Genomic DNA, 255,074 nt, shown 5'->3' on the forward strand with positions numbered 1-255,074 from the left:
GTCCAACCTCACTCTGCTCACTGCACAACAAGCCAATGAATGGAGAAAGGAGGTGTTGAGGCTAGGAAGAGACTTTAATTGGGGAGCTGGCAGACTGAGAAGGTTGCAGGCTAGTGCCTCAAAATAACCATCTTCTTGGGGTCTGGATGCCAGGTTCTTTTATAGATCAGAGAGAAAGAAGCAATGAGGAACTAAAGTCAAAAGGCAGAATAAAGAGGGAGATGCAGTGGGGAAGTAAAGCAAAAGGGTCTTGAGTCTTGCAAAACATCTCCAAGGGAAAGGAACGCCTTCAGAAGCGGTGTGCAATCTCTTTAATCTTCTATTCACAGGTGGCAGGGACAAATGATATCTCCATGAGCTGAACAAAGGCACTTTAGTTTACAGGTAAGCAGAGGGGCAGGGTCCTCCTGGCAAGCCACTAAGTATGATTATAATAATAAAAGCAAGTCAAACAATTTCCCACTTGAAATCAAAATTGGCTTCCTCCCTGCAACAGTGTGACATGATCACCGGTCTACTGCAAACAGGATTTGAAAGTCTAAAAACCTTAAGCTGCTGCTGTGCTGGGCAAAGCTCTGTCTAACCCTCCACCTCACTTTGGGCTCCAGCCTCCCCATCAAGTTCCTCAGTGGGACCTTCCCTTATGCCTCAGGACCTTTGCACATGGTGAATGCTCTAAAAGGCTGTAAGTTCCCTGGAGAAGCAGTTGTGCTTCCAGGTCTGTCTCTGTGTGTGTGTGTGTGTGTGTGTGTGTGTGTGTGTGTTTGAGGACAGCAGAGGGTGGGGGACTGGCATGGCACTTAAGGAAAAGGAGATCCAACTGATTTCTCAGAGAAGCAGAGGAAGAATTGGAAGGAGAAAGTGTCTTTGGGGACCTGCTTCTGCCAATTGCTGAACTGTGTGACCTCAGGTCAAATTTCCTGCTCTGTAATATGGAAGATCGGATGTCCTTCAAGACCTGCCCCTGCTCTGGCATTTGGTGACTCTAATATCAAGCGAAGAATGACCAAGATATTCCTCTCCTAAGTCTGCACAGCCTACAGACAGACAGACAGACAGACATATGTTTACCAAGAGGCACATACAAATGCAGCACTGTTTATTGTGGCCCCAAATCAGGAACTGCCCGCCTCTCCATAGACAGTAAAGTGGATAAATTGTGGTGTATCCATACAATCGATAGAATAAAGCCATGAGAAAGAGCAAACTACTGCTCATGCACAACATGGATGATCCTCACAAACAGGACCCAAACATCTAAAAGGTATTGTAAGAATCTGCCTTTATAAAGTTCAATGACAGGAAAAACTTATTTGTAACATTAGAAGTCAGGTTAGTAGTTACCCTAGCAAGAAAGCAATGGGGGTGAAATGTGGCTTCCAGGGAATGGATGATGTTATTTCTTGATCTAGATTTTTGTTCATGGGTATGTTGACTTTGTGGAAATTTACAGAGATGCACTATTACAACTCACACAATTGCCTATAAGCAAATTAGTGAAAATTTTACTTAAAGCCACTTTCAGAATAAAATCCAAAAGAATCTCTTTAAGATCTTAGGGTAAGGACAGTTTCTAAAGGACAAATCTTTAAGGAAAAATGATTAATCAATTACACAAAAATTATCTAAAGAGGGAAACAGAAACAACAGCAATGAACATGCAAGCAGCTTCAGTCTAAGGAATAACATCACGAATGGGGAGCATTTATTTTGTCATAAACTATGCCACACCTTTTGCAAACATTATCCTTTGAATATCCATTATACATATAATTACCCTATGAGGTCACTGCTATTATCACTCCTAGTTTGCAGATGTTTAAACTGAGGCTTGGGGCTTCCCTGATAGCTGGTAAAGAATCTGCCTGCAATGCAGGAGACTTGGGTTTCATTCCTGAGTCGGGAAGATCTCCTGGAGAAGGGATAGGCTACCCACTCCAGTATTCTTGGGCTTCCTTGGTGGCTCAGCTGGTAAAGAATCCGCCTGCAATGCTGGAAACCTGGGTTCAATTCCTGGGTTGGGAAGATGCCCTGGAGATGAGAACGGCTACTCACTCCAGTATTCTGGCCTGGAGAATTCCATAGTCCATGGACTCGCAAAGAGTTGGACACGACTGAGCGGCTTTCACTTTCACTTCAAACTGAGGCTTGGAACTAAATTATGTGGCTACTGAGCCAGTACTTGAACTCAGGTGGGCCAGCCTTCTAGGCTTACCCCACTCCCTACTCTGCCAATGAGGTTTAGAGGTCAGCTCATCAGACATCCAGGTTGTAGAGAGAGGGAGGTCACAGGTCCAGATTCCCATCCTAGTCCTTTCTCAGCGGTCTTTTTGAAAAGGGCAGATGATTAGAGTTATGATGCCAAGATGCCCCTCCCCTGAGATCAGGAGCTAGGGTCCAGTCAGAACTCTCTCCCCATGAGGGGGTAGAGTGAGTGTGAAGGATGGCATCTGGGGCTGAGAACTGAGAGGAGGCGGATGGCCTTGTCCCTTTCATTCTCAGTGAGAATCAGTGCTGATGGCTTCTGCAGTTCCTCAAGAAGAATTCTGTGTTCCAGCTCATTTTCTCCCCCCAGGTGTCGCCCCAAACTCTCAAGTTCACTCCAACCTCTGAGCACAGTCTCACAGTTTCTCCCACTTGGAAGACCCTTCCCCTTCTCTTCTACTTAATTCGGCTATCTGTCCCAGCCCAGCCCAGCCCAACCCATACCTCTTGAGTGAAGTTGGTCTCTATTACTAGAGGCCAGCCTTACCAAATAGAACTTTCTGGAGAGGAAAAATATTCATTTTGCTCGGTCCAATATGATGGTCACTAGCCACATGTGGTTACGGAGTACCTAATCTGGCTCTTACAGAGTAGTACTTACCGAGTATCTACTCATTTAATAAGTAATAACTCCAGAGAAACAACTTGTATATATTCCTAATACTTTGCTCACTTGCATTTGAGTTTAGAACAAGCCCCAAGTAAAACAGTGGACCAGACGGATGGGTCATAGTGGAGGGTTCTGACAAAACATGATCCACTGGAGAAGGGAATGGCAAACCTCTTCAGTATTTTTGCCTTGAGAACACTGTGACTAGTACTCTAGCTGGTATGACTTAAAAACTGAGCTAATTTTATTTAGTTTTACTTTACATGTAAATAGCCACATGTGACTAGTGGCTGCCTTGACTTAGGGTTTCCCATATAGCTCAGCAGGTAAAGAATCGGCCTGCAGTACAGGAGACCCCAGTTCGATTCCTGAGTTGGGAAGATCCCCTGGAGAAGGGAACAGCTACCCACTCCAATATTCTGGCTTGGAGAATTCCATGGACTATACAGAAGTCAGACATAAATGAACGACTTTCACTTTCACTTCTTTATTCCTCAAAGAACAGAATACAAAGTTGGTTGGTTCTCTGAAGATTTTATTTGCCTAAGTCTTGCCTTTGAACAATTAGCATAAAAAGGGAATTAAAAGTAGAAAAAAATCTACTTTAATGGCCCTACTATGCCATGGGGTTGCAAGGAGTCGGACACAACAGAGTGACTAACACTTCCATTTTCATGCTCAAGATAAGCAAGATCAGATTGGTTTCTTGCTAAAATAAGTTGTTGTCAGAACAGGCCGAGGTAGAATGCAAGGCTGGAGCACTTGGAACCCAGAGTAGCTGATGCTCCACTACAGGGGGAGGTGCAGGGTGGGGGCCATTCCAGGGAAGAAGCTAATAGCTCCCCAGACACACAAGCAGCGCCCAGTGTCCAGATGAGGGCAGCTTTGGTGCCTGCCAAGGACTTCAACTCCTCTGAGGCCTCCTGCGTTTCCTGGAATCCTCTTCTTGCACCTCAGAAGTGGCTCGCGCTTCCAGGAACTGCCCAGGTCTGGGGCCAAGTGCAGAGATGATTGCAATGCAATGGGACAGCAGGCCCTTCGAAGAGCCTGGTAGTGGATTGTGTGCAGGAGCCCCCCTGGTTGCTAATTAAAGGCGTCAAGCATAGCATTCCGTGAACTCCCCTTCCCTTCTCCAAGTCTCAGAAACACCCTGGGGAAATTTTCTCTCTGACTCTCTGAAGTGCTGACTGACAAGCATGTCCCAGTCCCCATAGCTTGAACTTAGGCTCTGCCCACCTGCCTAGAGTGTCTTCTTGGGGACAAGCAGGAAGGAAGGGGGTCACAGGGGCATCAATAGCAAGAGCTAGAAAGGAGAAAGGCCTGTGAGTCCCATGCGACTGGAGGATGGAAGACACACAGGGGCTAACGTCTGTTAAAGAGTGTTTGTCAGGTGCTGTGTTCCAAGGCCCAGGTGCTCCCATAGCTCAAACAGGAATTTTGAAACAGATGTAGGTTGAGTAGCAGGATGGAGCTAGAAATGAAAGGGAGAGGATTGGGGAAGCTTGGATATCCTGGCAAGTAGTCTCCACATCAATCTGAGAGGTCTTTGTATGGAGTTGGAGGAGCCTCAGGACTTCCTTTGGTGGCTTCCCTGGTGGCTCAGATGGTAAAGAATCCACCTGTAATGCAGAAGATGTGGGTTCGATCCCTGGGTCGGGAAGGTTCCCTGGGAAAGAAGTGGCAACCCACTCCAGTATTCTTGCCTGGAGAATCCCATGAACAGAGGAGTCTGGTGGGCTGCAGTCCACAGGGTTGCAAAGAGTCAGACAAGACTGAGCAAGGAACACTTTCACTTTTACTTCAGTACTTCCTTTAAGCAGAGGTGGAGAGGAGTACAGGTACCTTCTACCACCTAGGATGCCCAAGCTACCACTCGAAGATGCCCTTGGGCTGTTCCAGGTGGAGAGGAAGAGCAGGAAGTTACCTGGGTTCCTGGACGCATTAGAGATCACCCTGGGGCACCACCAGCCCTTACCTAGTCTAGGAGAAGGAAGGATTTGGGATCTGCCATCTGTAGAAGACCCCAGCCCCACCTCCTATGCCCACAACATGCCCTCCTGTCCAGAGAGAGGAACATCAAAAGGTTAAATGGCCTGAGACAAAAAGCACTAACCTGTTTAAGACCCTGTCAGAAAAAAGGTAGTCTTCTCTGAGTTTTGCCCTCACTCCCTTTGACCTTCTGAGACAGGTTCACAGGGTGAGGAGCCCTGTCACTGCCTTCGTCCCCTCACTTGCCCCTCTCCCCTCGCTGACTCTCTTCCACCCTCTGCAGACCTCCCAGATGCCAACCTGAACAGACACTGCGGAGGCCTCATCTAACTCGGCCTCTGAGATGACCCCTCCCTCCTTCATGCACTGCTCTCCTCCAGCCCTTCTTGAAACAGTGGTCTCCTCACTTTCTCCAGCCCCTTGGGTCCCCTTTCCTTTTCCCACTGCTATAGGTATCAGGGTTCCTTCTCACTCACCCTGTACCGCCCTAGATGCTGGTCCTGAACCCACTTACCTCCACTCTCATGCCCTTAACCACCTTATCTAAATCTCTAGCCCAGACCTGATTTTCCAGTTTTGTTATTATTTGGTTGCTAAGTTATATCTGACTCTTTTGCGATCCCATGTACTGTAGCCTGCCAAGCTCCTCTGTCCATGGGATTTCCCAGGCAGGTATACTGGAGGGGATTGCCATTTCCTCCTCCAGAGGATCTTCCCAACCCAGAGATCGATCCTGCATCTCCTGCATTGGCAGACTAATTCTTTACCACCGAGCAACCAGGGAAGCTCTGATTTTCTAGGTACTGGATCTTATTAACTCTCTACTCGACAATATTGCCCAAATATTCTGCAGGCACTTAGAACTCATATGCTCAAGATTAAAATTATTCTCTCCTCTCTCCTTGAAAATTGATTCTCCTGTTGTATTTACAAATATTCAATACTTTTCTATTCATTAACAAAAAGCCAGCCCGTAACGAGATGCATTTTATTCCCCTTACTTCTATTGACAGTTCATGGAGTTCCATTCAGGCAAGAACCCTGCCCACCCTCACCTCCAACCCACCCCATGTTATCTTTCCCAGTGTCTGGGGAAGAGCGTGTCAGGCATGGACCTTGCTTACCAGCATATCCCATCCTCCTGGTCACAGAGTTTGGTTCAGGAATAGGCAGTACATGTCCCAATTTGAAATAGTGAAATGCAAGGAGGTTCTCTGGGGGGAAAAATTGCCTCACCCTTATAAATTCCTTGGACAACTGGTTTTCTTCTGATGGAAGTAAATAAGGAAGCATGTAGCTCTCAGCATTCTGGCAGCTATCCTTAGGGTGAAGCAGACAGCCTGGAAGTCTGAGAAGAAACTGGGTCTTTAGTGAAGTTCTGAAGGCCACCTTAGCACTGAGCTTAACAATAATCTTTTTAAGACTGTTGGAGCTGGATTTTCTTTTCCTTGCAACCAAAAGCACCCTAAGCAATACAGCTAGTAATAAGTCCTCAATAATGATGTGTTGAATTGAACTGACCCTTTACAGCTATTAATTATGCATTGGCCTCCGGGCAGTATAATGACTTGATGCTGTTAAACTACACACATCTCCTTAAGAGAGCACTTCAATGACACCAAGTGCTTGTTTAGAGATTTCCAGAAATAGGAGGCCTTGAGAAGTACCTCAATCATAACTCCGGGAGTAGCTAGTCATGTTGCCTACACATAAATATGGTTTTCTCTCTGTGTTTCAATTTCCTGGCCTCTAAATTCAGATGATAAAACTTGCACTTACTTCTATGGCTCCTGGCTATGAAATAGTTGGGAAATCAGAGGTATTAAATTTTGTGAGATCTTCTTCCCACAGAAGTACAGGTGCTATCTATATACAGGAGACCTTAGCCATCTTCTCACCTTTGGAGGGACAATTTCTTTCTCGGAAATGTGAGAAGAGCCTTTAGGTTGGCTCCTTGTGTTGAGAAAAACTTTAATGAGGTGTCAAAATCACATGTAAAACTTCAACTCTTTATGCTTGAACCAAACTTGTTAAAATACATGAAAATCTGGAAAATGAGAGGGTTGAACTAGATCAGAGGTTTTCAATCACACTATTCTAACACACTGGTAAATTGCAAACAATTCATATTGTGTGTTGTAATTTCTTACCACATGATATCATGTTACCATAGTGAACCTCTATTGGTTTTGCCCACCCAGTTCTGTTCTCCTCATTTCTAACAACAGCCCCTCAATTTTCCTTTAGGAAATACCATACATCCACTCTTAGTCTACATGGTTCAGCAAGACTGACCCCACCTCCATCCCCCATCCTGCCACAGTAGGGAGAGAGGGAGGCAATATAGTCCCAGCCAATCAGCACATCCCACTGGCCAGAACCCAGTGGGTGATTCAGGGGCAGTGGAAAGTGCTTCCAAGTCAACCCAGAGTCTTAATCCTAGGATTTGTGATAGGACTACAGTACTGAGAAAATAAAGCTCTCTTTTCACAGAGGGTGCTAAGCTTTGAGAATACAAACCTAAGGCTGCCAGCAGCCATTTATCACTCATGAAGAGATTCTGTCTGAAAATGTCCATACAAACTAAAGTAGAACCTAGAGATGGATGAATAGTCTAAGCCCTGACTAAACCGCTATGTGTCTGAATGCAGCCATGACCAAAGCCTCTGCGCCTGCATATGCTTTTTCTTTTTTTTAATATCTATTTATTTATTTGGCTGCTCTCGGTCTTAGTTGCAACATGCAGACTGTTGCCGTACGTGGAATCTAGTTCCCTGACCAGGGATGGAACCCAGATCCTCTGCACTTGGGAACAGGGAGTCTTAGCCACTGGAACACCAGGGAAGTTCCCTTGCATATTCTTATATGATACAAGTCAGTGCATTTTATCTTTTGCTTAAGTCAGCTTGGGTTAGGGTTCTTTTACTTATAAGAATCACGAGTTTGCATCTATAGAAAATAAATGGAAAAAAAATAAATTGAGTGAAATCAAGGTCACTCTCATAACAACATCTCTTGCTTACATTCTGATATGCTTTCCTGAGTGAGAGAGAATGAGGTGGAGAAAGAGCCAACACAGACAAAGGCATTTGACCTATGGTTTAGGTATCACTTGAAGTGAGAGAGCAAAAATCTGAACCTACAAAAGAAATGTGTCCTGTTCATGACCACCATTCATCTGTGGGTCTTCACAAGAGAAAGGTTGAAAATCCTTCATTGTTTTATTTCCAAAGTTCTTTCGAGTGTGTAAATGACTTTCATCATGACAGCATATTTCTGTCTGTAAGAGATATTTCGGATTTGGTTCTAGACCATGGTAATAAAGTGACTATCACAATAAACAGAGTCACAGATTTTTTGGTTTCCTGCATAGAAATATTATAGTTGTAGTATATTATAGTCTATTGAGTGTGCAATACCGTTATGTCTAAAAAATGCACACACCTTAATTTAAAACTATCCTACTGCTAAAAAAAAAATGCTAACCATCATCTGACAACACAGGGGTTGCCACAAATCTTCAGCTTGTAAAAAAATGCAGCATCTGTGAAGCATAATAAAGTGAAGCACAAGAAAACGAGATAAACCTGCAGAGCTTTTTGGATTTTTCCAAAGCACTTCCCCATTCAGATGATGGGCACGTTTGCACTTATCCAACTGCAAGAACCCAATAGCAATTATGGTACCACTTTACAGATGGGAAAACTGAACCTGAGAGAGGGAAAGTGACTTGCCTAGACTCAGAGCAGGAGAAACTCAGGTTTGCTAGTCCCAACCAACTCCTTACCCTCCTCCTGTGGGGGCAAAATGAGGTCATAAATAGGAAAGCACTTGGAAAGAAGGAAACTCTATCGATGCCAGATGTATTATTATAAAGCCAAACCTAAGTACAGAATGACCTTGTAATCACCCCTACAGTGGGGATGCTTACAGATCAGGCCTGCTTAATCTCCTGGTACCCTGGGGAGAGCATCTGGGGCTTTCTCCAACAGGGTTAAGTCTTGCATGTTTCTGACATTATTTTCTGCAGTGGGAACCCATCAGGAAGAAAAGAATGACATCCCCTTTGTTCCTTAAAAACGTTGCCTCCAACTTATGCCCAAGTCAGGCCAATCCAAACGTCAGGGGGTTATAACATCAAGATTCAAAATTTATAGACACCGTGGACATGCGTGATGGTTTGTTTGGGGAAATGGATTCTTCATGTGCAAGATATATGGCACCAGATAAAACATCCTGACAAGATTACACACTTGGGGGAAGTGGAGGGTGCATGAGCATATGATTTTGCAAGTACACTGTTATGACATTTTAAAAATTCCAGAGTGAAGGCTGAGCAGATCCAGAGGTTAATGCAATGCGGGAACATGCAGCTGTGCGGGACCATGAAGAATCTTTCATTCTGAATCACAATGTGCATTTTTCATTTTCTTCTCTCTCAGATCATGGAGTTCGGTATATTTTAAGCAAATTTTATTGGAGTACATTTAAAAGTGAATAATGTGAAAGTAACAATAAAGACTCATTTTTTGAAAATACCCTAAAATTTAAAATCTGTTCAAAATTGCAAAATTTTTAACTCAAGAGCCCAGTGAATTGGAAATTCTGCCTATTCTCTTGCCAGCTGGCCATCATGATGGCTACCATCCTCTGCCGGGAAGAGTCTTGCATCATGAGACTTGTTTGTTTTTCACTTACATGAGGTCTTAAAAGTACAACCCTCATATAAAATGCAACTTCCTTATACTCAGATGCACTAAATGTTTTTAGAGGGCTTATTAAGTACAGGCATTTAACGCATCTGTTATTTTAAACTTTACAACAGCCTAAGAAGTAAATAATATCGTCCTCACTTTACAGAGAAGAAAATGGGGGCTTAGAGGATTCCAGTAACTTGCCTAAGTTTACACCAACAGGAAGAGGCAAAGCCAGAACTCACAGGCAGGGCATCTAACTCCTCCAACCACAGTCGCCTCAACCCAGAAGGGATAGAGAACATTCATGTGTGCGACCACTGAACTCTAGGCTTGTACCAGGCACTGGGCTAGGCGTTAGGTCAATGGATGCAGGATGATGCCAGGACCAAGATTCCAGAGGGGCAGGCAGGCGCGCAAGATGTGGGGTGTCAGGTTCCAGGCTGGTTCCAGCAGGTTTCAGGATCTGGAGAGTCACGTGGCAGTAAGACCTGAGGGGTGGTGGTGGGAGGCTGTTCCTCCTACCAACTGACTCAACCTTCTCTTTTTGAGTTCAAGAAGGTTTAGTCATGAGGTCGTGTCTGACTCTTGTGACCCCATGGACTGTAACCCACCAGCCTCCTCTGTCCATGGGATTTCCCAGGCAAGAATACTGAAGTGGGTTGCCATTTCCTTCTCCAGGGGATTTTCCTGACTCAGGTATTAAACTTGTATCTCCTGCATTGCAGGCAGATTCTTTACTAACTGAGCCACGAGGGAAGCCCTGAGAACTCAATAAGAGAGACCATCTGATTTGTTTACTTAATCACTGTCAATCCTCCTGTGCAAAACTTTTGTACTAGGCTGCCTTATAGACTGTGGGCTGGGAACCCTTCATTGACAAACATAAGTTGGTGCCGATACACCAGAGTAGGAGGAAAACCACACTGCTTGGGGCAAAGGGAAAGATTTCTTGGTTTTTCTCCTAGAATGGAGGCAGTTGAGCAATGATGTCTTAGGAGGAAGCTGGTAGGTCCCTGCCTGGAATGCCAACCTAAAAACATCAGTGAAACTTCATTATAAAATCGACCCTGGAAATATGAAGAGAAAGGGAAATCTGAGATTACCAAAACTTCTCTAAGATTTGGAAAGGTACAAGTTTATAACAGATACTCTGATAAGCCATGTGGGTTGGGAAGAGCCACCAGGAACATGATTGTATAAAAACAGATAACTGGTTTTAAAACAACTTTTTAGGAGGATGGGTCAAGTTACACACAATATGTTTATTTTACTCAGTGAGCTGTGCGTCTTTGGGACCAGAGTGGAATTGATCAGGACGATGAAGCAGAGGCTGAGTGTGCAACTCCTCCTTTGCTCTCCTCTCTTGCACCTAGGCAAGTCATTGCCTCCCCCACATATCCATTTGAAAAGGCATCCAATTCTTTTTATTTTATTATTGGAGTATAATTGCTTTACAATGTTGTGTTAGTTTCTGCTGTACAATGAAGTGAATCAGCTATATGTATATATATATTCCTTCCCTCTAAAACCTGCCTCTAACCCTCCCATTCCAACTTTCTAGGTCATCACAGAGCATCAAGTTAAGTTCCCTGTGCTACACAGCAGCTTCTTACTAGCTATCTGTTTTATACATGGTAGTGTATACATTGGAGAAGGCAATGGCACCCCACTCCAGTACTCTTGCCTGGAAAATCCCATGGGTGGAGGAGCCTGGTAGGCTGCAGTCCATGGGGTAGCGAAGAGTCGGACACGACTGAGTGACTTCACCTTCGCTTTTCACTTTCATGCATTGGAGAGGGAAATGGCAAGCCACTCCAGTGTTCTTGCCTGGAGAATCCCAGGGACAGGGGAGCCTGGTGGGCTGCCGTCTGTGGGGTCACACAGAGTCGGACACGACTGAAGCGACTTAGCAGCAGCAGCAGCAGCAGCAGCAGTGTATACATGTCAATACTGCTCTCCCAATTTTTCTCACCCTCCTCCTCCCACTCTGTGTCCATATGTCCATTTTGTACTTCTGTGTCTCTATTCCTGCCCTGCAAATAAGTTAATCTATATCATTTTTCTAGATTCCACATATATGTGTTAATATACCAGGAGAAATTTCAATAACCTCAGCTATGCAGATGATACCACCCTTATGGCAGAAAGTGAAGAGGAACTAAAAAGCCCCTTGATGAAAGTGAAAGAGGAGAGTGAAAAAGTTAGCTTAAAGCTCAACATTCAGAAAATGAAGATTATGGCATCCGGTCCCATCACTTCATGGGAAATAGATGGGGAAACAGTGGAAACAGTGTCAGATTTTATTTTGGGGGCTCCAAAATCACTGCAGATGGTGATTGCAGCCATGAAATTCAAAGACGCTTACTCCTTGGAAGAAAAGTTATGACCAACCTAGATAGCATATTCAAAAGCAGAGACATTACTTTGCCAACAAAAGTCCGTCTAGTCAAGGCTATGGTTTTTCCAGTGGTCATGTATGGATGTGAGAATTGGACTGTGAAGAAGGCTGAGCGCCGAAGAATTGATGCTTTTGAACTGTGTTGTTGGAGAAGACTCTTGAGAGTCCTTTGGACTGCAAGGAGATCCAACCAATCCATTCTAAAGGAGATCAGCTGTGGGATTTCTTTGGAAGGAATGATGCTAAAGCTGAAACTCCAGTACTTTGGCCACCTCATGCGAAGAGTTGACTACTGGAAAAGACTTTGATGCTGGGAGGGATTGGGGGCAGGAGGAGAAGGGGATGACAGAGGATGAGATAGCTGGATGGCATCACTGACTTGATGGACGTGAGTTGAGTGAACTCCAGGAGTTGATGATGGACAGGGAGGCCTGGCATGCTGTGATTCATGGGGTCGCAAAGAGTCGGACATGACTGAGTGACTGAACTGAACTGATACAACATTTGTTTTTCTCTTTCTGACTTACTTCACTTTGTATGACAGACCTTAGGTCAATCCACACTACTACAAATAATCCCATTTTTTCCTTTTTCATGGCTGAGTAATATTCCACTGTGTGTGTGTGTGTGTGTGTGTGTGTGTGTGTGTGTGTGTATACATCTTCATTATTCATTCATCTGTCTATGGATATTTAGGTTGCTCCATGTCCTGACTATTGATAATAGTGCTACAATGAACATTGGGGTGCATATGGAAAAGACATCTAATTATCAGTCTTCCCAGGGTGCCAAATTGTTAATCTGCCCATTGCATCCAAGAGCTTTTGTCTTGTTCTTGGTATAAAAAAGGGGAAAGAGAAAGAGGGAGGGAGAAGAGTGAAAACTAAAGAGGAAAGTTCAGGCTAGGTGAACTGAAGGGCTAGTGAGGCTCACCAGGGGTGGGTGGTTTAAGAATGGTGACACCTACTGTTTCATTTAAGGTTTACATTTTGTGGTTGTAAGCTCTTCCTCCATTCTTCCTCACCAATTTCTCTGTAAAGTTTCTCATGCTCATAAAGAATTTGTGTGAATGAGAGGTGTGTGTGATGTATATGTGTGTATGTAAGTCAGAAAAGGGTTGAGTTTCACGTCTGGTCACTATGGAACAGAACAAAGACCATTTGAGCTGTGGAGCTTCACAGGGAAAGGAATCCATAAGAACAGCAGTTTCACTGGGAATTTAGAGCTATCTTGGGAAAGTCTTTGGATACTGATAGAACAAGAAACTGAGGGTCCATTCCAGTTTCACCTAGAACTCAAGGAGAAGAGAAGCTTCAGCTAATATCTGAGTTACACACAGAAGTGCAACGAAAGCCAGTCTTCAGAGAGAAAAAGGGTTAAGCAGACACAGAGACCATTTTGCTTCTTGTATTAATTAAGTAAGCTAAGCTGGAGTGACAAATACACAGAATTTTATGAGTATTCAAAAACAATAGGAATTTTTTTTTTTTTTTTTGCTTACTCAACAGTCTGAAGACAGCTCGTTTCCATGTGATGATTAAGAAACCCAGGCTCTTTCTAGCTTGTGGCTTCACTATTCTCCGGGGTCTAGGAGCTCATCATTATCTATATCCAGGCAACAGAAAAGGAATGAAGCAAGGATGGGACATATGACCTTCTTGGCCTTAAAATGGCTTACATCACTTTCACTCACTTTCTTTTGGCTGAACTCACTCATGTAACTGTTCTACCACATATGTAGCCCAGGAAGTATGGTCAAGCTGTGCATTCAAGCAGAAGTGGATTTTTAGTAGATAGCTTGCATCTATCATGGTCCACCCTTTCAGACACTATCTATCCACTTGCACCCTTCTTTCCACATAAACAGCCTACACTTGTGCCCTCCTCAAGAAAGACAACCAAAGCTCCATGTAGTCACTACATTCACCTCAAAGTATGGGATTCCTGAGGAGGCAATGTTTTCTCGATCATATCTGTGGGTGGCTCCTCATATGCCCACGATATATTAACTATCAATAACAGACAAGTTATCTGGCCTGTAACACACATCCACTATAACATGACAGAATAGGACTTGATAACCTCGGCAAGACCCCAGTTCAGAAAAAGGAACAATAGGAAAAACAGAGTCCTTGGTTAACAGCATGATGGAACCCTGCTAGGTGGATGGTATGGAGACCCTTTGTCTGGTAAGAAGGAATAAATTTCCTGCTCAGTCCTTTAATTTGCTCTTTGGGATGAATTCACTCTCTATTTTCCTCTAGGGCCCCTTTCTCCATCCTCTCAATATCCTTCCTTGCTCACTATTCTTTTGGGCCACTTCTGAAGAGCCCTCTTTGAAGACTCTGCAGCGTTCATAGTCCACTTTCTACTCATGCAAATTCAGGACAAAAGGGTGAGATTTGACCAATCAAAGATTATTTCATCCACATTTGTGATTCTTTTAGTAATACAATCCCCTCAAAAATTTTAGTCAGTTTGTCATTTGTTTGCTTCTAGTAAACTCCCAAGGCCAATAATCACACCCCAAATTCTTTCCTGAATGTAGTTCTGAGTCTCTGTAGATTTCTCCCAACTTAGGGACAGATACAGAAAGGCCATCTGAAAACCTGACTCAAGTGGAAAGGCTTGAGTAGAAACCCTTAATCTAATCTTAACTGCAGAGACTGAACTGCTATATTTAACTGAGAATTCTTAATGGGCTTCTGTCCTTTTTCCAAGTCTGGGGTTTTAATTTTTCCTTCTAATCTTATTTCTTATTGTTTGAGATCCAGAATCAAGAGGCTTTTCAGACTTGGAGGCCTTCTTTGGTCCTTTCTATTTCTGCTTATAAACTAGTCAAGTATTGCCAGGGCTCATATTTTTCTAGTAGTAACTTGTTTTAAGTAGCGAGGAACTCAACTCTAACATACACTAACATTCTGTATCTTTCTAATGGCTTCCCCTAGAGATACAGGTTCGTATTGATCTGTATTCCAAATGACGGCTGGCAACAGGTGAATAAATATTCTGCCAGTGCATTACATGGGTCATCATTTTTGCAGCTCACTCTATCCTTGTATCTCACTGCACAACTGCTAAATGAGTGCACATAATGTGTTTCTTACTTAGCAGTCCTTTTCGAACACCAGTTTCTGCATTACCTAAGGTAGGTAAGCTCTGTCTGCTAAGGTGCTTCAGTCATGGCTGACTCTTTGCAACCCCATGGACTGTAGCCTGCCAGGTTTCTCTGTCTATGGGATTCTCCAGGCAAGAATATTTGAGTGGTTGCCATTTTCTTCTCTAGGGGTTCTTCCCAAACCCATGTCTCTTACATCTCCTGCATTGACAGGCAGGTTCTTTACCACTAGCGCCACCTGGGAAGCTCAAAGATAAAATGATTTGAGCAAAATAGAAATTGATTTCCCACTCGCCTAATAGTCTAAGGCAGGTGATCGTGGCCATTGAATGTCTCCCCTCCGCACAGTGATTCAAGAATCAGACTCCTTTATGTTATGGTTCTGCCGCTTCTGGAACTTTCTCATTGTCTGTGTCCAGTCCCAGAGTGAGACAGGCTGGCACTCCAGTATCCTCTACCAGCGTGCTCTGCACCTGGACAAACGTTTCCTTGAGCAATAAGACATAAATAAACTTTAAGAGACTAAAAATAACTGCATGCATGTGCAGCTGGGGAAATCATGAGCAATAAAATATAAAAAGACCACCGCAGGCAAACTTCCATTTTTGAGATGCTGGGAGCAAAAGCAGGGTGCTGTCCATGATTGCTACACACAGAACCACCAAGAGGTAGACAGACCACCTAAGTCACAACTCCTGCCCTGTGTATCCCACAGATACACCCTGTTACCCCATTTAAGGACCCAAGTGTCTCCTCTTACGAAGCGGGCAAGGGGACCTGTTTCTTTCTTTCGCTCCCTTGAGCTGCAGCATGAACCCCAACAAAGCCTTGCCTGATCTCTATGAAAACATATACATTGCTTAGTCACTCAGTCGCTCAGTCATGTCAGACCCCATGGACTGTAGCCCACCAGGATCCTCTGTCTATGGGATTCTCTAGGCAAGAATAGTGGAGTGAGTTGCCATCTCCTTCTCCAGGGGATCTTCCCATCCCAGGAGTTGAACCTACATCTCTTGTGTCTCCTGCATTGTCAAGCGAATTCTTTTACCACTACGCCACCTGGGGAGCCCATGAAGGGGTATGCTGCTGCTGCTAAGTTGCTTCAGTCGTGACTCTGTGCGACCCCATAGACGACAGCCCACCAGGCTCCCCCGTCCCTGGGATTCTCCAGGCAAGAACACTGGAGTGGGTTGCCATTTTCTTCTCCAATGCATGAAAATGAAAAGTGAAAGTGAAGTCGCTCAGTCATGTCTGACTCTTCGCGACCCCATGGACTGCAGCCTACCAGGCTCCTCTGCCCATGGGATTTTCCAGGCAAGGGTACTGGAGTGGGTTGCCATTGCCTTCTCTGATGAAGGGTATACTTGCTTTTAAAAGCTTTGACCCAGAAGTGGTCCACATAGCTTCCACTTGTGTTGCATTGGCTAGAATTCAGTCATGTGGCCACACCCAATTATAAGGGAGGCTAGGAGATTAGCCCCTGGCTGGGCAGCTATTTTTCCAGTAGCAACTCTAGCTCCAGGGATCTGCAAACTATAGACCACAGACCAAATCCAGTTCACTGCATGTTTTTCAATAAAGTTTTATTGGAACACAGTTATACTCATTCATTTACATATTATCTATTGCTGCTTTTACACTTTAAAAGAAGAATTGAATAGCTGCAACAAAAGCTGTGTGGTCCACAACGCCTAAAATATTTTCCATCTGTCACCTTTAAAGAAACGTCTTGCTGACCCCTGACTTAACACTAAAGAGGCTAGAGCTATTGCAGCCACCTTGCTACCACAAGGGGGAGTCTGGAACTGCTGGGGCCTACCTCCTGACCCCTGAAAATGAAGCCAATTAAACAGAAGGCAGAGCCTAGAGATGGAGATAAACCAAGTCTTGCTGACCTCATTCAAGCCATGAAGCCAGCCACCCCAGAAGCCAAAGTAGCCTCGGGCTTTTTAGTTACTTGATCCAATTCATGTCCTGCTTCATTTACACCAATTTGAACTGTTTCTATCTCAACAGAAAGGGCCCTATCTCATAAACTTTTCCACCCCAGAGTGGCAGACCATGGGGAAGAGAGTGATCCTTTCCTTACAACTAAGAACAGTGATGAAACTTCAGTCTGACTTAGCACACCGATGGATCAGACTTGAACTGTGGGCAACAATTACATGTTGTAACCAACAAGTGACACATCCCCAATTTAAACCCTGAAAGCTGTTGAGACGCTGGTTGCTGGAGCTTCCTTTGAATATTTCATGTCTCTGTCTGAGTTGATCAAATTTCTCAGAACAGGTGAAGTGAAAGTCAAGGGTTCAGTGAGGCAGTTGCTTAGTGATACCTCAGCCCTAGGAGACCTTGGATAAAACCTGGCCAAGAAACAAAGCAGAGATTTTTCTTAGTCCAGCCTGTCTTGTAAAGGCCCTGTGTCATCTACACAATGAAACATAATAAGCAGCCTCTCTTCCAGGCCGAGCCCTCAGAGCTCTCTGCAGGTGTACTGGCAGAGCATGGAGGGGTTGGCAAAGGGCAGGTGGCTTTGATCCCCCTGCTGCCTCCTCCTCAGAAATTGCTCATTACAGAGTGAGATGGGGGTATTATATAACACTAACTTGGCGTAATTCCACCAGCGTCCAAAGGAATGCAAAATATATAATGTCTAAAGGACACAGCATACTGAGAGACCATATAGAGGGCCCTTCAGACTCCAACAGACAGGCAATGCATTGAAGTCAGAATCTGCCCTAGACTTCCTGCGAGGTGCCGCTTAGGAAGGCAAACACTTGTTGTATGATAAGAGTCTTCTAGAGCAGAGTCAACAACAGCAAAGCCTGTGTTTCTAGTAATTCTTGGCTTTGACCAAGCAATCTCCCTTCATGGATCTCTAAGAGCTTTGCAAACATTTACTGTCAAATAACTTTACACACTTGCATGCAACTATGCTTACTTTTTAAAATCTCTCTTGTGAGTAAACAAAAACTAATTGTACACACTCCCTTTTAATTAACAAATATGTCCTTCTAGAACCACATATTTCCTATGACATGAATAAGAAATACAACCCCCAGGAGATGGAAATGAGTTGGGCTGCATTTTAACCCTTTGTTAAAGTATGGGGGCATTGTGGAAAGAACGTGGCTTCTGAGCTTCTGTATGTAGGTCAAGAACGCCATAAGCCACTGAAGCACAAAAAGGTAGAAGCCCTGGAGACTGTGAGCCTGGGCACAATGGTGCATGTACTGAGCTAATTTCAGTCATACCTGTTCCGGTCTCTCAGGGTCAATCTCTAAGGTCTCAGAGTTGGAGGCAGATCGGAAGACGTTTTATTGAAGGAAATAAACAGTAACTGTGCCAAAAAGAAAGTTAAAATCTTGGTCATCTAGGAGAAAAACACAAGGATGGAACTAGAAATGTAGAGGTGAGAGGTGAAGCAAGTCCATGTGTAGAAAAACAAGCCCAACACTGAGACAGTCACATGGGGAGGTCAGGTGCAAGGTGAGTCAGCGCAAATGGTCCAGTAGGAAATAATTCATATCAAGAGAAAGAGGAGATAGAGAGGTTTGTTTTCAGAAATTGATTCATGCATTTGTAGGATCTGGCAACTCCAAAATCTATAGAGAGAGCCAGCAGGCTGGAAATTCAAGTAAGAGCCAGTGTTGCAGGCTTGAGTACTAAATATGTGCGGCTGGTCAATAAAATTTTAATTCAGGCAAAATTTCTCTATCATGGTCTTGAGACAGAATTCCTTCTTATCCAAGAAACCTGAGTTTTTGCTCTTAAAATCTTCAACTGATTAGATGAGGCCCACCCATGTTATAAAGGGTAATCCCTTATTTCCCATGCCTTCCTCCAGGGAATCTTCCCAACCCAGGGATTGAATCCATGTCTCTTACATCTCTTACACTGGCAAGTGGGTTCTTTACCACTAGTGCCACCTGGGAAGCCTTACTTAAAGTGAACTGATTGTAAATGTTAAACACATCTATCTTAACAGCAGTATCTAGACTAGTGTTTGACCAAACAACTGGACACCATAGCCTAGTCAGTTGATACTTGAAATTAACTGCCATGTGTTGTTTAAAGGTACCCAGCAGAAGGACTTCCCTGGTGGCCCAGTGGCTAAGACTCCTCGCTCCTATGCAGGGGGCCCAGGTTCAATCCTTGGTCAGGGAGCTAGATCCCACATGCTGCAACTAAGAGATTGCATGCCACAACTAAAAAGAGCCTGTGTGCCACAACTAAGACCCCACATAGCCAAATAAACAAATAAAAATACTTCTAAAACTAATAATTAAAAAATAAAGGCTTCCTGCAGAACCAAGTTCCTTACATCAAAAAGATTCAGGGGTAGGAGAGACACTGTAGGTGAGAAATTTAACAGCCAGAGAATGGTGAAGAGTGACCTTGGGCCCAAAATAGAGGCTTGGATTGACGTCTCTTAAAGCCCAGTCATTGCTTCTTCTCAAACTCTGGAGTGAAGCATCCTAAGTGAGCCCCGGTGCCAACTCCCACGCAGTTTCTTTTTTTTGATCAAACTCGGTTGGGTGTAAAAACAGACATGTGCCTTTAAATGAATGCCAGCTAGATCACATTCTAATCATCCAAGTATCTATTTCTTCAATAATTTCAGGAGGAAGTTAGGGATTGCAGAAGGCTAAGGACAACAACAAAATGCAAGAGTTTCCAAGAGTCTGGAAAACATATGTGGACTTGGAGTCTTGCCCTTACGGGTTTTAATTTTGAGTCAACTACATCTAAGCAGTATTTACTTTGGGAATTCTCATTTGCACTCATGTTCATCTATTTGCAAAAATGAGTTTCTTCAACACGGGCCTGGCTTATCAAGATAGAGTTGTTCACTTTTCCATTTGTTAGGGCTAAAAGGGAAAAGTCAGCTTATTTCTGACTTTTGTGAATGAAATAACAGCGCTTGCTGTGTAGAGCCATCTGGCCCAGGCAGAGCATGGATTGTTTGCATCAAATCCTGCCTGGCAACCCTCAGAGGTCAGAACCCTCCTGTGACTGGGGTGCCTCCAGGAAGCGCTTAGAGCAACACAAATTTGGCAAAAAATAATCCACAAGAGCATCATGAATACAAAAACTCTCCCCACAACAGAACAGTTACCAGACAAGCCAAGTACTTGTCTGTGGGAGCCAGGATGTACTTGAAGAAACAAAGGCCAAGGCAGAAAGAAGTGATCTGTTACCATTCTCCTAATTTGGCCCGCTTCTATTTCTCTGAAATCACAGTTTGCAGTGTGCGGTTGTTACCATGCTGTTTTTCACCCTAGCAGAAATGACAACCATGAAAAACTCTCTACCCTGTGTTTGAGAAAGTATCTATCAATTAGAGTGGTGTATATTGTGTGTGTGTGTGTGTGTGTGTGTGCGCGCGCGTGCACCCAGTCGCTCAGCTGTATCTGACTCCTGGTGACCCCATGGACTGCAGGCCAACAGGCTCCTCTGTCCATGGAATTTTCCAGGCAAGAATACTGGAGTGGGTTGCCATTTCATACTCCAGGGGATCGTCCCGACCCAGGGATCGAACCCGCAACTCTTTCGTCTGCTACATTGGCAGGTGGATTCTTTACCACCTGGGAAGCCTGTATATTGAATATAATAATAGCTAATTCAGTGCTTCTTATGTGTCAAGGAATGGTCTAAGCATTTTAAGTGAACCAGAATTTTAAGTGATTCAGTATTATCCTCACAACAATCCCAGGAAGTAGGTACCATTATTATTTTTATCTTTTAAGTGGGAAGATGAAACAGAGAAAGGTTAAATGAGAAAGATTAAATTTCCTAAACAAGTGCCATAGTTCATCAATTCAAAGACAATTTTTTGTCATATTTTAACATCATTGAAATTAATGTATGCCCTACAATTGATGGCATATTAGCATTGTGTCATATAATTTAGTTGGCAGCTCTTTTTCTTAGTGATGCTTAAAATAATGGTGTGCCCCCTGGAGAAGGGAAAAACTACCCACTCCAATATTCTGGCCTGGAGAATTCCGTGGACTGTATAGTCCATGGGGTTGCAAAAAGTCAGACATGACTGAGTGACTTTCACTTTCACTTTTACAGTCAATGGCATCTTAAATGTAATAAGATGTGGAAGGTGAGAGAGCCAGCATATAGTCCAAGCAGTTTGGTTCTGGCATCTGTGTTGTCAAGCCATACAGTAAGAGATTCCTACTGCCCCAGGGAGGGGGAGAGGGGAAGTACGCTTTGATTTCAACTGGGAGTTCTGAAAGTGCTCTGAGAAGGATTTCTAAGAAGATCACACCATTTCCCTAGTTATTCAATGGGTCATTAAAAAGCTAAACTTTACTTAAATGGTTTTAAAATGGGGGGGAAAAAAGCCAAAGTAGTCTAAGCCAATTTCTCAGTCTTTTTATTTCGTTTAATCCTCAGCACTTTTTGATAAACACAAACCTCATATCGGGTCCCTCCCTCTGACACCCCCCAGGAATTCTGATATGCTGACCCTGCCGTCACCCCACTCAGAGTAAGAGTCTGTGACCTGAAGATTACCTCAAAATGTTCTTGCTCTGTGTACAATTATGCATGGGATTTGACCCACCTTTCTACTTCCCTGTCTTTTTGAGCAGAGTAATATTCACACAGCACTAAACTTAAATTTTTAAAGAGTGAGGCTGAGTCAAGGGTGTGAGGGAAAGTTAAGTTTACATGAGTTTGTGTGTGGGTTGTTTAAATTTTTTGTTTTGTTTTATGTTTTGGTTGTTGGGGAGGAAGTCCCTATTTTAAACAAAAGAAGAAAATCTGCAACGTAAACCAATTTATTGTTCCCAGTTTTTCTATCAACAACACATTGATTTTGTTGCCCCGGAAACTAGAGGGAGTTTCTGGAGAATTAATTACCTCATTCCAAACCAAGGGCTCACTAAACACGCTCTTTTCAGCTCTGTTTTTGTAGGAAACAAAGCCCATTCCTTGTAGCTCACCTGAGTCTCTCTTGAGTCTGAAACCTGAGCCTCTAACTCATTCCTGAGATTTTGCACTTCCTGCTGCAAACCATATGTTAGGTTATGACAGGAAAACCCTATAGTTACAGTTTAGGGCCAGGCGGGTGGAGGGGGAGGGGAAGAGAAAGGATGAGGTCACAAATCCCTGTAGGGAGGCAAACACAGCTCTAACCCAAAGCTCCTAGAAAGACACGTTCCAATAAATTAGATATATTGTTTTCATAGCCCTTCAACTTCAATGTTCAGCTCTTTGTGGTTGGAAGTGTCTTTCCCTCTGCTCCTCATCACAAGTGGGATCTTTCTAGACATTTGTAAAGCCTAGTGGTTAAAACCCACCCTGGCCTGTAATCAGCCTGGATTTTGGTCCTGCACCTAGAAAGTTATTTTAATGAGATGCAGTTTTATTCCTCACCTTCCTTTGGTGGTGGCACCATATACTGAGGATCTGAGGAGGTGGGGTCTCTGGAGTCACTAAGCCAGATGGAGGCGTTTTAGGGGGCTTCCATGGTGCCAAGAACCCCCTTCGGATTCTAGAAAAAGATACCTGAGGGATCTGGATCAAAGCGCCGTGGAAGAATTTGCCCTCCCAAGCACACAAGGATGGGGGTGAAGACATACACACATGCTGCATCGCCAAAAGGAAGACTTGAATATCTGCGAGTAATCTAGTTACCAATCTGAGCCAAAGACATCATTCACCGCGAGTGAGAACATAGTCGTTGTCCTGGAAGTGAGTGACGAGAGTTGGCAGGTTTGTTTCCTTTAAAATGACTGGCAGAGAACTGACTCATATCCAGGTGGTAGAGGAGAGAGGGAACAGGATTGGAAATCTGGCAGACGTAAATCTGCAACCTGGCTCTGCCACTTGCTAGCTGGGTGACCTGCAGTGAGATATCTGAGCTCTCTGAACCTCTGTTTCTTCTTCCATAAAGTGAGGATTACAATAGAAAATAGCATTCTTATGAGAATTAAACTATGCCTCGTATTCCACAGGCATGCCTGCTCAGTTGTGTCTGACTCTTTGTAACCCCATGGACTGTAGCCTGCCAGGCTCCTCTGTCCTTGGGATTTCCCAGTAAGAATCTGGAGTGGGTTGCCACTTTCCTCCCTCAGTGGATCATACCAACTCAGGGATCGAACCTGCATCTCCTGTATTGCAAGTAGGTTCTTTACCCCTGAGCCAGTGGGTCGTATTCCACAGGCACTAACTAAGTGCTCTGCCCTACTCAATGCATCATGGGATCTATATGCAGAAGGTCCTCACTCTCTGCAGGAGGGAATTAAGCCACCACCTTTGCTTGTGAGGGAGCATCTTCCCGAGATAGCGGTTATCCTCTCCCCACCCCCAGCAAAAGTTGGATCGCTCCTGCTCTTCAGCACATCTCAGCTCCTTTTCTCTGGGGCCTAGTGGGGCTCCAAGGTCAGACCTGGGCTCATTCCACTTCTTCTACTAACAAACGACCAGGAAGGTGGATACCTCTGGCCTCAAAGAAACTCTTCTTTTTGAACCAATCTGGATCAATGTCATGGACAGCTTCCCAAAACAGCTAAAAGGGCCACTCCCTTTCTTTCAATTCTATTCTGTGAATTTATTTCCAGAGGATGAGATGGTTGGATGGCATCACTGACTCAGTGGACATGAGTTTGAGCAAGCTCTGGGAGATGGTGAAGGCAGAGAAGCCTGGTGTGCTGCAGTTCATGGGGTCACAAAGAGTCGGACATGACTTGGCAACTGAACAACAAGAGAAGCACATTCTAGAAGCCACTTGGTCTATTGCTGCTTCCATTAATCCTTTCTTTGGCCTATACGTCTTTTTAAATGCCCATCCTGCCTTATTTGGGAGCCCCACCTCTTCTGTGAAGCCCTCTCTGGTTGCCCAATACCACATCTGCCCTCCTTTCTCAGGACTCCCGCAGCACTACTAATCAGCACCGTATGTCTGGGCAGGGAGCACACCTCCTCCTCTGTAGTGCCGTGCTCATCTCTCTTGATTACTGTTCAGTCCCTCAACAAAGGCTGCCAGATAAAATACAGGATGCCCAGTTAAATTTGAATTTCAGAGAAGCAACAAATAGCTTCCCAGTATACGTGAGCTCCATGTATTGCATCTCATATTTTTATTTGCTCCATCTGGCAACAATAAGGTCAGTCTCTTATGCTTCCGCATCTACCACTGCACCCAGCATTATACTAAGACTGTTCTGGACTAGACAATACATAATTGCTGGTAACAAAAACAACAATCATAATATCCAACACTTATTGAGTATCCAGCAGCTGTATTTGCCAGATACTGCACTAATTAATTTTACGTTGCCTATGTTAAGGAGAGGGCACATGTACATAAATGTCTTTAAGGCAAAACAGCTTAAAGATTGAGGGGAGGTCCTCTGAGCCCTGTAACCCGGCTCTGTACTTACTGTCCCTGTACCCTTGGCTGTTTACTCACTCTCTCATTATTCCCCTCATCTCTAAAGTGACGGGCTTTTTTTTTTCTTCCTTTCTGGAGTTGTCTAGTTGAGATAATGCACTAAAAGTAAGTGCTATACACTAAGGATGAAGCACAATGCCCAGCACATAGTAAGTTCTCAGAAACAGTCAAAGACACCCTGGGGCAGGGGGGCAGATGGTGTCACTCTTGTCGGAATTTAGAGAGGGAAGCTCTTTGGCTTGAGTGATCAATAGAACCCTCAAGGATAGGTAAATCTGACAAAACCCTGCGGTTCTCAGGACAGCGGGAAAATGGGAGGCAATTTTAAGAAATGTCGAATAGACATGCTTCAGTTTGCATGGGATAGATTAAAATTTTTCTTTACCATTCAAAGTGCTCTGTTAAACCTGAAGTCCTTATAACTAAAAATTCTACTATCCTTGACTAGAGCAATTTACAGGTCTAAGGATGCAAGTTGAATATTCAGTTATATGAAGGATTTTTTTTTAATTAAAAAAAACTAGATACAGTTCTGCACTTGATTTCTAAGCTTATCACAATGTGATAATATTCATCAAGGCACTGAGATATTTGTTAACTATAAATCTGTCAACTGGCAATAGAGTTGTAGTCTTTGGTAACGACGCTTAAGAACACTCTCCAAAATGTCCTTTTGGCCCCCTGTTTTCTACAGGGAAACTAGGGTACCAAAACACAGGCCCAGCACTTGGGACCTTTGCAAGATCTAGACTTCCGCTAAGGTTTCTACTCAGGACTGGGGCTGTGGGAATGAAACCAGAGAGGGTGCCAGATGGCAGAGTGTGGGAAGTCTCAGGCTGGAAAGGGATGGCCAAGATAAACAAGCGACTGGAGGTCTGAAAAATGAACGGATAAACATCCAGACCAAAGTCAACAGTGCTGGGGAATCCAACCCGGTCTCCGCAGCCCACAAGGTTTGGACACATGAATTCAGCCTCAAGTCCTTGAAAGAACTTTTGTGCATCTGATTCTTAAGCATCCTTGCCTTGGGGTGTTGGGGGTGAGGGACAATTGCACAGTTCCTGTAGCAGTGCGGGAATTGTTAGATTTTCATCAGCATGACTTTCTGTGATATTTCTGCTTAAAAATCAATAGATGACTGGATACTGGTTGATATTAAAGAGAGAATGTTAATTTGGATAGTATAATAATGGCATTGTGTTCATGTTTTTAGAGGAAACTTCATCTTTTAGGGCTACATACTGAACATTTACAGATGAATGATATGATGTGAATATGCTTCAAAATAATCTGGGAGTGGAGGCTGGGGACTGGTCATAAACTTAGAGATCATTAGTCTCTCTACTGTTGTATATGATCCTCAAAATTTTCCGTAATACAAAGGTTTAAATCAAAGTCATCACAGATACACTTATTTCATATTGCAAAAAAAAAATACAAACTAGGATCTAATAGAATATATGTTTGGTTGTTTTTTTTTTTTAATCATAAAGGACGTTGATCTCAGGTATACACAGAACAAAATGAAATGGCACACTGGCAAAATTAAGCCATTTAGAGCTACAGATTAAGCATCTTATATCTCAGAATATTTCATGGCAGAATGCCTACGTTTTCCTGTATATTCACAGATAAGTGTTTATATTACTGTTGGTGTTCTCACTTTCTGGGATAATTGGATGCTGTAGACCTAATTTGAGGGAACAAAAAATTCAAGGAGTAGGATTTACGGTGCAGAAATAAGAGATGCTTCAAACCAGCAGTTATTCCTTGGTCAACTGGTTGTCCTGCTTGCCATTCAGCGGGGTCTTGACACAGACTAGGACAAAAAGAGGAAAGAACCGCATGAAAGTAAGAAGTTTAACACACCGACCAAAAAGTCCCTGCTGGAATTCTTCTCTGACTCAACTCATTTCCTCCCAGCCTTCTGGTACGATGGGTTATTTTCTTGTGTGTTGTTTATTTGGTTTGTCTTTTCAATCTCTGATAAATTAGAATTATAGTCAGTCTATGATGTGCGTTATGGAAAAAAACAAAAAGGCAAACTGTTTAGAATCCTTGTTTAAACTGGAATAGCAGATTCAACTTTGGAAAGTAATACACGATCATTTCCTGACCAGCAAAAGACCCCAAATCCTATGTGACCAGAGTCAGTATTGATGCAACTGCAGCGTGTTTAGTTTGTTTGCTGTCGTTGGGGGCTGGGTAGAAATGCCCTGCTGCTCCTCTAAAGTATAATTGGCACAGTCATTGACTGTATAATCTTACTTAGTTTGTGAATGTTGTTAGGAAACCAGCACACGTCATATCGCATTGTTTTTAATGCAGTGAAGAGTCAGGTGATCCTGCACAGCTTGCACTGCGCGGGAAGGCCATGTGCAGGCCTGCCTGCTCTGCTCACCGAGTCCAAATCAATTATGCTCTAATCAGGACTGTTTCCGGAACTGGTCGGATGGAGGTTCAGAATGAAAAGGAAAAATTGCTATTTCTCTCCAGATCCTGTTTGCATCAATGGACTCCATCTGAGACACATCCTGTTTGACCTCCGGTATAGCAGGGGAGGGCAATTGTTCTGTTTGACTTTTGACTGTCACAGATCACAGGGCCTCCACTTTTTTTGGCTTTTTTCTTTTTTCTAGGAAAAGTTTGAATTGTTCTAAAACTCAGTCATCATCCTGAGTTCAGTGCGGATACGTAGTCTGAACTATTCATGCTCCTCCAATAGCAATCCATCACAATCCCCAGGATGCTTGTTTAAACTTCAGATGTCTAGACCTACCTTGAGACACAGTCTCTAAGAAGATGCTAGTCTAACAAACTACCCAGTTGATTCTGAAGTGCAGTCAAGTTCAAGAATTTGCAACAGGATGAGAACTGATCAAATCCAGCTTCCTCATCTCAGACCATTGACTCCAGCAAGGCTCAATTTCCCTATTTTTGCTCTAATGTGGGGAAAATTGTTTTGAATTTGGGGTACCCAGAAGGGACCACCAAAAGAGATGTCTTCACTTGTGGGTCAGTTCAGTTCAGTCCAGTCACTCAGTTGTGTCCGACTCTTTGCGACCCAATGGACTGCAGCACACCAGGCTTCCCTGTCCATCATCAACTCCCTGAGCCTACTCAAACTGATGTCCATCCCGTTGGTGATGCCATCCAATCATCTCATCCTCTGGCATTCCCCTTCTCCTTCTCCTTGCCTTCAATCTTTCCCAGCATCAGGGTCTTTTCTAGTGAGTCAGATCTTTATACAAGGTGGCCAAAGTATTGCAGCTTCAGCTTCAACATCAGTCCTTCCAGTGAATATTCAGGGCTGATTTCCTTTAGGAGGAACTGGTTGGATCTCCTTGCAGACCAAGGGACTCTCAAGAGTCATCCCCAACACCACAATTAAAAAGCATCAATTCTTTGGTGCTCAGCTTTCTTCATAATCCAACTCTCACATCCATACATGACCACTGGAAAAACCATAGCCTTGACTAGATGGATCTTTGTTGGCAAAGTAATGTCTCTGCTTTTAAATATGCTATCTAGGTTTTTCATAGCTTTTCTTCCAAGGAGCAAGCTTCTTTTAATTTCATGGCTGTACTCATCATCTGCAGTGATTTTGGAGCCCCAAAAAATAAAGTCTGACACTCTTTCCACTGTTTCCCCATCTATTTCCCATAAAGTGATGGGACCAGATGCCATGATCTTCTTTTTCTGAATGTTGAGCTTTAAGCCAACTTTTTCACTCTCCTCTTTCACTTTCATCAAGAGGCTTTTGAGTTCCTCTTCACTTTCTGCCATAAGGATGGTGTCATCTGCATATCTGAGGTTATTGATATTTCTCCCGGCAATCTTGATTCCAGCTTGTGCTTCATCCAGCCTGGCATTTCTCATGATGTACTCTGTATATAAGTTAAATAAGCTGGGTGACAATATACAGCCCTGACGTACTCCTTTCCCGATTTGGAACCAGTCTCTTGTTCCTTTCCAGTTCTAACTGTTGCTTCTAACTGTTGATTTCTCAAGAGGCAGGTCAGGTGGTCTGGTATTCCCATCTCTTTCAGAATTTTCCACAGTTTGTTGTGGTCCACATAGGCAAAAGGATTTGGCATAGTCAATAAAGCAGAAGTAGATATTTTTCAGGAAGACTTACAGACAACAACTCCATACATGATGTGTACAGAGTGATCAGTGAGAAACAGAGGGACAGTTAGAAGGCTACTGTCAGACCCCAACCAAGTTTTCCCCAAGGCATATCAAAAAGAGAAAAATAGGGCTTCCCTGGTGTCTCAGTGGTAAAGAATCAGCCTGCCAATGCAGGAGGCACAGGTTCAGTCCCTCATCCAAGAAATCCCACATGCCAAGGAGCAACAAAGCTGGTGTTTTTCTTTTGTTGCAAAGCAACAAAGCCATAACTATTGAGCCAGTGCTTCAGAGCCCAAGAGTTGCAACTACTGAGCCTGTATGCTACATCTACTGAAGCTCAAGTGCTCTAGAGCCCATGTTCCGCAAAAAGAGAAGCCACCCACCACAGTGAGAAGCCTGGACACCACAACTAGAGAAAAGTCTGCACAGCAGCAAAGACCCAGCACAGCCAAAAATAAATAAACAAAATCATTTCTTAAAAAAGAGAAAAATAAGGATAAAGTTAAATTTATTCAAATTAGTCTGTGATTGTGTTAGCCACATCTTTCTGAAGATGTTAAAATACCTGTCTTAGTCTATTTTGGGCTACTATAACAAAACACTACAGACTGGGTAGCTTATAAACAACAGAAATGTATTGTTCACAGTTCTGGAGGCTGGCAAGTGTAAAATCAAGGTAGCAACATGGTTGGTTTCTGCTGAGAGCTCCCTTCCTAATTCATAGCCTGCACCTTCCTGCTAAATCCTTACATGGTGAAAGGAGCTAGGGAACCTCTTTTATAAAGCCCTGGTCTGGGGACTCCTTTGGTGATCCAGTGGCTAAGACTCCATGCTCCCAGTGCAGGGGCCCTGGGTTCAACCCGAGGTTGGGGAACTAGATCCTCCATGCTTCATGACGCAACTAGAAGATTCCAACTGTCACAACTAAAACCTAGTGCAGCCAAATAAACAAATATATAATTTTTTAAATAAAAAGCCTTAGTGCTATTCATGAGGGTTCTACTCTCAGGACCTAGTTCAGTTCAGTTCAGTTTAGTCACACAGTCGTGTCCGACTCATGACCTAAGCCCCTCCCAACGTCCTACTTCCTAATACCATCACCTTTAAGGGTTAAGATCTCAAAATACAAATTTTGGAGGGACACAAACATTCAGACCATTGAAATATATTTTCTTTTAGGGATTTATTTTGCGTTTATTTACTTATTTTTGGAATAGTTAATGCGTGATAGTTAATTGCACAAAATTCAAAATGTTCAAAAACCTCTAATATTGATTATGTAGGCCATTTCCCTCCTACCCCAAAGTTCAAGTACCCAAACCCAGAAGCAGCCACCATTATTGATTTCTTATTCTTCAAGAAATGCTGTATGCATACACTAGCAGATAGATTTATAGAAACTCACTTTTAATTAGCAGGTGGCATACTGCATCTCACTTTTTTTCCACTTAATAACATTGTAGAGATATATCCATATCAGTATAGTTGAGAAGATGTTTTAAAATTAAATGACAGTGATGATATATTGTGATTATTTCGTAAATGTCCTAAAGAGTACACACACATATACACACATGGCAGACCCAAACAAGCTGAAAATTTTTTTCCAGGCCACAAAATCTGAAAGCTGAAACCATTGGCATGATAATAATAAATATGTAATGTATAGCACTCATATAATAATTATGGTATTATAATGCTTTATAATAATATTTTATAGTGATTGTTTATCAAATTATTTACTAAATAATAATAATAAACATTTCAGAATCAAACATTTCTAGGCATAAGTCTTACTTCTGTCATTTTCTAGTTCTAAGAACTTAAATTACTAATGTCTCTGAGCCAGTTTCCTTATTTTAGCAAAACTGAGGGTGAGGTGGGAAATAAAACCTCCTTCCTGAATTAATTGTGAGGATTAAACAAATAATAAATAGAAACTGCCTGGAACCTTTAACTGAGGATTCTTGATGTGTGGGACACAGCTATCAAGAATCAGCAACAGACAAATATTGCAGAGGTTATGTGAGTAAAAGCTGAAAGTGTGGATTGACTTTGGCAGTTATTAATATACGATCAATGAAGATTCAGGCAGGGCTCAGCGGAGTGTTGAGGACCAAAAAATAGAGCTGACAAGAGGGGAGTGGCAGCTGGTGGTGAGAGCAAGAGGTTGATGGTGAGTAAATGCATTGTTGCTGAAGCTGGATGCTGTGTGGTCCAGGAGCAGGCAGGGTCCTGGTCAAAGAAATACTGTCTGATAAATAAAATGAAAATGCAACTCTCTTGGTCCTTTATCTGCATTTTATGAACACTTAGAAAGGAAAAATAGTATAGAGGGGTAGTTCTTTCCTTTTTCTCCCCCACCCAAATCATATTTGTAAATGGGAAGAAATGGAAAGTGGGTCTCTTCTGCAACTTCCCTGGAAAGAGAAAAAACTGGATAGGTGCTATTGAAATAAGTTTCAAGGAGTGACTTATATCATCTTGAAAAATGAGACTTGTAAGCTTTTTTTTCAAACAGTGATGACAGGAGTGATACATCACGTTCTTCTGGGTTTTGTTGTTGTTTCGTTTTTTTTGTTTAGTTGGATTTTTTTTTTAAGGAGAATTTCCAACGTATGTTCACGTAGAAAGGCAACATAATGAACCCTGTGATGATCTTCAACAATTGTCAACTCTTGGAATTTCCTAACATATTCCTCTCACTCCTGCCCAGGAGTTTTATATTTTCTAAAAACTGAAAATTACCTCTGAAGCCTTGATGAGATTCAGGTTTGATTTTTTTTTAAGGTGATTTCATAGTGTTTGTTTTAATCAGAAGGGACTTAAAGTGTAGGTTTTTTTTCTTTTTTCTGCTGTTAGCAGCCATTGCTGTTCAATGTCAAGTCTCTTAATGTTTTTGGTTTTTCCATCTATTTTGCTTACTGTCCATTTGGAAAGCTGTTTCTTCTGGACAAGGCTGAGTCACAAGTTGAGGTCTCCCAGCTTTGGACCGCTAACGATTTTCAGAGATCCATTACCTCAAAGTTACCTTTCCAGAATGATTTTTTTCTGGTTTTATTGAGATATAACTGACATACAGCACCGTGCTCATTTAAGATACAACTCAATTATTTGGTATATGTATATATTATGAGGGCTTCCCTCATAGCTCAGTCGGTAAAGAATCTGCCTGCAATATAGGAGACCCCAGGTTGATTCCTGGGTTGGAAAGATCCTCTAGAGAAGGGAAAGGCTACCCACTCCAGTATTCTGGCCTGGAGAATTTCATGGACTGTATAGTCCATGGGGTCGCAAAGAGTCAGACACGACTGAGCAACTTTCACTTTCACATATTATGAAATGATCACCACAATAAACGTAGTTAACATCCATCACCTAGCATAGTTAAAGTTCTTTTTCTTGTGATGAGAATTTTGACAATCTACTCTCTTAGCAATTTGCAAGTATCTAATACAATATTGTTAGCTACAATCACCACACTGTACATTACATTCCCAGAGCTTGTTTATCTTGTAATTGGAGATTTGTACTTTTGACCACATTCATTCATTTCCCCCACCACCCCTGCCTGCCTCTGGTAACCTCCAATCTGTTCTATTTTTTTCTGAGTTTAGTTTTCTTTAGATTCTACCTGTAAGTGGAATTATAGTATTTTGTCTTTCTTTCTTTGATTTATCTCACTGAGAATAATGCCCTAAGTGTCCATCCATGTTGTTCATGGATGACAAAATTTCCTTCTTTTTTATGGCCAAATAATGTGTATATAGTAACATTATATATTTTTTATATATTACATAAATATGTAAATTTATATGTGTGTGATACATATATTACGTGTTTATATATCTCACATTTTCTTATTCGTTCATCAGTTGATGAACACAGATTGTTTCTCTGTCTTGGCTACTGTAAATAATTCTGCAATGAACATGGGGGTGCAGATGTCTTTTCTAGATAGTGATTTCTTTCATCAGATATATACCCAGAAGTAGAATTGCTGGGTCAAATGATAGTTGTTTCTAATTTTTTGAGGAACTTCCGTACTGTTTTCACAGTGGCTGCACCCATTTACATTCAAGCAACAGTGCACAAGGGTTCCCTTATCTCCACATTCTCACCAAACCTTGTTATCCCTTCCCTTTTGAGGACAGCCATTCTGACAGATGTGAAGTGATATCTCCTTGTGGTTTTGATTTGCATTTCCCTGATAATTTGTGAGATTGAGCAAATTTTCGTGTACTTGTTAGACATTTGTGCATCTTCTTCAGAAAAATATCTAGTTCCTCAGCCCATTTTTAAATTAGGCTTTTTTTTTTTTTTTTTGCTAGTGAGGTATATAAGTACTTTATATATTCTGTATACTAACCCCTTATCAGATATATGATTTGCAAATGTTTTTCTTCCATTTTATAAGTTGTTTTCTCATTTTCTTGATGGTTTCCTTTATTGTGCAGAGCTTTTTAAATTTAAAGTAGCTCCACTTGTTTATTTTTGCTTTTTCTTTTGGTGTCAAATAAAAAAAAAAAAGTTGCCAAAATCAATGTCAAGTAGCTTACCACCTATGTTTTCTTCTAAGAGTTTTATGGTTTCAACGTATATCCAAGACTTTCATCCATTTAAGACCGGTCCTTAATTTGTATTTTTCTGAACACCAAGAGTGGAAAAATAGTGTAGATGGCATTTCTTTAAGCCCCAATTCTTTCTTAAGGGGCTTAAAGACTGTTACTCTGTTTCGTTCACTAAACCTGCCCCACTCTGCAGTCTTCTTCAAAAACCTTGCTTGCTGGTTAATATGCCTCTTCCTACTCTTCCCCTTTCTTTCCAATTCTGTATCTAGAAAGACCAAAGAACCATTCATCTGGCAATGACAGCCTCCTTCTCAAAGGGCAGAACGATTCACAATTACACAATCCTTTGTGGCTGTCAAGATAGGGGAAAGGGTGGAAACTCTGCTGTGTAATAACTTTCATTTCTTCACAAATGAATGAGTGATGGATGAAATTGGGCCAAACTCCAGCAGGATGCACAGATCCATGAAACGTGTCAAGGGATGTACCTGAGCTAAATAGTGAGATGCTGTGAGAAGAATGTGTGCCGTGACAGCGTGCTGCATTTAACATGAATTAATTGATCACAGGCATCTTGCTGGAGCAGTGGGAGTGATACTTGGGGATAAAGACAATTCTATGGCTTCTCCAATAGCTGTGTTAAGCAAGCCAGTTCTTCTCTCTCTGCATACAGAGCTGGCATTCTTGACCCAGGACCATGTGTCATACTGTAACAGGCTAACTTTTTCCATTTCTGAGTGAACCATCCATGGCCAAAGCCTGACTAAAAAGTGTGAGAAGAACCCTGGGCATCCGGCCCAGCATCTCAAGGTGAGCACATGATGGGCAAAAGAAGATAGGAACCAAGGAGAAAGGGCCTATTGCTTAGATCTGTGAGCATCCCAAGCTCCTTGAGATAGATGCCTCACTCAGCCTCTTCTCCCAGTCCCTCCTCTGGGAAAATCAGAGCCCAATTTAACAAAGCAGAAAGGTGGACAACTTTATTGTGTGTTAAATTTGGTTACATTCAAAATGATATTCTGGTTTTCTTTAAAGTGCAGTGCAAATAATTGGGTTCATGTTTCACCAACTCAAATGAAAGACAAGTGTCCGTGTGAATAAGTGATAGCTTTCCTTTACACAGAGAAATTCAAACTAAGACAGGCAAAATGGTGGAGTAGTGGAGCTGCTGAGAGCTCAGGCTTTAGGATTAGACAGAACTTGTTACATGCCGACTCCACCCATTTTTGACACACACACTTTGTGTGTCTTCAGGCAAGTTTCTAGAAAATTAAGATAACCGACCATACCTACTTCATAACATTTTGTAAAACATGGGAGGGGCGCTTTGCAATATGCCAACTGTTACATGAGTTCAATAAACAGTTTCTGTTGTTGCTACTAGGAATTCTTGGGGAATCAGACTTCATGAATGTACAATATTTTTTTAAATGAACTTTAAAATCCTGTAATAATTTTATATTTATAGAAAAGTTACAAAGATAGCCTAGAGAATTCCAAAGCACACTTCACCCAGATTTTTCTGTGTTAACATTTTAATGTGGTATGTTTGCCAATACTAAGAAGTCAACATTGGCACATTACTATTTACTATTACTATTAGCATATTGGGTGTGAGAGTTGGACTATAAAGAAAGCTGAGTGCAGAAGAATTGATGCGTTTGAACTGTGGCATTGGAGAAGACTCTTGAGAGTCCCTTGGACTGCAAGGAGATCCAACCAGTCCCTTCTAAAAGAGATCAGTCCTGAGTGTTCATTGGAAGGACTGATGCTGAAGCTGAAACTCCAGTACTTTGGCCACCTCATGTGAAGAGCTGACTCATTGGAAAAGACCCTGATGCTGGGACAGATTGAAGGTAGGAGGAGAAGGGTTCGACAGAGGATGAGATGGCTGGATGGCATCACTGACTCAATGGACATGGATTTGGGTGGACTCTGGGAGTTGGTGATGGACAGGGAGGCCTGGCGTGCTGCGGTTCATGGGGTCACAAAGAGTCAGACATGACTGTGTGACTGAACTGAACTGATCTATTACTATTAAACTAGACACTTCATTCAGATTTCATAGTTTTTCTATCCCGAGATGTAATCTAGAATATCAGGTAGCATTTATAAGAATGTTTTTAACTGGCACAACAATCAATATAATTAATCAGCTAGCGACTCCATGGTCAATACCTAAATGTGCTTTTCTAAAACACTTGAGAAGTTCAATAAGTGGTGCTGGGAAAACTGGATAGCTATTTGTAAAAGAATAAAGTGAGAACAATTTCTCACACTGTACCCAAAAATAAACTCATAGTGGACTAAAGACCTAAATGGAAGTCCGAAAACCATGAAGCTCCTAGAAGAAAACATAGGCTGAATGTTCTTTGACACAAATCGTAGCAATACATTTTTGGATTTGTCTCCTAAAGCAAAGGAAATAAAAGTTAAAATAAACATATGTGGCCTAATCAGACTTAAAAGCTTTTGCACAGCAAAGGAAATCATTGACAAAACAATAAGACAACCTACTGAATGAGAGAAAATATTTGCTAGTGATATGGTAGATGAGAGGTTAAAATCCCCAAAAACATAAACAGTTCAACATCAAAAAAGCAAACAACTTGATTAAAAAGTCTTGGAAATCATTTATTCTCTTCAGTAGCATTTTTGCAAACTTATTGACCTATTATTGACAAAGTAAATCCTTTCACATAGTTAGTAAAATAAGCAAATGCAGGTTAGCATCTGCCCAAATTATTACAGTATCCAATTTATTCAAATTTAAAGTTAGTAAGATTTTACTGTGTACATAATCATGGCCAGCAAAGTGTCTGGCACTTAGTAGGTGCTCAAAAAGTGTCTGTTGTTAAGCTACATATAAAAAGGACCTCAGATCTCCTGACAGCTTGATTTGTTTATGGACGCAGTTAGGTGTATTTTGCCTCGAGCTGTGCCTTGTTTTAAATAATCTCTTAGAGCATGATCTTACCTTTGTGCATAAAACCTGTTTGTACAAGACTGTACATGATCTGAGCAAACAAGAATTACTATTCGGCAAACCATTAACTTCTTTAGCATTTCTCACTCAGCAAGGATTGTCCCTTGAGAGGATCAGTGCTGATGTAGAAAGTATGTGTTTTACTTTTATCTGTGAAGAAAAAAGTATTCATGTGTGTGAAGTCAATTTCTTGGAGGTTGGTTGTGGCAGTTGCTATTTTTTATGAAGAGTATTAACCAGAGATGATGAGAATCAACAGGATAGCTCTGGCAATGAGGACAAAGATAGGGATGTCCAGCCAGCTGTGAGCTTCCAGATGTGACCAGATGGGTCTGCTGTAACCACACAGGGACCTCAGGGGTAAGTGATTAGAAGATAGGTGTGACGAGGGCATGGCTTCCTCCACCAGTGTCAACAGCTGCAGCATTGCATCCAAGTTGTTCATCTAATCATTCTTTTATTCAACTTAAAGTACTTATAGAATGACAGCAATAACCAATTACTAGATTTCTGCTACTGAAAGTGTGGCCTCTGGAGGATGCATTTACTCAAGGACTTGTTAGAGATGCAGAATTTCAAGGTCCACCCCAGTTCTCTGAATAAGAATCTGCCTTTTAACAAGATCTGTGAGTGATTCTCATGTGAGAAGCACTGGACCAAATGACAGAATGAAGAGCCAGAATCCTGTCAAGAGACAAATGATGTATTTATTGGAAAGTCTATTAATAAAATCTCAGTCGGAAGACTTCAATAGATATTTCTCCAAAGAAGACATACAGATGGCCAGCAGACACAAGAAAAGATGCTCAATATTGCTAATTATTAGAGAGAAATGCAAATCCAAACTGCAATGAGTTATCACCTCACACAAGTCAGTATGGCGATCATGAAAAAGTCTACAAATAAATGCTGGAGAGGGTGTGGAGAAAAAGGAACTCTCCTGCACTCTTGGTGGGAATATAAATTGGTGCTGCCACTATGCAGAACCATATGGAGGGTCCTTAAAGAAATTAAAATATAGTTATCATCTGATCCTGCAATCCCACTCCTGGGCGTACATCTGGAGAAAACTGTAGTTTGAAAAGACTCACACACCCAGATGTTCACTGAAACACTATTTACAATACCCAAGACATGGAAGCAACCTAAGTGTTCACTGACAGATGAATGGCTAAAGATGTGGTATATTTATACATGGAATATTCAGTTCAGTTCAGTCACTCAGACGTGTCCAACTCTTTGCGACCCCATGAATTGCAGCACGCCAGGCCTCCCTGTCCATCACCAACTCCCGGAGTTCACTCAGACTCACGTCCATCGAGTCAGTGATGCCATCCAGCTATCTCATCCTCAGTCGTCCCCTTCTCCTCCTGCCCCCAATCCCTCTCAGCATCAGAGTCTTTTCCAATGAGTCAACTCTTCACATGAGGTGGCCAAAGTACTGGAGTTTCAGCTTTAGCATCATTCCTTCCAAAGAAATCCCAGGGCTGATCTCCTTCAGAATGGACTGGTTGGATCTCCTTGCAGTCCAAGGGACTCTCAAGAGTCTTCTCCAACACCACAGTTCAAAAGCATCAATTCTTCTGCGCTCAGCTTTCTTTATAGTCCAACTCTCACATCCATACATGACTACTGGAAAAACCATAGCCTTGTCTAGACAGACTTTTGTTGGCAAAGTAATGTCTCTGCTTTTTGATATGCTATCTAGGTTGGTCATAACTTTCCTTCCAAGGAGTAAGCGTCTTTGAATTTCATGGCTGCAATCACCATCTGCAATGATTTTGGAGCCCCCCAAAATAAAGCCTGACACTCTTTCCACTGTTTCCCCATCTATTTCCCATGAAGTGATGGGACCGGATGCCATGATCTTCGTTTCCTGAATGTTGAGCTTTAAGCCAGCTTTTTCACTCTCCTCTTTCACTTTCATCAAGAGGCTTTTTAGCTCCTCTTCACTTTCTGCCATAAGGGTGGTATCATCTGCATATCTGAGGTTATTGATATTTCTCCTGGCAATCTTGATTCCAGCTTGTGCTTCTTCCAGTCCAGCGTTTCTCACGATGTACTCTGCATATAAGTTAAATAGGCAGGGTGACAATATACAGCCTTGACGTATTCCTTTTCCTATTTGGAACCAGTCTGTTGTTCCATGTCCAGTTCTAACTGTTGCTTCCTGACCTGCTCAGCCATAAAAAGAATGAAATAATGCCATTTGCAGCAACAAGGATAAACCTAGAGATTATCATGTTAAGTGAAGTAAATCAAACAGAGAAAGGCAGATATCATGTATCATTTATACATGGAATCTAAAAAGAATGATACAAATGAACTTCTTTACAAGATGAACTCAGACTCACAGACTTAGAAAACAAACTTATTGTTACCAGCAGGGAAGGGTGGAGGGAAGGGATAGTTATGGAGTTTGGGACTGACATGTACACACTGCTATATATAAGATAAGTAAACAACAAGGACCTACCGTATAGCACAAGGAACTATACTCAATATCTTTTAATGACCTATAATGGAAAAGAATCTGAAAAGAATATATATACATATGTGTATATATATGTGTACATATAACTGAATTACTTTGCTGTATATTTGAAACTAACACATCATTGTAAATGAACTATACCTCAATTTTAAAAACATTTTTTTTAAAAAGTCACATGTTCTGGGCAGAGAACACAGGAGGAAAAGGAAGAAAGTGTCTGGTGGGGCCAAGAAACACACCATGTTTAATGTTAAACAAACCATATTTTTCCAGCGGTTATGTATGGATGTGAGAGCTGGACTATAAAGAAAGCTGAGCGCAGAATTGATGCTTTTGAACTGTGGTGTTGGAGAAGACTCTTGAGAGTCTCTTGGATTGCAAGGAGATCCAACCAGTCCATCCTAAAGGAGTTCAGTCCTGAGTGTTCATTGGAAGGACTGATGTTGAAGCTGGAACTCCAATACTTTGGCCACCTGATGCGAAGAGCTGACTCATTTGAAAAGACTCTGATGCTGGGAAAGATTGGGGGCAGGAGGAGAAGGGGACGACAGAGGATGAGATGGCTGGATAGCATCACTGACTCAATGGACATGGGTTTGGGTGGACTCTGGGAGTTGGTGATGGACAGGCAGGCCTGGCGTGCTGCAGTCCATGGGATCGCAAAGAGTCAGATATGACTGAGCGACTGAACTGAACTGAACATCATGTTTAAACACACCAACACGCCATGAAACACAACTTCTGTTCTCAGTGAGTTTGGTCTGTGGAATGTCTGTGGGTTGGGGGTGATGATAGTCCCTATTGTTACAACTCAAAATTATTTTCAAAGTGACCTTGAATTTTATATTCTATTATAGGATTCTCCTATTAATAGATCAATCTTTACCAAGCTTATTTCTGAGTAACTATTATGTACTGTGCTGTGCTTAGTCACTCAGTCATGTCTGACTCTTTGTGACCGCATGGATTATAGCCCACCAGGCTCCCCTGTCCATGGGGATTTTCCAGGCAAGAATACTGGAGAGAGTTGCCATGCCCCCCTCCAAGGGATCTTCCCAACCCAGGGATCAAACCCAGGTCTCCCGCATTGCAAGCAGATTCTTTACCATCTGAGCCACCAGGAAAGCCCAAAGGCATCCAGGTAAAAACTAAGAAAGACATAGAAGTGTTAGATTTGTTCTCCCTTCAAGGAGTTTGTGAGTTTAGATAATCAATGCTTCTTACATAAGATCTTGCAAAGGGGTCAATCAGCCAGAATCTGATGAAGCAGTACACAAAGTTGAGACTCGAACCACACTGCCAGTTTTGAGCCTCAGTCCTGACACTTACAAGCCAGGGGGCTGTGGACACACTGCTTAAATTCTGTGTTTCCGTTCCTTACTCTGTGAGGTTGGGATGATAAAAATAGTTGTCTGCCTAAAGAGACTTTCTAAGGGGACAGCTTCCTACAAAGCTTTCTGGCTTAGAGGAAAATAAAATGTAAGTATGAAAATATGAGTACTTTTAAGAAACTGAAATTGTTTCATACTCAAAACTTATCAAAAGAGTTCTGAACACATATAGGGGTGCAGCTACTCTGGCTATTGAATGTGCTGTGCAGATGGAGTCCCTTACATACTAAGGGCAGAAGTTAGCTCTTGAGATTTTGTTTAGCTACCTCTTTGTCAAAATTTCCAAAACTGTAGTCTCCTTATGTTAGAGCCAGCACTGGTTTTCCTTTGCTTTTTGATGAACTTTTGACCTAAATTGCTTTTCCAATCTCCAGTAATTTAGTGGAAGACCATTAGTGACTGGTTAAATACACAGGTAACCCCCAGGGCGCGCGCGCGCGCACACACACACACACACACACACACACTCATATATTACATTTCAGGCCAAATTGAATTACAGAAGGAACCAATTTGAAAAGTTATTGAATTAAAACCCTACAAGAGAGAGATGGATTTTATGTTAGTGGTTGGCATGACAACTTAATATGCTGGAGAGTAATATGTGCTGAGTTCACATGGTTGGAGACTCTGACAAGTTCAAGGCCAGGATTGTGCCTCTAAATCTTGTTGCCACGGTAATACAGCATACGGCCAGAGTCCACTGAAATGAATACCTTTGACAGCTCATGCCAGCAAGAGCTATCTGATTAAAGGGGATCTTTTCATTAAAAAGAAAGAAAGAAAGAAAGAAACAGTATTTTAACAAGATCAACAGCAAAATGCAAAGGCAGAATATTGAAATTTGGGCAACAGAAAATCTAAAAGGAAACCAGCCAGTGGATGCCAAGAAGTAACTAATAAAGATCTGTTTTATTTACAAGGGGTTGGTGATGTGTGAAGGTCTGCACGCAGGGAGTCCAGCCTGCAGGGCCATTTTGTAAGTGAAATGATACTGCCCCAGTTTGATTCCCTGGCTCAAGCTCAGCAGAATGATTTCATTTGACTGGTGGCCACCCCTTTCCTGTGGCAGATTTTAATTTGACAGATTTTCTTTTTTGATAATACATGGAAGAAAATGGTTTCTGAGCGACTTTATAGGTCACATATATGTCCCGAGTTAAAAAGCCAGCCCATAAAAACCTCATCCCAGAGTTGAGGTCACCAAAATGCCACTGCCTTTAGCTACTAGAATCACCTTTCAGATATTCTCCTGATTCTCGTCCCAGGGACTTGTTAAGGGGATAACAGTCTTAGGATCATGATCTTAGAGGCTCCTCATTTCCTCATTTTACATGCCATTTATCTTGGATTAGTCTATGACGAAGCTGTGGCTCTTGGAGTTTCTTAAGCTCTTAGAGTGGAGAAGAAGAAAGAATCCTCAATTTCATGATCATATTTCCCATAGGGGTTTGACCCAGTCTCCGTGGGAGCCAGCTCTCTTCTACATGTCCAGGGATGTAATGGGGGTAATCAGTTAATGGGGACACACAGGTAAGAAGGTAAAAGGTGCAATCTAATAGGAATTCAGAATCCTAGATCATCAGTTTTAATTTAAAGATCAGGGTCTTCCCTGGTGGTCCAGGGGTTAACACTTCGCCTTGCAATGCAAAGAATAGGAGTTTAATCCCTGGTCAGAGAGCTAAGAACCCACATGCCTTATGGCCAAAAAACCAGAAGAGAAAACTGAAGCAATATTGTAACAAATTCAATAAAGACTTTAAAAAATGGTCCACATCAAAACAGTAATAATGTCCAGACCAGAGAGTATCATTTCATAAGCAAATGAAAATTTACTATGTTTATTCCTTCCTGCACAAATGGCCCCTGCAGTATGAACTGCAGTGGAGAGAATATTGACCTTAAAATTACTGACCAAAATCCAACTCCTACCTCTGCAAATAATTTGCTGAGTAACCTTGGCAAAGTATTTAACTTTGGTCTGTTTCTTCAGATGTAAAACAAGGTAGATTATCCTAGCCATCACCTGCAACAGTAATTTGGAATGTATAGCCAAACTACAGAGAGAAGCTTTTAGAAATTCAGATTCCCTAGCCCCTCCCCTCAATCTCTACTGAGTCAAAATTTGTCATTTTCAAGAGCTCCACACATGATTCTGATTTGCATCTATGTTTAAGAATCATCAAAGGGGGCTTCCCTGGTGGTTCAGTGGTAGAGAATCTGTTTACCAGTGCAGGAGGCATGGGTTCGATCCTTGGTCTAGGAAGATCCCACATGCCACAGAGCAACTAAGTCCCTGCACCACACGACTGAGCCGGTGCTCTAGACTCTAGAGCTGCAACTAGTGAGCCCACACTCTAGAGTCTGTGTCCACAAGAAGAGAAGCCACTGTAATGAGAAGCTTGTGTGCCATAACTAGACAGTAGCTAGCCCTCACTCACCACAAGTAGGGAAAAGCTTGTGCAGTAATGAAGACCCAGCACAGCCATAAATAAATACATGAATAAAATTATTTTTTTTAATGAATCACCAAAATTATGTACAACTTGTAAATATGAACAAGCTAATATATGAGCTGTCTTAAGCTTCTTAATCGGTCAAAGAAAGGTACTGCTAATATTAGCTTTTTCTTTTTCCAGCTTACATGTTTAAATATTGAAAACAGGGTAAAGAAATCAGGAATGCTGGAAAGTTGGCAAGCATAAGGTGGTTATAGTTTCCCTACCATTTGAAATATTTGGAGATGTCCAAGCTTGAAATGAAAAGCTCTTTGAAGTAACTCTCTTTGTTCACAGTTTGCAATATTCCTCTCAGTCTTTATTGATCTGGACAGAATGATACTTGATGTTTATCTAATGCTTACTGGCACTGTTCTGAGTGCCTTCTAAGTGTCAGCTTATTTGATCTCACCCCCTCTTACACACATGATGTGGAGAGATTAAGTAAGTTGTCTGAGACCTCATGGATAAAAATAGGTAGAGGTGGGCTTTGAACTCAGGAACCCTGCTCCAGAGCCTCATTCTTAATCACAGTGCTATTCAACCACTTTGTAGATGAAATATTTTCAAAGTAAAATGTTAAACTTTCTTAAGTAAAAGCAAAAGCCTAAAAATAAACGTTTTCTAGGCTTTAGATCATCATTTTTTAATGTATGGTTCTTAGACTTCTTACATTTGAATCATCCGAGGTACTTTTTTAAAATGCAGTTTTTGAGCATGTGGAGTAAAGGGAACCCTAGTATGCTGTTGGTGGGAATGTAAATCAGGGCAGTCACTATGGAAAACAATAAGGAGGTTCTTCAAAAAACTAAAAATGGAATACCATATGATCCATCAATTCTGCTCCTGGGTATATCTCTGAAGAAAACAAAACCCCTAATTTGAAAAGATGCATACACCTCAGTGTTCATCTAACATACGAGAGCAACCCAAGTGTCCATAGACAGATGAATAAATGAAGAAAATGTGAGACACACACAAACACACACACACTGGAATATTACTGAGCCATAAAAAGAATGAAATTCTACCATTTGCAACAACATGGGTGGACCTAGAGGGTATTGTGCTTAGTGGAATAAATTAAACAGAAAAAGACAAACACTCTGTGCTATCACTTATATGAGGAATCTAAAAAAATAAAACAAATGAATGGATATAACAAAACAGAAACAGACTCACAGATATGGAGAACAAACTAGTTTTTACCAGTGGGAAGAGGACCAGGGTAGGGGGTTGCTGCTGCTGCTGCTGCTGCTGCTGCTAAGCCGCGTCAGTCATGTCCGACTCTGTGCGACCCCATAGACAACAGCCCACCAGGCCCCCCTCTCCCTGGGATTCTCCAGGCAAGAACACTGGAGTGGGTTGCCATTTCCTTCTCCAATGCATGAAAGTGAAAAGTGAAAGTGAAGTCACTCACTCATGTCTGATTCTTCGCGACCCCATGGACTGTAGCCCACCAGGCTCCTCCACCTACGGGATTCTCCAAGCAAGAGTACTGGAGTGGGTTGCCATTGCCTTCTCCAGGTAGGGGGTTAAGAGATAAAAACTACTTTGTACAAAATAAATAAGCAGCAAGGATATATTGTACAGTACAGGGAAATATAGCCATTATTTCATAATAACTTTAAATGGAGTATAAGCTATAAAGCTATTGAATCACTGTGTTGCACACCTGAAACTTATATTCAATTTTTAAAATGCATTTTCCAGGGACTACTCTGAGACCTACTGCACTGGAACCTCAGGTATGGGTGGGTGCTGGGAACTGTTATTTTTTTTTTTTTCACTCAATCGTGTCCACCTCTTTGCGACCCCATAGACTGTATAGTTCATGGAATTCTCCAGGCCAGAATACTGGAGTGGGTAGCCTTTCCCTTCTCCAGGGGATCTTCCCAACCCAGGGATCGAACCCAGGTCTCCCTCATTGCAGATGGATTCTTTACCAGCTGAGCCACAAGGGAAGCCCGGGAACTGTTATTTAGAAAATATCCTTAGTCGATTATTACCTCTTTTTTTTTTTTTGAGCTTCATTGAAGTGTAATTGACAAGTAAAAAACTGGATATATTTAGGTTGTACAAGGTAATTTTTAAAAAGTGTACATCGTGATGATTTAATGTAAATGTATACACTGTGAAATGATTACTATAATTGAACTAATTAACACATCCATCACCTCACATAGTTACTTTTATGTGTGGGTGTGATAAGAACATATAAGAATTAGGTCTTAGCAAGGTAGGGGATAACTGAGCCTAGAAAAGTTTAAGAACACTGGCCTGGATTAACATTTGTGGATCACCATTGTTGGGGAAAAGGGTGGGTAGAACATTTGGGAGTCACTGAATCAAAGCTGTTTGCTTTAGAATCAGATGTTGGGCGCTGCCTGGGGTGGAACATTCAGTCTTGTGACTAATGGATGGTCTGCACAAGGCACGGCCTCTGGCTGTTATCTGCCAAGGAGGGAAGCCAGCAAACTGACAGTTCGAATTTGCCTTCAGGGCCCAGATCTCCTTTCCCCTCAATGGGTTCCCCCTTGTTGGTAACAGAGTTAGCACCGGCCTGGAACTTTGAGGTTTTCCTTTTCAATATCGAAATGCCAGGGAGGCTCCATGCCACTGCACACTCGTTCTAAGGCACAATGGCAGAGTCAGGGAGTGGACTGCTTGGAATGCAGCCTGGCCCCACTGGGGCTTTGAAATGGATTGGAACTAGCAGACTCATAAGAGTTCATCCTGGTGTCTTTTACAGATGGGCAAAGAGAAGGAAGCCAAGAGTTTGTTAACCCAGAAGGGTTAGCGATTTGTAGATTGGAAGAAGTCCGTGGTGATTCTTTTAGGAATTGAAAAATTTTTTATGTGAGGCTTATTGAGGTATAGTTTATATTATACTGAGGTATAATTTAATTTATGCAGTAAATTTCCCCTTTTCTGAGTGTATGTTTGATGAGTTCTGGAAGCTAAGCTCAGTGTCATACCACCAATGCCAGTTCTTCATACCACCAGACTAACACAGTCAGGTGCCTGCTAAATTGCTTCAGTTGTGTCTGACTCTTTGTGACCCTATGGACTATAGCCCACCAGGCTCCTCTGTCCATAAGATTTCCCAGGCAAGAATACTGGAGTGGGTTGCCAGGCCCTCTAGGGGATCCTCCCAACCCAGGGATTGAACCCGAGTCTCATTATGTCTCTTGCATTGCATGTGGGCTCTTTACCACTAGCGCCACCTGGGAAGCCGGGAGTAGGTACTTACTGAACATGCTATATGCATGTGAGACTCTGAAAAATGAGGTAGATTATGCTTACAGCCTCTGATAAAAAATAATCATCACACTGGAAGTTCTAACAATACCTAAACAAGAAGGAGCTTCCTGTGTGGCCCTGGAAACAAATGGGAAGGAACAGAACGTCATTCAACAGTGTTGGAGTGACTCAGAAGAGCATTTTTTTTTTGCACCTTGAAAGTCCCAAAATGATATTACCACACTGAGACACATGAGGGCGCTCTAACAAGCCAGCATTACAAACACTTTTTTTTTTTTCCATTCTAACAAAGGTTGTTTGTTTTTTAATTTATTGGAATGCTTTGTTGAAAAACCCTGGTGAATTCCCACTCCCACCCTTGGTCTCGTTGGCCACTCTTGGATGAGAGAAAAGAATTTGGCATCAAGTGAATCTGTCTTTGACTAAGTCCTCCGCGGTTTCTCGTACCCAACCACAGTTTTATGGTGAGGCTCCAGTCAGCTTCCCTATTTAAATTCACGTGGAGAGGCTTCCAAACAAACCTGAGATTAAAATACCTTGTAAATCACAAAGAGACCTGAGATTAGCCCTAAAATTCTTTTTTAAATTGTTGTTTTCAGGCCTTCCTGGAACAGAGCACACAAGTGTTAAATAATAATTGCTGGGCCACATTTTACAAAGACTTGTGAGGCGTTTCTTTCACCTAGTCAACAATTTGGCTGGTTCCTTGTCAGCAGAACCATGGTGATCCATTTAGAGGAAAGCTCTCTTTACAGCAAAGCAGCAGGGAGACAGGACAGGGTTACTGGTTTTGGCGTCTAAGTGGCTGTTCAAAACAAAAACCAAAAAAAAAAAAAGGTTCTGGATACATTTAAAATTTTTTGAAAATCAATGACTCATTTGTTACAGAAGAACCAAGTACAAAATAAAAGACACTTCATAAAAATTGCATTAGAATGCTCTGATGGGACTCTAATGAATTTAATGCTAGGGGTGCACTATTTCCTTGTAAGGTCTGGGAATTCTTAGGGATCACTCTCTTAGGGGAAGTGTTAGATTCCATTATTTGCAAAAATGTCTCTGCAAAGACTTTCTACAATTAACAGAATAAAATGCTCACTTGAAGAAAGAAGTCTTTTACTTAGTCAAACCTATCCAATAAAAAATACAATTGTTTCAAGCAGAAAGTTATCTCTGGCTGTTGTGTCCAAATTATGTAATAGCATGGCCTTAAAACTAGGAAAAAGATAGAAAAGAGACGACTCTAAAGACAGGGTGTGGCCCTGGCCTGGATTCGTGGATGCTTGGCACCAGTCAGGAGGACCACCCCAGGGTACTCTGTCTCCACACAGAAGTAAAATCCTGAACCACTCAGCCAGACGGAGACACCTTCACATAGTCCCACTGTAGATGTTCTCAATCACCTCCTTCAAAAGCCATTCTCTCATTCTATCTTCACCTTAAACCTCGGACCCAAAGTTCATCATCATCATCACCATCATCAATATTTGTAGTTTCTCCCCTCTCAGTTATGATCTGAACCCTCCAACCTGCCAATCCATCCTCAGACAAATGTGGAAAGAATCTTCTTAATCAACCAAGCCCTTAACCTCTTCCTCCCCTGCAACTCTTCCAGGAATGTCCTTCCCTCTCACCAGGGCTCACAAACAGAATACAGCCAATGCCAATAATCTCTCTGGGCCCATCACCTATCAGAGTTGTGTTAAGAACGCCAGGAATGTCAAGTGGCCATCACACTATCTAACCATCAATTTGGGATGGATTTACCTTCAAGGTGACGTACACTCCATTTTATTATAAATCCCTACACTGTTCATTCTGGAGAAGGCAATGGCACCCCATTCCAGTACTCTTGCCTGGAAAATCCCATGGACGGAGGAGCCTGGTGGGCTGCAGTCCATGGGGTTGCTAAGAGTCAGACATGACTGAGCGACTTCACTTTCACTTTTCACTTTTATGCATTGGAGAAGGAAATGGCAACCCACTCCAGTGTTCTTGCCTGGAGAATCCCAGGGAGGGGGCGCCTGGTGGGCTGCCGTCTATGGGGTCGCACAGAGTCGGACACGACTGAGGCGACTTAGCAGCAGCAGCAGCAGCAGCACACTGTTCATTCAGGGTAGAAATATGACTTCAAGAGCTATTCTGTACGTCAACAATCATCTTCTTACAAGTGAGATTCATGGAGAATACAATGTGAGAGGAAAGGTGTTTTGTTTATGGAGAGGAAATGCTATCATGTAGCATTTCAGTTATGTCCCCAGCAAGCAATAGAGTTAAGGGCCAAGCTGACAATTATAACCCCAAGTTTCTCAAGAAATGGAATGGAGGAAAAGGAAATCCAAAGAGACAGTGACCTGAGCTGGTGACCAAGTTCTGCAAAAGATGAATGAAGACAAGCAAAGTGCCTCAAAACAGATCTGTTAACATTTTCTTTGAAGGATGGAAGGGGGAGTTTCCCACATGCAGTTCAAAATAACTTAGAGACAAATTGTATTTTAAACAAGTTTTCTTGATTAAATGATGTAGTGTTTAGGGGTGTAGATTCTGGATCTATCTAGCTGGGCTGAAATTCTTCCCTGCCCCTTAAACCCCAGAATCCTTGGTGTCCTCACATGTAAGATGGGGATAACACCATTGTCCATCCCAATAACATTGCCATTAGAATTACATATTAATACAGTAGTCTATCTATACCACCAAACCCAGTGCTAGGAATGAGAAATGGGATATGAGATGAAGGAGAAGAAAATAGAGTGAGATTAAACAGAGAAGGGCCTTGTCCAGACTAACAACTGAAACACTAACAATGTCCAGCTACTGCTGCTGCTGCTGCTAAGTCACTTCAGTCGTGTCCGACTCTGTGCGACCGCATAGATGGCAGCCCACCAGGCTCCCCCATCCCTGGGATTCTCCAGGCAAGAACACTGAAGTGGGTTGCCATTTCCCTCTCTAATGCATCAAAGTGAAAAGTGAAAGTGAAGTCGCTCAGTCGTGTCCGACTCCTAGCAACCCCATGGACTGCAGCCCACCAGGCTCCTCCGTCCATGGGATTTTCCAGGCAAGAGTACTGGAATGGGGTGCCATTGCCTTCTCCAACAATGTCCAGACTAACCATCAACGACGAGTTGACCTTTGAGTATGGTCAGATCAACTCTGTGCACCTGAGGTCCCAGGAAAGCAATAAGGAGCTTTAGCTTTGATGTCGTGCTCGTCCATTCAGCACCTTTTGGCTTATTTCTTCATTTACCACTGTATCTGAGTGAGTGAATTTGCTTAATAGCCAAGTTCCAGAGAAAGTAAGTGGCAAACAAAAAGAAGCTGAAGCAATTATAAATATGCATAGAAGTAAACCCACAAACTAAAGGGATTTTAGAGGCTCTTTAGGTCAACCCTCAAAGGCTTGAGAGGTTAAGTGGTCTGCTCAACTCACAGGGCTGTCAAAGTATCACCAAGCCAGTACTAGACGCTGAAGGCATCTCCGTAGCACATAAGACTGCAAGAGAGATGGAGATAATAATAATAATGTTACCTTATTTCACATCGTCTGTCCAACAAAAAATGAAAGAGGTACTTTTATACAGGCATCTTTTGAAGTTCAACCCACAATAGGCCTTACACTCTAAATGGGTCACTCCCCATCACCATGGTGATTCTTCCAAGTTTTCCTGGAATCATCAGCTATTTTCTAATGAGAGCACTCCCCAGAACTTGCAGCTCTACCAAACGAATAAATATTTCCCAGCAGAAAATACTTAGATCCTTAAGCAACTTAGTCAGCAATTGCTTTCCCTTCTCTTCTCAAGGAAACAGTCTGGAGCATACTCTTATATTTGCTGTAGGATCAGAGATCTTTTAGAAAATCTTCTCGATTTTACTGATGGCAAGGCTACTTCCCTGGATGTTGTGTGGCTTATATGTTGAAAAATAGCCACCTTCTTGCCTTCTATATTTTGAGCCAAGCAGTAAGTACAGAACAATTTAAAAGCCTTGTATCAGTGTGGCTGCTCCTCAGAAAAGAATTACATGTGATTCAGCAATTTCTTTTCTGGGTACATCTCCAAAAGAGTTGAAAACAGAGTCTTGAAGAGATATTTGTAAACTCATATTTGTTCGTAGTAGCATTTTTCACAATAGTCAAAAGCTGGAAGTAACCTAAATGTCTACCAATGGATGAATGGATAAATAAAATGTGATTTACATATATATGTATACACAAACACAAACACACACAATGGAATATTAGTCAGCCTTAAAAAGGAAGGAAATTCTGACACAGATTACAACATGGGTAACTTTTAAAGATGCTATACTAAGTAAAATAAGCCAGACACAAAAATGACAAATATTGTATGAGTTCACTTATATGAGTATCTAGAGGAGTCAGATTCATAAAGACAAAAAGTAGAACGGTGGTTGCCAGGGCCTTGGGGAGCTGGAAACTGGGGAGCTGTTGTTTAATGGATAGTACAGTTTCAGTTTTGTAAGGTAAAAATGTTCTGCAGGCTGGTTGCAAACAGTGAGGGCACTGAACAGTACTGAGCTGTACACTTTAAAATGACTAGGATGGTTATTGTCATGTGCATTTTTTAATTTGGTTATTGTTATGTGTAACTTTTTAATTTGGTTCTTGTTATGTATAATTTTTAATTTTAATGTGTATATTTTGTGTAATTTTTTAATTTGAAAAATTAAGAAAGAAGAGAGGAGAGTGAGAGAGAAAGAAATGGTAAGTGTCTAAGTCCTTGACAAACTGTACACAGTTTGTTACAAGCAGACATACAGTTATTATAGTCTCATTATCTGTCAGTTCAGTTGTTCAGTCATGTCTGACTCTTTGCAACCCCATGGACTACAGTATGCCAGGCTTCCCTGTCCATCACCAACTCCTGGAGGTTGCTCAAACTCATGTCCATAGAGTCAGTGATGCCATCTAACCATCTCATCATCTGTTGGCCCCTTCTCCTCCCGCCTTCAGTCTTCCCCAACATCAGGGTCTTTTCCAGGTGGCCAAAGGATTAGAGTTTCAACTTTAGCATCAGTCCTTCCAATGAATATTCAGGACTGATTTCCTTTAGGATTGACTGGTTTGATCTCCTTGCAGTCCAAGGGACTCTCAAAAGTCTTCTCTAACACCACAGTTCAAAATGTGAACACAGTTGAAAATGTGACCATAGTCTCATTATACTGCAGTGTGATTGTGAGATTCACTGGTGAAATCTGAGAGCACTGAGGCAGGAAAAAGCATCCGCTTTAAAACAGGGTTAGTCAACAACAAATGAAAGAAATCCAAGACCCAGTATTTACATATTGTTCCTCTGAATTTCTCAGGCTTCCACTCAGCTCATAGTGATCTTCAATCAGCTAGAGATACGTGTTTTTCCAGTTTTGTCAATATTCCCAGAGTTCCCTTGCATAAAATATGATTTTGACCAAAACGTGAAAACTAGTATGTTGATTATTTCATAGGAAAAATTTGGTTTATCTCTAAAATGGAGAAATCCAAAATCTTAAAGTTCAAATCTTTGCACATGATACAGATTATAAACATGTTTATATCTGTGTGTGTCAACTACAAACTGGCACTTACCAAGAGCATTGCCCATGACTGAACATCTGCCATCGGCCTCTGTGGAGACTGAACCCCATGCTGCTGTAGCTGTTGACCTTCAACAACCCCTGAGGGAGCTCAGGATAGAGTGAGGTACTCTGTGCTCCAGGGAATCTGGTGGGACAGGTCTTTAGATAGTTGGATGTTCCTAGGAACAGATTTTATGATTTCAATCCTTGCATCTCCTCATATCTAGAGAAGCTCTAAATCCCTTTATGGTGACATCAGATCCTCCTAACAAAAATCTTCTGTCAAATGAGTGCTTCATGGCATTGAACTCCCCCTTCACCAAAACCTTATATATTGGCCTTCCCCCACTGCCGCTTTAGAGCAGTCTCTCAGAGCTATCTGAGATGCTCCCCACCGGGCTGTAGTCCTCATTTTGCTCCAAATAAAACTTAACTCACAACTCTCAAGTTGTGTCTGTTTTGAGTCGACCTCTGCTTTCATGGGTTAAATTGCGTTTCCTCCCTCCTGGATGAAACATGTATCTGTTGAAGCCCTAACTAACTCCCAGGACCTCAGACCTATTTAGGAATAGGGCCCTTTCAGACGCAATTAGTTAAGGTAAGGTCACACTGGAGTGAGACGGGTCCCCAATTCAATAAAAAGAGGAAATTTGGACACAGGCACACACTCGAGGAGAATACCATGTGAACTTGAATGTAGAGATCTACCAGCCAAAGAATACCAAAGATTGCCAGAAGCTAGGGAAGAAGCATAGAATAGCTTCTTCCTCCAAGCCCGAAGAAGGAACTAACTCTGCTGGCACCTTGATCTTGGACTAGTAGTTCCCAGAACCATGACACACTAGATTTCTATTGATTGAGCCAATAAAAAGTAAAAAAAAAACAAAAGCCTTGGCATGAGCTTCCTTAATGCTACCATTTTCCCTTTCCTTGATTCTTTTCTTTTTTTTTTCCTTGATTCTTTTGCCCCTTAGCTCCTTCTGCTTATTTTCAACTCTCTTCCCAACAGCTTCGCTGTCCCTGGAACTTTTACTTATCCATGAATCATGATATATTAAAAGGCTTTATTTTTATTTAATTTACTAACTTGTTTTCATTATGAAAGTAATATACAGTCATGTTTTAAAATTTACTTTCACATAGTTTGTAAAGAAAATAAAGTGGGAAAAAAAAAAAAAGAGAGAGAGACCTCTGTCTTCATTCCCACCTGAGCAGAATATCACATAACCTCCTCAGAGGTAATCTCAGTTGGTGATTCTCTCCAGAATTTTTGGTGCCTATATACGCAAGCATATGTGATTTGTGCATTGGTTTTTTTTAGAAAGGTAAAATGTAATCAAATAATATATGCTGTTCTATACTTGCTTTTCTTTAACTACTGATATATCCTGAAAAGTTTTCCATATCAGTATATACAGTTATGCTTCTTATGGTCCTTAAGTGAGTCAACCAAATGGCCAATAAAGGATTGTTGGCTCACGGGTTAAACGGTTTGCCTGCAATGAGGGAGACCTGGGTTTGATCGCTGGGTCGGGAAGATCCCCTGGAGGAGGAAATGGTAACCCACTCCAGTATTCTTGCCTGGAAAATCCCATGGACAGAGGAGCCTGGTGGGCTACAGTCCACGGGGTGACAAAGAGTCGGACACAACTGAGCGACTCCACTTTCACTTTCACTTAGATAATTTTCAGTATAGTGTTATTGTAATCAGCATTGAAATAAACATTCTTGTATTTATATATTTAACCACTTATTTCAGAATATCTACAGGATTAACAGTTCTAAACCCAATTTACAATGTGGAGGAGGGTAGGTATTCACCATACCACCAAGCAGTTCTTTGACACTAATCAAGTTCCCTACAATTTGACTCAATTCTGACACCTTCTGCCTAGAAGTGAAGTGAAGTGAAGTCGCTCAGTCGTGTCCGACTCTTTGCGACCCCATAGACTGCAGCCTGCCAGGCTCCTCTGTCCGTGGGATTTTCCAGGCAATAGTACTGGAGTGAATTGCCATTTTCTTCTCCAGGGGATCTTCCCAACCCAGTGCTCGAACCCGGATCTCCCACATTGTAAACAGCGTCTGAGCCACCAGGGAGGTCCCTTCTGCCTAGGGACAGCATCAAATTCTACAGGTTAAAGGGCTCAGTGCTCCACTTCAGACACCAATCCCAATTCCAAATGCTTCTGACCTATGCTTCTGACTGACCACTGTAGATTCAAAGTTACAACGACTCCCTCCTTGGGTTCAATGTATTTACTAGAGCACCTCACAGAACTTAGAGAAACATTTTACTTACTAGAATGTAAAGTGAAAGTCACTCAGTCGTGTCTGACTCTTTGCAACCCCACGGACTATAGGCCAGGATACTGCAGTGTGCAGCCTTTTCCTTCTCCAGGGGATCTTCCCAACCCAGGAATCAAACCGGGGTCTCCTGCATTGCAGGTGGATTCTTTACCAACTGAGCCATCAAGGAAGCCCACTTACTAGAATACTGGTTTATTATAAAAGGATACAGATCACTAATAGCCAGACCGAAGAGGTGCATAGGGCAAGGTATGGGGAAAGAGTGCAAAGTTTCTATGTGCTCTGAAATCTCCAAATATCTACATGTTCACCAGGCAGGAAGCCCTCTGAACCCCATCCTTCTTGAGTTTTTAGGGAGGCTTCTTTACAGAGGCATGAAGGTCACTGTCTGCTAGTGATTAAGGTCAAGGCAGGGAAAGGAAAGGGGCTGTGACTCACAGGCCTCTGATCACATGGTCTGCTTCACTGGCATCCAGACTGCATTCCTAGGTGTGGTACAGGAGTCACCTCATTAACATAACAAGAGACATCTTTATTTCTCCCATCGCTCAGATAATTCCAAGAGCTCCAGGAGCTATGTGCCAGAAATGGGATGCAGACCAAATATATGTTTCTTATTATACATCACAGTATCAGGAGGATAAATGCCTCTAGAAGTAGAATTACTGGGTCAAAGGATATATGCGTTTTATACTTCCATAAATGTTCTCCCTAGACTTTAGCATCAGACAAAGCTGGGATTGAATCTGAGCTCTGTCACTAGCTGTATTACTTCAAACAAGTTACACTATTCATTCTCAACCTCAATTTCCTTGGCTATAAAGTGGATATAATGTATAGTCTATCTCAGAGTAGTTCATAGGTGAAACAATATGTGTAATTCATAATAGTTAGCAGTTAGTTCACACATGCTTATCCCATTTTCTCTCTTTTATTGTCTCTCTCCTAATTCCTCCTCAGATTTTTGCAAAGATCCCATTTCATTTAATGTCCACAAACAGAACATCTGATATATGCAAGACTTGACAAATGCTAAGGGAACTCTAAGTTTGTTTGTTTGTTTTAAGGCACAGTCCTTTTTGGAGCTTACGATAGTATATAGGAGAAAAACATCTCTCAGCTCCTGGTGTGTGGTAAGCTCTTACTTAATATTGTTGGAATGAATGAGTAAAAGAAGGAATGTTGTTGAATGAGCAGCAACACCCAATCTGGAAAAGAGCTCAGTGGAGGTCCTAGCGTCGTAGAGTACAGCATGGAGCTGGGAGTGAAGGAGATGAGGGTGTGGTTTTTTTTTTTTCGCTGCTGAGATGAAGCTTCTTAAAACTTCTCTAAATTTCATGTACTGAATGGAAAGGGGAACATTGGGGCTGAATGTGAAAGCATTTTGGCTAAAAAATTATTTAAAGTCTGGTGTTTTATTTTGATACTTCACATAAAATTTATATTCTACTCCATAATATGTTGTTCACTTTTATATACGTGGCATCCTTCTCCTCAACCCTGGGAACACTCCAGCAAGATGTGCCATATTTATCAGGTGACTCAAGTTCCTCCTGACAAGTTGTCAGGGTTATGCATTTCTGAGTTTGAGAAGCATGACCAGTAAGACAGAGGCTCTCACTGCATGCTTTGCCAACTCTCTCTCCATCTCTTCATCCTACACACCCATCTCATACCCTCAGCCATTTCTCCCAACATTCTGCTGAAATTCTCCCCTATTCCTATTATCTCTCCAATCTTGATTTTATTTTTCTAACTAATCTATATTTTAGATTGAAGCTCCATGGCTCAACAGAAATTTAAGAAAAAATAGCTCAACTGCAGAACTCCTCCAATAATATCATTTGAGATCACTAACATCTCAAGGGACAGTCTTCATTTATCCACATTGTTTTGGCTTTGGGTCTGTCTCATTCCTGTCATCTATGACAATAGAGTCTTAGAGGGATATAGCTTGTTTCATTTAAGTCTTAACAAGCACACAAACTAATGTCATGGCCAATTAATGTTGATCTGATTCTGAGCACTCTCCTCTGGGTTTGAAGGACACTGTATGGAACGTATGTTTTGAATTGCTTCTCCGGAGCTCAGGGTGACTATGATCTGCCCGCCGCTTGTCCTTTCCCACTGCCTGAGCTCTGGGTCAAGCCCTCATCGTCTCTCACTTAGATTATTGCTCTAGATTGCTGTGTGGGACTTCTCTCTTATCTTACCACCCCACTCTCCTCCAAGTTCCTAAAGTGATTTTTCTAAAATAGAAGTCAGGTCAAGCCATTCCCCTGCTTAAACTTAGGTGGCAATGATCCATGACTACATACCATGATGTTATATTTCACTTACGAACATGAGTAAAAGAGCCAGACACAAAATAGTACCTATGTTAAATAAAGCACGAAACCCAGGGAAACCAATCTATGGTGTTAGAAGTCACACTGATGGCCAACAGGTATGTGAAAAGGTGTTCAACATCACTAATCTTGAGAGAATGCAAATCAAAAGCACGAGATGTCACGTCACACCTGTTAGGATGGCTATTACTAAAAAAAACAAAACCCCTAAGATAACAAGTGTTAGTGAGAATGTGGAGATAAGGGAACCTTATTACACTGTCAGTGGGAATGTAAATTGGTGCAGCCACTATGGGAAACAGTATGGCAATTCCTCAAAAAGTTAAAAATAGAACTATTGTATGGTACTGCAATCTCACTTTGGGTATTTATCTCCCCCCCCCCAAAAATTGAAATCAGGATTTCAAAGAGTTCTTGAGCTTCCATGTTCATTGTAGTATTATTCTCAATAACCAAGATAAGGAAATAACCTGTTCACCTGTCAACAGATGAATGATAAAGAAACTGTGATATATACATATAAACAAATATTATCCAGGCTTAAAAAAAAGTAAATGTTGCCTTTTGTGACAACATGAACAGACCTGGAGAACATTAGTTAAACAAAACAGGCCAGACACAGAAAGACAAATACTAAACAACTTCACTTATATGTGGAAGCTAAAATAGTGAAGCTCATAGAAGCATAGAGTAGAATGGTGGTTGCCAAGGAAGGGTGAAATGAGGATATGATAATCAAAGGGTACAAAGTTTCAGTTCTGCAAAGTTAAATAAGTTCTAGAGATCCACTATTGGGCTTCCCAGGTGGCTCAGTGGTAAAGAATCTGCCTGCCAAGGAGACACAAGAGATGCAGGTTTGATCCCTGGGTCAGGAATATCCCCTGTAGAAGGAAATGGCAACCCACTTCAGTATTCTTGCTAGGAAAATCCCGTGGACAGAGGAACTTGGTGGGCTATAGTCTATGGAGTTGCAAAGAGTTGGACACAACTGAGCAACTAAACCACCACCAGAAATCTACTATATAATGTAGTTCCTAGAGCTAACAACACTGTTTTGTACACTTAAAATTTGCTAAGGGAGTGTGCCATGTTAAATTTTCTCACAACACACACACACAAAGATAATTATAAAAAAGGAAGTGGGAGGAAACTTTGGGAGGCAATGGATATGTTTATGGCTTTGATAGTGGTGTATACTTATATCTCCAAACTCATCAAGTCACATTCATTAAATATTAGCTTTTTACATGTCAATCATGTCTCAGTAAAGTTGGGAATCATTGTTGGGACTAGTAGGGATCACAAAGAGGCTTTTGGGATGTTGTTAATGTCCTGTCTCATGATCTGGGTGCTAGTAAAACAGATGTGATCAGTTTGAGATATATCAAGCTGCACACTTAAATTTTAAGCACCTTTCTTTATGTCTTTTCTGTCAATACAAAGCAGAAAGAAATAGCCAGCATAGGTTGCTTCCCCTTAGCATGACGCACAGTCTGTCATGGATCTCCCACTTTCCCCTCCCCCCACCATCCCCAATTATCTTCCCAGGATCCAGCCACACCAGATGACTCAATGTTCTCCAAACAGCATGCTTCCTATTTTTTTTTCCTGATGCTGCTCTCTTTGACAGGAAGTTCTTTAGTTGAAAGTCAACTTATCCTTTGAGGCTCCACTAAAATATCACCCGCTCCATGAGACTCTTTCCTGAGCACTCTTGGCAAAATTAATAGTTCCCTTCTCTGTGCTTTCGCAGTACTTTGTGGTTCCTTTCCTGCAGTTGCAGTAACCATTCTTTCCATATAAAAATATTGGATTCTTGGTCCAAAAAGTATGAATTATAGATCCATAGAATACCGGGATCAGGAAAGATCTGGAATATCCAAGGTGTATATGAAATTTCATATTACAGTAATTTCTCTGGATTTGTGTCTCCACCTAGACCAGAGATTCTTAATTTTTTTCTGTGTTGTGAATTCCTTTGGTAGCCTGGTGAAGTGTATGGTAGCCTGGTGAAGTCTATGGACCCCTCCTTTTATCTTTAATTTTGGACCATTTTTAAAGTGCTTATTAAATTTGCTACAATATTACTTCTGTTTTAAGTTTTGGTGTTTTGGACCCAAGGCATGTGGGATCTTACCTCCCCACAAGGGATTGAACCCAAACCTCCTGCATTGGAAGGCAAAGTCTTAACCACTGGACCACCAGGGAAATCCCTGGATGTCTCTTTTTCAAGCAAATGTTTATCAAAGTACATGGGATTCTCCAGGCAAGAATACGGGAGTGAGTTGCCATTTCCTTCTCCAGGGGATCTTCCTGACCCAGGGATCGAACCCAGGTCTCCCGCATTGCAGGCAGACACTTTAACCTCTGAGCCACCAGGGAAGCCCCTTATCAAAGTACAACAACTATAAATAAGTGTATGATGTGAACACACTGACATTGCTAACATCTGGACCAATAAATAATCCCAAAGCCCCACATACCATCCCAATCATCACCCCACAAAAGGATAAACACTATCTTTGATGTCTAACTCCAGATATTAGTTAGCCTGTTTTTCAGCTTCATATAAATTGAGTTATATAATATGTTCCATTTTATGTCAGGTTTCTTTTTCTGAAATCATGTTTATGAAATTCACCCATGTTGCTGAATGTAGCGATTGTGTATTCAGTTTTACTGCTGGGTGGTATCTCATTGTGTGAATATACTGCCACTGGTTTATTCATTCTTCTATTGATGAAGACGTAGTTTGTTCTCAGTTTTCTGAGTAGTGCTTTTATGGACATCCTCATGTATTTACCATATACTCATATATGGTAGATGTATGTTATATACGCATTTCAAAACAATGTTTTAAAATGCATAAGATAAAATACATAGGACCACAAAATAAAGAAACTAATATATAGCTGTCAAGTTATAAAATTTGAGATATAGTTATGTATATGCTTCTTTATTAACACAATTCCCAGAGCCAGCAGTGAGTCTAATAACTATTATAATTTTGAAGCAATGATGTGTGTATATAAAATTCTAAAATCTCTGCAAAATTACAATGTGTTATGAAAATGTCCATGATTTCTGTGGACGACAAGGTCACATACATTGTGAATACCTCTGTAATTTGTTGTATAAATTTACTGTTGTTGTTTAGTGACTAAGTCGTGTTCTACTCTTTTGCGACCTCATGAACTATAAAGCCTGCTAGGCTCCTCTATTAAAGAAAGCTGAGCACCAAAGAATTGATGTTTTTGAGCTGGGTGTTGGAGAAGACTCTTGAGAGTCCCTTGGACTGCAAGGAGATCAAACCAGTCAATCCTAAAGGAAATCAGTCCTGAATACTCTCTGGAAGGACTGATGCTGGAAGCTGAAACTCCAATCTTTTGGCCACCTGATGCAAAGAACTGACTCATTAGAAAAGACCTTGATGCTGGAAAAGATTGAAGGCAAGAGGAGAAGGGATGAGGAGAAGACAGAGGATGAGATGGTTGGATGGCCTCACAGACTTGACGGACGTGAGTTTGAGCAAGCTCTGGGAGTTGGTGTTGGACAGGGAAGCCTGGTGTGTTGCAGTCCATGGGGTCGCAAAGAGCCGGACACGACTGAGAGACTGAACTGAATTGAGGCTCCTCTGTCCATGGGATTTCTTAGGCAAGAATACTGAAGTAGATTGCCATTTCCTTCTCCAGGGGATTTTCCTGACCTAGGGATGCAACCTGCACTTCCTGCAGGCAGGAAGATTCTTTATCACTGAGCTACCACAGACGCCCAAATTCATAATTAAAAGGATGTTAAAATTTGGTTGGAAGTTAGTGAAAAATAAATATGGGTTGTGGTTTTTTTTTTCCTATTCAAGTTCATGAAACCCCTGGATTCACCTCTGATCTAAATTTAACCCTCTTATTTTTTTAAAATATAAATTTATTTATTTTAATTGGAGGTTAATTACTTTACAATATTGTATTGGTTCTGCCACACATCAACATGAATCTGCCACGGGTATACACGTGTTCCCCATCCTGAACCCCCCACCCTCCTCCCTCCGCATACCATCCCTCTGGGTCGGCCCAGTGCACCAGCCCCAAGAATCCAGTATCATGCATCGAACCTGGACTGGCGATTCGTTTCTTATATGATATTATACATGTTTCAATGCCATTCTCCCAAATCATCCCACCCTCACCCTCTCCCACAGAGTCCAAAAGACTGTTCTATACATCTGTGTCTCTTTTGCTGTCTTGCATACAGGGTTATCATTACCATCTTTCTAAATTCCATACATATGCATTAGTATACTGTATTGGTGGTTTTCTTTCTGGCTTATTTCACTCTGTATAATCGGCTCCAGTTTCATCCACTTCATTAGAACTGATTCAAATGTATTCTTTTTAATGGCTGAGTAATACTCCATTGTGTATATGTACCACAGCTTTCTTATCCATTCATCTGCTGATGGACATCTAGGTTGCTTCCATGTCCTGGCTATTATAAACAGTGCTGTGATGAACATTAGGGTACATGTGTCTCTTTCAATTCTGGTTTCCTCAGTGTGTATGCCCAGCAGTGGGATTGCTGGGTCATAACGCAGTTCCAGTTTTTTAAGGAATCTCCACACTGTTCTCCATAATGGCTGTACTAGTTTGCTAAATTTAACCCTCTTAAAAGCAAGGATCAAATCCTAACCATATTAAAAATTCAAATTCTGACACCAAATTTGGCATACCATATGTACTATATACATGTATATATGTTTTAATGACAGACTCATGAATGACAGTTGTAAACTTTGGCTATGCATATGATATATACCAGGTACTGTGTGTGAGTACTCAGTTGCTTTGGTCTCTTCCTATGGACTGCAGCCTGCCAGACACCTCTGTCCATGAGATTTTCCAGGCAAGAATACTACAGTGGGTTGCCAGGATACCAGGGATCTTCCTGACCCAGGCATCTAACCCGAATCTCCTGCATTACAGGAAGATTCCTTATCCACTGGGCCACCTGGGAAGCCCCACCAGGTACCATGCTAGGCTGTTTAAATGTTCTTCTAAAAATCCTCACAGCAACTTTTTGATAACTGCCCCTATTTTATAGATCAGGAATGGAGGCTTAGATAGTTATGTCATTTGCCAAGATTCTACAACCAGTGTCAGGCCAGGAATTCAAACCCAAGAATTTATGACTCCAAAGCTGCCAGCTGACTGCTAACTACTATGTTTTACTGCTGACAATGAAGAAATATATGAATAAGTGAATAAACAAACTGATAAACGTAACAAATCACACCCTCTGTTCCCTAACTCTTACAACTAGTGGAGTAATTTCAAGATGCAACCAACTGGAATTAGTGATGCAGTCTGGTTGTTGAAGAATATTTTTGTGTGGAAGGCAATTTGGTCCGTTGGAAAAAAAAATCAACCCAAGTGCTCATTAACATTGTTCTTTAATCAACTGAACTGTCATCTGGAAAATGGTAGATGTTTCCAATGCTGACCTTTAGAAAGCAAGTTTCTGGGCCGCAGAGCTTTATTCATAGTGACCAGCACTTAACTCCAAGTACACACATCAGGTTGTGGAAAGCTATCTGATAACCAAATCTCACTTCCTTTCAAGGAAAGCACTTGCACTTCAGTTAAATTTTTTGCCTTATCTGAGATCCAAAAGAAGCAGTGGAGAGGTGTGAAGAAACCCATGTCAGGGGTTCCAGACTCCTCCTTTGTCTCCTGGGCTTGGGAGAGTGTATTTCAAGAGAAATAAACAAGATAGGTTTTCAATTCTGAGACTTTTTTCATCTTTCATCGAAGGGAAACAGATTAACTTTATCAATTTCCCTTGAAAACATGTTCTCTGAGTGAGGAATCCTAAAACTTAGGAAAAGGTAACTAAAAGCTTAAATACATGTTTCTGAATTTAGCTATTCTGACATCATCGTTTGTTTTTTTTTCCAAAATGATGTGAATAGTATGTACACATGTAAAAGCACTGAATATATAAACATTTATAATCAAAAGTTAAAGTCTCTCATCCTCCTAGTCCCATCCCTCAAAAGTAACTACAAATGCTAATATTAACAGTTTCGTGTATATATTCCAAACTTTTTTCTAGAACATATAACCTATGGGGTTTTCTTGATGGGTCAGCTGGTAAAGAATCTGCCTGCAGTGTGGGAGACCTGGGTTCAACCCCCGGGTTGGGAAGATCCCCTGGAGAAGGGAACGGCTACCCAGTATTTTGGCCTGGAGAATTCCCTGCATTGTACAGTCCATGGGGTTGCAAAGAGTCAGACATGACTGAGCGACTTTCATTTACCCTTCCCTGGTAGCTCAGCTGGTATAGAATCCATCTTAAAAGCAGGAGACCCCAGTTCAATTCCTGGGTCAGCAAAATCCCCTGGAGAAGGAATAGACTACCCACTCCAGTATTCTTGGTCTTCCCTGGTGGCTCAGACAATAAAAAATCTGCCTGCAATGCTGGAGACCTAGTTTTGATCCCTGGGTTGGACAGATCCTCTAGAGGAGGGCCTGGCAACCCACTCCAATATTCTTGCCTGGAGGATCCCCATGGACAGATGAGCCTAGTGGGCTACAGTCTATGAGGTAACGAAGAGTCGGACACAACTGAGCCGCCAAGCAGCCATAACTATTTACACATGCAAATATGAATTCATTCACTTACATATGTATGTATATATACAAATATGACATTACTCTCAGTCCATTATTCTACAGCCTACTTTTTCCCTCAACAATATATCATGGGCATCATGCCAGATTAGTATATCAAGGTCAACATCATGCTTCTTCAATGCTATTGAAGTATTGTTTTATGGATCCATTATAACAGGTTTTACTGTTCTCCTGTTTAAAGATTCAGATTGTTGTTTCTTCTGTTTGCTATTGGAAACCACGTGGCAGTGGACATCCTTGTAACTATCTCATTAAAATGCTCATACAGGATTTCTGTAGGGTAGTGTCTTTTAGGGCTTCCCAGCTGGTGCTAGGGGTAAAGAACCCCCCTGACAATGCAGAAGATGTAAGAAATGTGGGTTCAGTCCCTGGGAGGGGAAGATCCCCTGGAGGAGGGCATGGCAACCCACTCCAGTATTCTTGCCTGGAGAATCCCATGGACATAGGGGCCTGGCATGTTACAATTCATAGGGTCTCAAAGAGTCGGACACAACTGAAGCAACTTAACACAACACACATAGTATATTTTAAGTGGATTTACTTGGTCAAAGAGTCAAATGTTTTAATTTTTGACAGTTAAATGGCCAAATTCAAGAGGAGACACTTTGAAGCGTCTGTTCCGAAGGAAACTGTCTAGAAGTTTTGACTGACTGTGGGATCCACAACTCTGGGTAATTCACTCCTAAATTCACAGATGTCCTCAGGAAAGTGACCATGTTCTCTGTTTTGCCACAATCTCTCCTTCTGGTGCACATTTTAGCAACTATGTTTTATTTCAGAAGCAAATGATTCCTTTACAGCTCAAAACTCAAAAGCTTGTTATGTTTCAAAGTAAAGACTAAACGCTACCTCTATTGTGGATTTTTTTTTTCCTATTTGGTCAGCATACATGCGCATACAATTTCAATTTCATTAAGGCCACATTCAAGCTCCTTCCTCCTTTTCTAATTGTACATGGAAGAGAAGATTTATTGGGAAGGGAAATGCATTGAAACATATAGGAAGTGGTTGCTTTTTTATGACTGGAACAAGGGGGAAAGCTAAGAAAACTTCAGAACAAACCATTGTAACAAGGACATGAAATCATGCCACAGACTCTTCAGGCTTCAATGAATATTGATTTTATTATATTCTAAGAAAATAATCCTTTTAACAGCCTTTTTATAAAGCACTCTCAATATGAAGGCATTTTACATAAATTATTTCCAACTCCCCCAACAAACTTGTAGCATAGGTTGCAATTTCTCCATTAGACTGGAGTTCCTCATAAAATAAGAAAACTTTGGTCAAGATTTCACAGCTAGGTAAGTGCTCAAGATGGGGTCCAGGCTCAGGCTCACCTGATTCTCTTTCCACAGCACTGTATTATCTCTGTAGCCATCAAACTTGCCAATTCAGAACTTCATAGAAAAGAACCATCACCAGGAAATGGAGGTTCTGATGTACCTCCTGAGGTACACAGAACTTAGCTCAGTATAAGGAGAATAAAGAGGTTAAAAGTGCCCTTTCATGGGAAGTTGGTTGGTTGGTTTTCTGTCAAAAATACTGTAGAAAAAATTCTTATAGTGGATCAGAGCCCAGATCAAATGACCTCTGAGTCCCTTTCGAAGTCTGCGAATGTATAATTTAATTCCCACACCCATCTTAAGAGAAGGAAACAGAAGCTGAGACTCCTTAAACTAGCATAGAACCCAAGCAGCATGCTGATCCTTCTACTGAGCTTTCCATTGCACACAGCTACTTCCATGATTGTAGCCTTTTGAGCACTTTTTCTACATAATTTTGAACCCCTTTGCAGATATACTTTGCTTTATTGCACTTTCCTGATAGTTCTTTTTTATCCCCACAAATTGAAGTTTTGGCAATCCTGCATCAAGCATGCCTATTGGTGCCATTTTTCCAACAGCATTTGTTCACTTCATGTCTCAGTGACACATTTCGGTAAGTCTTCCAATATTTCAAGCTTTCTCAGTATTATTATATTAGCTACAGTGATCTGTGGTCAGTGACCTTTGATGTTACTTTTGCAAAAAGATTACTATTGAGGCTCAGATGATGGTTGGCATTTTCTTAGCAATATAGTAATTTTAAATTAAGGTATGTACTCTTTTTTTGTAAGACGTAATGCTATTGCATACGTAATAGATGGAGGTATAAGGTAAATACACTTTTATAGGTATTGGGAAACCAAAAAATTCGTGCGACTTGCCTTATTGCGGCATTCGCTTTATCTTGGTGGTCTGGAACAGAATCCGCAATATCTCTGAGGTATGTCTGCACTCCTTTATTTGTGCCTTTGGTATTCCACAACAAATACAAGATTAGAGGCAAGGAGTCATGCCTTTGTTTTCTGCTCCCATCACTTCCTTTTTTTCCCCTCCTATCTCTTCAAAGAGCAGAGACACAAAGGGCGGGACCATTTGTGGTCACCCTACATTCTCCCTCTATTTCAATGCCTTGGATTGCTAATCCAGTAATAAAAGTACTAATGTTGTATGTAAAGAAAGTAAAAACATGAGAGGAGAGGGGCTGGCATACTCCCAGAAAAAAACAAAAGCCACGCCCAGTTAGAGATACATCCTGCTAAAATTCTGGTGCTCTTTTAAAAAACTGAATCAATTTTTTAATTGATCCAAGATTGGATCAATTCATTTCAAGGAAAAGAAAAAAAAACTAAGAACCTGAGAGAAACTACACACCTTCTGGGCTTAAGCATGCTGTGTCATGGTCAGACTGCAGGGAGACGGGCTCAGGAAATTACGCTGCATCTGCAGAGTCTCTGAATGTCTGAGAATAAGCTGTTTAGTGTTCTTCACTCTGTACCCAGGATGCCTGGAAATTCATGCCCCAGTCTGGTCTCTCAATTATCTCTCTGGTAAAGAGGTAAAACTCACACATCAGAGAAAGGACCCCTTTCTGTGAGAGCTCACCACCCATTCCCCCATCCCAAATCAGCTCTAACAACTTAGAAACCGAGGGAATTTAAAATCTGAAGACCTTGCTCATGCATTGGAGACTTGACTTGGTTTAGAGCTTTAAATTTATACTATTTTACTTAATGTAAAATCTGAGTTAATTTTTGTCCAGGCCGCTGGAAAGGCTTCAGTTCAGTTCAGTCACTCAGTGATGTCTGACTTTGCGACCCCATAGACTGCAACACGCCAGGCTTCCCTGTCCATCAGCAACTCCCAGGGATTACTCAAACTCATGACCATTGAGTCGGTGATGCCATCCAACCATCTCATCCTCTGTTGTCGCCTTCTCCTCCTGTCTTCAATCTTTCCCAACATCAGAGTTTTTTCCAGGGAGTCAGATCTTCACATCAGATGGCCAAAGGATTGCAGTTTCAGCTTCAGCATCAGTCCTTCCAATGAATATTCAGGACTGATTTCCTTTAGGAGTGACTGGTTGAATCTCCTTGCGGTTCAAGAGACTATCAAGAGTCTTCTCCAACATCACAGTTCAAAACCATCAATTTTTCGACTCTCAGCTTTCTTTATAGTCCAACTCTCACATCCATACATGACCACTGGAAAAACTATAGCCTTGACTAGACGGACATTTTTGGCAAAGTAATGTCTCTGCTTTTTAAGAAGCTGTCTAGGTTGGTCATAACTTTTGTTCCAAAGAGCAAGCGTCTTTTAATTTCATGGCTGCAGTCACGACCTACAGTGAATTTGGAGCCCCCCAAAATAAAATCTGTCACTGTTTCCATTGTTTCCCCATCTATTTGTCATGAAGTGATGGGACCAGATGCCATGATCTTAGTTTTTTGAATGTTAAGTTATAAGTCAACTTTTTCATTTTCCTCTTTCACTTGGAAAGGCTCACCATTCAGTTAATTAACATCCAACCAAATTGGCATCTGGAAAGTCTATTTTGGTTACCTGGTTCAGGTAGTTCTCAAAATGTAGTTTCAAACATTCAAAATGAGGGCTAGAAGGGCCTCAAGTACAGGAAGAAGGAGAGACTAGGTACTGTTTCACTAATTTGCCAAGTAGTGTTGGAAGGTGGTGAGAGATGGGATTGAGAAAGCAGATTTTGGGGTCATTGTATTGTCTGGATTTCAAACCCAACCTCTTCCATTTACCAGTTCTTTGATCATAGGCAAATTACTTAATGTTTCAGCTCCCTTGTTTCTTAACAGGAAAATAATAGAATAACATCTCGTGGGATTGTTGTAAAGATTAAATGAGATATCTATATTATAAAGTACTTTGAATCGTACCTGGACTATAATAAGTGTTCAGCAATTAAAAAATTCAAAGTTCAGCAATTCAAAAATTACAAGCAAAAATGCTTGTAATACTGTTTTATGTTTTAATAATGAACATGGTAATCCACCTCCTCCCATTTGAGAGGAAAATGATTGGCCATGCAGACTGTACAGATTTATAGCCATCTATTGTCATGGCTGCTTTTCACAAACAGCTACCAGTATTAAAATTAAAAATGCTTAGATTAACAATACTCTTCTTTACAGCTGAGCTCCACTTATACTGCATATGGTCTTCCTTGGTGGCTCAAACAGCAAAGAATCTGTCTGCAAAGCTGGAGACCCAGGTATGATCCCTGGGTCAGGAAGATCCCTTGGAGAAGGGAATGGCAACCTACTTCAGTATTCCTGCCTGGGCAATACTATGGATAAAGGAGCCTGGCAGGCTACACAGTTCCTGGTGTCTCAAAGAGTCAGACACTACACATGACCGAGCAACACTCTAGACTGCATATAGTCTGCACGTGACTCGATTTCATTTGTAGTAGTCCTGTTCAACTATAATGTGCTTTTAAAAAACTTTTTAAACTTTTTATTTTATATTGGAGTGTAACCAGTTAACAATGTTGTGATATTTTCAGGTCCACAGCAGAAGAACTCAGCCATATATATACATGTATCCATTTTCCCACAACCCCCTCCCATCCAGGCTGCCCCATAACATTTAGCAGAGATTCCCTCTGCTATACAGCATGTCCTTGTTGGTTACCCATTTTATCTTATCCTTCATGGGTGTGGTTCACACACAGCATGTGCTTGGCTTTGTTCAGCATCCTATCTGTTGTGACTTAATCCCGATCATCACTAAAAATGAGATTGTGAGAAACTTTGTTAAAAAAAAATTGCTTACAATACAAAAGTTATTCATTTTTTCAAAGTCTTAAAGAGTTATAGGTCTTTTTTTAAATGTGGGGAGAGGAAAGGTCAACAAATGACTAGGATTTAACCCAAATGATTAAAAGGACAGGATGTTCTTTTTTCCCCCTAGAGGGCCACAGAAGGAAATGAGAACTAAATTTAATATCATGAGTTCTCATGTTCATAAATTGATGTCTTAGGTTTATGTGTCCCAGTAATTGTGCCCTGCTTTGGAAAGAATTACTCTGAAAGTTTAGTTTAAAGACAGAAATTCAGGAGCTGGTAGAGCTGAGTAGAAACCATGAAATAAAAATGTTGAGAGTTTCCAGCAAGGTATTTATCTCATGTGTAAATTCAGGGAAAATTTGTAAAGTGGAGTTAATGAGTCATGTCCCTGCCATCCTTTTCTTTCTTACCTCAGTGGTAGAAGTGATGTCAAGCCACAGAGCGCTTTCACTCTCATCTGCTTGTTCAGACTCTGCTATCAGACATTTAGATTTTGGTGAAAACTTGGGTCAATGTGTTACTGTTTTCAGGAAGGATTTGGTTTGAAGGCTTTACCTCGAATTACAGATCTCAAAGTTTTTAATTGCCATGTCATGAGTTATCTTGCAAGCAACTGAGACCAGTCTAATTAACTTAGGCAAAAGGAATTTATTGGAAGAATAAGCTCACGGCTCATAAAACTGAAGGAAAGCTGAAGAATCAGGTCTTGGGAAGGACAGGAGCCAAGTCAAGCAAGATCTTTGCAGCAGTATCTAATCACACTCTCCTCAGGGACCTCCTTCAAGATGAACTCTGATCTCCTTAAGTTTTTGTGTCATTCTACTCAATATTTAAATGCGAGGGAAAGAACATCTGGTTGGTCCAGCTTGAGGCCAATTCCTTGCTCAGGGAAAGGAAAGGGTGCCAAGACTGCAGCAATGGGGTGAAACAAGATTCCACAGAGGACTGAGACATTCTTGGAAAAGGGAACAGATGCTGTGCAGACAAAAACACACATTTACTATAATCACCAAGTAAAGGCATTTCACAAGCCCATAAATGGACGTGGGACATGCCCTTTGGAGATGCGGTAGAAAAGGATTGTCCGCACATTCAGGTCACCATCTTTGTTCACATGAAGGACCCTCCAGTGATACCATTTCCTGGTCTCCAGTGAGAGCATATAAGCCAAGTGAGATAAGAGCGACTCCATGATTCTTTCAATGGTTTTGTCTCAAAAACCTTTAAATTTTACCTGCACTTGAGAAAACTATTGAATTCTTAAAGATATACTTTTCAATCTTTTGCAATGGTGCTGAAATGTGGTTTTTAAGGTAAATTGTTGAATGAATGCTAATATATCTCAACCACTGGTTTAGACTGTAGATCACTGCCCATCTATGCTGCTGCTAAGTTGCTGCAGTCGTGTCCAACTCTGTATGACCCCATAGACGGCAGCCCACCAGGTTCCTCTATCCCTGGGATTCTCCAGGCAAGAACACTGGAGTGGGTTGCCATTTCCTTCTCCAATACATGAAAATGAAAAGTGAAAGTGAGGTCGCTCAGTCGTGTCCGACCCTTCACAACCCCATGGACTGTAGCCTACCAGGCTTTTCCGTCCATGGGATTTTCCAGGCAAGAGTACTGGAGTGGGATGCCTTCGCCTTCTCCGGCCCATCTATAGTCCCGACTAAATATGCAGTTTCCTGAGTGCAATCCCAGAGTTCTGGTGGGGGGAGGTTCAGGTGGGGACTAATACTAAACTTTTTCTAAGCTTCCCAGGTAGTTTTAATGTTTGTTTGAGAACCACTGACAACGTCAACAAATTCCAATAGCTGTTGAGCATCTACTCTTCATCAGTCAGTGTTCTGGACTCTAGAGATCCAATAATGAACAAGATAAAGTTCTTGCTCTTTGGAAGATTCTTATGAAGGAGGAGAAGAGAGCATCAGAGGATGAGATGGCTGGACGGCATCACCGATGCAATGGACATGAACTTGGGCAAACTCCAGTAGATGGTGAGGGACAGAGAGGCCTGGCATGCTGCAGTCCATGGGGTCTCAGAGGGTCAGACACAACTGGGCGACCAAACAACAACAATGGAGAGGAAATTAATGATGAACAAACAGAAAAAAATAAATGAACAGGAAAATTTTAGATCTCAAGCTTAACATGACCAAACAGAAGTGTTCACTTTTCGCCTGTCATTTTCTTTCTTCTCATGTCTCCTCTGTCTTGGACTATGTATGGTGCCCTTCTCCACCCAGATTCTCAGGTCAAAGGTTTGGAGATTACTCTTGGTTGATTTGTCTCTTTTCCTCCCTTCCCTTACCCGCCACATGCACTCTGGCCTCAATTCATGTCAAGTAGTAGTAGTAGTGTTAGTCACTCAGTCGTGTCTGCCTCTTAGTGACCCTATGGACTGTAGCACACCAGGCTTCTCTGTCCAAGGGATTCTCCAGGCAAGAGTACTGGAGTGGGCACCCATTCCTTGCTCCAGGTGATCTTCCCGACACAGAGATCAAACCCAGATCTCCTTCAGTGCTGGCGGATTCTTTACCATCTAAGCCACCAGGGAAAGCCCCTCCTTAGCTTGAAACCTCCTAAAATTCAAACTCACCCTGATCTACCAGAACTACAAGATTCAGCCGCCCTCCCCACCCAAGCACTCCTGCCACCTATGGGGTGCCTTGTCCTTTGTTCTCAATCTCCTAGCCATACCAAGATTGTCTGGCTTCATAACCTTTGAACTGGTTTTCTCCCCGGCTGGGAGCTTCAGGTCATTTGGGTCTCCGCTCAAATGTTACCTCCTCAAAGAGGCTTTCTTCATCCTTCCAAACATGTCACTGTCAACGGTCTGTTTTATTTCCTTTCTCGTCTTTTAACATCTGAAATAACCTGACTTGTCAACTTGTTTACATGTTAACATCTGTGTTTTCTCAGTACAATGAAAGCTTCCTGAGCGCAAAGATATTTGTCTGCTTTATTCATTGCTCTAACCCTAGCACCGGGTGTCCGGCACATAATAGGAGTTCAATAAATGCTATTGCCTCAATGAATGAAAATAAATGAGTGTACTAACAGAAAGTAACTGGTGGTGTGTACATGAGTGCTAAGTTACTTCGGTTGTGTCCAACTCTATGTGACCTTATGGACCATAGCCCACCAGGACCCTCTGTCCGTGGGATTCTCCAGGCAAGAATACTGGAGTGGGTTGCTGTCCCCTCTTACAGCGGATCTTCCAGATCTCAGCTGGAGGTGGGGCTATTTAAACCGGTCATCTGTAAATAAAGGCTGAGTGTTCAGGGTCACGTTTGGAGACTACATGAATTCTAACTTTGCCCCATACAAACTTTTCATTCCAGGCTGACAGGTTTACTTGCTGTTTGGCCAACATTCCTCATACTCTCCTGTCTGCTCAGTGAAGAGACCCCCATGAGCATGGCCTGAGCAAAGTGCTGGGTGACCTGTGTCAGGAAACACGTACACACCTGTGCTCCTTCCACCTCCACCACCAAAGGCCCTTCTGCTCCATCCTTCCCCCATCACAATTCTGGCTCTTCATACTCCCTGTTTCCTCCAGCAGAAATTGATCTCTCTCGCCCCTGACTCTTTGTGGGTTCTCTGAGTACACTATTTACTTTGACTCTGGAGGTGGTGCTAGTGGTGAAGAACCCACCCGCCAATGCAGGAGGCATGAGACATGGGTTTGATCCCTGAGTCTGGAAGATCTGCTGGAGGAGGGCATGACAACCTATTCCAGTATTCTTGTCTGTAGAATCCCATGAACAGAGGAGCCTGGTGGGCTACAGTCCATGGAGTTAAAAAGAGACACACGTGATTGAAGCGACTTAGAATGTTCGCACACACTGGAATACGTATCAAACGTGTGCCTTGGGCAAGTTATTTAACCTTTCTCAGTCTCCTCATTTAAAAATACAATTCATGGTACTGATTTAGCAGGATTGATAAGATACTTATATATATATATATATATATATATATATATATGACACCAAGCACAATCCTTGGCACATAATCACTCACTTAATGGTAGCTGTAACAATTATTGGGCATCCCTGGTGGCTCAGAGAGTAAAGAAACTGCCTGCTTAGCAGAAGGCCCAGATTCAATCCCTGGGTCGGAAAGATTTCCTGGAGAAGAGAATGGCTACCCACTCCAGTATTCTTGACTGGAGAATTCCATGGATAAAGGAGCCTGCTGGGCTACAGTCCACAGGATCTCAAAGAGTCGGACACGACTGAGCAACTTATACTACTACTACTATAACAATTACTATTTCTTCTTATCGTTAATAAATAATAGCAATTAGACCAATAATTATTGAAATAGAAAATAATATGGATAATAATTGATAATATATTATTGGTGATAATATTTGTTGATTGTTTACTATTTTCTAGTAACTTCACATTTATTATCTCATATGTGGTGATTTTACAATCTGGTTGCTTCATGCATTTGTGTTTTATTTCCCAGCTAGAAGTTTAGGGCATAGGCTAGCTATGTCTCAAGGTTGGTTTTGGCTAGCTATGTCTCAAGGTTTTTTTTTTTTTTTTTAATAATCCTCTAAGTGCCAAATTGGTGCATAGTTCATCACAAGTGCATTTGTTTGTTGCAAATGGTAAGATTATCTGTAGCTCTGAAATTTAGTGACTTGCGTTATGTCAGAATATAAGCTGATCTGGAAATTCTGGAAAATTTAAAACTTGGGCTTAGATATATGAGCTTCTAAAATAGTGTGCTGATGAAAGGTCTGTGTGTATGTGTTAAGTAGCTTCAGTCGTGTCCAACTTTTTATGACACTGTGGGCTGTAGCTTCCAAGCTCCTCTGTCCATGAATTTCTCCAGGCAAGAATACTGGAGTGGGCTGCCATGCCCTCCTCCAGGGGATTTTCCCAACCCAGGGATTGAGCCTTCATCTCTTATGTCTTCTGCATTGGCAGGTGGGTTCTTTACCACTAGCACCACCTGGGAAGTGCAATGAAAGGTCTGCCTTACATCTATTTAACACTTCTGAACACCTACTAGGTGCCATGCTCTGTTATAGGCAACTGGCAAAGGCTTCTAAGATAGGCAAAGAATGACATTCATTTGTTTGTATTTCTGGGAGGTTTATAAACTCCATTTTTGCAGTTGCTTATTCCTTCGAAGAGACTGGCTCCTATTTTGGAATCTAAGCCACTTAGAGAATATACAAAACATACAGCATAATGAACAGTTAGGCTCTAGAGTCAGAATGCCTGGGTTTGAATCCTAGCTCTGCTAATTCATTGCTCTGAGATTCTGGGCATGTTACTTATCCTCTATCAGCCTCTGTTGCTTTAACTGAAAATAGTCCTTATCTTTAAGGATTATTGTGGATACGAAATGAAGTAATGCATATAAAGTATTTAGCACTGGCACACTATCAGTGCTGGAAGTAATACTTCCAGCTCTCGTTAAACTACTAGTTCATATTACCCTACCAAGCATACTAAAACGCTGGACAAGAAGAACCACCTGGAAACTCATTTTTGAACAAAGAGAGAAGGAATGAACATATATATAAGTTCCATTACGGGTCAGGCTCTAGGATAGAAAGTCTGCCTGTGTTATGTCAATCCTCACAACAACATGGTCAAATAGGAATAATTTTACAGATGAGGACTAGGATCTAGAGAGATTAAAAGTTTTGCCCAAGTTTACAGTGTAGAAAGAGTGGAGCCAGGGTTAGTCCTTCTCTGAATTCTTCCCACATAATAAAAAAGGAGCCACCTGTGTTTCACTCATCCTGTCTCAGAGATTCTACATTGTCTTGTTTCTGTAGGGTAGCAGTACTCAAATTTGGTGTACACGGGAATCACCTGGGATGCTTATAAAATCCCTCAATCCAGGGCCACAGCCTAAAAGATTCTCATTCAAGAATAGAGTCCAAGAACCAGCATTTTAGGATACACTCTAAGTCATTCTGTTACACATAGTTTCTGATCACATTCTAGAAATAGTGCCGTAAGGATTAAAACACCCAGTTTTGTTTTTAATTAATTAATTTATTTTAATTGGAGGCTAATTACTTTACAACATTGTAGTGGTTTTTGCCATACATTGACATGAATCAGCCATGGGTGTACATGTGTCCCCCATCCTTAACCCCCCATCCACCTCCCTCTCCATCCCCTCCCTCAGGGTTGTCCCAGAGCACTGGCTTTGAGTGCCCCATTTTATGGATCGAACTTGGACTGATTATCTGTTTCACATATGGTAATATACATGTTTCAATGCTATTCTCTCAAATCATCCCACCCTCGCCTTCTCCCACAGAGTCCAAAAGTCTGTTCTTTATATCTGTCTCTTTTGCTGTCTCACATATAGCGTCATTGTCACCATCTTTCTAAATTCCATATATATGCCTTACTATACTGTATTGGTGTTTTTCTTTCTGACTTACTTCACTCTATATAATAAGGCTCCTGTTTCATCTATCTCATTAGAACGGATTCAAATGTGTTATTTTTAATAGCTGAGTAATATTCCATTGTGTATATGTACCACAGCTTTCTTATCCATTCGTCTGCTGATGGACATCTAGGTTGCTTCCACATCCTGGCTATTATAAACAGTGCTGCGATGAACACTGGGGTACACGTGTCTCTTTCAATTCTGGTTTCCTCGGTAAAACACCCAGTTTTAAGATCATGTAATTCAGATATATACATTAAAGACTGGTCCCGAAATCTTAAGGCATGTGATGATAATAAACAATGTATTTTAGGTTTAACATATCAATTGCATATTTTGCGCTAATTTAAAAAAACTATTTTTGGCTGTGCTGGGTCTTTGTTGCTGCACGGGCAGTGGCTACTCTTGGTTGTAGTACCTGGGCTTCTCGTTGCAGTGGCTTCTCTTGTTGCTGAGCACCGGCTCTAGGATGCATGGACTTCAGTAGTTGCAGTTCCCAGGCTTGAGCACAAGTTCAACAGTTGTGGCACAAGGGCTTCGTTGCTCTGAGACACGTGTGATCTTCCCAGACCAGGGATGGAACCCATGTCTCCTTCGTTGGAAGGCAGATTTTTTACCACTGAACCACCAAGGAAGCCCATATTTTGTATCCATTTTGTGTTCTCTACACAGAAACTGGTAAGTTGACTTTTTGTGTAGAATGATTTTTTTTAACCTAACTATGTGTGAGGCTCTTATTGGACTATCTTATTTACAGTAGCTGTTTATTAGTTTTTTTGTGTATTAGCAGTTATTTGTTTAGCCATTGTGTGTTAGCAGTTATTTGTTTAGCCATGATGACTCCCTGGTAGCTCAGTTGGTAAAGAATCTGCCTGCAATGCAGGAGACCAGGGTTCAATCCTTGGGTCGGGAAGATCCCCTGGAGAAGGAAATGGCAACCCACTCCAGTATTCTTGCCTGGAAAATCTCATGGACAGAGGAGCCTGGCAGGCTACAGTCCATGAGGTCTCTAGGGTCAGACACAACTTAGCAACTAGCCGCATGATAATCTTAAAAGACTCATCAAGTGGAGAATGAATAAATGACAATAAATACCTTTTGGGGAAAAAGAGAAGACTCTGAGGGTGATATTTTATAAACGTTACTGAGATGTATCAGGCCTGGTTACTTAAATAGTTGTATAAGAAACTGTCAGGCATTTAACTGAGGCAATTCCTTTAAAATAAACCATATGGTCACATAGTACTATTAAAATATGTTGATACATCCTTGAGTATCACTCTGATTATGTCTCCTTGGGGAGTGGGGAACTCATTAGCATGAGTTCCATGTCAGTCCTTCCCCCTCTGTTCCCCAAATACTTTCCACACTCACTTGGCACAAAGGGGTGATCAAAACGTATGTAGCATGGCCAAGTTTCCAAATGAATGGTTCATCTAACCCCACTGAGAGAATATATGACATTAAGAAGTATGAAAAGACTGTTGTGCTTCTCTCAGTTTACTTTTCTGTCTGAGAGCTTCAAAATGTAAATTTGGGGGGAAATGATGGTGGAGGGCTCTCTATACAAATTCTTAGCTCTTCGTTTTACAGATGCTATTTCCCAGCCCAAGGGAAAAGCATCAAAGCTGAGAAGTTGTTAAACTGGGAGCAGCAGGGTGCATATGTGTATGTGTGTGTGTGTGCATGAGGGGAGAGATAAACCTGTTTGCTTTCTGAACTAGTAAAGTAGTAAAACAGGTTGTTTAGGGTAAAGTCCCTTGAACTAGATAATTGATTTTAAATACATCTGCCTATAATAACACCTTTTCTTTACAAAGTGCTTTGAAAAGTTCAAAGCATTTTTTCTTTTATTATCATTTGAACTCTATAACCACCCTATGAAGTAGGGACTGCAGGTCTTATCATCCGCCACCACCATTTAAAAGATGGCTCAACTTGACATCGGCACAAGCATGTCCAGAAACTTGTTTGAGGTCACATAACCAGTTGGTTTCACAACTAGAACTAGAGCACTGGAATTCTGAAACTTAATCCTCTGTTCTCTTGGCAGAGAGTGTCTTGGCTACTGCTTGATCTACCCAGAGTTCATGCGGTGATTTGTGGCTACAATTTAATTGGAAAATACAAATCAGGCATGCCTAAAAAGCTCTACAGAAAGGAGATTGTTTCTCTTAGATCATGACTGTGTTAGAGAAAAAGGAAGTAGAGAATGGAGTCAGTTGTTTTAGACAATGCAAATTACAAACATACAAAAACACTTTGTAATCAGTTTCTGGATATTTTGGGGGGGCTATTCATTTCATTAATTTGTGTATTCCTTTTTTAAAGTATCTATTAAGTGCCTTTATATAAGAGACTATGCTCAGTACTTTGGGGAAGATACAAAGAAATGCATTTAATTTTGAGGGGTTGCTTTGAATTATACAAATAACAGCCATTTTATTCATTGTCCATTAGCACCTGATAGACGAACTGCCTTCCTTGCAGAAGAGCAAGATAAAAAGAGATGAAGAAACTGGGCAATATTTGTGTTAATATTTACACACATTACGAGCACTTGTTTGATATGTCTTTAGTTTATACTACATGAACACAAAATGAGTGAAAGACTTTTTTGTTGTTGTGACAGGTCTTGCTCAGGCCCCAGCGTGGGTCTGTGAAACAGTGTGTATGTTGATACATGTTGTTTATTTGCTGTGTGTGAAGGTGCTTCCCTGGTGGTTCAGATGGTAAAGAATCTGCCTGTAGTGTAAGAGACCCAGGTTTGATCCCTGGGTCAGGAAGATTCCCTGGAGAATTCTTGACTGGAGAATTCCATGGACAGAGGATCCTCATGGGATACAGTCCATGGGGTAGTGTATGTGAAGAGTAGAGACTGAGTTAACTTCCCTGAGCCCCCATTTTGCTTCTCTGGGTTTCCATTTTTTCCACTTGTGAAATTACAGGGTTGGAGTCGATGAGCTCTAAACTCTGTTCCAACTCTACCATCTGATGATGTACCAGTTCTTTTTAATGATGTTCCAACTGCTATTAAACATATATTTTGTATTCCAGTCAGTCAGTATTTTTAGCAATATTGTAGGATTCTGCTGCAGGAAAATTGGTCATAATTGGGTACACAATCATAAGTCAGATAAAATTAAGTTTTTTCCCTTTACAAAAACAACATGTGATTTGCAAAATAGTTTTGGAATAGTTGTAAATAATAAGCTCTGCTTACACATTTAAAATAAAGACATTTTTAATCCAAGTTTTCAGGAGAAGCAGAGTGTAGAGTGAAATACACATGCATCAAATAACAAAAATATAAATGTCATAAAAATCATAGCATTTTGGAATACTAAAGAAAAATTCAATGCAACATCCTTATTTTAAAAAATAGGGGACGATTGAACAAAAAAGTTTACTTACCTGCTCAAGATCACTGGTAGTTAACAAACGTTAACAAAAGCTGTGTAAAAACATCAATCGCAGAATATTTTCCATATTTTTCTCTATTCATATTGTGGGACCACACCTCCTTATTTACCACTGAAGAAAAAAAATCTCAGATGTTCAGTGCTTAAACTGAGGAATATTATTTGAGATAAAAATTAAAGTTATAAAGCAGACTCATTTTCCTCCTTTGTGGACACACCACATTCTAATAGTGTAAATAGTAAATTTGGATGCATTTGAAGTAATCTACCTATGAGTTCCTTAATTTTGCTGAACTTTGAATTGCCACTGAAATAGCATAATAGCAAGCTATTATTTTCTTAGTTTAGATTTTTATTGTTTTTTCTATAAATAATACTATAATTTTTACAAGTACAGATTGATCTGGCAATAGTATATTTTCTTTTTTTTTTAATTGAAGTACAGTTGATTTACAATATTTTCTAATACTGATATTCACTGAAATAGCAGATATGCTTTTATTAGTAAGACTTAACTCTTGTTCCCAATTGTGTGTTTTATTATTCTTTTCGTGTTCTTGTATTAAATATGAAATAACCTCCCTTTTTAGAGTTATCAGTTTAAAGCGATGATTCGAAATTAATTATTAACACAAAGTACTAGTCAGTTTCAAGGCACATCACTTTATTTCTGCCATGGACCCCAGAGCTTGAAGTTAGCAGGGCTCTTTAAAACCAATGCTTCTAGCATTTCATTGACTCACACTAAATCGGTCCCTCGATCACCCAGTTAATTTTAACCTTGACCTCCCACAGCTGTACGGCCATACTCAGTCCAAAAAAACTCCCTGCTTCCACCCTTTCAGCCTCTCATGAAGAAATAGTGGAGAGGAAAAACACTACCCATTCCTTTAAGAAAGATTCCGCCTCCTCTCTCATAAGCAAGCGCCTAATGGTAACTGTGGAGTCTCTACCAGAGTCACACACTTTACTACTCGGCGTTGGGAGAAGCTGCCGCTGCCGCCGGTCTGAGGCTGCAGTGGGTTTCTGTGCAGCACTGCAGAATCCACACCTAGAAGACACGCACGTCTACTGCCCTGGACACAAGAAAGCCTTGCATCCTAAGCGGGTAAGCAAGTCTTTTATCCATTTTGTCCAGAAACTGTGGGAAATGGAGTGATCACGGGAAGGATTGCTCATCAGACATGCTTAAAATGGATTATGTTAATTTGTCTTCCTTTGGGGCTGGGGGGGGGGTGCTCTAGATCTCTGACAGGCAAACGTCCTGTGCAGTGGAGACTATTGTCTGATATGTACCCCTAATACACTTTTGGGGGGCTATTCATAAACCGGCTAACCTTGATGCGTGCCAAGCTTTTTTTTCATTTTTCTAAATGCAAGAAAACATCTAGCCACTCCCAATATCTCTCTCAAATACTGCAGATATTTTAAAATGCCAAATAAAATGACACGCTAAGCATTTTCTAAATATTTTCTCCCCAAAGCCAGGAAACCTTCCCCACCATCCTTTAGGGGTATTTAAAAACCATGAGGCATGGTTAGATTTTGAGCATATGGGAGATGGTGGTAGACTAAAATTTCTATAGCTTTGGTCCAGTGGAGAGAGAAAGCGAGGATAAATGAATCAGTTTGTGCCAAGACAAGATTCATTTTCCACACTTCATATGTGGGAAGAGGAAACTACATTTTAATTAGCACATTTTTAGGGAAGAAGGAGGGGATGAAGATGAGGGGGATGGCACGAACTATTTGAGGGGGAAGAGAAGAGTCTGCAGAGGAGGAAGGAAATGAAGTGGACTGTCGCCAATGCCTTGGAAACGAAGGGAGATAAGGGTGGGGAATGAAGTTTGCTGTTGTGTGTTAGGGTGGGGTTGACCCAAGAGACCGTGAATAACCAGAATGTCGCTCAGAGGGTGGGCTTGGGAGTGGATTTGTGCCCGCGCAGGACACGTATGCGGGAGGGGTGTGCAAGTCGTGGGTGGGAGAGAAAGGTGTGCGTTGCTGGGAGGTCCATTTCTAGGGTAGGTCTTGTCTGGGCAGCGGGGGGTGGGTGGCCCAGTGTCACCTGTGGATAGATCCACATCCCTGCAAAGTTTACCGGGCCCCGAGTTCATTTTCAAGGCTGGCAGTGCCTTGACTTTTCACCTCCAAGAGATGAGCTCTCATAAGGTCTCAAGGCCAGGGGCCAAATTCGGGGTGAAGACCCTTGAGGCGTACAAGTGGCGCTGATAAGAGAGCCCCTGCCCCTCTGAGGAGATGAGTAGCGGGAAAGAGGCGCCCCCATAGGCAACTATGCTGAGAACACCCAGGCCCCTCCAGTGAGGGGTGTGTGGAGGTTGAACCTTAGCAGTGGCCTCCTGCTGAAGACCCAACAGCCAGTGTAGGCGGCCGAGGTTGACTCTGAAAGCTGTGGCTCAACCTCAGGAGTGTGGCCGGTGGTGGGGGGAGGGGGGCGCCTTGCTCAGGTTTGGGCGGGCGGCATTTCCAAGGCGCCCTTCCTATCCCTCGTAGTCGAGCTTCCGTCGGGGTCTTTTACTCCTCCGACCCTCCCGCAAGGCACGCAACGGATCGAAGCTGTAGAGCTGGAGGAGGACGCTAAAGAGATGCCAGACAGCTGCCCCGCACCAGGCCATCCCAGAGGCCAGGCCTGTAGGGCCCCGCGGCCGCGGCTTTAGGGACTTGGTGCGGGCGGGAGACGAGGGGGCCGTAGGGGGCGGTACCAAGGCTCTGGAGGGGCCCGAGGGGCCGCGTTGGGGGCGGGGCCTTGAGGAGGCGGGGTCAGGAACATCCTGTGATTCCAAGGGGCGGAGCCAGGACGCTCGGGGACCCGAGGGGTGGGACCAGGGGCGTTCGGGGGCCGCGAGGGGCGGGCTTGTGGGGGTGGAGCCAGAGGAGCCTGGGGGCCTAAGGGCGGAGCCTTAGGGGCGGGGCCAGGGGACGCTCGAGGGGCTCTCTGCCAGTCCCGCCGGAGCGTGAGCCGTCGGCCGGTAACGGTCGCGGGGGCGCGGGGCGGGAGGGGAAAGAGAGGGGTTTAAATTGTATTTTTAAAAACGGAGAGCGAGAGCTAGAAGCATCGCGACCCAGGTGTCGCCGCTTCCTGCCTCTCAGGGCTCGGCGCCCAGGTCCCTCCCTCCTCACGCCCCCTCCCCTTCTGCCCTCCCCTCTGGAGCCGTGCGGCGCTTAAGAGGCGGCGGTGGAGGATCGCGCGGCCGCTGCAGTCCCGGCGGCCGCGGAGAAGGAGGGAGGGAAGCACAAAGCCGGCTGCGCGCTACGAGGTAATCCTGAGGGGAGAGAAGGCGCGGCCTTTCCGCCGCTTCTCGCGGCGGGGACGGCAGGCGCCCGCGCGGGCTGGGCTGCGGGGACCCTTCCAAGGGGGTCGCGCGGGGATGGGATTGCGGCGACTTGCAGGGCCGAGGGGACTTTCCTATTGGCTGCCCCTGCGGCCTCAGGTGAACCCTTCTCCCTCCGGGGCTGGAACGGGAGCCTTGGGCGAGGAAGGTGGACCTGTAGGGGAGGATCTCCGGGCGCCGCGGGGGTGGGCCCGAGTCTTTCGGGCGTCCTCTGATTTCTCTCAGAGGACGGGGAGTTCTAAAAACCAAGAACTGGCCGAAGCTTCGGGATCTGAGGGACCTTAAGCTCTGAAGGTGCGCTCCAGGAGGGTTGGGAGGTTCCCGCGCTTGGAAAAAGGTGGAGGTAAGGGAGGAAGTGTTGGTTTGTTTTCCTCCTTAAAAAAAAAAAACAAACTTCTGTTACCAAGTTGAGAGTCTTCAACCAAACCTTTCTCCTGTAATCTGTGTCCCCATCCCCCCGACACACACCCCACCCACCCCACCCCTGCAAATGTATACATGTTAGGTTGTGCTTCCTGCTCGGGGTGACAGGCAAGAGTTGGCTGCAGGTCCGGTTAGTTGGTGTTTGGGGGCGTCCAGGCTGTTCGGAAGTATGCCATTATAGCTGAGGCAAGACCACAGAGACAGGTAGAATAAGCTAGGCCTCTAGTAAAATGGCAAGAATGGCCTCAGGTAAACTTTTTGTTGGAGAGAGTTAATTGCAAGTAGGTGCCCGTTTAAAATGGGAGCGTGAGTAAAACCACTAATTTCTTTGGCACTTGTGCTGTTGTAATTGACCTGCTGGAGTGGTGTGGAGAGAAATGGAATTTAAATCAACCAAGAGGCTTTGAGTGGGGATTTATATGCAAGTTTGGTGAGGGAGTTGATAAGATTTGGGGGGTAGAAATCAGCTCCATTTGAAAGGTGCGTGAACTTTTTATGTTGGACACTTTAGATGTAGGAGTATGAAATGGTTGCTTTTCTTGGAATGGAGTGCATCAGCACCATGCTGGGTACATCCTACTTTGGGCTTTGGAGGACTTCTAATTAGATTGTTAAAGGGAGTAAAATAAGAATACCTCACAATTTGTCGTTTTTAAATAAGATGCTTGAGTATTTTGTAAAAAAAAAAAAGTAAGAGATAGGACCCATTCATTTATAGGGTTGTTACTTTTGGAGCGTATGTATAAAGTTTGTATATCTAAAAGTCTCCATTGCATTGTAACTGCACTGTAACTCATTTTCCTCTGGTTAAATTAAGCAGATTACCTTTGCAGAGGGAAGACCAGGGGGAAAAAAAGGCCATTTTTGCTATATGTAAGTGTTCCTTTTTCCAAAGAGTTCAGTCTCTGCTTTTAAAACTCTAAGTAACTGAAAAATGTTGGCAACAGTTGCTTTTAAAGAAAAAAATTGGTATGTCTACTTTGAATGTTAAACATAATTTGAGCTCTTGAGATAGTTGGTTATGAGGCATTCAATAAGTTGCAGCTTTTTTACATATATGTTATAAGCAAATGTTTGTTGGTAGACATATGACACAGGTAATCATAAGACATCTAGGAACTATTTTGCATGATAGAAAGGTTGTATATTCACAATGTTTTACATTCTGAGAATGAATGAGAAAATGATATTGCACACTTTGCTATTTCTAACCCCCTTTTCAATAATGTTACACCGGTATGAATGCAGGTTCTGCTCAGTGATGTTTAAAGTGTGGATGTGGTCTTTGTAAAACCAGAATGTCTTTTGAGATTAAGAGTACATAGCATCAGCCCACCTCCTACACACAATCCTGAAACCTAAATGCAGGGTAGGGCCCAACCTCTGAGGTTGTGAGCCCTCCTGAAGTAGGTCTCTTGTGCCTGAGTGTTTTTGTTAGGCTTAAGCCTATGCAGGTTGTTAGCTATTTAATCTCTGCCATCTCAAAGTAGTTGGTTAGCAGTACTGGGCAGCACTTATGTATGTCATCAGAGTACAAGAAATTTTACTTCTATTCGAGAAAGAAATTATATAAAATTATAAAAACCAACTCTGAACAAATTGGGTTTGTAAAATGTTGGGAATGATACTATCAGAACCATATGAGTTCTTATGTGTAAAGTGCTTAGACTATAGACCTCAGTGTTTTATGTGTTTATCAGCACCACTATAAAGTTACTTTTTTTGAAGGTGGTTATATCATGCGACCCAGCAAGTGAAGACTCAGCAAATACTTGTAACAGCCAATATTATTTGCTCTACCTCTGTGCCAGGCATAGACTTTTATATGATTAATCCTCATAACAACCCAATGCCTAAACAGACATAAAGGTTTAAGTATTTTGTATAACTCCTAGGCACAGACTGGCTGGTTCTGAACCCAGAGCCTGATTTGAAAGTGAGTCCACATAGCCAGTAACCCCTGCTGCTATGAAACTTGGGTAATACCTGCAAATGAATGAAGTGTCTTCACAGGGTCTCCAAGACTGCAACTGTGCGTATGCCTTGTTTAGCAACACCCTCCTGTATTATTACCAAGATGTGTTTAAATCTAAAGGGCGGTAACCAATCTGTATTATGTAGAATCACCTTTTGACGTTGGAAGAGGATTCTCTTTTCACATGATGTATGTAGCTCGAATGCTAGAATGTGGGCTGTACTATGTTATCTTTTTAATTACTGAAGATTCAAGTCTTTTTTTGTTGTTCTTGCCAGATGTGTAGGGCCCCAGCTGGTCCAACAGGCTCTTTGTTGATTCTAGTTCTGCACTAAGTCAGTAAGTAGGCTTGATCTTCTGATTATCAACACTGCATCAACCTGAGGTGAATATTAACTTCAGTTTGTTCAAAATTCCACCTGAGTTACCTTTTACAATTAGCTATAAGTGGCTTTTACTTGGTCACTCCCATTCCTCAAGGACCTCTGTGTTGCTGCTTCACCAGTGTCGTTGATAGGTCAAGCTAGTTAATTATAACCTAAATTAGTAGCTGTTTGAAGTAATGTTTAGGATTACTATTGTAGAGATCAAATATGTCCTTTGTTGGCAATTTAGTGAAAGATAATATTAGGGAGCAGTGTTTAAAAATAGCATCCGTTGAATTAAGAAAGCTCAAACTGTATTGAAAACACAGGTTACTAATATGTTTCTCACACTAAATAAACACTCATTTTTCTGATATTAAAGTTCAGTGCTGTTTCAGATTCCTTTGGAAATATTAAACATGTAGAATTTGAATAGAAAACATTTAAAATATTTAATCAAGAGTACTTTCTTTTAAACATAAACACCCTATTTGAAATTGAGCAGTGGCTAGTCATTGAGATTCAAAATGGGTGCCCTAGTACTTTATTTCATGTCTTCTTTATCATTTGATCTTGGGGTATGTGCCCCAGTATTTCTAGATGAGATTGTTATGAGGTATTTCAGGTCTTGCTAGTGACTAAATTCTTTTGGCCAAAAGCCAAGACAGTCTCAAATTTTTACTGCAGTGGGCTGTGTATATTAAGAATCCTCTCTAAATCATACAGGTTACCAGTGGTTCATTGACTATGGCTTGAAAGAAAAAGTTTGATATCCCTTGTATATCCCTTATTTCTAATAAGTTAGATGAATTTGATTAGTTTTTTTTTTCTGTCAGTAGCTAGTTAAGGACACACATGTGTAACCATACTACTTAGAGGATGCTCTTCCTTTCAGGTTAATTACAAAATGATTCACCTGGCATTCATGTAGTGATTATTTGAATATCAACTGCATGCATAGAGCAGTTTTAACTGAAATTAACTGAAACTTTAAAGTGTTAGAGAAAAAGATGTGTGTGGGTATTTTGTTTCATGTGTATTTTAACGTTGATCTCTTATTATGTGGACTAATCACAAATCAAGCTCAAAAGTAAGTTAATTACACAATTGAAAACATACTTGAACATTAAAGTACCATTTAACTTACTGTCAAGTCTTAGACGATAGCATAGATAATAAGAATCAGAGTCTTCTGTTTTCTTTAAATTATTTTCTTGTTGTGTATCTTTGAAAAGCTGCATTAATAGTAGCTTTCAGGTTTCTAGGACATGACTTACTACACTGAGGGAGCAATTTAAAAGTGTATCCTAGAAACCTTAAAGAATAAATGTGGCTTTCATAATTGTCTAGCATAACTTAAAAAGTAGTTGCATGATCACCAAAAAGTATAAAAATGGATGAAACTCATCCTTGATGTTTAAAGTCTTTCTGTTTTTGTAAATTTCCCTCTTAGGAAGATTGTATAGACTGGTTTTTAACTATGCCAGAGCTGACTTATTATTATAAAATATGTTTGCTAAGTCACGTCAGTCGTGTCCAACTCTGTGTGACCCTATGAACTGCAGCCCGCCAGGCTCCTTTGTCCATGGGATTCTCCAGGCAAGAAGACTGGAGTGGGTTGCCATTTCCTTCTCCAATAAAATGTGTTTAGTCTTTGACATATAGTTATATCTTTATAATGAGGTGAGATCTGAGTTGATTTTACCTAATGTCAGGTTGATCTGTCTCACCACCGTATATACTTTACAATTACTTGTTTTAAAAGTTGGTTTTAGTTAAAGCTTAATTGGAAATGGTAAGACTCCCTGATATAAAATGAACTTTGAAACCTCTTGTTTTAAATTGCCTGAAACTGGACCTGAGGATATTGGTATATAGCAGTACATTAACTAGCATTTAAGACTGCTACTGACTCAAACAAGACTAGAGTTTGAAGACTGGGTTATGAAGCTCACTTTTTCTGCCATAGACATACTGACCTCCATAAGATTAAAAACTTCCCACAACCAGCTGGCCAAGGGGTGAGACACTTTTTAGAAACATAAGGGCAGTAATAATAACTTACATTCTTAAAACCAGTGTTTCAAGAAGCACACTGTATATATTAATAAAACAATTTTCAAAATTTAATGCTCACAACGTTTATTAAGGGAAGTAATATGAAAACTTAACTCTAAGTAACATACATGGAATTCTTCCTTTATTCTTTTTGCTAATTCTTATACCTCTTTGAATTTGTTCTTGTAATTTTTCACTCCCCCATCCCCCACCAAAGAAGGGCTTAGGATGGATGAGGAAGGGACGGTGCAGGTGTGAGTTCAAGAGCCTGTTTAATTCAGCTCCCAGGGCTATTGTTGGTTGCTTGCTAGGGGAGCTGGAATTTCAGCAATGTAGAAAGCAGTCAGGTTGGAGCAGTGCTGAGTTTTATCAGTATCTTGGGGACTTAGTTGTGCCTTTAATTCGTCACCGTCAGCAATGTTTCTGTGAAGTTCTTCCACAATGGCTCAGCTCATCCTGTGTGAGAACAGCATTTCCTTTCTCTTTTCCATACAGTATTCTTGTCCTGTCATCTTTTGATCTGCTGGAATGACTCCATGCCGTAGCAAAGAGATAGGTTTCCTCAGTATCCTCGTGGAGAAGGTAATTAGGCTTATTTGGTACATCTACAGAAGTATATTTTGGGATCAAGGCCTCCCCGGGGATCCCTTTTTTAATCCTTCAGAAATTAAAGCCAGCAACTGTTAGCTGCATTGTTACCTCTAATCTCATTTGTCTTATTAGTACACAAGGAAAAGATTCTGTAAGGTCAGCCTTTTATTATCTGAGGAAGTGTTTGGGAAGGGTGATGATGGTCAGAGCTCAAGTGGAGTTCTGAATGGGCTTAGGTGCATAGGGTGAAAGTGGACAGGGGAAAGAGATGGTTACTGAAATTGCTATGTTTTTGCCATTTCTTATCCCCACTCTCAGTGCTTTTGTTTTTTCCTTTTTAAAATCTGAAAACCGTGTTCCTTTTACCGTGCCTTTCTCCTTTGACTTTTTTGCCAGGACTGAGTTTTAGCTCAACTAGAAAAGGTGGAATTTTTAAGGTGATTGCTGAAAAGTTTGGCTTTCACCTGGAGGTTGCACTAAAAAGAATTTCCTGCTATTTCTGTCCATAACTGTATGCTTTTTAATTAAAAAAGTCTCTGAAACAGAAGTGTGGGAAACCTTACTTATCATTAATAACTGAGAACTATTATGTATTAAAGTAAAAGATTAATGAATCAGAAATATGTATTTGTTTTTTGGAAAACTAGACGTACAGCAATTTTGTATTAGGATGTTTGATTCTTTTTAAGTGGGTATCAAAAATTATATGAATTTTTTCAACCAAAAATGTTGAAAGTAATAGGAAAGTAATACATCTTTCATTAGTCTTAGTGAATGTTGATAATGACAAAATCAGTTTTCCAAACACTGTGCTATCTTGAATACCTTAGTGAGATTTGATAGACAAGATTTGATCAGTAGCCACTGAAAGGCTGCTACCTTTCAGTGGAAGGAACATTTTATACCTGTATTAGGGAAGGAACATTTTATACCTGAATAAAAAAGTATAGAAAAGGCTCTGAGAAGCCGATTACTTGGTAATCACTTGTTAGGTGATTTTATTAATATTGTGTTTGATGTTTTATAATCTGAATTTCCCTGGGCTCTTTAAAAGTGTCTGGTTGGACCATCAACTTTTGATGAATGAGTTTCTGGAGCGATTGTGACGGCCAGTTAGGAGCTTTGAAGAGAGAACCTCTGCTTTGTATCACACCTGAATGTCACAGAACATGCTTCTTGGCGCTTGTGTAGTTTGGGCTCAAAGGGAAGAGTGCCATCTACTGAAGAAATGGCCAGCATCAAGTTGAGCAACCCCAAGTTTTTGTTGCAGAACTTTTAACTGGCTCCTCGAGAAACCAGACTCAGCTTCATCAAAGAATTTGACAGGATTTTAACACCAAGTGGAATTGTTGCTTGCTTAATTTTAATTATGCTTGCCAGCAGGAGGCCTGAACACATGATGAACTAATTCACTGCCTGTTGAAATGCATGGGGAAAGAAGAAACTTGAAAAAGTTGCTGAGATGTCATCTTAAAAAATAGTCTAGCAACAGTTAAATCATTGTTAAATTAAAAATGGTAAAGAATTGTTTTAGTGAGGCATGTTTCATTTGTGGCACTGGTTATTGATGGCTCCTGCAGACAATAATGCTGTTGTTTAAAATTTGGGCTTCAGATCTTCAGTCATTTGTTTAACTGAAGGTAAGGGTTTTAGAAGTATTTGAATAATTTGGTTAGTTTTTCTCTCTTGCCTTTCTCTTTGTCTCTGGTTCTAAGGCAGAGTCCTGCTTGAGTGAACTCAGTGTTTCAAAGTGGATTTTGTTGCTGTTTTAGCTTACTCAAGTGGCCTCCTGTTTTGTTTTTTGTCATGTGTTCCCTCGCTTCCAGAAACTGCTTGTGTTCATAGCCAAGGGTAGAACTTGAGGTGGTAGAACCAGGTATAGGTCAGGGGTGGAGGTTTATGATACCTGGGACAGACCTGTCAGAGCCAGACAAGAGGGAATTGGAAGGAAGCTTTGAAATTGTTATGATAAGAAGGATATCTTTGTTATGTATCTATTATATATAATTACTTAATCAGTAACCACTTTTCTCAGCCCTTAAAACCTGCCAAGGATCCTGTTAAGCACTTTACATAAATTATCTGAAGTTGAGTTAAGTAACTTGCCCAAGATCATACAGTTAATAAATGACAGAGCCAAGACTTGAGCCCAGGGCTAATTCCTTTAAATGCTCTGCTCACCTGCTATTTATTTAAGCTCATTCTTATTGGTAACTGCACAAAAGACTAGAACTGAGATTACAATGATATTTCTACCTTTGCTGCAAAATATTGGTGGTTTTTGCTTGTTTGTTTGAAGAAGGTGGTAAAATGGGTAAATAGGATTGAGATTTCAGTAGAATCAGGAAATACATGAGAGATGGACTTTCAGATATTTGGCTTGTCTATAATGTTCATTTTTTTGTTCCTTTTGCTATAATATTAAAACCACAAGAAGTTCATTATTGAAGCATTGAAGTGAATTGTTTCACGTTGCTAAAAATCTGCTGCTTCTTGGAAAGAAAGATTGAGTTAATGAAGGATTTTATGTTCGATTTGGGAGAGGGAGTGGGATGGGGATAGGTAGGGATTTGTTAGTCTTTCTGTATTTTCAGTTCAGTCACTCAGTTGTGTCCAGCTCTTTACGACCCCTTGGACTGCAGCATGCCAGGCTTCCCTGTCCGTCACCAACTCCTGGAGCTTGCTCAAACTCATGTCCATTGAGTCAGTGATGCCATCCAACCATCTCATCCTCTGTCGTCCCCTTCTCCTGCCTTCAGTCTTTCCCAGCATCAGAGTCTTTTTCAAATGAGTCAGTTCTTTGCATCACGTGGCCAAAGTATTGGAGTTTCAGCTTCAGCATCAGTCCTTCTGTGTTTTGCTCGCTCCTAAATAGTTTTAGATTGTAGTACTTTTTGATATGGCAATAGTATTGCATGTCCACAGCACAATGAAGTTCAACCATGTGCAGTCTGAGGTCCTGGGGTAACCTCAACTTCTTGTGCACATCAGGTAAGCTCTGTAGACCAGCTAAGTACCATCTTACATACCATTGTGTAGTTAGACTTGAATGCATGTATTCTCTGTTAAAAGATATTTAACACCTGACTAATATTGAGTATGTTTTTGGTATACAAAATATATTTTAACTTTAAAATATGTTTTGACCTTAAAAGGCATCCTTATTACTTTAAAAGCATGGGAATCATTATTTTGGTATAATACAAAGCTTCTAAAATTACAGTTCAGTGATGGTTGTGCTGTGTATTCTAAAACCCAATTGCCCTTTTAGAATTTCTGACTCTTTCCCTTCATATGTAGAAAGATTACGCTTTATTGTCTGGAAAATCCCCTTAGGAATATCAATTATGTAACTCTTTGAGATTCTGACTCTTTATCCAGTCAAGCATAAAAAAAAAGCCAGCAACAACTAAGATGACTGTACAAAAGATGTTACTTGCCAGTGTGTGATGAATGCTACAAGTACAGATCACAAATGCTATAGGTCATCTGATCAAGAAAAGAGCACCAATGGATAGAACAGTCAGAGAAAGGTCCTCAGGAAAGAAGAATAAGGGTGGTCCTTAGTTTCACTCGATGCAGACCATGGAAAGGGTTTTGGTAAGAAATTTTTGACCATGAGAAGAGTAATCCTTTGGGACTTCCCTGGTGGCCCAATGGCTAAGACTCCATGCTCCTAAAGCAGGGAGCCTAGGTTTGATCCCTGGTCAGGGAACTGGATCCCACATGCCATAACTAAGATCCTGCGTGTGGCAGCTAAGACCCGGTGCAGCCAAATAAATAAATATTTTAAAAAATAGTAATCCTTTTTCCTGTAGCATGCTAGAGATAGTTTATAATCATGGTTCACAGTCTCATCTCACTGTAAGGCACTTGAAGGCTATCACATACTCTATCAGAAACAGTGCCAAGGACACACTGCCGAGGAAGTGTGTTACAATATTGCAGGGCAAGGAGGAGAGGGTGGCAGGCGTGGTGAAAATCAGGTGCCTTTTAAAAATTGTTCCCTCTGGACCTCATGTGAAAAATGAAAATGATTGATTCATAGAAACATCTTTATACTGCTGTTTGAAGCCAGTAATGCTTAGGAAAGTTGGTACTTGCAAAAAGACTTTAGAAGTCTTCATCATTCCCAACACTGGACAATGAAAGCCTCCTTTGGGGAGAAGGTGTATATTTTTCTTAAATCTAAATTCATCCATCATTTAGTTTGTTTGCTGAATACTGGAGTATAGTTTGCTGATGGCTCTGTTGTAACTTTTGAATCTAACATGTGGATAGATGGAGTTGTTGATATTATGAGATATAATAATTTTGACTTAATTTTTGACTATCTTGTTTTGGATACTAGAGAATTTGTTCCAATTGTCTGAATTCTCTTAGATTTGGTAACGTTTATCACTTACTATTTGAAAAATATTTAGTATAATTAACTATTCAAGTTATTTTGGGCAAGTCACTGTTCCTTTTTCACTGTAGTTTTTAAAATAAAATATGTGAGGGGTTGAGATCATTTTAAGATCCATTTTGGTTTGAAGAAGCTGTGATTGTAGTTCTTAGAAAGGTGAGTTTACCAATTAGTGGTTTTAGTTGAAAGGTGGCTAAGAAACATGATTGTACTGGGTGAAGATCCTGGGACGAGGTCTGATAGAAGGCTAAGACAACCCCTTGTCTCTTTGTGTATGTGGTAGCTGAGAAAAGGACATCATCATTTATCCATTCTCAGAATTTCTTTCAGTTCTTCAGAAGCTAAGGGCCCTTATCAATGGACAGTGGATAGATCCTCTTTGAAAACAATGAAATAGGCAAGGATAGTAACTTTTCCTAAAGCCAACTAGGCTTTAGGAAACACTAAACTTTTGTTTTAACTAGAAACATTGCCCCCCCCCCTTTTTTTTTTAAGAAATGTACTTTCCTTTCCCATCACAACTTTATTATGTTTTGGTATATTAGTTCCTCATAAATATTTCTCTGACCTCTCTTTAGCTTTTCTGAGCACCTTTATGCTTCCTTTTGCTTGTTCATTTATGCATTCAACAAATAGTTATTGAGTACTTACTATGTGCTAGACCCTCTTCTAAGTGCTGGGAATACAGCAGTGAGCAAAACAGATAAACTCTCTTGTCCGAAAGGAGTTTATATTCTTGGGGGTAAAGAAAAATAAATAAGTAAAATATATATTGTGTTGATATAAATATTTTGGAGAAATATAGAAGGGAGAAGGGAGATAAAGGAAGTGTTTGGGGGCAATGGCAAATTGAAGTGACCAGGTGAAGTCCTTACTAAGAAGCTGACATGTATACAAAGACCTAAAGAAGGTAAGGGAGTGGATACAATCAGTACTCTGTCTGTGGGTTCTGCAACTGCAGATTAAATCAACCACGGACCAAAAATATTTGGGAAAAACAATTCCAGAAAGTTCCAAAAAACAAAACTTGAATTTGCTGTTTGTCAGGGCTTCCCTCCCTGGTGGCACAGATGGTAAAGAATCTCAGATGGCAATGCAGGAGACCTGGGTTCAATCCCTGCGTTGGGAAAATCCCCTGGAGAAGGAAATGGCAACCCATTCCAGTCTTATTGCCTGGAGAATCCCATGGACAGAGGAGCCTTGTTCAGGGGGTTGCAAAGAGTCAGACAGGACTGAGTGAGTAACAACTTTCACTTTCAGAGCCTATTTACATAGAATTTACTTAGTATTTATAACTATTTACATAGCATTTACATTTAATTAGGTATTATAAGTAATCTAGAGATGATTTAAAGTGTATAGGAGGATGTGCTGGGCTATATGCAAATATTAGGCCATTTTATTTAAAGGACTTGAGCATCCACAGATTTTGGTATCACCAGGATCCTGGAACAAATCCCCCTTGAGTACCAAGAGGACTGTGGATGATACCAAGGGGAAGGTAATGGCAGGCAGAGGGAATGCCAGGCAAATGCCTTGAGGCCCAAGGGTGTCTGGTATGGCTGAGACAAAATGGGGGATGGATGTTGGGAAGCCACTGATAACTGTTAGAAGTGGGACATAATCTGACATATATTTTACAAGGATTATTTTGGTTGTGTTTTGACACTCGATCATAGTGGTACAATAATGTTGGTGAGAAATTGCTCTGGTAGAGGTGGTGAGATTTGAGTGGATTCTGAATATAGTATTTAGACAATAGAACCAATAGGGTTTACTGACTGGGATGTGAAGTATACGTGAGAGAGAGAAGTCAAACTCGGCACCAAGGTTTGGGATGTAGGCAGAAGTTTGCAAGAGGAATAATTTTGGCCAGGAGGAATAATTTGAGGGAGTAGAAAAGAGTAGAAATTTAGTTAGAGGCATAGGAAGTTTGAAATGTCTGTGAGAGATGTTGGAGTAGAAGAGTCTGTGAATGGAGATCAATGCATAGTTATTGACTGACCGTATAAAATTAGGAGTTATTTTCCTCTTTTATTTAAAATATTTGGATATTTAATCCCTTTGATGACTAGACTTTTCTGTAGTAAGGGTTTGATGTGTTGTTATACATCTTTATTCTTTGAAGGGGTTTAATCTGTTGAGCTATTTCAAATCCTGAAAGATGATGCTGGGAAAGTGCTGCACTCAATATGCCAGCAAATTTGGAAAACTCAGCAGTGGCCACAGGACTGGAAAAAGTCAGTTTTCATTCCAATCCCAAAGAAAGCCAATGCCAAAGAATTCTCAAACTACCACATAAATTGCACTCATCTCACACGCTAGTAAAGTAATGCTCAAAATTCTCCAAGCCAGGCTTCAGCAGTATGTGAACCATGAACTTCCTGATGTTCAAGCTGGTTTTAGAAAAGGCAGAGGAACCAGAGATCAAATTGCCAACATCTGATGGATCATGGAAAAAGCAAGAGAGTTCCAGAAAAACCTCTATTTCTGCTTTATTGACTATGCCAAAGCCTTTGACTGTGTGGATCACAATAAACTGTGGAAAATTCTGGAAGAGATAGGAATACCAGACCACCTGACCTGCCTCTTGAGAAATCTTTATGCAGGTCAGGAAGCTACAGTTAGAACTGGACATGGAAAAACAGACTGGTTCCAAATCGGGAAAAGAATATGTCAAGGCTGCATATTGTCACCCTGCTTATTTAACTTATATGCAGAGTACATCATGAGACACGCTGGGCTGGAAGAAGCACAAGCTGGGATCAAGATTGCCGGGAGGAATATCAGTAACCTCAGATATGCAGATGACACCACCCTTATGGCAGAAAGTGAAGAGGAGCTAAAAAGCCTCTTGATGAAAGTGAAAGAGGGGAGTGAAAAAGTTGGCTTAAAGCTCAACATTCAGAAAAAGAAGATCATGGCATCTGGTCTCATCACTTCATAGGAAATAGATGGAGAAGCAGTGGAAAGAGTGTCAGACTTTATTTTTGGGGGCTCCAAAATCACTGCAGATGGTGATTGCAGCCATAAAATTAAAAGACGCTTACTCCTTGGAAGGAAAGTTGTGACCAACCTAGGTAGCATATTGAAAAGCAGAGACATTACTTTGCCAACGAAGGTCCGTCTGGTCAAGGCTATGGTTTTTCCTGTGGTCATGTATGGATGTGAGAGTTGGACTGTGAAGAAAGCTGAGCACCGAAGAATTGATGCTTTTGAACTGTGGTGTTGGAGAAGATTCTTGAGAGTCCCTTGGACTGCAAGGAGATCCAACCAGTCCATTCTAAAGGAGATCAGTCCTGGGTGTTCATTGGAAGGACTGATGTAAAGCTGAAACTCCAGTACTTTGGCCACCTCATGCAAAGAGTTGGCTCATTGGAAATGACCCTGATGCTGGGAGGGATTGGGGGCAGGAGGAAAAGGGGACGACAGAGGATAAGATGGCTGGATGGCATCACCCACTCGATGGACATGAGTTTGAATAAACTCCTGGAGTTGGTGATGAACAGGGAAGCCTGGCGTGCTGTGATTCCTGGGGTCACAAAGAGTCAGACACAACTGAGCAACTGAACTGAATCTGTCTTGTAAAACCTTGGCTTTGCTCTAAGGACCCTGAATCCCAAAGGAAATCTTTTCCTCCAGGGTAGAACAATTTACTTATAAACAAAATGAGAAAATAAAAACTGTTGTTACCGCCCTTAAAAACTTGTATGTGAATGTAAAATGAACAGTTTGTTCCTCCAAAAGTTAATATGGTTTAATGGTTAAAAATAGTAACATATAGATTCCATTATATCCCAGCGGTTCTGTTCCTACATTATATACTTAATTGAAAACACATGTTCTCACAAAAACTTGTACACTGATGTTCATGGCAGCATTAACTCATAATAGGCAAGAAGTGGAAACAGCCTAAATGTCTGTCAGCTGAATGGCTAAATAAACATGGTACATCCACACAAAGGAATATTATTTGGTCATAAAAGGGAATGAAATCTGTCTACTACATCGGTGAACCTTGAAAACATTATGCTAAGTGAAAGAATCCAGACACAAAGATGCCACATATTGTATGGTTCCATTTGGTGTGAAATGCGCAAAATAGGCATATCCATGGTGACTGAAAGCTAATTGATTAGTGGTTGCCAGGAGATGAGGATAAGGGAAATAGCGAGTATTTGCTTAATGGGTACTGGGTTTCCCTTTGGGGTGATGAAAAAGTTCTAGATCAGAGTGTTGATGATTGCACAACATTGTGAATATGCTAAAAACCACTGAATCGTGCAGTTTGAAAAATAGTGAATTTTATGGTATGTGAGGGGCTTCCTAGGTGGCTCAGTAGTGAAGAATTCCCTGGCTAATGCAGGAGACTCCAGAGACCCAGGTTCGATCCCTGGGTCGGGAAGATCCCCTGGAGGAGAAAATGGCAACCTACTCCCATATTTTTGCCTGGAGAATTCCATGGGCAGAGGAGCCTGGCAGGCTACAGTCCATGAGATTGCAAAGAGTTGGACACGACTTACAGACTGCACAACGACAACAGCAGATTGTCCCTTTTGCAGTAATAATTTATATTATGGTGTGTGAAATATATCTCTATTTTTGAAGAAAGATACTAGGAAACAAGTGTGCATTCATATGTACACAAGAATAACTGAAAAAAACTTACATAGATCTTAACTTCCAGAATCAAACTAGTTTCCCCAGTTGATGAATCAGGAATTATCATGCTAAACTTGGTTTAGTTTGGTTTGCTTAAAGAGGCAGAGTGAAAATACTTAGATCATTGAGGTGGAAATCAGGAAGCAGTTTGTGATCCTGTCTTTGGCAAGTCATGGATGAATCTAAATGTTTTTAAATGCCCAGTTTCATGGAGATGACCTAGATAAGCAAATGAAGGCTCTGTAATAATCAGTTTTGTGAGCTTCAGAAAGCAGGAACTCGTTTATAAATAACTTTATTAGGTCTTAAGTCAGTAAGATGGCTCATTTTTTTCTCCATACCTATAATTGAAAACTATGGCAAACTCAATTCCCAGTAATTTTTTTAGCCAACCCAAGATATTTACCTTCTTAAAAATATTATTGCCATCAAAGAGTTGCCTGTTGAGGAAGTACATGAAAGGATTGTCTTCTTTAACTTTCATGTACCACACACCCTAATTTTTTTTTAATTAAGATATAATTCACATACCATAAAATTCACCCCCTAATTTATTAGCAACATACATATACACATATATATTTTTATGACCTTTCCTGGTGGCTCAGCGGTAAAGAATCTGCCTGCCAATGCAGAAGACTCAGGTTCGATTCCTGGGTTGGGATCTCCCTGGAGCAGGAAATGGCAACTCATTCCAGTGTTCTTGCCCGGGAAATCCCATGGACAGAGGAGCCTGGCAGACTACAACCATGTCTCAAGAGTCACACATGAATGACTTAGTTCTAAACAAAAGCAACAATATATGTGTTCATATATTCCTCTATTAGAATAATATTTTCGGTGGCTTACGTTTTCAGCATCTTAAGGAAAGCATATGTGAACCAGACAAGAGCTATAGTGGGGAAAATAGATTCTTATGTAACTGACTCCAACACCAGCCTGAGAGCAGTACTATCGCAACATTTATTGGAAGTGCAGATGGGCACAGAAAAGGGAAATGTTTATCCCAATGGAGAGCAATAATTCACAGAGGAGATGACATTTGAGTTGAGCTTTAGAAGATCTCTTAAATGTTGAAGACGAGAGTAAATTACTGACTGAAATAATAGTCTATGCCATGGGCATGTGGGTCTGTGGATGGATGTGGTGGAAGAGAAAATAGGAAAGATAAGGTGGAGAGCACTAGGTCATGAAGGCCTTGGGTGCTATTTTAAGAAATTAAGGTTTTATTCTGTGGCACTTATTTTAGCTAATGAGAGGCATAATCAGATGTGTCTGAGATTTGGTGTTGTGAAGAATGGGGTGATAAAGAGTGTTGGCAGAGAGACAAGTTAGAAGGCATTTAGAGACAAGCAAATGAACCTTTCATTTGCTTTGAAATAGAAAGGGAGGAATGGGACATTTTGGACACAGAAATCCATACAACTTGCTGAACTATGAGGATGTGGAGGGAACATTTGATCACCAGGTGTAGAAATTTAAATGTATTTTACTCCGTTTCTGATACTCTGATTTATGACAGAGGGAAAATACACTTGTTAAGCTGGAATTTAGGTAGATTCAGCAAGGCTTGAATGTATCTTGTCCTTACTATACATAAAAGACTTTGGAAATGTGACTGTTTCATAATCTTTAATTTTTAGTGCATGTCAGTGATCAGTCAATTTCCCAGTCTTTGGCGATGTTTTCATTTGTGCATTTGGAAATGGTTGAATAATCATCATTTTGGCAAAAGAATAGTATTTTTGTTTCCAAATGAAACTGCCTTCCTATGCTGTGCTTTTGTGTTTGATTTTATACTTCTGTGTAGTGGAATAATAAAAAAGAACTGAAAGTGGTATTGGGCATTGCAATATCAAGTACTGTATGCTGTCATTACAGGAAGTAATTGTGCCATCTTGAATTTCCCCCTTATTTCATTTAGTGGTTTATCTTGTAACTTATAAAATAACACATGGTAAACACCTGTAAGAAACAATTAGAAATGTCAAAAGCAGCTTGCAAAATCATTTTTTTCCTGTGTAAATGTAGTGGCAAATCCAACCCAGGAAGACTTTTTTTGCATTTTTGCTTAGTGAAACGATTAAGATTTGGCTCCTCTGATGTTTTTCATCGCTTATTTACAGGCACAACTGACCATTCTTGTTTGTAGCTCCCTTTAATAAAAGATGTGCAAAGAGCGTGTTATATTAGGACACAGTGATTTTATAAATGGGTAGAAGAAAATACCAAATTTGACAGAACTGACTACTGAATTAGTGTAGTGTATAACTTGCTTTCGTGCTTAAAAATTCTAAGTGTTAAATGTTTAAAATAACATATTCAAAAGCAACTCAATAAAATTAAAAATACTTTATGGACATACAATACAATAAAAGATTAAAAATCAGAAATATAAAGGCACTTGCACTGATTTTTCTTTTTTTAAAGCAAGAAAGATTTTGTTAACTTGATTTCTAAGGTAAACTTACTGTTTGAGTCACATTTTTATAAAATCAACTTCATTTTAAAATATTTGAAATTAACTTTTGAGTATGAAATATGAGATCATGAAGCAAGATCCAAAAGGCACAAAAGAGTATACAGTGAAAAGTAAGTTGTCACCCCATCCCTGAACTACTCTACTCTCTCTCTTCCTTGTATATTATTCTAGAGATATTTTTCACTGTTTATTTTAAAATTCCTGAATCAAGACTTTGCCTACCTACACCTGGTAGATAAATTGCTGTATAATATTGCTGCATAAAATACAATTTTAGGCTCAAAACAATCTGAGGAAATAGCCAGCCCTATTCTTTTCCTTGGTGTGTTTTCTAGATTCATTGTCTCTTAATTAAAGAGTGTGCTTTCCTAGCTTCCCCTCCCCTTCAGACAAAGCTATGGAAAGTGGAAGGTGGTCATTGTAATCATCTTTCACTCATATTTTACCCTAGGCAATGACAGGTAACTTTTATGAAATGATACATGCAAGCAAAGCAAATTCCAGCTGAGAAGTGCTCCCATGGAAAACATCCTCAAGTAGGGAGGGGAAAAAATGGTCAGCCTTTCCCATGTATGCATCTGCCCTGTTAGGCCAGCTGGACTGGACCGCTTCTAAAACTTGACTTTTAATTTTTTAGTACTTGGCAGTATTTTGTTGATTCTGCCTTTGGCTACCCACCAAGTCATAAGATTTTCCTCCCAAGCCTTGGGATTACCTGACTCAAAACTTTTCGATACTAGACTTGGTTTCTTTTATTCTTTGGATAGTATTTAATAGAACATCATTCCTATGCAGATACTGTAAGTAATAGTCTCATATTTGTGTATATATGGAGGGGTCCTTTAAGAAAGTTTTCCAGTGTATTTTTTCATTTTTGTACTGGTTATCTCTTATTGGTCATTGTTGCAAATTAGGATATTCAGCAGTGATCACGTTCCTCAGGGAGGAGTGTTGGGCAAAGGTCATGGTCAGGGAAGCAGAGTGTGTCCCCTGCACTGGGCCCTCTCCAGTGGTACTTGCTTAGCTGCTCATGTTTGAGTTCCTTCTAAGAAAGGCCATAGTTGAAAAGTCTGTAAGCTGCCAGCACAGTAGAAACCCCAGCAGTGCTTCCTTTCTTCACGTAGACATACTTGTCATACCACTAGTAACCTCTTTGAAACACTCCAGCAGTGCCTTTAGGGGCAAAATCCTATCTCATATCCAGATTGGCAGCTCCCCTGTTGTAACATTCATGAGTTTCTTCACTGATGCAAGTGATGCCATCTTGGGAGTCCTGGGTATCTGCTGTCTTCCAGTACTTTTTATTGTGGTAAAGTACACAGTATAAAATTCACCATTTTTAAGTGTACAGTTCAGTGGTATTAAATACATTCATAATGTTGGGTAACCATCACCAACATCCATTTCCAGAACTCTTTTCATCATGTAACTCTGAAATCTGATACCCATTCAACAATAACTTCCCATTCCCCTCCTATCTTCCTGGATCAAAAAAATTAAGATCAAAATTTTGGGTGATACAAAGATCTATTATTCCTATTCCTAATCAAGACTGTAATTTGAAATGCCTATACAGGTCTGTATTATGCAGCAAAGATTATGATTGACATTCAGGACCCTGAAAAATTGAGACAAGGGTCACAGAACCTGTGGCCTTTGATACATATTTCAAAGTGAAGAATTATATAGCCTCATTATAATTAAAAGAGACCTTACCCCTCAGCTGTGCAAATTATGTTAGTGGATGGAAGAGGGAGGTTGTTAATTATGGGAGAGGCAGAGATCAGCAAACTGGTGCTAGCCAACCTCTGCCCCCATGACCTAATAAAAAGGAAGTTTCCCAGTAATAGATACAGAGACTCTACAGGTTTGCACATTGCACTGGATGCTAAAACTCTGGCTTTGTTGAATCATTCAGACCTTCTATTATGAGTCAAAGTGTGAATTCTCTGTTCGCTTTAACATTTGGAGGAGCAGAGCTAGGTAGACTGAGGAGGAGGATGAAATCTAGACCCGCAGAATTTTGGAAACCTTTGCTTCATTTTTATGGATCAATGACCTTGTTTGATTAAGTGAAGTGACATCTTCAAAATGGCTGATCTAGACTCAAAACTGTTACCTCTGACTCTCAGGCCAGAGCTTTTTCTACTTTATTACATTCTCAGCCATCTTAACCCATTCATGCAATTCTGGGGTGAGGGAATTCACCAGAATTCCACTTAGCCTTAGGATGGGAGACCTTTGTCTCTTAGGGATTTGAAGCTGCTTTTCAAGAAAGAGTTGGTACCTGTCTTTGTTTTAATCTCTTAATGAATTGGGGAGTATTTTGTAAAGCTTTTTTCTAAAAATCTGGACTTTGTCATGAACTTTCTTGTTATCTTAACAAAAAGCTTTGCTGACCTTCTGTATATTGTTCCTGTTTAAGCATGCTCCCCACTGAAACAAGTCATGTACATGGTAAATGTTTCTGACATGTTTAGGAACATTATATTGAAAATTCAAACTGGATGTATTTGGCTGCCTTGACTTTTTTTTTTCTTTTGGAAAAGAACATATTTAAATGAGAAACAGTTCCATCCTCCAATGAAGAGGTATAGATTATAGAACTTCTGGCCTCAATTTTCTATTATTTTCAACTAAGTGGCACATAAGGCATAGTGCCTTACGTAATGCACAGTGAAGGAAGAAGTTGGACATATTAGAAATGTTGATGTTATAGTATAATTTTGTGATTAAACTCTTTATCAAATAAGGTCTTTAGTCACCATTTGTTGCATCATACAAGGACTTTGAATGGATTCTGTCAGATTTTTTTTTCCAGTGTTTTGCTGCAACATTTGATTTCATGACAACAGTTTTAGTAGGCATTAAGATAACCAAGTCTATGTGTGAAAATAGCTAGTGGGAAGCTGCTGTATAACACCAGGGCGCCCAGCCTGGCACCTAGATGGGTTGGGAGGGATGGGATATATATACACATACACACACACACAAACACACACACTTATGGCTGATTTGTGTTGTTTTATGGCTGAAACCAACACAACATTGTAAAGCAGTTATCCTCCAATTAAAATTTTAAAAAGATAACTGGCTTTTTTTTTTTTTTCCAAAATACTTCGTATGGTCTTCTATAATACATCCTTCTGAGCAACTGAAAAAATTCATTCTTATGGTGGGGGGAATAAATAAAATAGAATTGCTTTTGATTTTACTGTGAGTGTAAAAGATGTATTTTGATCTATTTTTAAATCAGTTTTAAGAAATAGATACAAAGTCAAAGTACTTGGACATGAATCTGAGCAAACTCTGGGAGACAGTGAAGGCCAGGGGAGCCTGCAGTTCTCAGGGTCTCAAAGAGTCCGACACAACTTAGCAACTAAACAACAGCAACAAAATACTTACTGGAGAACTTTGAGTTCAGTGTTTTATTAAGTTGATTTAAACCACTTGGGTGCTAGCAGTGTTTCATGGTAACTATAGGCCTAGGAATTGCAGGTACAGGTTCCATCCCTGGTCAGGGGACTAGTATCCTACATGCCACACAGCCAAAATACCCCAGAAACTTTATAGATCAATTATTATGAAAACCATGTCATATCTCTTTTAATTATGATTTTTTTAAAAAAGCTTCTATTGGTGCTTTCCCCTGAGATTTTGATCTGTAGAAGATAAAATGCCTTTTAAATAGAAACTTCAATTACCTGAAATTCCTTGGATCCTTTAATGGGAAATAACCAAATGATTAAGCATACAAAAGGGTGTCAGGGATGTATTGGAAGCAGTGACTTGTAGGTGGGTGTATTTTGACTCCTGTTATCTTGTGTGATCTACTGCACTTAGAATGGTCATTCAGAGGGAAGACCCTAATATTTGTACAAGTCTTAAGCAATAAAGACAAATGTGTTCACAGATGTATATGAAACCAGAAGTTGGAATGATGGCTTTTTAGATTTTGGAGGAGCGTGGATGAGAAGGCTACATGTTTGGCTTCTTACTATAAGAATTGACAATTATTTACCATTTATGATCAGAATAATTAATTATATAGGTTTCCCCAAAGTGTTTTGATAGCCTACTACTTTTTCTTTTAAGAGTTTAATATAAGAGTTTGGGCCTTCTGTTCAAGAATGGCTTTTGTACAAAGTTTGATTTAAAGCCTCATATGGAGGCCCTAGGCTGATGCTGTTTCCTTCCTCAAAATACAAGTGTAGTTTAAAATTTTCTGCCATCCATATTGAAAAAACTACAAAGAAACGTGAATTGTATTGAACACAGTTTAAAAATACCTTTCAACAGGTAATCAGTATTAGTGAATTGTTGATTCATTGAAGTATTGATTCAGTGAAAAAATAATGAAATATTTTGCTCTTTTTTTGTATACTAAGTCTTTGAAATCCTGTGTATATTTCACACTGTAGTGCCTCTCAGTTCACAGTAGCCACATTTCAGGTACTCGCGGTCACACGTGGCTGTTGGCTACCAAACTGGACAGCATAGCTCTAGAGCATCTTTCTCTTCTGTCCCGTGTCAGTGTCGCAGATTCTTCCACTAGGAATTCATTCCAGGGGGGCTGAAATTTTGCCGTCTATCTGTGTGTATGATCTTCTGTAACAAAAAGTTCTCAATCATATTTGTTTTGATCATTTTTTGCCTTTATAATGTGATAACCAAAAACTAGTATTGCTAAAGAACGGTCAGTATAACTGAATGAGAACTTTAGAGGGCGAGTTCAGTTGGTTGTGGGCAAGTGAAGAGAGCTGGGATCCAAAAGGAAGGGTCAGCACTGGGTAGCACAAATTGAACAGAATCCTGCTGTCCTTGAGCAAGTTGCTTCACTTCTCTGAGCCTTTTTACTTTATTCATGTGTGAAATCAGGATAAAAATACCCATCTCTTGAGTTGCAATGAAGATTAAACAAGGTAACACATGTGAAGTGTGTACCTATGAGTTGCTCAGTAAATTTGTGTTAAGTGATTGTTGCTTACGTCGCCCACTCCTAAATCCTTGCTTGTGAGAGGAATAAGAAAGAGGAGATATACTTAAAATAAATGTTGTAATATAGTCAAGAAACTTATCCATTTACTAAACTGACTAGGATTCAGTGTTTGTTCAGAACAAACTAGTCCCTAAGCATTGTGATTGAGATTTTAATTTAGGACCATTATCCAGAAGGTTCACAAAGTAATAATGTGAAATAGTTCATCCTCCACATTGTTGAAATAGAAATGAATAGTATCAATTTTATTTCTGTAATCAGTAAAAATAGCACCTGCAGATGTTTCTAATTATTTAAGAGAAAAACATCAATTATTAAAATACCTCTTTTTATCTTTTTCTAGATATGGTAGAAATGCATCATTATCCGTTTCTTTAAAAGTTTTATCACAAGGGTTATTGCAGCTTGGAATTTAAATACGTTTTGCATCTACAGAAGGCTAGTCTTCAGAGTAATAGTATACTGATGATTTAAACTTGTGTAGTAGCTGGAACTAAGGAAATCTCTTCTAAATTAAAGGAAAGCTGTCACTTGGTGACTAAGCTTTACGTTACAATGCAAGTGACCTATTGTTCTTTCTCAGACATTACCATCAATTTGTATTTTTAGATAGAAAGGGGACTTTCAGTGTCATTAGCCGGGTAGCATGTTCTGAATCTATTTGGAAGAAGGGAGGTTTCAATTATATGTGTATTTCTGGTTTTCTACGCATTTTGAGAAATTTATTTATAAATTTGAAACACCACTGAAATGTGGGAAAGCGTGGAGTGTTTTGAATAGATGATTATATTAGATATGAACTTTTCAAAGCTTTGTATGCACCCAATGTGTAGGCCACATTGCTGGTAATGTTCTTGGAAATTGGTCACATCTAAAGAGTCGGTTCTTTGCCAATAGCATCTGGTTGCATTTTACATACTTTGAAAGTACTTTTTGAATTGTAAAAGAGCAAACCATGTGACATATTTTCTTACCTGATTGAAAGTTGTTTACAGTTATAGATGAACTTTAACAAAGGCATAATTGTCCAAATGCATGGATTCCTAACACTGATATCTGAGATTCTTATAGTTACCAGCTTTTCAAATTGTCCAGACTTTTTACATTATTCTAGTGACCCTGTACAGAGGTCGTCTTATTGAAAGTTCTTTCAAGTTTATGGAATTTTGAAGGTACTGACCTGATTGAAATACACTGTGCTAATTGGCGTTAATTGATGTGATTGGCATTCCTCTACCCATTGCTTACAGCTCCCTACAGGTGTTACTTGTTACAGATATAGATCTTGGTCATACCTGATTGTGTGAGCTTTTGGTGTAATAAGAGTAATCTAGGGCTCGGCCACTTAGAAAAGATTTGTGAGATGTATTAAGTGGCCTAAATCTAGGCTGACCTGTGAACTGGGCAAAATATGTCCTTGGTTTCCTTAAGATTCTTCTCAGCGCCTCTTTTTTGCTTTCTTACTCTTGACTTTCCAGGTGCTAACTTGTCTCAGATAATCTCTGTTGAAATGTTAGTTGATTAGTTTACTGATTTTCCAGAGATGTTTACATTTTAAAAGTGAGGTTTTTAATAACAAGGCTTTCAAGGTCCCTAGTGGGATAGTGGGGCTTCCCAGGTGGTGCTAATGGTAAAGAACCTGCCTGCCAGTAAAGGAGACATAAGAGGTGGGGGTTCAGTCCCTGGGTCAGGAAGGTTCCCTGGGTCAGGAAGGTTCCCTGGGTCAGGAAGGTTCCCTGGGTCAGGAAGGTTCCCTGGGTCAGGAAGGTTCCCTGGGTCAGGAAGGTTCCCTGGGTCAGGAAGGTCCCCTGGAGGAGGGCATGGCAACCCACTCCAGTATTCTTGCCTGAAGAATCCCATGGACAGAGGAGCCTGGAAGTTAGAGTTCATGGGATCGCAAAGAGTTGGTCACGACTAAAGTGACTTAGCATGCATGCACACAGTGGGGTGGTGAATAATGAGTTTTAAAAGGGTAGAGTCTATGGACTGGGCCCAGCCTTGGGGTCAGGATTATAGAGCCCCACTGCCCAGTAACTCAGGCACTAGCTGTGTATACTGACTGCTTGAAATGTAACTAAGACTTAATTGAAATGTAGTGTTAAGTGGAAAATACATGCTAGATTTTGCACAAGAAAAAGACTGTAAAGGAACTCAATTTTTAATATTTATTACATGTTGAAATGATATTTTGATATATTGAATTAAATAAAATAGATCATTAAAATTAATTTCACCTGTTTCTTTTTACATGTTTAATATGACTGCTGGAAAATATAAAAGCAGTTGTGGCTCACATTTTATTTCTATTGGACAATGCTGTTGTAAGAGTTTACATTGTGTTCTTACTGTTCTCTCTTACTGAGATGTTCAGGGAAATGCCCCCTCAGGCCACCTCAGCAACAGGTCTTTCGGCTGAGTTGGCTGGGCCGCTTCCTATTACGTGCTGTTCTAAGAGCCATTGTCCACAAGCAGCCACTCTCTCCCCACTTCTTTAACTCTCCCAGTGAGAGAGTTACTCTGCCCACGACTCCAAATGATTGCTAGTTCCTGACCAGCTTCTTGAAGCTCAGTTCAGTTCAGTTGTTCAGTCGTGTCCGACTCTTTGTGACCCCATGGACTGCCAAGCCTTCCTGCCCATCACCAACTCCCAGAGTTTACTCAAATTCATGTCCATTGAGTCAGTGATGCCATCCAACCATCTCATCCTCTGTCATCCCCTTCTCCTGCCTTCAATCTTTCCCAGCATCAGGGTCTTTTCCAGTGAGTCAGTTCTTCACACCAGGTGGCCAAAGGATTGGAGCTTCAGCTTCAGTCCTTCCAATGAATATTCAGGACTGATTTCCTTTAGGAAATTTCTTGAAGCTAAGTGATTAAAAAGATAGATTTATAAGTACCATATATTGGGTACCTGCCGTGTATCAGATAGTGTGCTAGATACTTTATATAAAATCTTGAATCCTCCCGTCAGTTCTTCAAGATCGATATTACAAATGCCAAAAGAGATCCACGTACGTTGTTCTTTGCCCTGGGTTAGCTGCTGCTGCTAAGTCACTTCAGTCGTGTCTGACTCTGTGTGACCCCATAGACGGCAGCCCACCAGGCTCCCTCGTCCCTGGGATTCTCCAGGCAAGAACACTGGAGTGGATTGCCATTTCCTTCTCCAATGCATGAAAGTGAAAAAGTGAAGTCGCTTAGTCATGTCCAACCCTCAGCGACCCCATGGACTGCAGCCTTCCAGGCTCTTCCATCCTTGGGATTTTCCAGGCAGGAGTACTGGAGTGGGGAGCCATTGCCTTCTCCGCTAGTGGCAGCTATGTGGCAAAATCAAAATTCCGTCCCAAATCTCTCTAATCCCAGAGCCAATGTTCTTTGTCCTTTATTACGCTCTACTCATGTTTTCCATTAACTGTGTGTGTGTACTTTAGTCTGAAAAAGAATGTTCAATATAAAGGGGTCTCTGGCCGAACAGTGTTGACTGATCTTTGGTTTCCTTTGTCTTGGTGAATGACCTCAGTGCTCCTCACTCCAGGTTGCCTTCCTTCCCTGTCTAGTACCTGGCAGTAGCCCAGACTTTAATGGAGAGGCTTAAGTTTATTGACAGCCTGTGGAGCAGGATAGATAATCTTGAGGCCTCCTGGGAAAGCATCGCTTCCACCTTGAAAATCAATCAACAAAGAATGTTTCAGATGCCTTCAGGAAGAGACACAAGAGGAGGATTTCTCTGAATTCCAGGGCTATCAAATCTTAGATTTCAGAGACTGGTCCTATAAGGAAGGGTTTTTGTTTTTGCTTTTAATAAAGGTTTTTTGTTTTTTTCTTTTAATAAAGGGGGTTGAAAGGAAATAATGGGATAGAATAAGCGTATTGAGCTGGCTGTGTCCTTGACATTATTGCATGAAGAATGAGAACAAGAGAGAAATAGTCCATGTGTTGGCCTGTTTGTCTATAAGTTGGAGTAGATGTAGTCATAATCCATGAATGCTCTGGAAGGCTGGATGTGGCATTTACTCTGCTGCCTTCACTTGGCTCAAGCAAGTGGTAGTGACTTTGAAAAAAATAAGGGGAGAAAAGGAAGAAGAGAGAGGTTCAAGGAGTGAAACTAGACTGGAGGTGGGCCACAGGGAGGTTTGGGCAAGTTCAAAATGCAAAGCCCTTTTATTCATGTATACACATTATATATATAATACTAGAAGCCATGTAAATATAAGATACTGTTATTTCAGGGAAGAAACTGTGATATACTAGAAAGAAAACGAAATTTCTAACTAGATGATGTAGATTCAGTTCTCCCAGCTCTACCATCCCTAACCGTGTAACCCTAGGAAACTACAGAATCTGAGATAATCATTGTGTTTCTCCCTCTCTGACTTTACCTTCATGTTTTAATAAGATCATGATGAGTTTGAAAACACTTTAGATAGGCTCATGTGCTGTATTCACGTTATTAGTGTTTTTATACTGTTGTTTACTCTGCATCTGAAGTGTTGTTTACCTGAAACACCATTGATAGGAAAAAATGTGTACCCAAGAACACTCACATGATTAAGGGAAGTTAGAGTTAAATGGCCAGCAAGTCAGACTAATTTGGCTGTCATCCCTAGGCTTTATAAAAAGGACAGTGGCAGCCTTGTGGGTGAAGGGAATGTAGACCTAATTGCTTATTTAATTCAATCTTTCATCCTTTTAACCCCTTTAAAAACTTGACTTTTGTAGGTCGATTATATAATGCATGAGTGTGCAACCGCACACAATGTTCTCTTTAAGTGAAAAGCCCGATTCAATGACTTAAAAAAGAAAAAGATTTTGATATAGTAATAAACCTGGTTTGCATTTCTTTGAGGCTCATGGTCTTCAACTTCCGATCACGTTAGTAAAGGGTTGCTGTAACTACCAGATGGCAGTCTTTCTTAATCCAGTGTTAGACACCAACAGACTTACACAGAATGAATGTAAGCAGAATTCAAGCACAGAATTTAAAGTATTATTTAAACTGCTCATCTTGCAAATTTAGCATAAAGAGGATAATATATTAGCATAAAGAGGATATCTATTGAATATATTCATGTTGCCATGCAGTTTTTTGGTTCTCAGGGCAATCCCGGAATGCATCTTTAATTTGTATTCCATGTAAAATGCTGGGTACAGGGATATTTTGCCAAATGCCAGTTTTGAACTTTACTTGAGATCCATCCAGCTGGCAGGTCATTTGTGCTAATCAGATGAGCCCATTTCTGGGGAATGGAATTTCATAGCGGAAGCAGTGTTCTTGAAGTATAGTTACTTTAAAAATAAGTAAATTTTTAATTTTAAAAGTCTCATGTGCTCTATTGAATGTATATAGTATAAACATTGTAATATATGTAGTGCAAATACTTCATGCATTTTTGTGAATAATAGCAGGAACAATAAGTTCATTGTATTGCACTCATTTATTTTTCATTTCTATTTTGAGTTCTTAGGATCATATCTTGTTTCCTCCTTAATCTCTATGAACAGGAAAGATCCTGAAGTGCAGATGGGTTAACCCTAGAAACTGTAGGCAGCTAACTTTCTGCCTAGTGCAGAATAAGCTCTACACTAATACTCTGCTTAAAAGGTGAACTGGTAGAGAGGCTTAGTCAAAGATCACTTGCTGTAAATGAAAAGGAATTCAAACACTGTAGATGGGGATTAGACCTGAAGAACTAATATGGATCCTTTTAAACTCCAAAGTTACCCTGCCCATAAGTGTTAATATACACTTTCATGATCATGTTAGAAATCACATGCCACAGAGTAGCATTTCTCACAGCATGTTCTGTAGATCATTAGTTCTAAAAGATTTCCCAGGAAAAATAGTTCCAAATATGTTTGGGAAACTGTTTTCTGCAGTCTCTCTTAAAGGCTCATAATGCATATTAGCATAAGCCAAGACTGAGAAGCATTGCTAAGTACTGGGATTACCTTTTTTAAAAAAGTCTATATTGCAAATTGAATATGTCACATAGACCAGGGAAAGCAGTCTCTGTAGTAACATGTATTAATATCCCAGGGAACTCTTGTTTTATAGACTATACTGGGGGGAAATAATGCCTTAAATTATATATTAGCAGATCTCAGAGCTTGTTTTTGTGATTATTCCCCTTTTTAAAAATTATGTTTGACAGTTACTGATATCTTAGCCTAGGGGAGACATGGTTGTGCTTAAAACTTTTGTTTTAAAATGATCTTATAAGACAACTTTATGTAGAAACTTTGTAATTTTACATATGTGGTATGTCTTTACATTGATGTTGACATTATCTTTTGGGGGCATTTGGATGTTTTTTATAAATATAATTTTTCTTATACTTTAAAATTTACATATACTTTTGGTAGGCCAGATAATTTAACATGCTATTTTCTAATTATATATTTTTTCAAGGATAAAATAAAATATAATTGTCTTAAATTCAACTATTAGGTAAAGAGATGTTTCAGTAGCAATTAAAGTAGTCTCTGGGCGTTACTGGTGACTCAGTGGTAAAGAATCCACCTGCAGTGCAGGAGATGTGGGTTCGATCCCTGGGTCAGAAAGATCCCTTGGAAAAGGAAATGGCAACCCACTCGAGTATTCTTGCCTGGGAAGTCCCATGGACAGAGAAGCCTGGCGGGCTACAGTCCATGGGGCTGCAAAGAGTCGGACACAACTTAGCGATTAAACAACAGACCAGTCTGTAATTGTTTTTATTTGAACTGGGAGGAGAACCAAAGATTTCAGTAACCCAAGATACTGCCATGTAATTAGTTCTATGAAATGAAGTTTTGAGACTGTCAATCTAGACAATGACACTCTAAGAATAAACAAATTAGCCACTGTTTCAAAGCCTACTATTTATATTCTCTAACCAGAATATACATCAGGGATTTTAAGCATTTTTTGCTTTTCATGAATTTCTTAAATGACATCTGAGAATTTTTAAAAATGTTACAGCTAAATGTGGATCTTGAATCATCCCCAGGTTGGAAAACTGGAAATTTGTGTCATATTGTGAGTAATAGAAAATACTAAATATATTCAGGCTTCCCAGTGTGAGCTAGTGCATACATTAAATTAAACTCAAAAAGCTTAGGCAGCCATGTTTCAGGTTTTGGAATATGTAATGTATAAATATAACCTCCTACAAGAAAAGAAATAGCTCTTACCATTAACCACCAAACCAAACCATGAGGCAGTATTTTATTTTCAGTTGTATTTGGAAGACCATGTGTCTGTTAGCTTTGGCTTGCCATTTGCTGAATAACTAAAAATGGCATTTATGACTAGACCATCAAACCCCAAATGGAATTGAGGGAGAGATTCTTTTACTGAAATATAAAAACGGTTCCCTTTAGTATTATGTTAGTACAAGATCTTTAAACTAGCTCTCTTGTGGAAATAAGGTAATTAGTTGTCTTATCCACAGTTTCCTTTCATCCATAAGATACTGCTTGGTGAGAAAGCCAAAAGATTAGAGTGATAACTAACTCCACCAGAAAGGAACTGCTCAGCAACAGAAATGGTATCGAAAAACTTCAAGCCAAACTAGACAACCTGACTAAAAGAGAGACTCACTTGTGGAGTTAACCATCCTAGCTACCTGGAGAGGGACTTACTCTCTTGCCACCAGTGATACTGTAAAGCCTTTTTGACTAGTGGTTCTCAGATGTTAGCCTGCATTGGGAGCAGCTGGTGGGCTTGTTAAACCACAGCTTGCTGGGCCACACCCCCACACTTTCTGATTCAGCAGTTTGGAGTAACGCCCAATAATTTGCATTTCTAACACATTTTCAGGTGATGCTGTTCTGAGGCCAGATTTGAGAACCACTGTTATTTTTTTCTAGACTAGGGAATCTTTTTGAATCTTTCTTTTCCTTTCATCCCTTTTCCTCCCTCAGGCCACCCACTGTCCCCATCAAAAGCCAGCCATCTTCTGTTATGGAACTATTCCAGAAGCCTTCTTTTCTTATTAGCTTTTACGACGTTGGTTTCCTTCATTTTTTAAAACAATCTACAGTGAGACAGTTTTATACAATGGAGTCAGTTTATAATTGTACAGTATTTTTACCAGTCTTGGAATTCTTTATGCCTTCTCCAAGCTTTGATATTTCTCACGTAAACATCATCTTTCATAATTTAGAAAATACATCTTTTAAAGTGGTCTTGTTTAGGGTTTTTTTGTTTTTTGGGTGTTTTTTTAGGTATTGGATGTGTTTATTACGTGGATTGTGGTGCTGGTAAAATGAGTATATGCATACATCCAAACTCACCTAATTCATTCATTATGTGCAGTTTTTAAATAACAATTATACCTCAATAAAACTGGGAGAAAAATAAGTCAGATATCAAAAATGGAGTCAGACCCTTTATTTCAGGGGAAGGTTAAAACTCCTGTGTCCTTTCTTAACTCGAAGGCTCTGGCTGCTCCTCAGTGTAGACTCTACCAGAAAGTCTTTAGGCAGAAGTCATGTAAGTAGCCTTCCTGAGTCATGTATATGCAGCATCAACAGAGTTCTTTGTGGCTTAAGATGCTTTACCCCCACTTGAGAAAAAGCGAAAAAGTTAGTTGTTGAGAGGTAAGTCGAAGCTTCTAGGTCTGTGAGGTGGTTGACACAGAAGTGGATGCTGCTCAGCCTCCAGGGTTGGGCCATGCTTGGAAGCATGACTGTGTGTGCAACAAAAAGGTAATTCCATCGAGCTGTGGTAATGACTTGTTAGGGAGTTGCCACTGAGTGTGTCCAAGGAGATTGATGTTTCCTCCATTGCTAGGGAAGGACTCTGTGTATCACCCACACTGGGGCCTTAGCTTCCACTGCCATGCCCAGGCATTAAGCTTCAGGGACAGTCTCGTCATTCTTACCTTCTACCATGGACTTCACGAGATTCACGAGCAGCTTCAGATCACCTGTGTGGCTTCAGCTCATTACTCCTTGTCCTTTCCAGAGAAACCTATATTTCTTTTTTTGTTATATATTTAGGGTGTATGACATAATTTGACATCTGTATATACTACGAATTGATCACCGCCACAAGTCTAGTTACCGTTTATTTCAAACAGATGATTCCCACTCTCTGGGAGACTGTCATATATGTGATCTTCTCATTTCATGCTGGCATTTTAGGGCAGGAGGATACTGTGCATAGCAGGGTGTGCAGATTACTGCCTAGCAGTCAAAAGTAGTGTCATGACTAGCCTGCTGGAGTTAGAAGTTAGGCGAAGAGAATCAGAGTATCCCTCTTCAAGGAACTGTTCTTTTGTTATCTCAGTCCCTTCCTGGCCTGTGGTTAATCAGACTAGTGCTTTCTTCCTTTCCAGAAATAGCCAGGTACTGAGTTCTGAGAATGAGCAGGTGGGTTTCTGGAGGATGGACAGTTATAGGAGCACTGGGTACATCATAATAAAAAAGTGAGAAAATGCTACTTGTAACGAGCTGTTCATAAACGTTAGAGGTCATCCAGTCCACCTTTCTCATTTGACATGGTAAAAAGGGAACTTTTCCCAGACTTGCCCAAGGTCACAGCACCAGCCATTTACAGGTCACTTGACCACTGGTTCCGTCTTGCCTCAGGGCTCTTGCTATTCTTTGACACTGGCACGAAGGGAAATTTTGTGGCACATTGGGGTAGTAACTAGCCACATAGTTCAACTTCTTAAAAATTAATGGCACACAATATTTATTTTTGAGATTGTAATGTTTTTGGTGACTTAAAAATCTATGTAAATCCAAATAAATTACTGCCATTTCGTGGCCTATAATGTGTGCATGTGTGTGTTTCATTTTTTAAAAATGTTTGTTTCTGACTGTAAGAATAATATAAGCCCATTATAAAATGTTTAGGAAATACAGATACACATTAGTAAATAAAAACCAAGAATCAGTCATCCCCCAGAGAGCGCCTAATACATTACAGTCACTTTGGTACTTTGTTGTTGTTCAGTCGCTCAGTCATGTCTGACTCTGTGACCCCATGGACTGCAGCACGCCAGGCTTCCCTGTCCTTAACTATCTCCCAGAGCTTGCTTAAACTCATGTCCATTGAGTCAGGGATGCCATCCAACCATCTCGTCCTCTGTCACCCCCTTCTCCTCCTGCCTCAGTCTTTCCCAGCATCAGGGGTTTTTCTAATGAGTTGGCTCTTCGCATTAGGTGGCCGAAGTATTGGAGCTTCAGAATTCAGTGACTTAATATAGCAGTTTACTTTTCACTATGTGACCTTCAGTGTAAATGGGAGAGGGGTGGATTTGAGATCCAGGCCCATCCAAATAATGGCTCCTTCCTCCAGGTCTTCAGATCCTGCCCTAGATCTTGAATCTTTTGCAACTGGCAGTCATAATACAGTGTGGGAGTGGACTTCACAAGAATGTGAATACCAGGAGGTTGAACTCACAGGGGGCCATCTTAGAGGCTGCTCACAACAAATACCAGTGGTGTTTTAGGTAAATCATTAGGGACGTTAATGTTTCCACAGATTTCCAATCTTTATCTTATAAGGAGATGTTAGACATTGCCAGCAATGCTTGTTTAAGTGAGGTTTGGATGAGAATACACTCAGTGAAAGAAAAGTGATGTAGCTTTTTTTCTCTACCTGGTGAAGATAGATCATGTAAAACATTTGCCAAGATTGACAGGTGATTAATGGGCCAGGTTACCTGAAACATAATTAAACAAATTCACACTGGCAGAATTGTATAGCACACATCCAAAACCAATTAATACATGTACTAATTGATACATATGTACTTTACAGTAAAACAAATAACCCCACTCAAGAAAATGGGCAGAAGACTTAAATAGACATTTCTCCAAGGAAGGCATACAGATGGCCAACAGGCACATGAAAAGATGCTCCACATTGCTAATTATTAGAAAAATGCAAATCAGAACTACAACGAGGTATCACCTCACATCAGCCAGAATTGCCATCATCAACAGGTCTTCAAATAATAACTGCTGGAGAGACTGTGGAGAAAAAGAAACCCTTCTGCACCATTGGTGGGAATGTAAATTGGTGTAGCCACTAAGAAGAGTGTGGAGGTTCCTTGAAAAAACTGAAAATAGTTAACCATATAATCCAACAATCCTACTCTTGGATGTATACCCACACGAAACTGTAATTCCAAAAGGTACATGGACCCCTTTGTTCACAGCAGCACTATTTACAATAGCCAAGACATGGAAACAACCTAAATGTCCATCAACAGATGAATGGACACAGAAGATGTGAGGTAGATAGATAGATAGATGTATATATATGTATATCTGGTTGTAAAGATGGCGCAACGGTAAAGAATCTGCCTACCAGTGCAGGAGACTCAGGTTCGATTTCTGGGTTAGGAAGAGCCCCTAGAGTACGAAATGGTAACCCACTCCAGTATTCCTTCCTAGAAAATTCCATGGACAGAGAAGCCTGGTGGGCTACAGTCCATGGGGTCTCAAAGTCAGACATAACTGAGCATGCACACATACTTTATAGTAATATTTTTAATGGTTACCCATTGTTAGTAGTTATTGCAGATTTAAGTACTCTTTATTTCATTGCAGCAGTAATTTATAGTAAAGATTTTATCGTGGTAAAATTTCCATGTGAGGGAATTTAGACTTCATTCTTTGGGTAATGGGGGAGCCATTGAAGAATTTATGGGAAAAGGAGTGATGGGGTCAGATTGGTTTTAAAAAATCTCATTTTGGCAACAATATTAAAAGTAGATTGAAGGATGAAAGATTGAAGGCAGAGAGATTGTTGTAGTATTCCAGGAGAGAGAGAATAAGCGTCTGAAATGAATTAGTAGTCTCAGGGATAAAGAGGAAGAGAGAGGAAGAGTCCTGAGAGGAAAAATGGTAAAATCAGAAGGAGTTGGTTATTAACCCTGATGTAGGAGGTAAAGGTCCAGTTCAAGAAACTCCTGGGTTTCTGGCATAGAGAAAGAAAGCTGTGACAAAGATCTCATCTATTTCTATAGAAGGATGTGTGGGAAATATGAGTTTGATTTTTCAGCATGTGAAAGTTGAGAGACTTGGACAGCAGTAGGAGATATCAAGTGGGCAACTGAACATTTTGTATAAAGCACAAGGAGTTTGACAGGACTGGAAATACAGATTTGTGAATGGGAGAGGAGGATGATAGTTGAGGTTATGGGAGGCAGATGAGGTTGTCCAAGGTGAATGTGCACAGTGAAAGAAGTATGCCAAAGGTGAAACTTTGTCAGATACCAAAGTATAAAACAATTCTTTTTATAGTTGCAATCCAGACCAAAAAAATAGGGATCCATTCTAATCCCAGCCCTGCTTGAGATTACATAGATAGAAGTACTAGAACTTCTCTGTGACTTTGAAGAAATCACTTCAAATCTCTGAGGCTGTTTCTTCATCATTAAAATAAGGAGGTTGTTTCAGATCCGCGGTTCTCAAGGTTTTTTTTTCTGCAGGGTTATGTGTAATGTTCACATGCATAGCACATTTCCACTTGTGTGCTCAGAATTATGGGCAAATTCATTGCTCTGATTCTGTCATACAAGAAATGGCAAGTAAATGAGTTATGTTAATATAAAGATGTTTTAGGTCTGTTCCATTATATATCTCAAGAAGCAAATATTTTGCAAACGTGAGAATTTAAATCAGCAAGAAGCTACATATAATAGATAACCTCACAATGATAGGCATGTGCCAAAGAAACCATACTTACAACTCGCAATCTAGTTAGGTCACTTCCTAAACTCTTTAGGGGTCACAGGCCATTTTGAGAATCTGATGAAAGCTATGGACTCTCCCCAGAAGAGAATACATATAATTTTTGTATTTGATTTGAGGAAATCCAAATTAATTTTTCTGAAGTTATTCATTCCAAGCTCTTGGAATCCATGAGTCCTGCATTAAATTCCTTATCTTAGAAAAATCTTCTGGAAGATTTTATGACTTTATATGTTGTAAAAGGAGTCCTCATTCTTTGAAAATATACTTTGTGATTAGATAATTATAGGTAAGGAATTCTGTAGTTGTTCTCAAATAATGTTGTGTCTTAAAGGCATTATTATTGCTTATATCAGAGCTTGTCATAATTAGAAAACAGTTACTTCTCTGGGGGAAAACTAGAAACCATATTAAGAAGAATAAGGTGATTTAAAACACAACTATATTGAAATGTGCTGTGTGCTTAGTTGCTCAGTCGTGTCCGACTCTGTGACCCCACGGACTGTATATAGCCCACCAGGCTTCTCTGTCCATGGGAATTCTCCAGGCAAGAATACTGGAGTGGGTTGCAATGCCCTCCTCCAGCGGATCCTCCCAACCCAGAGATCGAACGCAGGTCTCCCGCATTGCAGGCGAATTCTTCACTGTCTCAGCCACCAAGGAAGCCTGTTTATACTAATATTCTATATTGTCTTCTCAGGAGGAGGGCAGTGAGGCCATTGGTGGGGAAGACAGCCAGGAGGTTACAGAGAGCCCAGGCCTTCAGGAGGTTTGACAAGTAGACAAGTGTTTTGCTAATTTATGAGAACATGTTTGTCAAGTTCAGTCTTGCCCAAGTGATTTGGAAATGTTTAGGAGTATATGATAGGTGAACTAGAAAAAATTTCTTTAAATAAAATAATCCTATAAGAACAATCCTATGTGAGAAATAAGCCTACAGATATTTTTACCAAAAAGCCTCATACTTTTAAAAGAGAAAAAATAATTTATTTCAATTAATGCTATTTTAAATCAGGGAATATTCTGGAATTACATATAATATGGATTTTAGTTTAGCTTTAGCTTTATTATATGATACTAATAATCTTACTCATAGCTGATTGTGTCTGGTACTTTTTTCCATCAAGTTTTTCACATCTTAAACTCAGGAACCAAATCTAATTATCCTGGTAATTACAAATAAGTACTTCTTCAACGGTTTCCATCATCTAGTTATTTCATAAGAAGGTTTCCACTAATGATGAAACAATTTGATTTTGTTCTTTGTCTAAAAATAAATACCTACCAAAGAAAATTTAGATTAATTTTGATCTAAATTAATATTTAAAACTTTGAGAAAAAGTAGAATGCATGTTTTTTCACTTCAGAATTTTAATGGGTTACCTTTTATTTTGTTTTTCATGAATCATTATGTATTTCAGCTTTTTGGCAAATTGCATGCACTGGGCCAGTAATGATTAATTCTGGTTCAGTGGTCTAGAATGTTGATTTAAAAAATTTATTTCCAGGCTGTGGAACAGCCTAGGGAGGACACAGTGGTTTTGTTTGCATTTCAATTGTGCTGGAGACCTTGGTCTGTATGGTTGTTAGGCCAGTCCAGTTTTTAGTCAATCTGCTTGCTCTTTACAGGTAAACATCTCTTTCTGCTCTGGTAGTAACTGTAACTTTACTTGAGGTTGTCTTAGTCCTTAAAGCCAGGTGAATTTTTTTCCTGAAATGAACTTTAAGCACTAATAAAATAAGATTAATATATTCATCAAGTTTTTTGGTATTTTAAAATTATATAATAGAAACTTTTCAAATCCAGGCATGTATATTTTTGAAAGAAGTAGAATTTATTCTCAGGTGTATCTGAATAATGTTTTCAGAGAAAGCTCTTAACATTATCATGTAAAGAAATTGATTCCCACCTTAGTATTTGCTAACAATTCTATTTTTAAAGTATAGCTAGTCTTTCCTTGGTGCTTCCCTAATAGCTCAGTTGGTAAAGAATCTGCCTGCAATGCAGGAGACCCCGGTTCGATTCCTGGGTCAGGAAGATCCCCTGGAGAAGGGATAGGCTACCTACTCCAGTATTCTTGGGCTTCCCTTATGGCTCAGCTGGTAAAGAATCCGCCTGCAATGTGAGAGACCCCGGTTCTATCCCTGAGTTGGGAAGATCCCCTGGAGAAGGGAAAGGCTACCCACTCCAGTATTTTGGCCTGGAGAATTCCATGGGTGGTTCTTATGACTTTCTACCTTTACTATATAAGTTCTCTTTGGATATTTCTAGATATTTTACTTACCGATTTGCTGTTACTATTTTTATGGTTGAATTACTCAGTCCAATTTTTAATTCTTATGTTTCAACAAAGGATGAATAGCTTGGGAAGAATAACATGGTGAGAAGAACCCGTCTTTCTTTGAGGAGAAAAAAAATCACCATTGGAAGCCACATTTTTCCACTGAATAAGTTCTCTCAAGACAGACTGGGAATTTTTAAAAGCTACATTAATCCCTTGAAACTAAGATGTTATTTTCAAATTACTTCATGGGGTTCTAAATTCTTCATTCGATAAATATTTTAATCCTTGCTGTTATTAAACAAGATAAAGGATGCAAAGATAAACCAGAAATAGATCCTTTCCTTAAGGAGTATCAAATTGCTTCAAGAGAACATGCTGTATACATGTATGTATAAAGTGGTGAAGAGGTACACATCAATGACTGTGGTAGTTCAAAGGAAGGATTGATTTTTTTGTATTTGGAAAGAGAATCAGGGATGGTATTCTTTTGAATCTTTTATAAGAAAATTCGCTAAGTACTTAGCAGAAAAAGAAAACTTATGGTTGCATTAATTAGACTTCATAGGTGTAAGTATATACTATGTGAGACATTATGAGAGAATTTAATCACTGTATTATTGTGTCTTCCGGCCTATTAGGTCATTGGCTCCTTGACAGTAAGAATTGTATATTTTTATGTTTTTGTTTCTGGAACTTCATATATATAGTGCTTGATGAAGCATTATAAAGTACTAGTTTGAAAATATTGGCTTAAAATTGGAAAAGAGAAAACTGAAATGCTGTCCTAATGCAGGACAGTTCGTTCCTTTTGTTTGTTTGTTGTATGTGCTGAGACCCAGTATGATTCCAATATTTACAGTGTACCTTAAGGTTTATCCATGTGTGACAAACTCTACTAAGATGAAGTATTTGTCTTCTTAAAGACAGTGGAATTTTGGGTGTTTACCCAAAGACAAAACACTAATTCAAAATACATATACAGCCCTATATTCATTGAAGCATCGTTTACAGTAGCCAGTATAGATGCAGCCTAAGTACCCATCAATAGATGAGTAGATAGAGAAGATGTGATTGATAAATTGATATGTATATCCTTATATATAACATGACTAAATTATTATATAAAATTATATATGTTTATATATCTTATACATTTTTTGTTCAGTTGCTCAGTCCTGCCTGACTCTTTGCGACCCCATGAACTATAGCACTCCAGGCTTTCCTGTCCTTCACTATCTCCCAGAGTTTGCTCAAACTCAGGTCCATTGAGTCGATGATTCCATCCAACCATCTCATCCTCTGTCACCCCCTTCTCCTCCTGCCCTCAGTCTTTCCTAGCATCAAGGTCTTTTTCAGTGAGTTCACATCACATATAATATTCATGCATTATATATGTAATATATAATGTTTATATAATGGAGTATTACTCAGCCATATAAAAGGATGAACTCTTACCTTTGTAAGAATATGAATGGACCTAGAAGATACTATCCTAAGTGAAAGAAGTTAGATAGAGAAAGACAAATGCTAATGATCTCACTTATATTTGGAATCTAAAAAAACAAATGAGCGAAACAGAAGCAGTCCTAGATACAGGAATAGAGTCTTATAGCAGGAGCAGTGTTCTTTAAGTATAGTTATTTTAAAAATAAGTTAGTTTTTACTTTTAACACATTATTGACCGGGGGATTTTTGTAGAAACTAACACCAGTAGCATTAATACATCTCCAGTCAATAATGTGTTTAAATGCTCAGGGAAGCTCATGGTGTAAATCTCAGTCTGAGAGCAGGAGATGAGATGTCCCAGCTCAAACAGTAAGGCAGAATGGCTTAAAAGCGAGTTCCTTCTTCCTCCACCTTTTGTTCTGTTCAGGCCAAAGAATTGATGCTTTTGAACTGACGTGTTAGAGAAGACTCTTGAGAGTCCTTTAGACTGCAAGGAGATCCAAGAAGTCAATCCTGAAGGAAATCAGTCCTGAATATTCACTGGAAGGACTGATGCTGAAGCTGAAACTCCAGTACTTTGGCCACCTGATGTGAAGAACTGATTCATTGGAAAAGACCCTGATGCTGGGAAAGAGTGAAGGCAGGAGAAGGGGGCGACAGAGGATGAAATGGTTGGATGGCATCACTGATTCGATGGACATGAGTTTGAGCAGGCTATGGGAGTTGGTGATGGACAGGGAAGCCTGGCATGCCGCAGTCCATGGGGGTCACAAAGAGTTGGACACAACTGAGCAACTGAACTGAACTGAGGCCTTCAAAGGATTAGATGATGCCCATCCACATAGACATCCCTTGGGGAGGGCAGTCTATAAACCCACTGATTGAAATACTATCTTATACAGAAACACCCTCACAGACAAACCCAGAAATGACGTTTAATCTGGACATCTGTGGCCAGTCAAGCTGACACATGAAATTAACTATATCACAGGCACTAAGACCCTTTCAGCAACAGGGTTGCTAGAGAAGTTGAAGAGAGGAATTTCCTTACAGCTTAAAGAAACTGATGTTCAACTGTCGTGCAGAAACAACCATACTATAAGGAGGATAGTATATTCTGTTAATAAATAGTAATGAGACCTTCAAGAATCTATTCTGAGGTGGTCAAAATACTTGGTCTAGCACATGGGAATAACTGCAAACACAATAGGAAAGATAGAAATTTTACTTTTGTTAGTGAGCAAATACAATTTCCCAGTAGTACAGTAAATACAATCCAGATGGCTGAGAGCATAAGATCACAGCAGAAGGGGGGAAGTACTCTCAACAATTTACCATTAGTCATCTTTCTACATTTTCACGTTTTATTCAATAGTAATAAAAAGGATGCTATTAGATTCACTTTAAAGTAGGTGAATGTAAATAATGCCAGTTTCTGTTTGGACTTAATGTGAAAATTTCTTTTTTGTGGCAGATGATAATGGAGTATGAAAGCTTTTCACTTTTCAGCGAGCATTCCTCAATATATTATCTTTTGGGTTATTGTTGTTAGAAGCTGTCTAACTGGATTCTATGAGGTCACTGTTGGGTGTTTAGATATATCTTAAGTCAGCATTTCTAGTAATACTCATGCTGAATAATAGAATAGCATATGTACAGTAGAATCAAGTGCATATGCTCTGATACCCAATACTATTCTTCTGTGAACTTAAAGTGGCAAGGTTTATTTCACAGAATGTACTTGAGTTATTGCTTTTTTTAGCTTGATTTTTTTTTTAACTTAAAACCAGTAAATGGAACCTTCACTGATAATTAGTAGTCTAATCTTGCAGGGAAGTTAATAGAACCGCTGATTCCTTTTCCTTGATCATTAATATTTTCACTGAGTAAAGAAATGAGTAAGCGTCTCCTGGAACAGAAATCGTAAATGAAAATTTAATTCTAGTGTATATACTGATTGACATGATGTCAAGCTGGAAAAAATACCTGAAAGAAACAGGAGAAAGCTGTAGTGATAACACATTCAGACAGATGTATTCACAATATTTGATAGAACTGTTGACCTAAGTGTTCTGAATTATTTTGGTGATGTGTGGATATAGAAAGTGAAGTCACTCAGTCGTGTCGACTCTTTGCGACCCTGTGGACTGTAGTCTACCAGGCTCCTCTGTCCATGGGATTTTCCAGGCAACAGTACTGGAGTGGATTGCCATTAATATAGTGGTAAGTCAGCATCTTTACATAGACTACTCAGCTCATTATCACTCTCACCCTTAATTTCAGAAATACTACATGTGGTACTTCCTGAACATTAGTTTGCTTTAAAATATTCATATTTTGGGCTAAGTGCTGAGTAGAGTGCTCCATATTTGGCAGAGTTAATAAAAAATCTGGTTTGCTCCTAAGTGAAAGAAGTGGGCTTCCCTGGTGGCTCAGCTGGTAAAGAATCTGCCTGCAGTGTGGGAGACCTAGGTTCGATCCCTGGGTTGGGAAGATCTCCTGAAGAAGGGAGCGGCTACCCACTCCAGTATTCTGGCCTAGAGAATTTCATGGGTTACAGTCCATGGGGTTGCAAAATCAGACAGGACTGAGCGACTTTCACTTTCATGCTTTCAAATGTGCATCTGTGGATGAATGGATAAACTTGCTGTGACATATAAATACAATGGAATAGTATTCAGCCTTTTAAAGGAAGAAAATTCTGACATATGCTACAACATGGATGAATCTTAGGGACATTATACTAAGTGAAATAAGTCAGTTAAAAAAGGCAAATACTTGATGACTCCACTTATGTGAGAATCTAAGATTTTGACTACTTGAAGTGACAGAAAATACAATGGTGGTTCACCAGGGGATGGGGAGGGGAAATAAGTTATTTCTTAATACGGTCAGTCCTGGATGTTCATTGGAAGGACTGATGTTAAAGCTGAAACTCAAGTATTTTGGCCACCTCATGAGAAGAGTTGACTCATTGGAAAAGACTCTGATGCTGGGAGGGATTGGGGGCAGGAGGAGAAGGGGACAACAGAGGATGAGATGGCAGGATGGCATCACGGACTCAATGGACGTGAGTCTGAGTGAACTCCGGGAGGTGATGATGGACAGGGAGGCCTGGCGTGCTGTGGTTCATGGGGTCTCAAAGAGTTGGACACGACTGAGCGACTGAGCTGAATAAGGTTGGAGTTTTGGTTTTATAAGACAGAAGAGCTATGGGGGTGGATGATGGCGATGGTTGTGCGGTGTTATGAATATATTGAATACCAGTAAACTCTACACTTCAACATGGTTAGGATGTTGAATTCTATGTTGTGTGTACTTTATCGCAATAGAGTTGATAATTTTCACATATTAATTATTGAGGTGATGGAATTACCTAAAGTTCAAGTCTTTATAAATGCTTACAATGTTAATAACTTACTATTTTTACTTGATTTTTCATAAGTCTAAGAAAACCCTAAAGAAAAAAACTGATATGCTGAAAGTTTGTTTCTAAAGTGTACCTAAGAATAAAAACACAGGTGTCAGAAGACTTGGATTCCAGTCCTAATCCTGCCATTATTAACTCTGTGTCCTTGATAGGTTTTTGTCTATTTAATGGAAGTATAATTTTTCAGAGTTGTTTTAAGCATAAAAGGAAACAATAGTTATGAAAGTGTATTGTAAACTAGAAGGCACTATGCGCATAGAAGGGACTACGTAATCTTTTTGCAATCTGGACTTCCTTTGCACAGTATGTTTTATTAGATGACATAAAAGCCCATCATGCCAGTTTTCTTGATGGAATTAGACAGTAACAGTAAAATGGAACACTTATGGTAAATTCAGGCTAACCACTATGAAATCTTTTGGCCCAGCTAAACATGCAGACTATTATAGTGCCTGTGGTAGCATATGAGCTTATGACCTGAAGGCTGTTTGAATTACAAACAGATTTTTATAAATCAGCAAAGACATTAATCCAAAATCACATCACAATCCCAAGTGTTCCTGATGAAATAACTAGCTGCATAACTGTTACCCTCCTTCATCTCCGAAGCTTAGACTTGAAGGGAAAACCTTAATCCCTGAGCTGTCATAATTCAGAAGGGTTCTGATGAGCCTCAAATATATAATTAGTTTCATGAATAAATTGCATACCAGAGTAACTTCCATTTTTGCATTTGCAAAATGTCCCTGGATTGAGTTGTATGTCTTCTAGTCAGCTGGTTCCTTTAATGATCAATTTCAGGAACAAACTTATATATACTTGTGTGTGTGTGTGTGCGCGTGTATATTTCTGGGCTTCCCTAGTGGCTTAGGTGGTAAAGAATATGCCTGCAGTTTGGGAGACTGGGTTCAATCCCTGGGTTGGGAAGACCCCTAGAGAAGAGAATGGCTACCCACTTCAGTATTCTTGCCTGGAGAATTCCATGGACAGAGGAGCCTGGTGGGCTACAGTCCACCAGGTTGCAGAGTCGGACACAACTGAGCAACTAACACTTTTATATGTGCTTATATATTCTTATACTTTATAAAAAGCAGGAGAGTGCAAGTAAGAACTACTAAGGATTTAAAAAGTTAGTCTTGACCTCTTTTTATATTGAGAATTAAAATTAATTTGAAGATTACAGCTCAGCTGAAGTTGAGGGTTTCCCCCTTCACAAACAGTAGTACATATAATTTTTAGAAATAGGGGAATACCTTTCCTTATGCTTTGGGAAGAAATGGAATTTTTTGTTAATAACTCCAGATTTGGGATAGAAAGTGAAAAATGAACTTCATGGTTTAGGGTGTTAATTTGTTCTGACCAAGAGTTAACAGAGGCAGTGGGAAATGGACAAATCAGATTTTTCATCTAGTCAACACTGAATAGATTCACAGAAGTATTGAACTTAAAACCACTGGCATAGATTTAAGATACAAGATCCGTATCTCCAGTCCCTCCCAAGTGCACTTGAGGAAGTTACTTTATAGCCCATCTTCCTCAGAGGTACCCTCATCATATATCTAGAACAAATGGAGAACTCGTGATGGGTTTTCTTCAGCTTCCAAAGGGACTGTTTGGACAGTGGCTATATAGTGGGACGGAGAAGGCAATGGCCCCCCACTCCAGTACTCTCGCCTGGAAAATCCCATGAATGGAGGAGCCTGGTAGGCTGCTGTCTGTGGGGTCGCTAAGAGTCAGACATGACTGAGCGACTTCACTTTAACTTTTCACTTTCATGCATTGGAGAAGGAAATGGCAACCCACTCCAGTGTTCTTGCCTGGAGAATCTCAGGAATGAGGAGCTTGGTGGGCTGCTGTCTATGGGGTTGCGCAGAGTCGGACACAACTGAAGCAACTTAGCAGTAGCATACTAGTGGGAAGATGGAATTATAATTAGATTACTTTGGTTCTTTCCAGAGCCATGCCTTTATTAGAAAGTTGTTTGGATTCCTGTGGTCAGTGTTATAAGGAAACACTAGGTTATTAACAGTTTCCAATGGTTTCCTCAAGAGTTCCTTTGGTTGCAAAATCTTTTGATGCCTTTGTTGATAAGAGGTGGGGTGAGGGTAGTTACTCAGTGACACAGATTCTTAAGAAATCTGTGATACTTGCATGTTCTTTTCTCATAGCCCCAGTTTCCCCTTCACTACCCCATCCTACTCCTTTTCTAACTGCTTATTATGTGACAACTAACTTTACTCTATATTGAATATTTTACATGTGTCCAAAAACAATTGCCAGTAATTTTTCCTAATAGTTTGCTCTGGAAACTTTTTCCTTTGAAAAGATGTGGGACTTAACCAAGAGTGGCTTTGCTTTTAGCCACAAGATCTCTTTATCTCTCTAATCATAGATGAGAGAAAGATGTTTTCAACTTGGAATACATCTTTGTAATATGGGGTGAACTTTGTACATAAACATGTCAAAAGATATTAAATGGATCGTTTGACTTCCCTGGTGGCTCAGATGGTAAAGCGTCTGCCTACAATGTGGGAGACCTGGGTTCAATCCCTGGGTCGGGAAGATCTCCTGGAGAAGGAAATGGCAACCCACTCCAGTATTCTTGCCTGGAAAATTCCATGGACAGAGAAGCCTGGTAGTCTACAGTCCATGGGGTCGCAAAGAGTCGGACACGACTGAGCAACTTCACTTTCACTTTTGGTATCTTAGAAATGGTGATTTTGTGGTGTCTGTGAATGATGTTATTTTTCTAATATGTTACTTTAAAATCATGGACTGTTACCAAGTGCATTCTTGGGACATACTAATGGGACATGCTTAAAGCATTTAGAATATTTACTTCAAAGAGAAAAAATATATACTAAAAACTGATTATAGTGGATATTACCACACATGGTATAAATGCTGAGAAATGTTTGTGACTCACATGTGAGATGAAAATAATCAGGAAGGGATCAGTGACTTGCCTGAAGGATTTGGCTGTAAAATCTAATGGGAAGGCGGTTTTTGGATACAGTGAACTAGAAAAGCACAAAGATTTATAAAATAGGTAATGACTTTCAATTAAAAGATGTAACTTTTGTGATATCATGAAGCATATTCTCTAAAAAGTTCTGTGCAGGTCTAGAATTCAAATGCTATGGAATTTTATAAATCAGTTCTTAGTTTTTTTTAAATCAGCTTTTGATTTTTAATGAAATAGTTAAGTACAAGGAATGACCTTTGATGGGGAAAAACTTAATTCAATTTTGCTTTTACTAGTTAAGTTGCTTTTTAAATAAATGTATAAAAATATGAAAGTTAAAGGGACTATATTTTGCTTTATAAAGGACTTTAATTTTTGTCTGTCTTTTCTTCCCTTTAATTTCGTAACATTGTTAATAATACCTACTTTCGGATTTGGGCAGTTCCTAATGATCTTGCATGTATTTTTCTCACTGAGAACCAAAACATCTTGATTTGGGGTTATTTTAATTTTCCCCTGAACATGTATTTGCATTAATGGTGCATAACCCCTTCTTGCTAATTTGAACCCCGATGTGCCCTTTTGATCCTAAGATTTCAAAAAACAGTCCAGGAACTTCCCTGGTGGGCCAGTGGCTAGGACCCCACACTCCCAGTGCAGGGGGACGGGCAGGTTCATTCCCAGGTCAGGGAACTAGATAATACCACTTGCCACAACTAAAGATCCTGTGTGTCACAGCTAAGATCGACACAGCCAAATAAATAAAAGGAAATAATAAAAAAAAAATTAAGGAAAATTAAAAATTCTAATTGGATTATTTTTTAACAATTACATTTTATACTATGATTATTGCATTATAGAAGCACCCCTATATGCTTCCTGTGTGTCAGCATATCCAGGATGACTGTTCTGTCCCCAGTCATCCCAGGTGTCCTAGCAGTAGGCAGAAATAGCAAATTCGATAGCCGCCCCCTGCAGGGTTATATCTTGACTAGGGTGAGACTGATGTAGATAGAAAGTAGATTTCACCTTCTCACTAAGAAAATTGTCTTGTACTCTAAATAAACTTCCTTAACTTTGGGTTGGTAGGATTGGGGGAAGAACATGGAAGAATCTATTTCTAGGCATCCTTTATTTTTATCTTCATTTCTTCAGAGACTCAAAGTTGAGAACTAATGCAGTAGTTCACTAGTACTCAAATATGACTGTTCTTTGTAGTTATTTAAGAAGCTTAAAAAAATACTGATGGTCAGGTCTCATCCCCAGATTCTGATTTAAATGGTATGGGATGCAGCCTGGATATTGGGATTTTTTAAAACTCATGTAATTCTGTTTTGCGGTTAAGTTTTAAAATCACGGCTGCGATTGAGTACAACAAAGCTAGACAAAGCAATTTTTAAAATGTGTCCTTTACAGTTGTGAGTAGTATAATTTCATGGAAGGCAGGAAGCTTGTGCTCCACTGTGTATCAAATAGATAAACAGGTATTTGGTGCACAGTAGGCCCTCAGAGAATATTTTTTTGTTGAATGAAAGAATATGCTTCCTAAGATTAGTATGATTTATTTAAAGAATAAACCAAACACCAATTCTTTGAAATAATCTGAACTGTAAGAACTACTGATAAGTTAGTGATGAAACATGGATCCTTTGTGTGCGTGTGTGTAGAAAAAGACAAAGTTAATTTTTTAAAAAATATATAAAAATTCCTGCATGAATATAAAGTGCAAATATGTTCTTATTCCACTTAAGTGTATTTGCATTTGAGATAAACCCACTGGGGCAAAATGATTATTCCACTAAGGCTAACTCCTATCATGGGAAATAGTTCCTTGATTTAGTTGTTTTCTCCTTTATCTCTTAAAAAATATTTTTTTCTGCTTACTGTTTTCATGTGTATGCTTTTCCTGTGTGTGCGTGTGTTTGTTTTAATAAAGGCAGTGCTCTGTCTCCTTTCTTCAGGAAACACCTTTTTTTCTGTGTGATACAGTCATTCATTTTTCATTTCCACTTTCATGTGAACTAAGAAGTCATCCTTTTCCTGTGAAAAGGAAATTTCCCAGCTGTTCATAAATTGTGGAGCCTGCTGTGGCAGAGAGCAAAATCTCAGAAAGAGTTCCTTCTCTCCATTCCGTATGTTCTTTTATTATTTTTTCCATACAGCTGACCTTTTCATATCTAATGTGTACCATCTAATTGACAACATGTTGACTTCCTGTTTGAGAGTGAGCTCTGTTTTTGTGTGTCAGACCCTGTGGTAACACTTTTAAGGATTGCGGCAACACTGGTGTGCTCTCCTCTGATTGATTTAAAAGGTAAGCTGAGAAAATCAAGCGAGTAAAAGGAGTATTCTTTTGAAAGTAATTCTATAGTGTTTTCTTGGTTAAGATGCTCACCACTTCCTCCCTTCTCTAGACACACCCATTTGAGCTTATCACTATTTCCTTTGTTTTGAGCCTCTCTTATTTATATGGGCTTCCCTCATAGCTCAGTCTGTAAAGAATCTGCCTGCAATGAAGGAGACCTGGGTTCGTTCCTGGGTTGAAAGGATCCCCTGGAGAAGGAAATGGCAACCCACTCCAGTATTCTTGCCTGGAGAATCCCATGGACAAAGGAGCAAGAATCCCATGGATTCACAAGAATAGGACATGAACTTAGTGACTAAACCACCACCTTATTTATATACACAGAACTACCATTTGGAATATGATCTCCTGTTGATTCACCTGAGCACCGCTAATCAGCATCCAAATACCAGCTAACTGACTTTTTCAGTAACAAACCCATCCTGAAGTGGACCTATAGGAAGAATCTGCTGTGTTTCTGTTAAATTATCATTGGTCCCAGATATACCATTGCTTTTGCTCAAGCTGCTGCTAGTGCCCAGAACATTCTCTCTCACTGCTTCTTTGCTTGACTAATAACTCTTATTCTTTTCAATTATAATTTATAAATCTAATATATACAATTTGTAAGTCTCATATACATTGTATACATTGTAATCACATGTTAGCTCCATTATGAAATGCTCCCTTTCCACTTCTGTTGCGCTGGGCCTGGGTGAGGTAGTCTTATTTGTGAACTCACATAGTGTCCTCCTGCAAAGGATATAAAAGGAAATTCTGTTTTTTAAAAATTATATTTTGGTACCATGGAAACAACTTTCAGAAATGGGAAACTAAAGATCATTCATACAAGTATGAATTTCTTAAGAGCCAAGACTGGTTTTGTCTTTCTTACTACAACCTCTTGCTCAGAAAAGTACAACCAACATAGTTTTTTTTTTTTTGGAGATGTCATGATTAAAGGTTATTCTTGTGAACTCTCAGAGTGCTTGTCATCCATAGACCACTGACACTTCATCAAGGCTATTTGGATGGGTGTGTTCAGCACAGGCCTGGTCAAAGGGTGAGTGTGCACTGAATATGTGAAGGGAAAGGAATAGAATTGAGGCTTAGGAACATTTGTAGATTTTAGATTGCTACTTCCTGTTGGACTAGGGAGACTCCTGTAACTTTGCTGTTAGCTAAGGAGATGGTCCCGTAAGCTTGACAGATCACAGCTGTATCCTGTACTTTGTGTGAAAATCTATTTGCTTTCCCTGCTCTTCATTTTTCTAATTTCGTAATACATCAAAGTTTATTCCAGTGTTTTATGGAGCAAGGGGTTGGATATATGCCCAGATTACAATGTGAACAATAGTTAAATACTAGGTTAGAGGCAGAGTGAATTAAATATGGGATATGTGTGCTGCAAAAACTGAATGACAAGGAGAAACCGCCGCCCCCCCCCCCCCCCGAATAAATTTTTAAAAGATAGTCCTAGGAACATAAACCTCTCAATTCCTTTACAAAGAACTAAATACTTGCTCTGTATTGTAACCATTCTACCACGTTATTCTCTCTCAAAGCTTTAGAACAACCTCAGGACCTAACTTCTTTCATCTTACCGTCTTTGTTGCCACTAAACAGTACTAATTACCCAGAGCTCTTTCCTTTTTTGGGATTTCATTTTCTAATGTCTGTTACACTGGTAACTTGCTTTCACCAGTGCCAGCTCATCTCTTCATGTGAGACAGATAGCTTGGAAACGTTTTTCAGTATCTCATCTCAGTTGGGATGGAATGTTTCATTGATGATTCAGCGGAATGGCAATCAACAATTCCATAGGAGAGAGGATTCCAATTTGAGCATTCTTTCCTGAATGGCAACTTTAACGTTTATGGTAAGAGTGGAAAGAGTACTGGCCTGAAGTCAAGAGATAAGTACTCTGTGCTACCTTAGGTAGCAGCCTTAGGGAACAGAATTCTCACAGTTGAAAAGAGAATGGGACTAGATGAGCTTAAACATCCTTTGAGCTGTATTTGACATTCTGGGAGCATGAGTTCTCTGCTTGAACAAAATTCATTTGTCTCGCTCGTTGTATTAATGGTTGTTTCTCCAAACACCCACTCTATAATGTGAAAGATGAAAAGAAAGTAAGCCAGTTGAACTTTTTGATTTAGAAGGATGAAGCCACAGTGTTCCAGATGGTGAGACTCATCCAGCAGAGCCACAAACTACAGCCAAAGTAGCCACAGGTAACGCTGATGGCCTCCTGACAGTGCAGGTAGTGGACTGATGGTAGGGGCTAATGGATTGACTTGTTCACTGACACTCACTTTTATTGGTACAGCACAGTCTAGAAACATTGTTTTGTTTTTTTTTTCCTCTTACTGCTAGTGGTCTTGGGGAAGTCTCAGTGACAGAATTGACTGGAGTTAAGTCTTCCCTTGGGAACACAGAATGAGAGCATCTTCAAGAAGTATTTTTGTAACAAGTGAAGCAAATAGGTGCTACACTCCACACAGAGTAAACTTCCTGTAGTGTGCTGTGATGCACAGATGAAATCAGGTGCTTGCAGAGGAATAAAGAATATCCATTTGTGTGGAAATCTACCGTAAAAAGATGGACTGGCTAATGAAAGACTGTTTGCTTTTAAAAATATTTCTATATTTAATGAGGTATAATTGACATACAACAGTGTATTTACTTTATTGAGGTATAATAGATATACAACAGTACGTTAGTTTTAGGTATACAACATACTGATTCAATATTTGTATATGCTTTTTTTTTTACAGCAGAGAGGAGGCTTTTCTCTTTTAAATTGTTCTGATTTTTTTTCAGGTAAACCTTTAAATATAAGTTTAACGTGATGCATAGGAAAGTGCACAAATCATAAGGTATGGCTTGGAGAATATACACAACATGAACACCCTGTGTACCTCACCTCAGTTAAGAAATGGAACACGAGGAGCACAGTGCTGTGCCTCCTCAGGCATCTCCTCCTGCTGGCTTCTGAGTTTTGTATAAATGGAATCGTTCAATATCTACTGGCTTCTTTTGCTCAACATTTTTCCCCGAAGTTGTTGCATGTAACGGTAGTTCGTTTTCATTGTGTGTATTCCATTTTATGAATATCCAGTAATGTACCCATTTTTTCATAGACATTCACATTTTGTTTCCAGTTTTTGATGTTCATATGTATGCATTTCTATTGAATGTGTTCCTGGGAGAGGAATGGCTGGATTGCAGGGCTGGTATGTGTCCGGCTTTTGTAGATGATGCCAAAAAATCTTCCATCGTATTTATACTAAATGCACAAGGACTTGTGGTGTTCCAGATGCTCCACACCGTTGCCAGTACTTGATATTCATAGTGCTTTGTGTTTGTTTTTTACATTTTAACCTTATTGGTAGATAGCCATATCCTGTTATGGTTTTAATTTGTATTTCCTTGATGGCTAATGGTGTGAACAGTTTTTATGTATTTATTGGTCATTTAGATAGTCTCTACTGTGAAGTACCTGTTCAGATCTTTTACCAGTGGGCAGAATTAGGTTGTCTGGTTTTATTTTTATTGATTTTAGTGGCTTTGAGAATATTCTAGACAAAGGTAATAGCTCTGTCTCTCTCCCCTTCTGACCAATATAAAGATCTTAAAACAGTTTAACTTCTGTTCTCATTCCCATCTTATGTGATGGCATTTCAGTTCTGCCTTGTCTTTAATCCGCCTACATTTGTTATTGCAGTCGTTTTATATAGCATTTTAGAAACCACTCGTTTACCAATTTCTTCGCTCACTCCTTCTTCCATCTCAGCTCTTCCTTCCAGTTTTCTTTCTGAAATTAATCCTCTGAAAGTTCCTTTAAGTTCATAGAACATTTTAGTGAGACTGTTTTATTTTACTTTCTCTGTGATAGTTTTGTTCAGTGTATAGTTCTAGACTGACAGTTACCTTCTCTCAGCACTTTGGAAATATTTCGGTGTCATACAACTATTTTTTCTTTCAAGTCCACTGCAAATTTAATTGTCAGTCCTTTACAGGTGATTTGTCTCTGGGCATTTCTGGGAAACTTCTAGATGTGATCTCGTCAAACATGACCTCTTCCCTATTCCATTTGCTCTTTAGGAATTCCAGTAGATTGAACTTCTTTGTTGTCTGTGTCTCTCAGCCTCTCTTTTACATATATATCTTCCGTCTTTCTATGCTTGAGTCTGACTGGTTTTTCCAAATCTCTATTCCAGCTTATTCTCTTTCCACTTGGGTCTTTCTAATATCTTGTTTCTTTCTCCTCCTTCTAATTTCTGTCTTTAAGGATTTTCACACGCTCAAAATGTTATAGTCTGTGTCTCAGTATGCCACTGTCTGCAGTTCTGGGGGTGGAGGAGGTATCAAATTCTACTCTGTTGTTTTCTGCTGACTTTTGTTTAATGTGGTTTGTTTACTCATGTGCTTTGTAATTTTGAATTTTGAACTTGGCAGGATTTTATCTGTGGGAATCCTTAGGTATCCTGTTTTGAGAGTAACGTTCTCCAAACCTATGTTTCTTTTCTGCCAGGTGTCTGGTGGGGATGGGGTAGGGGCTACCAACCTAAGATCACTTTAGGTTACTCTCTTGGGGTAAGGTTTTGTGGACCTCTCTGGTGTGTAAATTCAGATCCCGAGTTCTTGGGGGGATAGACCTCCAGTACTCTTGCCTGAAGAATCCCATGGATGGAGGAGCCTGGTAGGCTATAGTCCATGGGGTCTCTAAGAGTCAGACACGACTGAGAGACTTCACTTTGACTTTTCACTTTTACGCATTGGAGAAGGAAATGGCAACCCACCCCAGTATTCTTGCCTGGAGAATCCCAGGGACAGAGGAACCTGGTGGGCTGCCATCTATGGGGTCACACAGTCGAACATGACTGACGTGACTTAGCAGCAGCAGCAGACCTGTTGTTACAGATTCTCAGGAGAGATTTTTCTTTTGCCACTCAGTGCTCTGGAAAAGACAGATAAGACTGTGTGTGTGTGTTTTAAATTCCCTCTGTTTGTGGACATGTGTTTTCTTTTTCTTGGTCTGCTTTTTAACTGAAGGTATTACCCTTGGGGTTTCTGGCTTTTTGAGATGGGAAGTGGTAGAGAGGTCTAATAAAAACTCCCTACTTTCTGGAAGGAACTCTATCTACCTCTAAGTTGTGACTTAAAAGATCTCATTGCTAATTGAGCAATTTTTTCTTCACAACATTGAGCTCATCATTTTCAGAAGATCAGGCAACTTCTATTTTTTACTTTTGATCCTACTCAACCCTCGTAAATTGATTGGAAATTCTTTCATAAGTTTTAAGCTGTTTATACTGCTTTGTATTTGTAATTAAATGTTCAGTTTTCTTTTGTTTTAATTATTAAAATAAGAGTTATTTCCATGAGTGTTTCTTCATAGTGGTGTGATCTATATAATGATTTGTTTTGAGAAAGGTTTGCTCCTTGGAGCACATTTTTGTTGTAAAACTGATGAAGATGCAACTCCTCAAATTGTTCTCACTGTACTGAAAACACTGGCCTCTGTGCACTGATGGCTTAGGATTTATCTGGTATATCCTCTGTGTCATGGCAAAGACAACACAGTGGCTTGACTACACAGTATCCTTTTTCTAGTTCCTGTGGTAAGGTAGCCATTAATGCCTAGAAGAATGAACAGATGTGATTAATGTGGTAAACCATCTACAGAAAGCTTGAAATATCTCTTATCAGGGGGTCATTGTTTCACGTTTCATTTTTGAGAGTGTAGCAAATGTAAAAGTAACTATTAACCTTGAAGTTGAAGCAGCTGATTTGCTTCGGTTAGAAGGCCTAAACAAAATCCTTGCTCTAATTTCTAGCCACATGATTGAAAAATATAGTGGTAAATGTGTGTTACCTTATTGCTCCCCACTTCGAGTTATTTTTTTGACTTAACAGGAACTCCAAAGGTACTAGTTTGGGCCTTCTTTCCCCTCTACTTCTTCCTTTTTTATTTAAAACATCGTATCATTTATTACATTGGAGCAGCGGAAATCAGTTTAAAGGACTTGAGAGCTGTGTTAGATGAATGATTTGGCAGCTTGGAAATAGCCCAGTGGAGTCACAATCCTGCTTATCTTGGAGTAGCTTTTTAAAACTCAACCATTGAGGATTGTTTCTATAAGTTGCCAAATTGAAAGTTGAATTAAAAAAAAAAAAAAAAACTACACTGATCCACAACCCCCCAGATTCTTATCAGTATGCTTTGTCAGGATCTTGTTTGAAAGATGATGTAGTCTGCAGGGTAAAAAACTGTTGTCATGACAGTCAATAAATATTGCAGCTCTGTATATACATGGACTTTAGAGTTTTCCTCAAAGGTCTCTATTTTTCATTTTCATATATAAGGTATTTACTTCTCTTTTCTGTTTGATAGTTTTAAAAACGATAGTGTGGTTATTATATCCTAACATCTTCTATAAAATTGCCAACATTCGCTGGATTATAGAGAAGGAAAGGAAATTTCAGAAAATCATCCATCTCTGTTTCATCCACTCCACTAAAGCCTTTGACTGTGTGGATCATGACAAACTGTGGAAAGCTCTTAGATGGGAATACCAGACCATCTCACCTGTCTCCTGAGAAACCTGTATACAGGCCAAGAAGCAACAGTTAGAACCCTGTATGGAACAACTGATTGGTTCAAGATTGAGAAAGGAGTACGACAGGGCTATCTGCTGTCACCCTGTTTGTTTAACCTAAATGCTCAGCACATTATGAGAAATGCGAGCTGAATGAGTTACAAGCCAGAATCAAGATAGGCAGGAGAAACGCCAACAACCTCAGATATGCAGATGATACCACTCTAATGGCAGAAAGCGAAGAGGAGCTAAGCCTCTTGAGTGTGAAGGAGAGCGAAAGATCCGGCTTAAGACTAAATATTAAAAAAACTAAGGTCATGGCATCCGGCTCCATGACTGCATGGCAAATAGAAGGGGAAAAGGTGGAAGTAGTGACATTTTCTCTTCTTGGGCTCCAAAATCACTGCAGATGGTGACTGCAACCGTGAAAGCAGAAGATGGTTGCTTCCTGGCAGGAAAGCGATGACAAACCTAGACAGTGTGTTGAAAAGAAGAGACATTACTCTGCCAACAAAGGTCTGTATAGTCAAGGCTATGGTCTTCCCAGTAGTCACATACAGCTTTGAGAGCTGGACCGTAAAGAAGGCAAAATGCCAAAGAATTGATGCCTTTGAACTGTGGTGCTGGAGAAGATCCTTGAAGGTCCCTTGGATAGCAAGGAGATCAAACCAGTCAATCTTCAGGGAGATCAACCCTCATATTCACTGGAAGGACTGATGCTGAAGCTGAAACTCCAGTGTTTTGGTCATCTGATGTGAACAGATGATTCATTGGAAAAGTCCCTGATTTTGGAAAGGATTGAGGGCAGAAGGAGAACAGGGCATCAGAGGATGAGATGGCTGGATGGCATCACTGATGCCGTGAACATGAACTTGGGCAATATCTGGGAGATGGTGAGGGACAGAGAGGCCTGGAGTGCTGCAGTCCATGGGGTTGCAAAGAATTGGACATAACTGGGCGATTGAACAACACTTTCTATATTAGAAGAACACCCCTTCTTTTTCCTGCTGCCATTTGTAGGATTGCTCAATCTTTCAGTTAAACAAAACCAAAATTGTTCACTTCTCAGTGTTCCACCCCCTGAAATAAGCCACATAGCTCTCTGTGGGTGTGCCAGCTTCAGACTGCTGCTACAGTTACTTGATCCTCCTTATCTGGCGTCACTGCTTGGCTCCTTAGTTGTCTCTTCATCTACTCTCTTAGCTCCTCCTTTTTCCTCTTCCACCCAGTTTTTTCTACTGCTCTAGTCACCTCCCTTCACAGAGCCTCAAAAGCTGTTCTCAGGAGGATTTTTTTGGTTTGGTTTTTCCTTTTCTCAAAATATTCCAAGTTACTTATACACCATCCAAAGATACATATTTCATTGACAAATTTCTACACTAAGGTTAAATCTCTCAGTTTGAACTTTTTTGCAAGACGTTTTTGTTTTGTTTTTGCTTTTTTGTCAATGCTTAGATACTACAGGTGTGAATTCATGAATATAAAGTACATAAAGCTTGCTTTATGTAAAATATATGCTCTAAAAAATTGGCTATGTCCTAATATAATGGGCTTCCCAGGTAGCTCAGTTGTAAAGAATCCACCTGCCAATGCAGGATTCGATCCCTGGGTCAGGAAGATCCCCTGGAGGAGGAAATGGCAACTCACTCCAGTATTCTTGCCTGGGAAATCCCCCGGACAGAGGAGCCTGCAGGCTCTATGTGGTTGAGAAGGAGTCAGAGATGACTCAGTGACTAAGCAGCAACAGTAGCTGTAACTTGGTGAGAATGGGAGGTCTGTTCTCAGCGATTTAACATGGTATTCTTTTCACCTTTCATTGGTTTAGCCAAATTTCCCAACTCATAAAAATAATCTTTCTCGTATGTATAAGCATCTTTCTGGGTCAGTGAGTTTGAGCATTTAGGTACCTTTCAAACCCAATGGTTGTGATCAGTTATGGCATTCTGTTTTTTTTCTTGTAAGTGTTATTCACTCAGTCGTGTCCAACTCTTTTCTGCCTCATGGACCGCAGCCCACCAGGCTTCTGTGTTCATGGGATTTTCCAGGCAAAAATACTGGAGTGGGTTGCCATTTCCTTCTCCAGGGGAATCTTCCCATCCCAGGGGTGGAACCCGGGTCTCCTGCATTGCCTGCAGATTCTTTACTGTCTGAGCCATAAAGTCTACCATCCTTGTACTAGATACCATTAAGGCTTTGAGCCCATAGGGTGTGGTATATCTGGGCCAGGTTGACCAAATTATTGTTTACTGACCTTTGTATTAACCTAGAGCATTCTTAAGTCTCCTTTCCTGGTGATATGGTGCCAGATTGCAGTTTGACTGGCTCCAAGATAATTTCTCTTAATTATTCCTAAGTCTTTGGTTAATGCAGTGTAAGAACATGCATTGTTCCAAGAAAGGATATAAATGGCTTTTGAGTTTCTTTTCTTAGCATGCAAGTCAAAAGATTAGGGTGAAAGCAAAAGCACATGACACAAAAGTGTATGGTTTGCTAGTAGACTATAGGGCTCCTCTGGCTTAAATTACACAAACCACGGTAAGCTGTTAACTAGTGACAATTTTTATCTCCTTTTTCTACTAGTCTCTATTTTCTGTTAGTTTTCTATTAGTTCTGTTAATTTTATTTAGAATAAAACCATGTGATAAATTATAGGTTTATTAGGTATGTTGCTTTAGGTATCTTTCTGCTCCCTCCACCCCCAATACCTACTCATCCTTTTAAGATCCAACTCCAATGTAACTTCTCAAGAACTTTTCAAATTGGCTCCTTTCTCTGGGTTTGTAATGCATCTCTAATAACAGCGTATGCTGTATAATTTTTAAAGAAACTGTCTCCTTTTGTCCTCCCCCAACCTACTAAGTTGCTAGTATGTTAGAATCAGAGGTCATATCTCATTCATTTCTTCATTTTCCAGTTGTACTGCCTCCTTAGATGTAGGACATAATAGATGTTGAATGAGTTGTTAAAAGAATGAATGAATTTAAGCAGAAAAGTAGAAAAATTAGTTGATACTAGTTGATGAATTGACTGACCAACTTAGAATTTAAAGATAATTTTTTGAAATATAAATTCAGAGCAGATTAAAAATCAGTGCAGCTATAGATTTGGCACAGAACAAGTTGATATTCTCCAACTTTAATAATATTTAGGGGCAGAAAGTATGATGCAATAAACTGAAGTGCCTCTAAATGCAAAGAAGAAATGTGTTTATGGGCTACTTTTGTTTCTGTGTTTGTTTGAATTTTAATTAAACCTCCTATCATGCTGTCTGTTTGGCTGAGGAAACATCTACCAACTACAGGAGATACTTTCCTAAAGTCATGCGGAACTGGAGGGATTGAGGAATGGGAGTGAAGATGGGGAGAAAATTCCTAAACCTGTCTCCTGCCCTGTCTTGGATACAACTTATGATGGTATTTGGTGACTCAAAGCTGTTTTAGTTTTAAAGGATGGGATGTGGTTCTTGCCGTGGGTAGGCAGCACGTGTTCTAGAGCTTGATCTTGGAGAAGTAAGATTGTTAGTCCTCTAAGTCCAGCCTGGCACTTGCCTAGCTAATTAGCACTCTTTGAAGGTAAATACTTGAATTTGGGCAAGATAATTTTTTAAAAAATTGGTTTGGCTTTTTTCCACTAGGTAAATTATTTGAAATATGACATATCTTTCCAACTAAATAGATTTTTAATTCTGTTTTGGACTTTCCTCCAAAGCAAAAATTATTTGTGAATGTAGGTTTCTTAATAGCACATGAATATTGTGAATATTATTCTTCACTTTTTTATGTAGGGTTTTTTTTTTTAATGCAAGCTTCTCATAATGTGTTCTTGTTCAGTTGCTAAGTTGTGTCCCATTCTTTGTGACCTCATGGACTGCAGCACTCCAGACTTCTCTGTCCTTCACTCTTTCCCAGAGTTTGCTCAAACTCAGTAGTCAGTGATGCCATCCAACCATCTCATCCTGTCGCCCCCTTCTCCTCTTGCCTTCAATCTTTCCCAGCATCAAGGTCTTTTCCAATGAGTCAACTCTTCGCCAAAGTATTGGAGCTTCAACTTCAGCATCAGTCCTTCCAATGAATATTCAGAGATGATATCCTTTAGGATTAATTGGTTTCATCTCCTTGCAGTCCAAGGAATTCTCAAGTCTTCCCCAGCACCACAATTTGAAAGCATCAATTCTGCAGCACTCAGCCTTCTTTATGGTCCAAGTCTCACATCTGAACATTGACTACTGGAAAAACCATAGCTTTGATTAGACAGACTTTTGTCAGAAAAGTGGTATCTCTGTCTAGGTTTGTCATAGTTTTTCTTCCAAAGAGCAAGCGTCTTTTAATTTCATGGCTGCAGTCACCGTCCACGGTGATTTTGGAGCCCAAGAAAATAAAATCTGTCACTGTTTCCAGTTTTCCGCCATCTATTTGCCATGAAGTGATGGGACCAGATGCCGTGATCTTAGTTTTTTGAGTGTTGAGTTTTAAACCCTCTTTTTCACTCTTTTCACCCTCATCAAGAGGCTCTTTAAATCCTCTTTGCTTTCTGCTGTTAGAGTGGTATCATCTGCATACCTGAGGTTATTGTTATTTCTCCCAGCAATCTTGATTACAGCTTGTGCTTCATCCAGCCCAGCATTTCGCATGATGTATTCTGCATGTAAGTTAAATAAGCAAGGTGACAATATACAGCCTTTACGAACTCCTTTCCCAATTTGGAACCAACCTATTGTTCCATGTCCGGTACTGACTGTTGTTCTTGTCCTGCATACAGGTTTCTCAGGAGCCAGATAATGTGGTCTGACGTTCTGTCTCTTTAAGAATTTTATAGTTTGTTGTGATCCACACAGTCAAAGGCTTTTGTGGAGTTAGTGAAGCAGAAGTAAATGTTTCTCTAGAATTCCCTTGTTTTTTCTGTGATCCAACGGATGTTGGCAGTTTTAACTGGCCATTTCTGAATCCAGCTTGTACATCTGAAAGTTCTTGGTGCACGTACTGCTGAAACTTAGCTTGTAGGATTTTGAGCATAACCTTGCTAGCATGTGAAATGAGTGCTATTATGCGGTAGTTTGAAAATTCTTTCGCATTGCCTTTCTTTGGGATTGAAGTGAAAACTGACCTTTTCCAGTCCTGTAGCCACCTTTGAGTTTTCCAAATTTGCTGGCATTTGTACTTTAACAGCATCATCTTTTAGGATTTGAAATAGCTCAACTGGAATCCCATCATCTCCACTAGCTGTGTTTGTAGTAATGCTTCCTAAGGCCCACTTGACTTCACACTCCAGAATGTGTGGCTCTGAGTGAGTGACACATAGCCATCTTTGCATGAAATGTTCCCTTGGTATCTCCAGTTTTCTTGAAGAGATCTCTAGTCTTTCCCATTCTATTGTTTTCCTCTATTTCTTTGTATTGTTTACTTAAGGCTTTCTTCTCTCTTTGCTATTCACTAGAACTCTGCATTCAAATGGTTATATCTTTGCCTTTCTCCTTTGCCTTTCACTTTTCTTTTCTCAGCGATCAATTTAAGACTCCCTCAAACAGCCACTTTGTCTTCTTGCATTCATTTTTCTTGGAAATGGTTTTGGTCACCGCCTCCTGTACAGTGTTTTGAACCACTGTCCATAGTTCTTCAGGCACTCTGTCTACCAGGTCTATTCCCTTGAATCTATTCATCTTTTAAGAGATGGTTAATACAATGCATTGTTTTTGGAAGTATTATGCCATCGTTGAGTCAAAGTCACTCCCCTCCGCTGCGCTTGTAGTTTGACAGCCTTCAGATACAATACAAACTCATAAGTTTGATTATTTTTTGTTTTAAATTGGGATAATGCCTAATCTTTAGACCTACTATTTCACTGAATTTCAGCTTCAGCTCTGTTAGGCTTGACTCATCAATCATTATAAATTATGTTGGATTTTTTTTTTTAATCCAGAAAAAAGCTATTTTGAATATTAACCAAATCTCACTTATCCTCAACCTTTTCTATAATATGGGAAAGGGAACTCACTCAGTCGTGTCCGACTCTTCGCAACCCCATGGACTGCAGCCTACCAGGCTCCCCAGTCCTTGTGACTTTCCAGGCAAGAGTACCGGAGTGGGGTGCCGTTGCCTTCTCCATGACTTTTCTATAATTTGAGTTCTCTATAATTGCTTCCTCATTAAATCCTGTATTACTTTTAACAAGTAACCATCTATCTAGTATTAAACAGGTGAAGAACATTATTCATTTACCTTTCATATTTTTTAAATTTGGCTGTGTTAGGTCCTGGAGCAGCTTGCCTTGCTGTTTCTCACAGCACATGTGAGAACATGTCAGTGAACAGACCATTGTGAGTCGGTGTAATGAGTACTGCATTGGGAGTGCGCCACAGGGACTTGTGGCTTTAACCTTTAGGCTGGAGGCTTTCCTTCATAAATCCATCTTTGAAAGGGAGGCAAAACTAGGGTATTCGTAAAGGAGAAATAATGGAATGTAGTCAGAGATGCCCACAGATGAGTTCATTTCACCAACTTGAGGAGGCCATTATTATCTCTTTTTTAAAAATTTGATGTACAATGTCACGTTGCCTCCCTGTTATCACCATCTCCCGGAGTTCACTCAGACTCACGTCCATTGAGTCAGTGATGCCATCCAGCCTTCTCATCCTCTGTCGTCCCCTTCTCCTTCTGCCCCCAATCCCTCCCAGAATCAGAGTCTTTTCCAGTGAGTCAACTCTTCGCATGAGGTGGCCAGAGTACTGGAGTTTCAGCTTCAGCATCATTCCCTGCAAAGAAATCCCAGGGCTGATCTCCTTCAGAATGGACTGGTTGGATCTCCTTGCAGTCCAAGGGACTCTCAAGAGTCTTCTCCAACACCACAGTTCAAACGCATCAATTCTTCGGTGCTCAGCCTTCTTCACAGTCCAACTCTCACATCCATACCTGACCACAGGAAAAACCACAGCCTTGACTAGACGGACCTTAGTCAGCAAAGTAATGTCTCTGCTTTTGAATATGCTATCTAGGTTGGTCATAACTTTTCTTCCAAGGAGTAAGTGTCTTTTAATTTCATAGCTGCAGTCACCATCTGCAGTGAATTTGGAGCCCCAAAAAAGAAAGTCTGACACTGTTTCCACTGTTTCCCCAGAGTAAATCAGTTATACATATATCTATATCTATTCTTTTTCAGATTCTTTTCCCTTAGATTATTATAAAATATTGAGTATAGTTCCCTGTGCTATAGTACGTCCTTGTTTACCTATTTTATAGATTGTATATATATGTATGTTTTAATCCCAAACTCTTAATTCATATTTGTTGAACGTAATATGTGTTGAACTATCCCCCATGTTTAAACCCTCAAGCTGTTTCTAATATTATAAGGAACCTGTCTAGTCAGGACCCTTTTCCTGACTCAGAGCATTTTAAATTCTCAGAAGGAGGTAGGATGTTGAGTGAAAGTGAATAAACAGTTTTGTTCCTCGGTACCTGAACACCATGGTCTCCATTTTAACCAAGGTTATCTATGCTGTATGATCACTTCTGAGAACAGTTAGTTTGGGGAAGAAGGGCCATGCCGAGAGTAAGAGCTCCTCTTTAGCACTCCCACACATTCCAGGGCCATCTCTGACTTACGTTTCCTAACTCTGGGTGGCAGACGGTTCTGTGAAGATAACTCCTACGTAGAGCTCACACACCTCTTACTGCCTCAGCTGTGGTTTGTTCTTTGTCGAGGCCTTTGCTCCCTCTGTTGAATCTCTTGTACTGTTTGGTTGCCCCTCAACGTCTCGGTTTTCTTTATCACAGAGCCTCCCCATGCTGTGAGTAAAACTGTCTTATGTGAAAATGACTTGTAATGAAAAATCACCACTCTGCTTTTTATCTCCATTGCCATTGGTTGTATGACTTTATTTGCTTAACCTCCTTGAGTCTCGATATTCTCATCTGTAAAAGGAGCCTGATCGGATTGTTGTGGGTGGTACATGAGATAAGTATATAAAGCACACAACAGCCTGAATTATTCTAGTGGCACTTCAGCTGCTTGGTGGCAGTCACTTTTCTTTTTTAATTTTTTTAAAAATTTAAATTTATTTATTTTAATTAGAGGCTAATTACTTTACAGTATTGTATTGGTTTTGCCATACATCAACATGAATCTGCCACCGGTGTACACGTGTTCCCCATTCTGAAACCCCTCCCACCTCCCTCTCACTTTTCTTAAAACACAGAAGTTTATACATGCTTGGCTTTTAATCTTTTAAAAATTTTGTGCCTTTTCATATGCCCTATGATTATCTCCCGGCCCCCACTCCCACCCCCCATTTTTCTGGCACTTTGCTTTCCTTTTTTGGTGAGTGTTCAGCCTTAGTTGTTTCACTTCTTTGATCATACCAACTACCCATTTACCCAGGCATGTCCATTCAGCAGATACTCATGGATAGTTTCAGTGTGCTAAGCTCTGTGCTAGGTTTTGGGATAGAGAGGTGATCTCATTCAAGGAGGGGAAAAGGGAAGCAGCCAGCTGGTAGGGGGAGTTCTGTAATGCTATTACTTTAAGCGTTATGGAAACCCAAACCCACGTGAAGGAATTTTAAATTTGTTTGATAAGATCGGAAAAGTAGGTTAGCTTTTAGCTAGACCTCTCATTTGGTGGATAAAAGAAAGATCATTTCAGGCAAAAGGAGCTGTTTATACAAAGACAGGTAAAAATGTAAGGTACATATAGCCACTAGGAAGGCAAAAGAAAAGGAAGAGCCTTTTTTTCAGATGTGAAAACCTGCTTGCGGCAGTGCTCGTGTTATTTTCTTTGCATATATATGCAAAGTGAGAGCAAATGTAGGGGTGGGGTAGCACACGCACTTAGAAGCAATGTGTGGAAAGTGCATGTTGTTGAACTGAACTTCGTACTGTCAATTTTCCCTCCACTTGCTGTCTGTGTTTCTTCCCTTTAATTGTTTACTGTATGCCAGGCACTTTACAACGGGGGTCTCTTTTAATCCATACAACTTTATGAACCAAGATTTTCCTCATTTAACAGATGAGAAGACTGAAACTCAAAGATGTTTAAAAAAACTGAAACTGAAAAATTTGTTTAAGGTATATAGCCGTTAAGTGGTTGAACTCTTCCTCCGAACTAGTGTTATCTCCAAAGTTTCTGTTCTCTTCACCCTTAAAATGTGGAGCTGCAGCCAAAGAGCTTTAGACTAGGTCCACCCAGTAAATTGCTGAGCAGTTGGATGACTGGTACAGGCAGCCAAAACTTTCTAAGTTTTATTTCCTTCACCCAAGCAATTGAGTAATTGGAGCAGATGAATCTACACTTCCTTTTAACCTTACGATCTCTTCCTAAGCTCCTTCCATCTGTTTGGGTCATCTCTGATCATTTTGTTCAGCCAAGGATAAGTTACGTGATGTAGTAGAGAATGTTCTGATCTCCAGGTTGCAGACATGGCTACTTGGAGTTGTTTAAAATCACTTTTGAAATAAAAACAGTGATTGCCTCTGGGAATGTGGGAGAAGGAGATTGCCTAGGAAAAGACATGACAGGTTTTCTGGGGTAAAGAAAATGTTCCATATCTAGACAGGAGTTGGGGTTATACAGGTGTACACTTACATGTTTCTGCAACTTCACTGTATGTACATTTTGTACCAAAAGAAAAAAAGTGATAAACACTGAACTCTAGCTACTGATATGCCTGCTGAAGTATTTAGAGTAAGCATACAGTTCAGTTCAGTCACTCAGTTGTTTCCAACTCTTTGCAACCCCATGGACTGCAGCACAGCAAGCCTCCCTGTCCATCACCAACTCCCAGAGTTTACTCAAACTCATGTCCATCGAGTCGGTGATGCCATCCAACCATCTCATTCTCTGTCGTCCCCTTCTCTTCCCACCTTCAATCTTTCCCAGCATCAGGGTCTTTTCAAATGAGTCAGTTCTTCACATCAGGTGGCCAAAGAATTGGAGCTTCAGCTTCAGCATCAGTGCCTTCAATGAACACCCAGGACTGATCTCCTTCAGAATGGACTGGTTGGATCTCCTTGCAGTCCAAGGGACTCTCAAGAGTCTTCTCCAGCACCACAGTTCTAAAGCATCAATTCTTCGGCGCTCAGCTTTCTTTATAGTCCAACTCTCACATCCATACATGATTACTGGAAAAACGTAGCCTTGACTAGATGGACTTTTGTTGGCAATGTAATACCTCTGCTTTTTAAGAAGCTGTCTAGGTTGGTCAGGCTTCCCTGGTGGCTCAGAGGGTAACTTTTCTTCCAAGGAGCAAGCGTCTTTTAATTTCATGGCTGCAGTCACCATCTGCAGTGATTTTGGAGCCCCAAAAATAAAGTCTGTCACTGTTTCCACTGTTTTCCCATCTATTTGCCATGAACTGATGGAACCGGATGCCTTAGTTTTCTGAATGTTGAGTTTTAAGCCAACTTTTTCACTCTCCTCTTTCACTTTCATCAAGAGGCTCTTTAGTTCTTTGCTTTCTGCCATGAGGGTAGTGTCATCTGCATATCTGAGGTTATTGATATTTCTCCTGGCAATCTTGATTTCAATTTGTGCTTCATCTGTACACTTTTATTTGCACAGAAAGTGTACAATTGCCTGTACTTTACTTTAAAATGCATGAAAGGTAAGCTATATTAATGAATGGAAAGAGAAATGGGTAGTTGACATACGTGATAAAGTATATAGTACAGTGTTAATGATAGAATCTAGCTAGTGCATGTATGGCGCTCACTGTAAAGTTCTTTCTAATTTGCTATCTATGTAAAAGTTTTAAGAATAAAATAAATACATATATATTAGTATTAAATACAATAAGTTCGTGAGGAGAAAAATCACTTTAAAAATGAGCTGACAAGATTTCATATCTCCAGCCTCCTCATTTGAATGGTCTTGTATCACCCAAGGCTCTAGTTAGACTGTCATGAGTTTAAGTGACCTGATTTAAACAACTCAGGGAGATCTTTGCTTTCCTTAGCCAATCTTGTAGGTGGGGCAGGTTCCTGCCCTTAAACATTTCAAACTAGTCTAAGTGTCCCTCAGAGCTTAAGCTTGCCAAGCAAAGCTCATCTCTGTGGCTGTTTTGAGTCAGTAATAGTTATACCGTATTTCTAGAAGCTAGTGTCACCAGCAGCCAAAGGATAAACCTTTCTTCTCCTCCCCTTTCCTACCCCAGATATATCCTTTCCTACCTCAGATGAGGTTTGTTACGGAAGAAAACGTTCTTTGGCTTTGTGCTTTGTTTTCAGTCTAGCACTTGTTTGAGATGCTTTATGTTTCTTTCACAAATCACACTTCGTGCTTTCACAGCACTTTAGTTGGAGACAACTTCTCATTGTGCTGGTTTGAGTTCTGGCACTTCAGAGCATCTTCATTCTGAAGATTATTTGGAGCAGAGAGCTTTTCCTCTCTTCGTTGGTTAAGCCTTAGCCTCTGCCCATGTGTTCAGTCACTCAGTTGTGTCCAACTCTTTGTGACCCCATGGACTGTAGCTGGCCAGGCTCCTCTGCCCGTGGGATTTCCCAGAAAAGAATACCACAGTGGGTTGCCATTTCCTACTCCAGGGGGTTTTCCAGACCCGGGATCCAACCCACATCTCCTGTGTCTCCAGCATTGGCGGGTAGATTCTTTACCCCTGTGCCACCTGGGAAGCCCTAATTGAGTATACCATCCAAATTGTGTTTGAAAATACTGGCATTAGGAGTGTATGAACTCTTGTGCATCGAAAGAAGAGAGGGGGGGTGCTTGGAACAATGAATTCAATCATGGGATACCTAGTTTTTTTTTTTATAGTTAAATAGGTAAAATATGTTTTGAATTATTTTGTACTAAAAATGTCTTTTTCTTTTCTATAACTCTTATGACAGTAATTAATCACAAGTCATTTTACATACTGAAAACAAGTTATTGACATGCTGTATGTTTGAAAATAAAGTATAACAAAATGACATTTTACAAAATGTAAGTGAAACAGACATTTGAGATAAAATTGGAGTTGGAGGGCAAGGGAGAGAGAGGGATAGAAAACTTCTTGAGTTTCACATGAGTCTCTCTGGCACTCAGTAGAGAGTATTTCTATTTAAAACCCACAAAACTGATGGGCAGAGGAAAGGAGAAATCTGATTACATGAGAGTTACCCTGGAAGATTGGATGTGTAAATTTACATGAATCCCTGAGACGGGCAGGTGTATTTGGGTGCCAAATAATGTCTGAACTAACCCAGAAAAACTCACTTTTCTGCTTGACTGTGGTGAAAGCATTGGTTCCCAACAACTTTCACGTTTATAAGGATTTTTTTTTTTTTTTAAGGACTAACTACACATTGGGCAAGCAGCTCTGTAGTCCAAAAAGTATTGGCTGGATTTAACGTACTGGGGGCATGTGGATTCTGAAAAATGTCACACCTTGTCTATGCCAATAAATCAGACTGTCTATTCTTGATACTAAATCTGATGTCATTGGCAAATTTTCCTCCTTATTGGTAGGGTGATCCTCAGAAGGGAGAAATTTTTTCCCTGTATTTTGCTCTCTCTCTGAGGTGGTGTTAAGATTTCTTTTTCTTTTCTTTCTTTCTTTTTTTTTTTTAAAGCTATGAAATAATACTGGCAAGTCCCAAGAAAACTAGCCTGGATTTCATTTTGCCTCTTCAACTCTGTGTGATCTTGTGCACATTCCTGACATGTTACAAACAGCTTGTGTCTCTGCATGTGCAGTATCCATTTTCAGTGGTGAAAGCCCCAAAAGGAAACAGACTGATTCTTCCATGCACAAACAGCTGGGCAGTTGTGGATGGAATTAATTGCTGATATGTATTGGCTGTGTTTTTCTTCTCGTGTCATTTCCTTTGCAGCTGTGAAAGTGAAATTTGACTTGAAACCAGACATTTCCAACAGTGCAAATCCAAAAAGTATCAAGATGGGACTCCTCAAATAGAATATCTAACTGCTACCTTTATGTTGCTCAGTTTGGGGGTTAGATGGGGAAGAGCAAGGGATGGCGGCAGGTGATTCATAATTATGTATACAGATGAAAAAATAATTATATCAGGCCATTGGACTATGAAAGGAAGATTTTAGAATGGGTTGACTTACCATATAGCAAGAGTGACCTTATAATCCAGCAAAAGGTTACATCAGTCAGCACCTAACTCCTGAGAGTGTTCTAGGCCATCTCTCAAAATATTGAAATTTCAGTACTCCAGACTGATTTATTGTTCCAAAGTGAGGGAGCAGCAACTGGACAGGGTAATGTGACAGCATGTATCATTAAAAATGTTCTCCCAGCCTTCTCCCAGAGCTTTTCCCATTGTTTGCTTTAAATTCTATATATGATTATGTAGCTTATTTTTTACATGCTTAGGTATTTTTATTGAGAAACCTATTTTTTTATTTCATTGGTTATAGGAGTTCAGTTAATAATAACTGATTGTGTCTCTGAATGTGCATACAGAAAGTAGTTGATTAAAATCATTTTGAACAATAATCATGTTTAATAAGTTTCAATAACTGAGATTTTAAGCACTGTTAAAGGTTTTTAGACAGTATATATACATCCTATTGAATATCTTATTTGGAAATAAATCAGAAAAAATTAAAGCATGGAGTTATTTGAAAAAGTGAGTGCTTGCAACTTTTTTAAAAGCCCAGTGTGCATATTAATGGTTTTCATTAATTTCCCTTTTTATGCATTTATTTCAATATCATATCGAAGCATAAATCAAATCCCTTGTTTTTGATGGCAACTCTTGCTAATTAGTTGGTAAGAAAATGCTTTTTTTGTTTCTGCATTGCCAGGAGAACTGGAGCATTGGTAGAAAAGGAAAGGTAATGCTTGAACGTGTTCAGGTCCCCTGTCTTAGCCAAATAGGCCAAAGTCAAGTTCTAGAGCAGTATTGCTGACACCTTGAGATATGCAGAAGCTGCTGTTGCTAAACTTAGAAGTTGGCATGGTTGGACTTCCTTTATAGTAATCCACTTCCACCTAACATTCTGTTGGCTGAGCTGCATGATCTACCTTGCATTTTATCTTTACTTTCTTCACGAAAAAGCAATGTCTGTGTTTCATTCTGTGGCAGGAAAGCTGATCTACAAACCTTACATTTTCTCCCGTTTCTTTGAAGACAGTTAACCAATTAATTTTGACTCTGAGGCACTGCAGAGTGCTGTGGCAACACTAACGTGCAGTTTGCCCTCACTGAGTTCGGTCTGGGTGTGTTGTTTCCCCTAGAGTGGGCTCCACCCTTGCTCTAACCGCACGGTGTGGCTATCTCACTGTTTAAAACAAAGTTCATTTTTAGGGCAGCATTGCATCAGAGTTGCCACACAAAACCCAGCTTAAGAAAATTACAGCAGCTTCCATTCTTTTTAATAAGTAAGTACAAAATTGTCCATTGTAATCCTGAGAGCTCACAGCTTTAGGGGGAAGCAGAGATAAGATGGATGGCTAATTTTGTGCCAGTTGCTACCAAGGTGCAGTGTTCTTCTTGGGGAGGAGCCTGTGGCTTTATCAATCAACTAAATTTTTCCCTCTTAGTTCACTTGTCTGCTTTTTGGCCCTCTCGAACAGTTTACTGAATTGTTCTTAATTGTTTGGGGGGATGACATTGACTGTTTAAGGAAAATACTGATAGTCTCTCATGTGCTAATTAAGAGTAAAATGCTTAAAGTCGTGTTTTACACTGAATATATTGGACTCATTAATAGCATAATCTGGCAATACTGTATTTCAAGACATCATGGCGTGAACTTTGTGTGTAAGAGTGGGTTCATTGAATTAAAAAAAAAGGCAGCATCTAAAGAGCCTTTATTTCTGTCATAATGATGCTTTGTCCTCCTGCTATTGGGTGTTTGTCAGAAGAGTTGGGGAAGGCTGAAGCCCAAAGTTCTGCTCCATGCCTTGTCTGTGCCTCTGTGTTCTTTCTAGCGTTTGTGACGTGAACGGTAAGTTGAACTATAGGAGATTTATTGTTATTCAGTGAGGGCCACATTCAGCAATAATTCTTTGCAAATGGGGGCTAACTTTCCTTTTTCTCACACTGGAGTTCTGTCTGGAGTTGGGTTTTAAATGCCTGTGAGTATTGAACTATGCACTGACCTACGAGGGCACAATGGAAGAGAGACTGTGCTGTGCGATGTCTACACTCTTGTCTTCCTCTCCTGCAGGTTCAATGTGTCCCCTTGTGGGGCAGACACACCCATGTGATACAAGCAAGTTGAATCATATGCCTTAGTTGAAATCTAAAGCTGTGTGTTGGAAACAGATTTTCTGTATAGCTTGCAGGGGTGACATTGTGTCATCCTTTTTGGACTTGGATTTCCTAGCATTTCCTGCTTCAGCTGCTTCTTGGTTAAATTACTACTCTTTGGTAGTAGTAATGTGTTTAGCTATTTTCTAACATCACAAGGATATAAGAATAAAGTAAAAGCATGGTATCATAGAAACACTAGCCTGGAAACCAAGAGGCTTTTGCTTTGGACACTAGTTTATCTGTGAAATTAGGAATTTGGGTTAGCTCTCTAAGACCTTTTCCAGCTTAGAATACTCTCATTCTCTTGGTAAAAGAATCATGCCTATTCCAGAGATGCTAAAGGGAATGCATTAGATTTGATAAAAAAAAAAATGTTTAGATGTTAATCCAGAAACATTCTTACAAATGACGTTAGAACTAAAGCTTTGCTTTAAATAAACTGTATGTTCAGAAATTTGGGGAATTTGCTATTTAGTATCTGAGGAGTAAAATTAGATATATAAATCATCTCCTCAACAAGAAAGCAAATTTTCAAGCTGTAACTTGGTGAATCTCTTGCCACAGGTGTTGTGTAGACATTTTATTAAATGTTGCCTATATTTAATGTGGGCTTCCCTGGTGGCTCAGATGGTAAAGAATCTGCCTGCCATACGGGAGACCTGGGTTCAGTCCCTGGGTTGGGAAGATCCCCTGAAGGAGGGCATGGCAACCCACTCCAGTATTCTCGCCTGGAGAATCCCATGGACAGAGGAGCCTGGCAGGCTGCAGTCCATGGGGTCGCACAGAGCTGGGCTGCAGTGACTAAACAGCAGCAGCAGCTTGCTCAGTGGACAGTTATTAGTTCTATAGCCTTGGGTAAGTGGCTTTCAGTCTTTTAAAAATATATATATTCTGTATCATGACCCAATACATGAACAACATACATACCACTTAATCTCCAAAATAATTTTTTTTTTAGCACAAAAAACACACTGCTGTATTTTCTGTTCTGATTCACTTAAAAAAAAGTGTGTTTCAATTCACTGAACTAGATGACCTCTGCTGTCCCTTTGAACTCTAGGAGAATATAGTTACTCCTGGACTTTTATCATTGCTCCATAGCAAAACTTGGCAACTAGTTTGCTGTTAAATATTGAAGTTAAAAGCTTTTCTAGATAGATTTTATTTAGAACAGTTACAGAAAGTCAGTAGGTGATATCTCATACTCTCTTATTTTTTTCTTGTAATTATTATGTAGTATAGAAAAAAAAATTTTTCCCCCTTAGCCCTATTATATAGCTGCCATCAAATCCCTTCCTCTTTACCTCCAGTGTGCTGTACAAATTTTATTTATGCCTACTGTATTAGTGAAAACTAACATACCATGACATGAAAAGGGTTAGAAAGTCTTTTCCAGAGAAATAAATTGTGTGTCATGTAGATTTGATACAGAGTATCAAATTAGCCTTGATAGACCCTATCTTTCTTTTCCTCAGAATTTTCCCAGGGCTCAATAGAAGTTACCTTCTAAAAAGTATTAGTTTTGTACCTTAAAAAATGTACATGAAAAAAGATGAGACAATATAAAGGACACATGACAGAATGTCTCTTTCGCACCCTGGTGTTTGAGCCCTGTGCCCTGGTGGGTATTTTCTTCTCTATTGTTTCCAGAAAATTTCTATGAATATGAGTGGATATCTTTTTTAAAAATCCAAATAAAATTATATTGCACATAAACCATTGTGTATCTACCTCATTCTTTTTAATGGTTTATGGTACTTCAGTGTATGGATGGATATACTATCATTTATTTAAGCATTCATCTTTTGATAGATACCTGGATTATTTCCATTTCTCCCTTATCAGATATACTTAGTCTATCAGTCTTCTCTCCTACCTCCATTTTGGGACAGAACCTAGAACCTAGGTGCTATTGGAAAGGGGTGAGAGTGCTGTGTGGAAATGGAAAAGACCCTCACCACCTGTTGCTCCTCTGGGTAGAACACCAAAGTAGGCCCCACTGTCCCGACTATCATGAATGCCTAAAACTGCCCTGGGAGTCATTTTTCAGTAGATTAATGAAATAACACTGGGTTCAAAGTCTGGTAACTAGAGTGTAAGATTGTAACTAGGTCACTTAACCCCCTTGATCTTCAGTTTTACCATCCATAAAATGACAGATTGAAACAGATAAGTTTTAATGTCCCTTCCAATTTTAATAGTTACATAGTATTTTTTAATATTGGCTTAAGCTCTAGAACCCAAATTGTATGAAGTTTCTGTTATTTAAATTAAAATCATCTTTTGTGTATATTGTGTGGTCTGTAATTTGTTTGACCTGCCATATGGTCTAAGCTATTTAAGTATAAGAATGTTAAAAAAAAAAAAAAAAGAGAGAGAGAGGGAAGTTGAACAATATACTGTATTTTACATAAACTCTCCTTTTCTAAAAAAAGAAAAATCACTTTCAGAAGTATAAAACCCTTTCCAGAAGTAAAAGCAAATCTTTTTATCAAGCTTTTGAATACTTGAGGAGAAGATTCTGAGTGAGGTGATGTTTGTTTTTAAAATGGATCTTTGTAATTTTCAATGAATCCAGCCATTCAGAGTTAATCCTAAGGGCTTTGAAACTTGGCTTCAGTCCGCTTGTTTAAATTGTTTTCACATTCTAGCCCTCTAATCCATCTCCTTGTTTCATTGAATGCTAAAATTGATGTTGCTCGACATAGCTGAAGTTTTCTGATCTGGTGCTGAGGAAGCAGCCTTAGAGGTGAACTGTGCACTCCCATCCTGCCAGCAGAGTTATCTAGTTACACAGCGAAGTTACAAAGTAACAGAAGCAGGAGTTTTTGCTGCATCATCTGTAGGATGTTTCAGTTCAGTTCAGTTCAGTCCAGTTGCTCAGTTGTGTCCGACTCTTTGTGACCTCATGAATCGCAGCACGCCAGGCCTCCCTGACCATCACCAACTCCCAGAGTTCACCCAAACTCATGTGCATCAAGTCGGTGATGCCATCCAGCCATCTCATCCTCTGTCGTCTCCTCCTCCTGCCCCCAATCCCTCCCAGCATCAGGGTCTTTTCCAATGAGTCAACTCTTCGAATAGGATGTTTAGCATTGCCTATTTCATAGTTCTTATAATTCTGTCAAATGACAGCTATCCTGAAAGCAAAATGGAATAAGAATGTCTTCATTTGATTTATATCATTACAACAGGGAGATAAGAAGACATTTTCTTGGCATGAAAGTAGAGGAGTGTGTGTGTGCGCGTGTGTGCGTGCGTGTGCGTGCGTGTGTGCGTGTGTGTGTGTGTGAACGCGCGCGCGCTGGTGACCCTAGCTTCTTAGCAGAAAGCTTGACATACCTTGAGTAAGTGTGCCTCCCTGAAACCTGAGAGGTTGTTATCCAGATAATGCTAGTATTCCGTGTTAGTTTTCATGTCAATTGTTTGACATAGTTCAGTTTAGCAAAATGTATTGAGGACCTTCTAGGAGCCAAGAACTGCATTAAATAGTGGGAATGCCAGGTGACAGAGACAGGTTCACCAGAATCTACTAAAATGACAACTGTTATTTCTTCCATTGTTGCAGTTTTCCAGTATCCACTGGTAAGTAGAACTGGGCAGAAAAAGTTCTTCAAGTTTGAGAAAATAGATGAAAACAAAGTATATTTCCGGTATTTAATAAGGGGTATTAATATCTTCTTAGGGTAGTGTCAGTTACTCTTCTGTGTGTGGGTCTGCTGGTGACATCAGTGTCCCACTAATCAAATTCTAAATGAAACACATTTGTGATACGTGGATTAATTGAGCCCTCATTTTTGCCTATTGTTGCACTTATTGTACCTTGTATTTTATAATGGCTTAAACAGTTGCTCGTATGAAACTAGAAACTGGCTATACCATGTCTTGATGACATATCGCAATACCCTTGTCAAGTTACTTCATCCATTGTGGCATTTACAACTAAGGAAATTCTCCAGAGTTTAGAAATATACAGGATACTTCTGCCTACAGGATGTTGAACAAACTTTGTCTAAAACATTTGAAATCGTAGTAGAAAAATAGTCCCAGGATAGCAAAATCAGTCAAGCAGATTTTCGTTTGAGCTGAAGCAGAAAGCTTTTTAAACAAGAGAGAAATAGTCTAATCATTACTCTGGTCTGTTATGTATGAAATCCCAGAAGGGACTGCTTTTTCTCCTTTGGAGCCCAGCTTTTGGCCAGGGTCCTGTGACACACAGTGGGAATTCACTTCCTATCAGGAAACGCTGTTTTTCAATGTATTATCTTGTTGAGACAACCACAGTGGACAATAGGCTATTAATGTATTAGAACAACAAGTGTCATAACTAAGCCAATATTTGCTTTGTTTTGAGTGTTACCCTAAAAAAAAAAACTTTGGCCAGGCTTCAGAATATGTTTGACCGTCAGTAACTGCTGGGTACAAAAGCCATGACAGTTAAAAAGAACAAAGAAGAAAAAAGTGCTTTAATAACGGAGGTGAACTTTTGCAGGTTTACTCTGCGCACTTCCTATCGGCAGAGAGAGAAGAATAAATTATTTCAGCTATGTTTTTGAGGGTATGAAAAATGTCCATTTAAAAGCCTGTTTTGAATTTTGGAAGCCATACCAAGAAACTGGTATAAAGAAAAAAGCCTCCAACTCAAGTTCTCTCACAAAATATCAAGCCTTCAAAAGCTGTTACTTTTATAATGAATGATTAAGAAGAAAACTCCATTCAGGGGGTGGTGAGTTAGTATCAAGACACTACTATAATTATGTGATAAGACTACAATAAAATTTCAGATTTAGAAGGTTGGCTGGAGGTCATCTGTTTCAAACCGCCTCACTTTATACATCATGAAATTCAGACCTTACCTCCGCACTGAAACCTTCCCTTACTGTCTTGATCCAGAATTCTGTTTATCAGCAGTCCTCAACAACTCTTAGATATCTTATTTACTTTTGTATTTTTCCAAAACAGTTTAATTAAAAAAAGGTGACGAATCAGAAAAAATTACGGGGTGGGGAACCCAAAAGAGCATACCATGTGAATCCATTGGCTCAGTCACAAAGAAATACCATCATCAAAAAAGATATTTAATACAAGTTTTATACAAAGAAAATGTGGGAAAAAAAAAAACCTTCCATATGCTAAAAGCAATTATGCTTCACAAATAAGGCCAGCTAGGCTAGGTTTTTGTTTTTTGTTTTGTTTTTGTTTTTTTGACAATTGCAATTCACGTGTTCTTTCCTGTTTCCTTCTAGTACTCTCTTTTTTTAAAATTTCTTCTCTAATATGGGTAACTAGCAGGAAACAGTACAGTTCGCATCCTCTTATCGATATGGAAGAGAAAGGAAACAAGACTAAAATATACAACAGGATGTACTGAAATGATACCGTACAATTAATTTTTCTCATAGACACACATCACCTTTTTGCTTTGTTCACTGCTTCTTGTTTTACACAACATACAAAACGGTACTACAGCATACGCAGAGTAACACCACGGCAGTGTCCTGTTTCCCCTCAAATTGCCTTTGTTTCATGCTGACATAAAAACATAAAATGCCATCATACAAATACTACATACATGCTTCATCTCAACTCTTAGATATCTTATTTTTATTTATCTTTCCTTTGGCATTTGTCATAAACTTGCTTGTACCGTCAGTATCTTTCCATGTAGTCGACAGAGAATTTTGATTCTCAGTTAAACTAAAAAAGTCTTCAAGGGCAGGACCTATCTGTGCTTTATATCTCTTTATACTCTTTATCTAACAGCTGGATTAGTGGATAAGTAGTTTTTTTGGTTATATTAAGATGATATTTTGTAGCATTATTTGTATCTGGCCTCAGAACACAGTGGTTAAGTATAGGTTTTTTTAAATTGCTCTTTTTATACTTTCACATTTTTTTGTGATTACTTTTCACTCTGCTACAGACATTCCACACATTTCATTACCTCAGCCATCTTGGGTGCCTGGCCATTCGGATCAAACTGTGATACGCCCAGTTTTCAAGAGTTGCTCTAGATTCTCTGCCCTAGTTTACTGGAGAATGGGATATTATAAGTCAGTAGCCCTACTCACCTCACTCAGTTTAATAAACCCTTACTGAGTAAATGTAAGTGGACAGTGAAGAAAGGAAAAAGATGTTGGCCCAGTTACTGGATCAAACAGACATAAACAATTCAAAAGCAACACAGACTATGATAAAGTGCTTTGGGAATACTGAGGGGGAGTAGGGAGGCTAATTCTGATGGAGGAGACTGAGGAAGCCATCATGGAAGGAGCTGGTTTTCTAATAGACCGCAAGGTGTAGATTAAGATTTGACTGGATGGAGATGAGCAGGGAAAACTTTCCAAGTGTGTGAGAAATAATGTGATCAGAGCATCAGTTAGGGAAATGGCTTTTGTTTGGGAGAGTCATCATTTTCCTCTAAATCTGTGAGGGATCCTAAAGCTTTTTCCATCCTGTTTTCAGAGCCTGAATTTTAGAAACCCCAAGCCAGATTCTGAATAATTTCTTTTTTATAGATGGGACTCCAGGATGCTTTAAAAAAAAAAAAAAAGCAAAACTTGAGGGAATGACTAAGAAAATGGTATGCTTGGAAAATTATGGTAGGTAACTTTGTGTTACTCAGATGTAACCGTGAACCCAAAGGATTGTAGTATCCGTATTACCTTTTAGATGTTTAGAATAATACTTTACAACTTTATGGAAAACCATTCCCTGACAGTAGAGATAAAAAGTAGACAAAGTATTTACAAACTCTGGAGAGCTACTTTAAGTTACTAAGCGCCATGAAGATTGCTTTTTATTTGACAGTAGGCTTTAAATCCAGCTAAATAGGCTCTATAGAACTAAACTGTGAGTCTAGTCTTTGTGAGCATCAGAAAAACAAGAATCCTACTCCAAGCTTGAATGTAAATTATAGCGAGCAATTTAAGTAGACCCTTCAGGCATGTATGAGTGGGCACAAAAAGCTGAGTCTTAAAATATATTCTCCCTAGTGAATTACTTGGAAAGTTTAAAAAAGAAGTGTTCTCATTATCTAAAAAAAGGTATAAATGACTCTAAATTCTTATGAAAGCACACACCAAGAAAGTCTGTTTTGTGTGTTTTTAACCCTGGATACATACCTACAAACCCCTTAAACTCAAGAAACTGGTGCTTGAGGCACTAGGTGATTTTTCTTTTTCATGAAAGTTAACATTTAATGTACAGTAGCTTTTAAAATTGACAAGAGTCAGACACGACTGAAGCGACTTTTAAAATTAGTTTATTGCCAGAACCTTTAGTTAAAATAATTTTTAAAATGTCGTTCATATTTAAATCTTCTCTTACATTGAGAGATCGTGTGATCAGCATTCTTTATATCATGTGCTGCTCTAGATAAGGTGAAAAAATCTTGAGTCAGATAAATTGAGGGACTTGGGCAAGTCACAGTCTCTCCTGGGACCTGTTTCTTCTTATGGAGAACATGAGGGGGTAGTACTTTTGTAATAATACTCTTAACACCTTTAAATTCTAGAGATGCTCTTCTTTTGGTTGTAATTAGATAATGTTAGGGAAAGCAGTATTTATTTCTTGGAGGAGTTGTCATTTAGATTTATAAATGCTGGTTGTTTCTCTGTTATCCTTACAGAGGTATTTTTCAGCCTCTTGTTTTTAATAAGCTTGCCTCCATAAATTAAAGATGTTGTTTTAAGGTTTTCTCTTTTCCCCTGAATTTGGCATTAGATTTTTTAGACCTTCTTTAACATTACTTTTTAAACTTTTTATTAAGACTCTGTTTCCAGCTGTGAATCTCAATCTCTTTTTCTCTTCTATGAATTGTCATAAAATACCAAACTGTGTGCACACACATTTTCAGGATTCTTACTAATACTGACTAGGCTTACTTCTCAAGGCTGAGTCTTATTTTATACCAGGTCAGAGTCTAGACCTCTTTAAATGAACCTACAAGCCTATGTGGCAGTATATGTCTAACGCAGTTCTAGATGGAATAATGAAGCGCATGTAATCTAGACATTAGGATCCAGAGGGCTCCCCTCACCTCTTTCTAAAGCTCACAGTCACAGTTTTAGATTACACTTTGCAGAAGATAAAATTTAGTTAATTGACTGAGGGATTTTACTTGTTTATTATTGACTTGATAATCAAATCCCTGAGAGTCACACTCTATACTTCATGCTTTTACATTCTGGTAAATTTGAGTGTAAGAAAATACAATCTATGAAAATATATATCTTATCAAAGAGTTCACACTAGAGGTGGGGACTTGGATTTGGAGCTGAGTAGATAGAGGAGGAGTTGGAAACATGTACCAAAGGAGCTTAACCAGGTATAAATTTGAAATGACTCAAAATCTGAAAACCCTGAAGTTTAGTGATGGGGACAGGTATAGTAGAAGGTCAAGATGCAACATAGTGTAGGTTCTGGAGCCCATATGCTTGAATTCATATCATAGCTACATGCACATTGGTGTGTGATCTTGGACATGTAACTTCAATATGCTGTTTCTTTGTTTGTAAACTGAGTGTGGTAATAGCACCTGCCTGCCTAAGGTTATTACGAGGATTAAATGAGTTAAAACATGCCACATTCTTAAAACAATGTTAGGTAATACAAGATGCTAGCCATTACCTCTCTCCTCATAAAAACATTCAAAAATTGTGTTTTTAAAAATTCTGGTGTGATTTGTTTAATGGGAAAATGCAAAAGCTAAATTACTAAGAAGGATGGTGTTAGTAACAGAGTTGGAATGGCTGAATGCTTGACAAAGATTTGGAATCCAGGCAAGACCCTTGAGGATAGGACAGATTCCTCACAACAGGCAGTCGGAAAAAGCCCAGGTGTAAGATTGTTGGTGTAAGGGAGGTTGGACAGTAGGTTTCAAACCCTGGCCTGTAGGCAGAGCATAGGAACAGGGTGATTTGGAAAGGGTGGCCATTGGTAGAAGTCTGGATGGGAATTAAATCCGGGGAAGTCTGCATGGCATCAGCAGTCCCCTGCTAAAAGTCAAGATTTGTGCTATTAGGTTACCTCAGGGAACAGTAGAAACTGATAGAAGGGTCTAAGACTAAAATCTGGGAAAGAGGGTCGAATACTTTTGAAAGTATTTTGGAGTTACCTGATAGAAAAGCAAGAAAGGGATTCCCTGGTGGTTCAAATGGTAAAGGATCTGCCAGCAATGCAGGTAAACCCAGGTTCAGTCCCTGGGTCAGGAAGATCCCTTGGAGAAGAGAATGGCAAGCCACTCCAGTATTCTTGCCTGGAGAATTCCATGGACAGAGGAGCCTGGCGGGCTACAGTCTATGGGGAGGCAAAGAGTTGGACCCAGCTGAACAACTAACACTTTCATTTTCGAGTGAGTGGAATGGCTAGGAGAGAACAGAGTTTGATTATTAATAATCATCAGATAAAAGTGTTGCTAAAGTGAAAGTCAAACATCAAGAGTGGGAGCAGCAGCAGCAGGTCTGACCTGATGCTGAGCTGCTCAACTAGTTTCTTAAGGTTTCTTGTAATCCTGTGGGCCCCCAGAGCCTGGCATGAGGCTGAATCTGCAGGTTAGGGTTTAGTGATCCCTGTTGTGGGGAGAAGGGCAGAAATGCAGCTTGTATGTACACATGACAGGAAACCTGATAAAAGTGAGTGAGTGCCTTTTTAAATTCACTCTTGCTTAATGAAAAGACATTCCATCAGACTGAAATGTTTTATAACTTGATAACTGCCTTAACTGTTTCAGCTGTGATGGAACCAGTAGAGCCCACTGCATCTTTCACTTGTGGTTGATGTTCATTGTGCATCTTCCTGAAGTTTTACAAAGAAATTTCTGTTCAGAATCTGATATAACAGGAACGTTCTTATCTTTTTGCTTCAGATTTTCTTGGGATCGGTGTCTCTCGGTCTAACATTGTGATAGTTTGCGAACATCACGCCATCGTGGAAGACATTTATGTTGCATTGCCCTTACTTATACCAAATGATGTCATTTGGCTTGCTATTTTGATTTCTGTCATTCCTAAAGAGCTGGCTTTGATTTTGCAAAGGTGTGCTATCCTCTCCCACTGTTGTGATGGTAAAATGCTTCCTAAAATAGCTGTTACTGGGATGGAAATTCCATTGGAACAGTATGTATGTTAGTTTCCTAGGGCTACCATAACAAAGTACCACAAAATGAGTAGCTGAAAACAAGAGAAATTTATTCTCATACAGTTCTTGAGCCCTGAAGTCCAAAATTAGGGTGTCAGCAGGGTTGGTTTCTTTCGGTGGCTCTGAGGGAAGATCCGTTTTGTGTCTCTCGTCTAGCCTTTGGTAGCTGCTGGCAGTCCTTGGGGTTCCTAGGTTTGTGGCTGCCTCAGTTCAGTCTGCGCCTCCATCGTCACATGGCTTTTTCCCTTGTGTGTCTTTGTGTCCACATCTCAGTGTTTTCTTATAAAGACACTAATCTTTATGACCTCATTTTAATTTGATTACAAATTAAGACCTTATTTTCAAATAAAGTCACAGTCTTAGGTAATGATATGAATTTTAGGGGATACTATTCAACCCAGTACAGTATGTAGTAAAAAATTTTAGATTTAAAGCATAATTCATTTGAAAATAATAGTCCACAAAAATAGATATAAAAATTTTTTTTAATTTTTTGTGGTTGATAAACATCTCTTTTCATGGACTTCCACTTAAAACCATTATCAGAGTTCTGAATGACAGGTTATGACCAGTATTTTTGGAAATGATTTTCAAGTAGTTTGTATGTATGTGTGTTCAGTCACTCCAGTCTTGTTTGACTCTTTGCGACCTCATGGACTGCAGCTCACCAGGCTCCCCTGTCCATGGGATTTCCCAGGCAAGAATACTGCTGTGGGTTTCCTCCTCCAGGGGAATCTTCTTGACCCAGGGATTGAACCCGATCGAACCGAATGCATCTCCTGCATTGGCAGGTGGGTTCCTTACCACTGAGCCACCTGGGAAGCCCCACTATTACCTGTGCTTAATAAATTACATTTTCCTGACTCAGTCTTGGACTTTGCATAGAAAGAAAACAGATGAGGTTGTGATGATCTTGAAATCCTACTTACCATCCAAAATCTGGTGGGAGGAACTTCTTCAAATCAGATTTCTTTGCAGGAACTATGTATTGAGTTACCTACAGCTTTTGGATTGACTTTTTACAGCTGTATTTTATAATTTATAATCATAAAATCCAGAAATGAGATACCTGAAATAGTAGAACAAAATGAATTCTTGGAACTAACTCATACCTTGGGTTCTTTAACATTTTCTGTGTATTTTCCTTTCAATTTTTAAAATAAGAAACTTTGCCTCATACTTTCTGTATCAGCCTTCCTCCTATCTTTGCTGGTCACAATGATGACATTAGGAGTGAACATTAGAAGCACCATCTACAGTAACAACTCAGTTTTCTAGATCAGCCTTTTGGGTGAATGTTTTATTTTGCAAATTCAACTTGTTTTTAATACTGTAATGAACTTTTGTAGGACCATTTGCATTTCTTCAGAATGAGGAGCTAGAATTTCTTGAGTTCAGAATTTTTTTAAAAAAAAAAGGTATATATAAGGTTGGAATTTGAGGGAGTTAAGTTTTATATATAACTTGTATTCTGATACTCACTTTGGAAAATTTTTCCTGAGGTTTCAGAGGAGATATGCAAAAATAGGTAAGAGTGAATTTTCCTCAAACATTCCTCTCAAGAAAATGTCAAAAGTGGCAACTTTAAATTTTTCAAGCTCAGTGCTGCACGAATAAATTTTTTTTTAAAGCTTTTTTCCAGGACTAAATAGTAGAGCCAAAGGTTTAAGGTATCTCCAGAAACTGAGAGCAGTGCCTCTTTCTTTAAAAATCATAATCTCCAGTGATTCCACTTTTTAAAACCTCTCATTTATCATGAGCTGTCAGGTTTTGGATAGTTTCCTGGATCTCACTTTAAAAATTTTCACTGATACCAGGGGACTTAATAACAGAAACTAAATGTCTTAGAGGCACATTTGAGTAATCAATCCACTAGTCTCTGTCAACTTTCTCTTAGGGAAAAAAAAAAAATCTACCTTTTAGTTTTTTCCTAACCATTTCCAAATACACTTCATGTTGAAGACAAATGATGATTGAAGGGATAGATACAAAACGTTCATCATATTTTGTAGAAAGGAGGGTATAGGCACCGAGGCCATGTGTTTTTGAATTCTGTAAGATACTTGAGAGAGTTCCTCTCTCTCTGGTTGTTTTACTCATCATTTTACAGGAATATATATATATATATATATTTTTTTTTAATCAGTTTTATATTTGTTTTTTCAAATGATTCATGTTGGGAGCAATTTGAGCTAAGCCTAAAAAGTGATTTAAGTTTAGGCTTCAAGAAATTACACTTCTTTTGAACTTTTGGTTCATGTCTTCAAGTTTGTAACTCTGTCCCTTGCATGCCCATTAGAACTGGTCAATTTGACCTATTTATAATGAGGTTTTTTTCAGTTTAGTGATGAACATTTTTTCTAGTCCTAGCAATGTCTAAGCAAGTGACTTTCTCTCTTTTCCACAGCCCCTACTCTAAATACAGACGACCAGGTCACTGTTCCTTGAAACAGGTAATGTTAATCAATGAAATATTCTTCATCAACTGTTAATACCTTAGTGAGAAAGAAAGTAGATTCATTTTGTTTGTCCAACAGTGAATGTCTTTAGTCTTTGAATCACCCTGCTCAGTGTAACCCAGCAAGGACCTACTTGAACAACATGTATTATGGTTATATAGAACTACTACTGTGTTCCAGTTATTCAAACACAGGATGTATGTTTCATGTTTGCTAAAATAGTTTATCTTAATTAGAAGTATTACATTTATTTATAAAACAGTTTGAAGCCAAAACACTCCCATAGCTGTGCTCTCCAATTGATACCTTTCTTTTGTTGTTTTTTTTTTAATGTATGCTGAGCCAACTGTCAGTTTTCATTAAGTACAAGACCCTTAGAAACATGAAGGGTTGTTGTTACTGTTATTAGTTTGTTTTATTATTGTTGGCATTGTTTTCCTTGACTTTAAGATAGATTTTTTTAAATTGACGCAGTTAATTTACAATGCTAATTTCAGGTATGCAGCATAGTGATTCCCTATTTTTACAGATTATACTTCACTAAAAGTTATTATAAGATATGACTAAAATTTCCTGTGCTGTACAATATATCCTTGTTGTTTGTCTGTTTTATACACAGTAGATTGTCATCTCTTAACTCCACGCCCCTGATTTGCTCCCCTCCTCCTCTCTCCCTCTTTGGTAACCACTGGTGTGTTTTCTACGTGTATGAGTCTGTCTGTTTTGCATGTACTTTTTTCTTTAGGTTGCATGTATAAGTGATGTTGTACAATAGTTGTCTTTCTCTGACTTATTTCACTAAGCATGATATTCTCTAGATCCATCCATATTGCTGCAAATGGTAGAATTATTTTTTTTCTCGTGCCTGAGTAATATTTCATTGTATATATATGCACCACATCTTCTTTATTCATTTGTCTGGCACTTGGGTTGCTTCTGAATCTTGTGTGTATAAATAGTGCTGCTTTGTGAACATTGGAGTGCATGTATCTTTTCAATTAGTGTTTTGTTTTTTCTGGATATATACCCAGAATTGGAATTGCTGGATCATATGGTATTCTGTTTTAGTTTTTTGAGTTAAGTTGAATTTTTAACTCAGGCTCAAATCAATAGTATCTTTTGCTGATCACCTGTAGATTCCTAGACTTTTGTGTTGAAGCTTAAGAGTTTATGAAAGTGAAAAGTGAAAGTGAAGTCGCTCAGTCATGTCCAACTCTTTGCGACCCCGTGGACTGTAGCCTACCAGGCTTCTCTGTCCATGGGATTCTCCAGGCAAGAATACTGGAGTGGGTTACCATTTCCTTCTCCAGGGGATCTTCCCAACCCAGGGATCGAACCCAGGTCTCTCACATTGGAGGCAGACACTTTAACATCTGAGCCATTAGAGTTTATAGTTTTATATTAAAGGTATACTCAACAGCTCGATGAATGTGAATCTGAGTGAACTCCGGGAGTTGGTGATGGACAGGGAGGCCTGGCATGCTGCGATTCATGGGGTCGCAAAGAGTCGGACACGACTGAGCAACTGAACTGATACTCAACAGAAGTAAGGTTTCCCAGGTGGCTCACTGATGAAGAATCCTCCTGCCAATGCAGGAGACACCAATTCAGTCCCTGGGTCAGGAAGATCCCCTGGAGAAGGGAATGGAAACCCACACCAGTATTCTTGCCTGGAAAACCCTGTGGACAGAGGAGCCTGGCAGGCTACAGTTCATGGAGTCTCAAAGGAGTTGGACACAACTTAGTGACTAAACAATAGCAATAGAAGTTATTTCAGAAGAACAGAAAAAGGATTCAGAAATTTAAGAATGATTTGGATCAATTTTAGGATTCTGGCAATAGGCCACAGAAAATTAAATTAAATTTATACCAGTTTGGTAGCCATACAAGACTTTTTTACTTTACTACTTTGAGAATATTTATCATTTTTGTTTTGAAGCTGAGTATTGTAATTCTAGAATATATTTTCAGGTGCCCAGTAAAGAAAGACAGTAATTAAGTTTGTAATAGCTGTATATACTTCTAGGAAATAAAGCCCTTTGAGCTGTTCCATCTTTTTTGGTTCACTGTTCCACACCTAATTAAGATCTATAACTGTGAGTTAATTCCTTGTTTGGTAGTCCAAGACAAATTGCTAAATCTCAGGGTTTTTTTTTTTTACTCTATACAATGAAATTACTGCCAACATAATTTTTTTCCGAGGGCGGATTTGTTTCATTATACATCAGATGAGATGGTTGGATGGCATCACTGACTCAATGGACATGAGTTTAAGTAAATTCTGGGAGTTGGTGATGGACAGGGAGGCCATGCTGCACTCCCTGGGATCGCAAAAAGTTGGACAGGACTGAGCGACTGAACTGAACTGAACACAGACCCTCAAATCTTTTTCAAGTGATGTTAAATTAACTTTAGAGATACAAATGTAAACCTGAACATAAGTTATTGTTAACCCAGGGCGCAGTCGATGTCATTCTGATAATTCTAATTAAGACATAACAGTTGTCTGCTAGGTAACAGTTACAACTTCCAAAATACTAATCATTGCCCAGGTGGTGGAGTTTTCATACAGACTTGAGCCAGTTTAAGGACCTTACCCCGCATGTATTAATTAGTTCTTTCTTTGAAAATCAAAATTGTATGGAATGTTCTGTGATATTTTATGATACTACTCATCTTTGCCTATCTTATTAAATTTTTTGGTCTGCCCATCTCCTAATACTCCTTGTTCTTATGTATCTTATTTATCTGGGTTGCTGAGAACTGATAGAAAAGAAGGCCAACTAATGAGGAAGCAATATTGTGTTGCAAAAGAGCTAGGAGAACTTAGATCACCCTGATGGTGTTAAGTGTATAATCTTGGGCATTTCTCTGAATGAAGACCTCTTTCATTAGTTATCTAATCTAGAAAACTAGAGATTTGGACTGGCTGTTCTCTTAATTTTTCCTTCAAAGCCTGTAAAGAATTAAAGTGAAAAAGATCCTTAATTTCCTAGTAATACGTTAGTGATACTTCTTAATTTTTAAAAGTCTAGTTACTTAAAGAAAATGTGTTAGGTCGTTTCAGTCATGCAGAGCACCACTGTGCAGCTACCCCATTTGTGCATCTGCTTTCCTGTGCATGCTAGACAGGCAATCATAACATTAAGTCTATTTACAAGCACTAGGATTTTTAGGCTTTCCTTATAGCCTATTCCTCTCAGTCAATACTATTTATAAAATACTTGTGTATGGTGGGCCTTGTTTTTTTCTTATATTTCATTTGAGGCATAAATTTTGACAACGGGGCTATCTGTGAGTGATATGGTAATACTAATAAATTAGTATTACTAATGTTAGTATAATTTTATAGCAATATCTGATACTTCCCGCACTATAGCTTTAGAAAAATTGCTCATCACTTCTGCATGTAGTTTCCTCTTATCAATAAAATGTGTTCCTTGATTCTAGTCTGAAATACTCCAAGAGAGCTCTCAGAATCAGTAGCCATTATAGCAATAAGATCACAATGCTTCATGGGCTAATTAAATCTTCTTCCATTTGGGCATTTAGAAAGTGCCATCTATTACTCAGTGCCACTCAATAGCTTTTTTTTTTTTCTTGGCTTTTATCTACTTCTAGTTCAGTTTTCCATATCTATCAATTTCCATGTCATTTGTGTATAAAATTTTGGCTAGCAGTGAAAGTAGTTCATGTATTTTACAGTGTAAAATGAATAAAAACTTCACTGGTGGATCTGATGTGGCTTGTCATAGTTTATGCAAAGTCTTAAGTTGTTTTCTAGAACTTTAAATACGTTCACAATTTTATAGTAACTTTCATCAAGAAAAACTAAATAAACCAGCATTTGTTATTGTTGTTGTTAACCAAATATGCTGCTTTGAAGTCTTGGCATATATTTGATTGTTTTAAATACAAAACAATGGGCCTGGTACTTGAAAAGTACACCCATCTTTTTGCTTATATTCTGGAGAAAGCTGTTAAAAGCACCAAGAATTTCAAGTTTGGAAAGACTTTTCATAAGTAATAACTTTTCATAGTATTGTTTTTACTGTTCCCAGCCTAGAAGTAACACAAACCAGATTGATTTGGAAGGAGTTGTGATATAGTAAAATAATTCAGTTCAGCCGCTGCTGTGGAGTACTCTGTCCTTGTGGGGACTACAAACATAAGCAAAGAGATCTCAAAAAGTGAAGTGGAAGTAGCTGTGAGTCAAGAAAAAATGAAGGAAAAAAACCCCTGTTAAATAACAGGGACAATAATTTCTAAGTGTTCAAATGCAGGAAAATTTAGTTATCCCTCAAAGCACTAGTATCTCATTTCCATAATCTGCCATAAATATTATTGTTTAAAAAAATCAAGGAATCACTTCTTATTCCCTTCCATCTCTCTAGCACATATTCATCCCCCATCTCCCTCCCTCCTCTCTCTCACACACACTCTTTTCCTTTCTATTTCTGATCCAACCATGACTTAGAGTGCCTAGGGCAGTGTTTTTCAAACTGTAGATTACAGCTTAATAGTAGATCATGAGTAAATTTGACCAGCATTTTTTTAAAGGAAGAGATTAAGATAGAAAATATCAGAATATACCACATAGTAAGGGAAAGTATTAGCATCATGTCCTGAATTTGTTTCAGTTATACATCTCATGTATTTGTATGTGATTACAATATAAAATATATTTCTTATTGTAGATTGCCATTTTTTAAAAGTTCAAAAGCCATCATTCCAAAATGTTTCATCTAATTGTGTCTTGAACCTACTGTTCTTTCAACATACACACTAGATAGTTACTGCATAAATATTTGGATGAGATTTTTAAAGCTAGAACTTTATGTTTGATATCTTGTTTCTAATCTGCATATCCAGAGGAAAACCCATAGTGTTAAGTTTTATAATATTTTTTAAAATCTGTTTTCTGCCTCATTTTCAATTCAAAGAACATTGTTGAAAGACTGTTTTTCCCGCCAGTGGAGTTCAAACTGGTTTGTGCTGTCATATTGTTCTGAGGCGGTAGAAAACATGACTGTGTAATAGGATTGGTTAATCTTAAAGAGAAGGAGTCCTAGAACTGAGTTGTTTTGAATATCACCCAGTAGCAGAAATCTTTATGCTTAGAATTAGTTGTTCAGGGTTAACAGAAACTAGAATCTACTGCTTACTTCCCTTTAAACATGCTTCCTTAGGGCTCCATATGGTGAAGATGCTGACTCTCTTCTAAGCCATGGCAATTCTGGTATTAATATTTTTTCTTCTGGGACCTGAGTAAAATCTTTTCAACCCCTCAGTGCCACTGAATAGTGGCTTGAATTAGCATTTGAAAAGAAACTACTAGTTACCCCTGCCTGAATCTGACTTGTGATTAAGACTGTGGGCGTTAATCTTCTCCAATCAACAAACAGACATCCTGGAATGTGAAGTCAAGTGCCTTAGGAAGCATCACATAGAACAAATCTAGTGGAGGTGATGGCATTCCAGTTGAGCTATTTCAAATCCTAAAAGATGATGCTGTGAAAGTGCTGCACTCAATATGCCAGCAAATTTGGAAAACTCAGCAGTGGCCACAGGACTAGAAAAGGTCAGTTTTCATTCCAATCCCAAAGAAAGGCAATGCCAAAGAATACTCGAACTACTGCACAATTGCACTCATCTCACACACTAGCAAAGTAATGCTCAAAATTCTCCAAGCCAGGCTTCAACAGTATATGAACTGTGAACTTCCAGATGTTCAAGCTGGTTTTAGAAAAGGCAGAGGAACCAGAGATCAAATTGCCAACATCTGTTGGATCATCAAAACAGCAATAGAGTTCCAGAAAAACATCTGCATTATTGACTATGCCAAAGCCTTTGACTGTGTGGATCACAACAAACTCTGGAAAATTCTGAAAGAGATGGGGATACCAGACCACCTGACCTGCCTCCTGAAAAATCTATATGCAAGTCAAGAAACAACAGTTAAAACTGGACATGGAACAGACTGGTTCCAAATCCAGAAAAGAATATATCAATGCTGTATATTGTCACTCTGCTTATTTAACTTATATGCAGAGTACATCATGAGAAGTCCTGGACTGGATGAAGCACAAGCTGGAATCAAGATTGCCAGGAGAAATAACCTCAGATATGCAGATGACACCACCCTTATGGCAGAAAGTAAAAAAGAGCTAAAGAGCCTCTTGATGAAAGTGAAAGAGGAGAGTGAAAAAGTTGGCTTAAAGCTCAACATTCAGAAAACGAAGATCATGGCATCTGGTTCCATCACTTCATGGCAAATAAATAGGGAAACAGTGAAAACAGTGACAGACTATTTTTTGGAGCTCCAGAATCACCACAGATGGTGACTGCAGCCATGAAATTAAAAGACGCTTACTCCTTGGAACAAAAGTTATAACCAACCTAGACAGCTTCTTAAAAAGCAGAGACATTACTTTGCCAACAAAGGTCCTAGTCAAGGCTATGGCTTTTCCAATAGTCATGTACAGATGTGAGAGTTGGACTATAAAGAAAGCTGACGCTGAAGAATTAATGCTTTTGAACTGTGGTGTTGGAGAAGACTCTTGAGAGTCCCTTGTACTGCAAGGAGATCCAACCAGTCCATCCTGAAGGAAATCAGTCCTGAATATTCATTGGAAGGACTGATGCTGAAGCTAAAACTCCAATACTTTGGCCACCTGATGCGAAAAACAAACTCATCTGAAAAGACTCTGATGCTGGGAAAGATTGAAGGTGGGAGAAGGAGACTACCAAGGATGAGATGGTTGGGTGGCATCACCAACTCAATGGACTTGAGTTTGAGTAAACTCCAGGAGTTGATGATGGACAAGGAAGCCTGGCATGCTGCAGTCCATAGGATCGCAAAGAGTTGGACACAACTGAGCGACTGAACTGAATCAACAAAGTAGATTTAAATCCCTGATCTACCACTTGCTAGCTCTTGGACCTGAAATGAGCTACTTCTCAATGATTTTATTTCTCATAGAAAACAATAATATTAAATTGATCTGACCACAGCAAGATTTTTTACATTTCCTTAACAGAACCAACAGTTGAGTCAGTATTTCCACTTGCTATGTCCCCTGGTTTATAAAGACTAGTAGTGAAATCTGAACAGTATCCATTAAATGCTTTTTACAATATTTTATTTTCTGCCAGGGGCTTCATATTCTGACTGACCTTAATTTGAGTAAATTACTATGTGGCCAGATAATAAATTCCAAACTTACTCTAATCATCATGAGAAGTATTTTTCAGTGACCAGTTGATGCTAATGGAATGTATGCATTTTTATTCATATTCAGTTTAGTTGTATTGACAGAACTGCTTTAAAAATACATTCTGGTACGGAAAATATCCAAAAAGTGACTACAATGTAAGGTTTATTCTGCTGTAGAGTTGATTACATTTTTACGTGGAATAGAAACTAGCAATTTGACTTTTTCCATCATTATGGAATGGCCTTTTTAAACTTAAATTTTCAAAGTTTGAGATAATCATAGATTCACATGCAATTATAAGAATTAATACAGAGACCCTGTGTACCCTTCATCTTGAAGTAGTATTAATTGCTCAGTCATGTCCAACTCTGGGCTCCTCTGTCCACGGAATTCTCCAGGCAGTAATACTGCAGTGGGTAGACATTCCCTTTTCCAGGGGATCTTCCTGACCCAGGGATTGAATGCAGGATTTCCTGCATTGCAGGCAGATTCTTTACCTTCTGAGCCAATGGAAGCCCCACCCTTCATTTACTTTCCCTCAATGGTGACATCTTATAAAACCATAGTGTAATATCACAGTCAGGATATTGACATTGTGGTAATCTACTCGTCTTATTCAGATTTTCAGTTTTGCTTGTAAATCTTTTGTATGTGTGTTTGTGAGTTTAGTTCTGTGCAGTATTATCTCATGTGTATGTTCATGTATCCACCACCATAGTCAGGACAGAAAAGAGTTCCATCACCACAAAGATCTCTCCTTTTATAACCCTGCATGCCTTCCTTCCTCCTCTGTACTCCTCTCTGCCTCCAGAGCATACACCTTCCCCACTCCTGGCGACCACGAATCTATCCCCCACTCCTATAATTTTGTCATTCAAAGAATATTATATAAATGAAATCATGCTGTATGTAATCTTTTGGAATTGGCTTTTTTTTTAGCTCAATTGTGATTCACTAGAGATTTATTCAGGCTATTATGTGTATCAGTAATTCATTCCATTTTATTAACGTGTGTAATATTTTCTAGTATGAATATACCACATGTTTCATCATTTACATGTTGAAGGATATCTAGATTATTTCTAGTCTTTGATTGTTACACAACTAAAACTACTGTGAACATTTGTATACAGATTGTGACATTGTGTGAACTTATGTTCTCCTTTTTTTTAAAAAATTAAATGACCAGGAGATCAATTGTTGAATCATTTTTTAGTTGCATGTTCTGTTTTTTAAAACGTCAAACATTTGCTGAAATTGCTTACCATTTTATGTTCCCACTAGCAGGGTGCAAGGGATCCAGTTTCCCTGTACCCTCCCCAGCATTTAAGATTATCATTATTTTTTGTTTGTTTTAGCCTTTCTGGGACCAGGACCTGTATAGTAATACCTTGTGATTTTAATTTGTGTTTCCCTAATAACTACTGGCTTTTCAGGTGGCTCAGTGGTAAAGAGTCTGCCTGCCAATGTAGGAGACACGGGTTCAGTCCGTGAGTCTGGAAGGTCCCCTGGAGAAGGAAATGGCAACCCACTCTGGTATTATTGCCTGAGAAATCCCACAACAGAAGAGCCTGGCAGGCTGCAGTCCATGGGGTCGCAGAAGAGTTGGACATGACTGAGCACACATATCCCACTCAGTCCTTTATGTGGTCAACTACCAATAATAACTGATGATGTTAAACATCTTTTCATGTGCTTTTCTACCACGTGTCCTTTTCAGTGTCTTTTTTCCCATTTTCTAATTGTTTGATTTCTTTTTACTTCTGAGTTTTGAGAGTTTGTTATATATTATACATTCTAGTCCTTTGTCAGATGTGTGGTTTGCAAATATTTTGTCATGGCCTATAGCTTTTCTTTTCATCTTCTTAACAGTGTCTTCTGCAGATAAATATTTAAAATTGAGGGGAAGCTCAATTTGTCAGTTTTCCTCTCATGGATCATGTTTTGGTGTCAAATCTGTGAACACTGCCTGGGCTTAGATCCTAAAGATTTTTTTCCTAAATGATTTATAGTTTCTGTTTTGAGTTAATTTTTTATCATGGTAAAATATATATAACATAAAATCTTCCATTCAAAGTGTATAATTCAGTGGCACTAAGTACATTCGTAATACTGTACAGCCATCCCCACTATCTAGATCCAGAACTTTTTCATCATCTCAAACAGAAACCCAGTACCCATTAAGCAGTCACTCCCCATTTCTTCCCCGACTCCCACCCCTGCCAGTCATCAGTCTGCTTTCCGTACCATGAATTTGCCCATTCTGTATATTTCATATACAGAGAAGGCAATGGCACCCCACTCCAGTACTTTTGCCTGGAAAATCCCATGGACGGAGGAGCCTGGTGGGCTGCAGACCATGGGGTCGCTAAGAGTCGGACATGACTATAAGTGAAATTGTATAACGTGTGGTCTTTTGTGTCTGGCTTCTTTCACTTAGCTAATGTTTTTGAGGTTCATTCATATTGTAGATGTATCAATACTTCATTACTTTTATGGATAAATATTCCATTATGTGGCTACACTATAGTTATTGTTTATCCATTCATCAGTTGATGGACATTTGGAGTGTTTTCACCTTTTGGCTATTGTGAGTAATACAGCTTTGAACAGTTCATGCACAAGTTTTTATTTGAATACCTGTCTTCAGTTCTTTTGAGTAGATTCTTAGAAGTGAGTTAATTTTTTAATAAGGTATAAGACATAGGTTGCTCCTTGGAAGAAAAGCTATGACAAACCTAGACAGTATATTCAAAAGCAGAAACATAGAAAAAAGCAAAAAAAGCAGACACATTACTTTGCCCACAAAGGTCCGTACAGTCAAAGCTATGGTTTTTCTAGTAGTCAGGCATGGATGTGAGAGTTGGACCATAAAGAAGGCTGAACAACAAAGAATTGATGCTTTCAAACTGTGGTGCTGGAGAAGTCTCTTGAAAGTCCCTTGGATGGTAAGGAGATCAAACCAGTCAATCCTAAAGGAAATCAACCCTCAAATATTCACTGGAAGGACTGGTCCTGAAGCTGAAGCTCCAGTACTTTGGTCACCTCACTCCTAATGAGCGAGGAGCCGACTCATTAGAAAAGATCCTGATGCTGGGAAAGACTGAGGGCAAGAGGAGAAGAGGGCGACAGAGGATGAGATGGTTGAATGACATCACTGACTGAATGGACATGAGTTTCAACAAATTCAGGGAGATAGTGAAGGACAGAGAAGCCTGGTGTGCTGCAGTTCATGGGCTTGCAAAGAAGTCGGACAAGACTGAGCGACTGAACAACAAGACTCAGGTTGAGGTTTTCTTTTTCTTTTTCTTCCTTTGCCTATGGATGTACAGTTTCTTCACTGTTTTTTGAAAAGGCTGTCTTGCAAGGACCATTTTAAACAATTATTTTAAAGTTTTCGGAGAATCCCTATCCCTAGAGTTTCTGTATGTACACATTAATTTTGAAGAAAAGCAAAAGAATTTGTAATGCGAGCCTGTAAGAATAGTTTGGTGGGTTTTACTGGGGTTTTCTTTATATTTTTGAAAGTTTAGGCTTGGATATTTCTGTTACAGACAAAGAGATTGTATTTTCTATGAAAGAAACAGAAGTGATGAGGGAAAGATAAAACAAGTAAGCCATAAAGAGTTTTATCCCATGGATGACAGGAAGCCATTCAAGGTTCTAAGAAAGATAGACATAATCAGATCAAATTAAAAGATGGACTTTAAGAAAGATAACTCTTGGTAGAACGGAGTATAGGCTCTAGTCAGGCAAGATTGACATAAAGGTGTGGAAAAGTGTTCACACCCAGTTTGAGTGGACTCACCTGTATTTTCTGTGACATTTCTGACTCAGGAACTTGAAAAACAAATTGAGAAAAATCAGCTTCAGATTCATAACACTGGGGCCATTTTACACATGCTGCTTATAAATTGTTATGTGTTTTGTTGTTTGTTTTTTTTTTTTTAAGTTCAAGGACCTAAAATCTTACACCTAAAACTGGCTTGAGGAGAAAACTTTTATTTAAAGAAGACAACTTAACTGTTGTCTTTGAATGCCTATTATTATTGTTATTTTCCTTAGACTACTTTATTCCCCAGCTCCCAGTAAAGAATATTTTAACATGCGGTTACATGCGCTTGATTTCCTAGTCTTAGTGAAACCATTGAACTTTGTTACAAAATACTATGAGAAAACTTCTGGGTCAACTTTTTAGTGAAGGAGAATAGAGTATATGCATTAAGAGGTAATGATTACTAATGGGTTTGGGTGGACTCTGGGAGTTGGTGATGAACAGGGAGGCCTGGTGTGCTGCAGTTCATAGGGTCACAAAGAGTCGGACATGACTGAGCAACTGAACTGAACTGACTTCTACAAAGTTTTCACTGTGGAACCCTTTTTTTTCACTTCATACTGTGTACAAAGTGCTGAGAAATGGTGGGAATCACTTCTTTGCTTGCTTTATTAGTTTGTAAGTTTGCATTGCTTTCTAAGCAAGCATGAAATTCACCTGTTTCTTCAAGTCATGCAAGTTTTTATTATAAAAATAATCGATGTTAAATGGTTTAATTTATCTGTAGGAATGGTTTTTAACCAAATTTTTAAACAATTGCTTCTGTAAGATGCGCTGTTTATTCCATTGCTAACTTTATTCCCTGACACGTTGCTCTTTGCCTGGGCTTGTAGCCTCCTTAATGTGAAGAACATGTTATGTTCTCTAGGAAGCTTCCCCTTGTTCTGGGTAGAATCCTTTTCACTGGGTTATAGAAACCTCTGAACTACTCTCAGAGCTCTCAGAGGATTTGATTCAACAGTCCACCAATACCTCTGTAAGGCCTGGAACATAGTAGATGCTCAGTAGATGCTTGCTGAAGGAAAGAAGGACCTGACATATACTTATCTATAGCAGGTTATTTAACTGTGGCCTGTTTATCATTATTTCAGACTAATTTAGGTGTTCTCTCTAAGCATAGAAATCACTTAATTTTGTATTAATATGAGCAAAATTTATTAGGTTGAGTGAAAATTATTTAGTCTTTAACATTGGTATCATAATCTTCCAGAAAGGTATTTGGTGACACGTGTCCTGTGGGTAACTATAACTGAAATATAATTGACAGTACGTTGTATGTGTTTAAGGTGTACAGTGTGATGATTTGATACATGTATAGTGAAATACTTGCCATAATATGGTAAGTTAACAGCAGTCTTACCTCACATACTTACCTTGTTGTTGTTGCTGTTATGGTGAAAGCATTAAAGTTGTACTTTCATAGCAGTTTTTGAATATATTATCTGGTATTGTTAACTACAGTCATCCTCCTGTACCTTAGATCCCTGGAACTTATAACTGAATGTTTGTACTTTGTTTTTATGTACAACTGAGTGTTGTACTTTGACCTGTACTTCCCCATTTCCCCCGCCCCTCAGCCCCTGGCAACCACCATTCTACTCCGTGTAAGTCTGATGTTTTTCAATTCTTCCTGTAAGTGAGATCATATCATATTTGTCTTTATCTGACTTGTTTCACTTAGCATAAGGCCATAAAGGCCCATCCATGTTGTTGCAGGTGGCAGAATTGCCTTCTTTTTAATGGCTGAGTAATTTCATTGTGTGTGTGTGTGTGCGCGTCACATTTTCTCTGTCCATCCGTCTCTCTGGATGGACACTGAGGTTGTTTCCATGTCTTGGTTGTTGTATATGATGCTGAGAGCTTCTCTCTCTCTCTCTCTTTTTTTTTCTGACTTCTGTTTATTTCAGATAATCTTGTGGATCCTAGGTTTTTTCCAGGCTTGAACTAGCAGTTCTGTCCATAGTCTGTAAAATTGCAGATAATCAGTTGTTGCTTATGATTGGCTTAAAAATCTGTGTAAAGCTTTTACTGTTGAGCATCTAGGTATAGAAGAGCACCTGAATGACAAACTACTGCCCTTATTCTTTATTTCTATATCCTTCTTGTTAATTCCCAGTCCTTACTCCAAGGACATAAAACTTTGAGACTTCTTTTATTAAAAAGCTGTGGTAAATAATGAACTTTTTTAAAAAAAATTTATTTTGTTGAAGTATAGTTGATTTACAGTGTGTGTTAGTTTCTGCTGTTCAAAGTGGTTCAGTTATACATGTATATACATTCTTTTTCATATTCTTTCTCATTATGGTTCCTCATAGGATACTGTATATAGTTCCCTATGCTATACAGTAGCATCTTATTGTTTGTCCATCCTGCATATAATAGTTTGCACCTGCTAATCCCAAAGTCCTAATCCATCACTCCCCCACCCCTCTCCCCCTTGACAACCGCAAGTCTCTGAGCTTTTGAAGTTTTAAAAAGATCAGAGTGTTTTGAGTCATTTCTAATCTTATTTCCCCTTTTTGGTGTCATTTCCTTAATTTTGACAGATTCTGTATATTCTCAAGTTGCCTAATATTTAGAACTGAATGAAGACTAAAAGTCTCAAAATTTTAGCCCTCTTGTGTTTTATGATATGTTTCATTGTAAAGTGGACTAGGAGATGGAAACGTGGCTTTGAATATTGTCTGATACACAGTGGGATTTTTGGCAGGATATTTAATCCATGGAATCTCTAGATTACTAATCTCTATCTCATTGTGTAGTTACAAAGATGGAATAAGATAGAAAGCTATAAGAGCATAGTATAAACTATATAAAGTGTTAACACATATATAATATGTTCTTTTATTACTAAAATGAGTGGGTAGATGTATTTTCCTTTTTACCTCGCTCATTTAAAAATGCATTAATCAGAAGTTCTTTAAACTCTTAAGCTTTTACTTATCAGTGTTCCTATTATCAGTTTCTTAAGCCAGTGCTGGGACAACAAAATAAATCTACTACCACAGTTCCTTGCTTTTTGCTGTGTTTTTAGTAAAATTAGTTTATAAGCATCAGCAAATTCAGTTAGACACAGGCTTATTATCTAACTCTGTTCCTCCATTAGGCTGAATAGTGCTTTAGGGGTTGAGGAGTAGGTTAAAATCCAACTAAGGGCAACACTTATGGGATTTCTTTTTTAAAAAATGGCTATTCATAGTCAGTGACCTAGTGTGGTAAACTAGAGAATTGATTTCTTTGTTAATTGATGTCGCATTTATTGAGTACCCACTTAGTCTGTACTTGGCCCAGGCAGCATGACATTTACTAATATATGTGAGTGAGTTTGTTTCTCTAAAAACTTTCTCCTTGGAGTTTTTATCTGCCAGCTATAAACTATTTTAAGGAGTTCAAATGGCCTTGTTACAAACAGCTTCTAAGACAACTAAGTTCCAGAGATTGGTTAGACCTTTAGATTGCTGATAACTCAAGTGGGTATGAAAAAGTTTCTTGGAATAGATGCTCTGTGCACCACATTTTTGGATAATACCAAGCTGATGAAAAATACTATAGGTTAATGTCAATCTGATAACAGTGTAGCAAAATCTAATTTTTGGAAGAGTATAATATGGCTAGGGTCATTCCATTAGTAGTGCTGCTACTGATAAGTCACTTCAGTCGTGTCCGACTCTGTGTGACCCCATAGACAGCAGCCCACCAGGCTCCCCCGTCCCTGGGATTCTCCAGGCAAGAACACTGGAGTGGGTTGCCATTTCCTTCTCCAATGTATGAAACTGAAAAGTGAAAGTGAAGTCGCTCAGTCATGTCTGACTCTTAGCCACCCCATGGACTGCAGCCTACCAGGCTCCTCCATCCCTGGGATTTTCCAGGCAAGAGTACTGGAGTGGGGTGCCATTGCCTTCTCCGCCATTAGTAGTGAATGTTATATTAAAAAAAAAAAAAAACACCTATTTTTCCTGTGGAGAACACATATAATGAACGGATATCCATTCTTTAGTGTTTTCTTCCAATTTTTAAATTAATTAATTAGGATGTGGAAGACTCAATTATAGAAAAGCTTATTTTTTTAAATTTCTTTCACTGATATTAATAAATTGCTTTCTAGTAATCAGATCAGAATTTCATTAAAGCCGTATGATGTAAAGTGTTTTAACCATATTTCGTGAATTTGAGGGGTTGTATACTAAAACAATTCAGGTAGCTTGTAGAATGTTGTACATGGGATTGATGTTTTCAAGTAAAAGAAATCAGTTTTAGCATGTTTTGCAAAAATTTATTTTTAACAAAGTAAGTTTACATTTTCAGGACCAGAATTAATGCAAGAGTTTTTAATGTCTTACAGTGCATTTACTTGGGCTAAGTTGGGTCAGGGCAGCTTTAGAAATGAATTCTATCAGAGAAGACTTATTAGAGATAAGTATAGAAACCTCACTAGCTGTTAATTGTGTTCAGGAGATGAGATCAGGTATCTTTGGTCTTTATCAGGGATTCAGATCCCTAAGAAAAAGGTAGCCCTTGCCTTTTCCCTTCTGGATCTATCTAGAAACTGTTCTGCATTTAACTTCCCTTATTATGAAGTGATTCTTCTTCCAGATAATCAGTTAAATAAATACCATTTGTTATGAGAATGTTTTTTTCTGTTACCCAATCATTTGTATTGAACAGATTGCATTTGTTAGCACCTGCAGAGAAAATTGTGCTACACAAAACTGTCTTTACAATTTCTTTTTAAAAATTGTTTCCTTTTCTTTTTCCTTGTTGCACATTTTTGCACTTTCTATATTCAGTTCAAAAGAACAACTAGGTAAAGGGATAAACTATAATCAGTGGTGTCCTTTTCTCATGGTTTAGCCTTGTGCTGCATCACATCTAAAAGTGAGAGGAAGCATTCCTTTAGCGTGCAGTGACTGTTCCTCTCTGCTAGGTCAGTGATGTTCTAAGTGTGGTCCAGGATCTGGTGCCAGTCTGCAGACAGAATATGATAGTAAGCGTTTAGAAACTTCTTACAGTTTGACATTGCCATGACATCTGAGTGCATTATTTTATATTTTACAAAAATACTAGTCCACAGCAAATTGGAGAAAGTTCTTCACCATAGACGATTTGAGAAGCACCAGGTTAGATGGCTTCCTCAACTTCTAATACAAGCCATCACAGCCTGGGGCTGGGGGGATGGATGTTGAATGACTGTCCTGTTAATCTATCTACTGTTGATTGATTACATGCTCAGTTGTAGCAAAACCCAAATGAATCGTTTCCCTGGCATAAAACCAGGGATTATCCTGTCAGTAATAATTAAATGAATCAGCTGTCCCTGTGGTTTCTGAATAGCTTTTTATTGTTTCTCACTGGATTTAAAGTACTATCTGTTGAAGTTATATAGTCTGGCAGCCTTAATAATTCCTGCATTTTCCCTGGAATTTACTGAATCATTTGAAAAATTTATAGCTGTTTCTCTCTCATATGTTAATAAGCTACATTCACTATAAAATATAGTGGTCGTTAAATATGGCCCAAGTTTGGTCTAACATAAAAGCATGAGTAAGAGAGAAAAGAGAATCTCCACTAACAGTAATCACTAATGAGGAAATTTTGCTGTCTTAAATGTGGCATTTTACTTTTGGATATTTTGATTATTGCTCCTTTAAAAAATCTATTTGGCAGTTGATGACATTGTTGTAATTGAACCACAAGTTTCTACTTGCTCTGAAAATATTCACTCTACAATTTAGCATTATAATCTGTTTTTACAGTAATAAAAAAAAAGTGTCCTAGTATTTTTTGAAAAGCTTCTTTTTAAAGAAAATGGCCACTGTTACAGGGTAACAGTTCTGCATGACCAGTGTAAAATTCAAATTTAATAATGAATTTATTATTAATATGATTGTCCTACTTTGTGTTTATTAATGCAGATAAGAAGGAGACGCAGCAGACGTGAAGCATGAGTTCAGATGCTAGCCAAGGCGTGGTCACTACTCCTCCTCCTCCCAGCATGCCTCACAAAGAGAGGTATTTTGACCGCATCAATGAAAATGACCCAGAATACATAAGGGAGAGGAACATGTCTCCTGATCTGCGACAAGACTTCAATATGATGGAGCAGAGGAAACGAGTTACTCAGATCTTGCAAAGTCCGGTGAGTCAAAATGATTTAATTTTTTTTTACTCTTTGGAAACCATGATACAGTGAGGTAGGAGGTATCTGCTTTTGGGTTAGAAGAGTGGTGTAGGAACGGGGACTGGTTGTCCCCAATTTTTCAGAGGCGAAATAAGCACCTAGTATATAAATTTAATTTGCAACACTCTATTGATAAACTAGCATCATCTTGGTGGTAACTTCTCTTGTGTGATTTCTGAGTGTAATGTTTCATTACAGGGAAACAAAAGATGCTACTAAATTCAAGGATTCCCATTTCAGACTGAGTATCTGTGAAGAACAGAAAGACATGAATGAAGAGTTAGGAACCAAGAAATGAGTTAGATACACCCCGTGCACATATGTTCTTCCTTTGGGTATCTTGACAATCATAGGAAGACTTAAGGTTTATGAAGATATCTGTCCTTTGGCAGCTTAATATTCCTACACCCTAATGTAGGTGCACATATGTGCATGCACACCAAACTAACTAGATTAAACATAGATTCTAACCTTAACTCAAGCTGAAAATTCTGTCTGCACAACAACATCCAGACTTTGTAAATCACGTTCAAATGATTTAAGTTTCCTACACACCTTCAGTGGAATTGTAAAGGTCACATATAAGTGTTGGAAAATGAGTGAACAACATGATGTAACATGCAAATTGAATTCATAACTGTATGTATAGTGAAGATCATGGGCCCCTTAAGCTAGAGTTCATATACATAAACACATGATGCCCAGGATAAGGCTGTATTAGATTTCCAACTTAGGTATAAAATAAGCACCAAGACATAGAACTGCCTGAGGTGGCCCTGGTAAATCATTTTTGTTGTGCCCTTGTGGATTTAATCACAGAGATTGAGTCCAAAGCCAAAGGGGAATTCCATTCCTGACTAATTCTCCTGTATCAGTGGCCTAGATAAAAGCAAATAGAAGTTATAAAAGCAATGCAGGCTTTCAGGAATTTAAGTATAGCTTAAATATAAAGCTACCCTTTAAATAAACCCTTAAAGAAATCTTTTCCCAATGGAAAGGAGATTAACCAGAAAATTTTTCATGAGAGAGTAAATGTTCAGTGCCTTATTTTATGCAAACAACTTTCTGTATTTATAAATACTTGAAGGGCAAACTCCACTTTGAAGAACTAATTAGCCAAAGAATTACGGTAATATATAGGATAAAGTAACTGAAAGAATGAGATGAAGTTCAGATTTTGTTCAAGAGTAAATACCAAGATTTCTTTGGTTAATGCTCCAAAGAAAATCATTCAATTCTAAGTAAAGCTTTAAAGGGAAAAGTACCAAACTACATTTTTATGCCAGGGTTTTAAAAAAATAATTTTTCCATTAAACTAAGGCAACATAACAGAGATTACCTAAATTTTTTTTTTTTTACTTGTGTATTGCCACTATAAGATTGGCTTAAAAATACCAATTTTCCTTATGCCTTGAGGAACTTAATGAAAGAATGGTAAAGGGCAGGTACATAGATTGTCATTTCCATAGCAAGAGTGATAATTGTGGATCATTTTTTCCCTAGTTCTTTGCTCGTGAATTTAAAATCTTGTTTGTGAAAGACTTGGAAAAGTATATACATTTGGTCTTTCTGTCATGTTTTAGGACATGGCTTTCAAATTTCTTTTAATACAACAAACTTTTCACCAAAGGAAATGATATATGGTGGCCTATTTTACTAAAAAACAAAACTTAGCAGCTTAAAACAACAAGCTTTTATGATCTTATCATTTCTGTGAGTCAGGAATTCAGGAGCAGCTTAGCTGAGTGGATCTAGCTTAAGGTCTCATAAGTATCTGTCAGGGCTGCGGCATCTGAAGGCTTGACTGGGGTGGAGGTTTCCACTCTCTTAAGATGGGTCACTCACCTGGCTGTTGGCAAAAGGCTGCAGTTTTTTGCCGCATGAACCTTAACCTGAGGCTGTTTGAGTGCTCTCCCCATGAGGAAGTATCTCAGAGCAAAGAGGAGCCTGCAGTACCTTTTGTGACCTAATCTCAAACATTTCACACAATACTTCTGCCATATTTGTTAGTTAAGTAAGTCGCTAAGTTCAGCTCATACTTGAGAGGAATGAAACTCCACCTTTGGAGGGGAGGATTGTCCACTCTCTGATCACAATTTATTTTAAAAGCACCACAGTCTGCCATAATTTATCTACCTTCCTCCCACATGCAAAATGCACTCACCATCTCCTACTACCCCTGCAAAAATTTCATCCCATTACAACATTAGCCTGAATCCAAAACATCGACTTCTAAATCCGGTCCAGGTATAGGTAATCCACCTCAAGTGAAATTCCTTAAATATAGATCCTCTCAATCTATAGACCTGAGAACTGCCCTCACACACATTCAGTGGTGGGACAAACCCAAAGCTAACTGCTATGGACATTCCTATTCAAAAAGGGAGAAAATTGAGGGTACAGAGGAGTCACTGATTCGTAGCAATTCTAAAATCCATCTGGGCCAGTGTTTGAAAGTTCCCTTGATAAGAACTCAGTCCTTCTACTTAGTAGAAATGAGTTTCCCTGGCTCTTGGCTCTGCCCTCTGGGTTTTTGGTTCCATTCTCTGAATTACTCTTCCTTTTCCGTAAAAAGTAGCCTGTGTTTGTAGCTGTGTATTTTTCTCACCCTGCTTCCTTCTTGTAGAGGTTTTGGAGTTCAAAGACCTCTTTTCTTTTTGTACTCTCTTTGTTTCTTTAAGTCCAAGATTGTAATGTTTCTGTGAATATAATTTTCTTAAAAACTTTATGGTCTCCTGTGAATATTGAGGTTCATTCTGTTAGAGAAAACCCATAACCAATGAAGATCAAAATCAAAGGTATTACTAGTACACGGTTGTAAGAAACAAATTTGTAGGCTTTCTATTTAAAATGCTGAGTTGATTTGGGAAGAAAGTAAATCAGGAAAGGAACTAATAAAAGCAAAGTATAATACTTTTTTTTTTTAATAACTGCTTACTGTGTACCAGGCAACTATTAAGTATCGAATCCTATTTAATCCTCAGAACAACTCAGTCAAAGAAGTATTACTGTCCCCTAGTTTCCAGATGAATAAACTGAAACTTAGAGCCATTAAATAACTTGCAGAAGTTTTTATACCCTTAGTTAAATAGCGGGGTCTGAATTTAAACTTGAAACTCACACCCTTTCCTGCTAGGCTTAAAGCATTCAATAACTATGAAAAAGTTCCACCCGTGTTTTATTCTTCTTCAAATTCTCTTGCTCAAGAGGAGTTTCAAATCAAAAGACATTTTGGTGTCTGTAAATTTGGATGACAAACATAATGCCTTATTGCCTTGAGCTGAGAAAATAGAAGAGCAATTTGTCTCATCTCAACTCCAAATACTATTTCTTTCTAGAAATGTCATGGCCTTTTGACATAGTTTTTTTAATTTTAATAAAGTGTTTGTCTTAGAAATTAAGTGCTGGTGAATAAACTTATTTAGAGATTTTGTTAATGCACTCAAGAGAATCTACAAGTTTTCTTTGTCCAATATACTCTTTGGAGACATATATGTGTCTTTGGAGACGTATATGATTGTCCTTGTCTTAGAATGAAATATCCAGGGCAGACGGTTAAAATTTAATGATGGGCCTCATCAAAGTTAAAGAAAGGTGTAAATTGAAAACTTCAGAACATTGTAGATATTTAGTAAATTCTGAATACTTGGATGGACGGATATATGAATGGCTGAGTGGGTTTTGAGTCATTAAACACTTGAATGTTGTCCAGTAAGTTCCTACTGAACTGTGCGGCTTAAATGAAAAACAGTTGGCAAGTTTCAGAAAAAAAATGAAAGTTCTTAAAATCATATCACTATCAAAGCAGTTAGACTTGTTGAGAGAAGTGTGTAATGTTACTCTGAAAGATAGGACAACAGCAGTGTAGACGTTGGTTGGTCAGGCCCGTGACACACTAGCACCTTTTTTTTAACTTTTTATTTTGTGTTGGGATATAGCCGATTAACCTGAAGTGACTTAGCAGCAGCATAGGCGATTAACAATGCTGTGATAGTTTCGGGTGTACAGCGAAGAGACTCAGCCATACATATACATGTATCCATTCTCCCCCAAACTCCCATCCAGGCTGCCACATAACATTAAGCAGAGAATTCCATGTCCCATACAGTAGATCCTTGTGACACACTAACGTTTCTTAATAACAGGGCAGCGTGTAATGCTTCAAACTTATTTTAAAGATAGGAGAAACTTCAAAGTCATATTCATGTTAGAATTTCCTATCACTATAATTAAGGCGTAAAATTTTAACAGGTCACCTTAGTTAGAATAAGTCAGAATTACCATGATTTATCTGGTCACTTTGGAAGTTTCAAATGGAAGTATTCTTCATTAACTTTGTTAGCAATTTTATTAAAATGCCAGCTTTAAGAAAAGATATTATTCTAACCTTTAGCTTTATATTAATTACATGTAGATACAGGAGAAAGATCATCCAGAAGAAAATTTGGTTTATGTGTTTTTTCTCCTTTCAACAGGACCAGTGGTAATCTATTTCCAAATGAATACATTTCTTAATGGAGAAATTCTAAGTAAGTTTGTTATGCTCCTAATTCCACTTGAGGAGAGATCTAATAACATAATTGCAGGGTGCCCTGGGAGCAGCAAGTCTGTAATCTGTTTTTCTTTTTGCTCCAGTTTTTCTTTCTAGTAATTATTATGAGGTACAACACCCAGCTGTGGGTATTTAAAATCCAGCTCTGAGATTTATCAGTATTCTGTTAACCTGATTTTTGTAAGTTAGACATTACTTATAGGTCAGTCTGTATAATTTTTTTTAGCCTTAACCAAAACTATCGCATCATCAGTTTCTTTTATAAAATAGGTTCTTTCCTGTGATTTAAAAATAAAAATTATTTCATTTATTACCACTTTCTTCTGAACGTTCTTAAGGCAGAAGCCTTAAGATCTGATATTTCAAATTGCTCCTACTTTTGGCTTATAATATACATGAATATATTAGCTCAGTCGGTAAATAAACTGTCTGCAGTGCAGGAGACCCGAGTTCAATCCCTGGGTCAGGAAGATCCGCTGGAGAAGGAAATGGCCACCCACTCCAGTATTCTTGCTAGGAGAACCCCATAGACAGAGGAACCTAGCGGGCTATACAGTCCATGGGCTCGCAAGTGTCGAACATGACTGAGTGACTAAACCACCACCACGTGTGTATACTCTAAGTATACTCTTACCTTACACGGATCTCAAATCTCTGAATCCTTTGTTTTTACAAGTTTATTTTTATCCATACATCTATGAATTCAGAGTTACAGGATCATTCCCTTAACTGACAGGAGATGTACCAAATAAAACAGTATGAGAGTCAGAGAAGCCTTTAAAGTCACTCTCTCTCTAACTTAAACATTTTGTTTTTCACCTAGTGATTTTTTTTTTTTTGACCACACTTTTTTGGACATGTGTTTACTGAGGGAGCTATCCCAACTATAATGTTCTGGGGACAAACCAAGTTTTCAAGTAGGATTTTGTTTGAATTGAAGAATTAAATGACTTTTCAAGAATTTATAACTTTCTGTGAAGATTCACTTCATAGTTTCAAAAAAAGAAAAATGAATTTCTTCCCTTAGATGATGGACAGGCCTAATTACACAGGAGGAATTTCTCATTCGAGCGACAGACAGACTGATAAGACTGTTTTCTGGAGCTTCAGATTCCAGTGCTAATCACGTGTGAAATGGATCTTTCCTATCACTAACTCAGTTAAGATGAGATCAGATTCTTTGCTTTCTTTCCTTATATCTAGGAAAAGACGAAGAAAAGAAGCTCTAGCTTACCAACTATAATAATTCAGCACTGAACTGGCCACTCAGGGATTCTCTAGAAATAGGAAAAACACAGTCCCAGCCATCAGATATTTAACTGCATAGTAGAGTAGGAAAAATAAGTCACAGTCCTGATAAAGCCCTGACTGCAGTGTAGGCAAATGTTAAAAGAATTCAGAGTGGAGTGGGAAGAGAGGAAATATGGAGGTCCCTCCTAACTTGGTGACAAAAGGAGAGACTTCAAGGAGAATGTGGCGTTTAAAATGAGTGTTGAGTATAAAGGGTAAGAATTCATTTGGTGGAGGAACAGTAGAAGCCAGCTTTTCCATTTGGTGAAATACAGTGAGCAAGGATAGAAAAGTACATGCTGTGGATCAGAGTATGAGGTGGTACAGGCAAAAGCTGACCCAACAGACTGTACGGATCCTGGAGTACCAGACTGTTGTGACCCAAGTTAGAAGTCAGCCCATTTTCTCATCATTTCTAGTTTTAATCTGCTTGTCGCAATTTTTTGTACATGCATACAGTGCTTGTTTTGGATCTGGGCTCACCACCGCTTAATTGCACTGTGACATTAGGAAACTCACTTAACTTGAGCTTCTCTTTCCTTGTTGGCAAAAGTGGACCTCACATGATGATTGTGACAGTTAAATAACATAAAGCATGTCGTGCAGTGCCTAGCACCAAGTAGATGACTGTTTTATGGAAATGTATGTACATGGGGTTAAATACAATACTGCTAATGTAAGCAGTTTTATGCTTTCGTGACAACACTTTGAAAATTATAATCATCATTCATTAGACTCTATTTTGGCATTTGAAGGCCCTAAAGAATCTATCACTCAGTTGGCATTCTGCCTTAGCGCATTCATGTCTTCAGGGTGTAACAACCCCCAATACCCCCTCTTCTCTGTTTTTCTCCATGTGAGAATGAAGATGGTTTATGCTGTAAAACCACATATGTGTGTGTGTCGTTTGATCTTTTAACCTGACTCTTCTAGCAGAGACCCTAGGGAATTGTTGGTTTAATCTGACTTCAGAAGCCCAGCATGTGATCTTGCTGCCCTACTTAAAAGTGAGTTTCTCATTCTGCTTTGATGAGAGAATTCCTAGCTGTAAGAGGGCAAGTTTTGGTACTCCAAGATCTGCTATATAATTTTTATTGCTTTATCTATCATTATAACCTAATGCTCTAACCTAGTTTGAGAGGTTTGCTCATGCTTCTGACCACAGCACACCTGCTGCCTTATTAGCTGTACAGACATATCTAAGAGATATTTCAGCTTCAGTTGCAGACCACCATAGTAAAACAAACATTGCAATAAAGTGAGTCACACAGATTTTGTACGTTTATATTATACTATAGTCTATTAAGTGTCCAAGAGCATTGTGTCTTAAAAGAAAACAATGTACGTACATTAATTTTAAAATAATGCTGTTGGATAAATGGCACTGTTAGACTTGCTCTGCACAGGGTGGTCACAAACTTTCAATTTATTTAGAAGAAAAAAACACGGTATCTAAAAAAGCACAATAACTGAAGTGCAGTAAAACAAGGCACGCCTGTAACTGGATTCAGCGACACAACTTGTCTCTGATACAATTAGGCAGATATCCTATACCCACGTGAGAGTTTGAGATTTGAATCACTATTACATTTACTTATTAGCTGTGTAACCACAAGAAGTAATTGCCTACTTCAGGACTTTATTGTGAGATTCAAATGAATCAACTGTAAAGGATTATTTTATTAATAATGAATTTTAGTAGGAACATGATTAACTATCCACCATAAAGACAAACAAAATTTTTATTTTTTAACATAATATTTTAATGAAAGCTTAATATGTTTATTGATAAAATTTTAAAGCCAGCTGAAACAGTTTTATATCATTAGTAAGTTTTATACTAACAGTTTTATGACTGAGGTAATTATCTGAACAATATTTCAAAAATATTTGCAACATTAAGAACTGAGTTATAAATGTTCATGACAAAAAATATTAAATCTTCTGGAATAAAAGAATTCATATCTGTTGAAGCACTGTCAACTATATAAAAAAGCTGGGAACATTTCATTTACTTTGAAAATTATTTTCTTCTCCTGTACTGCATAGAAGCTATTCACTAGCCTTAAAGGGGAAATTCATATATTTATCTTAATTTCAGAAGGGCGTACGCATTCCTCTATGACACCATGGATCATCTCAAAGCTTTAGGATGGTACCCACTATCTTATGGGATAAATGGAAGTTTGTTTAAAAAGGCATTTTCACTGATGAAAAAAGCATTTGACCTGAGTCCTTGTCTCTGACATTTACTAGCTCTGTGACCTTGAACAAACGTTTCAACCTTTCTTATTTAGCCTTCTCAATACACCCAGCAGAAATTTCTCATCAGGATTGTAAATAATTGTGATTCTCTTGAGCAACTACTTGATTTTGTTTTTGTTTTTTCTTAAAACCATTGTAAATCAGCATACTGAGCAATTGTCTTGATTCATGTTGGCTGCTGGAAACTTTAGATAAAAATTGGCCCGTCTCTAACAAATGATAGAATTTTTAGTGTGCTCTTTGTATCTCACCCTCATTCCTGGCTCAGTCTAACCTCCATATGCTTATTTTCTCTTTAGCTTGATTTTTTTTTACTGATATTTATTTTTGTGTCATTTTAAATGGAATCTACCTTAAATTCTTGCTGAAACAACGTAAGGTGCAGTATTCAATAAAATAAATGATGCCTACTTCTCAGAGCTATTGTGATACATATAGTAGGTATAATTTTTTTTTCTCACTGAATCAAAGAATATTGGTTATAGCTTCTTTGAATTGAAGCAGGTTAAATAGAGTTTGATTTTGAAGGGAAGATAAAGTTTCAAAAGAACAGATTGGCCCATTGCCAGATGTCTAGAAGTTTTTTGTAGTTTATATAAAGATAAATGAGTATGTCTGGAAGATTCTTTTCCTTTCAGCCTTAAACATGTTAAAACACTCATGTTAGCCATCAGTATGAAGGTGCCCATCTATCTTATATGCAGCTCACAGCTGTTTTATGTTCACAAGGTCTTAGAAATATATTAATGGAGTTTTCTGATAAGTGTAATGTGTCTTTGTCAAGGATATTTTATACGATAGTATCTCTGGTTTAAATCACATACTTAAATGAACTAGATAAAAGTCAATGGAATTAGATGGTTAGAATTTTTTTATAATTATGCCAGGGATTTGTGTTTAACAAGGAAAAAGGAAAACCATGTTTAACTGGTATAAACTGCACTATGAACTCAGAATTCAAATATGGTCACAACTAGTATTTTTTAAATTAATCATTCAAGCAGCATCTTTCTCTTGGAAGTTTTGCTTTCCCCTAAATTGTCCCAAGAACTTAAAAGTGGTTTACATAGTCCAGAAAGGTTCATCAGTGATTTCCATATCCAAGCTGTGGTATGTGGTACACATGTCTGCGTCTATGAGAGAGCCACACCAGAGTCTGTTCAGTCCACCACTGACTGCCGTTGCCCCTGCCTCTCCCTGCCACATGGTGGTGTTGTTGAAACCCTTGCCCAACAGGAGATGCGGGTTCACTGCTGACTCAGATGCCTCTGCAGGCCACCACGGTGCAACAGGGAAGAGGGACCTCCTATGCTCTTCCCGCGCTAAGCTCAGTTAAGGTGTTCTTTGGTGCTCCATGGTTGAGCTCCCAAGATTACAGTTATTAACACTTAGCTCTTTGAATTCACATCACAGATGCCTTTCAACTGTTTTCTAAAAACAATGCAAGCATGAGTCAGGACTAGTTCTAATATGTACTACCACCTCGTAGCCTTACAACCACATTTCCCTTTCAGCATGAGCTTCTGTGCTGTTATCTAAATTTTTAAAAAACATTCTTCCTTCTGAAAACCTCTGAGATGTATTCAGCCATCTCTAAACAAGGCTCCATCTAAGCAGCCACTCCAGGAGATTGTATTCCCAGCCTTACAAGGAAGACTACTCACAGGAACTCAAAGGAGAGTCACTCTTCTCGGGAGAATTTCCCAGTGATCTCTGTGGTGTTTATACCTACTCTCTTAGAGGAAATGATTACAAAGCAGTATATTCTGCCTTCTCCCTCTTAAGTGAAGTGGGAACAAACTGAATACACTTTCCAGCAGGGCATTCTGCTACACATGTAACTAATCTCAAATGGAAGAGCAAGGTCTGGATAATTTACATTGCAAGAGCCTTCATGTTTAAAGTGAACGAATATAGACATGAGCAAGAGAATATATGATTAATAAACGAAGTGTTGGTTGAGTGTGATAGAAATACAAAGCCAGCTAATTCAACTAATGTGAAGGATTGGGGGATTTTTCAAATGATGAATTATATTAGCAACTCAAAGCATACTGGAATAGAAACTGTTCTTTTAATATTCAGTGTTTTTATTTGTATAAATACTATCTGCCACACTTACATCCCCCTTCCCAAAAAGAAGAAAAGCAGAGCTCCAAAACAGGAACATTTAGTACCCAGAGTTGGGAGAAAAGTTCTTTCTTTAGCATAGTGTTGCAGAGGGGAGTAATCAGCTGCCTGCTCTTTATGAGTTTGTTTTCATAGTTTATAGAGCTAAGGAATTGCCATGGAAATCATAAAATGGAAGCCTTGATTTACTACGTCTTAGTGAAGACTTTTGCTGGGAGTTGCTATAGTCAGGCATGTTCCATTCAGATAAGGAGTCTATCCTAACCTAGATAATGAGCTGCTGGGCAAGGAATGGGTCTCTTTTTATATCAGACTATACTGGGTGCTCTAGTTGCATATTATTAACAGAGTTGCCTTTACCCGTGCCTTTGTATTGTGGATGTTGTAATAGCTCATTTTCTTAGACATTAAGAATGCCTAATGATTTTCCATCCCCTAAAAGCAAGCTTCTTGCAGCTGCTTCCAGTGTTTTAATTTTCTTATTTTGTGCTTTGTATTTGTTTTTAAATAGTGTAAGTGAAAGTTATTCCAGAGAGGAATGGGGGAAAGATTGATTATATCAGAGCAAGTTATGTTGTGGTTATTCTGCTCCACACGACATGCATGTGCTCAGTGATTACTTCTGTGTATTACAGGCCTTTCGGGAAGACCTGGAATGCCTTATTCAAGAACAGATGAAGAAAGGCCACAATCCAACTGGATTACTAGCGTTACAACAGATTGCAGATTACATCATGACCAGTTCTTTTTCGGGCTTTACTTCTCCTCCCCTCAGTACGTCAGTTTTGTAAAGTTTGAAAAATTGTAATTTCATCTCCACTTTGAACAGTGTACATTTCTAGCCGCATGTTCTGATCTGGCTCAGTACTTTAGTTTATAACATCTAATACTTACAGTAACATAGTGTTAGGGTCTCTTACTTTTTCATACCAACCAGACATTTACTAGACTTTGGGAGGATTACAAAATAGTTATAAAATGTGCTCCATGCCCCCAGATAAACACATATTTGAGATGAGGAGACATACACTGAATGCACAAAAGATTAAAACTGCAAGATAACTGTAGAGGAGAAACATTACAAAGCAACTCAAAAGAAATTGTCTACTGACTTTTTCTAAGACATCTTGCTATGAACTCAGAGTTGGAATGGATTATGGGGTGAAGTGGACCAAAAGAAGTTTATGAAAGAAGAGAGCTCAACTAACCAGACTTTAAAACGATGGAGCAGTAGCAGTTAGAACTTGATGTAAAAGAGGTGTTGGCACATTTTATCCATCCAACAGGCCTTTACAGAGAGCGCCAGTTTGGTGGACTGAACAGTGTAAGGATGCCAAGAGTCATAACTTGCTGAGTTCAAGCACTTAACGTCTCAGAGAGAGACATGCACAGAACTGACTGCTGTACCTGGGCAGGTACAGAATCCTAGACTTCAGCGACTTTTCTTTTCCTCCTCTTTCTTTCTTTGCTACTTCCTTTTTTTCTTTTTTGTTAAAGATTTACAAGTATGAGTTCAGTGAATTCAAGTACTTCCCAAATAGAGGAATGGCATGCAGAGAGACAGGACGGTGGGAGTGCACAAGGTGTGGGTAGAACCCAAGTGGGTCAGTATCTTGACACACACACGCTGCTTAAAGAAGTTTTGAAAGAGTCCCAGAGTGAGTGATAAGTGCTTGAGCTAGAGTAGTGGTTGTGGGAATGAGAACAAAGAGATCAGTGAGAAGGGCGTATAGCCAAGGAAGGGGGGAGAAGACTTCTCAGCAGGTTTGAATGTGGTGGCGGGGGTGGCAGGTCAGTGGTGAGAGGAACGATGAGTTCCAGCATCACTCACTCTTCCCACTTGGGAGAAACTGGAAAAGTGAAAGATTGAGCTAGTTGATCCACTTTTTCTATAATACTGATTATCTGACATGTGCCATGCACCCTAACAAGAGTATGTAGGGCTAAGGGCCAAGAGGCCCACAGTAGTACCACACAGACCTGGAGAAGAAGTCTAGGAAAGAGGTGGGTAATGGTAGCCAGGAGAAGGAAGACAGTAAAAGTTGAATTTAGTGATTGGGTCATTAGAGGTTGAGACTAGTTTTTGTTGCTTGGTGAGGGCAGAAACTAGACTACAGTTTAATTGCATTCTTAAATATTTTTTGTTTGAATAAAAGTCAAAGAGGTAAGGTAGCTTTTTTTAGATCTTATCAGCTGTTACCATTTGGATCATGTGACCATATTCCCCCCCATGGTATGAGCCTAACTCCCTAACATCACTCCCTACCAAGTACTAGATGAAACAGCAAGGCAATAGCTGATACATATTTTCACTCAGTGTGCTTCCCTAGAGGAAGATAAGCTAATGCAACATTGTGTGGGCTGGTAAGTTTCAGATCATCATTTACAGGCTGGGACACTCCCACACTCAGGCTGCTTTCTGGCAACTAATGTTCAGGTAAGGAATTATTTGACCTGAATCTCTCTCCCCAATTTTTGCTCTTAGGTCTCGGCATGGTCACACCTATCAATGACCTCCCTGGAGCAGATACATCCTCGTACGTAAAGGGAGAAAAGCTTACTCGTTGTAAACTTGCCAGCCTGTACAGACTTGCAGACTTGTTTGGATGGGCCCACCTGGCAAATACATACATCTCAGTGAGTCCTTCAGCTTTCAATTCTTTTTTTTAAAATCCCAACTTGAGGACAACTATGCTCTCTTCACCTTTACTCAGAAGTCTAGTTTTCAAACCTTGTTCTCTGAACGTAGCATGCTGGACCACAACCTCATCCTGATTTAAACCTTATCTTTAAGAGGCTACAGTTAACCCCAACTTTCTTCTCCACTTATTACCTGTGTTTCTTTAATTCAGACCAGTCACAGAACCTATCTGAAAAGAAATCCTCCTGGCAGGATTTTCTCTCTGTGTATTAATTATATCTGAGAGTCAGTGATATTTTTTTTAAAAAATGCTTTAAAAAGCATTTGGGTCAGGGAAAGTAGAGGAGACAAAGATTTCCTCCTTGGTCTTTATTTTTTAAATATATTTTCCCCGTTCTTCATCATTATCTTGTTTTCCTGTTGCCACACTTGGAAATAAGACAATATTTGGAAGCAAAAGGTATGGAAATAATGTGTGATGAAAATGGCACAGATATGAGATACAGTCTTCCTATGACTTTTCATTCCTTCCTCCAGCTGTTCCTTGGTTTCCCCTTTCTTTTCCACCTTAATTCCTTCCTAGGAAGAGATTTTTTTCTCTTTCCTTTGCCTATTTCCCCTTAATTTCCATAATGTAAATCAAAATTATAGTCATATCTCATTGGGTTGAATAATATTGGCATTCATTTATCCTGAGATGAGCTGACCCTAAACAACCTTAGAACTCCCAAAATAACACTTTAGGTAAGGCCAGTAAATGAAGACCTGATGTCAGAATTTTTTAGCAGGTATTGAAGGCTTGAGGGAAGAAAACTTTTCAAGGCAAGTTTCATGTTGCACTCCTTTAATTTCTGCTTTGTCCACCCCCCCACACACCCAGATATCTTACAGTTATTCATTATGAGTATATTCTTAGTCATGTTTACACTGTGAAATATAAACACCTCCTAGTAATTCTTTTTTGTTTTGTTTTGTTTCTCCCAGGTAAGAATAAGTAAGGAGCAAGACCACATAATAATAATTCCCAGAGGCCTGTCTTTTTCTGAAGCCACAGCCTCCAATTTGGTACAATTTTCATTCCTATGTTACTTTTTCTGTGCTTCTTTGTGCTTTTCTGACAGCTTTTAGCTTTTAGTACTGGACAGAACAAGAAGAGGTATGGATGGAAAAACATTCACTAGTGAACAGGGAAGAATTTGGAAAGTTAATGTTGATTTTTTAAAGAAGAACTTTAGGGTTCAAGAAAAACAGGCTGGTTGAAGAGCCTAATAAGTGAATTGGTCTAATCAGTAAACCTAGTCATGTTTTGAAGAGAATCTTTTGATTTTTTTTTTCTGTACTATAATTTGCTTAAACACACACACACACACACACACAGTCTGTATGTTTTTTAGGTAGATTTAAACAAAGTTCAGTTGGTGTGAGTGTAGGGCATTTATTTTTTTCATACTTGTACTCTGGAGCACTGTCACTGCCCTCTAGGGCAGTAGGAACTTTGTTGATTCTAGTGCTATAGCGTTAATTAGCAAATGGACGTTTTCCAGTGAGTTCAGTAAACGCCAGACCTTCAGCGAAGAGCTGAAGTTATTCAGGCTCTTAAAAACTGTACTTCTTGCTAAATGCTGTTTTGTTGCAGACTACATGTTGTAAATAAAATTCCGTGGGAACAAAGCCACACCCATTCTTTCACAGTAGTTTGTGGCAGCTTTTCTCCTATAGTGGCAGAGTTGAGTAGTTGCAACAGAGGTCCGCAAACTCTAAAATGTTTGCCTTCTGGCTTTTGACAAAAAAGTTGCCACCCCTCCCGCCGCACCCCCCCACCCCCCACCCAACTCCAACTCCACCCCACCCCAGTTTAGCTTGTGGAACACCAGAAACTTTAATGCTTGTGTACCAATTAAGTATGTCTTTCTGATTTTTCCAGGTGAAAGTCAATATAATAGGAGAAGTGGTTGATCAGGGAAGTACTAATTTGAAAATTGACCATGCAGGCTTCAGTCCCCATGCTGCAATATATTCAACACGTCCTGATGTTAAGTGTGTGATACACATCCATACCCTTGCAACGGCAGCTGTAAGTCACTGAAGGGCCAAAACCAACAATGACCCTGGGAAGTGTGTGATTTCCATGGCTTTCCTTCCATGATACTTTATAATCATTATTTCAGACCCCACCATTTGAAGTCATTTTCAAAGTATTAATCTTCTGCATAAGAAAGCAAAAGGCCCTTTGGACTAAATGCTACTGTTCTAGGAAAAAAGTGGAGAGAGCATTTGCATTTTTTAATGAATCAGTTTAATAATTGTGTCATTGAGTTCTTTAGCGCAAAGCTTCTTTCCTAATATCTGGCACGGCATGTAAATAGAATCCCCAAGTTCTTTTCTTTCTCTTGAAGAAGCAAAGAACTAAAATGGGAGGAGTCTGGAGTGCTGAGCACAGTGAATTGGCCAGTGCTGCCTGAGCTGACTGAAGAATCCACTTCCTGTGAAGGTGTAATCAGTAACCAAATGTGTTATCTTGGCATGAACCCGATCAAATAGGTGTCCTCCATGAAGTGTGGGATCCTTCCAATTTCTCAAGAGTCCCTGATCCTGGGAGATGTCGCCTATTATGACTACCAAGGGTCACTTGATGAACAGGAGGAGAGAATTCAACTGCAGAAAGTTCTGGGGCCAAGTTGTAAGGTGTGTAGTAGAGACTCTATCAAAGGAGCTATTTTTGTTGCTGTTACTGTTGATGAAAGCAGTGTGAGCTATGCCAGTTATTTAAAGTGATTGCTTTGGGATTCTATTTTAGGTGCTGGTACTCAGAAATCATGGTGTGGTAGCACTTGGAGAAACAGTCGAGGAGGCTTTTCATTACATTTTTAATGTGCAGATAGCCTGTGAGACTCAAGTAAGGAAACCTTTACCCCTCCCCCTGCCTTTTTTTGCTTTGTTATCTGTTGGGTTGGGTATTATGTTTACTTATTTCCGGAGTTCTATCAGTTGGTGGCTTTTTGTTTTGTTTTGTTTTGTCTTAAGAGAAGTTGTGCTTCACTTGAGTAAAAAAGGTCAACTGAGTATCTGTTGAATTGAAAACAGGAAGAAAGAAAATTAAAATTCATGTACAGACACATACACCAAATCTAAGGGCTTCATAAACATAATTTTCTTCATAATCCTACTTTTCAAGACGGTATAGTTGCACATTGCTCCCTTTTCACCCTCTAGCGGTGTGGTGCTAATTGAAGAGCAAAGATGAGTGCCATTTATCAAAGATCAGGTGTGTTGTGGTCACTTTTATAAAAAAGGGTAAGAGCAGCACCAGAAATTTTAGGAACTCATGCAATTTCCAGACGTTCCACAGCTTCAGCCTCATTATTATAATGGATTAGATATTTATCAACCCCAGAGAAGCTGGGTGTATTTAACAGCCCAAATTTCCCCCCTTTAAGAAAAACCAAGCAGATTCTCTTGAAGCAAATGGTAAGAATCTGAATTTATTGGAAAGGCTGCAAAAAGGAGGGGAGAGAGGTGGTGTACTTTTCCTACCAACATTAACTTAATAACCAACTTTTTTTTTTTTTGCTTTAATGGTCAGTCTTCTCAAATGAGGCTATGAAAAGCTTCATTATATTGAAATAACGAGGTGACTTCTGCTTCAGTATTCTTAAATTCACAATATGGTGTTTATATTCCTTTAAAATTATAACTTTCAACAAAAGTTTAAACTGGACAGCCATGGGAAAACTGCAAGGAAAGAACTTTAAAATTTGGCAAGAGAATTCAGTTTCTTGAAATATGTTAAAGGGTATGGCTCTAAATGTGTTTTCCATCAGGGAGGGTCAGAGCCCTGGAAGGTATGGATAGATGGAAAAGCTCCTAAAGCTGCTTGCAAAAGATACTTGCAGAATCAAACTTGTGCCTTTTACAAAGTGAAGTGCTCGTTCCAGTCTTTCCAGTCCTGTGCTTCTAATACTGTGCCATCAATTACAGGTGCGGGCACTGGCAGGGGCAGGTGGGGTAGACAATCTGCTTGTGCTGGACCTTCAGAAGTACAAAGCTTCCACTCACACTGTAGCGGCATCTGGAGGAGGAGGAGTGAATATGGGTTCCCATCAAAAGTGGAAGGTTGGCGAGATTGAGTTCGAAGGGCTGATGAGGACTCTGGACAACTTGGTAGGTAAAAAATTGACCGTGAACTTGATTTCATGTTTCCAGATTTAGGACCAAGTGTCCCCTCCTCCCTGTGGTTTGGGAACATGCTCATTACTCCTCTGGGAGCAGTGTGACCCTAGGAAGGAACTTGGTGTATTTTAAGAATTGGGGAAATAGGCAACTGTCATCTTATCTTAGATTTTTACCCTCTTCCGCTAAGAGTCAGAAAGCAGATTGCCTTCAGACCCAGAACAAAGACTTAAATGAGCACTGAGATTTGGCCTCCAGAAAACTAGTTTATATCTTGGAAAGTGTTTCTGGTCAGCAGTTTTGAAATTACCTTTGTCAGAAATAGTTGTGTGAGTGGAAATTGCTTTGTCAGCTGAAATCAATTTTAACTAGATCTTGAAATTTGCTTAACTTCAACTCTAGTGTTATGTGGCAGTTATGTGGAGTTTGGAAGGATTTCCCCTTTTTGTTTTTCAGCGAAAGAATCATTTGTTTAAAGAATTAGCCTCTAAATGCTGTGTTTGGGACAAGTTTGATTGCTTCAAATGTGGTTTCTCCCTCCCCCAGGGATATAGAACAGGCTATGCTTACAGGCACCCTCTCATTCGAGAAAAGCCAAGGCACAAGAGTGATGTAGAGATACCAGCCACTGTGACTGCCTTTTCTTTCGAAGATGATACAGTGCCCCTCTCACCTCTCAAATACATGGCACAGAGGCAGCAGCGTGAAAAAACCAGATGGTTGAACTCACCAAATACCTACATGAAAGTGAACGTGCCTGAGGAGTCTCGGAATGGGGAGACGAGCCCCAGGACCAAAATCACAGTATGTCCCTACTTAACGTGGTTTGCCTAGTTACTGATGAACTGAATGGTCTGTTTTGAAACTATTGGGAAAGTAGAATATATGACTGTAACTTATTACGTAACATTTGTGCAAGGCACTTTGTTCCACGTGCCATACATAAATTGTCTCATTAATTTCTCCTACTATGGAGAGGATGCTGTTTTTCTCCTCCATTTTATAGATGAGAAAACTGAAGCACAGAGGGATTAACTAACCATCTGTGAATGGTAGAATCAGAGTTTGAAAGCAGGCAGTGTAACTCTGGAGCCCAGTTCTAACCATTGCATGATAACTGCTTTATAGTGTATAGTGTACTCATGAACCAGAACTATAATAGTTGTCAACTCCTGATGGTGCCAAGTTTTACTACCCTTAGGCAAGATCTTGTAGATAAAGAAACAGGTAATCTTAAACTTTTCAGCGTTTTGTCTCAGATTTGGCTTAATTTTGGAGTGCTTATCATTATCATTAAATATTCTCTAGGTACTCAGAATTAGTTCATCCTATCATATAAATCAGTAGTAGTCAATATGGAAATAGCTAGGCATCAATGTTTTTTATCTAGTCAATATGATTTCTTATCTCCTAATAAAAGAACATATGTTTCCTAGAATTAATTTTCTTGAAAGGAACTAATGGCTGGTCATCATTAATCTTGATAAATATTATCCTTCTTTGAGGGATATGATGGATAAATGAGAATTATATAAGGCTCTTCCATGCCTATGGTGCCATTATACTATAGATTACTACCAGATTATCCCCTTTGCAAAATGCTAGTCAGGGGCTTGGCTCATTCTGTCAGCCAGAATTTACAAATGCAATCTGAAAAACTAAATCCTAAAAGATGTCTTGAGTCCTTTTTGATGACTTCTTAGCTGTCATCACATGATAAAACTTCAGTGCAGGTGGCAACTCTAGATGTGAGTTAGTGTGAGAAGCTCTATATGCTTGAAATATTTTCACCGCCATGTTTAAAATGCCAAAAGGAGAAAATTTAAATAGCTGCATAATTTAGTGTTCTTCATGGTACCCACATGGCATTGATCCTCCCGGCTGCCGCCCCTGGCCTCAGGCTTGGGGTGGCTCCTCCCGGCCACTGCCCCTGGCCATGGGCGCCAGGTGGCTCCTCTCGGGCGCCATCTCTGGCCTCGGACGCGGGGTAGCTCCTCTCGGCTGCTGCCCCTGACCTCAGACTCGATGGATGTGAATCTGAGTGAACTCCGGGAGTTGGTGATGGACAGGGAGGCCTGGCGTGCTTCGATTCATGGGGTCGCAAAGAGTCGGACACGACTGAGCGACTGAACTGAACTGAACTGATGGTACCGACATTTGTTTGTTTTTAAGTGAATGCTAATTCTAACTAGTATGGGAGATATACTAATTTACCACTAAAAACTGCTTAGTGAAATTCTTTAACATATTAGCAGCGTATGCCCCCACCCCCTTGAGTCAATAAACAGTTGTCAAGAACCTACCATATTTCCTTAATACAAAGCTTCATTCTAGAAAATTTTTGGTTTTTTTAGTGGATGAAAGCAGAGGACTCTTCTAAAGTTAGTAGCGGAACACCTATCAAAATTGAAGATCCAAATCAGTTTGTTCCTTTAAACACCAATCCGAATGAGGTACTAGAAAAGAGAAATAAGGTAAGACATGGTCTTCTGTGGCTGGAAGAGGCATTTTTATGCTGTTTTATGTTTAAATCACTAGTGACTGAATCTGATTAATGCTAAGTTTAGAGGTTTGAGTACAAAAGAATTTGCAATTTAATTCTGTATAATTTTAGCTTGTATGGAATACCTCCAGCTCTTTTCCAGTTTCTGATAAGAGGGCTATATGGGGAAGAAGTATTAGACATATTTCTGCTGTATTAGTGAAAAATGTAGCTCTCTAACACTGAAAGACAATAGGAAATCTCATGTCAAGTAGAGTGGAGGAGATTAATGTGAGTTGTTAGAATGGTAAAAGAGAGCTTTATGGAGGGGGAATTGAAGCAGCCCTTACCCGGGGTGGTCAAGTAGTAAGCCAAAGGTCACCTGCAGAGTTGCCCCCAAGAACTTCTTACTGTTTTTCAATTCAGATTCGAGAACAAAATCGATACGACTTGAAAACAGCAGGACCACAGTCTCAGTTGCTTGCTGGAATTGTTGTGGATAAGCCTCCTTCTGTAAGTCCGTGAAGCAGTATGATCTTTGTTTTCCCAGTAATTTCTGCTTTTTAAATACAAGTAATTGTTTTTACTAAAGTTAATACAAACACAAGTTAAAAAGTCAAATAATCCACAAGACTTAAAATGTCACCTTCAGTTCCCGATTTCTAGGGACAAGGATTTTATTCTAGCATTTACTTTGGTTTCTAAAGAACATCTTTATTCTCCTTCTTGATTTATCAGTTTTAGACTTCAGTTTTATTTCATCAAATCTACTTCATCACCTATTAGAAGTACCATTGTTTTATATATCACTAAAAGAGATACAAATGCTGACATTTATAATTGTTAAGAAACCAATGATAAGTTGAATCCCAATTTCAAAGATGAGAAATTGTGAGAGAAAAACACATCTTAGAATTAATGAAAGATAATAGTGACTTCTTTTATGGATGGTGAGGATTTAGCCTATTTATACAAGGCTTCCCGTTTGCATTCTCCCAGTTAGGTTGTATCACGATGTTTTGTCTAGGTAGCTTTCAGTGTTTATATTTTTAAATGCTTACTGCTGAGCCAGGTGGTACTCCAAGATGACATTTCTTGGACATTTCTTTCTTAGACAACTTTTCTGCCCCCGGAGGAAAAGCTGCTTGCTTTTTTTCATTGGCTTAGTATTTGGGATACATTAGGCTTAGTTCTTCCCAAACTTTTCTTAATATTATTTTTCATAGAGTCAAAGGTAACAGGTAATCTCTCAGGTCCGGCTCTTTGTCACTGTCATTAGGGTCCAGGTCTCGGCTAGCTGCTCTTTAGGCCAGATATACTGGCTCATCCTGAGGTTCCTGTGCTTTTCACTGTGTGGTTCTGCTTCCTGCATTCTGTTTATGATGGTGTGCTTTGTAGCAGATTTCTTTTTTGTTTCCATTTTTAGCATTTAGTAACCCTTTTCAATCTGCAAAGTCTTGTCCTTCAGTTCTGGGAATTTTTAAAAGTATTTCTTCAGTTAAGTAGTCTTTTTTTCCCTTCAGTCTCTTTTTCTGTCAGGTTATATATTGTTGTTGTTCAGTCACTAGGTCATGTCCGACTCTTTGCCACCCCTTAACTGCAGTACGCCAGGCTTCCCTGTCTTTCACTATCATCTCCCAGAGTTTGCTCAAATTCATGTCCATCGAGTCGGTGATGCCATCCAACCATCTCATCCTCTATCACCCCCTTTTCTTCCTGCTCTCAATCTTTCCCCACATCAGGCTCTCTTCCAGTGAGTCAGCTCCTTGCATCAGGTGGCCAAAGTACTGAAGCTTCAGCTTCAGCATCAGGCCTTCCAGTGAATAATCAGGACTGATTTCCTTTAGGATTGACTGGTTTGATCTCTGTGGAATCCAAGGGACTCTTAAGAGTCTTCTCCAGCACCACAGTTTGAAAACCTCCTCTCAGCATTCTTTATGGTCCAACTCTCACATCATACATGACCGCTGGAGAAACCATAGCTTTGACTAGATGGACCTTTGTTAGTGAAGTGATGTCTTTGCTTTTTAATACGGAAAAGGCAGTGGCACCCCACTCCAGTACTCTTGCCTGGAAAATCCCATGGACAGAGGAGCCTGGTGGGCTGTAGTCCATGGGGTCGCTAAGAGTCGGACAGGACTGAGCAACTTCACTTTCACTTTTTACTTTCATGCATTGGAGAAGGAAATGGCAAGCCACTCCAGTGTTCTTGCCTGGAGAATCCCAGGGACGGAGGAGCCTGGTGGGCTGCCGTCTATGAAGTCGCACAGAGTCGGACACGACTGAGGTGACTTAGCAGCAGGCTTTTCATATCTTTTTCTTCCAAGGAGCAAGTGTCTTTTAATACCAGGGCTGCAGTCACTGTCCGTAGTGATTTTGGAGTCCAAGAAAATAAAATCTTTCATTATTTCCACTTTTCCCCCTTCTACTTGCCGTGAAGTGATGGGACCAGATGCCATGATCTTAGTTTTTTGAATGTTGAGCTTTTTCACTCTCTTCTTTCACCCTTATCAAGAGGTTCTTCAGTTCCTCTTCACAGGATATATACTAATATACTGTTAGTTGGATCTCTGACTAAGCCTCTGATTTTTTTTCTTTCCTATTTTCTCTTTGTCTTTTAATCCTACTTTCTGGAAGATTTGCTTGACTCTATTTTCTAACCCTTCTATTTAATTTTCTATTTTGAATTTTTTTTATTTTTTTTCATATAATATCTTGATCTTGTTTTCTCTTACAGTATTTCCTATCTTCCCTCTTATTCTGAGGATATCAACTTTAATTTTTCTTCAGCTGCATTTATTGTCTGTTTCTTCTGAGTTCCCTTTTTCTTTTTAATTCTGATCTCCTCCATGTTGGAAACTTTTCCTCAAGTATCTGGAAGTCCGTGGTAGTCTGTCTGTGTTTAAGAATGAGACACTGAAAGCTGGTCGGAGCTCAGGAGTGTGCAGAGCTTGGGAACTGGTGAGCTCCTCTACAGGGTGCCTGGGTGTGGACCAGATTGTTTCAGGAATGCCCAAGTGCTAGTATCTGTAGTTCTTTTATCTGGGGTCATTTAATTTATCCAGAGAGTTCTCTATTCTCTTGCCAGTCTGCCTCCATCATCCTGGGAGCCCTTAACTGTATTCTGTGTCCCCAAATCAGTCGTTCTGAAGAATAAGCCCCTGATCTTCTGCAGAGATGAGAGAGAGAGTAATGCTCATGTGTGTGGAACAGGAAAGGGGACCTGAGAATCTGTCTGTTCCTTCTTCACACTTCTAAGTTGTCCCTTTTCAGCTTTTCTTCACCATGACTTTCTGTGGTACTTGAGCCTTATCAGACCTCTTCAGGGCACACAAGCAGGCTTCCTTTTTGCACTTTGCAGGGCTAAGGCTTCAGTTTTCCCGTCTCTGCCACCTGCTCTGCCACCTGCTTTCTGTCTCCCAACCATGTGTTACCGTTGCTCATCCTGTGTTGTCTCCTCTTCCATCTTTTGTCCTTAAAAGTTTATACCATTTTTGCTACTGTTCCTTTACTATCATTTTAGTAGGGTTTTGGGAGGAATTTTCTTCTAATGCATGGGTTCAATCTGCCAGGTTTAGCTCAAAGTCTCATTAATTTCTTTCCTAGAGCAAATAGGTACAAGTTTATTTTCATAGCAGATTTTAAAAGTTCTCTTGGTACAGTTTAATTTTTCTAAGCCTTTTTTTACAAAGGCTTTTTGACATTCTTGGTTTTTAAGATATTTCTTAGTTACATGGAAGTTTCTAGAACTTGGCTTAGTTTTCTTTTTTTTTTAAGAGTTATTGAAATTGACCTATGCAGCCTTGAGGAAGCATCATTGGCAATTTCAGTCTACTGGATCAGTAGTCTAAAATCACTAATCTGGATAAGAATACTTTAAAACATGTTACTTTATCATTTCTTATGGGTGTTGTGAATTGGGGTGTCACATACATCATATATACATTTAAGTGGGTGTATATGAAGTTGTGGGTGTATATATATGTAAATATATAAAAATAAATATGCATATATGAGTATGTGTGAGTAAATACACATATATGAGTATGTTACTCTTGGTAACAAGTCAGTATTTTTCTTCACAAGACCATGCAGTTTGAAGATGATGAGCATGCCCCACCAGCTCCTCCCAACCCCTTCAGTCATCTCACAGAAGGAGAACTTGAAGAGTATAAGAGGACAGTCGAACGTAAACAGCAAGGCCTGGAAGGTTAGTTCACTTTGAAGTTAAGCCCCAGCTAACCACACTGCTAACAGAGCCCCTTGAGCTGGATGATATAAGGCAGTCAGGATTTTTTTTTTTAATGTTTCTTTACCATCAGTTGTTCCGTGTGCTCTCTCTCAGTCTTTACTTGAGTGTAAGTAGGATTAAAATGTGAAGAGCTACCACAGACCAGGTATGTTAACATGTAGAGAAGGCTGTTTACCTTAGAAAGCAATCTGATTGCTAGCAGAAAGTCTTCTATAGTAAAGTGAAATCTCCAGATGAGTAAAGAATCACTAGCTAAAGTATATGTAGATAAATTAATAGATTTAAACATTTCAGAAAATGTGGCTTTAAAAAAAATTTTGTTTTACTTTGACATAATCGTAGATTCACAGGTATCTGGCTTTAATGTTTTATTAAGTCTCTGTTGCTCCTGGATGTCTCAAGATGTCATTACTGTAATTTTCAAATCTAAAATAAAGTGGGATGCGAGAATTTTTATGTGACTTTCCTTAAGCACATGCGCACTCTAGTGAGGTTTCTTTTTTCTGACTTCAGAACCCTAAGTAAGGGTTGCATTTAAGAACTGTTCATGAAAACACCAATTGAATACTAGCTCACTTTTACTCAAGAATAAGAGATTCTATAGAGAGGGTTCTCAGTCTTGGGTCTTTGGATAAGCTTCAGACAATCTATGAGCCATCCCAAAAATATCTTAAATATGATATAAAATATTTGCTTAATTTTATATTTAAGGAAGTCAGGGGTGCAGGGTAGAGGACAAGAAGTCTATGACCCCCAAAGAGGGTAAGAGCCTCTGCTTTAGAGCATCTTCAACACACAGTTGAAATTTTTACCCAAAGCAAAATAGAACCACTAGTTAAAGAATCTTTGTGCCTGTTTGACATCATATAGAAAGAACTAATGACATCTGGATCATCCAGGAAACAGTTCTCATCAGTGTGACAGTGTCTTGTCACAAAAGGGAGTCATCCTGACTCATTAATATAATCACATTAGATGTTCTAAGTGGTATTCTTCAACTTATGTTCACTCTAACATAAGATTGAAAACTTTACTTTTGTATTTTGTAAAATGTCCCTCTTTAATCTCTTATTTTTTGAAAGCCTAAAGATGCCAGGTAACAAATATAGCACAACAGAACCATCTCCTTGCATATATATAACTTTATAAGTAGTTTCTTCCACATTCATTGTGACCTGAATTAGCTCACTAATATTGCTCCAATAGGAATCACTAATTGGATATTGTTCAAAAATTCAGTGAGGCATTTTGCCTCATTAATGTAGCATCATTGGTGAGGCTTTCAGATTTCCGTTCATTTGGCTGCTCAATGTATTTTTGGTTTTCTAACACTGTAGCAAAAGCTAAATGCTTACATATTATTTGCCTGGGCTGCCAGTAGCCATGCTTCCTTAAAGCATGTATGTCAAATTAGCAGTAGCAGCCGGAGTGTTAACACATTAACCTCCTCTTTTCCACACATAATGGTTGATGTGTGGGATAACTGTGAGCATGCTCAGCTCATGGCTGAAGCGTTGATCATCCCTGTGTATGCAGGTATTTGATGTATGCACTAACCTTCCTAAAATCTTAATGCTTTTTTGTTTTGCATGGCTTTTAACTAAACTCTTATCCAACAGATGCTGAGCAGGAATTACTCTCAGATGACGCTTCATCTGTTTCACAAATTCAGTCTCAAACTCAGTCACCGCAAAATATCCCTGAAAAATTAGAAGGTATTCAATGTAATTTCCCACAGCCTTCACCCAGTTAATCTTTAGAGTCTGTCCCTCTGTCATTTGTCTTCATATAAAGAAATTGAACACCTGATACAGTAAGTTTCTTACCATGCATTTTACTTACAGCTCCCAATGATTTTATTTTCTTTTATTGTTATGGGGTGCTACTTTTGTTCAGCATTTATACCAACTTACCTTAATTTGGATTTTGGCAACCTAATAGTTCTTAAGAATTTGTGAAATTAAAATTGGTTTGTCATATGTCTTCCAATCAGAAGCATGAAATTTTTTTTCAACTTTGATTGCCAGATGACCCCAAAATTAAAGAAAAATATATGTATGTTGTCTTCCTCATTTATACTGACTTGATTTACAATGAAACTGTCAAGTCATCAAACTGGACTTATCTAGCCTTCATTCTTTGTTCTAACAACTTTGTTCCCTTTATACCATTTAAGAGCATTAGCTTCATGCTAATAGGCCCATAGTCTATAAAAATAATCATCTGTCTTTATTGGGATCAAAGTAATGCCTTAGTACATTGCTTAAGCATTTCAGTTTTGTAAAATAAAGCAAAGTTGTTGACTATATAAAATAACGAAAAAATCCTCCCCTTTTATAGAAAACCATGAGCTATTTTCCAAGAGCTTCATCTCCATGGACGTACCTGTCCTGATAGTGAATGGCAAGGATGACGTGCATGGTGTTGAAGACGAGCTTGCTCAGCGAGTAAGCAGGTTAACCACAAGCACCACCATAGAAAGCATTGAGATAACCATCAAGTCTCCAGAAAAAATTGAAGAAGTCCTGTCACCTGAAGGCTCACCTTCAAAATCACCATCCAAGAAAAAGAAGAAATTCCGCACTCCTTCTTTTCTGAAAAAGAACAAAAAAAAGGAGAAAGTTGAAGCCTAAATAGAGTCTTTTTATAATTGTTACTACAGTGTGACGTTGCACATTTAAAAACCACATATAAGTTGATCATTAACACGCAGTGGTAGATCAGATTGGGGGTCTGTAGCAAACTGGACTTTTAAGAACTGGAAAGGGTTTTACTAAAAGAAAAACATATTATGAAAACACTTTCAAAGTCATCTCTCATTTTCTATGTCCAAAAAAGGTTTTGAATTTTTAAATAATTGCTAGTTTTGATTAGCTTTGCCCTCATGAAGTATTATTATAATCCCCACAAACAGATATCTGTCTGAATTACTTCAGGCCTTCTACATAATATCTGTTGGAAAGAAATTACCAGTGAACAAGTGAGAGAATTTTTATTTCTCAAAACCTGCTTCACTTGGTAATGAGATTATAGTTTTTTACCATGATTATTGACTATAACTTTTGGGTTCCCATTGTTTCAATGGGCATTAACAGAATGCTTTAAAAGCTTCTAAGATAAGAATCTATAGCATTAGTATACACTGGCACATAATTGTTTCTTTTAAATTTAAGAAAAGATTCATTTGGAATTTTATTCATAGTATGAAATTTCTTCACCTGAAGTAACTTTGTTTGCAAAAGAAAAGGGTCATTTTAGTAAACTATAATTTTTGAAAAGTTCCTTTTTTATTAGTTTAGAAACCCCCTTATTTTTCAGTGAAGGGGATTTTATACACATAACATGGGTTATTTAGTTTAACTCTGGCAAAAATGATTTTTGTATGTTGAGACGTTTGTATACCATTCAGTATAAAAATGTCATAAGCATATTAGCCAATCATTTAACAGTAGAGCACATTTGAGGCTGCTTGGTACTAAGTATATTTTAAATATAATTAAAGAATCCAGGGACTTAGTATCAAAAAGGGGATTAGAGCATTTAAAGGCATAACAAGATTCATAGTTGAACCTTATAATGTATTTTTCTCTTAGTATTGCTAATGAATGAGAAAGCCCTCGTGTGGTACCCACATGGAAAGGAAGAGACTGAGAGAGGAAGTGAGCAGTGACGGGAATAGGAGAGGTGTCATGAGAAGAAGAGTTCTAGGTTGATGCTGCACGGCCACGATAGGATTTGAAGTGTCATTTATTTACAGTATGTCCCCAATTGCTAAAATTCTGTTTCTCTGCCAAAACCATTGTATTTCTTAGTTGACATTCAAGTTTTAAAAGGGTGAAATCCTTTTAACGTTATGTGTTTTTAGAAGGCGGCACAAGAAAGCAGTGGGTCTGATCCCCGCCCCCCGCCATGAGAAAACTACCACTTCTTAATTTTTACCAATTTTTCTTATCTTTTCAGTTAACTTTCTTTCTAATGTAAATACAAATTTAAACCTAGACTTAATATAGTTTTTTTTTTTCCCCCTTTCACCCAAGTAATGTCACAAATCAATGTAAAATCAATGATCCAAAATAGTCAATGGGTAAAAATAATCCAAAGTATTTCTGGAGGGTGAGTTGGTGTGTAAAAAAAATTCCATGGATTATAGTGTGTTGCGGGGCTGGTTCTGTTTGACTGTGAGTGTTCGATGATGCAAAGTTGAAACGGAGCCTGGAAAGTTCATTCTAGATCTCACTAACTACTGGAATCAGTGTTTTAATCTTAGTGGAAAACTTCAGTTGCTTAATTCTGTGTTTGAGGATTCTTTTTTGTTCTACATCATTTATGTTGTATTACAATGTATGTAGAAACAGTAACCTGTGAACTATGCTTTTCCATAACTTTTTAAAAATATATATATCTTAAATGAATGCAATGTGCATAAGTATTTTTTAAATGCAACAGTGAACTATTTGCACCTTTTGCTAATGCCTCTATTTACTTGCTTTGGCATAAAGAATGAGCCAATGAACCTCTGTGTCCTGTGGAAAATGTATAAATGTTATCTGATATTGCTCTTAGATGTAATGCTAATTAATGTAAAATCACAAATAAACAGTATTTTAAATAGATGGACTTGGTATCATGAGCTTTCTATTAATGAGTGGTTACTTACCCTGAACTACTCTGTAGAGTTTTGTACTGCAGTGAGATTTTGAGTAAGACTGACACTTCTGAATAAGAAATGTCCTGATACATTTATTTTCAAATTAGTTGAAAATTAACTAATAAGCCCTTCTTGTTTCAGCTCATTTTGGAGGAAATATTCCCCAAGTGACCTATTTTTCTTTCTTGATAGGATGTGACAGTCTTAAATATTTTTCTGACATCTATAGAGATCTTTGAAGGATTTTAGATTCTTTATTCTCAGTCCCAGTGCTACGTGGATGTAGAATAGAAAATGTTGCAGTATGTATGTCCAGTTTATACCTTCTCTTTTATTTTTATATATGTAACAATGTAACATTAAAAAGATAGTACAATAGAAAGGTTAAAATTATACCACAATATTCAGCAAAATAATTTATTCTCTTCCAGCTCTTGTTATGTGTGTACTTCCGGTGTATTGGTTATCATGGTATGGATGTAATTTTATTCAAGATTTTTTCCTACTATAGCATATTCTATCCTAAAAGATTTTCAAACTAAATCTCTCACATGAATGATGTCTTACAATTTTTTTCCACCACTTTGTCCTAAAAATAGAGTGCACGAGGGGAAATCATGTTAATTGAGGGTTCTGGTTAATTGAAGTTTTTACTATAATTACCCATTATAAAAATGAAGGGTTTGGGCAGAGAATAGATTCATAGTCTTGGGCATATTTAATTATTACCTTGTCTTGTAAATAACCCTTTGGTGAAAAAATTGCTGTTTTAGAAAGATGCTCATTTGAAAATTCCCTTTCATAAAGCAACAAAGGCAATTATCTTCAGTCCTCACTTGAGTCCATAGAGCATGAAAGGTTGCGTTGCCTGTGCCTTTCCCTCTATTGATTAGTATTTCCATTCAGCAGGATATAAGGGAACAAATGGATCAAACTGTGGCAGCATTGGCTTTTCTTAATATTAGGTTTGGTTTGGTTTTGACATAGGCAGAGAACACATAAAGGCAAATTGGTTATTTTTTAAATTCAAGAGTGATATATGAATGCATCAATATTGCAATTTCAACCAAACTAGGATTTTAAACAAGCAATCTTCTTTGTGGCCACTAGAGGGTGCAGTAGACCTAACAATCCTGTGTATTTCTAGTCCTTGAACTTTCCTTTTCTTAAAGGCTAAGCACCACCATGTTTATTGTCAAATACCCAGAACTTGAAAGAGTTTGTTGCTTATCCTTCTCCTCACTAGACTGTTCTCAACTTTGTTGTCTCAGCAGGTCCATTTCACCAATGCAAATACCACCAGCAGGGACTGTAATGCCTGTGGAGAACATGCTGAAAATTGTTGAGGTGTGGTCTCAGAAAGTAACCATGGTAGACAATAACGCCTCGGAGGAGTTTTCATGCCTGTGAGTGGCAATATAATGCCTGCTTCCAAAGAATAACTTTTTTTTGACTGGGGAGATAACTGATAGTATCTGTCATTTTTTTGATGCCTTCTGTGTTATCAAAAACTATGCTAAATGCTTTTCATGTAATACCTCCTCTGGCCTTTCCAACAGCCTAAGAAAGGAGATGATATTATCCTCATTTTGTAGATAAAGACTAAGGCCTGCAGACACCAAAAGGAGGTGCTAGTGTTTCACTTTGAGATACAAATTTTTATGATTCTAGTGCTGTGTGTGTGCCATGTCCTGTGTGTACGCTTCCTGGAGGGAGTAGTGGCTTACTTAGTGTGAACTCTTAAGTCCACCCATGCTGAATTCATGTTTTGATATAAGATGGGCTGTAGAGTTGGGATAAAACATTAACTTTTGATTTGGAAAACTTAAGTTTACCCCAAGAATTAAGAAATTGATGAGTGCCTGAAAAGTGGGAACAAACCTGTGGCAATACAGTCCTTTAGGATAAAGAACCAGCTCTTGAACCTTCATCATGACACCCAGAAGACAAGATAGCTGTACTTTTGCATAAGATGCAAAAAAGAGTTGGGCAGAAGCTCTTTATCTTTGCTTTAAAAAAAAATTTTTCCAAAGTTGGGGGCAAGGAGAGACATTCTAAGGAAAGTTATTTTTAAAACCTGGAAAGACTGCTTAATCTAGTTATAGAAGTATTTTTAAAGAGAAATAAACTGTACCAACTTAAATCTTATTTAAATGGACATACTTGGAGATGATCTTCCTTGGAGAAAAATTCTAGCATATATGCTGGAGATCAGAACAAGAAGCCAGCCTTTGGGAGTGTTCAGAAACTTCATTTCTAAGAGATGACCGTTAGGGGGCAATATTGGGCCTAAATTTAGTTTTAGTTGATGGAGGCCAGTTACTTCAAAATGTCTATTTTAGGCTTGGATTTGCATCTGTTTTCTGATTATGAATTACTGGATGTAGAATCAGTTCAGCCGCTCAGTTGTGTCCAACTCCTTGTGACCCCATAGACTGCAGCACCCCAGGCCTCTCTGTCCATCACCAACTCCCCGAGCTTGCTCAAACTCATATCCATTGAGTCGGTGATGCCATCCAACCATTTCATCCTCTGTCATCCCCTTCTCCTCCTGCCTTCAATCTTTCCCAGCATTGGGTCTTTTCCAATGAGTCAGTTCTTTGTATCAGGTGGCCAAAGTATTGGAGTTTCAGATTCAGCATCAGTCTTTCCAGTGAACATTCAGGACTGATTTCCTTTAGGATTGACTGGTTGGATCTCCTTGCAGTCCAGGGGACTCTCAAAAGTTTCAACACCACAGTTTAAAAGCATCAGTTCTTTGGCACTTAGCTTTCTTTATGGTCCAACTCTTACATCCATACTACTAGAAAAACCATAGCTTTAACTAGATGGACCTTTGTCAGAAAAAGGTTGAGGAAAGTTTATAAACACTGAATTACTTCATGCATTCCTTACAGCCTAGTTATCTTGTTCTGACTTAGGAAGAATTAGTCTTCCAGAGAAATTGCACTTGCCTAACACTAGTCGTTCAGAGACGACTCAGCCAGGATCCAAGCACAGATCTTCAAGTCTGCGTCTCACGCTTGTCTGCTATACCGCAGTCTCCCTTGGAAGCCCATTGGATCATAACCTAGGAACAGATAAATAAACAGTATCTAAAATTCCCTGCAAATTAATGCATAGGACTTTATAATAGGAAAAGTTAAGAGAAACATATTGCAGAACAGAGCTCATGTATTATTTATCAATAATTGTTTTTCCTAAAATTCCAAGTCAGTCAGATGCTCTGTGACACTCCTGTGTTTCCTCTCAAGTGAGTTAAGATACTGATTGCTTTCCTACTACAACCTGTGATATTTAAATGCCATTTATACCTGAAATGACAAACTGATATGTTTTAATATTCCTTCCATAGCAAATGTTATATGTCTTAATCTAGCAGACAGGTGGACATGTCTCCAGTTAACAGTTATTTTTAAAGCCTGTATAATTTATAGTTGGTTAAGTCTTGATAATGAAGCAATGGTGAACGTTACTGATTATTTCTGCACAAACTGCTTTAGGTTCTGTCATTCTTGGGCCAGTGCTGACCTTGCTTGTAATAGTAAAAAAATAAAAAAGAAAATTCCTTATTTTCAGTCCCGAGTAACTCCTATCTCTAGGCAAAATACTAGTTCCTGGCTAATCTCTATATCTTAAAATCAATAGCATTGATTTTATTAATCCAGTTTGGATGTTCACAGAAAAATTATTTTTCTAAGAAGTCATTCAGGCTCTCGCCTTCTGAATCGGACTGGATTCTGCCTGTGGAATGTGTACCTCTCTAAATAAACTTGCTTTTAAACACACAAAAGTAATAATAAATTTCTAAGAAGTGATTCTAAAATGTTTAATATGCTTTTAAAATAATAGACAAACAATGAGTAAAAAATATTGTCTTATATAAGAGTCTGTACTACATATTATTTCAAACTGTTATAGACAAGATTTTTCCGCATTGTTTGTCCTTTTATATTCGACTTTCACTCCAAAGGGTCAGTAGAATGAGCCCTGAGGAAGGACCAATTTGGAGTGTTAGTTATTGGACTTCTTAGACCAAAGAATGTCCTATTGGGCTGATATTTAGACTTGAGATTTTTCAAGAAAAAAAGACTTTTCCAAAGCAGTAATATCCTAACAGACGGGAATGGAAATGAGGAAGTGGTGTGGTTATAAGGGGCAGACTGTTCTGTGGATTTCCCACTGGTCCTCTTGACTTAAATTATATTTTCTGGGTTAAACAAAAAAAAACCCTGACAGTCCAGCCTGGACCTCAGACTGCGGTGCTGCCAGACGCTTTCCAGTGAGTTGCCAGACTAGCGTGTGTCCTTACTTCATGTACGAGCACTATTGTTTTATAAGCAGGATCTAAACTAATTGTTTTTTCCAAGAGCAATAGCTTCAGAAGATTCTTGCTGAGCAGGAGCTATGGAGGAAGTCGTTGCAGTACTCTATAACTCACCCCTTTCCTGTTGAGTAATGCTCTGGGGGCTGGATTTCAGTGGTGGCTGGTTGGGCAGACTTTGACTTTAGAGTAGGTGACCTCCTCAGTTTTATGAGAGAACATGTAGATATAGCCAACTTGCTGGCAGGCACAGGCCTACTCTTCCAAAGGTGTTTACTGGGCTAACAAGGTTAAACATTACTTCTTACCTGATTTCTATTTTGGAAATGTTGGCTTCAATTGTTACAACTGAAATGAAGGTCATTTGAGGCTATTAAGACAAACCAAAATGTATTCCAAGTATTCTGCACCAGGCCATGGTGCTGGGAGGAGGAGAGGGAAAGAGGGGAGGGGTGAAGCTCCCGCTGCACTTGGATGTTTCGATCTGTGTTAGTCACTCAGCCATGTCCAACTTTTTGCAACCCCATAGACTGCAACCCACCAGGCTCCTCTGTCCATGGGATTCTCCAGGCAAGAATATTGGAATGGGTAGCCATTCCTTTCTCCAGGGAATCGTCCCAACCCAGGGATCAAACCCAGGTCTCCTGCATTGCAAGCAGATTCTTTACCGTCTGAGCCACCAGGTGAAGCCCATTAAGCCCTTTAAAATACGTTGTGTGTGATAATTGTGTTTCATTTTTAAAATAATCTTTTAGGTAATTTTATATGATAGAACCAAGTATGTGAAATAACTTCGTATGGGTATGGTCTCCTGTCTCCATTTTGACCTTTAGGTTAACAATGAGCAAGAGTACATGCACATACCCTTGCTGAAGTCAGGCTGAGCATGGCTCAGTTAACTGCAGAAGAACAGGGGAGACTGGGTGGGGCAAGCTCTGGAATTCTCCCCACTCACTGAGCAAAGCCGGGCATTGGGGCAGCAGCTTGAGCTGAAGCAGGTAGTAGGAAGTGCAGCCCAGCGGGTGAAGCATGGAATCCGGAGGACATGGCAGTCGACCAAAAGCACAATCTGGTACAGTGGTCTGTATCCAGGAAGTTAAGTCCCAGTCAGGAACCTGGAGCAGAACAGGACCGCAGGAACCGGGTAGCTCGCGTAGGAGCCCCAGCCCAGGGGCTGAGCTTTAAGAGCAGTGCTTCCTCCACTTCCTGTGGGGCAATGGCAAGATCGGGGAAGGACCTTAGGCTTAGGGGGTCTTAGTATAGTTCTTCAGAACAGAAACTCAGATGGAAGGAAAATGACAGACAGGGATCCTGTGATCAGAGCTGAGGTACACGGTAATGGCTAGGGTCTGAGGAGCAAATCAGTGATCAGAGCCAAGACACAAGGTCATGACTGGCCTGCAAACAGGCGTGACTTCTTGCTGAGTCCCAGAGCCACCTTAGCTCTTCCTGTCTCATCAGGACCAGTCCTGAAGCCCACAGCCTGGTGGCTCCAGCCAGTGGGGGCGAGGAGTGCTGCAGAGACAGGAAGGGGCCTGGCCTGAAGTTCACGATGGAAGCAGCCCCGTGATAACAGACTCAGCAGGGCAGCCAGGACAGGTTATTAATATTTCACCCTAGAACCTACCTGGGGGGGGGGGGTGGCAAGGGCCAAGCACTACCAAAACACTAGCTGTCAGAATGGCCCTGTGTTTTTCGAAGCTCTAGTGACAAATCTGGCCCGCTTCTGGAAGTCAGTATAAGCCACTCATCAAGAGTGCTGGTAATTGAGGATTTCCCTGATGGTCCAGTGGCTAAGACTCTGTCCTCCCAATGCAGATCCCTGATCAGGGAACTAGATCCCACATGCTACAATGAAGATCAAAGTTTCCGTGAGCTGCAAATAAGACCTGGCTCAGACAAATACATAAACATATACATACACTTTAAAAACAGTACTAGTAATTGGAGAGAAGAGAATCAGAGGGTGGTCTGTATTTCTCCTCCTGGAGTAAATGAGGCTATGATTTTAGGTGAGCAGAACCTTGATTCTACGTGGTGTATCTCCAGGCTCTTGGGTGATGGGTAACAACCTTCTGCCCTGGGCCAGGAGGCCTCACCGATTTGTCTCGCCACACTTGCCCGAAGAATGATTGCTCAGTCCACTCCTCCCCGCTGCTGCTAAGAGGAAGACTTCCTTGGGCCCTTACCTGTCAAACTTCAGGCCTGTCATCATCCTCTGTTTAAATCATTCTGTCCTCTACTCCAGGAGCTGTCTGTCCATAGAACATCTGTTCCTACTCCCTGGCAAACAGAATCTCTTCACACCCGTCTCCCTTAACCTGCTTACCTAGCAGAAGGCTTGCAGCCTCTCCGGTGTCTTCCTGACTTTCCAGACATCCTCCACCTGGCCCCATTGATGAAGCATGTTACTCTCATCAAAATAACTTCCTTTTTTATCAGACTCCAATGGCACTTTAAGGTCATACTTATCTCAGTCTGTCTTAAATTAACATTGTTGTATATTCCCCCTACAAGATTATGAACTATGGGAAAGCAGAGGTTATACCTTCTTTTTGTCCTCCACCATGCTTCATCGAACATAGATGCTGAATTTTTGTTGCTTATGATGGACACTATTGTTCATGTGGATGTCATCTTAACAATATGTACATAGCAAAACATGTTCTTGTGTATCTTAAATAGCCAAAATCAGGAAGGGGCTTGAAGTTAAAACCATGGTTGGAGTCACTAGTTTGATCTGCACAGCAGATGATTGCTACAGTTTACCAAGTGCCCACCCACCATAGGTAGGCATTGTCTGGCATGTTTTATGACATTATCTTAATTCCCTTTCCTGCACTGAAGGGAACCTGAGGTTTAGAGAGAAGCTGATACAGTTTCATATCATTACATAGTAAGTGGTAGATCCAGGATTCAAACTCCAAGTCTGTTTCTCACTCTGCAGATTATTCACCAAATGCAGCCCTCTTGACAGTTGGTAGAAAAATCAAGTGTTAGAACTTGCAGCAATAACAGAGAAGCCTTCCCCAGGCTGTCTCTCTCGTGGCCAAATTGGCTTCTAGGTGAGGAAGAGTTAACCCAAGACAGACTGCCTGGGCAGCCCCACGGCAGTCACTAACTCAGAGTAGGGGAGAGCGTCCTGTGCACATACACAATATAGTTTCGTTTAGGAACCTGAGGACAACTTAGAGGATCTGTATAGAAAAGAAGACTGGGTGTTGGTCTTTTCTTAGCAAACACTACTACAGGTGTGCTACTAAATTAACAGTGATACAGTCACTGTGTCCTGATCAGCAGCGTGGTTTCTTAATGCATGTATTGCCCAATATTGCCCATTGAATCTCTGCAGATTGTTTAACTGAAGGCTGCTGTCATTGATAGAAGTTGTTGGCACATTATAAACTCCCTGGGTAAAGTGTAATAGCTTGGATTTACTGAGCATTGTGTGCTTTAAATGGATGCATTAATTTACTACTGCAAACCTCCAGATAAATACTATTATCCCCCATTTTACAGATGAGAAAACTGGCTTTAGAGAAGATGCCTAAGGTGGCAAAAGCCGGGATTGAAACCTACATAATCAAAGTTGAGAGCTTATTCTTTTACTGTCTTTGATTCCCAAGGATAATTATTATTTTATTCATCTTTTTCACTTACATGGATCTCTGGGGACAGCAGACATTAATTAATAAACTATTACATTATACAGGGTTCTGGGTTTAAGTTTTCTTTCACTCTCAGTCACTTTTGTGCTAGAATACTCTTTTGTTCTAGAATGCTAGCTATGGCACATGATACATTACATAGTATCTAATTCCAACTGTTGTACCAATAATACTCTGAAATTGCCACATTTGAAATCATTGTAGCCTTTTTTCCTTTGTCCAATAGTGGAACATTATAGTCTAGAGCTTATACTCTGGAGTCATAGAGACCTGAGTTTGACTCCTGGCTCTTTACTTTTCTATAAAATGAGTAGAATAATTGTACTAACCTCTTAGAATGGTTATAAGAATTAAGTGAAATTGTAATATGCACAAAACCTCACATGGAGCTCAGAATCAATAAACCCTCAATTAATGTTGATATCATTAGTACTATCCCTTTGTTTGGTGTCCTTTATCTGCCAGGAGAGAATGCATATTAGAAAAAAGATTAAACTATAAATGGCTTGTCCCTTTCAATGTTATCTATCTGAAATGTTGTCATTCCTGTTCTTTTTAAAATTCTCTGTACAATTATGACTAAATTTCCCGTCTTTGAAAGAGGGTAGGCATTTCCCTGGCCATCCAGTGGTTAAGATTTCACCTTTCAATGCAGGGAGTGCTGGTTCGATCCCCAGTAAGGGAACTAAGATCCCACATGCCCTGGAGCCAAGAAATCAAAATATAAGACAGAAGCTATATTGTAACAAATTCAATGAAGACTTTAAAAAAAATGGTCCACATCCAAAAAAAAAAAAAAAATCTGGAAAAAGAAGGGCAGGAGATGACAAGGGATGAACATATAATTTAAAACTGGCCCTTTTCCAGTAAGAAAAAATTTTGTTGTTGGGAGATAAGGTTTGTAGTTTGGGAAGGTGATGGATAAAGGAATTACTGCGTTGATTACTCCCAGACAAGGATACTCCAGAGCAGCAACCTCAAGACCAGAGGGGATGCCTAGACTTAAGGCAACTTAATGGAGAATCCCATAGGTGCTAAGGTGTGTTTGTGGAAACAACCACCTTTGGGGCTCTTGTTGGAAAGGATTTTCCTAGCTCTCTTTGTTTCCTTGAAAATTGAGTGCCATCATGTAAGGGGTTGGCCATCTGCAGCCTTTGTGGCTCTTACTATCTGATCTTGGAAATCAAGAAAGTCCTTTATGAATAAGCTTAAATGATGCGTCACAATTTTGGTTTTCCCTCTGGGGGATGCTCTGGTGACAGAGGTTAACCAAAACTGTTCTCCAAGCAGCATGAAGAAGTCCCAGAAAAGGCAGGTTCTTGTCAGTCCTAGGCTGGGTAGAACATTAGTAAGAAAACAGATATGCTTCACAAGAAAAACCTGCATATGCTCAAAATCTGATTAAAGGTAGGGGAGAGGAAAAGGGGTTGTGTAAAAGTAAATGGGAAGGGGGCCCAGAAGGTAAAGTTCTTTGGACAGTTTGAATAATTAAGCACATTATACATTTTCATATTCATAGGGGAAAGACAAGAAAGAAAACACCCAAACAGAATGTGTTTAACAGTGGTGGTATCTTTTTTTTAATTTATTTTATTGAAGTAAGTTGATTTACAATGTTGTGTTCATTTCCGCTGTACAGCAAAATGATTCGGTCATACATATCCGTTCTCTTTCACATTCTTTTCCATCGTGGTTTCCACGGGATATGGAATCTAGGTCCCTGTGCTGTGTGGTAGGACCTTGCTGTTTGCCCATTCCCTGTGTGATAGTTTGCGTCTGCTAATCCCACACTCCCAATGCATCCCTCCTCATTTGCCTCCCTCACCACCCCGGCAACCACGAGTTTGCTCTCTGTGTTCTCTACATCTGAGTCTAATGTCTTGGTAGTGGGATTACATGTGCTTTTTATTTATTTTTGACTCTTCTAGATTTCCAAATTTTGAATAATGAAATATTAAAAACAGTATCAAAAATTATGATAATTGGGGGAAATGCTGTTTTAAAGTCATATGTCAATACTGAATGACAAGTGCAGAGCAGAACAGTGCCAATTATATGCTACCATTCATGTAATAAAGGGAGCAAAATATATATATTATTTGTATGTGTATAAAATATGCCAGGAAAATTAAACCAGAAATCAGTTGCATAGGATTGACCATGGGAAATGGAAGTGCCCTGTGGGAGATTTTTCACTATAAATGCTTTGATACTCTACTTCTTTAATTGAGTGCCTATATAAAAAGTTTTTAAAGTGCAGTATATTTTCCCCATTGTAACATTGAGAGTTCCTGAAAATTGTACAAAGCATATCATTATAAATGAACTAGACATATATTTCAAGCACACTCTGTATGATCTACAGTAGGTAGAATGTCTGCAAGATACCAGGATACCTTGCACCACGTTGTGTGGTGCTTTTTATCTAAAGGCCCACATGTCAAATGCAGATCCTCATTTAGAACCAAAAGAAAAAAAAAAAAACTAGCCTTAATATGAGTCATCAAGTTTCCATTTTTGCCTTGGCTTCCAAGAAGCCTAGAGCTATGTTTTGCCTTCAACCAGATTTTCTGGTTGAGGGGGACAGTCAGACTCTTACCAAGACACACCCCATTTATTACTCCACTCTCCTCTTTCAAATCTTGTTCTAATAGCTTTCAATTTGGTTAGAGCTATGCCTCCCATGGACAGAGGAGCCTGGTGGGCTGCAGTCCATGGGGTCGCTAAGAGTCAGACATGACTGGGCGAATTCACTTTCACTTTTCACTTTCATGCATTGGAGAAGGAAATGGCAACCCATTCCAGTGTTCTTGCCTGGAGAATCCCAGGGACGGCAGAACCTGGTGGGCTGCCGTCTACAGGGTCGCAGAGAGTCAGACACGACTGAAGCGACTTAGCAGCAGCAGCAGCATGCCTTCCCCTAGATGCAGTTTCAAAACTTCTTTGAAAGGCAATGGGTACGTATTGGTTATCTATTGCTAGGTAACATGCATATGTGTCGCTGCAGTCGTGTCTGACTCTTTGTGACCGTATGGACTGTAGCCCACCAGGCGCCTCAACCCTTTCTCCAGGCAAGAATGCTGGAGTGCATTGCATGCCCTCCTCCAAGGGATCCTCCCAACCCAGGGATCAAAGCCACATGTCCTGTGTCTCCTTAATTGCAGGCGAATTCTTTATCCACTAAGCCACCTGGGAAGCCTCTACGTCACTCTAAGATGTAGAAGTGTAAAACAATATACATTTATTGTATCTCACAGAACATATTTCACTGAGTCAGAAATTCAGAAGCATTCTAGCTTGGGATCTTTCAAGAGATTGCTGCTGAGACATTAGCCAGAGCTGTGGCCATCTGAGGGCTCAAGTGGGGCTGGAGACCCTGATTCTGGGAAGGTCAGCAAGCTGGTGCTGACTGTTGGTGGGAGGCCTTCAATCCTCCCAACACGGGCCTCTGCACGTGCTGCCTGAGTGTCCTTGGGGCGGGGTGGCCCACGGAGCAGACAACCCAAGAGAGAATAAGGCGGAAGCCACATCCTCTTATGACCTTCCTCCGGAAGTCACATACCTTCACTTCTGCCACAGCCTCTTCAGAAATGAATCACCTAGTCCAGCCAGTCTTCAGGAGGAGGGCTGTTTGGCTTCACCTTTTGAAAAAAGGAGTGTCAAAGAATTTGTGGTCATATTTAAAAACCGCCACAGGGTATAATAAAAAATCCAAATAAATCAATTAATATCAAATTAGTTAGATGGTAAGGACCACGAGAAGTAAAGGAAGGTCACTTTTAGGAGGACACACCCATTGAGCACCTGCTCTACCCAGAGCTCCGTCCTTCACAAACGAGATTGTGTTTAATTTGTACAGATGAGGAAAGCGAGACCCAAGGAGGTTGTACAACTTGTCCACTATCACGTAGCTAGTAAGTGTCAGAGGTGCCTGTCAAGCACACATCAGTCTGAGGTCACAGCTGAGCCATCACCCATCCCAGCAGGAAATGGAAAGCATTCTCAACTATTTGCCACCTTGATTTCCCTAAGCCATGGCCACTGGGCCACCAGAGAGAGATGTCATAAATATTCCAAGTTGAATGAATTCTAATAGAGCTGTTTAATTCATTTCTAAGTCCTCTGGAATCAAATGTGTTAATTCTCCTTCAGGAGCACCTCCCCTGCCTTCTGCCATTGCCAGTATGTGCCCAGGCAGGGCAGGGCCCTGCCTCTCCTCACTGCTGACTCTGAGAGTCAGCCAGCTTCTCTTCCCATCACAGCTGGCTGTAACACGGAGGCCAGTGGGGTCAATGGAGTAGAGTGACACAGCACTGTGGTGTGTGAGGACAAGGCCCTCCTTCTGCTGGGGACTGAACCAAGCCCAATAGGGTGGAGATCAAACAGGCCATCTGCCCTGGTGCTACGCTAGGCTGTGGGGCGCTGATAAGGCCAGGGCATCACCCACCCAGTTCAGCATCCTCTTCCACATACAGACTTCTCTTGACGCTGCCGTCCCAGTTGTTGATTGTCACATGGATACTTCTCTCTGCAGGTAACTGGCAGCCTCTTTGCTGCTGTGAGGTGGGACCTGATCCAGGGCAAGACCAGCTCCTGCTTGGGGAGCAGTGGAGAAACACTGAATCCTTATCTCTCCTCCTCCCACTTTTTTTTTTTTTTTAATGTGGACCATTTTTAAAGTCTTTACTGAATTTGTCACAATATTGCTTCTGCTTTATATTTTGGTTTTCTGGCCACATGTGGTATCTTAGCTCCCCAACCAGGGATCGAATCTGCAACCCCCGGGTTGGAGGTGTGGAGTCTTAACCTCTGGACTGCCAGGGGATTTCTTCTACCCCTACTTTCCTTTCCAGCATTGCCTACTCCATTCCTCTTAGGAAAGAATCTTCTCTGATATTTATTCTGGCTGCACCGAGTCTTAGTTGCAGCATGTGAGATCTGGTTCCCTGTCCAAGGATGGAACCCAGGCCCCCTGCATCGTGAGCACAGCATCTTAACCACTGGACTGCCGGGGAAGTCCCACAAACGCTCTTCTGATAGATTCTCTTGTCAATAGTCGCTGAGAACTCACACCTGGGGAATCCCTGAACTTCTGCTCCACTGCTATCTCAGTTCCTAAGTCACATTTCCTCATACAGAGAATTCTCCTTGGGTTTGGAAGCCGAGGAACCAGTGCTGGGGTTAGAGGCAGAGCTGGAGTAAGAAGTGGTCAGTTGGGCTGTTAACCGAGGCCCTAGTCTACAAGAGCACTGAAAACCATCCTAGTAGATAAAAAAGGATGAAGAATGCCCACTTCTTAGGAGGTATCTTTCAACCATTTGTGACTGAAAGAATACTATGATGAAATACTCCGAGGCAGGGGAGGGCATTGAGACCTCTTACATCAGTTAATTGCCAAAGGTGAAGATCTGGTGAACAGCAGGGCTTTCTCTCTGGGTGCGGTCTGTGCATTTGAAGCCCATTGCTGCTCCCACCCCACCCTGCTTGGTCCTCCACCCTTCTGTCTGTGTTCAGCCTCCTCTCCAAGAAAAGGAGCAACAAATATTGAGAGGTTATCAGCAGAGAACCACCACCAAACTGTCAGCGCATGGGCAAGGACGCAGAGCTTGTCTGCCCTGGTTGGAGCAGTGTGTGTGAGGGGGCAGCCAGGGCCTCCGAGGTGGATCAGAGTTGTCCTCACTGGAATAGAGGGAGACTCTGGGAGGAAGTGAACCCACACACTAGCTGCTGGCTGTCCACCTTGTTCACAATTAGGTTGAATTTTCCCTTTCTTTATGAGTTGGGGATGGACAGGGAGGCCTGGCGTGCTGCAATTCATGGGGTCGCAAAGAGTCGGACACGACTGAGCGAATGAACTGAATTGAACTGAAGGCAGATTCCTCACTTGGAAACCCCCAGGACATCTAACATTGATGAAAGAAGCAGGGTGAGCCTACAATGGTGCCAGGAGGGCAGCTTCAAGTTAGTGCCAGACCATGTTACAAGCAGGTGAACAGAACTCCTGCCACGTTGTCCTGAGAGCCCAAGTGAAAATGTTACTCATTCAGTCGGATCCAACTGTTTGCGACGCCGTGGACTGAAGCCCACCAGCTCCAGAATACTGCACTGGGAAGTCATTCCCTTCTTCAGGGGAATCTTCCCGACCTAGGAGTCAAACCCGGGTCTCCTGCACTACAGGCAGATTCTTTACCATCTGAGCTACTAGGGAAGCCAAGAGTGTATGGGCCATGGGAGAGGTTGGTCCAATCTAAAAAGCACAGGAATGATAAACTCTGCTAGGATGCATAGTGCCCCTGACGTGTCCAAGACAGTGCTCTGGGCACTTTAGAAGGATGGTTGCATCCCTGAGGGTGCCCCTGGGGACAAGCTTCACTATTACTCACCCTGTTCTGAGTGAGGAACCTCAGGCCCATAGAGGCTACACTACCTGCCCAAGACAGAAGTCAATGAGTAGGCGTAGGGATTCAAAGGCTGGTGTCTCTGACTCTCAAGCTCCACCAAGCCACCGCGTCTCTCCTGAGAGAAGTCACCTCTTGGATGCTTGGGACCCCCAAACCTTGCCTCTTTGAAGCCTCTGCTCTGCTCTGCCCTCCTCAGAGGATGCAGGCCGGGCCCTCTCACCCTGGGAAGTGCCTGTGACCCCTGCTGTGAGACGGGCTTTTCCAGGACAGATCTGGGGCCTGAAACCGGGCCAAGTGTGTTCCTGGAGAAGGCAGGGCTCAGCCTGGCGAGGAGGTGCTGGGTCGTGGCTGTGGGCTCCACTCCAGGGGTGGAGGGTAGAGGCTGAGCCGCTGAGAAGGAAGCAAACACATAAACTCTGGTGAGGATCAGCTGAGTGAACTTTACAGATTTCTTCTCTGAGCTCAATTTTCCCAGCTGTAAAGTGAAAACGAGCATGCATGCCTTGTAGGGTTGATATTAGGGATGAAATGAGTGGGAGCCCAGTGCCCACCCTGGAGCTGACCACTCCAGGATCCAGGTGTCCCCGAAGTGCTTGTGAGGCCCCCCGGATCCCCCGCCCCACCCTGCTGCACCTCTCTCCTCTTCCTGTCTCCTTCCTCTTTCTCCTCCTCTGTCCTCTGGCCCCCTCTTCCTTCTTTGTGGCTGGAGGCCTCTGTGTGGCCCAAGAGATGTGGCTAAGTGGCCGGTAACACCAGAAGGGGTCACTGGACACACTTGTTGATGGCCTAGAAGCTTCCAAAGAGAATGGGTTAACTGAGCCAGGCCTGAGTCAACCAGGAATCACGTGACCTGTGACAGCCACACACCGTGCCCCCAAGCCACCCACCCACCTGCCCCTCACTCACAGGCACCTCTGCCCACCGTCCCTCCTCACCCCAACCTCCAGCCCAGGAGTTCCAGCTATGGTCCAGGGGAAAACATTGACTGCAAAGAGACAATGGTCATGATCACTTTTAGCTGGAAGGGAGACTGACTTCCTCCCCGCCCCATAGTCCCCCAACCCAAAGGAAACGAGAGGCAGGGGAGGGGCGGCCGGGTCGCCACGCTTGGCTGGCTGGCTTTCTGTGTACAGGGTATTGAGGCTGCCTAATTGACAGATAGTGAACACAGATAAAGACCCAGGGGGCAGAGAAGAAGGGGGTGATTGGGGTGAGGCACACAAGGCACTGGGGGTGGGGTTTGAGGGTCTTGGGAGAAGACCAGATGGCTCCCTGCCGTGTCCCCATCTGGGCCTCGGGGACAAAGGCTGATGCCCACGTGAAGAGGGCCATGGGGGTAGGGTCTGGGGAAAACTAGGAAGCAAGGGGCTCCCCCTCGTGTGTGAGGCTTGGCAGCTAGGGATGCCCCTCCAGGTGCCCCTCCCTCATCCCCAGCTCAGGCGGGGGCATCTCGTGTCACGCCTGCACTGCTCCTCTGCTCACACGCTCCTGTGAGGCAAGCCTGGGACCGCTCCACGCTCTGTGAGTATGCACATTTTCTGCAGGGTGGTAGGGGGGGTCTCTGCACCCCCGCTGTCAGAAAGAGGCCCCAGGCTATCTGGGAGAGCCTGGCCTCAGCCGCCAGCCTTGTGACCACCCAAGCATGGCCCCAAGCCCAGGGGATCTCAGTCTTACTCTGAGATGGCATTCTGGAAGGAGGAGGTAAGGTGTTCTCCTCCGGGCCCATGTATCACCCTTACTCCACCCTTGGGGGAACTGGATCATGGTCTATGCTGCACACACTTCTTTCCTTTCCAAGGTTTCATGTAGTGGGCAGCCCCTGGGGGAAGAGGGGATCAGAACCACCTCAACTCCTTTGGAGCAAATTGTCTAATTTCCCCTTTTGTCTTGCCCCTTGGAGAGGCCTCCCAGCCCTCAGCCTGCCCCACCTGAACTCTGAGTTGCCTATCAAGCCCTCGCTGAGAAGCACTGTCCTCACCCTGCTCTCCCCATCCATCCAGTGCAGCCCAGGTTTTGCTGTATAGCTAAGCTAAGAGAGACACCAAGGGAAAGAAAGCCGGCAGACCTGGGTTTAGATTATAGCCCTGTGCTAGGACTTTAAGCAAGTGACTTACTTTCTTCCAGCCTGTTTCCTAATCTGTCACTGGGAAACCGGGTACCTCCTTGAAGACTCATGAGGGTTTAGTAAGTGAGATCTACGTGTAGAATGTTCTGCCGTAACAGAGGCCACATGGCCATCCTATCCACGGGTGTGCTGTGCTTAGTCGTTCATTCATGTCCGACTCTTTGCGACCCCATGGACTGCAGCCCGCCAGGCTCCTCTGTCCATGGGGATTCTTCAGACAAGAATACTAGAGTGGGTTACCATTCCCTCCTCAGGGGATCTTCCCGACCCAGGACTTGAACCCAGGTCTCCTATATAGCAGGTCGATTCTTTACCTACTGACCCACCAGAAAATTTCTTCCCCTTTAGGCCACTCTTTCAATTCCCACTGTTGTGGCTCTAGCCTACGCTCTTCATTTTTCACCTACATTTCTTTAAATAGCCCCCTCACTGGTCTCTCTGCTCCAGCCTCACACTGCTGGACAGGGAGCTCCTTCAAATGCAAACAGTGGTCCTGTCCCAACCTGCCCAGAATCAATGACTTACAGGAAGGATAAAAGCCAGCTTTCTTTGCACTCAAGGAGCCCACTGTGGAACCGGCCAGCTTTATTTCCACTCTCCAGCCACTCACCGGTCTCCAGCCACTTGCTCCCACACACGTGCGAGAACACCTACTCTTTCCTCATTGTAGTGTGTCCTTGCCCGCCTTACCTGAGAGCCAGCTCCTCCTCCTCCTGGGGAGAAGGGGTCTCCCCCGACCCACTATCTGCCAGGCACTGTGCTGAGCATTTGATGTGTATTATCTCATGTTCAGTTCAGTTCAATCTCAGTTCTGTCCAACTCTTTGCGACCCCATGGACTGCAGCACACCAGGCTTCCCTGTCCATCACCAACTCCGGAGGTTTACTCAAACTCACGTCCATTGAGTTGGTGACGCCATCCAACCATCTCATCCTCTGTCATCCCCTTCTCCTCTTGCCTTCAATCTTTCCCAGCACCAGGGTCTTTTCAAATGAGTCAGTTCTTCGCATCAGGTGGCCAAAGGGTTGGAGTTTCAGCTTCAGCCTCAGTCCTTCCAATGAATATTCAGGACTGATTTCCTTTAGGATGGACTGGTTGGATCTCCTTGCAGTCCAAGGGATTCTCAAGAGTCTTCCAACACCACAGTTCAAAAGCATCAATTCTTTGGCGCTCAGCTTTCTTTATAGTCCAACTCTCACATCCACACATGACTACTAGAAAAACCATAGCCTTGACTAGACGGACCTTTGTTGGCAAAGTAATGTCTCTGCTTTTTAATATGTCTAGGTTGGTCATAGCTTTTCTTCCAAGGAGCAAACATCTTAATTTCATCGCTGCAGTCACCATCTGCAGTGATTCTGGGGCCCAAGATATACTCTCACTGTTTCCATTATTTCCCCATCTATTTCCCATGAAGTGATGGGACCCGATGCCATGATCTTGGTTTTCTGAATGTTGAGCTTTAAGCCAACTTTTTCACCCTCCTCTTTCACTTTCATCAAGAGGCTCTTTAGTTCTTCTTCATTTCTGTCATAAGGATGGTGTCATCTGCATATCTGAGGTTATTGATATTTCTCTTGGCAATCTTGATTCCAGCTTGTGCTTCATCCAGCCCAGCATTTCACATGATACATGTACTCTGCATAGAAGTTAAATAAGCAGGATGGCAATATGCAGCCTTGACGTACTCCTTTCCTGATTTGGAACCAGTCTGTTGTTCCATGTCCAGTTATAACTGATGCTTCTTGACTTGCATACAGATTTCTCAGGAGGCAGGTCAGGTAGTCTGGTATTCCCATCACTTTCAGAATTTTCCACAGTTTGTGGTGATCCACACAGTCAAAGGCTTTGGCAAAATCAATAAAGCAGAAGTAGATGTTTTTCTGGAACTCTCTTGCTTTTTCGATGATCCAACAGACTTGGCAATTTGATCTCTGGCTTCTCTGTCTTTTATAAATCCAGTTTGAACATCTGGAAGTTCATGGTTCATGTACTGTTGAAGCCTGGCTTGGAGAATTTTGAGAATTACTTTGTTAGCATGAGAGATGAGTGCAATTGTGCAGTAGTTTGAACATATTTGGCGTTGTCTTTCTTTGGGATTGAAATGAAAACCAACCTTTTCCAGTCCTGTAGCCAATGCTGACTTGTCCGTATTTGCTGGCATATTGAGTACAGCTGCTGCTGCTGCTGCTGTTAAGTCGCTTCAGTCGTGTCCGACTCTGTGCGACCCCATAGACAGCAGCCCACCGGGCTCCCCCATCCCTGGGATTCTCCAGGCAAGAACACTGGAGTGGGTTGCCATTTCCTTCTCCAATGCATGAAAGTGAAAAGTGAAAGTGAAGTCACTCAGTCGTGTCCAACTCTTAGCGACCCCATGGACTGCAGCCCACCAGGCTCCTCCATCCATTGGATTTTCCAGGCAAGAGTACTGGGGTGGGGTGCCATTGCCTTCCCCGACTGAGTACAGCACTTTTCCAGAATCATCTTTTAGGATTTGAAATAGCTCAACTAGAATTCCATCTCCTCCACTAGCTTTGTTCATAGTGATGCTTCCTAAGATCCACTTGACTTCGCATTCCAGGATGTCTGGCTCTAGGTAAGTGATCACACCATCGTGGTTATCTGGGTCATGAAGATCTTTTTTGTATAGTTCTTCTGTGTATTCTTGCCACCTCTTCTTAATATCTTCTACTTCTGTTAGTACCATACCATTTCTGTCCTTTATTGTGCCCATCTTGGCGTGACATGTTCCCTTGGTATCTCTAACTTTCTTGAAGAGATCTCTAGTCTTCCCCATTCTATTGTTTTCTTCTATTTCTTTGCATTGATCACTGAGGAAGGCTTTCTTATCTCTCCTTGCTATTCTTTGGAACTCTGCCTTCAAATATATATCTCTTTCCTTTTCTCCTTTGCCTTTTGCTTCTCTTCTTTTCTCAGCTATTTGTAAGGCCTCCTCAGACAACGATTTTACCTTTTTGCATTTCTTTTTTGGGGGGATAGTCTTGATCACTGCCTCCTGTACAATGTCACGAACCTCCGTCCATAGGTCTTCAAGCACTCTGACTCTCAGATCTAATCCCTTGAATCTGTTTCTCATTTCCACTGTATAATCATAATAGAATTGATTTAGGTCATACCTGAATGGTCTAGTGGTTTTCCCTACTGTCTTCAATTTGAGTCTGAATTTGGCATAAGGAGTTCATGATCTGAGCCACAGTCAGCTCCCAGCCTTCTTTTACTGACTGTATAGAGCTTTTCCATCTTTGGCTGCAAAGAATATAATGTCTGATTTTGGTGTTGACCATCTTGTGATGTCCATGTGTAGAGTCTTCTCTTGTGTTGTTCGAAGAGGGTGTTTGCTATGACCACTGCATTTTCTTAGCAAAACTCTGTTAGCCTTTGCCCTGCTTCATTCTGTACTCCAAGGCCAAATTTGCCTGTTACTCCAGGTGTTTCTTGACTTCCTACTTTTTCACTTCAATCCCGTATAATGAAAAGCACATCTTTTTTGGATGTTAGTTATAGAAGGTCTTGTAGGTCTTCCTAGAACTGTTCAACTTCAGTTTCTTCAGCATTACTAGTTGGGGTGTAGCCTTGGATTACTGTGATATTGAATGGTTTGCCTTGGAAATTACAAAAGATCATTCTGTTATTTTTGAGATTGCATCCAAGTACTGCATTTTGGACTCTTTCATTGACTATGAGGGCTACTCCATTTCTTCCTATGGATTCTTGGCTACAGTAGTAGATATAATGGTCATTTGAGTTAAATTCACCCATTCCAGTCCATTTTAGTTCACTGATACCTAAAATTTCGATGTTCAGTCTTGCCATTTCCTGTTTGACCACTTCCAATTTACCTTGATTCATGGATCTAACATTCCAGGTTCCTATACAATATTCTTTACAGTATCAGAATTTACTTCCATTACCACTCATATCCCTAGTGGCTCAGAGGGTAAAGCATTTGCCTGCAATGCAGGTAGACCTGGGTTCGGTCCCTGGATCAGGAAGATCCTCTGGAGAAAGAAATGGCAACCCACTCCAGTACCTTTGCCTGGAAAATCCCATGGACGGAGGAGCCGGTAGGCTACAGTCCATGGGGTCAGAAAGAGTCGGACACGACTGAGTGACTTCGCTTTCACCACTCGTATCCACAGTTGGGTGTTGTTTTTGCTTTGGTTCCATCTCTTCATTCTTTCTGGAGTTATTTCTCCACTGTTCTCCAGTAACATATTGGGCATCTACTGTCCTGGGGAGTTCTTTCAGTGTCATAGCAATGGCAGACCCAAGATTGCGGAGTAGAAGGTCATGCACTCATCTTCTGCGAGAACTCCAAAATTATAACTCACTGCTGAACAACCGTCCACAGAAGAATGTTGGATCCCACCAAAAAAGATACGCCACATCCAAGGGCAAAGGAGAAGCCCCAGCAAGAGGTAGGAGGGGCAAAACTGCATTTAGAATCAAACCTCATACCCGCCAGAGATGCTTGGAGGGCTCAAACAAAACCTTGTGCTCACCAGGAGACCCCCAGAGTCTGAGCCAGACCTGCCTTTGCATGTTTGAGTATCTCCTACCGAGGTGTGGAACAGCAGTGGCCTGCCACGGGGGCAGGGGCTCTGAGTGAAGCAGATATGGCATAAGCCTTCTTAGAGGAGGTCGCCATTAACCCCACCACAGAGCTGCCACAGCTTACACAGGACTGGGGAAACAGACTCTTGGAGGGCACAAACAAAACTGTGTGTGCACCAGGACCCAGGGGAAAGAAGCAGTGACCCCACAAGAGACTGACCCAGACTTGCCCGTGAGTGTCCAGAAGTCTCCAGCGGAGCATGGGTCGGCAGTGGCCTGCTGCAGGGTTGGGGGCACTAGTGCAGCAGGGCATGCATGGGGCCTTTTGCAGGAAGTTGCCATTATCTTCATTACCTCCACCAGAGTTATTCCCTGCTTAACAGGTGGTAGAATTAAAGTCTCAAGTGGTTAATCCTGTCCCAAATCCATGCTCTTTGATACAATAGTCTTGCAGCTTCAATACTTCCTCCTCCACAAAGCCTTCCCCAACTCCAAGCATGGAGGCTGGGTCTGGCTTAGTGTTTTGAGGACAGAGTGGGTAGACGAGTTTCAAAGAAACAAAAGGTTTGTTCAGGAAAAAGCACATGATCAGCCCAGCAAACATGAATTCAGCAGTTCCTGTATTCAAGGGTGAAGTCTTATCCCATAAACCAGCAATTCCACTCCTCACTTTATCTCCCAAATGATTGAAAAATGTCTCCATAAAAACTTGTACACAAATGTTCATAGCAGCATTATTCATAATAGCCAAAAAGTATAACAAATCAAATGTCTATCAACTGATGAATACATAAGCAAAATGTGGTGTTACCCATACAATGGTTTATGATTCAGCAACTGGAAGACAGTGCCGATACACTATACAACATGGAAGAGACTTGGAAACACTATGCTAAATGAAGGAAGCCACATATTGTGTGAATCCATTTATAGGAAATGTCAAGAATAGTCAAATCCATGAAGAAAGACTGTAAATTAGAAGTTCCAGGATCTATGGGTACAGTGACTGCTAATAGCTATGGAGTTTCTTTTGGGAGTGAGGAGAATGTTCAAAATCAGACAGTGGTAATGGTTGCAGAATTCTGTAAGTATACTAAAACCATTGACTCGTTCATCGTAAAAGGATGAATTTTATGGTATGTGGATTATATCTCAATTAAGCTATTAAAAAAAAAAACTAGATACAACTTAAACGCCCAGCCATAGAAGAAGAGAAAATTGTGGTACAACTCTCAGATAGAACACTCTGCTGTGATTGCCAATAATATAAAATGTTGATAGGAAAATGTCTTAAGATTATTGAACAGGCATAAAAGGAGTTATAGAACTCAAAATAGAATATATGATTCCATTCTAAGTAAATGTGTAATGTGTGTGTTGCCTTGGTGGGGGAGCGGACAGCAATCTGCACAAGAAAATGGAAAGATCACTGATATGTTACAAGGCTCTGTAGATAAATCTTATTTTTTTGTTGTTGTTTGTTTTGGAGGGGAAGGCTCTCTGGATTTTCTAGTATTTTCACACAATAAACATATGTTAGTTCCGTAATTTCTAAAAAGAGTGACTAAGAGCTTCCCCATGCCCTTCCATCGGCTCATAGTCCAACAAGGAAGACAGATATGAGCATTGCAAGGGAGCTAAGAGACCGGGAGAGGGTGGAGTTGAGACTCATCTCCTGGAAAGTTTGGACTTTGAAATTATGACTGGAAGAAGCATTTGGGGGTAAATCAGGTAACTGGGCCAATGGTCTCTGGTTTTCCAGGGGATGAAAGGAGAGGAGTAAAGGGTGTTTCTCATCAACTCTCCCAAAAACCCTGTCTCCTGTGGCCCAGTCCTCCCCTAAGCTCCTTGGAAAACATAATTCCAGCCAGCCTTCCAAATCCCCACAACACTTGTGGGACCGTGGGGACATTTGTCAAACTAGTGGCCAAGATTCGTCTTGGTTGGCCCTGGCAGCCTTTCAGTTAGGTCGGGACCAGAGTTCCCAAGAGCAGCCACACTCATGGGTGGGAGGGAGGTTTGCACTTTCCCAACAAGATGGAAGAACAGAGGCAGAGCCTCGACACTCACTACCCTGCTGTTTCTCACCTTCCGCCTTCTCTCAGTCTTTCTTTTTTAAATGCTGTTTCCTCTTAAGCTGGGAGAGTGCCCAGGGGCTGAGAACAGAAGTCAGAGGCTGTGAAATAAAACAACTTTCAAGATCAACAGGAAGCAGGGAGATAAATCACAAGGAGAATGACTTGGGGAGGGTGTGTGTTGGGTTTGGTCTCATTTTTAGTGGTCATGGTGGTAACAGTGGTGGGTAATTGAGGCCAGAAGCAGGAAGCCGTGTTTCCCAGCCTCAGCTTTTGATGGTTTCCGGGTCTCCTTGGGTCTGTGAAGAAGGGGCTCATCTCTGTGATGAGCCAGATCTTTCAAGTTGCCTTTGTCTTTGAGAGGTGTTAATATGTTCTTGTGAAACTGCTGCTCCTGGGAGGGGTCCCTCAGAGCATGAGCAAGGCAGAGCATGTTAGCCAGGATCTGGGTATTGCCCCAGAATTGAAGCATTATGGATGAGCCCCCAGTGCATACACTCACACGGGGTGATCACTCACAACATCGGGGAGATAGCTTTATTCAGGATCTCCAAGGGACCCGAAATAAAACAGTCAGGAGTAATTTCAACAGAAGGAGTGCAAGATTTGTACATTGAAACTGCAGCACATTGCTGAAAGAAATTAAAGAAGACCTAAATAAATGGAAAGACAGCTTATACTCATGGATCAGAAGACTTAAAGTTGTCAGGACAGCAATATTCCTAGACTGATCTGCAGATGTAGTATATTCCTATCAGAATTCCATGTGGTTTCTTTGCAGAAGTTGATAAGCTGATCCTAAAATTCACATGGAAATGCAAGAGACTCAGAACTGCCAAAAGAGTTTTAAAAAGAAAAACAAGGACTTTTATGGTGGTCCAGTGGCTAAGACTCCATGCTCCCAATGCAGGACTAGTTGCTTGCTGCAACTAAGATCCAATGCAGCCAAATAAGTAATTTTTTTTTTTTTAAAGAAGAACCAAATTGGAGGACTCACACATCCCAATTTCAAAACTTGCTACAAAACTACAGTAATGAAGACAATGCGGTATTGGCCTAAGAATAGGCATATAGATCAATGGAATAAAATTGAGAGTCCAAAAAGAAACCTTCATACTTATGGTCAGTTCACTCAACAATGATGCCAAGACCATTCAATGGTGAAAAGAAGTCTTTTCAACAAATGGTGCTGATACAAATAGAGACTCACATGCAAAAGAATGAACCTGTCTTCTAACCTTACATCATCTATAAAATTTGACTCGAAGATGGACAAAAGAGCTAAATGTAAGCGCTAAAACTACAAGAGCCTTCAAAAGAAAATGTAGCAATAAATCTTTGTGGACTTGGATTTGGTAGTACTTTCTTATATACGGCACCAAACGCACAGGCACCAAAGGTAGATAAACTAGACATCATCAAAGTTAAAACCTGTTTTGCTACAGAGGACACCATCAAGACAGTGAAAAGATGACTTACAAATGGGAGAATACATTTTGCAAATTATATATCTTTTCAATCAGGGACTTGTCTCTAAATATATATAAAGAACTATCACAACTCGATAACAAAAGATAAGTAACCCATTTTTAAAATGAGCAAAGGATCTGAACAGAAGTTATTCAAAGAAGGTAGATAAATGCCAATAAACACATTAAAAGATGCTCAACATCATTAACCATCATGGAGATACAATCAAACCACAATGAGACACCACTTCATGCTGGTAGAATGACTAATTTTTTTTAAAAAAAAAGCTGGTGAGTGTTGACAAGGTTATGGAGATGTTCCTATACTGATGGTGGGAACATAACAGGTTGCAGCCACTTTGGAAAACAGTATGGCAGTTCCTCAAAAAAGTAAACATGGTTACCACGTGATCCAACAATTCCGCTTCTAGGTATAAACCCAAGAGAAACGAAAGCATATAAAATCTATGGAAACAGAAAGTAAAATAAAAGTTGCTGGGGCTCTGGGGAGAGGGAGGGATGGAGAGCAACTATCTGCTCACAGATACGGAATTTCAAACCTTTTGGGGACAATGAAAATGTTCTAGAATTAGACAGGGGTGATAGCTACACAACCTTTCGAATATACTGAAAACTGCTGAATTGAACCCTCAAAAGGAATGAATTTTATGTTATGTGAATTATTTCTTAATTTTAATAGAAACGTATATACATGGCTCACATTTTTAATAGACTATTTTTAGAGCAGTGTTAGGCTCACAGTAAAATTGAACAGAAGGTACAGAGGGTTCCCATGTACTCCGTGTCCCCACATACCCACAGCCACTCCCACTACAAATATCCCACATCAGAATGGTGCCTTTGTTAAAACTGATGAACTCACATTGACAACTCACTGCTGCTGCTGTTTTTCAGATGTTAAGTCACATCCAACTCTTTGTGACCCCAAGGACTGCAGTGCTCCAGGCTTCCCTGTCCTTCACTATCTCCCAGAGTTTGCTCAGACTCATGTCCATTGAGTCGGTGATATCACACAACCATCTCATTCTTTGTTGCCCCCTTCTCCTCTCGCCCTCAATCATTCCCAGTATCAGGGTCTTTTCCAGTGAATCGGCTCCTCACATCAAGTGGCCAAAGTATTGGAGCTTCAGCTTCAGCATCACTCCTTCCAATGAGTTTTCAGAGTTGATCCACTTTAGGATTGACTGGTGTGATCTCCTTGCAGTCCAAGGGACTCTCAAGAGTCTTCTCCAGCACCACAGTTCAAAAGCATCAATTCTTTGCCCTCAGGCGTCCTTATGGTCCAAGCCTCACATCTGTACATGTCTACTGGAAAAACCATAGCTTTGGCTGTATGACCTTTGTCGCCCCAAATCCATTGTTCACAAGTAGGTTTAGTTCACTCTTGGTGTGTTACGTTCTATCAGCTTTGACAAATGCATGATGACATGTCTTCCCCATTATGGTATTATACAGAATGGTTTCACTGCCCTAAAAGTCCTCTGTGCTTCACCTAGTCATCCTTCCCACCCCCTCACCAGTGGCAACCACTGATCTTTCTACTGTCTCCATATTTTGCCTTTTCCAGAATGTCATACAGTTGAAATCATACAGTAACATTTTCAAATTGTCTTTTTCCACTTAGTAATATACATGTAAAGATCCCCCATGTCTTTTCATGGCTCAATAGTTCATTTCTTGTTAACACTGAATAATATTCCATCGTCTGGATGTCCTGCTGTTTGCATATCCATTTACCTACTAAAGGACATCTCAGTTGCTTCCAAGTTTCTGCAATTACGAATAAAGCTGCTATAAATATCCTTATGAAGGTTTTTGTATTGACTGAAGCTTTCACCTCCTTGGAGTAAATACCAAGGAGCATGATTGCTGTATCACATGGTATGAACATGTTTAGTTTTGTAAGAAACTGCCAAACTGTCTTCTAAAGTGGCTGCACCATTTTGCATTCCCAACAGCAATGTATGAGCCTTCCTATTGGTCCACATCCTCACCAGCATTCCGTGTTTCAGTTTCACATTTTCACCATTCTAATAGATGTGTCATGGTGTGTCTTCCACCAGACTTCCCTGGTGGCTCAGAGGGTAAAGTGTCTGCCTGCAATGTGGGAGACCCGGGTTCAGTCCCTGAGTTGGGAAGCTCTCCTGGAGAAGGAAATGGCAACCCACTCAAGTACTCTTGCCTGGAAAATCCCATGGACGGAGGAGACTAGTAGGCTACAGTCCATGGGGTTGTAAAGAGTTGGACGTGACTGAACAACTTCACTTTCACTTTCTTTCTTTCATGGTTTGTCAATGTTGTCTCTTCACATTATATTTTTATTGAACAGTGTTGCTCTAGACATTGGGATTCAGCAGTGAGTGAAATCTACAACATTGCCAGGCACGTGAAGATCCTATTTTTGTGGAAAGAGATAACAGAGGCAAGCCACACCGTCTTTCCTAAAGAATAAGACCAAAAGACCTGATCCTAACCCGTCATTTCATAAATGAAAAATGTGTTTAGAATGGATGTAAGACAAGGGGGTAAGAACAGTTCATTGCTGTCCTGACACATCCCTGAGAAATTCAGCAAGAACACCTACCAGAGTCACAAAGAATAAGGAGCTGGTAGATCTTCATATCATGTGTTCTAACACCTTGATTTTACAACAGAGGGGAAAGATTCGGGTTAAGCATGTGACTGATCTAAGATCATATACCTGGTTTAAGACAGGGCAGAACTATCCTCTATGTTTCCTGAGTCCAGTTTTAATACCTGAAATCAGTCAAGATGAAATGACAAATGAGAAAGGGAAACCCCAAGTCTCCCCCTGGGATCCCCCTGCCAGAGCAGAGTCTCAAGGCAGCTCCCAACACCACCTAAGGAAGCGAATGTGCCTTGACCCAGCAGTTCCACTCCTAGGACTCATCCTACATACACACTCAGAGGCGTGCACAACTTAGGTATATGATTGCCCACTGCAGTATTGTTTCTCATAGAAAGCACTGGAAGTGATCCATGCTCATCAGTGGGAGGCTAGTTAAATACATTATGATGCATCTATGCAGGGCCATAATATAGAGAGAGTACAGAAGAGTCAGAAAACTTTGTGTTCTAAAAGGGAGCAATTTCCAAGATCCATCATTAAGTTAAAAAGTAAGGCGCAGACAGGGTACGGAGTATGTTCATTTTACCCTGGAGACTAGAAAGGGATGGGGGCCTTGTCATTGCCTTCCCTCCACCCCTGAATAGGGGTTAAGAAACTCACATAGCAATTATGAAGACAAAATAGCCACCCGCTGCCCTGACTTTTGGGCTTCCCTGGTGGCTGAATGGTGAAGGATCTTCCTGCCACTGCGGGAGACCTGGGTTTCATATCTGGGTCAGGAGGACCCCCTGGAGAAGGGAATGGCTACCCACTCCAGTATTCTTGCCTGGAGAATTCTGTGGACAGAGGAGACTGGCAGGCTACAGGCCATGGGGTCGCAAAGAGTCAGGCATGATGGAGCGACTAACACTCTCACTGCCCTGACTTTCAGCTCCTGTTCCTCAGGGAATTTGAGCAGCTCAAGGTTCTTCAGGCTGAGCTTTGAATTCCTGGGACACTTGGCACCCTCCCACTGGCCCTGGATGCAGCTCATGGTGACCCTTCATGAAAGTGGCCCATCAGGAGCCATGGGGCTGTCCAAGGGCTCCCCTATCTGATTGTGTCAGGAGGTCTGGCTTTGGCCCAGCTCTGCACCAACTTGATATGGGAAATCAGACAAGCAGGTGAACTGCCTGTTCCAACAGCATCCCAATAATACTGGCTTCCCAGGGATAGCATGAGGTCAAAAAGGAGAGTGTGATGCCCCCAGACCCTGACTGGTTTCTGAGGACACCAGCACTCCAGGAAGGAATATGGGCTCTTTGTGGTTAAAGAAAAAGGTCTAGTTAGCAGAGGTAATCAAGTCTTTCACTGCAGACCTTCTCAGAGCCTTGAAAATGCCAACTGCATTGTAACATTGGGTGGGGCTACAGTATTTATCATGTCCCAAACTCTTCTGCCCACAGTACCACTTTGGAGGAAAACAACTTTAAAACCTCCTGGAATAAAGGTAATCCATGGAACACAGTTTGACAAACTCTGTTTAGATAAAAGCAGGGTAAACACAAAACACTAGTCATAGACACAATGGTAGAGATAATGACCGCAATATAAATTCTTGTCATTAACACCCCCTATTCACTTGCCCTGGCCCTGTTCACAGTGTGTAGTTTTATTTTTTCAAACTGTGGATCATAAACCATTAGTGGGCAGTGTTGCAATTCCTGGGTCAGGAAGATCCCCTTGAGGAGGGCATGGCAACCCACTCCAGTTTTCTTGCCTGGAGAATTCCATGGACAGAGGAGCCTGGCGGGCTACAGTCCGTAGGGATGCAAAGAGTCAAACACAACTGAAGTGACTTAGCACTTGTACACAACCAGCTTAAAACAAATGAATTTGACTTGAATGGAAAATAAGAGCACACTGCATTTAAGACAGATTTATTTATTTTTTTTCTGAAACATATGTACACATATGCCCATGCTGGGTTATGCCAGCAAATGTGTTTCTCACTGTGGGTTGTGATAGGAAAGTTTGAAAAATACTGCCTTAGAGCAGATGAAGGGAAAAATCAGGTGAGGGGTGTCCTCATCTTCTGACTCAGCCTGTGTGACTCTGGTGAGGGCTGCGGGGAGAGTGGCCTCTCACTGGCGGAGCGATTGTGGAATAGATTTTAGGATTAGCAGTGTCACCTTGCCGGACCGAAGAATGACAGAGGCCCTCTTTGTTATTCACCAGGCTCCAGAAATGCAACCATTCTTTCATTCCTTTTTCAAATGCTGTTTATCCTCCCCGACAGAAAGCACCTTTCTGTCTGGGAAAACAGGTTTACTGAAGCTCTCGCTTCTTGCTTCAACTCAGACATTAAGAATGCAGCTTAAACTCCGAAGACTCACTTTGATGTCTCCAGCTATTGGATTGTCCTTTCTTAAAACTGCAGTGACCTGGCCCAAGTCTTTTCTTTTTTCTGATTCTATGTGATGGGGAAGTATTGTTTAAAATGTTGACGTCTTTCGCACTGACCAATCAGAGCGAACATCTGTGGATCTGTATTTATTCCTTTACTAAGGTGTGCTTTTTCCAAGCCCCAACTCAGCACTTAACCAGCTGTGTGGCTTTGAGCAGGATCTGCTCTCTTTGTGCCTCTTTCTTCCCATCTGTCTAATGGGGGTAATGAAATCTGCCTCACCAGGAAGTTATGGGGATTAAATGAGGCAGTCTCTATTAGGCCCTTATCACAGTCCTGATGCATGGTAAGAGCTCAATTAAGAACTAATTTAGTCACTGCTCCTCCTCCTGCTTCTTGGAGTGTAACTCATCTGTTTACTTGAAACTTGAGGTGAACTGGTTAAGCCTCTAAATCTTTCAAGGGACGTTTCAAGGTTTGTAAAAAAAAAGCCTAGAGTATTCAGAAGTGGGTTCCCAAATCTCCAGATACCCCAGCTTTCTTTCACCTCCTCCCTGGATGGGCAGAGCCTAGTGTCCTGAAAAATTCAGGTGGGCTCTTGTGTGCCTTTGGGAAGCACTTGGGACCTTCTGAAGGTGACCTCAACCAGCCTTCCCTATAGGGTCTGCCCAGGACTTTGCAGGCAGCTCAGTGGTAGAGAATCCGCCTGCAATGCAGGAGACATAATGAGACTCGGGTTTGATCCCTGAGTGGGGAAGATCCCCTGGAGGAAGGGCTGGCAACCCACTCCAGTGTTCTTGCCTGGAGAATCCCCTGGACAGAGGAGCCTGGCAGGCTACAGACCATGGGGTCTCAAAGAATCGGACACAACTGAGCAAGCACTTGCAGGACTTTCCACTGAAAATTCTGCATCCTGGGAACTGCCTGTCTCCCCAGAGTCAGTCAGTTACCCTACTTCCCAGGTCCCCAACTTTTACCTCTACACCCTCAACCAGCGCTCACTACAGCCTCTCGCTGGGAATCGCCTCCCTTCTCCAACATCCAGCCGTCTTGCCCCTGGGCTGTGCTCTGGCTCCCAGAGTCCCTTGATTTCAAATGCCCCAGGTTCACTGACATTTCTCGCTTGACTTATTCACCTTCTCAACTAGACTCTGGTCCCCTGAGGCCAGGAACTATGTCTCGTCCTATCAAATTCAGCCTTGTATCCCTCAGTAACATTCAGAGCAGAGACCTGCGAGGAGGCCTGGTGAAGTCTAGCGACTGGAAGCAGTTGGGGAGGGAGGACCAGTGAGTGACCGATGTCAGGCGACCTGCAGGGGAGTCAGGGCGGCAGCACCAGGAAGAAGATCCAGGACTGCCCCTTCCTTCCTTGACTGGTCAGTGTTCAAACCCAGGAGCTCCTAGCCTGCCCCAAGCATGAGTAGAGTTAACTGAGAGTCCTTCTCTCAACTACAGCTTCCAACAGCAGGGATAATGTGGACTCTGACCTTGATCAGAGTCTTGGTCACTGGGGCCTCTCATCAGAAATACTCAAGGCCTTTATTAAACACATCTCTGGTGGACTCAATCAGAATCTTGGGTGGAGTCCAGGAATCTGCTTTTGAACAGTTGATTCTGCTATAAACTAAAATTTAAGACACCTGTAATCTAGTTACAGCACTTCCTTACTTACCCCACCCTCCTGGACTTGGCCACTGGCTCTTACCCTCCCAGGAAGGCAAATGTAGGCTCAGTAGTTTCAGGACAAGGGGACAGGTGTGAGATGGAGTTGCCCAATAGCATGGGCAAGAAGGCGTGGCTAGAGCTGACCTTTTCATCCGCCTTGGGGTAGATGTCAGGATCTGTGATTGGTGAAGGGGAAAGAGAGCTGCAGGGCAGCCTGATGAAGACACCAGGCCTGTGCTTCTCTGCTCCAGCACATGGTCTTCCTGGATGGGTAAAGGAACATCTTTGTTTTGAGCTTTGATTTTTTTTTTTTTTAATTCATCCATAGTCATTGTTAACCTAGAATTGGTTCCCAAAAGAGGATTTCAGAAGAGCCTTATCTTATATTCCCTAAAATTAGGTACACAGTTTTATGTGTATTGAGGGGGGAATGGAGTAATTCAGGTGGGCTCTCTCTGCTTACTCTTTGGAGTAAGGCAGAATAGAATAATAGTTAATAGTGGAGACTTCAGGGTCAAACTCACTGAATTTGAAGTCTGGCCATCTCAGTTTACAAGCATTGACACAGTTACTCCACCTCTCTGAGGCTCTGTTTTCTCATCTGTTAAATGGGTATACCCTATAGAGTTGTTGCTGGGATGAAATGAATCAGTACATGCAAAGCACCTAGAAGAGTACTCGGGCCGTGGTAAATGTTACTGATCATTAGCTGTGATGACAGAGTAATAGCTTTTTGGCACATCTTCCAAAGTCATCTTCAAAAGTAGGTTTAGAAACACTGACGTTCTCTGGGGGCTTGAGAGGCAGCATGTGGCATGGTTGTGTCAGTCGCTCAGTTGTGTCTGACTCTTCGTGACCCCATGGACTGTAGCCCAGCAGGCTGCTCTGTCCAAGGAATTCTCCAGGCCAGAATACTGGAGTGGGCAGCCATCTCCTTCCCAGGGAATCTTCCCCACTCAGGGATCAAACCTGGGTCTCCTGCATTGCAGGCAGTTTCTTTACTGTCTGAGCCACCAGGAAAGTACAGTACCCCCATCCGTGAGATCTGAAGGCTCTGTCAGTCACTGTGGGGCTGGGGACAAGTAATCTCACTCTCCAAGCTTATTAACTGGTCTGTGAAATGCGAGCAGTCATGGTACTTACTTCCTGAGATTCTCATGAGGGTTAACAGAGAGGCTGCTTATGCGGAGGCTCGGCAAGCATCCCCATCCATCATTTTGGTCACGCAGAGACTCCTAGAAACAGGACTTCTCTAACATTGTCCCTTCTATTCATCTCCCCAAAGCCATCTTCCATCCCACCGAAGTAGTTGGGAAAACAGTCCAAAGAAAACTCTCTCCCTCCCTCCACGCTTTCAGATAAGGCATAACTTGTCTGCAAGGGAGCCATTACAGGGAGAACAGGCTCCTAACTGTTGGCCTCAGGGTGGAAAGAATCAAGAATCCACCTTGGAGCTGGAAATGAAAGGATGTCTCTCCCTCACCTCCCCCACCTGCCTCCCACTTGGCAAATGTGGCTTCCCTCAGCTTTCTGCTGGCTCCCAGGGTTCCTCCCAGGCCTGTTCCTCATATCTCTGGGGCATCAGGGCGGCTCTGAAGACAGCTCAGGTGCCCTAGAGCCATTAGAAGGTGCCAGAAAGTCTGACACTTTGATTCAGGAAAGACTTGCCTAAAAATAGAATCACAAAATCTCAGTCCACACAGGAGTTGGAAGCCCTCAGATACATCTGGTCCAACTTCCTCGGTGCTTGCTGAGTGTCTGCTGAAAACAAACCCTGGGGCCCTCCCTGGAGGTTCAACTGTGGTTCTGCGGTGAGGCCTAGGATGCTGGGTATGAAGGAACAGCTAGGGTAATTCCTGTGATCAGGCAGGTTATTTACAGCATCTCTGGAACACCTCTGAGAATGGGGCGCGCACCATCACCTCTACGGGGTTGGGGAGAGATGGGTCTTACTGGCTGAAAGTGTGGACATGGAGCCAGGTGTGGGTAGGGACTTTTCCCACTTGCTAACTCAGCCACATTCAACCAGTTACTGAACTTCATCGAGCTTAACTCCTCATCAGTGGTGTAGGGACACTAATTAATTACAGGCATCTACTTCCCAGACGGTCAGGAAGCTTATTTAAGGCAGAGTAGATATGAGTCCTTAGCATAAAGCTCAACACCGCTGCTGTCTTCAGTAAACAGCAGCTGTGAGAGTAATAATAACAATAACAAAAAAGCAGCCTTACTTATGTTAAGCTGACACTGACCCCTAAGAGGCACACCCACCGCACTCCTTCTGCCCTCCGTAGTCCAACTTCCTACCTCTTCCTGTGGTAGGTTTTCAGGTATTTGCAAGAGGCAGATGCCATACGCCACTTTTTCTTTTCCTTTCTGTTTTACTGAGGTCTAATTGACAACTATAAATTGTATAAAGTGTACAACATGATGTTTCGATATATATGGACACGGTGAAATGATTACAACAATCAAGCTAATAAGCACACATCTTTGTATGCGTGTGTGTGTGCAGGTGAACACTTTAGGCCTACTCGCAGCAAATTTCAAGTATACAACACAAATTTCAAGCAACCATATTCACCATGCTGCACTTTAGGTTTCCAGAACATCTTCATCTTACAACCGAAAGATGGACCCTTGGACCAAAATCCCTCCCATCACCCAGCTTCTGGTAACTGTCATTCTACTCTCTGTTACTAAGTGTGACTATATTTTAGATTCCATGTATAAGTGAGATCATGCAGCGCTTGTCTTTCTACGTCTGGCTTATTTCACTTAGCATAATATCCTCCAGGTTCATCCATGCTGTCAGAAAAGGCAGGATTTCCTTTTTATATATTTATTTGGTTGCTCTGGGCCCTCATTGGTGCACACAGACTTTCTCTAGCTGCAGCGAGTGGGGGCTGCTCTTCATGGCCGTGCATGGGCGTCTTCTCACTTTTTGTGGCTTCTCCTGTTGCAAAGCACAGGCTCTAGAAGCACAGGCTTCCGTAGCTGCAGTGCGTGGGCTCAGTAGCTATGACACACGGGGTTGCTGCTCCACAGCATGTGGCATCTTCCCAGATCAGGGATCAAACCTGTGTCCCCTGCATTGGCAGGCACATTCTTATCCACTGTGCCCCCAGGGAAGTTCCCCCTTTTTTAGGCTGAATAATATTCCATTGGGTATATATGTATATGTGTGTGTATATATTTATACATAAACATAGTGTGTGTGGGTATGTATATGTATACACACTACCCACCGTATTTTCTTTATCCATTCATCTGTTGACAATGCTTAGATTGTTTCCATATCATGGCCACTCCCCACTTAATCACCCCCACCGCTGCAAGATTTTTTCTACCCTTGAATGTGAGGACCTCAAGGCAAGGTGACAATCTCCCAGGTTTGATTTGAGGAAAAGATAGAGATCTCCCCCTCAGACTTCCTGTGGTGTCACAAAACCGCAACACTTCCCATTTTACCCATGAAAGGTCTTTGTAAAAATGTTTGTGACTCAAAGGAGGAACTGGTGACTTTGGCAGCCAATAGCCCACTAGCTCAAATTAGCTGTAGAATATTTTGAAGGAGAGTCAGGTGCTGAGGAAAAGGGCCCCAGGGCCTAGGCTCTGCCTGGGATCAGAGGCCGAGGGGTCTGCAGCAGCTGGCAAGCCAAGGTGGCTGATCCCAGGTGTCCTGAGCATGCACCCTCCCCACTCCCCACCCTCGCTCACTCCCCCTCCCAATGAACAAGTGCCCCAAATGAAAGTTGCTCAGTCGTGTCTGACTCTTCACAACCCCATGGACTTACACAGTCCGTGCAATTCACAGTCCGTGCAATTCTCTAGGCCAGAATACTGGAATGGGTAGCCTTTCCCTTTTCCAGGGGATCTTCCCAACTCAGGGATTGAGCCCAGGTCTCCCGCACTGCAAGCTGATTCTTTACCAGCTGAGCCACAAGGGAAGCCCAAGAATACTGTAGTGAGTAGCCTATCCCTTCTCCAGCGGATCTTCCTTACCTGGGAATCGAACTGGGGTCTCCTGCATTGCAGGAGGATTCTTTACCAACTGAGCTATCAGGGAAGCCCTCAGGAGGGAGAGGTGCCTAAAACTTCCCATTAACTGGTTATCATGGAATGGAGGACAAGATGGATTTTTTCCAACTCTGAGAGGAATCCAGAGTTCCCCTTCATATAGTGGTTGAGAGCTTAGGCTCTGGAACCAGACTGTCTCATCTCTACCTCTTAACATTTCTAAGCCTCTATTTGTTCACCTGCAAAATAAGTAAATAACCAATAGTCGCCTCACCCGGCTACTTGGGACATAAATATGTGTGTGTGTGCGTACTTAGTCATGTCCGACTCTTTGCGACCCCATGGACTATAGTCCACCAAGCGCCTCTGTCCATGGAATTTTCCAGGCAAGAATACTGGAGCGGGTTGCCATTTCCTCCTCCAGGGGATCTTCCCGACCCAGGGATCCAATCTGTGTCTCCTGCATTGGCAGGCAGATTCTTCACCACTGGGAAGCCCTTGAGACAAAAAAGATCACCCATATAAAAATATATAGCAAGTCTTTGCTACTGTTACTAGTAGAAGAAGCTAAAGCTACTCTCCAGCTGCGTGGGGAATGGTCCAAATGTGAGGTGTCTTTTGCTTTGCTCCCCATGGTTTGATCAGCCACAGCTGCTCTGCCTGTTTCCACAGCTGGGAAATGTTTGGTGTTAAGGTTCTGGGTGTCAAAGCATCATATGGGGTCCCTGCGAGTGGCTGTTTGTCCACAGAGAGAGGGAAATAATCTGGACCAAGGGGTGGGGCTCACATCCCTGAGCAGCTGCAGGGTGAGGCAGCTGAACTGATGACGCCCAGGGCTGTTTCTCTAGCTGCCCTGGTGCCCTTTGTGACCTGGACTCTGGCCATGGCTGCTGCCCCAGGAAGGGGAGGACCAGTCTGTATTCTTTTCTCTGAGCTTATGGTAGGCACTTTGGGGGCCCATGTGTAGGCTTCTTGCTGGGGGCAGGAATGGGTGTGGGTTAAAGAGCATTTCTGGTAACCTAGGAGGTTTGGTTGGAGAGGGGGTGGGGTTGAGGTGGGGATCTCTTCTTTTCCTAACAGCCTCAAGCCAGAGGTTTGAAGCCACCCAGGGCTGATTTTTCCTTCTGTTCGCCTTTGATCTCCGGGAGGCTAAGCCTGATGGGTGGTCCTTCTCAGAGAGGATGTCGGCCTTTCTGCCTCTTAGCCCACTTATTGTGTAGCCACTGTGGGCTGCTAAAGCCACCAGTGGCGAAAAATGTTTTTTGTTTTTTAAGCTACTAACAAAGAAGACTTCCTCTATCCTCTACTGCACAGAGGATCAGTAAACTTTCAAACAGAGATGAGAGATTAGGATCAAAATATGAAACCAGAAAAAAAAATCATCCTGTTTCCTTGGGAGTTTTGCTGCAACTTGGTGAAATATTCCTGGCTTTGCAGCTCATCCACACTCATCTCTCACCTGGGTCTAAGAGCGATTGCCCTAAAGTCTGGTAAGGATTGGAGGTAGGGCCGGCGTCCTGTCTCATGATGACTCCTTTTTGGAAGGCAATGATCCCTCTTGGAGAGCAAGATCTTCCTTTTCCTTCAAGTCCAGTGGTTTTCCACTTGACATCTTTGTAGGCTCCTCGGGGCTCTGAGCTGGGAGGACCTCGGGGTCACACAGGGAGCCCGACCCTGTTGTCATGGTGAGGAACCTGAGAGGAAATGACTCACCCAAGATTACAGCCAAATGAATTCTAGGAGGAGATCACACCTCACATTTCAGGGTTGAACAGACTTGTGTTCAAACCACCACTGTATGATGCTGAATATAAAGCCGATCTTCCTGAGACATATGTTCATCTACATAAAACAATACCTCCTTTTGCAGGATGGTTGTGAGTATGAAATTACCGTCTTATACGGTGCCTGACCCTTAACTAATAGGCCATGAACTAATCATCTATGAGCCCCACCCCCCGCCCCCACACAAAGTTATTAGTCACGCCCTTCTCTGCCCCAGTTCCCGCAATACTTTATTACTCTCTTGGGATATTTTTTAAATTATTTCAATATAATTATTAAAGTCAGTCTCTGTCTGTGAGCACCTTGAGAAAGTTAGATCCAAGAGGCAACAACCACAATCCCCATTCCACTCTTGTACCTGCCCCAGCCTGAGCTCCAAAACTCGCACACCCCAATCCATTCACAGCAAGATGGTAGATGTCGTACACCATTGACCAATGGTGGCAGAGATGGCATCAGGAAAATTGGGTGCAAGGGCCTTGGCTTCCTGGTCTCCACCTCTCCCCTAGGGGTGGGAGACCTACCCCCTCTTTGTCAGAGTCCTAAACCCTTGGGGTCTTCCTTCTCCCTCCTCATTAAAATGTGAAAATGACCTATATGGCTTCAAGGAAGCAAGTAAGGTGGTAAGTCAGGGTTAAGATTTGCATTTTAAAATAAAGTCTTTTAGCTTCATGCTTTTTGCAGTATAGCCCTAGGACCACATGTATTAGCATCACTTGACAGACTTGTTGACAAATACTGAAGTCTGTAGTCTGAATCAAGAAGGTGGGGCCCTGGAATCTGTATATTTATCAAGCCTCTGAAGTTCACCTTAGACTAAAGTTTGAGAACAGATGAGTTGAGTCCCAAACTGTGCAATTTGGGGCACTAACCAGTGGGTTAGAGAAGGTATTTAGAGGGGATACATCCACTGACTTTCCTTTTACCCCCAGAAACATCCTGCATTGAGCATCCTGATAGTAAAATCTAGCTTCTTCAAATCAGATTGGATGCACAGCTCACCTTTTCACTGCTCATCTTTGTTCTTTCTTACCCTTATGCAGTGCTTGCTAAATATATTAAAAAACAGAACAAAAAAACTAGAATGCAGCTGAGGCTGATCCTCCCAGTGATGGATGAGAAGCAAAGTTACTGATGTGATTTAAAGGGCACTAAATAGACCTCCCTGAACTCCAAAACTCTCCCCCAGCACGTTGGCCTTGGATCTGAAATCCCATTTTAGGTATTGCTGTGTGGTATGGCTTTGAATTTCTGAGGGTCTGTGTGTTGGGAACACCAATGCACTGGGGATCCATCATTAAGCCACCCAAAATTCACAATAATTCCCCCACTGCTATGTGTTTCTTTAATTCTAATGTTCACAATTGGTGCTTTACACAGTGTTCTAAAAGTCAGATAACATGTGGGTCTCTCTTGCTAGTTTCTAGACTTCTCACTGCATATTCAACTTACATTACCAGGCAATTACCATCATGCCCATTTACCTTAAAAGAACTGCTATTTTTATTTTATGATGTCTTCCTGCAGTTATTGTCACTGTGCATATATGATTTTACACAAGTCTGATTGCTCAGAAACTGTTTTGCATTTTTTGTTTTACAAGCATTATTTTGCGTGTACTTTCCCATGGATCTACTTAAACTTCATCGTCGTCCTTATTAATAGTAAAGCAATATTTCATCAATTTGGTAACATAAAGTTTGCTTAACCAATTCTCTTTTGTTGGGCATTTGGGCAATTTCTAGACTTTTAACACTCTGAATCACTCTGCTATAAATATCTTTGTCCAAATAACTTATTAACTTTTGACAAATTTCCTGGAGTTGGCTTCCCAAGAAGGGCATTTCCCAGGACCCATTTGGATTTCGAGCTCCTAGAAGGCAGAATGGAGAAGGCAGCGGCACCCCACTCCAGTACTCTTGCCTGGAAAATCCCATGGATGGAGGAGCCTGGTAGGCTGCAGTCCATGGGGTCGCTAAGAGTCGGACACGACTGAGCGACTTCACTTTCACTTTTCACTTTCATGCATTGGAGAAGGAAATGGCAACCCACTCCAGTATTCTTGCCTAGAGAATCTCAGGGATGGGGGAGCCTGGTGGGCTGCCGTCTATGGGGTCGCACAGAGTCGGACACGACTGAAGTGACTCAGCAGCAGCAGCAGCAGGAGGCAGAAACTGATCTTACAGTTGCACTGACATTTCATATCCCCTGTGCCCACCTCCCAACCTCTGATCTCACTGAGGATAGAAATCTGCCTGTGGGGAGGGAGGGCTCTGTACATTCACTGAGAGATGCTGCAAAGGGGTCGCCCTGTCTTTCCTACTGTCCTTCTAGAAATGAGTTGATGGTCTTTATTCAAGAAATACTCTCATCCTTGAAGGTTTCAGCTGCCGGGACACATTGTCCAGTGGTGGCTGGAGAGGATGCTCCAGTGATGATGGAAGAAGGGCCCTCGGTGCAATCGGCTGGCCACCCACATGTTAGCTGCAGAGTTTGACTTGGATGGTTCTTGAGAACTGCTGTGGGTCCTTTTATTTCCTGGCAGTGAGTGATGAGGACAATGAGAGGTTCTTTGCCTTAGAAAAAAGGTTCCTCAACTAAAAAACCCCAAACCTTGGTGCTGAGCCAAAGTGAGGTCTGAGTTGTGTTTTCAGGAAATGAGGAACATTGCATTTTAAGTTATCTGTGTTCAGTAAACAAGAAAGCAGAGGTTAATATCCTATTAGCGGGAAACTTCATGGGCCCTCAGTGCTCCAATAAACTGGTTTACTAGGGGCAGTGTGGGCCCTGGGAGTCCCAGTCCTGCCACTTCTGGGCTGTGTATCAAAGGGCAAAGTACTGACTCCAGTGATATTCTTGGAGGCTGTACTATGGGGACAATGTTGATCCTCAGGGGCTCTGCAGAGTGATTGGGAAATTCAACAACGTAATATATGTGAAAGTGCTTTGTAAGCTCTAAGCTAATGCCATGTATTTCTATTATTATTGGTATTTGGATTATTCTCATTGGCTAATGGGAGAAGATTCCTGTTATGCCTTGAAGTGGGGCTATGACCTGTGCCTTCTCTTTGAGCATCAGGTAACTGAGCTTAACAGTTAAGCTCAAACTTGTCAAGAAAATTATGACTTTGATTATCATGTATTGAATGTTATTTTCTGTGCAAGACATTGAGCTTCCTGTGGAAAGAGAAGGAGAGTCCAGGCGCCAGCGTCTTTCCATTTACTGCTTGATTCAACCCCTACTAGAACCTCATATGATAGATGCTATTATTCCTGTGTAATAGCTCAAAATTTACTTGCCACGGGTGCTATCTCTGACAATGCCAGACCTGGGATTTGAACTCTGTCCAATGCCAGGGTCTATGCTCTTGTCTTAGGAACCTGTTATTTCTCTGTCCCTGGGGACTTTAGTCTAGATGGGCAAAAGATCAAGATATATAGACAGGGAGTATGAAAGGAGGGAGAAAGTACACTAATAGCTTGCTGTGGGTATTAGTTAGCTATGGCTGCATAACACACCACCTCCAACCTCAGTGGCTTAAAATAAAAGACAAATAAATAGCACTCAAGTCTATGTCTTGACCAGGTGATTCTTCTGGTCTAAGGTGGCCACACTTATGTTCCTGTGGACGGTCGTGGGTCATCTGCAGGCTGATCATGGCAGGGCTTTCTCCCATGCCTGGGGCCTCAGCTGGGAAGAGAAGATGAAATCAGCTCTGAGTCTCTTAACGTCCAGCAGGTTGGCCTGAGCTTGTTCTCATAGCAGAAGCAGGGCTCTGACAAAACAGAAGTCAGTAAGACCTCTTGGGGCCCAGAACGGGCCCATTGTGACTTCTCTCAAAGTCACATAGTCAAGGGCTTAATTGAGGCCATCTCTGCAAGAAATCTACAGTATAATAGTTCTATTCTCCATCCTTTATCTGTATTAAGGCGTTTCATCCTCATAACACCTCTATGAGATGGACTTTGTGTATTGCCCCACTTTATAGATGGAGACACTGAGGTATGAGTGGATTAAGGAAACTTGCCCAAAGTGCGCTTCCCAGGTGGTGCTGGTGATAAAGAACCCATCTGCCAATGCAAGAGACATAAGAGGCGCAAGTTCAATCTCCAGGAAGATCCCCTGGAGAAGGGCATGGCAACCCACTGCAGTATTCTTGTCTGCAGAATCCCATGCACAGAGGATCCTGGTGGGCTACAGTCCATGGGGTGACAGAGTCAGACAACGACTGGAGCGACTTAGCACTCATACATGGTGCGTCTGCTAAGTGACAGAGGCAAGAGTCTGTGTGTCACAGTGAGGTGTCTTCACAGCACACTGCTCCCCTGGGGAAGGGCAGACACCAAGGCCACGGAGGGAGATGAGACAGGCTACAAGGTGGTCAGTTTAACCAACTTACTTGACCTCCTTCTCTTGAGAAGCTCTGAGGGAAGCGAGGGAAGGTGTTCCGGAGGGTGTCAGAGTGCAGCCACGCCGGCCAGCCCCTGTATCCCTGAAAATGTTTGTTTTGTTGCATTTAATTTTTTAGAAAGGTCCCCTGGCTGGAACTTCCCGTGTCTGGCTCGGTCTGTTTGTCTGGGAAGAGCTGGGAAGCCCTTGGACGTCGGAGGCCCCAGCTGCCGCGTCAGCTCAGCATTGTCACAAAAATAGCCCTTCTCAGGGAAGGCAGGTACTTCCTCTGGCTGGCTTCCCCTCTCAGCCTGGCCCTCAGAAGAAAAGAGAGGAGAACCGACTGCACACAGGATCGGGATGTGGCTGGTAAGAGGGCTGTACGGGGACTCAACAGTAACAAAGGGAGGAAATGAATATGCAGTATTAGTAATTATACTGTACACATCCCAATTTGTATTTCAATATGTCATTTCCATAATAAAACTGCCAAAGCGAGTAACTAACGACACGGACTCACGTCAGGGAGTTGGAGGAGGATTGGGTTGGAGAGGGGCACAGAGGCTTTTTTTTCCCTAATAACAAAATTGCCTTCAGTGAGAAACTCCTGGCAGGCTGGCTTTTTACAAGGCAAATGTATTCCAGGAGATGAAGCTGCGACCCAAGGCTTCTGTGAAAAAGGAGTCAGGGTTGACTGGCCAGCAGAGAGCTCCTGGAGTTCCATAACTGGGGTGGTTGTTCCGGGGCAGAGAGGCAGCCTACAGGATGGTCAAGCCAGAGCAGAACAAACTGAGATGGGCTTTGGGCTTTGGAAAATCTGTAAGATAAAATCATGAGCTGGCAGCAGCCTTGTGAATTGGGCTGTCCTACAAAGGCTCCTAAAGCTGATGCTCCAATATTTTGGCCACCTGATGCAAACAGTCGACTTACAAGAAAAGACCCTGATGCTGGAAAAGATTGAGGGCAGAAAGAGAAGGGGACAGCAGAGGACAAGATGGCTAGATGGCATCACTGACTCAATAGACATGAATCTGAGCAAACTCTGGAAGATGGGGAAGGACAGAGAAGCTGGGTGTGCTGCGGTGCATGGGGGTCACAAAGAGTTGGATATGACTTAGCAACTGAACAACAACAGGAAACAAAGGCTCTTGAAACTATTATATTGAAACCACCATGCCTTGAAAACCACATGCCTTGAAAACCACCATGCCTTGAAAACCACCATGCCTTTGCACATGCTATTTCTCCCACTTAGAATGCACTTTCCCCATCCTTTGCCTACCTGATTTTCTGTTTGAACCCAGCATATGATCACCTCCCTGGAAGCCATTCCTGACCACAAGTCCCCAGCCTCAGATTTCATATTCTGGGAAAATCTGTTTTCCAAAGATTCAGATAACATCCGCAACGCTTACCAAACAGGTGGTAATTGTCACTTCACTTCTCCCCTCCCTGCCTGGACTGTAAGCCCCTATCCCCTGAAGATGCAGAGCTCTATGAGCCCCTTCTGAAAAAGAGGAACAAGAGTAAATGGCACATCCCTCTCCATCTCCCCTATGGATGGGTGAGACTAGATTTGTCCAAAGCTCCTTTCCCTTCTTATAGATGGACTAGAATGTAATCTTCAGGAAAAATGACAGAATAAATATCTGGGCATTAAAAAGTAATAATAGGTCCACTAAATTATATGGTGTTCCCTGGCGGCTCAGACAGCTAAGAATCTGCCTGCAATCTGCCTGGGAGACCCGGGTTTGACCCCTGAGATGGGAAGATCCTCTGAAGAAGGGAATAGCTACCCACTCCAGTATTCTTGTCTGGAGAATTCCATGGACAGAGGAGACTGGTGGTGTACAGTCCATGGGATTGCGAAGAGTCGGAGCTGAGTGACTAACACTTTTCCTTTCGCTTTACCAGTTGCAGTGCTCTTTGTGGACTACTGCAACTGATTTTCTCATAACAACGCAATGAAGTAAGTGGACAGGTATTATCATTATTCTCATTTCATGGAAAAGAAGCAAGAATAAGTGACTTGTCCAAGGTCACATAGATGCATGGAGCTGAGACTTGAACCTGGGTCTTCAGTTCCAATTCCAGACTCTTCCCATTAATATGGAAAGTGGCAGAGGCGGTTTCATAAAGTAAACTGCTCATCAGACTCCGAAGTCATCATAGCCGTGGAAGTGGACAGCTGGAGTTACCATTAGCTGAAATTTTTTAAAGAAGCTAATACAAAAAGGTTTAATATATATAAATATATATACACAGGAAGAGCTTGCCTCTTCTGAAATTGACATTGGGTGAATGTTCTTTAGAAATAGTCTCTAGTGAATTTCTATCTTAGACCCAGAAGTTTTGGGCAGAATGAAAGAAAGTGAAGTTGGTTCCCTAACTGAGAGACCCAGCAAACACAAGTTTTCAAGTTAAAATGTACATTCTATTTAGTTTGATCTTAAATTTCTCAAAATCTCCCTTCACATTCATTGCCTGGTGCCCACAGCAAAAATATTACACTTAGGCACTTCATTTTATCTTAAAAGATAAAAAACACCACCAGCCAACAAGCAAATACAGGAAACCTCTTCCCTCAGCCCTGTCTTCCTTCTCTGGCCTGCACTAGGCTCCAGGAGGGTCTTTCCCAAGTCCTCTGCATCTCCTCTCAAGCCCACTGTCCACTCCGCTTGCTTCATTTGGAGCCCCTTTCTTTCTCCCAGACCACTGATGCAGCCTCTTGACCTAGGCTTATCCTCCCCACTGCCCACCGACACGAGCTGTCCAAAACCCCAGTGTTACAAACAGGGCTCCGTCCATGACTCAGCCAGGCCCTAGGCTCTGACATGGTTTCATTCAAAGGCCTGGGGTGGGCAGAATATAGGACTCATCCTACAGTGTCCACCTCCTAGTCCCTGGGACCTGTGATAAGTTACCCAAACATAGAGAAAGGAAGTCTGCTGCTGTGATGAAGCTGGGTATCCAGAGATGAGGCGAGTAGCCTAGATTATCCAGCTGAGCCCAATATAACCACAGGGCTCCTTACATGTGGAAAAGGGAGGCAAGGGAGAATAAAAGAGAAAATAATCTGGAGATGCTACACTGCCAGCTTTGAAGATGGAGAGGGGGCAACAGGCCAAGAAATGTAGGCAGCCTCTAGAGGCTTGAAGAGTCAGGAAATGGATTGTCCCCTAGAGCCCCCAGAAGAAATAGAGTCCTGCAGGCACCTTGATTTTAGCCCAGTAAGATCCATTTGAGATTTCTGATCTTGAGATCCATGAGATAATAAATATGTATTGTTTTAAGCCGCTAAGTACAAAGTGTGATGGGAGAGTAATACAGGGCCGTGGTCTTTCCTGACCTACTTTGCCAACCTCCTCTCCTGGTCATGCCCCCTTCACCTGCCCAGCCTCTCAGTCCTCCAGCCAGTCAGACATTCCTCAGACATGCCATACTCTTTCACAACTCTGTGCCTTTGCAAAGGCTGTTCCCTCTGACTCAAATGCTCGAACCCTTTGGGCTGCTTGTGAATTTCCCCTTGTCCTTCAAGACTGATCTCCAGTGTTGTCTCTATGTGCAGCTTCAGGCTAACCTGGCTGCCCCCTCTCCCAGGCACTGTGTGTCTATCTCCCTTTATTTGAGCTTCTAAGGCAGGTTCTGTGCATTTTTGTCTGTTTTGTTCACGGCTGCACCTTTTATACTGGAGTAGACTCTCAAGAAACAAATGTTTGAAAGGCTGTATCTTTCTTTCCTAATAGAACCAGGGATCCTGGCACCTAAACTTTTCCTTCTTTATATCTCAGTCATCTAGGGCAATGCCCAGTGCCTGGTAACTCCTCAAATATAGTCTTAATTGACCAATTAATGGTAGTAAACCATGGTTTAAAAATAGAATGCTCTAACGGCTCATGTGATTTCAGAGAAGTAAAACTTTGACTTCTCCCCTACTTCCTGGAAAAACTGGACTCCTCCACATCAGGGCAGGACATAGAACAGCTCGCTCGACATCCTGTCACCTGTTCCAGCTGGTTGCGTGCTGACCGTGTGTCTGTGGCTTTCATACACACTCTCTCATGGCTTCTGCAGAACAACCCTGTGTGGTCCTTATCCCTGAAGCAGCTATGAAGTCAGCCTTGGAGGCTGGCATCCAATCTACATTCCTAACGCCAAAGCCACGACTCCTTCCACCCAATCTCTTAACGTGTGGGATGATCAGCACACACCAGCACTCACATGGACTGTTATTTCTCTCCCTCAAAGCCCTGCCCTCTGCCAGTTTGCATGGAGATAGGAGGAGGGAAGAAAGGGGGCAGTGAGGGACTGCTTGTGAATTCCCCCCTGTGGTTTAAATCACAAACAGTCTTGGCAGCTATGCTTGTGTGTGTGCACAGAATATCTTCAGAAGGACACACAGGAAACCAAGCGACTGGGGGTGGCGGTCCAAGAGTAGAGGGGGAGACACCCTTCATTTACTGGGTCACTATGTGTCAAATAACATTTTAGGTGTCGTGTATATTTCAGTGGACAAGATAGGTACCAATACACCTCTTTGAACTGTTTGAATTTATCCATGTATGTATTCCCCTTTCAAAATAAAAATAACCATTTAATTATGAAATAAAATAGAGGGGGTGGAGATCACATCCACATCACTGAATACTACATAGCTATTCAAAGGATGGGCTTCCCTGGTGGCCCAGCAGCAAAGATTCTGCCTGCAATGCAGGAGACATGGATTCGATCCCTGGGTGAGGAAGATTCTCTGAAGTAGGAAATGACAATCCACCCCAGTATGCTTGCCAGGAAAACTCCATGGACAGAGGAACCTAGCGGGTTACAGTCCATAGGGTTGCAAAGAGTCAGACACAACTGAGCGACTGAACACGCACACATTCTAAAGGATGGAAAGAACAAGATATATTTTTATGTGAAGAATAATCACAACTTATTTTGTGCATGAAAAGTATACATCTATAAAATATAATATATTTATGTTTGCACAGATGAATACAAATGTATGAAGAAAAACCTGGAAAGACTGTGGTAAGTGATGGGGGATATGATAGTATGAATGAGAATTGTACTGTTTATTTACTTCTTTATCATGTCAAATGTGTTTGAAACATATAACTTTTATGCATAGAAATATATAACTTTTAGATTAAAAAAGGACCTTGAGACCCCCAAGGCTGGTCTGGGGGAAATTCTTAAGGCTGCTTCAGCTGCAAGTTTGGACTGGTATCCCAAACAGAGCCAGGGCCCAAAGGCACTCCCTTCTCTTCTCTGCAAATT

The 255,074-nt window shown here is 40.5% G+C and overlaps 1 protein-coding gene and 1 pseudogene across 24 annotated transcripts; one reads left to right on the forward strand and one right to left on the reverse strand.

The window, feature by feature from the left end:
• Positions 1-78,487: 78,487 nt before the first annotated feature.
• ADD3 (adducin 3) lies at positions 78,488-208,265 on the forward strand. 24 transcript variants are annotated; one of them, XM_069567058.1, is made up of 19 exons: positions 81,631-81,773; positions 128,040-128,191; positions 129,170-129,284; positions 160,801-160,972; positions 162,589-162,634; positions 179,605-179,828; positions 190,743-190,881; positions 192,593-192,744; positions 193,733-193,813; positions 194,673-194,822; positions 195,290-195,433; positions 195,546-195,644; positions 196,727-196,909; positions 197,465-197,722; positions 199,273-199,392; positions 199,827-199,913; positions 203,487-203,610; positions 205,272-205,367; positions 205,993-208,265. In XM_069567058.1, the coding sequence occupies exons 6-19, from the start codon at positions 179,634-179,636 to the stop codon at positions 206,283-206,285; spliced, it is 2,121 nt and encodes a 706-aa protein (XP_069423159.1). In that variant the 5' UTR covers positions 81,631-81,773; positions 128,040-128,191; positions 129,170-129,284; positions 160,801-160,972; positions 162,589-162,634; positions 179,605-179,633; the 3' UTR covers positions 206,286-208,265. The 24 variants fall into 24 exon arrangements, with proteins under 24 accessions (XP_069423175.1, XP_069423158.1, XP_069423173.1 ...); XM_069567061.1 differs by lacking the exons at positions 128,040-128,191; positions 129,170-129,284; positions 160,801-160,972 and adding an exon at positions 82,345-82,397; XM_069567057.1 differs by lacking the exons at positions 81,631-81,773; positions 128,040-128,191; positions 129,170-129,284; positions 160,801-160,972 and adding an exon at positions 78,493-78,859.
• LOC138427935 (ATP synthase subunit f, mitochondrial pseudogene) lies at positions 98,985-99,328 on the reverse strand (annotated as a pseudogene).
• Positions 208,266-255,074: the final 46,809 nt, after the last annotated feature.

The sequence above is a fragment of the Ovis canadensis genome, chromosome 22 (genome assembly GCF_042477335.2).
Source record: "Ovis canadensis isolate MfBH-ARS-UI-01 breed Bighorn chromosome 22, ARS-UI_OviCan_v2, whole genome shotgun sequence".
NCBI lineage: Eukaryota > Metazoa > Chordata > Mammalia > Artiodactyla > Bovidae > Ovis > Ovis canadensis.

Bases quoted from the DNA above. Each gene is read 5' to 3' on its own strand.
- ADD3 (XM_069567057.1), top strand. From the start codon at position 179,634: ATGAGTTCAGATGCTAGCCAAGGCGTGGTCACTACTCCTCCTCCTCCC. The intron at 190,882-192,592 runs GTACGTCAGTTT...TTTTGCTCTTAG, and splicing joins CTTTACTTCTCCTCCCCTCA to GTCTCGGCATGGTCACACCT. The intron at 197,723-199,272 runs GTATGTCCCTAC...TGGTTTTTTTAG, and splicing joins GCCCCAGGACCAAAATCACA to TGGATGAAAGCAGAGGACTC.